This window comes from Pseudorasbora parva, chromosome 16 (assembly GCF_024679245.1).
Source record: "Pseudorasbora parva isolate DD20220531a chromosome 16, ASM2467924v1, whole genome shotgun sequence".
NCBI classification, from domain to species: domain Eukaryota; kingdom Metazoa; phylum Chordata; class Actinopteri; order Cypriniformes; family Gobionidae; genus Pseudorasbora; species Pseudorasbora parva.
Genome location: NC_090187.1, coordinates 5,557,590 through 5,839,408, shown reverse-complemented (window position 1 = coordinate 5,839,408; position 281,819 = coordinate 5,557,590). Strand labels below are relative to the sequence as shown.

The window sequence follows — 281,819 nt, the reverse complement described above, 5'->3', positions numbered from 1 at the left end:
TAGGGGTAGGAGCAGTGTAGGAGGACAGAATATATGGAGTGTACAGCATAAAAACCATTACATCTATGGTGAGTCCCCAGAAAAAGATAGTGAACCAGACATGAGTGTGTGTGTGTGTGTGTGTGTGTGTGTGTGTGTGTGTGTGTGTGTGTGTGTGTGTGTGTGTGTGTGTGTGTGTGAGGGGCAGGGGCGGGGGGGTGAAGGGGGGTGTTGTGGATGGGGGGATGGGCTGAGCTGATTTGAGTTGCCTGCAGCATACTTCAGCATTACTACTGTGTGTGTGTGTGTGTGTGTGTGTGTGTGTGTGTGTGTGTGTGTGTGTGTGTGTGTGTGTGTGTGTGTGTGTGTGTTGTTCTAGCCTGGTGGGGACTTCAACCTGAATGCACACAGACTCATGGGGACACATGTCACTGTAGGGGCCTAAATTGAGGTCCCAATGGGTACAAAAGCTTATAAATCATACAGAATGAGTTATTTTGAAAATGTAAAAATGCAGAAAGTTTTGTGAAATGGGTAGGTTTAGGGGTAGGGGCAGGAGCACAGAATATATGGTTTGTAAAGCATAAAAACCATTACGTCTATGAGTCCCCAGGAAGATAGTGAACCAGACATGAGTGTGTGTGTGTGTGTGTGTGTGTGTGTGTGTGTGTGTGTGTGTGTGTGTGTGTGTGTGTGTGTGTGTGTGTGTGTGTGTGTGTGCGTGTGCGCTAAAAAGATTACCTCTCAATGCTGTGCTTTGGCCTGCATTAAATGATAAAACATATTATTCTGGGTTTGAATAAAAAAATAAATGTATAAAACCAGTTTATTTGTAGGGCATTGACAATATTGTTTTATATAATTAGTTAAATAATTGTGTTAATACAAATAATTATTAATAAAACATATAAATATTTTAAAAAAATTACTAACAAAGGAAAAAACACATTTAATTGTCTTTTTCAACAAAAAGTAATTGGTGTGTGTAACTTCAAAATGAGAAGATTAATGTTTAAGGACAAAAATGATAACCAATGAGCTACCGGTATATAGAATAACCAGAAGTTGGAAGTGTAGCCTTATTTAGTAACCAGGTTGGATATGTCCTAGGGAACACTGTTTTGAAGATAAAACTATTGTTGTTATTGCAAAACAGTGTTTTCAGACAGTGAAATAAAAACAATGTTCTCTCACTGTTTAGATTTTGTGTCTGTCATTCCCCCTCCCCCCTCCCTCTCCCTCTCTTAGGATCACTGTGTGTGTGTGTGTGTGTGTGTGTGTGTGTGTGTGTGTGTGTGTGTGTGTGTGTGTGTGTGTGTGTGTGTGTGTGTGTGTGTGGAGGGGGTCTCTCTCACTCTGTGTGTGTGTCACCTTTTCTCTTGTGTTTTCATAATTTAACCCTTTCATATCATAGGCTATCACAAATATCTATCACTTTATTGTGAAAAATAAGTAAAAAACTAAAACATATATTATATCTTTAATTAAATACTGGTCTTCTGAACTTACAAAATTTTGAGCTACAAAAAATATATTTGCACATAATTGAAAGTGATGTCCCAATACTTTTAATTGTTTTCTATAACATGGGCTTTAAAGAAGGTCATGTGCTGTGTTTGCAAAGATCACGTATGACACCTCTTTAAACTAATTATTTATTGATAGAATTCAAATGGATAAAAAAAGTTAATTTCACATGATCTTATTAAAGTGCCTGTTTATAATAAACTTCCATAAATTATATGCACGCATATTACTCTTACCTGACACTGATATTAAAATCATTGTTGCGGTCTCTGTGATTTGGCTTAATTTATTTTTAAGAGAAGTGTAAGGATAATATAACTTCAGCATTTGGACAGTATTCTGCACTCATTTGAAATTGACATTTGACATCATCTGACATAAAATTAAAGAATAAAATGTAATTGATCTCAGAGATGTGAGTGTTGTGGTTCCTGGTCATAGCAGCACCAGTTGCTGCAGTTAATGAGGTGAATTCAATTGACTTTGACATAGTCCCTTTATTTATTTTTTCCCATATTAAATGCCTATTGGCCTGCTGTGCACAGTTAAGCTGATGCCACCGGGGTGGCGGTGCCCCCGGCTTGGGCCCGTCATCGCTGCTCGCAGCTTTAATTATTATTATTATTATCTTTTCGCCTTTTGGGCATTTTTGGGGCCCTTCCCATGCTCGAAAACTCTTGAAACTTTGCACACACATCGGAATGCGCGGCCAACAGGGTCTGGCAGAGGCCTTTGACCCGGGCGTGGCAGGGGAGCTCAACAGCGCCCCCTTGAAAAACTGGGTCTATATATTAAACACACTTGCACGTACATGTATGAAACTCGGTACACTTATAGATCTCATCGGGCCAAACAACTTCCGCACTCATAGTCATAAGCTTCGCCCAACAGGAAGTGAGCTATTATGGGTTGTTCGGAAAACGTATGCTGTGGAATTTGCGATACTCCTCCTAGACGATTCACCCGATAAGCACCAAACTCGGTCAGCATGAAGACAAGACACTGAGAATGCTAAATTGCGAGCGACGTTTTGATATCTCAAACGGTTTGGCCGTGGCGAAGAGACGAATTTATGGCGAGAAAAGGGAAACAGGAAGTGTGTTATAACTTCTGCATACATTAATTCATTTTGATGAAACTTCAGCTGTGTGTTCGTTGTAAGAGGCCGATCACATGGATATGACTTTTGTGAGTCAAAGTTATAGCGCCACCAACTGGCAGCAAGAAGTGTCTCTTTTGTCCAAAGTGGGGGGGTTCGTTTTATCTGCAGTCACCAAACTCGGTATATATATTGTACATTTCGAGCCGGACAACTTTCTAATTTACAGTCATTAGCTCTGACCAACAGGAAGTCAGATAATTTGGTTGGAAGATAACAAGAAGTCGAAAGCGAGCTCTGAGTTTTTACCCTCTCCTCAAAAGCGATTCATTCAATCTCCTCCAAACTCGGACAACATGAAGTAAATATACAGAAGATGCTAAAATGCGAACGGTTATTGGATATCTCAAACGGTGTTCCCGTAGCAAAAGCCTAAAAAACACAAAATAAGCACACAAATGCCTGGTTCATAAATAAGGCTATACTCCCACCTGCTGGTTATTCTATATATCACACCGGCTGTTTTTCTGTTTTTTTCCCCCTGTTTTTTTAACACTTATGCTCTCCCTTAAATGACCAGTAGAGGGCAATATTGTATAAGTTTTCAAGCAAAAAACCTTGCCTCTCTGGGTGTGTGAATGGTTTTCTAGCCTGGTGAGGACTTAAACCTGAATGCACACAGACTCATGGGGACTTCCCAATGGGTACAAAAGCTTATAAATCAGACAGAATGAGTTCTTTTGAAGAAAGTTTTGTGTGATGGGTAGGTTTAGGGGTAGGAGCAGTGTAGATGACAGAATATATGGTTTGAACAGCATAAAAACCATTACGTCTATGAGTCCCCAGAAAGATAGTGAACCAGACATGAGTGTGTGTGTATGTGTGTGTGTTTGTGGGTGGGTGTGTGTTGTGGATGGGGGATGGTGGGTGGGCTTAACTGATAAGAGTTGCCTGCAGCATACTTCAGCATTACTACTGTGTGTGTGTGTGTGTGTGTGTGTGTGTGGGTGTGTGTTGTGGATGGGGGATGGTGGGTGGGCTTAACTGATAAGAGTTGCCTGCAGCATACTTCAGCATTACTACTGTGTGTGTGCGTGCGTGCGTGTGTTCTTTTTTCTAGCCTGGTGGGGACTTCAACCTGAATGCACACAGACTCATGGGGACACGTGTCACTGATTTCTACAGTGTGTGTGTGTGTGTGTGTGTGTGTGTGTGTGTGTGTGTGTGTGTGTGTGTGTGCGTGTGCGTGTGCGTGTGTGTTCTTTTTTCTAGCCTGGTGGGGACTTCAACCTGAATGCACACAGACTCATGGGGACACGTGTCACTGATTTCTACAGTGTGTGTGTGTGTGTGTGTGTGTGTGTGTGTGTGTGTGTGTGTGTGTGTGTGTGTGTGTGAGCCACTCTTCTGTCTAAAAAGATTACCTCTCAATGCTGTGTTTTGGCCTGCATTAAAGGATAAAACATTTTATTCTGGGTTTGAATTAAAAAATTAATGTATAAAACCAGTTTATTTGTAGGGCATTGACAATATTGTTTTATATAATTAGTTAAATAATTGTGTTAATACAAATAATTATTAATAAAAAAAAAAAAAAAAAAAAAAAAAAAAAAATATATATATATATATATATAGATATAAAAAAAACACTACTAACAAAAGAAAAAAAACAAATTTAATTGTCTATTTAAAAAAGTAGTGTGTGTAACTTAAAAAATGAGAAGATTAATGCCTTTTGTTTAAATATAAATATAGAATAACTAAATATAGAATAACCAGAAGGTGGAAGTGTAGCCTTATTTAGTAACCAGGTGGGATATGTCCTAGAGAACACTGTTTTGAAGATAAAACTATATTGTTGATATATTAAAACAGTGTTTTCAGACAGTGAAATAAAAACAATGATCTCTCACTGTTTAGATTTTGTGTCTGTCATTCCCCTCCCCCCTCCCTCTCTCAGGATCACTCTCTCTCTGTATGTGTGTGAGTGTGTGTGTGTGTGTGTGTGTGTGTGTGTGTGTGTGTGTGTGTGTGTGTGTGTGTGTGTGTGTGTGTGTGTGTGTGTGTGTGGAGGGGGTCTCTCTCACTCTGTGTGTGTCGCCTTGTCTCTTGTTTTTTTCATAATTTAACCCTTTCATATCATAATTGCTATCAGCAATATCTATCACTTTATTGTGAAAAATAAGTAAAAAAAAATTGTATTATATATATAATACTGGTCTTCTGAACTTACAATATTTTGAGCTGCAAAAAATACATTTGCACATAATTGAAAGTGATATCCTAATACTTTTAATTGTTTTCTATAACATGGGCTTTAAAGAAGGTCATGTGCTGTGTTTGCAAAGATCACGTATGACACCTCTTTAAACTAATTATTTATTGATAGAATTCAAATGGATAAAAAAATTAAATTTCACATGAATTTATAAAAGTGGCTGTTTATAATAAACTTCCTTAAATTATATGCACGCATATTACTCTTACCTGACACTGATATTAAAATCATTGTTGCGGTCTCTGTGATTTGGCTTAATTTATTTATTTATATTTTAAAAAAATATTGAATGCCACACATATTGAAATAAAAACAAGCATGCTTTTTGTAGCATAAGACTGGTGAACAATCACAAGCTACGGTAGGTCAAAAACACATGAAGAGAAGTGTAAGGATAATACAACTTCAGCATTTGGACCGTATTCTGCACTCATTTTGAAATTGACATTTGACATCATCAGAGATAAAATTAAAGAGTAAAATGTAATTGATCTCATAGATGTGACTGTTGTGGTTCCTGGTCATAGCAGCACCAGTTGCTGCAGTTAATGAGTTCAAATGACTTTGACATAGTCCCTTTATTTATTTTTTCCCATATTAAATGCCTATTGGCCTGCTGTGCACAGTTAAGCTGATGCCGCCGGGGTGGTGGTGCCCCCGGCTTGGGCCCGTCATCGCTGCTCGCAGCTTTAATTATTATTTTAACCCGACTATTTGGGCATTTTGGGGGCCCTTCCCATGCTCGAAAACTCTTGAAACTTTGCACACGCATCAGAATGCGCGGCCATCAGGGCCGGGCTGAGGCTGGGAGCCGGGCGTGGCAGGGGGGCTCGACAGCGCCCCCTAAAGTGGGGTCTGAAAACGTGGTCTATAAATCAAACACACTTCCACGTACATATATGAAACTCGGTACACATATAGAGTTCATCGGGCCGAACAACTTTTTGTGCTCTAAGTTATGTGTCAGCCCAACAGGAAGTGAGCTATTATGGGTTGTTCGGAAAACGCATGCTCTGGAATTTGCGATACTCCTCCTAGACGATTCACCCGATCAGCACCAAACTCGGTCAGCATGAAGTCAAGACACTGAGGATGCTAAATTGCAAGCAACTTTTTGATACCTCGAACGGTTTGGCCGTGGCGAAGAGACAAATTTATGGCGAGAAAAGGGAAACAGGAAGTGTGTTATAACTTTTGCATACATTAATTCATTTTGATGAAACTTCAGCTGTGTGTTCATTGTAAGAGGCCGATCACATGGATATGACTTTTGTAAGTCAAAGTTATAGCGCCACCAACTGGCAGCAGGAAGTGTGTCACTTTTGTCCAAAATGGGGGGGTTAGTTTTATCTACATTCACCAAACTCGGTATATATATTGTACATTTCGAGCCGGACAACTTTCTAATTTACAGTCATTAGCTCTGACCAACAGGAAGTCAGATAATTTGGTTGGAAGATAACAAGAAGTGGCAAAGCGAGCTCTGAGTTTTTACCTTCTCCTCAAAAGCGATTCATTCAATCTCGTCCAAACTCGGACAACATGAAGTAAATATACAGAAGATGCTAAAATGCGAACGGTTATTGGATATCTCAAACGGTGGTCCCGTAGCAAAAGCCTAAAAAACACAAAATAAGAACACAAGTGCCTGGTTCATAAATAAGGCTATACTCCCACCTGCTGGTTATTCTCTATATCACACTGTTTTTGTTTTGTTTTTCAACACTTATGCTCTCACTTAAATGACCAGTAGAGGGCAATATTGTATAAGTTTTCAAGCAAAAAAACCTTACCTCTGTGTGTGTGTGAATGGTTTTCTAGCCTGGTGGGGACTTAAACCTGAATGCACACAGACTCATGGGGACTTCCCAATGGGTACAAAAGCTTATAAATCAGACAGAATGAGTTCTTTTGAAAAGGTGAAAATGCAGAAAGTTGTGTGATGGGTAGGTTTTGGGGTAGGAGCAGTGTATGAGGACAGAATATATGGTTTGTACAGCATAAAAACCATTACATCTATGGTGAGTCCCCAGAAAAAGATAGTGAACCAGACATGAGTGTGTGTGTGTGTGTGTGTGTGTGTGTGTGTGTGTGTGTGTGAGGGGCAGGGGCAGGGGTGGGGGACTGAAGGGGGGTGTTGTGGATGGGGGGATGGGCTGAGCTGATTTGAGTTGCCTGCAGCATACTTCAGCATTACTACTGTGTGTGTGTGTGTGTGTGTGTGTGTGTGTGTGTGTGTGTGTGTGTGTGTGTGTGTGTGTGTGTGTGTGTTGTTCTAGCCTGGTGGGGACTTCAACCTGAATGCACACAGACTCATGGGGACACATGTCACTGTAGGGGCCTAAATTGAGGTCCCAATGGGTACAAAAGCTTATAAATCATACAGAATGAGTTCTTTTGAAAATGTAAAAATGCAGAAAGTTTTGTGAAATGGGAAGGTTTAGGGGTAGGGGCAGGAGGACAGAATATATGGTTTGTAAAGCATAAAAACCATTACGTCTATGAGTCCCCAGAAAGATAGTGAACCAGACATGAGTGTGTGTGTGTGTGTGTGTGTGTGTGTGTGTGTGTGTGTGTGTGTGTGTGTGTGTGTGTGTGTGTGTGTGTGTGTGTGTGTGTGTGTGTGTGTGTGTGTGTGTGTGTGTGTGTGTGCGTGCATGTGCGCTAAAAAGATTACCTCTCAATGCTGTGCTTTGGCCTGCATTAAAGGATAAAACATATTATTCTGGGTTTGAATAAAAAAATAAATGTATAAAACCAGTTTATTTGTAGGGCATTGACAATATTGTTTTATATAATTAGTTAAATAATTGTGTTAATACAAATAATTATTAAACATATAAATATTTTAAAAAAATTACTAACAAAGGAAAAAACACATTTAATTGTCTTTTTCAACAAAAAGTAATTGGTGTGTGTAACTTAAAAATGAGAAGATTAATGTTTAAGGACAAAAATGATAACCAATGAGCTACCGGTATATAGAATAACCAGAAGTTGGAAGTGTAGCCTTATTCAGTAACCAGGTTGGATATGTCCTAGGGAACACTGTTTTGAAGATAAAACTATTGTTGTTATTGCAAAACAGTGTTTTCAGACAGTGAAATAAAAACAATGATCTCTCACTGTTTAGATTTTGTGTCTGTCATTCCCCCTCCCCCCTCCCTCTCCCTCTCTTAGGATCACTATGTGTGTGTGTGTGTGTGTGTGTGTGTGTGTGTGTGTGGAGGGGGTCTCTCTCACTCTGTGTGTGTGTCACCTTTTCTCTTGTGTTTTCATAATTTAACCCTTTCATATCATAGGCTATCACAAATATATATCACTTTATTGTGAAAAATAAGTAAAAAACAAAAACATATATTATATCTTTAATTAAATACTGGTCTTCTGAACTTACAAAATTTTGAGCTGCAAAAAAATATATTTGCACATAATTGAAAGTGATGTCCCAATACTTTTAATTGTTTTCTATAACATGGGCTTTAAAGAAGGTCATGTGCTGTGTTTGCAAAGATCACGTATGACACCTCTTTAAACTAATTATTTAATGATAAAATAATTCCATAAATTTTATGCACGCATATTACTCTTACCTGACACTGATATTAAAATCATTGTTGCGGTCTCTGTGATTTGGCTTAATTTATTTTTAAGAGAAGTGTAAGGATAATACAACTTCAGCATTTGGACAGTATTCTGCACTCATTTGAAATTGACATTTGACATCATCTGACATAAAATTAATGAATAAAATGTAATTGATCTCAGAGATATGACTGTTGTGGTTCCTGGTCATAGCAGCACCAGTTGCTGCAGTTAATGAGGTGAATTCAATTGACTTTGACATAGTCCCTTTATTTATTTTTTCCCATATTAAATGCCTATTGGCCTGCTGTGCACAGTTAAGCTGATGCCACCGGGGTGGCGGTGCCACCGGCTTGGGCCCGTCATCGCTGCTCGCAGCTTTAATTTAAATTTGTTTTCGCAATAAAATAATCAGCTTTAGCTTTCCTAATAGTTTCCTTACAAATAAGAACGACAATGCGGCAGGAAAACTCTTAGATTTCATTAAAAATAGCTTAATTTGCACTTCAAAGATTAACAAAAGTCTTATAGTTTTGGAACGACATGAGGGTGAGTAATTAATGACAGGCTTTAAACAGACCTAGGCTAGAACTTCAGTGCATAACTCATCTAGCAAGGTTTGTGAATCATTGGGCATGAGGACTTGCTTTTCTAAGTGATCAGACTTGCGTCATGGACAATAGAAAGGGGGAAAAATCCAATAGATGCTTAAGTAGAGATGCAAATTATATCCAGACACCAGAATACAGACATGAGAGTGCACTATTTTGACATGGGCCTTGATAAACCACCTAGATAACCGCACCCAGAACACAGAAATACACAACTTACTAAGCCATGAAATGAAACCGTCTGAGCAGTTTTATCAAATTCAACTGGTGTGAATGTACAGAAAAAACACAGAGTTAGAATGTTTATGGAGGTATTTTTCACTAAATGAATATCAAAGATCAAGTGGTTCTCAGTGAGTGATTTTAAACATGCTCAAGAGTTAGTTTCTTACAGTGTGCTTTGAGCTGACCTGAAGAAAGTTTATGGGATGAGTGAGTGAGATTATCCAGGGTCTATCAGACTGAAGAGATTGCATTTTCTCAGAGATAAAAATCACAGTACAGTCACCACAGCAACAGATAGGAGGATCCTAAAAACAGAAACACAAATCACTAAAGCTATTATCCTCTCATGAATACCTCTTTCCATCACATATCCCTCTATGTCATGTTGAAAACAAAATGATCTGGCATGAGACCAGATAACAGAATCGAATACACTGTTTTCAGCTAAAAAACTGAAAATTTACTTTGCATTTTGCCCGTTCATTTACACCATAACTATGTTTTGGGGACCTAAAATTGCAAGCTTTTGAAAACGGGTTTCAGAGTGCAAGTATTTGAAAATAATACCGTTATCGTCTCTATGTAAACTACAAAAACGCAAATCTGTGAAAACGATCACGTCATTCATTCGAATGCATGTGTTCAGTCTAAAGGCGCGTAGTGTTTCTTTACAAAGTGACATCGCCAACTACTGGCCTGGCAGGAATAATACAGCGTTTTAGTCGTTTTTGCAGATCTGCGTGAACAGTGGGGATCATTTCGACCATGTTGCCTGTATGTGAAAAAACAAACAGAGGAAAAACGTTTTAATCTTTAGTGCATCATTGTCCTCTAAACATACCCTAAATCCAAAATAATTTAAAAAGGAAAAGAATGCCAATAGATCCTCATTGGACAGCTTCATGTATATGTGTTTAGTGAAGTGTGAAGCGCCTGGTTCTTGTTGCGGTTTTTCCTTTTGGAAAAGTTCATCATCAGTCCATCTTAGTTTTGTGGTGAAAGACAGTTATCTATGTCTCTGCAACAGCAGGTGCATGTGAGTCAGTCCACAGAGGATAAAAGGTCACAGATCAGCTGAGTTACAGTAAAGAAATCCACATCTTCACCGTTACACACCCACCACACAGTATGAAACATGAGAAATCGGACAAAAAAATCATTCCAACTTATTTCATCATTGCACATTCTACACAGACAACTGGGAAATAGTGGATGTTGCCAGACTAATCACTCTGAATATTACTATTGCTTTGTGCGCTAAAATGCTGATGGTGTTTTTTTGTTTTGTTTTTTGAGTGTGATATCATTGTCATAACACTAGATTTGTGTCCAGAACAAAACACATGCCAAAAAAAAATGTTGAGTTTGCACACTGAGCTTCTTGACACCACAACACTGTTGACAACCTTTTTGGACCACAACAGTGTTGCAACAGTGACCACACCTTAAAGAATTTTTTTTAATGAGTCAAAATGATAAACAACCCTCAAACTCACTTGTAAGTCAGCTGTTTCAATCAAATTGAGATACTTACACAACTGACTCCTTGACCGAAGCATGAATCATTATTCCGTTATGTTGAATCCGAAATAACTAAGACTTAAATTATTTAATTATTATTTAATTCATTCAAAAAAGGCAGAAACAGAGTAATATTTAGAGGTGATTTCGGGTAAATTGGGTCTGATGTTCCCATCAAGATCCTGAATTAACATACTGTAAACCCTAACGGTCAAAATAAATAATTGGTTTTAGTAGAGCCAACTCAAATTAAACAACTTAGTTCAATCAAATTAGCTTTTGTGAGTATTTAGAACTTTTTCTTTTGAGTTCCCAAAACTGACACATTTTAAGTAATCCGAATTGTTTCGTTGTTTGGAATTTTATGTACTTGAACTTGTATTTGCTTGGGAATGGTGCAAACAAATTGGAAGTCATGTTTATTTAATAGCCAAAGATTATTGCAGTTGATATACCTTCACTAAAACGCCTTCATCACGGCAGTGACTGTTGCTAAAGCAAGAAACTATATATGCAATCAATAAACTGCAGCTGTAATCCATGATAATGCAATGCTTTCCATCTAAAAAGCTATGTGGCTCCTACACATTTCATTTAGGAACTGATGGCTCTACTTTTTTTATTTTTAATCTCAGATTAAATCTCAGATCTCAGATCCTCAGATGGTTCCGATCATACTTAGAAGGGAGAGGTTATTATGTGAGTATAGGAGACCATAAGTCTGAGTGGACGTCCATTACATGCGGAGTCCCACAAGGGTCAATTCTAGCACCTCTCCTGTTTAACCTGTATATGCTGCCACTGAGCCAAATAATGAAAAAGAACAATATTGCTTACCACAGCTATGCTGATGACACCCAGCTCTACTTAGCACTGTCACCTAATGACTACAGCCCCATTGACTCGCTGTGCAAATGCATTGATGAAGTTAACGACTGGATGTGCCAAAACTATCTTCAGTTAAACTAAGACAAAACTGAAATCATTACATTTGGAAACAAAGATGAAATTCTCAAGGTGAACGCGTATCTTGAGGCTAAAGGTCTGATAACAAAAAATCAAGTCAGGAATCTTGGAGTGATTTTGGAGTCAGACCTGAGTTTCAGTAGTCATGTCAAAGCAATAACTAAATCAGCATACTATCATCTGAAAAATATTGCAAGGATTAGATGTTTTGTCTCCAGGCAAGACTTAGAGAAACTGGTTCACGCTTTCATCACCAGTAGGGTGGACTATTGTAATGGCCTTCTCACTGGCCTTCCCAAAAAGACCATTAGACAGCTGCAGCTCATACAGAACGCTGCTGCCAGGATTCTGAGCAGAACCAGAAAATATGACCATATCACACCAGTCCTCAGGTCTTTACACTGGCTTCCAGTTACATTTAGAATCGATTTTAAAGTACTATTACTTGTTTATAAATCACTCAATGACCTAGGACCTCAATACATCGCAGATATGCTGATTAAATACAAACCCAACAGATCACTCAGATCAGCAGGATCAAGTCAGTTAGAAATACCAAGAGTTCACACAAAGCAAGGAGAGTCTGCCTTTAGCTATTATGCCAGCCGTAGTTGGAACCGGCTTCCTGAACAGATCAGATGTGCTCCAACAGTAGCCACATTCAAATCCAGACTCAAAACACATCTGTTCAGCTGTGCATTTACTGAATGAGCATTGTGCCACTGTACGTCCGACTGATTGCACCTTATCTATGCATCATTTTTTTTAATATTTTTTTTTATAACTGTTTTAGTTTACCTGTTCTTTTCTTTGGTTATCATCATTTTATTACTTTTAATTCTCTTTACATTGTATTCTTTTTCTTATGCATTTTTTAGCCCTATTTTAATTCCTTTCTATGTAAAGCACTTTGAATTGCCATTGTGTATGAAATGTGCTATATAAATAAACTTGCCTTGCCTTGCCTTGCCTAATCTGGATCCCTGCTTTGACATGCGCAGTTTAATGTCTCAGTGACAGAAAGGTCCGTTTTTACTTGAACCATGGACATGCCCCGTGACTCATAAAACATTTCCAGCAATAGAACACACTCACTCCATTCCCTTTACTAACAGGGTTGGCACTTTCGTCACTTACAGACATCTACGCATGTTAATGAGAGTTCCAGCAATCTGGAGATATGGTACACACACTTTCCATAAAAAACCTCATGTGCTACTACTGCGCATTGCAAATTGGAAATTAATAATTCAGAAACTGACATAAATTAATTCATTATACTCCAAAATCTACCCCCTTCGGCACTCTTAAAAATAAAGGTTCATTACTGGCATCTGTAACAGAACTTTTAACATCCATGGAACCACAAAAGGGGTTTTAGTGGAAATAGTTTCTTTAGATTATTAAAATGTCTTCGCTTCTTTTGGGAACCAAAATGATTCTTCAGTGCCATTGCTGCAAAACAAACCCCCTCTTTTGGAACCTTTCTAAGAGTGTGGGAGTGGCCATTTGTCCCACATTCCTGTCCATCGCCCGTCTGTTCCTGTACACCTAGAATCAAGTCACCCGCGGTGTGTGTGATTCGCTCAGGCGTGGCGCTTTCTGATGAGGTCACTGACCTTGCTGATAGAGGAGAACAGTCCTGATACAGGGAGGAGAGGAAGGCAGTAACACAGACTGTGGGAACCAGAGTGTGGACTGTCTATGTATCTACTACACTAAATAGAAAAGAATTTATCATAACACAAAGAAACCATCAAAAAGACAAGTAGTCTTTCTATTGGTCTGTAAATCTGGGGTGCGTTTCCCAAAAGCAAAGGAACTGTATGTAAGAAATGTATTTCAATTAATCATAAAATAGCCCTGACATGTCACTAGATATTAAAGGTCCCATTCTTCGCGATTCCAACTTTCAAACTTTAGTTAGTGTGAAATGTTGCTGTTAGAGCATAAATAATCCCTGTAAAATTATAACGCTAAAAGTTTAATGCCAAGCGAGATATTTTATTTAACAGAAGTTCCCTTTCAAAGCCTACAGCGAACGGCCGGTTTGGACTACACCCCTGCACTTCCTGCTGTAATGACGTCACTAGAACCGTTTGTTGACTAACCCTCCGCCCACAAGAATACGCAAAAAAGGGGGCGTGGTCTTGTTGCTCTCCCACGTGGAGAAGAGCGCGCATTCAGCGCTTGCATCGCCCCGTTATGGTTATGAGGCGGGACCTTTCCGGGCAAAGTGCGCTAAGCTGCTGTCCAATCACAACACAGGAAGCGCTGGCCCAATCAGAACTCGTCACGTGTTTCTAAAAGGAGGGACTTCATAGAACAAGGAAATCATCAGGCCGTTTTTAGGACAGAGGAAACAGCGCTGTACAGATAAGTCAACTGTGTGAAAAATAGTGTGTTTTTTTACACGCGAAACATGAACTCATGTTATATTGCACACTGTAAACATAACCAAAGCTTCGAAAACACGCGAAGAACGGGACCTTTAAGAAATCATGTTAATTTCAAATACTTATATCACTGACAACAGTAGTCCGGCCAGGATATTGTCATTTAAAAGTTGTTGTTGCAGCCCTCAACTAATGTTGATGTTGACATGTTGTGTTTTGGCCTGAAGCTCCGCCTTCCACCTATTGACCAATCACAAAGTCAGTAGTGTTTCAGCATCTGGGTTGCCAGCTCTGCTCTAGTTACCACAGCTGCAGATACAAACGTTCCTGCTGATCCTGCAGCTTGTCTGGCAGTCATTTGAAAGTGATTGCACTACCATTTTTGGCCACAATCTTACATACACTTTTTTTAACCAGTTTTGGTTGTAAGTTCCAACATACTTCTTGCACTTGGTGCTTTCTAAAAGCATTTTAGAGCGTTTGATTGGCCAATGACTTTGCAAAGTTGCGTGGTTTGGAACAGGGATGCATCTGCATCGTCTCTTGTTAGTTGCTGATGTCCTAACGCTTTATGAGCAGAAACAAATACATATGGATAAATATTGAAAAAGTAAAATAGAAATAGTAGAAAAAAAGATGCCAATCTATCGTCTCTATGGCCGTCCGTCCTTTTGTCTGTCTGTCTGTCTGTCTGTCTATCTATCTATATATTCTATCTGTCTGTCTGTCTGTCTGTCTGTCTGTCTGTCTATCTATCTATCTATCTATCTATCTATCTATCTATCTATATAATCTATCTGTCTGTCTATCAGTCAAACTATCTGTCTGGCCGGCCATCCATTTATCAATCAAACTATTTATTTGTCTGTCCATCCATCCATCCATCCATCCATCCATCAATCAAACAATTTATCTGTCTGTCCATCTGTCCATCATCTATCAATCAAACTATCTGTCTGTCCGTCCGTCCGTCCATCCTTCAATCTATCTTGCCAGCAGTCATCTCCCCCTGTAGACCAAGACTGGTTTCCCACTGAAGCTAAGCAGGGCTGAGCCTGGTCAGTACCTGGATGGGAGACCAACTGGGAAAACCAGGTGTCTGCTGGTAGAGGTGTTAGTGAGGCCAGCAGGGGGCGCTCAGCCTGGGGTCTGTGTGGGTCCTAACACCCCAGTATAGTGATGGGGACACTATACTGACAAAGAGCACCGTCCTTCAGATGAGACGTTAAACCGAGGTCCCGACTCTCTGTGGTCATTAAAAATCCCAGGATGCCCTTTGGAAAAAGAGTAGGGATGTAACCCCAGCATCCTGGCCAAATTTGCCCATTGGCCTCTGTCCATCATGGCCTCCTAATAATCTATCAATCTATCTATCTATCTATCTATCTATCTATCTATCTATCTATCTATCTATCTATCAGCCTATAATTCTTGTTTACTTCAAAAACAAAAATTAAAATGTTTTGAAGTCAGGTCAAATAATAGTGAAAATAAATTAAATTAAATTAAAACAATCTATTTGCTGTGAATCTATGGTTGTGTCACTCAAATTAAACATGGAATAAAAGTGTTTAGTTTTGAAACTAGAGTGGTCTTTGATCCGTTATTTCCTCTATCTCTCAGTGTTTCCACATTCTCTCTAGCATTGCGTGGAGGTCACTCGTGTAACTTTGTCTGTATCTATGACCGCTCCCTGTGACTCAGTGTGAATAGCCAACCACTCAGACCCAACATCAAATTGAAACTTTTAAACAATTTCAGAAACATCAGTGAATAATCCTGAAAAGCCCCTAACACTACACACAACTTGTCAATGATGTAAACTCTTTGAGAATAGTTTTTAGAATTTTTTGTATCATTAAAAATATAAAGGCAAAGGAAACATTATTTAGATTATTCCCTGTTTCATGCTTAAAAAGAAATTAAACATAAGCAGTAACTCCAGCCAAATACTGGTGAATTTGCTCATTCAGATTTACTATATTTATAAGATATACCTCCCGCAGCCACAGCTCTCAAGAGAAAAACAGCAAGGAAACCCTACAGCACTTAAAAGATATTGAATTCCCAGAAGAAATGACCAAGGATTCGACATAGGAATTGCCTTGACCTGAGAGACGCATAAATCCCTGGATAGGAATACAAGTAACTGTCAAGGTGGTCCCATACCGGCGCTCGAAATGTAATACTATCATCTAACTTTCAAAAGACCATCACCCTTGTTGTTTTATGTGTCCAAGGTCAGGTTGGCTTTAATCTTTTAATTGCAAGATTGATAACCGGATGTTGGAAGAATTACATAGACACTGAGAGAGAGCTTGCTCAGGGCCAGATGACTTATGTGACTCATAAACTTTAAACCCAGAATGACCTGTTGTAATGCAGAATACTTAAGCTTTTACATACCGTGTGCTTGAATTCGGTGCCAGTAATTCCCATCTGTACTTTTGGTTAGAAATGCAAGCATGATGTATACCTAAAGGTAAAAAATAAATAAATAAATAAATAAATACAGTAAATAACTCTGAACTGCTAGAGTAGACTAATGCAGGTATAAGTTGAATATTTTAAAGACTCTTATTATTATAGGAAGTTCATATTTGCCTTGCTATAGCGCACTCAGCAAGTTTTTGTTCTCATTCTGTTTTTTGTTTATTATTCTTAATTAAAATGGTTTTACACAAAAGTTTATAAAGATAAATGTATGAGAAAATAAATGTTTGATATGATGTAATAAACAAAACAAAATGTTATTAAAAAGAGACTACAAAAAAATCTATCTTACAAATCCTATCTTTACTTTACCCAAATACAGTTTGATAAACCTATAATAATGAATATTTAGTTTCCTGGACGGATTTCGCGCGGAAATTGCATAGGTCGTTCACCATGTGTCACGTCACATCCATAGCACAAAGAAAAAGATCTGCTGAATGTTTGTCACAGTGAATGGAGAACAATTACAGTGGATAATTCACAACGACAAACCTCTGGGAAATCACAGTTTGTGGAAAAAACTTGATTTATTTGTCCATCCGCTCTGATAAGATGTCCTGTGTACACAGGCGCCTGTCCCACATTCTTCCGCGCAGAGAGGAGCCTCGATCAGCCGAAGCACAACCAAAACAATTCTTCCGCGAGATGCATGCAGTTTAATTTTTAACCACTAGAGGGCCACAAGTTATAGCGTTATTTTTTTATTTTTTTAATGCTTTATTGTCAACAAAAAGCATGTACAAAGGTCCATATCATTGTATAACAAGACACATTTCACATGCCTCAACATAAAAGAACAAAAAACATATAAACAAAATAAAAAAGAGAGGGTACATAATCATTAGTTCACATATATATATATATATATATATATATATATATATATATATATATATATATATATATATATATATATATATATATATATTATACATATCATTGCAATTTGTATTATAATTCAATGATAAGATTGAGAATATATTCTGCATGTAAGCACCACTAAATACTTTCCCTTTCTGTGAAAATGTTCAAGGAGGAGCATATATTAATTGTTTTAATTGCTTTACTATTTTTAGATTTTGACATCACATCTATATACATATTCTATATACATATTAATTTCTTTTTCAAAGACTACGAAAAGAGGTTTACCTTTTGTAAACTTGCATCTATGAATGTGAAATTTACATAAAAATAAAATAAAATGTATAATAAAGTTTACATCCTTTAAAGAGTGTTCTTTAATATAATAACCAAAAATCACCTGAAGTTATAGCGTTATATGCAAGTTATATGCACTGTAAGATTTTTGCAGTAAAATATCCAAAAAACACTAGGCCAGAAAATATATTTTGTTCAGTGGAGTTCTTACAATATACCAAATGTTTCCAACTATTTGTAAATTGTGAGAAAATTGCTATTTTAACCAATGAACCAGGACATCTGAGGGAGTTGGCTGTCAATTGCGTCATATCTGCCTTACCCTCCGTTTCCGTTTTTATTTTTCAGAAACGCTTTACTCTTAGCAGCGTACAACACGTGTCACAGCCACAGCAGCCGCTGAGCGAACGAATAGAGTAACATCATAACATCATTTTAAACATACTTAAATGTAACTAATGTGATAAACAGAGAGGCATTACCGCATACTCATGACAGGAAAAGCAAAAATGCCCGTCATAATAAAAGTCCCGGAGTTTGCGAGGAGTGTGTTTCCGCAACAATCTCTCCAGCGGCCGTGCTCAGCTCCTCAACACTCGGTCCTGCTCTGCTTTACACTACAGTAACGTTAACAACCGCATCAATGAACATGATTTCTACCCGAGTCCTATTTTCCACCGGCTGTCCCAAGATTCTGCATTCAAACTTGGCCTCATCAAACTACGCCTTTATTTTGAATAGGCGCCCTCTAGCGGATGGAAAGATTACATAGTAGGCAACAGCTTTAAAATCGTGCTCACTGACATGAGATTTTTTTTAAGTATAATAGTCATTTCAGTATACGCCTTGAGATCACATTACTAGCTAAATCCTGCTCGCTTCATCTACAATGAAAACTTCTGCTTTTTTTGTTTGTTTGTTTGTTTGTTTGTTTGTTTGTTTGTTTGTTTGTTTGTTTGTTTGTTTGTTTTGTGCTGCTATAGCATTATAAGATAGGTGACAATATTAGAAATTTTCAGCACAAGGTGTACACAACAGGAAACAAAATAAAAATAAAACCCTAAAACTAAAAAGCACCATAAAAGTAGTCTGTAGTCCATTCAACTTCTGGCACTGTATTTCTCCACTGTATTCCTTCTCCTGAACCTAAGTGAATAAACCCAGTGAATAAATCTGATAAGTCTGATTTGGATCAACCAATTAATTTATACCGGCTCAAAAGAATGATTCATTAACTAATTCACGAGTTCAACTCACTCACTCAGATCAACTCACCCACTTGCTCAGCTAACTTGATGTGGAAGTTATCAGTGAATAATAACTTAAATGTTGGTTTATTTCCAACAAAAAACTTTTCCAGTGGTTTCAGAAAAATACAGAGCACAATGGACATGGTGGACTATGATGGAAGCCTACAGAAGGCCATATGATGTGTTAAGGGGGTTTAAATTGGGGTCTGAAGAACCAGGGGGGCTTAAATTAATCATGCAACTTAATATCATCTTTATTTTCTTTTCTTTTTTTCAAATAATATTTAACACATAATTATAATATTATAGGCTACATAGCTGCTTTTTTTCATATTAAAGATGGGGGTCCCACACTGATCATATGGGGGGCCTGGCTTCTAAAAGATTGTTATGCCACACCTGCACTGTGAAAAATTATATGATCAGTAAAGCCATGACAACATGTTACTTATGTGAAGGCAACATCAGCATGTGGATTATTATTTAGAAATACATGCGCTCTAAAAATGCTAGGTTGTTTTCAGTACAAATTTGTGTCAAATATGGACAAACCCAACTGCTGAATACAATTTTAAGCTACATTTTAACCTTGCGGTTGGGTTTGTCCATGTGCGTTTTTTAGAGTGTGGAGTTCATAAATAATTGTCTGTTTTAGGTGAACAGATTCATTCAGAATTTAATTGTGTTATTACTGTCAATATAGCCTAATAGTTGTGTTCCCTGATGCATGCACAGCCAAAAGATTACGATTAAGCTCATTAATGTTTGATTCCTTTACTATATCAAATCCACTAACGTGTCCCATTGAAGCTTCACCCTTCATTTACTCACCCTCAAGTTGTTCAAAACCTGTATGAATTTCTTTCTCATGCTAAACACTAAAGAAGATATTTTGAAGAATGACAGTGACCAAGCAGTTGATATGATTGACTTCCACAGTATTTTATGATTCTGACAGATATGATTCTGACTTTATATCACGCAATTGTGACTTTATATCTCAGAATTCTGACTTTAAAACTCGCAATTGTGAGGGGGAAAAGTCAGAATTGTTAGATAAAAAGTCGCAATTACTCTTTTTATGTTTTTATTTAGTGGCGGAAACGGGCTTCCATAAAATTCATACAGGTTTATAACAACTTTTGAGGGTATAAATGATAACAGAATTTTCATTTTGGGGTGAACTATCCCTTTAAGTCTGTGACCCGGAAGTGCGTTTGCATCACCGGCAAATGTACAGATTCTCTTCCGGCCTGTGAACCTAGGCTGCGAGCGTGGATTCTTATCTGTGCTCTTAAAATAATATAAAATAATGAGTGTCCCGGCGTTTATAGATATAACGGAGGAGGACCAGGTACGTTGAAGTAATTCACAAGCAGTTTTGCGTCGTTACTCTCCTAATTCAACCAAGTAAACGGCATATGGCTTAATCATGCTTTCAGATGCTAACATCTGTTAGCTTTTAGCTGGTATCGATACAACGGACTGGTTTCGTGATAATGAATTTAAGAGACAGAAATATGCTCAAATGTTTGCATATTTATGATTCAGCAGGGTATTGTGAAGCATCAGTCACGCATATGTCTCATAAACCTCAAATATTACGCAGTCTGTAACCTCATATGTTTTAGGGGCTGGATGATGTTTTGGTCAGACATCAGGCAGGTGTTTTCTGATGTGATTTTATTGTATCCATTTTTTCATTTGTGTTCTGTCATTCATTCGTAGGCGTCAGAGCTTAGGTCCTATCTAAAATCTAAAGGAGCTGAGATCTCTGAGGAGAATTCAGAAGGAGGCCTGCATGTGGACCTGGCTCAGATCATTGAAGCCTGTGACGTCTGCCTCAAAGACGATGATAAAGGTACGGAATAGCTGAAGGTAGAGCTTTGAAGCCTGGTATGCAAAACATACGGTGTAGAGGAACATGTTCAATCTCTCTCTATCCCTCCTTGCAGATGTCGAGAGTGTGATGAACAGCATTGTGTCCCTGCTGCTGATTCTGGAGACAGAGAAACAGGAGGCTCTCATTGAAAGTTTATGTGAGAAGCTGGTGAAGTTCCGTGAGGGTGAACGGCCCTCGCTCAGGATGCAGCTGTGAGTGCCTTTTCACTTCAGTTGTTGAATCTGTTTTTCAAATCTGTTCATTTGCTTTTATTCAACTTCTTGTTCAGCTTGAGCAATCTGTTCCACGGTATGGATGAGAACACACCCGTGAGGCACACCGTTTACTGCAGTCTGATTAAAGTGGCAGCCACCTGCAACGCCATTGCGTTCATTCCTACAGAGCTGGACCAGGTATGGACATCAGCGTGAGGCCATCCTTAAAAATATTTTGGTTTGCAGTAACAGTAAAAAATAATTAAAAAAGGGTCGGTAGGTAGGTCAATTTTTTTTTTTCAAATTTTAATGTAAAAAAAAAGTACATTTTTGGTGATGGTGATTACGTAGGTATGAATTTAAACTGACTGGGTCTTCAAGCCGTGCCTTCGGGCACATAGGCTAATTGCAGGCTATATAGACCACAAACAAATTGAAATATTTGTCAAAAACATGTTTATTGCATAAATTTCAGGTGCATTCATTAAGAAAATGTTCAAACCACCGCTAGCTGTCATTGACTCATAGCTGTCAACCCTCCCTTTTTTTCCGGGTTTCTCAGGTATTTTAGCTCTTTTCCCGCTGTCTTCCCGTTTAAGTATTTTCCAGTGATATGTATTGTATATGATATGTATGTGTATTCGTATTTTTACGCTCAATTGTGTTAACTCAGAACACGCAACTATCTGTGTCTCTGAAGTGGCTTGCACTTGTTGCTAAACCAACGCATCTGGTGATATAGACTAGTGCATTTGAATATTAAAAAGATTTTTTTTTATGAATTCAATTAATTAAGTAGCTATAACCTACTCTTTACTGGTAAATATTACAGTAAACAAACATCACAGACAATGGCAGACCATTTTTTTCAGACGTTATTTTATTTTTGTAATATTATGTATTGTCTCTCAGTTTTTTTGAAGAGACACTGCCCCTCTTTCCTCCTTCTTGACAGCCTACATTTAGAATAATAGATTTGATTAACATTAATGATGAAAAAGGTTTAAAAATTGTGATTGTTTGGATTGTTTTTCCTGCCGTCGAGCCACAGCCAATCACTAAATCAGTGTTTCCCAACCTTTTTTCACTCATGGCACCCTTTGAAAATTTTCTAATTTTGTGACACCCACATACATATGTTACACTAGGGGTGTAATTGCTCACGGCTCGGTTTATATCACGGTTTTAGGTTCACGGTTTCAGTACGGTTTGGTATTTGGTGGTGGTGGCTGAGGAGATTCCCCTCTTCGATATGTAAAGCGCTTTGGGTGTCTAGAAAAGCGCTATAAAAATGTAATTAATTATTGTTATTTGCCATGCTCAGGGAAAGAAAGAATTATTGTCAAATAAAAATAAAGAAAATAAGAACAAAAAACTTAAATACAAGCAGCTGCAAAAATAAATACTATTGAGCAAAGATACTAATAAAATAAACAATGCTTTTCAGATTTTTTCAGGTAGGTCTAACATTAGTTTTTAGGTACAGATATTGAATAAATTAATCACATGTAAAATAACTGTACATGTAACTGTTTAGATTAAAGATCAATCCGTTTTAAAATTACAAAAGCTATTCAATCAAGAGTAGTGAGTGACATCCTTATCTTTTGTTTGACAGACAGCAGAAGGCTACTGCCCCTTTAAGACCTAATACAGGGATATGCTCGTCTTTCTCGACTGTATACAGTTCACTTAAGGCATCAGACTATGTCTGCTTGGAGACTCATCAAGATCGACATGCTGATATACTTTTTGTGTGAGTTTGTCCATTCAAAGCAAGACTTAAAAGAACTAAATATTTGCGCGCTGTGAGACGTGCGCGCGCTTTTGTACGAGCGCACAGAGACAGCTTCTCACACTGCAGAGTTCTCATTCGCGTCTTCTGGCGAAAATGACTGGTCATACGGCAGCACTCGCATGCATTGAACACAGTTTACAAAGATAGACTGTTTTACCCGCGTTTTTCTTTTATTATCGCTGTTGTAGTGTAGCCTATCTATGAGGAGCCAGCACGTATCCATCGACAGAACCATGCATAAAGCATTATTTTTCAAGTTACAAGCAGTGCCGCCGCTCCCACCACGCGCTGCGCGTAGTCGAGCAAAACACACGCAACCCATAGCAACGCGTTATGACAACGATATTTCAGACTGACAGAGACAAGATAAATGGCTTTTCCGCCATTTGTTACTGTTTTGTACACGTTGTTATATTAATTATAATTCTTGATGATGAATGTTGAGAGGGGCACTTTTGATTAATTTTCAAAAAGGGCAGGGGCTCAAACCCTCAAAGCCCTCCCCTCTGCAGTGCACTTGCCTGGTGTGTGTAACGTGTCCATGGTCCTGACTCCTGTCACAAAATGCAGCGAAATCTCCGACAGGGCTTTAATAGTCTAACGTTACAGTGAATGAGAGAATGAGCCGAAACGAACGCACGTGCAGGCCATAGTGTGACATCCGTTAACCTTAGTGTAAACATAGATGACGTCACTGTTTTTTCTAAAAAAATAAAGAACGTAGCCTTCGTTTGTATGTAAACCCAGGCAATTTATATATTTATAATACTTACTAAAATATATTTTATATTATTTTATTACTTTTGTATTAGTTGTTTGAAGAGTAAAAAAAGAAATTGGTCGGTCTTAACGCAAATTTACAACCGGTAAGTCGGTCGGACTAAAAGGGAAAAAAAATAATAAATTGAGTCGGCCCAAAATTGACAGGGTCGGTCGGGTTACGGCAAACAAGAATATTTTTAAAGGGGGGGTGAAACACTCAGTTTCAGTCAGTGTCATGTAAATCTTGAGTACCTATAGAGTAGCATTGCATCCTGCATATCTCCGAAAAGTCTTTATTTTTTTAATAATTATATAAGAAAGATGCGCTGTTCCGAGTCTTTCCGAAAAAAGCCGAGCGGGTGGGGGCGTATCGTGTGAGCGGAGCTAAATAATGACGTGTGCTCGCTGCTGCTATGTTGAGTCGAGTGCGTCGTAAAGCTGTGTCATCCCTAACAGCGGGAAAAAAACTTTATTCAAAATAAAAATATGGCTTTTAATCAGATACAGCCATACATCTATGATCCGGAATCAGACCCAGAGGCTGCAGTTGAACAGGAGCAGCAGCAAAAACGACTAGAGCAGGACGTCTCTATGTGGTACAAGTTATACACTAACTATATAATATGCTTAGTGGCTTGTGTTATTTACATATTTATACTTGAATTATATCGTCGTATTTTTGTCTTTGAAGGTGTACATGTGGGAAGAGCAGTTGTGCACGTGTGTTTGTGTGTTTACGCGTGGTTTGTGTAGACAGTAAGCGGACTAAAAAAAACTCAGACATTTGAAGCAGTCTCACTCACCCTTCTAACGTTGGGACTGCTCCATCATTCAGCATTAGGCGATTGGGAAAATTCGGCGTCGAGCTGGGCCTTGTTTATGAAACAGTCGGCACCGAAATGCAGCGAACAGATATAAACATTCGCGCAACTCAGTTGCTGATCCGGAAAAGCAAATTACATCCACTGTTGCCTTAACGCGGGGTTTTGGCGAATCTGTGCAGGACTGTCTTGGTCTGGCAACCAAAAACGCACTTTTTTGGTGACATTGTTATGTGCACATCACCTGTCCTACAAGCATCCTACAAGCCAGCGCTTTGATGGGCGTAGGCTGTTGCTTTCGCTCTCTCCTTCGCTCTCTCTCACGCGCTTCCGGTAGAATTGTCCGTAAGGCCCATACAAGGAAATTCCGCCCCCATTAACGTCAATGGGGACGCATGATCGAAAAAAACTTGCCGAAACTTATGACTAACCGGAAGTAGTATTTTTGACAAAGAAATACTCCCATCAAACGTCCACCTTAACTTTTGAAACTTTGTCTATGTTTAGTATGGGATTCCAAGTCTTTAACAGTGTAAAAAGATCAGTTTGCATGAAACAGCATTTCACCCCCCCTTTAAGGATGGCCTGATGTAGAACGGATCAGTGTTTTTTCTTTCCTGTGCTTAAAGGCATAGTTCACCCCCCCCCCCCCCCCCCCCCCCAAAAAAAATTGCCATCATTTGCTTACCCTCATGCTGTTCCAAACCTATATGAGTTTCTTTCTTCTGCAGAATACAAAAGAAGATATTTGGACGAATGTTTGTAACAAAGCAGATAGAGCAACCATTGTTTTCCCCCCTACTATGGTAGTCAATGTTTGCTCTGTGCTTGGTTACAAACATTCTTCCAAATATCATCTTTTGTGTTCAGGAGAAGAATGAAACTCATACTCATCATGAACTCTATTCAAAAACGTGATGATCAATTTTTCCAGAATCATGGCGCATCGGTGTCCAGAGATGGGTGTGAAATATTACAGTAAATAAAATTAGATTTTGTTACTGTAATGAGAATTTGGGGAGGAAATGTGCATGATTGCAATGAAATTAGAAAATGAACCCATCTGATATGCATGTCATAGAACTTATTGTGAAAAATATCAGGTTTTTTTAACATATAGTGTTATTTCCTTTAAGTTGATTAATCATAATCTACTGAATTAATGATTCATTAGTGTCAACTAGATCTTCTTGTGATGTATGCAGGTCTTCTCTAATCATTTGATCTTAAACTCGTGTTCATTTTAATGTGCCACGCCCACAGCCTGACATCCAATCAGCAACTGTTGAGTAAAACCCGCCCTATATATCAGTTACACTATCAAATGCATCACAATATGAAAGAAAAGACCGTTTGATCATTACTTTAATTAAATTGTTTAATATTTTATTGGTTTTGTTTTGGAGGGTGGAATATGATCTGAACATTTCTTTGTGAATTTTTTTGGCATCATTAGCTTTAACACTCAAACTGCTTGCTTCTCTTAGTTTCACAGTATTGGTGTAATTAGGAAACGCTTCCCAAATTCAATAAAAAGGAAAATCGTAAAGCATTGTTGATGTTTCGTGTCTTATGCAGGTGCGGAAGTGGATCACAGACTGGAATCTGAATACAGAGAAGAAACACACTCTGCTCCGTCTTGTGTATGAAGCACTGGTCGACTGCAAGAAGAGGTGCCTGCTCTCCAAGCTTTTAGGTCTGTGTTCAGGGATCGTGGGTTTTGCTCATTTGACCTTTTTCTGGTCTCTTTCAGTGAAGCTGCAGCCAAAGTAATGGTGGAGTTGCTGGGCAGTTATACAGAGGACAATGCTTCACAAGCGCGAGTGGATGCACACAGGTATGATGTTCTCTTCACTTCCACTGTTTCAGCCTCTCCGTTGTGATCTGTTGTCTTAGGGATTAACATATACGGCCTGCTCTCCCAGGTGCATCGTCCGTGCCCTGAAAGACCCAAACACCTATCTGTTCGACCATCTCCTGATATTGAAACCGGTGCGTTTCCTGGAGGGAGAACTCATCCATGATGTAAGAAAATGTATTTGTATATAACATTTAAATTATTATACGAGTAGAAAGCCTTTGGAGAAAATGCCCTTTTCTTCTTCCAGCTCCTCACGATCTTTGTCAGTGCAAAGCTTATCGCGTATGTGAAGTTTTACCAGAGCAACAAAGACTTCATTGAGTCTCTCGGTGAGTACAGTCTGAAGGGCTTTATATTCATAACCATGACACTCTTAACACCGTGTCCTAACCAGATTCGATGCGGCGAGATAAAAAGTATCTTTTCCATGTTAATCATAGTTTTTTGCCCCAATCAGCCACTACAGTGATATGTGACGATGCTATTTTAGAAACAGTTAATGTTTCTGCGATGTGTGTGGATGGAACAGCATACAAAGTATGGCGCTGATAATCTCAGGTACTGTTTATGTGCCTTTATTTAATGTTAAACTTCTACTGCAAGGTTTTAATATTTTGCGTGACTTTTATAGCCATAGGGAAATCAATTCATTGTTAACAACTTTCAAACTGTCAACTCGCTTGAAAAAACAATAAAATTCTATGATAGACTGTTTTAGTCACTATGTATTTTTAATAATGTTAAAATGGCTAATATTTATCAGTCATGTGTTTCTAGTTTTAGTTTTTTTTCATGAATTGCATAAATCTGAGATAAAAATCAAGAAATTGTAATTAATAGCAATAACAATAATAATAAAAATAACTAATTATACTTATTTTATAATATTTATTTTATTTATTGTAATATGTTTATTATGACTAAATACTATTTTTAATAGTACAGTGGAATGCAATACTATATTTCTTCATTAATTGTATAAAATATTTTTGTTATAATTAATTTGTTGGGGGGGTAATGATTATATTATAATCTAAAATATACTTACATTATTTATACTTCGAATAAAACTAATTGTTATATTATATTGTGACAATTTTAATAAGTGTAAAATAGAGGCATTTATTTTGTGCTATAGTATAACTCAGATAATTATAACTATTGAAGCTACTGGTAATTAGTGTTAAAGAGTGTTGCTTCATATTTAAAATAACATTTAATAAAAAGTAATTCCTCTTCTGTCCAGTGCTGTTTGTTTTTAAATGCACTGGACCTTTCAGGCGCACAAACGCGCGCACGTCTGGAGCCTGTGTTGCTGTGGTGTCGCTGGACTGATGGAATTTGAGTCTCAGCAGTTTTGGTTCTTTTAAAAGCCGAACGTTAATTAGAGCAAAATCCTCCCTGCCGTTGACCAGCGACAGCCAATTCAGACTAGTCCTGATGAAGTGTTGATGTAACAGTCAGCTGCACCCCCATCTGAACCCTGAAGGAAATGGCTCATTGACCACCTACTCACTTTGATTATTTTATAATTAATATAAACAGATTTTCTGATGAGAAAGTAAAAATATTTACTGTCAATGTCAGCAGTAATCGTTTTCACCTACATCCAGTGCCAAGACCCCCAGGTGAATAGGGTAAAAAAAATCCACAGTTCATTGATTACATTAAGACTTTCAGACATTAAAGTTTTCGGAAATTGTATGTTTAAATATTCAAATGAGGCATTATCTAATTAAATGTGCACTCATTTGAACACTGTTCCAGAAAATATCTGAACATTCGATAAAACCAGGGGATTTGATGCATCCTTTCACTCCATAAATTAGAAAATCAATACATTTTCATGTTTTTTGTGAGTAGAATTTTGTATAAAATCAAGCAAATGTATGAAAAAAATCAGTAACGTTTGATGTATGTAAGTGCTGCTGAAATAGATTTCTGGCTCAATGCAGGAGAAAAAAATATTAAAAAGATATTTATTGTAATCAAAATCTACCAATGCAAAAAGATGCAATAAAATAACACCGTTTTCTTTCCACTGATCTGAAACAAGCAAAATAGCCTAAAATATTAATTTTTCCTACCATTTTTTTTTTTTTTCGTCATAAGCTTTTTGTATGATCTAATTGAATCAGCAACTGTAAAATGTTTTTATTAAAAGGTTGATTTTATTAAAGTCATTGCCTAAAAAATAAATATTCAGTCGATTGGCAGTCATTTATTTAAAACAATATTTAAAGAAACTGTTACTAATAAGTAGGAATGCTCTGATCGGCACGGCATCCTCAATGAACCAGTGTCTGGTGCGGCGCTCCGATCTTTCATATATTCTTGAGTAATCGACGTGCCATCCTCAATAAACCCGTCTCTTGCATGATACCCAGAAACTGTGAATATTCTGATCTAATATGATTTCTGACCTGTAAGGTTGCCAGAATAATAATCATCTGTTTGATAATGGGTCAGAGGAGAACTGGCACCCTGAATGAGAGGTTTCTCTCAAGGTTTATTTTTCTCCATCATGCCCTGATGGAGTTTTGGTTCCTTGCAACTGTCGCCTTTGGCTTGCTCATTTGGGGACACTAGAATTCTACAACTAAATATACAAATAAAATGTATTAATTGGGTCATATTTAATTCTATAAACTATAATACTGATCTGCCAACATTGTCGCTTTATGATAAATTAAATGAAGCTGATAACATCACTGTTTTCTCCAGTACGACTGTACAGCCAAATCAAGTTTTATTGCAATCTTGTCCTGTTTAACACTGTGAATCTGCTTTGAAACAATCGTTATTGTAAAAGCGCTATATAAATAAAGTTGATTGATTGATCAGGATTTTTGTACAGATTTCTTGTCATGGTGTTGCATTAAACACCGCTAGTATATATCTGTCAGTCAGCACAAGTAGCTCTCAGAGCATCTGACTTTAAGCTATAGGGTAAATGTACTTATTATGCACACTACTATCTCTGAGCTCAGATTATATAAAAAATTAAATGTATCATCGTACTTAATGTCGTTACCAAATAATGTTTGTTACTGTATACCTCCTGTAATTTCAAGCTTATCAGACCATTGCACACTGAGATGTGTATCTTTGTGATCACACTGTCTGGTGGCCATTTAGAAAAGCTGTCTGAACTTTCACCAAAAGAGTAGCCCCTTAAATGTTTTTTATTTTTTAGTTGTTTAAGCCTTTATTTTCGATAAGTATAACTTCTGTAAGTATAACGGCCAAGTTTAGTGTACAACGATTAAGTCATAAAATGATTATCTGCTGATACAGATCTTTTTATTTTACCAATATTTTATTAATAAATGTCGTGTTAATACAAAGCCATATGCTAATCGCTGAAGTAACCCTTTAAGGATCAAACCGAGTACTGAATGATTCTTGTTGTGTTTTTAGGTTTGTCTCATGAGCAGAACATGGCAAAAATGAGGCTGTTGACATTCATGGGCATGGCGGTAGAGATGAAGGAGATCTTATTTGACACCATGCAGCAGGAGCTGCAGATCGGTGCTGAAGAAGTTGAGGCCTTCGTCATTGACGGTATGTAAAATAAATGTTTAAAAAAAAAACATTTTTATTGGACAAAAACCCACATACTTCTATACATGTTGTGTTTTTCTGTGAATTTCTAGCTGTTCGGACCAAAATGGTCTATTGCAAGATCGACCAGACACAGCGGAAGGTTGTGGTGAGGTAAGTCGGAAACGCACACTAAACAGAGGTTTCAGTTCCAGTCAAATTAAATAGTTTAACAAAAGTTTAATTTTCATATTAAAGAGGGCATATGACTCTATATTTAAAAAAGTTTTTTATTTATTGGGTGTAATAGAATACCTTAACATGCTGATTTCTACAAAACCTGTTCTTCCAAAAAGTCCAGAGTGCTCTGATTGGTCAGCTGACCCAGTGCGTTGTGATTAGCCAAACACCTCAAGCTTGTCAGAAATTTACGGCACTTACCATGACCGTGAGTTTTAGCTTCAAATGCCATTAATGCAATAGTAAACACAAACAATTAGTAATCTTTTCAGTTTTACCGTATCAGTTCTAACCTGAGTCCGATCCAGGAAAAGCTGCAAATAAAGCCATAAGAAATTAATACAACTGATTTTTCATTTATATAATGTTTAATGTTGTTTTTATATTGTCTGGCTATCACATGACCAAGCTCAATTTAAGACTGAACATTGGTCTGGGGAGTCTGCTCTGTATTTTCTACTGCATAAGAGGCGTGATCAACGAGCATAAATTAAATGACTGTACGCAATTGGATAGTCCTTCAACCAATCAGACCAAAGAGGCGTGATCAACGGGCAACGACCCATCGCTTCTCTATCCGTCATCATGTTAAACCCGCCAATAGCGTGCCAGGTGGATAATAGTGATGGGAAGTTCGGTTCTTTTCCACGAACTGGTTCTTTCAGACAGTTCGTTTCAATGAAAAAAAAACGGATCATCAGTTCTTTTACGTCTTTAGGTAATGATGTTATTTCCATCATCCCGGCGGATGAAAATATATTCAAACACATTTTTAAAAGTATTTGTAATGAAAACTTGGTATAGTAATAATTTTTTTTTGTCTTTTTAAATCGCCGACAGACCAGGCTGTGTTTACCCCGTCTAGGTTTAATAGGCAATAACTTAAGCTTTGTTAGTTCCAAGTTTAATATGTGCAATAAGTTCCTTTCAATAAGTTTTGCAATAAACATTGAACCTGTCTGGCACTTAGCCCTCAGATATTTTCAAATGTTGTTCCACTGTGTATTGAGTTTGACAACTACTTAACTGTATTAAGCAGTTGTAGTAAATCCACCTGTACTGATGTGACTGTGCTTCTGTGTCACTTCCTGTAGCCACAGCACACACCGCACTTTTGGCAAACAGCAGTGGCAGCAGCTCTTTGACACGCTGAGCTCCTGGAAACAGAATCTGGCTACCGTAAAGAGCAGCCTTCAGACGCTCTCTCCCACTGCCTGACACCGCAGGAGCAGTTTTTATATCAGCTAATAAAATACTCATGAAGACCATTTTTGATTGTGCAGTCGTTTTTATCACACCACTGTCAGAATTCAGATTATTGTAAAACAAGTTATCGCTCTGAAAGGGTCTGTTTATCATTGTGACCAGCTGAAATAACATAATCACACTTATTACATGGCTACTCATTAAAGAGTGAGTGAAAATGAGTATTGAAAAAAACTTCAGATACAGAGTAATGCACAAAAGTTTAGTATTTAGTGTAATGGGTTTGTTCAAGTCTTAAATATGAGCAACAGGAATATTAAAGCACTAAATATGAGCACATTAATCCTCTCAGACAACCGTCAGGAAGATACCTTGTGTTGAGAGAAAAGGAGAGATTACATGGTTTCAATGAACTGCAAAACTTTCCCTATTCCTTCCCCTCTCCATTTGCACTCACTATCACAGGTTAACAGTTTGAGCTCAAATGATGTGTTGCGTGAGATTTAGCAGTTATTTCTCTTTCTCTATACTGCGTCTGATTTCATGACCCCGTCTTATCATAAGCTGCTACAGGTTGAATCATATTTCTGATCTGAGTGAAGTCGTAGCAAATGTTTCTTATCTCCCTGCAGTGGCCCCACTAAGTATTTGGGCACTTAAGACACTTAAAGGTAGATTTCATTGCATTAGTGGAGGTATAAGTCAGTTTCAACCTTTTTTTAGTAGTTGTGTTTTAGTCCCTCAATTGTCCTCACTGCTGGAGAGGGTTCAAATATGCGAAACATGCTGGAAAACTGAAGAATTTGTGAGACCTGAAGGATTTTTTCAGAAAAGCGATGGGCAGTTTAACTGCTCAGGTCAAACAAGAGACTCATAACCAAGCATCACAAAACAAAAAAAACAGCTGTGGATCATCATAAAATTAAACAGGTCATTTGAATAAATTCAGCAATTTTTGTCTTGTGGACAGTATCTTATTTAGGACAGCACTAAATAAAAAAAACAAGCATTTTGTATAATCTCTTATTTAGTTAAGATAATTCACATTTTCACAGATTCTGCAAGTGGTTCACATACTTTTTCTTGCAACTGTGTATACAGCTCTGGTGTTAAGTGGTTTCTTAATTTTTTTCAGAGCTGTATAATTATAAAGGGAAATAAATATAAACATTAAAACTCAAATATCTTACTCCTCAAATAAATTATTCATGTGATTCCTTTAATGTGATCACTCTTTCCAGAGAGACACCATTACACTATTTTAACCACAGTCTAAGTTTGATATTCAGATGAACTGACAAAGTTAAGAAGAACATAGCCATATCTATTAGATATATTAGCAGGATTTTCTGCTGTTCAAGACTTCTCGCAACAAACTTCTTTTTGCAAAATGTTTTTCTTGTGCTATATATCTTTCAAATAAATTCCACTTGGTTTGATCGTTTCTGTAGTGCAGTGACTTTCAGAGTTTGTGTCCAAATAGTTTTTTTGTGGACTCTGCATATTTCTTAACTTTGTGTGTGAAAACCTCTTGTTTTCATTAGAAATTCTGCAGGCTGTTGAGTAATAGTTGGGTGATTTTCTGCTGAGCTTAAAATGCTTTGCCAAAGTTGATGAAAAGTCTGTATCTTAATTTCACAGTAAAATAAACAGAATACATCATTTCCTCAGCGTGAGTTTATAAACTTGGCATACTTCCCACACTATAAAACATTTATCCAGCAACATAGCGGGAGGTACTTCCCATTGTAGAGAAATTATCGCATTTCCAGCAGGCCCCAGTTATCCATCATTATTCCTCCAGAGCGGAGCGCATGTATCAGATCCTCTGGGGTTCCGACGAGTTCAGCGTGGTCTGGTCTTACACAGCAGATAAAGACAGGAATGTGAGTTTTATATCAGCGCAGGGCTCGGTGCGGACAGACGCTGCTTAACTGCATCAGCATTCTTCCAGTGCATTGAGCCGCTGCAACAGTGTCCAGACCCCTGCTGAAATACTGAAGCCTATTACTGTTCAATTAGCACCAGTCTCCAGGAGGAGTGCAAATACATCACTGTGCTGTTAAACTGGGGACTTTCCCTAGCTGGAGATCATCTGGGTGAGGCAGAAAAGGAGTTGCTTTCCCCAGAAAGATATGAGGCGATCATTTTATAAAAGTGATGAGGTTGAGTGCTGTTGGTATTTTCAAGATATTTATAAAAATCGTATTATTATTTGTGGTCTCCATGGAGCATTAAGTCATTGGGTGCATTGCAAGCCTGGTTGATGTTAGATACACTGATCAGGCATAACATTATGACCAGTGAACTGATCATCTCTTCAGCACCTGTTAGTGGGTGGGATATATTAGTCAGCAAGTGAACATTTTGTCACCTATCTGGGTCCCATCATCAACCCATATGGGCAGACCCATGTAAGCCACAAATGGATGCTACAAGGGTACAAGAGCCCATCAAGAGACTCATCCTCAACCCATATGGACTTACCCATGTGCGGCCTCTATGGAAACCGAGTACAAAATTAGCTGGGTCCCAGTTGGATAGCCCAGGTGGGCCCCAGATATCCGCCCATGTGACCAGCCCCAGGTTGTCTTCCTGGTGTATTGCCATGTCTCACTTTACACCACAGCATTTGTCTCACTTTACCCCAACACCACATTTTTAGAAAAAAATATCTCTTAGCAATTCAGGCTAATCTTCAGCTAGCATAATCACATGGTTTTATATGTTGGTAGTTCATCAACATGTATGATATAAGTTTTTCTACCTGAATCAATTAGTTTTGGCACAACAGTTGACTAAGTTGACAGCAAGAAATTTTACTTTTACATGCAAATATATATTTTTTTTATGACAAAAACATGCTACCACAGCACCATGAGTCCTCTCCTTCATGGCTAAGCTGAAATTGAGGGGGCTTGAAAACATTAAGGTCGTATGACCACAAATGTGTTCTGTTGACTATAGGGGGTCTATAACATTACCCCGATGACATCCATTGACTGCACTCCATTGACTGTTTCTATTGAAGAATAAAACGTCATCAGCGTGCGCTAGAGGTAGCAGCTCTTCTGTCACCTGATGGAGTTTGAGTTCCTTTCCATTGTAAACATATATCCTTAAGGCCAGATTTACTAACAGTTTGCACCAGCGCAAAGTGTCCTATGCCGTTAAAATATTGTGAGGATTTACTGAAGACACAAAGTAAGAAAAAATAAAGCGAAAAAAGCTTATTTTTGCGCCCGACCTTATTGCATATGCATTTTTTCCTTTGAGACACAAAATGTATGGGGGGAGACTCAGAGTATTAAAATGTATCATGTAACTTGATTTACTAAGGTTTGCTCTAGTCAATTTACTGGTGTTTGCGGCTTCATTCACCACCCAAAAAAAGCACATCTTAAACCATTCGCTAATTTGCTGCTCTTGGTAGATTGTGTTGGTCATTATGGAAATGATCCAGCTGTGTTTGTCTTTTAATTTTTGCATTGTCATTAGATCATTGGGATTTTCCCAATAGCGCTTGAATGGGATTGTGCTCTCTCACGCTAATTTGCCCTGTTTAGTCAATTTAGCCCTTAATATTCAACAATATTATTGATTTGACTGTAATGACACTATTGGATGAGAACTGAACTGAGCTGGACGATGACATCACTGTTTTTCTGAAGAACTGCTTTATAGAAGAAAACATTATTTTAATAATTGATGAAAGAACTGAATCAACACTTTTAGAGCTGCCGTACAGCCAAAATGAACTCTGTTTGCACCATTGAATCATTTTCCTGTTATCTGTGTAAATCTGATTTGTAACAATCTGTATTGTATAAATAAAGGTGACTTGACTTGACGTAATCATACCCCGCAATCTTCAAGGGTCAAAGGCAGGGCTAGTTTCCTGACACTGCCTGTATGACTTACTTATAAACTATTGCCTCTTTCTACTGGAGGTTTTATGGGACTGTACTAAAGCAGCAGAAAATGTATTTTCAAACTAAAGTCTGAAGATTTGAAACTCCAACCCCGAGTTTCACAGACAAGGCTTAAACTCGTCCCAGACTAAAGTGCATGTTTGAGCTGTTTTAACTGAAAGCAACTTGCAACTGACAGATCCTAAAATATTCATGCCATTGTCTAATCCTGGCCTAATCTAAGCCCTGTCTGTGAAACAGACCAAAATGTTTGTTTTCTATAGTGGTTATGTTGATCCCACATATTAGTACAACCCCAAATCAGAAAAAGTTGGGACAGTTTGGAAAACGCAAATAAAAAAAGAAAGTAGTGATTTCTAAATTTACTTTGACTTGTATTTCATTGCAGACAATATGAACACAAAATATTTCATGTTTTGTCTGGTCAACTTCATGTCATTTGTAAATATGCATCCTTTCCTGTCATTCAGACCTGCAACACATTTCAAAAAAAGTTGGGACAGGAGCAATTTAGGGCTAGTAATGAGGTAAAAGGGTTAAATAATGATGTGATTTGAAACAGGTGTTGTCAACAGGTGATTGAAATTATGATTTGGTACAAAAGCAGCATCCAAGAAAGATCTGATCCTTTAGGAGCAAAGATGGGCCGAGGATCGCCAGTTTGCCAACAAATACGTGAGAAAATTATTGAAATGTTTAAAAACAATGTTCCTCAAAGAAAGATAGGAAGAGATTTGGATATTTCACATTCAACAGTGCATAACATAATTACAAGATTCAAGGAATCTGGAGGAATTTCAGTGCGTAAAGGACAAGGCCGCAAGCCTAAGCTGAACAACCGTGATCTCCGATCCCTCAGGCGGCACTGCATCAAGAATTGTCATTCATCTATAAGCGATATCACCACATGGGCTCAGGACTACTTTGGCAAACCTTTATCAAGTACCACAATACGTAGTTACATCCACAAATGCCAGTTAAAACTGTACTGTGCCAAAAGGAAGCCTTATGTTAACAGTGTCCAGAAGCGCTGTCGACTTCTCTGGGCTCGGAGGCATCTGGGATGGACCATCACACAGTGGAAATGTGTACTGTGGTCAGATGAATCGGTATTTCAGGTATTTTTTGGGAGGAATGGACGCCGTGTGCTCCGGACCAAAGAAGAAAAGGATCATCCAGACTGTTACCAGCAACAAGTCCAAAAGCCAGGGTCTGTCATGGTATGGGGTTGTGTCAGTGCCCTTGGCAAAGGTAACTTGCACTTCTGTGAAGGCACCATTAATGCTGAAAAGTACATAGAGATTTTGGAGCATAATATGCTGCCTTCAAGAAGATATCTTTTCCAGCTGACAACGAAGACCCCATACTGTTGCCCACCTTCCTTGTTTGCAGGAAGAATGGGACACCTGAAACACTTCATCACTTGGTGTCTTCAGTCCCTAAACATCTTTTAAGTGTTGTGAAAAGGAATGGCAACATTACAAAGTGGTAATTGCTCCTGTCCCAACTTTTTTTGAAATGTGTTGCAGGTCTGAATGACAGGAAAGGATGCATATTTACAAATGACATGAAGTTGACCAGACAAAACATGAAATATTTTGTGTTCATATTGTCTGCAATGAAATCACTTTTTTAGAAATCACTTTTTTATTTTATTTGCACATTCCATACTGTCCCAACTTTTTCTGATTTGGGGTTGTAAATTTTTTGGTGAATTCTGCTTCCAAACAAAAATTCCATATATACGTTTTTGTTAGTTGTTTGGTAAACAAGGGAACATGATTAAACCACACTAACATACATTCAGACAATAGTCAACTACGGAAAAAGGTATTGGGACTTTAATGATTAGACATAAGTGACATCGGTCCTGCCTTTGCAGCAATAACAGCTTCCACTCTTCTGGTAAGGCTTGCCACAAAATTTTGGAGTGTTTCTGTGGGAAGTTTTGCCCATTCATACTGTAGTAGAGTACTTGTGATGTCAGCCAGGCACTGAAGTTGGACAAGAAAGCCTGGCTTGCATTCGCCTTTTCAGTTCATCCCAATGATGTATGATGGGGTTGAGGTCAGGGCTCTGTGCGGACCAATCAAGTTCTTTCACATCAAAACATATCCAACAATGTGTTTATGTGCAGCGGGGGACAGTCATGCTGGAATAGGAAAAGGCCTTTACCAAATTGTTCCCACAAAGATTAGAGCATAGCATTGTCTTGGTATGCTGAAGCATTATGAATCCCATTCGCTGGAAGTAAGGGGGCCTAGGCCAAACCCCTGAAAAACATAGCAGCACAATGCAGTCAGGCAGGTAATGCCCTCCTGACATCTGCCAAATCCAGACTCAACCATCAGATTCCCACTTCAGAACAGGTTTTCCCCTGCGTTTACACCACTCCATCTGACGCTTTGCATTGACCATGGAAACCCATTCCACGAAGATCCCGCCGCACAGTTTTTATGTTCATATATTAATGCTAATGGAAGTTGGAACTCTTTAGCTATTGAATCAGCAAAGTGTTGATGACTTTAAGTACCTCGGCATTCAGTGACAGCTCTGTGACTTTACTTGAGCTGTTCGAAGGACAATTGCACCTGTTCCAATTTAAAGACTCCTTCGAATGCGGCCTCAAAATTGGTCCTTCGTTTCCTGTGCAGTAAAGGATACAACAGGTGGATCCTTGATTACCCCAGAATTCATAGTGTGCCAATGAGGACAGGATTTTTTTGAGAGAAATTGCTAAATTACACTTAAAAACATAAGTAATGGGTTTCACCTTACTCAAATATCAAATGATACAAAAGAAAGAAAAATCTTTAAAGAGGTTCTACTATTACATTTTATTATACGGAAATGGATCATTGTTAAAATATTTAGACAGTTTGTGAACTCTGTTTTGTTTACAGACCGTTTAATGTAACAAAAAAGTCCAGTAAAAATGTTACTGTCACTCATCAGCTGAAGGTGTCACAGTTGCTAGACAATAAGAACAATCCTCCAGGTTAGATCCTCCCATGTCTAACATAAAGAGCTAAAATGTTGTTCTCAGGACCACAGTGTTTTTCACCAGGTTGGAGCAAGTTGTCACATGCATTTTAAATTTTGTATATTTTGGACACTGTTCGTCTCGAATGCATACCTGTCAACTTTTGGTTATCAAAATCCGGGATAGATAGATTGGGGGGGGGGGGTTAAATCCTCACATAAACCCATAATAATAATAATACATTTTATTTGTACCTGTGCTCTTCCTACATGTATAACAACTTATCAAGTGGGAAATATACATAAATTGTTATTAGTTTGCACTGCATAAGTTAAGAATTATATATAGATGAATCCTTCTTCAAGGTACTTTAGTTATTTACTCAAGAGCAGAGCATATTTAGTGAGCAATTACTTCTGTTCTTTATATTGTCATTATAAGTGAATACTGTCACTTTAAAAGATCTTCCCCTGTCGCACATGAAGTCGCAGTTACAAAACTTATAAAACGCGTGACTGTCACCCATTTGCTCCTCTTCAGACAATTAAATTCGCTGTCCCATTGATCACGGTATTTACACAGGGTTTGGGTTTGTTGGCAGGAGTGCCTTCCATCTCTATCGTTAGTTACGTCCATCATCCGTCTGTTTTGTTTCTCCCCGCGTTGTCACTCGTCGTCATCTGACCTCACACACTATAACCTCGCGACAACGGCCACCTGTAGGCTACTGTAGATGGCAGTTATCGCGAGGCTAGTTACAGAGCTCAGATTGGAAATGTTTTTTTGTTTTTTTACCCCGGTATTATTTTTTTTTAATAACGCAGGTTAAAATACGGGAGATTTACGGGAAAATACGAATACGGGAGGACGGCGGGAAAGAAGGGTAAAATACGGGACTTTCCCGGCCAAAACGGGATACTTGACAGGTATGCTCGAATGAATGAATGAGAAGATTATGAAACTGAAATTGAACTTCTGCTCAAAGCCTCCAGCCACAAGAACATGGACAGCGAGTTTTCACTGCCATCTTGTGGTTCATGTAAGTAACATCAACCTGTGGCTCAAATGTTTACTGTGGTTTAGAGCCAACATTATGAAGCTGCAGACTCGGAGCCTGCATCCACAGTCCCGCACTCAGAGTCCCGCATTCTCAGACCCCTCGTTTTTAAGAAACAGCGCCTCCTGCTGTTCTGAATACCGCACAACACCCTTATCCAAATAAGATGCAATATTACGTTATTGTTTCATTTAAAGTTTTCATTTAAAAATAAATTTACACAAAATAACACTTTTGCAAACATCTTTGCATTCCCAAAATATGTCATTGTTTTCTCTGACTAAGTACGCAGTTGATTTATTTATTTATTTAATAAAGAGTGTGGGCAATTGAAAGAAAATTACTGATGGACAAAATACAATTACAGATTGAACTATCCTCTGAAAAATATGATGTGATATATCGCTACAATTCTTTTTTTTGTTCAATGTTTCTTTCAGGTTCACATGCTAATGGTCTAATTAACATAATACGCAATGCTAACATTACAAAACCATATTTTTTTATATCTGGAATGCTAAGCATAGCCTAACTCACACAAGAATAGACAAAACCCCAATAATGAACGAGTCTGTACTTTAACTATCACCTAAACATCATATTGCGGTAAACAGGACAAAGCAAAGACAAAAGGAAGAAAGAATTGTGATAGTGACTTTGGTTTGTATCTTCAATTGCATAAGGTAAAATAATAACTACTGTAAATAATACAGTTTACAATTAGTAATACCATTTTTGAATTGTACAGATGTGTTTATTATTGGTGTTTTGTCTATTCTTGTTTGAGTTTTGCTTTGGATTCCAGATATCTACAGGTTTTTAATGCTAGCAATGTATAATATGTTAATTAGACCATTAGCATAGGTTGACCTGAAAGAAACATTGGAATTGGAATTAAAAAAACATTGTAGCAATAGAATATCACATAACATTTTTCAAAGGATAGTTCAATCTGTAATTGTATATCTTCCATCAGTAATTTTCTTTTATTTAAATAAACAAAAACAAAAAACTACTGGGTACTTTGTTAGTCAGAGAAAACAATGACATTTTTAGGGAATGCAAAGATGTTTGCAAAATCGTTAATTTGTTTAGATTTATTTGGAAAACTTTAAATGAAACGACACCGTAATATTGCATCTTATTTGGATAAGGGTGTTGTACGGTCTTCAGAACAGCAGGAGGCGCTGTTTCTTAAAAACGAGGGGTCTGAGAATGCGGGACTCTGAGTGCGGGACTGTGGATGCAGGCTCCGAGACTGCAGCTTCATACTACTCGTTTAGAGTCCTAATGAAATCAAAATTTAAGTTTTTTGGCTTTTAGTTTGAATATGTTATTCTTACTGTTATCTATAAGCGCGTGTGCTCCAAAACAATGACAAAATTCGCATTTAGAAGATATAAGCATTCAAAACTTAAAGTCTCTCACTTCTGCTAATATGGAGCAATGATTTTGATTTTCTGTCCAATGAAATGCTCTCTAGAATCTGAAGCCCCGCCCCCTCCATTATAAATAGACTCTGAAGCTGTGGCTAAAATCAGTCATTCGTTCACACATGTACAGTTTTCTACATGGTGAATGGCAGATAAATATTTATATATTATTTCAGATAAAATATCTTTATTTTATTTTATTTTTCAGTTTTATTTATTTTATTTTATTAATTTACTTATTTATTTATTGTTGTTGATTGTTTTTTTAATTCTGTAGCACTTTGAGATTTTGTTTAATGTAAAGTGCATTATAAATAAAATGTATTATTATCATTATTTATTATTATTAAATAATTGGACAGTGTATAATAAAGATTCAGACAGTGTAAATATACTTTCCATTGGAGTCAATGAAGTCTGGTTTCACGTTAGAATTGCGCAAACCGCCGCAGCGCAGTGCCCTTGGAGCCAGGATAGCACAGAGCGAATTATATGTGCAAGTCATCGCAGCCCACAAAACCCATTTGAATTCTACTAAGATTTTTAATTTTGATAAACATGACACAATATAAAATCGTAACTTCATGACAAGAGGTTTCACTGTTATAAAAACAGATTTGTTAGCATTAGTGGAACCTAAGGTTTTAGACTAAACACACAGCACACGTGATCGCCGTAATGCGGTGAATCCGGCCAATCGTGAAACAGCTTGTCATCTCGTGCAGCCACTCTGGAAAAGCTGCGCAGAATGCACCAACCGGCTGCTCTCGAATCGCTGTGGTGTGTGTCATGTGCTGTCAGCGTTGTCTCAAGTCAGACAACATTTCTAGTACATTTCTAAAAAGTCAGTCCCCGATCACCTTGTGGTTTTACAGAGCTCAACGGCTCTGGCTGAGCTGTGATATAAACACACAAAAAAGAAATAAAAAGGGGAGGAGCTGTTCGATATGTCCCACCCTGGTCCCACCCTGTCTTCCTGTTTCAGTGGAAATGACATCAACACATAATAACAATAACGCTGCGTATTTCAATGCACTTAAATGGGCTTTTAAAGGGTTTGTTCACTCAAAAATGTAATGTCCGTCATTTTGAAACACAAATGTGGGTGTTATTTAATTAAAGCTAAAAAAAAAATTTGACTAAATTCTTGAAGCGTCAAAGTGTTAGGTGGATTGTCAGTGAGGGAACAGAATTCACAGAAATCTCTCAGAAAACTCATCATTGTGTTTTAAAGAAAAAACGAAGGGTTCACCATGAATAGATATGAAACGTATTTGCATTTTTTCTAATGAATATTAAATTTAGGCAACATCATAAAAACTAAAGTTTATTTTTATCCAAGCCTTTGTTTACATAAAATAGGCTACAGTAATTTCACAGTGGTGAATATATTTTTCAAAATATTAAAATTGTCATAATTACAAAAATTACAAACATCATGAAATATCCCAATAACTGCAATCTGGAAGCCAGTTTTGCGTGGGAATAAATTACCGCTTGTTAAATCGTGACGGGTCCAATTAAGCCTCAACTCGTTTCACTTGAGAATGCCATTGACGCCCGTTTATGAGCGCTATTTTTATATTAAACATCAAACATTTTAAAAAAAGTTAAACATTTTAAATACTTACAGTCTACACAACATTTTCTATGGTCACAGCATTACAGACATTAATATTTTAACGATTTATAAGACAAATCACTTTCTGGCCATCTGGAATTTTGGTATGGAGAAAATGGTTATTATTATAACTTTTTTTGTAGTATTACACCACATTGTGTGTAGATTAGTACCGTTTGTAGTTTTTCTGAGCGTTTGGACCCGGAAGCGCTGCCGCGTAACGTCAGCCTTAACAACCGGCGAGGCCAAAGTGCTAAATATTCATTGACAAGTTACTAAGCATCCAGTGATGTGATACCTAACAAATATTCATGAATGAAGTCACAACCATAGACTGTAAAAACAACGTCTGCCTTTGGTAAAACCAGGTAGGCGTCCTGAGGGAATCATGAAACGTAATTAATATGCATGAGCTCAGTCTTCGCCATAGTAAGTTTGGTGAAATCGGGGTTTGTTCTCGGTTACTCTCCGACTCTATTTAAGACGATCGATTAGTCCGGTCTGCGCAGGTGTTTTCCAACTCATCGTTTTTGTGCGTGTGTGTGCGTACGTACGTGTGTGTATGTTGTAAACAGAAACTCATTTCCTGGAACCAACAAGTGGGATTTCGTCAAAAATATGAATGCCTTTAGGTGCTCTCTTGGGATTAATAAAAGTTGAACGATATTCTGGAGATATACTATTGAAAGGTAGGTCATCTGATAGCTTCTTTACGTTCTTTCGATTTTGACTACCAAAGCTGAAGTCCATTTTAACACTAAAATTTAATTTATCTTCTTGAAATGAAAACGGACATCGGAAAGAATAACCAAAATTAGTTAATTAAAAAAAATGTGACTTACTATTGGATTAGTTCACTAGAAATTAAACCTCTGAAATAACACAATATGAGTAGAATTCATTGTCTGTCCTTGTCCTGATTTTTGTCCTTTTCCCCGCAGTTATCTAGAAATGCTCATATTTATCCTCCTACTGTGTCATTTCACTTTATGTGGACACTGTGCTTGTATGAGAAAACCCCTTCAAGTACAAGCAGGTCAAGACAGTGAAGGTGAGTAATACTTTTAAACTACTTTCAAACTCTTAGGATGTTTTTCAACACAATGATGAAAGCATGTATGCTCTTATTAAAATGCCTCAACGATCTAACGTGATTAGTGCATGTTTATGAGGTTTATTATAATGCAGTTGTGTCCATTAGTCCAGTATTATTTTAGTTTGTTTATGTCCAGTCCAGATTATAGTGTTGCTATCTCATTATGTTGTGTCTAAGCCATGTCCATCTTTTTTTTTCTAGCGATACAATGCTATATAATATTACCTTTGGTTACTGGTTGATGGTATTTTCAGTCACATTTGGCATATTTATTTGTGGCGTGTAGTGTTTGTTGTGGACCAGGAGGCCAACACATTTTTAGGACGGCACCTGTTGTTCAACCGCTTCGACTTTGAGATCTTCACCCCGGGTAATCTAGAACGGGAGTGTATCGAGGAGATATGCAACTACGAGGAGGCTCGTGAAGTCTTTGAGAATATCCCTGATACAGTTAAGTAATCCCTTTATTATTATTATCCTTGACTAATGAATCAACATTTAATTCATTACACAGCCTATGGCGACCACTCCCTGCTAAGTGACATTGTCATGTGTACTTGCCCATGGGTTGGATTTGGGCAGATAAGTCTCATTTGTATGCAGTACAAATGAGTGATTGGTGAAAATCTGATTTCAAAATGTGTTTGGAGTGACACACTCCCTCCTCTGATTATCAGTTCTTAAAGGGTTAGTTCACCCAAAAATGTAAATTGTCATTAATGTCTTACCCTTGTGTTGTTCCAAACCCTCAAACACAAATTAAGGTGTTTTAGATGAAATCCCAGTTCTCTTTGACTTCTCTATAGACAGCAATTTAATTAACACTTTCAAGGTCCAGAAAGGTATTAAAGACATTGTTAAAGTAGTCCATGTGCGTCCAGTGGTTCAACCTTAATATTATGAAGTGATCAAATTTTATTTTATTGCGCAAAAGACAAACAAAAAGAAAGACTTTATTTAAAGGGTTAGTTCACCCAAAAATGACAATTCAGTCATTAATTACTTCCCCTAATGTCGTTCGACACACGTAAGACCTCCGTTCGTCTTCAGCACACAAATGAAGATATTTTTGTTGAAATCCGATGGCTCAGAAAGGCCTTCATTGACACCAATGTCATTTCCTCTCTCAAGACCCATAAAGGCACTAAAGACGGCGTTACAGAGCCCATCTCACTACAGTGGCTCTACAATCGTTTTATGAAGCGACGAGAATAGTTTTTGTGCGCAAAAAAAACCAAACTAAATAAGGACGGGCTGATTTCAAAACAAAGATTTTAATGTTATGAATTAGCGTATTGATTCGTGATTCGGATTGCCAATGTCAAGTGATTTCAGGAGTTTGACACGCGAGCCGAATCATGAATCAATACACTGATTCATAACCGTTTGAAATTTTGTTTTGAAATCATTATATCACTATAAGTCGTTATTTAGGGTAAGTAAGTAATGACAGAATTGTCACTTTTGGGTGAACTAACCCTTTAAAAATCTCTTCTGGTCTGTGTCCTTCTCCTATACTACACTCCTTCACATGAGGGTGAGAAATTATTGACAATATGTTAATTTTTGGGTGAACTAACCCTTTAATATGCCTGCATTAACAAACAGCCATTTGTTGATTTGCATTTGATTTCTGTTTTGACAGAATGCCTTTTGGAAGACGTATACTGAGGGTAAGTTTTTCTGCACATTCAGCTGAATGATTTGCCCTCATCTAAAACACGGAAATCTTTTCATCTTTTCAGTCAAATGTTTATCTACTGAAAGAAACTTGTTCATCCAGAGTTTTTAGCATACTATTTTAATATTCTCAGTTTGCTAAAGTTCCACTTCTTTTTAAACCACTTATTGTTTGTCATTGTGTTTGTCTGGAAAACAAAAGTGAAAATGCTTTCATTTTTCATATATGGGGAATCCTTTCCTTTACACTACCGGTTAAAAGTTTGGAATAATTAAGATTTTTTAGGTCTGGTTTCACAAACAGAGCTTAGATTAAGCCTTAGATTTGGCCTTGGTTCAATTAGCTTTTATTAACATGCCTTAGAAAAAAAACTTTACTAATGTTCATCTTGAGACAAAACAATGGTACACACATAATTTAGGATCTGTCAGTGCAAGTTGCATTGAGATAAAACAGCTCAAACATGGATTTTAGTCTGGGATTTAAGCCTTGTCTGTGAATCCAGGGGCTAATGTTTTTGTTGTTTCAATGTTTAAAAAAAATACAGGAAAAATTATTTAAATTAAAATGGCATTTTCAGCATCATTACTCCAGTCTTCAGTGTCACATGATCCTTCAGAAATCATTCCAACATATGGATATGCTGCTCGAGGAACATTTCTGATTATTATCAATGTTGAAATCATTTATATTTTTGTGGAAACCATGATGTACCGGTTAAGGGTAAGGAAGAAGTTAATTGTTTTATTCAGCAAGGACATATTAAAATAATCAAAAGTGACAGCAAAAACATTTATAAGGTTTCAAAAGATTTCTATTTCAAATAGAAATGCAAATGCTTGTATCACAGTCTCTGCGAAAATATTAAGCCGTTTCCAACATTGAAAATAATAGGAAAAACATTATTTGATTTAGCAATAATAATTGAGCAGCAAACCAGCATATGAGAGTGATTTCTGAAGGATCATGTGACACTGAAGACTGGGGTAAGACTGAAAATTCAGCTTTAACATCACAGGAATAAACTACATTACAATAGAAAATAGTTATTTTAAATTGTAATAATATTTCACAATATTACTGTTTTACAGCATTTTTGATCTAATAATCGCATCACTTTAAATAATAATAATAATTTGACAAGTTGTGTATGTACTTATTATATTTCAAGGAATGAATGTACAAACTAGCAATGTCAGATATTATCTAATCATCATCATATGTTTATCTTTTATTATATTTTTGATCTCCTTTTTGATTATCTTTTTTCCACCTGTACTCATAGATAAGGGTGAATCCCAGACAAAGGTTGATGTAACAGCGTTGCTGGTGGGCATTATCTCCGCTGGAGTCTTTATTGTTATAGTTGGCCTTCTTATCTGGTACTTCTGCCAGGGGAGGAATAAAGACCATGGCTTCCGAGGGTAAGGCTTTCTGTATGTTTGAGACGACTATCTTTTGAGTTGGTGACTGGAGATACTGAGAACGATGTTTTGCCTTTTTAAATTCAGCTCCATCAGACGTCGATCCAACCGAAGCAATGCCTCCGTGATAATCCGGAGACTGGAGGAGGTTTCTCTGCATCCTATTCATCACACAGACTCCGATGGCAACCCAGGACCTCCTGGTTTACCTTCTTATGAACAGGCCATCGCCATCACTGGACCACATGACGCCCCACCTCCACCATATCCTGGGTACGAACACATGATTTCATTTGTTGTATTCCCTTATGTAACTTGTCATTTTTATTACACCTCTATTATGTAATTTAGTTGTTTATTATTACCCTTTTAACTTTTCTTAAACAATGTGAAAAACGTGTTATAGTACACTAATTGCCAAAACAGGCATCCACTCATGGTTAACTGTCATGGTCACTGTTTGTTTGGTTTCTAATTGTTTCTAATTTTAACTGATTTCCTGTTTTGAAATCTCTTCTACACCTTGTTTCTCAGTCTTTTAATCCATTATTTGTCACCTACAATTTAAAGTTAATTACGGGGGCGAGAATGTATATAAGTAAATTCACAAACAATCATTGTTGAATAGAATTATGGTGCCAGAAATGGGGAGAAGCACCAAAGTTGGCATGCCTGTATTTCAAAAAGTAGTAAAGATACCTCTTATATTCTAATTCTTAACAAACCTTTCTTTTGGTGTCTTCATTTTAAGGCTCTATATGGTTAAATCTCAGTTATGGGGATTTCAATGTGGCTCTAGGAGTAATAATAGGAGCGGTAATAAAAAGTGGGACTTTGCAGTGTTAAAAGTTTAAATGTGCCTATATTTATTCACATAAAAACAACAATGTCAATGTCCTGATTTTGGAGCGTCTAAAACTATACTGTTATCAAGAATACGGAAAATATGATTATTTAGCTGGTGCAATAGTTTTGACTTTTGTATTTCAGAAATGCTCTTCTACAGATCTCTGGAAGGAGGTTAAAACATGCAGCAACCTGCTGATTTTTGTATATATATTTTTTCTGAAATATTGTTAAAATTGGTATATTCAGTGCAGTTGTTTTGATAGAAGGAAAGATACATTTGTAGATTTTTGTTCTTCTGACATTCCTCTTTAAATATAATATGTATCAGCTGTTTGAAAATTCTCCCACATTTGGTTTTCTACTGTTGAAAATGGGTAAAGTTCAACAACTTGCACATGAAGCCGCATTGAGATCCCCATATCTCTGGGAAATAACCATATAGGGCCTCATGAATGAACATGACATAAGAAAAGTTTGTTAAAAAACGAATTCTTAAAATATCTTTATTACTTCTTATGTTACAGGTATGCAAACCTTGGGGGGAAAACACCAAAAAGGGCTTTTTCCCATTTTTGAACTGTCACTGTTGGCATATAATGCAACAATGATTGTTCAAGTCAACAGATTTTACTAATAGACCTACCAATCTATGTGTAAAAATAAATTTATGCTGCTGCCATCTTTCTAAAGTAATTTTTGCTTGCATGTAATTTGGCTCCAAATCTCAGGTGGAAATTTTCTTTCTGACCATCCTCTTAAATAGTGAATCAGTAAATGTTCCTCCATGGCATTTCATATTTTGGCTTTATTCACTTTTAATGTTTGCCTTTCTTTAGAAAGAAATGCAGGCAAAATAAAATAAAATAAATGACTCCCATGACTTTTCACATTTTTCATGATTTATTGGATTATAAGGATTAATGTTTACATTTACCAAACAAATTGTACTCAAATTTTAAAACATTTTTACATGAAAAAAATTTATAGTCATTCAAAAAGATTGTGTTATGAGATTTTATTAATTTGCATTACTTTCCCAGGTCTAGAAATTTTTAATTGGAACTGCTCATATACAGTCTTGTTCAAAATAATAGCAGTACAATGTGACTAACCAGAATAATCAAGGTTTTTCGTATATTTTTTTATTGCTACGTGGCAAACAAGTTACCAGTAGGTTCAGTAGATTCTCAGAAAACAAATGAGACCCAGTATTCATGATATGCACGCTCTTAAGGCTGTGCAATTGGGCAATTAGTTGAATTAGTTGAAAGGGGTGTGTTCAAAAAAATAGCAGTGTGGCATTCAATCACTGAGGTCATCAATTTTGTGAAGAAACAGGTGTGAATCAGGTGGCCCCTATTTAAGGATGAAGCCAACACTTGTTGAACATGGATTTGAAAGCTGAGGAAAATGGGTCGTTCAAGACATTGTTCAGAAGAACAGCGTACTTTGATTAGAAAGTTGATTAGAGAGGGGAAAACCTATAAAGAGGTGCAAAAAATGATAGGCTGTTCAGCTAAAATGATCTCCAATGCCTTAAAATGGAGAGCAAAACCAGAGAGACGTGGAAGAAAACGGAAGACAACCATCAAAATGGATAGAAGAATAACCAGAATGGCAAAGGCTCAGCCAATGATCACCTCCAGGATGATCAAAGACAGTCTGGAGTTACCTGTAAGTACTGTGACAGTTAGAAGACGTCTGTGTGAAGCTAATCTATTTTCAAGAATCCTCGCAAAGTCCCTCTGTTAAAAAAAAGGCATGTGCAGAAGAGGTTACAATTTGCCAAAGAACACATCAACTGGCCTAAAGAGAAATGGAGGAACATTTTGTGGACTGATGAGAGTAAAATTGTTCTTTTTGGGTCCAAGGGCCACAGGCAGTTTGTGAGACGACCCCCAAACTCTGAATTCAAGCCACAGTACACAGTGAAGACAGTGAAGCATGGAGGTGCAAGCATCATGATATGGGCATGTTTCTCCTACTATGGTGTTGGGCCTATTTATCGCATACCAGGGATCATGGATCAGTTTGCATATGTTAAAATACTTGAAGAGGTCATGTTGCCCTATGCTGAAGAGGACATGCCCTTGAAACGGTTGTTTCAACAAGACAATGACCCAAAACACACTAGTAAACGGGCAAAGTCTTGGTTCCAAACCAACAAAATTAATGTTATGGAGTGGCCAGCCCAATCTCCAGACCTTAATCCAATTGAGAACTTGTGGGGTGATATCAAAAATGCTGTTTCTGAAGCAAAACCAAGAAATGTGAATGAATTGTGGAATGTTGTTAAAGAATCATGGAGTGGAATAACAGCTGAGAGGTGCCACAAGTTGGTTGACTCCATGCCACACAGATGTCAAGCAGTTTTAAAAAACTGTGGTCATACAACTAAATATTAGTTTAGTGATTCACAGGATTGCTAAATCCCAGAAAAAAAAATGTTTGTACAAAATAGTTTTGAGTTTGTACAGTCAAAGGTAGACACTGCTATTTTTTTGAACACACCCCTTTCAACTAATTGCCCAATTGCACAGCCTTAAGAGCGTGCATATCATGAATGCGGGGTCTTGTTTGTTTTCTGAGAATCTACTGAACCTACTGGTAACTTGTTTGCCACGTAGCAATAAAAAATATACTAAAAACCTTGATTATTCTGGTTAGTCACATTGTACTGCTATTATTTTGAGCAAGACTGTATATTCATTCAGGTTTTCCAAGACCATGCAAACAAAAAAAACAAAAAAAACTTTTGTTGTAGGGGTTGTTTGATTTGACTCATTTGAAATCATTTTACGTCATCATCTCAGACGTTTTCTGAGGTCCCCTGGTTGAGAACCACTGGTCTGCACAAGCATGAATCTATTTTGCAACAGTATATTATTGTACTATTTTTATAGTATAATTTGCGTTAAAATGGTCACAAATCTAATTTCACTCGTCTAATATCTGTCCACAGGTCCAAGCCAGGCAGCATCCGAAGATAACCCTTCATCGCTGGCCAAACTGAATCAGGATGGACCAGAAAGATAACTTTCAGAATCTAATCGCTTTCATTTTGTAAACTATTTTTAATTTTGTTTATTTAAATCTATAACCATTAAAAACTGTTTTATATTAATTATTACAATAAAATAAAATAAAGTTGTGTTTTATTTAACATGCTGGGCTATTATGAAGGACGTATACATAAGTGTAATTTTAGTGTGTCTTACAATTAATGTATTTACTGGATCATTATTTGGTGTACGTTGTGAGAAATAATTGTGTGATCAGCACACCAAAAAAAAAACAAGATTACCTCCTAACATTATGACATTCATGCCATGCTGTGCAGTTTGCACTAAACCTTGTGCATATAGATAAATTAATTATGTTGCTTTCGTCTTAAGGAATTTCTTTTCATTCTATTGGCAGATGTAGTGCATACACACCCAGCGAGGCTGAGCCATGTTTTACAAAGTGGTTAACACTGCACCGTTACTTTAGAGGTTTCTGGAGGCCCTTTGATGCCTTTTACATGATAGCAGGTGGGCTCTGGTGTTATTGTCATAGGGATATTAATACACGTTATAATAAAATCCCCATTTTGTTGACTATTTCTTAGTTGTCTTGTTACATTTGGGTGCATGATGTAAATGCTTGGCATATTAATTATTACAGGTAATCCACCTAAAGTAACTTTCAGGTACAGTATTAATGCATTTTATACTGTAAAATGTTCTGTTTGGAATCGCTCTGTTTGGAGTCAGATTTTGTATGTGTATGTAAGGCAGGTTAGTGGGGGTTGTTTATGAAAGTGTTGGGTTGCATTAGGCCTATTTAAAGGGTTACTTCTGGTTTCGGGTGTACGCAAGTCGAGTTCTGGCTAGAGGATAGAGCCTTTTAAACCCCTTGAACCATATGGATTGATGCACTCTTTCGGGATTCAAAAGGTACCATTCCCTCTCTTTATAAAGTTCGGACATTTTTTAATATAACTCCTGATGCGTTTGGCTTTAAGAAGAAAGTCATACACCTAGGATGGCTTGAGGGGGGAGTAAATTATGAGAAATTTCATTTTTGGGTGAAATAACCTTTTAAGAGCGTGTATACACAAACCAGTTTTCAACAAAAAATGAAAACTTTTAAAAATGTTTCAAAGTGTACGTGTTTGAAAAAGATAGTTATCGTCTCCATTTAAACATTTGTGAAAACGGTGACATGCATGTGTGTCACATGATATAATATTCTGATTTGAATTACTTGGTTTTGTTTTCACTGTCTGCTTAGTTCCCTCGTTTGCTCCAATCATCTTTGTCTAGTATTTATATGCCTGAGATTCTCCTCATAGTTGTCGGTTCTTGTTAACGCTATAGCTAAGTTTGGTTTCCATTTATCTTCTGTTTATTTGTTATTATTACACGTCTTTGTGGAAAACTTGATTCTTATTGGTTAATCACACCATCCAGCGGTATGTTGTTTCCCGATAATAACCGGTAAAAACTGATAACACAGGCTCATCCGGGAACTTAAGGCCGCTTTAAACGCTTGCTAGGAATGTTTTTTTTCTTTTCTTGGTATGTTTTGTTTTGAGCTAATAAAAAATCTTAAATCAATATGTTGTGTACAATTATTTAATCATCATCCGGATATCACGGATTCACTCTCTTTCGTGCAACACAGCTGCTGCCATTTTGCATTCAGTACATTTCCATTCACAAGACCCATAAAGGCACTAAAGACGTCGCTACAAAGTCCATCTCACTACAGGGGCTGTACAATAATTTTACAATGCGACGAAAATAGTTATTGTGCGCAAAAAAATCTAAAAAACGACTTTATCCACCAAGTTATTAATGTAAACTCGACGTATGCGTGAGAATATGACGGAGATCCGCCATTCAGATACACGACCCGGAGGAGGAGCGCCACTATCCTGTCCGAGACCTACACGGAAGACAATAACTTGGTGGATAAAGTCATTATTTAGATTTTTTTGCACACAAAAACTATTCTCGTTGCTTCGTAGAATTACTGTAGTGCCTTTTATGGGTCTTGTGAGTCGGTCAGTTGAAATGTACTGAATGCCAATGGAGGCCTATCTAAAGCCTTTCTCAGCTTTCAACAAAAATATCTTCAGTTGTCTTCTGAAGATGAACGAAGGTCTTACAGGTGTCCAACGACATGAGGGTGAGTAATTCATTAAATTATATGAGCAGAAGAACCCCATCTCCATGGTCCCGAAGGCGGTCCAGTCTTGTTGTGCAGGTGTTTTGCTGTTGCAGGAAGTGAAAATCTTGACTGTATGAAGGACATTAATTATTTAAAGTATCAAGTCATGTTGGCAAAGATGGTAATGTCTTCGGTGCAGAGACTGAAGCTTGATGATCAATGGACTTTCCTGAAGGACAGCCACTCTAAAGTATACATCCAAATCTACTGAAGCTGGGCTCAAGTTGTAGAGTGCCTTGGACAGTCTTCAGATCTAAATCTCATTGAGAATATTTGGTGGAATTTGATGAAAGTATGTGGTAACATTACGATCAAAGATGATCAGTGATCTGAAAGCTTTTTCAAGTGAGGAATGGGCGAAGATTGCAGTGGAGAGGTGACAAATGCATTCTATGCACTTATAGGCAGCGTTTATTGGAGGTTATAAAGAATAAATGATTGCACAAAATGTGACTTTGTCGGGGTTGAATCATTTTGAACACGAATGTTTACAGACGATTAGATTTTTTACATTTATCATCAACTTTAGATTTTCAGAATCACTCGGATGTGTATTAATACATTTCCTATAATAGTTTACTGATGCTTTTGTTGATTTTTTTCATAAAATGTTGTTCTTCGCAGCAAAATGTCTTGTAGGTCAATGGGTTGAATAATTTGTAACTGTACATTATTCTTTGTGTATATAGATAATACTGTATTTTGTGTAAATCTATTTGTCGAACTGAGTGGCAAAACGGATTGGCTGATTTAAGGAGTATATTCTTCACAAACCCCAGCTTGAGAACCACTGTACTAATACACCTGACAGAACTTGAAGGAAACTGACTTCATAGGAAGTTAGTCTGAGACAAACAACAGAAATCATTTGATATTTAAATGTAATGGCATTAAGACCACCTTTGGGACCACGGTGTATGAGCATAAACATTTAGCTAATGTTGAAATACACATGTCTCTAAATATCCTCAGAAGAATTACAAAGTTCATATATGGGCCAAATGATAAGTAAAACATAGTGTATAAGAACTATTGGAAAAAGTGGGGAATGTCCTATACAATCGCATAGACAGCTACTCCTGATGACATTGTAAAGGTGTAAGTTTATTGACAGCGAGAAGGTTAATTATGGTCACATTTTAATTTAGGAGTCTATGTACAAATATAAATATATACAGTAGGCCTACATAAAAAATCAGGTAATGTGCTTATTGTTTTCACAAGTTAGGCTATTGAGGTGAGGTACGGTAAAGTCACATTGTCATTATGAGATGTTTGTAGAATCTAGGAAAAAAATAATGAATTTAATCAATTTTGGAAAAAGGCTGTAACAAAATATGGAAAAACTGAAGCGCTGTGAATACTTTTCGGATACACTCTAAAAATATGCATATACACAGTAATTGCAGTGTATCATATTATTAATTTAAATGTTAATACATACCCTAACGAAACAAAAATATATTGCAGTATATTGGAAAATATTATGTAATACATTAGGCAATAGGCTATTCACATAAATGGGATTTAATATTTATATTCGCCAATATATTGCAATATATTAAAGTGGCAATCATTTGTATATTTTGCACTATATTACAGGAATATATAATATATATAATACCATCAATATATACCAATATATTATTCCATGTATTTACAATATATTATAGTAGGCTATATTTTGGAGTAATATATTGGTAAATATATTTTCCTTTAATAAGGGTAGTAGTTAAAGACAGCACACATTTGATAAAATGGAGCCATAATTATATTAACTTTAGCAACAATAGCCTATAGGCTACTAAAGTCTCCACAGGGATACATGCAGCGCGCGCTGTGTGTGTGTCTGTGTGTGTGTGTGTGTGTGTGTGTGTGTGTGTGTGTGTGTGTGGAGAGAGAGAGGGAGAGCGAGAGAGAGAGAGAGAGAAAAAGAGGGGGGAGAAAAACACACAAAAAACTTCCATCTAAAGTTTGTCGGAAGTGTATGTTTGGAAGAAAAACGTCAATATGGGGACTCGATGCCGCAGCGCTTTTGACTCTGTTTGATGGTGTTTGGGGGCACGAGCAGTGATTCTCACCCTGCGCCTAATCCACAGCACAAATCAGCCGTCCGACCCCCGAGACCAGCGCTCGGATCACTGCGGGACACATAACGTTTGGAGGAATATGTGATTTTCTCACGCTCGGTTGAATGTGTAGCTGTATCGGGGGACGCGCGTCACTCCCGATCCAAGGCGGATGATGGAGAGGAATTACCCGAGCTCCAGCTTCACAGAGCCGGTCAGTGCGGCTGCTCAGAGCGCGGGCTGGGCCTACAAACCCAGGTACGAGAGGGCGGGTCGCCTCCCGAAGAAAACTCCGGTGATGAAAGGCCTAGCGAAACAAACACACATGCAAAAGTGTCAAGACGCAAATAAAGGCCGTTTTAGTGGCGCTAATGCGTTTATAGATTTAGTCGCTCGCGCAGTAAAACACCGTTATGATTTTTGTAAACCTAACGAACGTGCTCAAATCACTGATCACCTCTTAATCACACTGCATGTTAATTATTTATTATGGTTTATGTGCATGAATCATCAAAAAGTGCTGGTTAAGAACTGTGTCTGCTTGTTCTCTCCTATATAAACTTGCACTGCAGTCACAGTGTGTTTGCAGACATGGAGGAGGTTTGTAAACAATTGATCGATCAGTGTTGCAGAAGGGCCACGTGTCTACAACTTTACACAAAGTGTCTTATTTAGGTCTGTAAGTCATTAATTAACAAAACAATTGCACGTGTATGGCACCACTGCATCATATTTAAATGCAGCAATTGCTTCTGTTAATCAGGCGGTGACGTCAGATCTACAGTTTTCAAGCCATTTAATCAGTGTGACTGTAAGTACTGTAAAATTAATTGAAGTACAAAAACAAAACCTAGGCAGTGTGGTCTGGTCAGCATACTAGTTTCTACATCTTCTAGAAACATTATAACCCACTTTAGATTAGTGAGTTTCTTTTGAAAATTCTCATGAAGTGTCTTCATATGCTGCATTGTTATCTAGTGTATTTTTCATACCTAAATGTTTCTAACACATAAAACATAAAAACTGTACCCCTAGTTTCACAGACGAGGCTTAAGTTAGTCTCAGACTAAAATACATGTTTGAGCTGTTTTAACTGAAAGCAACTTGGACAGTGGCAGATCTTAAAATATGTGTACCATTGTTTTCTCTCAAGATGCACATCAGTAATGTTTTTCTTTTTCTAAGAAACATTTAGAAAAGCTACTTAAATGCCCTCATTGAACTAAGGCATAATCCTGGCTTAATCTAAACCCTGTCTGTGAAACCAGGCCTTGGTGATTATAATTATGAGAATTTATAAGCTATGTTATAATGCATTTATAAAGCGTCCCGTTTTTATCTATAATCTTGCTTGTCTAATAGTACGTGTTGTCTTGTCAGAAATAAAAGCACCAGGTGGTTTGGCAGTCAGATGAACCAGGGACAGATAGTTTATTACACTGTCCTAGCATGCAAATTATTGCCCGGGCAGTTCAGTCACAAGTTCCCATCTTCTAACTTTTCAATGGTTCTGACAAAAAATACATTGACACCATACATCAGAAGTAAGAGGAGTTAATTTTACGGACAGTGAGAAAAAAAAATCTGATTTTGTGTTTTATTATAAGAAAACATGAATTGAGAATAAATAAATATATTATTTACCTCCAGAAACATATTACCTGTGCATATTAGAGCTGTGCTTAAACCTGGTAATAGTTTAGTATTGGGATTGGGGACACATATTTACTGTTAACTATGACTTTTGGTCCAATAAACTCTTCATTTAGTGCTTATTAATATATACTATGATAGTTTTTGTAGCGTTTAAGTTTAGTTATTGGATGGATTAAGGCATGTAGAATAAGGTCATGCAACATGCCTAACCCTACTAATAAACAGCCAATATCCTTGTAATATGCATGCTAATAAGCAACTAGTTATTAATAGCGAGAATTATACCTTTAACCATGAGAATATACCGCAATCCCAGACGGAGTACTAAAGGAAAATGAAAACGGAAGTAGGTAGGATTGTGGAGCCAGGCTACAGTTAAACACCCGAGTTTAGACAACAAGTGATGCACACTAACGTCTGGTAGTTTTGTTTTGCCTGGTTCTCCAGCGACCTGCTGCCACTATTCGTTTTCTGACTGGACTACTAACTGAAATAGATACATTTTAAGAAAACCAACCGACTAGAACTAGCATATGGAGATATGTTATATTAGGTGTCGTCTTTAAACATTTCCACACTGAATCCATCAAAAACAGCTAGGAAACAAATTCAAAAATGAATCTCCCCAGCTGTGACGTTTACTTATGCAGATGTTTATTTGGCAAAATATTATATAGACAGACTTGCCTCTATTAAGCAAGAGATGTGGCAAACCAACTAAAATAGTTTCCATGTGTTTTCTCTGACCAGACTCTATTGTCTTTATAGCTTGTGCCTTGTGTGAAGTATGGGTATTTATTTATGATGGAAAACTTGTATATAAGTCACTTTAAATATGCAGACTATATAACTACCTAAACTATACTACTGCTACTGGCCTATTATGTTGGCTATTACTACCAAACTAGGAAGTATCTCAGAGAATGTGTGATTATGTCTCAAATAGTTTGTTTGTGTACAGTAAACATCTCTAGAATGTGCCTGTCTTATGTGAAGATTGAAGATCTGTGTGTGAGCTCAGTGAAAGGCTGTGGTCAGTGTTTTATGTACTGTCTAAAGCTGACCTTTTTACTTTAATAGTTCAAGTTATGGTTCTACACAATTGGACTCTGAGCTCCTCCAACGGCAGACCTTTGCCTCTAGTCACCAGCCTACGTTTACCACCACCCACCACCCCACAGGTGAGCAAACGGTAACGAGAGATATAGCCACTCGTTTGAAGTCCCTGACAGCCTGTTATCTGTCTACGGTATCTCTCTCTTTTAGGAGTGTTTGACTCAAATCAGCACAGCACAGCCAGCAGCAACACTACTGAATCATCAGTCATGAACTTCCTCTCTGCTATTGAATCTCGAGGCCTTCAGGCTGGACCTGCTGGCTCTACTCTTCTCCCTCCATTTAGAAGCCCTTCCTGGCAAACAGGTAAATATGCATCAGGTCTCTGTTTTAGAGGTGCCACTGAGGTTTTGGCTGCACCATCTTCCCTTATGCTAGTTTTTCAGAAGTAGAAGTCGTCATAGTTGGGTAAACTTCTATAGCGGTGAATGAGAGACTACATTAAATAGGTTTTTTGTGTTCCCATTTGCTAAAATACCAAAAGAATAACCCCACTGTAGTGTTTTCACAACTTTCAACAAGGAAAAAAAATAGAGGGAGATTGATAACAGCAGTCAGACTCAGAAGAGAGAACGATGTCTCCACTCTCATAGCCACTGTATTAGAAACACTCCTAAGCTCCATGTATAATAGGTCACAGTTTAGTTTTTCATAGGTTTTTGTGTTTCCACCCACCTTCAAAAGTGAATGAGAATTTTTTTGTAAACTACCTCTTAGCATTTCAAATCAGTTAGCGCATTGCTGCACACATGCATTGGCTGCAACTTTTTTTGCACTGTCAACAACATCCTTCAACACCAGTCTCATAGCAAAGCTTGCTTTAAATTGTGACAGATTTACGAAACAGTCCCAAATGAAATGCACCTCTAGAACTATTATAGGCTGGCTGAAAGGATCAGGTACTTTATTTCTTGGCAGGTGTTACGCAGAGAAACCTGGAAAGGTTTCACACATTTTACTTATAGCGTTATTTCTCCTGTTGTTTAGTAATAATAGCATCAATCCTGCATACGCCTTTTCACCTCACTGTAACAAGGCATGCCATTTTTTTCAAACACTGCCACAGCTTAATAGACATTATCTTGTGTTCAATTGTGAAAGTCTGTTTGGACTGAGGAAATGTACTGTTTAAATGGTACAATGAACTCTTTTATCTCTCAAGATCATAGAACATTTTGATTCTACATTATAATCCCCCTTTAAGTGTTGTTGTTACAGCCTAAAGTGGTATTTTAGTGCAAAAGGAAATTAGTTTAGAGATTTAGTTTAGCCTGCAGTTCATCAAAGCTTTTTTTTTTACTGCCACAGGTGCAAACACCTCAACAGAACTTTTTCTCACCGGAGCCCTGCATCCATCAGGAACGTTCCCGACGCCTTCTGCGCTCTCCTCCTACCAGCACCCTAGTGCCTTTCCTACCAGAAGTTTCACCACTACATCAGCACTTGCTGTTCAGGACAGCACTTTCATCTCTTCGAATGGTCTGCTATCCCCTAATGACCCACTGCTCCAGTTCAAATCCTCTCAGAACACTTTGCCAACTGCACTTGCTTTTGGTGGTACGTCTCTAGGGGTTGGCCTGCCACCCCAGTCCTCCACATATCGCTCAGCACAAGAGTCAGCCCCGCACCTCCTTCAGCCTCAGTTCAGTGTGCTGTCCACATCTTTGGGCAGTTCCCAGCAGGCCCCTCAGCCTTACGGTGGCCCGGTTTTCTCAGGCTCCATTGAACGAGCACTTCAGCGTGAATGTAGTGTGATCAAGCACCACCAGCGGCCTTCAAGCACCCAGCCAGTCCAGGAGCAGCTGGCTAGCAGTGCTCAGCACTCCCTACAGGGTTACATGCATGACGAGGATGACATTTCATATCAACAGGAACTCTCCCCGCACACACCCTTATCCTGCAGTCCTGCGGGTGACCCTTCACCCCTGAACGGCACCGCACAACAGAAGACTTCTAATACAGCGCTGCAGCAAACTCAGGGCTACGCTTCTTCTGTCCCCTCCCCTGGGTTTTCCGGCACATCTGGAGTAAAGGTTAAAGACGGTTCTTCCAAGATAGCTCAACATCCCAGTGAGAACACTGACACTCAAGCCCAGGCAAGTTCACCAGGCCTGCAGCCGCCGAGCTACTCCTCCTCAGCACAGAAACAAAGCTCAGTGATCGCTAGTCAATCGCAACCATACACATCCACGCAGCTTCCAGGCCTGGTGTCCGTTAGTGCCTCGCATGCTTATATCACATCTCAAAGCAACCTCAGCCAAACACAGACCTTCTCATCTAGTTTGCCTGAGAAGCTTCCTTCCATTTACAAGACTCTCTTGTCATACACTAGCCAATCTGATGCTGAGACAGCTGTGAGCCAGTCTCTTATTTATTCCTCCAGTCAGCAGCAGGAATTGCCACCTGTTGGAAGCAGGGAAGGGTATGAGACACAGGTGCAAACTCTTTGTATGGGAAGTCCTTCTCAAAGCTATTCTTCCAGCCACTCACAGGGCCTGCCCACCATTAGTTTCTATACCCAGGGGCCGGCATCTGCTTGCATACCTTCACAGAACTATGTGTCAAGTCAATCCCTGTCCTCTGTCTCTTCTTTCTCACCCAATCGTGCCCGAACCTTATCATCCACTAACCCAGGCCCGGACTACATTCTAATGCAGTCTTCTCCTGTTAGCAAGACAGACAGTGCGCTGTTACAGCAAAAGTACTTGGTATCTGTCCAGTCATCAACCTCCTCTCCTGCCACCCACACCCAATCCTTGCCAAATGACCAGTCCTCAGTTGAGTTAAAACCACGTCAGCAAGATGAACGAATCTTTCTTTCCTCAAAAGAGAGCTCTGGAGAGCTTCCTCTTGAGGATGTGCAGGCATTACAGAAAGGCTCTATGGGGACCTCTCCTCAAGCCCTTTCAGCCACTGAAATTGCAGCACTGAACAGCACAAAAAATGGCGTTTATGTAGTTTCAAAGATGGAAGACAGGCACAACACCCAAAGTGTCATTCGTAGTAACTCCCGATCGGAGGAGCAGATCCTTACACATTTGGAAACCACAAAGGAGCTCGCTACCAGTGCCAATACTCCCTCAGACCCCAAGAGTAACCCTTTGTTGATGCACTCCACCCATGCACCCTTGAGTGCTGACCAGCTGAAACAGCATACTTTAGTTCTGAAAGGGTCCATATCTCAGCAGCAGAATCATCAGGGCCAGATTATCCGAGTTCAACCGACTGATCCCAGACAGCTGTCTGAGGACCAAACACAGTTCATCCGGGTTCCCAGTGCCCAAGTGCTACTCGATCCCTCTCACATGATTGTTCTGCAGCAGCCTGTGCTCACCTCAGGCCAGAATCAGCCCAAGCAGACTATGTACATGCAGTCAGTACCAGTCCAATATCTCCAAATGAACAGCGACACTGTAAATTTGACAGTTAATGGGCATCACAACCAGCAAATTGTCTCTCACCAAGTGCCCAACTCAGCAGAGTCCTCTAAACAGGACCCAACACAAAAAGACAACTTCAGTCAGTCAAATCCTCATGATGCAAAGCAGAACTTTACTCTCAGTTCTGTAGGCTTTCCGGACTCCATGCTCTTGGCAGATGAGAGGAACATCCTCTCAAATGTAGATGACATCCTCGCTGCTACAGCAGCCGCCTGTGGCGTTACACCACAGGAATTTGTCAAATCCACGTCATCTGATGTTGACATGTCATCGGTAGCCAACTCTATAGATTCCAAGTGCAATTTTCAGTCCGCTGAAAACAGACTTAATAGTTTCCCATCTCAGCATATGATAATCGCTAACTCACAAGCGATGACTATACTTGGTGCTCAAGCGACATACTCCAAAGAAGAAACAGAAGGACACCAAGTGTTTACACTCTCAAATTCTCATAACCAACCAGTGGTGAGAAACAACTCTGCACAAGAAATATCTGACAAGGTAGAAAACACTCATGAGAAAGATGATGTGTTACCCAAAGGACATTTTGTAAACTCTAGCAATTGCTCTGTTTTGAATGCGAATGGACTTGCTATTAGTAATACAAACTCCTCTGACTTTCATTTGGCTGGCCAGGAGCAAAGTCAATCAGGACATCTGAATACTGAAAATGTATCAAATAGTAATATAGGCCAGCTGAAGGGATTGAAAGGCCTTAAAAACGATGACAGTCTTATTGAGCATCCTACTGAGGGCCTTCCCAAAAAACGATCCAGATCGAAGAGTTCATCTAAGCAATCTGTTGAAAATGAAAATGGTCAATCCAAATCTCAGAAGAAAAGCACACAAGTTAAGCGCCAAAATTCGCGTGCCAGTGAGGCAAGTTCAACTTCCACCTCAGAGATTTCTCAAGATAACTACCAACAGCAGGAAAGGATGCGTCAGAAGTTAAGAGAGGTCGAAGAAAAACAGCCAGAAGTTAAAACTGGATTCTTGGGCTCCTTCCTGGACTTCCTTAAATCTGGATCAAGACAAAGCCTATCATCTCCACCGATACGGTCACCCAGTCGCACCAGAAAGCCTTCGGCCTCCAAGAGGCCTCCTAATCCATTACTTATTCCTTTTAAACCTCCCCATCCCTCAACTCCATTGATATCTCCAGACCCTCATAGTGTCATTTCTACAAAGCGACTTGATGAAGAGCTCCAGAGGAACCTGGAAACGCTGCCATCGTTTTCCTCTGATGAAGATGATTCAGTGGGAAAAAACCAAGATCTTCAAAAGAGCATCACTTCTGCACTTTCATCTTTAGATGAGCCCCCAGACAAAAAGCAGAAGTTTGGTATGGAAGCTCCCTTTATGTACACATATTACATTTATGTGCCCAAGTCATATTATAATATAATATTTAGGATAGCGTCACGGACCATATATAAAGGTAAAGGAACGAAAGTGGTAATGAAGGCATGTGATTGTTTTTTGTTGAGAGGATCCTATGTATTACTATTTATTTTTATTTTGTACTTGTAGTATTTATTTTGTAGTATTTTAATATGTTGTCAAACTGTATGGCTGCTTCTTCCTTGGCCAGGTCTCTCTTTTAAAAGTGATTTTAATCTCAATTAGACTTCCTGGTAAAGTAAAGGTAAATAAATAAATAAAAAAAGCATGATGCTATTGCATTCTATTTTTAATCATTATTATTGAGATACTGAAAATGTAGGTATTATGACAAGCGAGGTTAATCTTCTTTTGGTTCAACATAATATATTTTCAGGTGACAATACAAAGCAGCTTCAGGCCTCCTGCACGCAGCCTATAGTTGCCAAACCACAGGACCAACCGAAGGCTGTACAGGAGATTTCTGCAGAGGAGCTGGTGAGGGATGTGCCTCCAGACAAGCTTGCTGTTCAACTGACCGCAGTTGCTATCGAGGGCCTGATGGACGAGGAGCTGTCGGATAGTGGAGGGGAGGGCATGTACCGGGAGCGAGATGAGTTTGTGGTTAGGAATGAGGACATTGAAAGGATGAAGGTATGCTGAGCTTTACTTTTTGTGCCATTTGTGCCATAGACCCCAGCATGAAATCAACACTTACATGTTACAGGATTTATTGTGCACAATTTATTCTGAACAGAAAAAATGCTTACCGCTAGGGGCGGGCAATATGATATATTTGATATTTTAGTTTTTATGATATCAACATTTTTGATAGGCCTACCACTAAAATGTCATAATTCTTACTTTCAATATCATAAACTAATACTAGCTTTAAAAAACTTTCAAGCCTGCTTGAGACAAATAAACAGGAATTAAGAAAGTACATAATAGAACAAAGGCCCAAATTAAATACAACATAAAATGCATTAGCATTAATGACTGCAGGTAAATTTGGATGCTGTCACTTTAAGACCATTATACTCATGCCTTTTTCAACTGTAAAAGTCTGTTTACTTGCAAATACATGTCATTTTGACACATAAACGTGTGTATTTAACCGTTCAAGCCCAATTAGGCGACAAAAAGCACTCAGTTCAGTTTTCACAAGCTATATGAGCAGCAGCTTCATTTGCGATAGAGACGATACTCCAAAATCTCTACCGGTTGACATATTTCTACCAGTTAATCATGTCTACTGGTTTATCGCCCACGCCTTCTAACCACACACTGAATTCAGTCCAGAATAGAGAAAGTTTAGGTTCAAGTGAATTAAAATCTAGACAAGCAGGTTTCAGCCCATTGCTTTCTTCAGTGCTCACATTACAACAAACATTAATGCTTTTCTTTGTAGATGACCAATTAGGGATAATCAGCTTGATTCAGTTAGCAAGAGTAGAACTTAAAGGCCGTGTTTACACCTGGTATTAAGTTGCGTTTTTGGTCGATCGAATCATAAGTAGATAAGGGAGACATATTCCTATTTACACCTGGTGTGTCTTTTGTCCACTTTCAACCACTTCTTCAACCACTTTCAACAAATCTTTCAATCTCATGGACAAAATAAGCATGCACAATTTACATATTAACATGCCACGAGATGATGGAAAACCAAACAGATAGCAGCAGCTTTTGTTTCTGCTCTGACAGCCACAAGACCCTGCCAAACCTGAGTGAGTTAGAAATCAGGGATGATGAGAGCGCATTGTGCTTGGTACCTTTTTGTTTTGTTTTGTCTTCAAACTAAACTTAGGTCTCCAGCGACAAAGTTTAAATCACCTCTGGCTAGCGCCACTCCCATAATTTGTGTGTATTAGGTCAGTAGGTGGAGAGTAGGGGGTCTTTTGTGGCTGTTTGAACACATTCAGTCACATGAGCTTTTACACTACAAAAGCAATCCGATCTAATGCATTTTTGATTACCTCTGAAACTGGACAAAAGTGGACAAGCTCCAAATGTTTTAGAGTATTTAGCATCATTAATTTGTGATCATCAAACAAAAAGCATCTTAATACAAGGTGTAAACAGGGCCAAAGATAGTATGGTACTTAACATGTATGGTGCAAAACAATTATACATACAATTGCAGAAAATAATATTAATATTACAAATATACAAATCATGAAAAGAAACTCCATGTTTAAAAGTGCAACCATTTCTTCTTGACATTATTTCAAAGAGAAAAATGCCTGCCTTCATAACCCTTTCACCTAGGCTATGCAGGCTATTGGTTAACTTTAACAAACTAAATCAAAGGAACAACTGCTCTTCATTAAATATGCCATTTGGTTATGGTAGTTAAATGGGTTGTTAATGCCGTTTCATGTTGACTCTAAATTGTTAAAATTACATTATGTGACGTATCTGTTGTTGCTGAGCAGTTAGTGATGTTTTCACCAACCTCCTGTCAACTTTATGAGACAGGGCAGACCGTCTGACTGCGTTTCATCAAACCCTTTGTCTTTGTAAGCCTTTGATGTGTGTTTTGGGTGTAGATCACAATGATTGCAGGGGTCGAACCACCAGCCATCTGGAAGGTCCAGAAAGCCCTCCTGCAGAAGTTTGTACCCGAGCTCAGGGACGGGAAACGAGTGTTCTTTGCCACCAACAGTGTAAGTGCCCATACAAAACAATATATGTAGCAACATAGTATGCTTCCAATGCATATGTCAAAATGCTGTGAACAACAGGCAGTGTCATATGCTCTTTACAGTATTTGGGGTACTTTGGTGATGCAAAATCCATGTACAGGAGAGTGCATGTCAAATTTCTTGACACTGTCAACAAGCGGGAGTATGTTCGAGTTTGCAGTAGGAAACCACGATGCAAGCCCATGCATTCAATGAGGTACAGGCCATATCTGCCTTACTCTGTTAGCCTGACTTGAGCTTATTAAGAATTATGTTTATTATGAATAATTAATCTATGCACTTGTGTGTAATCAAAACATCACGATTGGATCTCTGGTGATGTATGCAAGACTTCTCCAATCATTTAGTCTACTTATGTTGCATTTAGACTTTAAAGAGACTTCGACATCACTTACCTGTCTTTGAACACAAGAATGTGTCCAGCACCTGAAGTGGTAGCGCTGGTGGTTAAAATATTTTAGGCTTAAATATTCTACTTTAATTAAATGTACCATTGTTTTTCTATGGTATTATACTACACTGACAGACAGCTTCAGTGATAATTGAAGGAGTGCTCTTTATTTACTTTCTGTGTAATGATTTTCATGAGACCTTACTAACTTCAGTACAAAATTGTCAAACTTTGACAAAAAATTACTTCTTGATATTTTATAATAGGGATTTAATAATATCTAAACAAAGTTTTTGTTTTTTTAAATGGGGACATTGGATGAGGACTGTTGGATCTGTTTTATAAAAGAATTCTGAAATTTGAATGCTTCTCACTATATGTCGCTGCAATGTTATTAATATTGCGGTGAATCCTTTCTCACTGGATCTTCTAGCGATGTCTAGTAACTGCACTGTAAAAAAATTAAATTATTTCGAAAAAAGTTACCTGGTTGCCTTAAAATTTTGAGTTCATTGAAATTAAAATTTTGAGTTAATACAATAAAAAAAATTGAGATTCGACAACCTTTATTAAAATATTATTAACAGAGTTTGTAAGCATATTTGGGTAATTGTGTGTTTTATTTCTGATGATGCAGTGAAACATGCCAAATAGTTCTATTTTCATGATTTATCAAATTTTTTATGTGGTTCAGATACAAAAATATTTTGAGTTTCTATTTATTAAACAAATTTCCTTTATTGTATCAACTCAAATTTTTTATTTCAATAATCTCAACATTTTAAGGCAACCAGGTTACTTACTTTTTTAAGTTAAACCAACATTTTACAGTGTGCTGCGTGATCGAGATCGATCGTCCCGCGAGTAAACCTGTTCTGAGTTTGCGCTGCTATTGGTCCGAGCAGCTCATACATTTCGTTCCCCTTTCATTTCATTCATTGTTTCTCACATGCAACAGAAATTGCAGGTCTCATTATAGGGTCAATGTGGTGGACGCATCAGTGTGACCTCAAGCAAAATTTAGTTGCACTGGCAGAAAAAAAGGTTCCAAAAATTCGATCATTTGGCCGCAGTCCGGAGCCCTGCCCTATGTAAATGTATAAATGAACCGCATGACGCAAACAGCGCAGATGAGTTAGCAATCATGTTTGCTATTCTTCTCTAAAATGTCATGCTGAGCCACAAGCCTCTATTGTGCAATCCCACTCAGCCAAATATTTTTCCATGGAACATCAATCTCCTGCCAGTGTGTTTGAAATCTTCAGCATCAAACTGATCCCACACATTACTCTATTTCAGCCAGCTAGCACAAAATTCACAGTATTTCGGTTTTGGTCTGAACCGTTCTATTAGCTACACTATTGATATTATACATATTACACTCCATAAATACTAATTAATTAATCTGTGATATATGTTGTTTCCAGAGGCTCTCAGGCTAAAGCTCTTCTGGCCCAACGATTCACTGCAGTGACCGTGTCGGACTCTCCCACACAGAAACACACACAACAGAAAGCTCTGTCTAAACCCAGACCCAAGCAGCCGAAAGCCAAGGCTGAACCGCCACCCAAAAAGAGAAAGAAATGGAAAGAGGAGTTCACGACATCTCCCTCCGACTCCTCACCAGAGGCTGTGAGTGAGGATGATGGTGAGACATGTGACAGCTGGAGAACACTGACCTTATAACCTAGATGTGTGCACATTAGTGATGGGAAAAGCGAAGCTTTTCAGAACTTTTACGTAATTGAACCAATTGTTTTGCTAATCGATTAAAGGGATAGTTCACCCAAAAATTGTATAATTAATTACTCACCCTCATTTCATTCCTAACCCGTAAGACTTTTGATAATCTACAGAGCACAAATTAAGATCTTTGTGATGAAATCTGAGAGCTTTTTGTCCCTCTATTGACACCTAAGCAACTACCACTTTGACGCTCCAAATATTACTAATCCATATGAATTGAGCGATTTAGTCAAAATTTTCTGAAGAGACACGACCGCTTTTTATGATGAACAGATTGAATTTAGCCTTTTATTCACATATTGATCAAACAAACATTGATCAGCAAACATTAACAGAAACTCAACGAAAACTGCTTGATATTGATGTCCGGTTCGTGAATGAATCGTTCTTTTTAACCGGATCTTTTTAGTAAACCGGTCGAACCAGTTCACCAAATCAGACTGAATCGTTCTAAACGGTTCGCGTCTCAAATCAGCGCTGATCCCACAAGTTACTATAGTTACTCACTTTCTGACATGAGTGACAGTCCCTCCGACTAGAAATAAACTAATATCTTGAATTATATGTTGTAAATCCAAAAGTTCACTGCACTGAGACATGTTTTTCTGAAAGAACTGATGAGAGCTCACGAGCAGCTGATACTGAGCATGCGCGAGTAACTGAATGTGCAGCCGTTCTCGGATCACCAGTACAGTATCGAAAACCGTTTCTTTCAGACACGTTCGATACTGAGAACCGATGAGCTGAGAATGTGTGTTATTTGTTCAGAGGAACGAAATGCAGGTTAAGTGTATGAAACGAATCACGTTTGGAAACATCATCACAAATCTGTCTTATCACCGTATTATTTTACATTTTGGAAACAACTTAATAAATTGTGAAACGGTCAAACTAAACATTTATTTGTTTTATCAAATAATGAATGATATTTTCAGGAACAGCTTTTTTCTTATTTCATTTCTAAGTCAATACACATTTTAAAATGTAATCAAAACAGTAGGTTCGATATCAGACATATTCAGCTTGCAGCAGTTCGCAGCTCAGCACACACACTGATACAGCGGTTCTCGAGTCAGGAACGGATTGCAGCGGTTCTCGGATCAGCAGTACAGAATCGAGAACCGTTTCTATCGGACACGTTCGATCTTTCGGATCAGCAGTACAGAATCGAGAACCGTTTCTATCGGACTCGTTCGATATTTTGGACATGTTCGATTTTGAGAACCGGTGAGCTGAGATACTGAGCATGCGTGATAGCGGCGTCTTGAACCGAACTGTTTCTCTCGGAGTGGGACAGCTGATGCTGATAATAGCCTATATGAGCACGGGTGAACCGAGGATTTGTGTAAGTTTATGTTATGTCAATGTAAGTTTATTTAATCTGTGTGAAACATCAGTGTTTGCACGACAGTGTAAGGCTGTATTGAGTGCTTTTGCAAAACATGAATGAAAAAACATATCAAAGATGATGATGAAAATAATAATTATTACTATACTAAGTTTTGATTACAAATACTTTATATGAATGTGTTTGAATGTATTTTCATCCGCCGGGATGATAGAAATGACGTCATTACGTAAAGACGTAAAAGAAACGATGATCTGTTTTTTTTAACCGGTTCATTGAAACGAACTGTCCGAAAGAACCAGTTCGCGGAAAAGAACCGAACTTCCCATCACTACTGCTTGACAATAAACATCACTGGTTCTCATGGAGCTCAAACGTGATGCTTAATACGAGAATGTGTGTTGATGAATGTTTATATGTGAATCAAAGCCTCAATTTCAATCTTAAAATCAATTTATACGATGATCTCTTTCATCATATAAAGCGATCAAGTTTCTTCAGAAAAATTTGCATTAAACCGCAATTCATATGGATTAGTTTTATGCTCTCCTGATGAACTTTTTGAAGCGACAAAGTGGCTGTGCATAGCTGTCTTATGGAGGGACAGAAAGCTCTCAGATTTCATCAGCATATTATAGGTTTGCAATGAAATGAGAGTGAATAAGTGAACAGAATTTTCCAAGCTCAAAACTTTACTCACTAAGGACATCTTCTGGATAAAGCTGTGTAAAAACAGTGGTAACACCATAATAAATGACATAATCTACAAAATCTAAAATACGAGTAAATGCCATTAAATATAAATTATTATATATTTTTGTAGGTTTAATTTGATAGCACTTATATTGTGCACCAAGTGTGTAACACTATTAAGGATTTTAAGAAATATCTAGAAAAGTCTACTCAACTTGTATTAATAAAAAGTGCTAAAACTGACCATACATGTAATACTTGCATCAAACCAATGATATTTTTAAACATTTGCTGAAATTTCTTTTAAACTGGAAAGTACTAACTTCAAATTAGAATGAGTCAAATAAAATAGTTCGGTTTGTACTGGCTTATATTTTCCTATTCAACGTTTTTGTAATGTGTAGTTGCTATTGCACTTTCAAAATTGAAGTTTTTTTGCTTTTCGTATGACAATGTCAGCCTTAAATTTATAAATAAGCTGGTATGTTGCAAAACTATGACAAAATTTGCATTTAGGAGATATAAGCATTCAAAGCTTACAGTCTCTCACTTCGGCTAAAATGAATCAGATTTTGATGACATCTTCGCAGACTTCACCTTCTCATCAAATCTTCTGTCCAATTAAATACTCTTCTGAATCTAAAGCCCGCCCCCTGCGCTGCTGAAGCTGCGGCTGAAATCTGTCAGTTGGTCACATTTACTAATTTCTACATGGTGAAAACACATAGCACACACACTATATATGCGATAGGAAACGATTCAGTGTAAATATGCTTTCAGTTTAGGCAATTGAAGTCTTGTTTCACGTTAGTTTCAGCAGCACACACACATAGTCTAGACCAGAGCCGTTGACTAGAGACAGGAGAGCGCAGCGCGGATCATATGCAAGAGTCGACGCAAACAACAAACACATCGGACCCATTTGAATTCTGCACAGAATCAATGCTGCATTTCAAGGCGACGTGGAGGAGATTATGATGATAAAACGAGGAAACTGGCTTTAGCTTTACCAAACTGAAAAGTTCTTGTCAACCTGACACTGTATTAACAAAACGCTATTGGCTGTTTCAAAAAAGGGGAGGAGCTGCTAACAGCTGGAGCCGTTTAAGGGGAAATCTCGTCAACACAATGAATAATGCGGCGCGTTTCAAGGCACTTCAGCGGGCCTTTAATATATATATCGTGAGGGATCAATCTGTCTGTTGCTGTTTTCCCACACTCATGCTTTGTCCAATCCCCTCTCTCGTTTTCAGAGTTTACACCTCCGGTGCCGTTCGCGTCCCGTTTCCTGAACACCAGAACAATGAAGGAGACCTTTAAGAGCTTCGTAGAGCTGCTGATCAGCGTAGCATTGGACGCGGATGTCCTGAACGCCCTCGAGCGAGAGAACGGTGAGAAGTCCGTCTGTTTTGTAACAGGAGTGTTGATGAGTAGCAGATGGTGAAGCTGACCTTTGTGGTTGATCTGCTCCTGCATTCAGACGAGCTGCTGCTGCCTCACATGAAGAGGGTGGATGGCATGATCACAGACAACAGGCGGAGACTGCTGCCCAAACTGCGCATGGGTCAGATCTTCAAAGTGAGTCACGAGTCACTGTTTTCCATTTCCCATCAGTATATCAGAGTCCTGCTTCAACTCAGTTATAATCACATTTAGGGGAGGGGAAAATTAATACAAGAAAAAAAATCTATATTACACCCTATTCAGACGGGACTAGTTTTCATGGAGGACATGCATATTTTAATCCTGTCCCAATCTGCTAATTCTGTTTTCCCCACACAACCTCAGTAAAAATTACCAGGCCAAATTACCTTCTGTTTTTCGGCAAACTGAGAAATCTAATCATGAGAATGAGAGCGTCTGTGATTGCCAATGTTGTATTATCATTATGCTAGAGCTGAACGATTAATTGTGTTTGCGATAATAACGCGATGTGATAAAACATTTTGTTCTTTAACAGCGTTCGGCATCGGCTGCGATTACACTCTGGTCACATGACACACAAGAGTAAAGCCGTTAGCTCTGATAAAGCTTATGTTTAATTATGTTCTCATTTTTGTTGGTCATATTTTACAATAATTGTCTGGCTATCACCAGACCAAGCTCAATTTAAGACTGAACATTGGTCTGGGGAGTCTGCTCTGTATTTTGTACTGCACAAGAGGCGTGATCAACAAGCATAAATTAAATGACTGTACGCAATTGGATAGTCCTTCAACCAATCAGACCACAAGAGCATGATCAATGGGCAACGACCCATCGCTTCTCTATCTGTCATCGGGTTTTACCCGCCAATAATGTGCCCGGTGGATAAGCCAGTCTGTGATTGGTTCAGGCAAAAGTGTAATAGAAGCAGTAGAAATGAAAGTACAGGTTTCCAGATTGAGCTGCTGGGCGAAATCAAATCACCGGCAGATCAGGCTGGGTTTACCCCGTCTAGAACAATAAGGGTGGGAAAAAATATTCTCTCTCTAGCGATTCTGGGTCGTTTATGTCGTTTGGAATGCAGTGGCCTTATACATTAAAATATGAAACTCACTGACAGAAGGCTGCTTTCAATTTCAAGTACTGACGTACCCTTTGTGAAAAGCAAAATGCGGCTGTGAGAGACTCCGTGTATGTGGTTAAATGTACTTGCATCTCAAAATGCTTTTATGACACAAAATGTATGTAAACAGACAGTTATGTCGAGACTTAAAGGGTTAGTTCACCCAAAAATGAAAATTCTTTCAATAATTACTTGCCATAATGTCGTTCCACACCCGTAAGACCTCCGTTCATCTTCGGAACACAGTTTAAGATATTTTATATTTAGTTCGAGAGCTTTCTGTTCCTCCATTGAATGTATGCACGGTATGCTTCCCTTTCCAGAAAGGGAATAAAAACATCATCAGAGTAGTCCATATGAGACATCAGTTAGTTCATTAGAATCTCTTGAAGCATCGAAAAATACATTTTGGTCCAAAAATAAAACAAACTATGACTTTATTCAGCATTGTCTTCTCTTTCAGGTTTGTTTTCGATCCGCGATCAAAGATTTGACCGGTCATGAATCAGCTTATTGATTCATGATTCGGATCGTCTGTCAAACTTCTGAAATCACGTGACATTGGCGATAGTGTGCATACATTTTCATTGGAGGAGCAGAAAAGCTCTCAGACTAAATATAAAATATCTTAAACTGTGTTCTGAAGATGAACGGAGGTCTTACGGGTGAGGAACGACATTAGGGTGAGTCATTAATGACATCAATTTCATTTTTGGGTGAACTAACCCTTTAAGAGATTAAATAGACAGGACAAATGGACTTCTGTTGGAGAAGTCCTGCATATGTCACCAGGCAGAAGTCTGTCGGTTTCACCAGAATTTTGATTAAACATTACAAAAACAGTGTGCTTGTATATAAAAAATATTAAACTCACAGAAGGTTGCTTTCAATTTCATTTTTCACTGCATGCTCACTTCTCATAGTCACGTGACGCTGGCCAGCTAAATATGTCAAGCTTGTGAGTATTGATATATCGATACTGCTGTATCGATGTGCCCATCCCGATTGGAGAAGTCTTACATACGTCACCAGGCAGAAGTCTTTTGTTTTACTGGAATTTTGATTTAAAATTACAAAGTCAAAAAACCTTTGTAAATGCGACACATACATTGACGAATCGTTCACAGTAACATCTACAACATGTATTTACAATGTAGAATTTTCAATTAATGCTGACTTCAGAAGTAAAGTTAAAAAACATGAGAAGACTGCTTTCCTGTCATATTTTTTTTAAATGGGATGGGATGCATCTGTTGAGCATTACCCTAAACTAGCCAAATGGCTTCCTTTAAACTAATCATGTAGACAACCTGCCAAATTGATGATTTTAAACTATGTACTTCTTAACACCCCTACTAGAAAGGGAAAAACATAAAATGTCTGAATTCTGTAGTTATCCGGTGACAGAAAGTCCTGCTCTTCACATGCACAGACTTTTTTTTCAGAATACATTTGATGAATATAGAGACAAAACAAAGTTTGGAATGTGCTGTTGGATTAAATTGATTAGAACGAATGTAAATCTGTGCATGTTAACATAGTGACTGTATTTGCATGATTTCTGCATATGTGACTCTTCTTGCATGACGTTTTGTCCGGCAGAATGCATTAGACAGCTTTCCTGAGCTGTCTGTGGTCACAGAGCTGAAAACCGACTGCGAGACCCCTGTTTTTAAAGTAAGGTTAAGTGGGAGAGCTTACAACAGGAAAACCATGAAGCCCTCGAAATCCCCCAACAAACTTCCCCTGGTGAGTCTTCCAGGTCTAGTAGTCTAGCGTTGCCAATGTCAAACATCATGATAACAACTAGTTACATTTTTTGACCACTAGGAGGTATACCATACTGCCTTTTAGATCACTGAAAGTCTTTTTATTTCTCTGTTTTTCCCTCTCAATCAGGAATACACAGTGGATCAGCAGAAAACCAAGTGGTTTTCCCTGTATCACGCTTTACAACACTATAAGTACCACACATACCTGATGTGTATGGAGGAGGTGAGAAATCAATGTGTATGTTTGTGTGAGTTTTTGCATAACCAATCTACTAGTCCTTGCTGACAAGCTCTGGGACTTTTTGAAATCTTGTTTTGACTGACAGTGTTCATATCAGTATCAACTCTGAGTCTGACGTGTCTGTTTAAATACTTCACCTCACGCTGTCCGCTCATGCAATATAAGACCTGAACGTTGGCCTTGTGCAGGGTTTCCCAAATAATAAAAACTGCAGGGATGACAAGCTAATAATTAAATCTAATGTAAAATTAAAACAAATAAATCTGGCTGCAGAATTCATCAAAAATAAAAGTAAAATCGTGATATAGCTAAGTGCGATTATCAAATCAAAGGCTGTTATTAGGGCCCGAGCACCGATGGTGTGAGAACCCTATTGGAATTGCTTGGTCTATTTTTATTATTCTCCAAAATTAATTGCATTTTTGAGGGCCTAAAAATGCTCTAAACTCATGAAACTTTCCACATGCGTCAGAAGTGGTGAAAATTGATGTGTGATATGGGTATCAGAATTAGACGTGGCAAAATGGCGTGATAGCACCACCTACAAAATTTCATTTAAGTGCCATTCGCGCTACGTTTCACGTACAAGTATTCAATTTGGCACACACACAAAAAAGTCCCTGGGAGCAAAATCTGAAGACCAACAGGAAGTGAGATATTTTGAATTTTCTCTGCAAATTCTTTTGCCGTTTTTGCCATTTCCAGACGTCATACTTTAACAAACTCCTCCGACAGATTTAATCAGATCAACATCATATTTGGTCAGTCTAATCATAAACCCTTTGCGATGATAAATTGTGAAGATCTTGAGTTTTCAGTGAAGGGGGATTTCGAGTGTCCGTGGTGGCCATGAAACAGGAAGCTTTTGTGTGTAGGACATACAATGTCCAATCTGCCCCAAAATTCACATTTGAGAAAAGTCGTGACCTGAACACATCTATATGATAATATTCAGTTATAATAATAGTGCTACCCACTGGCAACAGGAAGTGATGTGTTTAACACTGATGCACTACTAGCAACATACTACAATATGCAATTGAGTACTAAACATGCTAGAAACCTCCTAAAACATGCAAGCAACACTTAGCTAAGTGCATGAAAGACTATCGACTACCTTTGTTTCAAGTCGACTATAAAACATACATATCAGTATTGTAACTTGGTGTAAAATAAAATAAAATATTGCATTTTTATTTTACAGGACAATTGTAATTTACAACAGTAATATATTTAATTAAATATGTCCTATACTTGCAGCCCTATTCAAAATAAAACACTTACTAAAAATATTTTCAATTTTTAATCTGTTTACATCAGAGACATCGGAGAACCATGGACATGAGAATGTGTGGTTAAATTATTGAAATATTAATTTCAGCCCATACTTCATGTAAATAAAGGGTCTAAAAATGTCGGAATCAGGTTTGAATCTGGTTGCCACCACCCAACAACCACTCGGAACACTTTTGTTTTTTATTTTAGAAAATGTAAAAATCTACGTTGTGCTTAAAAGACTGATGCAGTGTGATTCTCTGTCATATCCCAGATTCAGTTGTTGAAGTCGCGAGGTAAAGATCTGGGGCAGGAGGAGACGGTCCAGACTTGCATGGGCAACAGGACGTGGGTAGAGGGCCTGTTCGATCGCTTCGGGGAGCTTCTGACACAGGTGCAGCAGGCCTGCCTTTGAACAGAAGCCCAGATTATGCTGATAGACAAGCATATACTGGAATGAGCATTCATAAACCTGATAAAATGCTTTAAGCACCGTTGAGGATAGACGTCAGTACGAAGAGACTGTAAAGGTTTTAACAAATGGAAATAAATAGACCAAACAGCTGCCTTTTTATGACATCCACAGAGACGATGGACTTCGAATGTGGTTTTAAATGTAAAAATGGTTTGGTTAAACTAGCTGTAGTTAAGTATTTTCTGTACTGAATCAATGTTGGCATCCTTTCCTCTTATCAATAAGGACCAGAACTGATGATCTGTTATGCGATACAGTTTCTTGCTGAGAAGTTTTAAAACACCTTCTGTTTAAAAGAATAATATCAGTCTGTAATTATGGTTTGGAGGGCTAGGTGATTATAAAAAGGAAATTATACATAGATATATATAAATATATATATAAAACATCCATTTTTTACAACTGAATGCCAAATTTATATATGATATTGTACATTTTGTATAGAGAGCTTGTTTGTCAAATGATTCTCATGACATAATATAGAACACTTACACGATGTGCTTTTGAAACTCTGTTATAACAGAGTTGGTGCAATTCTATTTTGTTGTAATAAAAAGCATTTACTTAAACTATTTTTTCTGAGGTAAAAATCTCTTTATACTCTGTCCTTTTTTCTTCAAAACATTTATTTTATCTCACAGATAGATGTATTTTTCACACAGAAGGAAATAGGAAATATTGTGGTCATTTGTCATACATTTGTAGATGGCCTATACGTTTATGTCATATGCACATTGTGTAAAACATTTAGAAAGTTCCTTTATTTGGTTATTGTGCAGGTTTTCCACCGTTTCAAGCTAATTACTGTGCCGACAGCATTGGATTAGTTTTTTGCTTTTCAGCTGTAGCTGTGTTAAACACTACAATGTTTTTGCTGACATGTGAAAATAAATTTCCTATTAAATGAGAACTTTGAGTGAGTACTTTTAATTTATAAATAATCAAAGTTGCTGCTTTTTTGGCTCTGGAATATCAAAGCCGTTCAATCCGTTTAGCACATTACAACCCCTTTTTTGTGTGCTTCTGAAATCACATACTTCCCTTCTATACATTAGGCAAAAATAAAACGCATGTCTTAATTCGTAGTACTCATGAAAGATGTGAAAGCTGTAATTGGAAATACTGATATCGATTTCCAAATATTGATTAAAAGATTAGTATTGTGTTGTTTAAAAATAAATATAACTTGTCTGAAAACATGGCTTTTATTTTTTACCATTTGTCATTTTCAGCAAATAAATGCTCTAAACAGCAATATTTTTATTAACATTTGGGAGAAATGTTGTTATTAATTTGTAGAATAAATCAAAAATGGTAATTTTACTCAAACAGATGCATATAAATAATAAATCCATAGAAACTGCAGATTTTTCAGCGGTGTCTTAATTTTTTAATAAATATAATACACTGATTGATCAGGCATAACATTAAGACCATTATGACAAGTGAAGTCAATAACACTGATTATCTCTGATTATGGATTTGATCTAGTTTGACATGGGCTAAACTGTGATGGCTAGACGACTGGGTCAGAGCATCTCCAAAACTGCAGCTCTTGTGTGTTCACGGTCTGCAGTGGTCAATAACTGGCAACTGGGTCAGGGGCGGCCAAGGCTCATTGATGAACGTACGGATTGAAGGCTGCCCCGTGTGGTCTGATCAAACAGACGAGCTACTGGAGCTCAAATTGCTCAAGAAGCTAATGCTGGTTCTGATTGAAAGGTGTGAAAATACACAAGGCATCGCAGTTTGTTGTGTATTAGGCTGCATAGCTACAGATCAGTCAGGGTGCCCATGCTGACCCCTGTCCACCGCCCAAAGCACCAACAGTGGCACGTGAGCATCAGAACTGCAGGCAATGGAAGAAGGTGGCCTGGTCTGATGAATCACATTTTCTTTTACATCACATGTATGGCAGGGGGTGTGTGCATTGCTTACCCGGGGAACACATGGCACCAGGATACACTATGGGAATAAGGCAAGTCGGGCAGAGGCAATGTGATGCTTTGGGCAATGTTCTGCTGGGAAACCTTGGGTCCTGCCATCCATTTGGATGTTACGTACCACCTAAGCATTGTGGAAACGGTATTCCCTAGTGGCTGTGGCTCTTTCAGCAGGATAATGTCCCCTGCCACAAAGCAAAAATGGTTTAGGAATGGTTTGAGGAGCACAACTACTTTGAGGTGTTGACTTGGCCTCCAAATTTCCCAGATCTCAATCCAATCGAGCATCTGTGGGATGAGCTGAACAAACAAGTCCAATCCATTGAGGCCCCAACTCACAACTTACAGGACTTAAAGGATCTACTGCTAACATCTTGGTGCTAGATACCACAGCACACCTTCAGGGGTCAAGTGGAGTCCATGCCTTGGCAGATCAGGGCTGATTTGGCAGCTAAAGGAGACCGACACAATCGTATGTCATAATGTTATGCCTGATCGGTGTACATACACACACAATGCTGTGATTCATCCATAAGCATGAGGCTAAATAATACTGCCTATATATAATAAACAATATGTATATGCACTTGGATCACTTAATATAAAAGTAATGTGACAAGCATACATATGAAGGCATATAAATAATAACATGAGAAGAGAAATGTCAATATACTGTAAATGTTAGTTGAGTTAAAGGGATAGTTTCCGAAACCTATTTGGTTTACAATATATATATCAGGTTTTTTTTACTATTACCAAGTTAATGGTAATCATGTGGTTTGGTCACCAATGTTCTTCAAAATATATTTTTTTGTATTTCACAGATGAAAGAAAGACATAAGTGTGAGTAAATTATGACAGAATTTTCATTTCACAATGATACCTTTAACTTTTTGTGTCTGCTTTTATGACCACTAAACTTTGTTTTGTCTTTACACTTGAGTCCACTTCAGATTTCCCTGCTATCAGTGAACCACTATCAGTTCCCTGCTATTAGTGAAACACCGTCACAGGAGCTCTTGACGCAGGCAAAACAAAGACTGACGGCTTATGCTAGATAACAAAGCCCAAAAAAAAAAAAAAAATCATATTACTCAGATTCATTATCATAAATCAAAATACAAGGACTAACTTACAGCTTGACCTTAAGTTTCCAAATACATCAAGCAGCTTTTGGAGACTGATTAAAACAATAAGGCAGCTGCATGAAAGTGTTTCTACCACATGAGCCTCAAACAGGAAGTTATATTCTGTCATATATATTTTGTGTGTGTTGTCTGTTGTCTTTGTTCCTCTTTCTGCAGGGAAAGGCAGTGATGCTGTCGATTTGTAAGTGGCGGTATGATGTGACCTGTGGATAGGGGTGATTTATATCACTCAGCATTCTCGCATACTTCCAGAGGGAGAGGCTGGTTAATCTTTAGCCTGTCTTCACATCACTTCACTAGAGGAATTGTGAAGTGAGTGCATTGTCTGTGTGGTCTGTGAATTTTGACCAACCAAATCAAGAACATCACTTATACAATCTGCAGAATTTTCATTGAGAAAACAAAATGTCTACATAATGAAGTTGAAACGATCTATTTCAGATTAAATTAACTGCGAACAGCATACAATTTAAACAAGTAAGATATTATTTGTCCCTGTCATCAGTGTAATCATTGCTCATATGGTTAATGTAGTGTATCAGTTCGTGTAGCCACACACAACCTCATTACAAGCTATACATTGCAAAGAATATACAGTGGGTACAGAAAGTATTCAGACCCCCTTACATTTTTCACTCTTTATATTGCAGCCATTTGCTAAAATCAGTTAAGTATTTAGTATTTTCTCATTAATATACACACAGCACCCCATGTTGACAGGAAGACAGAATTGTTGACATTTTTGCATATTAATTAAAAAAGAAAAACTGAAATATCACATGGTCCTAAGTATTCAGACCCTTTGCTGTGACTCATATTTTTAACTCAGGTGCTGTCCTTTTCTTCTGATCATCCTTGAGATGGTTCTTACACCTTCATTTGAGTCCAGCTCTGTTTGATTATACTGATTGGACTTGATTAGGAAAGCCACACACCTGTCAAAGTCAGAAAGTCAACCATCACTGCAGTCGTCCACCAGTCGGGGCTTTATGGCAGAGTGGCCCGACGGAAGCCTCTCCTCAGTGCAAGACACATGAAAGTTTGCTAAAAAAACACCTGAAGAACTCCAAGATGGTGAGGAATAATATTCTCTGGTCTGATGAGACCAATATAGAACTTTTTGCTTAAATTCTAAGCAGTATGTGTGGAGAAAAATATCACCTGTCCAATACAGTCCCAACAGTGAAGCATGGTGGTGGCAGCATCATGCTGTGGGGGTGTTTTTCAGCTGCAGGGACAGGACGACAGGTTGCAATCGAGGGAAAGATGAATGTGGCCAAGTACAGGGATATCCTTGACAAAAACCTTCTCCAGAGTGCTCAAGACCTCAGACTGGGCTGAAGGTTCACCTTCCAACAAGACAATGACCCTAAGCACACAGATAAAATAACGGAGGAGTGGCTTCACAACAACTCTGTGACTGTTCTTGACTGTCTACCTGAAAATGGCTCTCCACCACAACGTTTACCATCCAATCTGACAGAACTGGAGAGAATCTGCAAGGAGGAGTGGCAGAGGATCCCCAAATCCAGGTGTGAAAAACTTAATGCATCTTTCCAAAAAGACTCATGGCTGTATTAGATCAAAAGGGTGCTTCTACTCAATACTGAGCAAAGGGTCTGAATACTTAGGACCATGTGATATTTCAGTATTTCTTTTTTAATAAATCTACAAAAATGTCAACAATTCTGTGTTTTTCTGTCAATATGGGGGGCTGTGTATACATTAATAAGAAAAAAAATGAACCTAAATGATTTTAGCAACTGGCTACAATATAACAAAGAGTGAAAATTTTAAGGGGGTCTAAATACTTTCCATACCCACTGTAGTTAGTTCTCTTCAGCACAATGGTAAACTTTTTTTCTGATGTGATTGGTCTACTCTGCTCTGATTGGTCTACTCTGCTCTGATTGGTCAGATGGACCAGTCTGTTGTGATTGGTCTACTCTGCTCGGATTGGTTAGATGACCCAGTCTGTTGTGATTGGTCTACTCTGCTCTGATTGGTTAGATGACCCAGTCTGTTGTGATTGGTCTACTCTGCTCTGATTGGTCAGATGGACCAGTCTGTTGTGATTGGTCTACTCTGCTCTGATTGGTCAGATGGACCAGTCTGTTGTGATTGGTCTACTCTGCTCTGATTGGTCAGATGGCCCAGTCTGCTGTGATTGGTCTACTCTGCTCTGATTGGTTAGATGGACCAGTCTGTTGTGATTGGTCTACTCTGCTCTGATTGGTCAGATGGCCCAGTCTGTTGTGATTGGTCTACTCTGCTCTGATTGGTCAGATGGACCAGTCTGTTGTGATTGGTCTACTCTGCTCTGATTGGTCAGATGGACCAGTCTGTTGTGATTGGTCTACTCTGCTCTGATTGGTCAGATGGACCAGTCTGTTGTGATTGGTCTACTCTGCTCTGATTGGTTAGATGACCCAGTCTGTTGTGATTGGTCTACTCTGCTCTGATTGGTTAGATGACCCAGTCTGTTGTGATTGGTCTACTCTGCTCTGATTGGTCAGATGGCCCAGTCTGCTGTGATTGGTCTACTCTGCTCTGATTGGTTAGATGGACCAGTCTGTTGTGATTGGTCTACTCTGCTCTGATTGGTCAGATGGACCAGTCTGTTGTGATTGGTCTACTCTGCTCTGATTGGTTAGATGGACCAGTCTGTTGTGATTGGTCTACTCTGCTCTGATTGGTTAGATGGACCAGTCTGTTGTGATTGGTCTACTCTGCTCTGATTGGTCAGATGGACCAGTCTGTTGTGATTGGTCTACTCTGCTCTGATTGGTTAGATGACCCAGTCTGTTGTGATTGGTCTACTCTGCTCTGATTGGTCAGATGACCCAGTCTGTTGTGATTGGTCTACTCTGCTCTGATTGGTTAGATGGACCAGTCTGTTGTGATTGGTCTACTCTGCTCTGATTGGTCAGATGACCCAGTCTGTTGTGATTGCTCAACAAATGTGAATGTTTCTAAATGTGTGGGTGTTTTCAAACTGATAGGTGTTTATAAATCACGCAATGAAAATTATTTCCTTCACCCGACCCTACCTCTAAACCCTACCCACACTGTGACGTGGGCACATCAGGTAACGCAGTGAAAAACGCCCTTCTGTTTATTGCCTCGCCCACTGATCTGGTAACTCCTATTACTATCCTGCAGAGACCTATACTTGGTCTGTTGTGATTGGTCTAAATGATTTGGTTGGTCAGACTGATTTGATTGGATGCTTACAGCGCATGTCGTAAACCAAAAGCTCATTACCATATCTGAATATCAGCTCTGGAGGCTTTCTCAGCACTGCATGCGTAGTGATATGAAGAATGGTGTTGGTTTTATTGTATTCACAGCAAAGAAAACAGGTTGTTCTCGACATGTCAACAACATAAACCAAACTCTTCTCAGCTACAACTATAGTGTTTGAGGGCGAGTGAAAATCAGCCAATGAAGACCATATGCTGGCATTATGCAAATGTGTTAGTTTGTTACATAGGTATGTAACAGGAAGTGAGACTGGACTGGAGTGTTACTGATGACTAATTTCAGCAGGTCAGAATTGATTCTTTCTTTTAGGCAACAATAACACTTGTGCACTTTGATCTTTAAAACTTTGCAGATCTTTTGCATCACAAACAGCTATATTACACACTGCATGAAAGGTAATATTCGAAAAAGCATCATGATTAAATGAAATCAATTAATTTGATTCCCATGAATTTCTTTTTAGAGTGCATGCCTGTGCCCTTTATGAGTTCAATCAAAATCTCTAAGCAGTTTCCTATGCATATCCTTACTGTTTTTCCGTTATCTCATGGAAAAAATATTCAGTCATGTGGCTGAGACTGTGACTTCAGTCCGGCTGGGTCAGAGGACTGTTGAATAAAATATGATTGTTGTAAGCCACAATGGTGCAAAATCGAACATCTCTATGGCTGAAAACAAAGACTTCAATGTCTACAAATGGTTTGTCATGAAGGAAGCCACTGTATAGTTCAATCCAGTGAGGGGCGTTGGTAGATTCCAGGCTGCATATTGCTAGGAGAACTGGATGTTTGTCCAGTCCCAAACGCTGAGACACATGAATATTGATAGGAACATGGTGTTGGGCTTGTGTGGGAGCAGAGCTGAGAGGACTCTTTGAGACTGATCAACTCAATGTTCTGGTTTCAATGAGACTGGAATTTGTTGATGGGCAATTGATACAATCCACCCGCTAACCATCCATCCATCCTGGAGATACTTTCAGCTCAGCAGACAGGAACTTCAGCGTGAATGGTTTCATTATAACAAGATATGACCAAGCTTATCTATCTATCTATCTATCTATCTATCTATCTATCTATCTATCTATCTATCTATCTATCTATCTATCTATCTATCTATCTATCTATCTATCTATCTATCTATCTATCTATCTATCTATCTATCTATCTATCTATCTATCTATCTATCTATCTGTCTATCTATCTATCTGTCTATCTATCTGTCTGTCTGTCTATGTATCGTTTTTTTAAATCTGCAGTCTTAGTTGTGCCAAAAAAAGTCATTTGTCCATTTTCTTTTTAAATTCTTTTGATTTTAGGGGGAATGTGACCTGGATAGTTCTTCAAGAGCTGCAAACATTCCAGAAGACATTCCGTTCATGTGATGTGTCAGACATGACCAGACCAATAAACCTGACAAAAAGTGTAACACCCTGGTCAACATTAATTGCCCCTTTTAGATGCAATGACTTATCACACCTCATGTGTTCCCATCAAGCCCAGCTGATAAACCACCCTTCATACAGTGCTCAGATGGGCAGTTTAAAGGAAGGAAAGGTTACTCTGGATGCTTGATAAGAAAACCGGATCAACAGCCAGGTACAGTGACCTTTCCAACAGGTTCTACAGCATAATTTAACCCAGAGCAATAGGGCTATGTTTAATCAGAGGAAAGAAAAAATGCTTTAGCTTGCGACACAGGTTTATACAACAACATCACCGCACACGAGTGTAGGACGCAGAAGTGGCAGAACCAGCTCTGGTGACACACATGTGTTTTATGTTGTTGGAAGCGCCGCTTTTACAAAGAAATTATTTTCTTTTTATGGAATATAATATATTTGGCATGGGCTTAGGCTAACGTTGGAAACTTTTCATTGTTTGTTCTTCTGAACAGGTAAGTAAACTTTCCTAAACTTACCCAACCGCTTTCTTATACAGTTAGTACTACCATATTCTGTAGTATTCAGACTTTTATGTATGTCTTTAAAAAGATTTTTGGGCCAGTTCATTACAAAATATGAAACTTACTGTTATTTGACTCATATGGAAGATTTACATTGTGGAAGTTTGACTGGCATATACTGTGTTTATTGGAATGCAAAAGTGCTCTGTGGCTGGGAGGGACAGCAAAAGGGCTAATGACTTGGGAAAAAGGAGTGAATGAGACCCCCTGAAGAGTGTGAAAGCTAGCATTGAGAGGCAAATTCTGCCTTCAATCCATTGGCCTGGAATCTGTGACAAAGCATTATGAGAAGATGACCACGGAAGAGCCATAGAGAGGGCCTTTCTAAATAGATCCTATCCCTCCCCCTGTCTATCCGGTTTCTTTACACTTACATACTAATAATACAGACAGTCTAATCTGACTCTTCCTTTGATGCTGAGGACTAAAGTCTGGTTAAGATATTGTTGATGAGCTTTTGTAAAAACTCAATACTTCCTAATCTTTTACAATGAATGTTTTAACAAAAATCACATGTTCTCATGACATGTTTTATGTCCTTTGTCAATTGCATTCTCAAATACTCTCAAATTGTTGTTACTGATTTCTTGTTCATGCTGGATTCAGCTCTGTTTGCATTATTCAAATCAGAGTTTCATGAGCTGACCTAATAACTTAAAGGTTTTTATGGAACAAACTTTTACATTGGTTGGTATGACTTGCAAATGCATACAGTCAAAAACGGCTTAAACCAAGTTGGTATACTATGCAGAGATCGTTATATGCAGCGATGCATTAAATATGATATTTGCATATTAAGTTACAGCTTTCTCAGACCTTGCTAGACACAGTCTGTTAACTTTTCCAAGTAACTTAAATCCTGGATAAATTCCTCGAACTTAGAACCCTTTGGTAGATTTCAGTGTTTTGAGTAAAGTTTTCTAAGAACTCTATGTCATTTAAAACCACCATGGTGTGAGAGCTTTGTTGGTTTTATGGTTATCAGAATTATTTCTGTTCAAAGTTTTAATAAGGTCTTGATAAGCACCAACATTTATTCCAGTGATACATAAGACGACTCATACAGACTTTGACCTCTTAAGATTGATACGTGCAGACTTTATGTTGATTTATTAAAAAACATTAATTTCCAAGGGTTCCAGGCCAGGCCGTTAATCATAATAAACAAATATCAGATCTCATTCAAACATTTTTGTGACAGTCGTTCTTATTCCCTTGTGAAAAATAAATACACTATGCTTTTAAACTAGAGTATGCTACTTATTAAGGAAATAATATAGTTGTAAAAGTATATACGCCACAGCAAAAACATTTTAAAGTGTCTTTGTTACAGGTTACATGTACTGACAGTAGTAATAACAGTAAATTGTGCATAATTACATTCAACTAATCCCAAACAAAACCCTATTTCTAACTCTAACCCTATAGTAAGTAAGTACATGTTGTTAGCACGTACACTGTAAAAAATTATTTCGAAAAAAAAGTTACCTGGTTGCCTTAAAATTTTGAGTTCATTGAAATTGAAATTTTGAGTTAATACAATGAACATTTTTTGAGAATCGACAACCTTTATTAAAAGATTATTAAAAGATGTTTTAAGCATATTGGGTAATTGTGTGTGTTTTATTTCTGATGATGCAGTGAAACATGCCAAATTGTGCTATTTTCATGATTTATCACATTTTTTATGTGGTTCAGATACAAAAATATTTTGAGTTTCTATTTATTAAACAAATTTCCTTCATTGTATCAACTCAAATTTTTAATTTCAATAAACTCAAAATTTTAAGGCAACCAGGTTACTTACTTTTTTAAGTTAAACCAACAAAAAACAACCACATTTTTTTACAGTGTAGGCCTACACAACAACGTGTGTATGCTTTAACAACACCGTAAAAGTGTAACAGAATGTATACTATTGCGAACTGAATGTAATGTTTTCGGACACTTATTTGCTCGAAATTAAATGAAAATGTAAAATACTTTACATTTACTGGCCAATTAAATGCATTTATTTGAACTTGAGTGCTGTTTTGAAGAGTAATTTCAAAATGACATGTCTTTATAGTTCTATTAAAACTTGTATATTTACACTTTGTAATGGTGAAGTACATTTAAAACGTATATTTAAGTGAAATATCGGACAGCACAATCCAGTTCAAATTATAAAAAGTCGCCTATCCTGTAGCCTATGTTCTTTAGAATAGGCTAGATATGTTAGTCAACACATTAAAATAAGTGTACTTCTTTCAGGCATAACACTAAGTGCACATTCAATAAAATGAAGCACACTTTTCACAAAGGTTATACCACAGTTTTACAGTAGGAACGCCAAATGTGGTCTAGTCTGTGGTGTTTTGGCTGGAACTATGGTTTCTATTGACATTTTTTGTAGACCTTAAATCTTAACATCTCTAAAAAGTCCAAAATTGTCTTTATAACTATTTACATTTAGTGGCGCTTGTTTATTATTTGCAAGTTTTGGGGACTGCTCTAGTGTAAATGAAACCATTATAATGCTAATGATCTGTCGACTGACTGCCCTCGTGACGTCACGGAGAGGGTGTGAGTGAGAGCGCGCGGGCTGCTGCCGTAGGCTCGGCTTGTGTTGTGGACAGTATAACGATAGAGCACGCGAGAGTGAACATTATTTACAGCGCGAGACTAAAAGAAGATGCTTTACATAGACATCCAGCTTTAACCTGAACTACACACATCACATGCACAGACCTCCAGGTAGGTTTCTTCCTTTACTGGCTGTTTTGATTTCATTAACTAAGTTATATTGTGCATTTGCAATTTGAATGCTGTTAATCTAATATTACGTTTTCTTTTAATCAAACGTAATACAAATTAAGCTAATATTAAAATAGTGTGCATATGATTGCATTTTATTTATGAAATTGTATGATTTTGTCATTTGTAGGCTATAATGTTTACACTGATTATCACAATTCAATTTACATGCTAAAGTGATTTTAGGCAGTTTAAATAGGTAATCATATTCATTTAAGGAGGTTTAGCTGGCAAATGTTTGCATTACATGTTGTGCATTTACAGTAGCCAGAGGGTAAAACCGTTTGGCTTGTCTGTGCTTGACAAACTAGTAGAGCTCTTAGTAGGCTACACTTGTAGTACACTTAAGACAGATTAGTAGAGTTTGTGTTTGTGCTAAGTTGTTTTCAAGTTGTTCTGTGTCATAATAATAGCCTAGTGTAGATGTGCAATCATTAGGTGTTCTCCCTCTGGGATTATTTATCTGAGTGTTGGGCAAACACAGGAGTGTGTGCTGCCCATCATGAGAGGAGTGAAATCCCATCAGATGCCTTCTGTCCATCCATAGGGATAAACACCATGGTGACTCTTCTACTGTCCCCTAATGGATAGATCTCGGATTCTAATTTGAAGCAATATGATAGGCTAATGCAATACTGCTATTATTCATGCACACTAACAAATGAACAGAAAAAATGTATCATGATATGACCGTGTTCGAGTATGTTAGAGTGGTCATTGTGGACATACCATGGCAAATCTCTGCTGTTTTAATGGAGTTATTACATTGTGTTATGAACTTTAGCCTTTCCATACCAATAATGTATCACAACTGTGTTTTAGGTAAAGTTCAGTGACATCTATAAGTAAATCATTTCAAATGGTTAACTTAACATTAAAATCTCAGCAAATACTGAAACAGGTGCTCAACTAGCGGCATGCAAATGAACTAAAGCTTAAATGACAAGGAAGATACCTTATCAACTAGTTTATCAGATGGAGCGGTTATTGATGCATCTGATGAGTTAAGTCAAATCTAACTGAAGTTTTTGTTTCTGACTTGATAATTATGGCTTGTCCGGATTTGTACAGTGTGGAATAGAAATGCACTTAATTGTATTGAATATGCATCTGGAGTACAGCCTATTTCAGATTGAAAAAAATATTTGAAAATCATACAATAAACATTATAAAAAGCCACTTAAGTTTAGTCATTTTTATTAACACACTTAAGAACACTTAAAAAAGTACACTTTGTTATAAGTTTTACATTAAAACGTGCATTTTAAATCACGTTTTAATCATCTTTTGTCATGCTTTCCAAAAGTACACTTATTTTGATTGACTAACATACTAAAGCACATGTAAAGTGTTTAGTTTCCGTAGAAATTACATCAAAGTATATTTTAATTCCCCAATAAACGCTTGTCAGCACATTTTGCAGTACACTTTCACCGTATTTCAAAGACAATAAAAGAAATTATGAAATTATAAATAAAGATGTACTTAAGTCTTGCTTAATTGGGCTTTGTTGTAAAGCACTCTTAAGTGAATTTAATATAATATGATTTTTTTAAATATAAATGTAAACTATCTGCGGTTTCATTTAATTGTAAAAAATAGGGATGTACGATATATCTGCCACAATATCTGCCTGAATGGAAAATTTGGCCGATATTTTAAAGCTGATAAATAATGGATTATTTTCTTCAGATGCGCACTGTTTGCCATGATGGTTTTAAATTTCTTGAAATATGATTGGAGTCACTTCAAAAAGGAAAATACAGTTAAGTGCCACACGAGTAGCACAAGTCTGTCACATACGCTTCATAAAAATATACAGAATGTTTTTTTGCAAATTCTTTTATTGTTTTCTAAAATATGCTTCTTTTTCACAAGGGCAAACAATGACTATATTCACACAACTAGTTGCTGCATCCCAGACTCCCGGGAAATCTCTTGAACTGCTGTGGATAGAGAGAATCTTTTATATTGCAGCCAGCTGTTGTTCACTTGAGCCTTCATTGAAGGCTAGGCGCGCGCGTGCGTGTGCGTGTGTGTGTGTGTGTGTGTGTGTGTGTGTGTGTGTGTGTGTGTGTGTGTGTGTGTGTAGGGAATCTCTATGTAATCACAACAGTCGTCCTGGAGGTTTCAAGCCACCCCTAGTAAATATCCTGATCCTAATGGGTAATTTAGACCTTCATCATTACCTCAGGGATGCACATTAAATTGTGCAGGAAATGCTTCTTGCGAGAAATGATCAACCTTCCCCAGTGTCATTTATAAGGCGGTATTGATCTTGGCAGCAGATGCTTTTTGTGTTGGAAGAAGGATCTGCAAAAGCTTTCACTTTAGCCCAGCATTACACCCGTGAGAGAAAATATGGGAAACTCAGTGTTCTGCAACCGTCACGTTGATTAAAATGATAAAGTGCTAAAATAAAATATGGGTAAACTGAAACCCATTGGTCCAGTTTCAAAAGTCTGAAGAAGCGTCCTTTTGTAGACTTATTCCAGTATTAACAGACAGTGCCAAAGTGTGCTTGTAATGTATTGTTACAATTGATTTCAAACCGCATTAAACTGCAAAACTCATGAATATTGGCACATGTAATGTCAGTTTGTGTCCACCTTGCTAATGAAGAAACTTCCAATCAAGCTAACGCATTATGGGACCGTATTTAAGGGCGATAACTGTAATAGTAATGATAACTATAAAGTTTAATAATGATACTAATTCGATGAGAATGGGTAAATCCAGGCCACAAATATAACAGAACGTCATCATCCTAATGAGGCTAAAATCGTTCTTGTTGTAAAGCAGGTCTTAAACCTATTACATTTTCCAAAATGTGTGTCCTTTCAGCCAAAAGCTAGACTTATTTAATGTGTGGGAAACCCGGGAATGGAGGTTGATATCATTATTCTGAAATATCTCTGCCGTTTCTCAATCCAGTCCATCTCTCGACAGACACAGGGATGGCTGGGAAGCCATTCCGAGCCACATACATTTGGACTAACATCATCAACAACCTTCAGACACAGGTGGAGGTGAAGAGGAGACGCCACAATCTGAAAATCTACCACGACTGCTTTCTGGGGTCCGAGGCCGTGGACGTGGTTCTGGCTCACATCATCCAGAGCAAAGTCTGCGGGGATGCCGAAGTGCCTCGTTCCAAAGCGGTTCGCCTCTGCCAGGCTCTCATGGAGGCCAGGGTCTTTGAGGCGGTGGACACTAAAGTGTTTGGGAAAGAAAAGAGGCAAGCGAAGTTTGAGGACAGCAGCTGTAGTCTGTACAGGTTTATAAACAGGCCGACTCCCAGCACATCGAGCTCAGAGACCATTGAGAGCGGATACAACTCTCTCAGCACACAGAGGAACACGCACAGCCCACCCTACAACAGGTAGATATCTCACAACCGCTTCTGCTTAGAGTCAGATATGTCCCAAATGAAGAAACTTATAGACTTGTGCTTCTGTTCTGACAAGTCTGTATTCATTTTCTCACCTTCATGTTGTTCCGAAGCTGTGTGAATTTCTTTCTTAATATAAAATGCTCATTTAAAGCCAATGTTAACCAAAGGTGTTTGGTTACCAACATTATTCAAAATATCAACATTTTTCAATACATGTTTAATATATACAGTACCGGTCAAAAGTTTGGAAACATTACTATTTTTAATGTTTTTGAAAGGAGCCTCTTATGCTCATATGCTAAAAATACAGGGGGAAAAAACAATAATATAAAATATTATTAAAAGTTGAATTAATTATTTTCTAATATACTTTAAAATATAGAATTTTCAGCACCAATACTCCAGTCTTCAGTCACATGATCCTTCAGAAATCATTCTAATATGCTGATTTATTATCAATGTTGGAAACAGTTCTGCTGCGTAATATTTTTCAGAACTTGTGATTTTTTTTCCAGTATATTCGTTGATGAATCAAAAGTTAAAAAGAACAGCATTTGTTCAAAGAATTTTTTTTTTTTACAGTATACATTTTTATTATGACTTTTTATCAATTCAACTCGTGTTAAATAAAAGTATTAATTTCTTTCAAAAAAGAAAGATCTTTACTGCCCCTAAACTTTTGAACGGTAGTGTATACTGTTGTTACACAATAATTTGAAATAAATTCTATTCTTTTTTTGAACTTTTTATTCATCAAAGAATCCCTGAAAAGTATCACAGGTTATAAAAAAATATTAAGCAGCAGAACCGTTCCCAACATTGATAATAAATCATCATATCATAATGATTTCTGAAGGATCATGTGACACTGAAGACTGGAGTAATGACGCTGAAGATTCAGCTTTGATCACAGAAATAAATGATATTTTAAAGTATATAATTTTTTTTTAAAACATTATTTTAATAATAATTTAATAATAATGTAATAATTTCTGCATTTTTATCAAATAAATGAACATAAGAGACTTCTTTCAAAAATATGAAAAAACGAAAAATATATAAATATTATGTAAAAACGAAAAATATATAAATATTATGTAAAGCATATTTATTTATACTATCATATCATTTATTATTATTTTTTCTGTCATACTGAAGAAAGAAAATCAGAATTATGACACTTTTCACTTTTGGTAAACAAAGCCTTAAAGAATATATTTGAAGCAATATAATTTACAATAGATCACCTACTAAGATAGAAGTGTTTTTGCACCTTGCAAAACTAGTTAATAATTTACTTGTCAGTAGTTTTGTTTCTTTTTTTTCTTTCAGGAAAGAGATCTTACTGAATGCTGGGTATTTTTCTGAATTGTTTTCTAGAAAGGCCCATGACATGTCAACATCAGTGAATCATGGACTACAGCCCATATACGGGCTGTGTCTGAAAGCACATACTCTCTCTCGAGTATGTACTTATTTTGAAAAGTTTCTATATATACAAAATGTGTGTAGCATGGAGGTATTCAGGATATACTACATTCATCATGTTGTCATTATCATGTGACCTACCAATGTCAGTCGCTTCACCTCCATTCACAAATCCTGTTGGGATAGGCACACTTCATCATATGCACACTTCAGAATCTCACCGGAAGTAGTAGGGCATACGGGTCATTTTTGCCTACTCTTTTATGAGTACTGTGAATTTGGAAACTATATAGTAGGGAAGCAGCCTTGGTGATTCCTACAAGAATGCATGAACCTTGTTCAGTATAGTTGTAAACAATTTCAGACTTATGATATTTACAATATTGCCTGATGTTTTCTTCAGGAAAGAGGATTCTGCGTATTCAAACAACTCGCCTGGCAAAACGGAGAAATCTCTGGAGGATGTCTTAGGAAATCTAAACATGAACACAACCATCACACCGCAGATGACGAATCTGGGGTTATCACAGGAGTGTAGGTTTTCATTAATGTCATGAAACATAGTTTGACATTTTTAGGATTGTGTAAACACCTCAAATCACTATACTAACATGTGTTGTAACTGTCTGTGTCAGTGATGGATGAGATATGGCGGCAGCAGACGGTACTAAGGCTCCTGCAGTTGATTGAACTGCCGCTTCTGGAGAGCCTGTTGGAGGGTCAAGAGAGCCCTCGCCCGGCCCTCCACAGCATGGACAGCGACCCAGACCTGCTCTACACCAGCAGCTACCTGGACCGCGAGATCCTGAAGGCCTTCAGCGAGGCTCAGTATGATGATTATCTACATCTCTTTTTGTTTCTCTCTGTCCTTTTTTCTTCTGGGGTGTTTTAGTGTAAGGAAATATGAGCTGCGTTTGCTACACCACAATGCAAAAGTGTTCAAACATAATTTTTCTTATCCACCCTCACCATAAATGAAGTGATGAAGCAGACTATATCTCAGTGATGAATCAGAGTTTTTTGCTAGTTTCAGCCTGACGCAGTTATCATTTTCACATCCAGTGCCACGTTGTTTAAACAGCAAATGCACTCATGCCAATTTGTGTGGCTATGGGTGTGCTGGTCTGAAAACGAGGTGTGTTCAGGGGCATTGTTGGCGCATTGTGTTGCTATTTTGAGGAACTGAAAACGACTGTACCTTCGACCAACAAAAACCTGGTCAAAAGTCAATTGTGCAGTATTTATTGTGTAATTTAAAGGGCACGTTAGTAATATGCACCTATAGGCGGGTGCACAGCACACGTACACACTGCTTATTACACACACAGGAATGTGCAGAAGCATACACACATTTTTAAATATTAGAAATAAAAGATTTCTCTCTGGAGAGGCGTTCAGTCTTTCCGCTCACAAATTCAACCATGTAAATAGCGAAATGCAACTGGCTTTTAAAGAGAATGAAAGATGATTGGTTTACTGAACTTACGCCCAAAACACACCCATTACTTATTAAGAGACTCATTAGGTTCTACCCTTTTGTTAGCCTGACAAGCCAGCCAGGTCTGGAAACTCACCATAGACAGGGCTCAATCCGAGGGGCGGAGTTGTTGATAGATTAAACATTCGGCGTATCCAGTCGGCAAAATTCTGAACCTTCCCTTTTTAAGAATGACTTCAGTGTCGTTCTTTGTTCTTTTCTCAGAGAAAAGCTTAACTCCAAGTCTTCCAGAGTCGCTGCCAAAAATGATTCGAAAGACCGCCGTTCGCCAGCTTCTGTGTTTACTAGTAGCATGCCCCGCCTAGTTAAGCCCCGCCTACCGACTCTATACACAATGTGATTGGCCTGACCAGAGTTCGGGTTTTACAGCTCAGAATGTATTGAAAGTTGCTAGATGATACTCACAGCAGATTCGATTTGCTGCCGCTAGGGTGCGTCTAGAGTTCTAGGCTACCCTTTTGGACCATGCGCCTGGCACGGCAACCATTTTTTCCGTCGTTAAACTAGCAAAAGTGGATTCGGACACGCGCTCAGTGCACCTGCGCTATGCACTCAGGTCGTTAAAATAGTAGGGGTGTCAACAATAATCGATTCGGCGATGCATCGCGATGCGGGGCATGAACGATTCAGCATCGATGCGGCAAAGTGCCATAATCGATTATGTGCAATTCCCCTTTATTCCACAAGGTGGCAATGTCTGATACCCAATGATGAAGTGACTTTTCACTCATAGTTACCTCTGACAGAAAACGAAACAATAATTATAATCTGCAAAACTTGAAATGGCTCAGTGATTTACTTCAGAGAGCAAGTACTAAACACAATCATATGTTAGTGTCACTGTCTCTTGATGATGGATGTGGTCAAGAAGCTGTCAGTGATCAAAATATTGATTTTGAAGACGTTGAAAATGAGTTTGGAGAATATGCTGGAGATCGCGAATATGACGCAGATGCTGAATCTACTGGTAAACTCTGACGAGGTCATATGATGATGGTATTAAACATCTGCTCAAACTGAATCCTTCCAAGCTCCAAAAGGTAACGAAATAGGTTTTATTTTATTCTTCTGTAGCTGTTACTCTAAAATCAGGAGTTTTATATATTATCAGGACAGGTAGAGGTCTATCCATGTTAAATATAGATCTGGGTGGCTAACGAATATGTAAGAATGGTGAAACAGTCATGCATTTAAGGGTTAATTGCATTTTATTTAATTACATTTTATTTTATTTAATAACTTTTATGTCAAAGATACAGGAGACACATAGCAGCCAATACAACCTGTTGTTTAATATCTGCTTGTATTGCCTCATGACTGATGAAAAATTTGCTTTGTGTGCAGTAGAATTTTGATGCATCGCAATGCATCGTAGAATCTAATTGAATTCGAATCGTTACCTGGTGAATCGTAATCGAATCGAATCGTGAAGGCAGTGCCAATGCACACCCCTATAAAATAGGGCCCACAGAAGGATATATAAAGTATTTAAATCTAAATAATTACAACTACACTATGAAACTTGTGGCCCTCTAGTGGTTAAACAATAAAACTGCATACATCCTGCAGAAGAGCGTTGTTTTGGTTGTACTTTGGCTCTGTTCCTCTATGCAGAAGAAATGTGGTTCAAAATAACAGTTTATTTTTTTAGGTTTGCGTTTGTGGTCAATTTTCTCATTCGTTGTGGCAACAAACCTTTAGAGTCACGCTAACCAGACTGTCATTTCAAATCACGTCCTCCCTCGAAATCGGGTCAACTATCAGTTGATGATTATGCTAAGTACATATAAATGATGTTAAATATGTACAGCTTACTCAATCAAAAAAGTTATATTGTGTAGCTTTATATGTTGTAGAAATCCCACTTTTTCATCTGACAGACTTTGTGATAAATGAAAATACTTTATAATATATCTTATAAAACTATATGCTTGATAATACTATATCTTCTCATTTATTCTGTCTTTGCCTTTTAAGTGTTGTGTATGTTCTAGACTGGCTGGCCTTTTAATTGGATTTCTGATCTCCCCATCTTCTTTATCTCTTTAACAGAGCAGACAGCTGGTTGTCAGCAGCTGTGGACTGTCTGGAGTTCCTTCCGGATCAGTTGGTGGTGGATGTGAGCCGAGGTTTGGCCAAGTGCGCCGAGGAGACGTCCCAGTACAAGCAGCTCCTCTACGGAGTCCTTGTTCAGCACTACGGCCAGTCTGAATACCCACCGCTGCTCACCAACCACGTCTTTGACATCCACTCAGGGGTCTCCGAGCTGCTTGGTAAGACATCCGTCCAGTGTATGTTAACTTGACTTGACTTTTATTGACTTAAATTTGCCGTATTAGTAGCCTGTATGCCAGCAAACTCAGCCCTGCCCACAACATTTGAGCTTGGGCAGTTCGGTCTGGTTTAGTCCACATTTTCTGAAGAGACACAATCATTTTATATGATGAACAGATTGAATTTAGGCTTTTATTCCCATATAAACATTCATCAACACACACATCAGCTGTGATAAGTGGAAGATCAATTATTATTGCACTGCTATATGAATAATTGTGCATGTGTGCAGTGAACGGGAAGCAGGAGCAGGCGCTGGAGTCTCTTCAGCTGTGTCTGAAGCTGCAGGATTCACGCAGCAGAGAGGAGCTCCGCAGGTTACTGCGCTTTATGGCCCTCGCCGCCGGCCCTCAGGAAATCAAACTACACAAAGAGGTACAAATAATCAGAAGAGGACTAGTGGAGAATTAAAGTTTGACTCTGGCAGTGTCAGTGGCGGGCGGTATACTGATTAACTCCTCTGTATGGTGGTTACACTCGCGGATGCTGTGCTGCGCGGTCACAGAAGCTTATCGTTTGCTTGCGTTTTTAAGCATTGTGGTTTGAAAACAAGCGATTTTAAACCACTGAAGTGCAGTAAGCTGTGAAAAATTAGTTCTTTTTGCCGCATTTTTGGGGTTTGAATGGTTAAATACACACAATTTGTGTCAAAATTCCCATCTCTGCAAGTATCCTCATAAACAATAATTTACTGTATGTCTTAAATGAACCTAAACAGAAAGAAACATGTGTAACAGTATATTAGATCCGTGCATTTGATCTTAAAGTGACGGCAGCCTAATATTCCTGCTGTCATGTGTGTATCAAACAACAAAAGAGAAAATATTTACTGCTCTTGACTGAATCACTTCTGTGTTTCTTATTTCTCCTCTTGTGGTCTGATTGGTTGAAGGACTATCCAATTGCGTACAGTCATTTAATTTATGCTCGTTGATCACGTCTCTTGTGCAGTAGAAAATACAGAGCAGACTCCCCAGACCAATGTTCAGTCTTAAATTGAGCTTGGTCTGGTGATATCCAGACAAGGATTATGGATGATGAGCACGCTGATTTAATTTCTGATTGATATAGATGATCGTCATTGTTGCAAAATTTGTTTGGAGATATGGTAATAGAAAGAAACAAATTGCAAAATGTGGGAAAAATGGCCATACAGGAATTGATGTTGATCAAGCATGCAGCAGTGCACAGTACAGCCCAATTTATACTTCTGCGTCGAGAGTATGCCGCAGCTATGTCGTAGGCTGTGTGTAGCATGCATAGCCTATGATGTACCCTGACATGCATGTCTTCAAAAATGTAACAACGCGTCAATTCTACGCGGACTGCAAATGCTGTGATTGGTCTGCCAGAGCCCCCCCATGTTGACGTCACAAAAGTGTCATTGTTTAAAAATGTCGAAACTAAAGTAATTTGCAGTTGTCCTTCTTAGTAGAAAAGACCTGCATGAATACCATTCCTACATCCATACGGACAATTGACAAGCTGTTTGTTTGTTTTGTTCTGTAGATAGAGAACAGAATGGCAGTAAAGAGGGCGTTCTCCAATGCCATTGTGTATGGAACTAAACTAGCCAAGGGGAAGGTTGATCTTCTGGTTCTTTTCATGATGGACAACCACCACGACCTCTTCAAGGTGAGGCCACAGCTTAGACTGACCTTTAAAACCCAAATACACACTATTTGCACAAATACAACCAGTCATATATGGTGCAATATACACTAGTTTGGTGTTGAAGTTTCTTTCTGAAGGATCACATGACACTGAAGACTGGAGTAATTATCCTGAAAATTCAGCTTTTACTACAGGAATAAATTACATATTACAATATATTAAAATAGAAAACAGCTATTTTAAATTTTAACTTTATTTCCCAATATTACTGTTTTACTGTATTTTTTATCAAATAAATGCAGCCTTGGTGAGCAGGAGAGATTTCTTTCAAATAACCTGAAAGAAAGTAAACTGACAGCATGGACTCCCAAAATGTTTGTAATAATAATTTGATTGCTCTTTTGCCCTAGATTCCCGTCACACTGCACAACCTTGTAAGTGATAAATTGGCCAGTATCATCAAAGGAACAGATCCTGATGTCATCACAGGTAAAACAAGAATTAAATGTTGAAAAATGTATTTACGTTAGGGTGACCACCCGTCCCGCGTAGCGCGTGCGCGCACAGCGTTTATGCGTCCCGCAAATTGAGACCGTGTCACGCATGCTTGCTTAAAAAGTTGGTCGCTCTATATCCTCGTGCCTCAGGTAGCCAAACCAACATTACTTGACAGTTCAGCACACTACTGTTGCCACCGGTTGCCAGACACACAGTTGAACTGCTGTTGTCAACTTTTTCGTTGTTGTCATGACAGCGTACGCACGTGCATACCAGACACACTTGGAACTTTTTAGATTCACTTTCCTATTCGAAAAATGGAGTCTGAGGCACCGCAATCATCAACTAAAAAGAGAAGGAGTGGGTACAAGAAAGACTGGGAAAATGAATATTTGTGACTGAAAGGTGTTGACCGAGAGAGCTTTTTTTTGACCTTTGCAAAACGTCTCTCTCAATCGGACATAGTAAAATACGATGTCAAACGACACAGACTTAAACTGCAAAAAATGCTTTTCTTAGTATTTTCGTATTACGCTTGTTTCTAGCCAAAATATAAATAAAAAATATCAAACAAAAGTAATTGTCTTGTTTTGGGAACAAATACCTCTATTTAAAGAGTTTTTGCTTAAAATAAGACAAATAATCTGCCAATGGGGTAAGAAAAATAATCTTAATTCAAGCAGAAAACAAGATTATTTTTCTCACCATTGGCAGATTATTTTGCTTAATTTTGAGTGATTTTTTCCACCCAAAACAAGACAATATTTTTTACATGTCTAGTAAATGTTTCTTAATTTAAGAATTGTTAGATATTTAGACTTAAAACAAGACAAAAATACTAAGTAAGAATTTATTTTATTTTTTATTTTTTGCAGTGCAGACTTTATACTAACATGGAAGTTCACCATCCTTCCCCTCATTCCGTGAGCCTCTAGAGTTCACTTTACTTTTAGTTTAACTTTAATTTAACTTTTTTTTTTTCTGTTCCTGTGGTGTTGAGCAACTAAAAATTGTGCTAATCCTATAATTTGATATTATAATTTATTTAAAGTGAATAAATTGTAATGAAAAATAAGTAAAGTAAAATAGCTAAAGTAAATCGTAAGTGGAAGTGCATCTGTCAATTCATTGAATGTTCAAAATATTTTGTCAAAAATACACATTGGTTGGCCTATTCATGAGCATACATCAGCAATTAGCCTACACATGTTTAGGGGAATAGGGCATTATTAATATACCTTGTAAGGTGCTATGTGCTAGAAATGGGTAAACCACTATCTGCCCGTCTGCCCGTGGGGTGGCAGTGTCCCACATTGTCCCTCAGAAACACACCCTTTGTCCCCCCTTGAGCTTATTAGCAGGTGGTCACCCTAATTTACGCTATTTGTATTAAACAGCCTTATTTACCTGGTAATCAAGGTAATAAATTTAACCAGAAATCTTAGTAGATGTTTGCCAGCTGTATTTGTAAGCATGACCCTTTATTTGCTAAGAAAATAAATGTCAATCTTCCCTCTTGTAGGAACAACTTACTGTCACCGTCTTACTGGAAAAGATTACATGGAAACAGTTCAGAAAACGACCAGAGAGGAGCTTTGGACATTACTTAAAACAATTCACGAGAACACTAAACTCTCTTTGAAAGAGAAGCGCCGTCTGCTCGGACAGTTCTACAGAGGCCATCCTGAAATATTCGTGCAATATTTTGGAAACAGAATATCCAATGTTTATATTTAATAGGATCTAAAATGATATTCCAAATATTGTATAATATGTAAAGAGTATTTTGTGTGTTGTAAATATGTACACATTATAGAAAAATCTGAATACTACTTCTCTTATGACTGTATTAATTATTTGGACAATCAACACTTTTTTTTTTCTTCATCAAAATTATGACAATATTATCACATATTATTCTGAAACTGCCTGTCGACAGATCACAATTTAAACGTATAAATCAGACAAAGTATTATGTCTACAGAATACAAAATAGGCTGCAGAATAGAAGGTAAGAGTCCTTTCTTTTTGTCAGCACTGTTGAGATATGAAAATGAAATCAGGCAACATCAAAGACAGCCTGAATCCTGAAGGTCCTATTTCAGTGTTTCATTTGCTTTGAGTTCATCAAGGTCACAGGCTCTGGTGAGATTTACCATTTCTTAAATAATAACCATGATATGTCGACTCTGTCTTACAAATTGTTTATAAATTGTTCGGCATTCCCATTTAGAGTCGCCATGAAGCGGATAGTTTATACCTTAGCTGTGGTATACTTTTCTTCCCTATTGTGATGTATATCTGAGTGAAATGGCTTCTTGAAAAAGAAAAAATGTAGGACAGGACTTGATTTTGTCCATGGGAAATTTGATGGATGGCTCTGGTTTGCTATTGGTCGATCTCACGTGAGTGACAGGTTGCCCCGCCCTCACACCATTAAACACGTCATCAAGGAAGAGATGTCACTGCAAGAGAGAGGGGAAGATATTTCGATTAATGTTTACAAGGCACATGAAATAAAAGAAAATAATGCGCAAATAAATAATTTATAATATATATGAACAGATAGAATTTAGGCTTATATTCACATAAACATTCATCAACTCACACATCAGTTTTGGTAAACAGAAGCTCAAGCATGTTTACTTGACGTGCAAGAACCAATGAGGTTCATTCTCATGTTACGCATCACGCTTGAGTTCATCATATAGTTATTCAGTTTTACAATTTTTAACAGTTTGTGTCAAGTGTCAAAGAGGATGAATAATTAAAGGAACAGTATGTAAGAAATGTATTCCAATTAATCATAAAATGGCCCTGACATGTCACTAGACAGGAAATTGTCATTTAAAAGTTGTTGTTGCAGCCCTCAACTGATGTTGATGTTGTCATGTTGTGTTTTGGCCTGAAGCTCCGCCCTCCACCTATCGACCAATCACGAAGTCAGAAGTGTTTCTGCATCCAGGTTGCCAGATTTAGTTTCCACATCTGCAGCGACAAAATTCCTGCTGATCCTGCAGCATATCTGGCAACCTCGAGTCAGGGGGAGGGGGAGGGACAGCTCTACTCTCGCTTGAAAGTGATCGCAGTACCAGTTTTGGGTACAATCTTACATACACTTTCTTTAATGACAGAATTTTCATTTTTAGCTGAACTAAGGTCAGTTGCCCAACATGTGCAGTTACTGATTAATGTTTTATAATAATAATAAATAATAATGCGTTCGATTTATATAGCGCTTTTCAAGGCACTCAAAGCGCTTTACATTGAAGGGGGGAATCTCCTCAACCACCACCAATGTGCAGCACCCACCTGATGATGCGACGGCAGCCATTTTGCGCCAGAACGCTCACCACACACCAGCTGATTGGTGGAGAGGAGACCTAGTGATGAAGCCAATCAGGTTATGGGGATTATTAGGAGGACAATACATCTTGTATGTGCGCCCCGCTGTGCAAATTAGGCATAGCAACAAGATTGGGTTTGGTGATTTCAATGTTCCCCAAAATTGAGTATAAATGTGATTGTTCCTGCATGTGATACTGTAACTCAGTCTTACATGCACCGGCTGCTCAGTTAGTGAACAAAGGACAGTTACTGGTGGGATGAAAGTTAAAACAACAGCATCAAACATGAGCTGCTAATGGTTACACAACAGCCTAATGAGGGTGGATTATAAGAGACAGAAACACATCTGCATGTGTTCAGAATATGAAGGCAGGAAATAGGTGGGTTTGTAATTATAGACAGATGTTGAAGTCTGTATTGAAGTGAACATCCATGTGCTTGTCAGTCTTGAGATTGTATGAGACTTTTCAAAGCACGATAACAACCGCTTATGAGGTTGTTAAAAGATTAGTTGCAATAATTTACTACTGACAGCTTTAATTGCGTAGTCGGCGGAGGGCATGGGACTGTGGAATGACAAAACCGTATAAAAATGTATGATATGAGCACAGTGCAAGTGCATAACTGCTCTTATAATTCAACAAATGAAATAGCTTAAAAATGACTTCTTTTACACAAAATATATTTCTTTTAAATCTGACTGGGAAATGTTTTTTTTTTGTGAGATTCACACAATGGTCCTTTATAAGTGTCTTCAAAATAACTTTCTGTAGTACAGTAGTGCACAAACTGCTTAACATCTATTGCACTATAGTGCATCCTAGTGGTTGCACAATAAAAGTTCATAAACACACTGAAGTTTGTTTCAAAGCTCGCTGGTATATTTGGCACACTGCTTAAACTGCCAGACAGCAAAGTAACACACATCACTACAATTTTTATCATTTTGTTTTATTGGAAGCAAGTTGTGTGTGATCATCAGTTCACTACAAAAGGAGTTTCAACTCTTCCATCACCAGCAACTACACATGGCAAGTTCAGAACTATGAGGCAAATCAGAATAAAAACTTTATACAGTATAAACCACCCAGTTTTAAAAAATAAAACTGTTAAAAAAAGAAACTTTGAAAGCACTGAACCAAAACGAGATCAGCAATGACGGGTAAGAGATGGACTTGTGATCTCTAGCGATGAGTCTGAAAGCCCTCTGAAACAAGTCAACACTGAGGGACACGTTTGGTCTCATCCGCTGGCTGTAGGAGTGCAGGTACACATTACACCAGGGAGGAAGCCGGAGTCTGTACGGCTTCAGTGAGCTGTGACACACGGGTGGGCTCGGGTTCAATTGTCCTTTGTGATGTTCAGGTGCGTGTTTGTGTGTTCTCGGGTCAGCTCATCGGATCCGCTTCTGCTGTCGCGCTCGATAGATGTCGTGGATGGGAGGGGCGATAGATCCTTTGTCTTCCTCCTCGTCTGAATCGGCGTTAGGCCTTTTCAAGGACTTGTTTGCAACAGCGTGGTTTTCCACAGGCCCATTTCCTTCGCTGGTCATCTCTAACTGTTTCCCAGTGATCAACTCTACAGCAGCATCTACAGCTACAGAGAGAATGAGTTTGTGGAATTAGTGCATAATCATTAGAATTAATCATTACAGTTGATGATATCTCAACTTCAAGAGTACATGGCATATTCCACCACAAACCATGTTTTGCATCATGACATTATTTGAGACATGCCACATTATAATGGCAATATATATATATATATATATATAAAAAACACATACACATAAATATAAATATATAAAACACCATACACATACACATCATTTGACATTTTATATATATAAATATAAAAAAATATGTAAAATAATGTAATTAATATAAAATATTTAAGCTTCTCCGTTCTTATTACCATAATGCAAAAATACACTATATAAACATAAAAATGTGCCTGGATGAATATTATAAAACCTCTCAAGAACAAACATGTCATATTTCACCCCAAAACATGTTTTGTATCATAACATTATTTTTCATTCCAAAATATCTATCAAAGTATTTATGTACTGACTTTATTGATTTTAATTACACTATTTTTTTAATTATATTTAACTTTGTGGTAATATAATATATTTTATATATTATATAACATATATAATATATATTATATACATATATAATATGTATATAATATATATACATAACATAATATATGCATACATATATATTATACACACATATAATATATATGTATGTATTATATATATTACACACACACACACACACACACACACACACACACACACACACACACACACACACACACACACACACACACACACACACACACACACACACACACACACACACACACACACACACACACACGTATATATGCTATAATTTTGTGTTATGATAATGAGAATGGTTGGCCTTCATTGTGTAGTTTTGGTTGTTTACTCTGCCGTTTAAAAGTTTGGTGTTGAGAAGATAAAATGTAAATGAAAAAATGTTTATACCTCATACAGTTTAGGACAGAAGATGTAATGCACGTTCTTTAGATTATTTATTTAAAGTTATCATCATTGCAGCATAATCCTACAATTAAGTATTGAGTAATATAATTTACAATAATAATTAACATGTACTTAATATGGGGCTAGGGTTTGGTGTAGAGTTAGTTGCTTGTATATATGCATAATTTACTGTTATTACTATAGTATGTACATGTAACATGCAACAAGGACACTGTAAATAAAGTGTTACCAAAGACCAGCACTGTATCACTGTATGAGTATGAGCATGTTTTAAGAAACACCATTGACCGGTGAGTGAGATGATGATAGTAATGAGATTCTGTGATACTTACTCTCTGGCAGTACACATCTTCTGAGAGAATCCATCAGCTCATCTACCTGAACAAAGGGACCCTGAAAAGAAAACAAAAAAAAAACACACACACACACACGATGACATCTGTCCTGTACAATGACATGTCTTTGGTTAAATAGCTTGGGTATACTCTAACTGACAGTCATGCTACTGTTTGGTCTACTTAAAGCAGTTAAGAGAAGACAGTGTTGAACTGACTGTAAAACAGCTGGGAGGAGGCAGCAGCTTCATGAGGATGACAGCAGTGGGAGGGACAGGAAACACTCCTCCCGGAACAGGATGTAGTCCGGGGGCTGTCAGGAGGACATCAAACTTAGTAATGCACAACAAAACCTCAGAGTACAACCGTATGCAACCGTCACATGATTTAGACCAGGGAGACCCGAAGTATGCAGCCTCAGGTTTAATGTTAAATGTATGAGGTGTTGATGGAGTCATACTCACGTGCCAGATGACGCGGCTGGAAAGGAACCATTTGGCTGGTGTCTGGTTTGGGGTACTCAGGTTTGCGGTCGGCCTCATCTTTTTGCGCAGGAGTAGAAGGAGTGACCACCGCCTCCTGGATCAGTGCGTATTTGGCACGAGACACGTCCTGCCAATCAGAGATGACAAAGAATGTTCAGATGATTGTTGCACCATAAGTTAGTGATTATATTATTGGATGCAAAATTCACTTTTATATGGTTGTTGTGTCCACACACTGCAAAGACACATTTACACGTTTGCTATGGCTGGTAAACACCTTTGAACTACTTTTGGTCTGTAGCGATTATGTAACAGGCATGCTCTGGGGCTCTTTGACATGGAAATCTGTTCAATTCTTCTGTTAAAGTGCTACATAAATAAACATGGCGTGACTGGACTGCCAAAGTGGTGCAGACATCTACATCGCTATCAGATCAGGTGCTTTCTTAACTGCCGTTTTCTCACCGCTGTAATTTTGTAATGTGTTTATAGTTAAGAGGAAAGCATGCAACTCATATTTACATATTCATTAAACATCATTGTTCACTAACTGTACACTGTTGAATAGGCATTTCAAACTTTTAAATGAAGAACGAAAAATAACTTTTCAGTGAGTATATCAGGGCTTCTACAATGACAGTGAATTTGAGAATCAAAATGGCTATGTATTCTATCATACCTTGTAACCAAGGGCTTTGAGCTCACTGGGGGAGCAGGGATACAAATCCATGAACTTGTATCGGTCCACCAGTAGAGCCGTCTCCTTTCCCTCATATTCATCTTTAAAGGCCATGAAACGCCGTCGCTCCACCTTCAGGATACTGGCCAAGTCCCCGATGTTGCTCTCAAAGGCCAAGAAACGCGCCCAGATTTCACTGTTACACAAAACCGCATGTAAATGTTCAAGCATAATTGCTGCTTTTTGCCTTGATGACATTTCTAAAAACTAAACAAAAAGTTTATATCTAAAAAGATAGAATCTATCTATCTATCCATCCATCCATCCAAGTGAAAATGTTAGGACACCCTATTGAATAAAGTTATTAGCCACTCAGCATTTTCAATGGTCACAATTTTGACAGATTTCGTGGGGAAAAACTGCCATATAGATATTTTTTAATATCTGGTATATTGTCACTTAAAGAGCTAATTCATTATACTGTTTTACTACGTAACCTGTTTACGTGAATATTCGCCATTTTGACATTATTTTGAGTGTATTTGAGTGTTTGAGTGCAATAAGCAGCGGAGCAAGAACTCAATTATGTACTTAGAGGCAGCTTTATATGTGTACACTCTGGGTGTGAGCACAAAATCTGCAGAAATGAGTAAAATGATGTGCAATACATGCAAATCCCATGGCAAATTTAAAGCCCGGTAACAATATTCATCTAAAGCAAATGAAAGGAGTGAGTGAGGGGAGGCGGGTTAGTGTCAACTCTCGCTGCTGAAATCTACCTTTAAGGTCAAACCCTGGTCACGTTAATCCAGCATTAAAATAACACAGACCATTTTAAAGTTTGAAAAGCCCAGAATATATTTAGCAATGTTTAGGCAAATTAGAAGAAACAGATGGTATTTTTGCGTAAATTAAAAGAATCGATAAAATCCCACTAACCCAGATTTCTCAGGGGAAAGACTGCCGGACGTCAGGACTCTCTCAAACAGGACTCTGGTGTTGTTGTCCTCTGTGATGGAGGGAAGGGCAAACAGCTCAATAATTCAGTCATTTTTGAAAACTCATTCCTGGCCAGGCTTTTTACTTCTCTTTTTTTGTGGTAATAGCCTAGCGACCAGATAAAAACGACCAATGTTTACCGCAAGGCAAACAATGTCTCCTAGCTTATCTTCATAAAGCACACGGATGGATTGTTTGGTCTGATAAGCACACCTGAGTCAGATATCATCCTGTGTGTGTAAATAAACAGCCATCTCGAGGATCTGTCAATGATACGCACTCTCACAATGCTTTAGGTGAAATGGTTAACTACAGTGTTTCACCTAACATGATACAGATCGTATGAAATGTGACTACAGCAGTAAAGGCTTAATAAATTGCACTGATTGTCTGAATTGACGAATGGTATTCTTACCGTTTAGGTGAGAGAGGTAATCAATGTATGCCAAAATGTACTCAGGAATGTCTCCGTATTTCTTCAGTCCGAGCTCAAATATCTTAAAGGCCACAGATTTGTCCTGTCGGTGAGGGAACAGTCATTCAGATAATCAGTTTGGTGTGTCTAGATAAATATTCAATTAAAAGGCAATTTCTGAATTAAGTCACTATGATGTTTGAAGGCCATACGTAAAATAAAATACAGGTGGTGTAAAGGTCACATTATGCATTTTTAATCAGCAATTAGCCTTTGATTAAAAAAAGGTAAAACTATAAATGAATAAAAAATATTAATAAAAAATAATGTTTAACCAATTTAAACACAGTGTTTAAATATTACAAATATTTAATCAGTTTTCCTTATATATCATTGGGGTGGAAACAAACATCCAGGATACTCTCTTATGTCAAGTAACAAAAAAAACTTTAAAAAAAGGAAAAGATAATTACAGTGATTTTTTATTTGGTTATACCACCTGACATTTTCAGTCATGAATTTTTAAAAAAAAAAAAGGGGTATAAATCTTATTTTTTTAAAATAACAACATGAATGTCATTAATAGTATTCAATGTTGTCATTGACCTCAAAACATATGCATTTTTAAATATACACCTGACATTTTAGTCTTGATATCAAACAGCAACAAAATATTTACAAAATGAATACTGTTAAAGGTAGGGTAGGTAAGAATGATCTAAAAACTGTTGTCCAAATTTGCTTAAACTTTCTTTATATGTCAATACATAAATTAAAATGTAAGTACTAGTATAAAAATCAAGTGACTTTAGACTTTAAAGCCACTCATTATTTTTATCCGGGACGAAACAAGTGATTGACAAGTGATCCCTTTGAAAGTGTTTAAATTAAACTAAGAGTATTTAAAGAAGAGAAACCAACATATTTCTGCTGTTCTGCTATCGGTTGCCTATTTTTGCTGCGATGCTCACGCTGAATTAAACCTACGGTGCATAGTTCTTGATCAACTTGACCTGATTAACATGAAAGAGAAACGATTTTACCATAAAAATCGTGTAGTGTACCGTGAGTTTCACAATCACCACATAACAGCGCTGTGAAATAAAAGATACACGAAAACACATCACTGCCAGAAGATTTAGCCCAAACTTCCACTGCCTGTTTAAATGATTAAACTAAGCGTATCTTAACTTTAATGTTACATTCATCAAGTGAACACATTATATCCATGTGTGTTTTGGAATGGGGCATTTGCAGCAGATATATGATGCCCGTCATAAAGCACATCTTGGAGGAGAACACCGGCAAATGTGACAGAATGGAGGATATTTTAGTCTGTATTTGAAATACACGTTTCAGCTGCGAGTGATCCGCGAGACAAATGCTGCCAGAATGCACAACGGATGGGCATCGGGCGTGTGCGGCTGCCACTCTCTATATGCACTGCTTCTGCCCTGTCAACCATAGATATGTATACGTATATGTGCTGTCAACGGACTGCTTGCGCGTGTGACATTTGAATGATGTCCCTACATGCACTTCGCTCCTTCTTCTCCGCTCATCTCAGGTAAATAATGCTTCTTCCAGCTGAGCGGCTTCACGTGTTTTGGGGGCGTGGCTTTGGAAAGAGCCCAGAAGGGAGAAGGTGGAGTGAATGGAAATAATGAGCTGTCTTTAAAACAGTCGTGAGAGGTCTACAGTCACTCAATATTTATATTTTCTTTTTTAGAGTACTTACATTTTAATTATGTGTTGATATATTTTAAAAAAAAAGTGTAAACAAATTTGGAAAAAACGTTTAACCAATTCTTACCTACCCTATCTTTAAAGGTGCCTTGCCACGCGTATTTCAAGACTTTTGTGGTAATATCTGAAGTTCTGCCGTGGATTCTGTAACATTTTTGTGTGTGGAAAAAACGCCTTGGTTACTTTGTTTTAAGCCATTTTAGAAAGCCTGCAGGAAGACTTAGCTCCATTTCCAGTTCTCATTAATATTCAACGAGCTAAGCTGCTTGACTCTGGTTGGATAACAACTAGCCAATGAGAGCCTGTCTATCAGCATCCTTTATCCAGAGCAAGAAGTAGAGGAACTTTGTTTACTATCGTCTGAGCTAGATGAATTCTGTGGGCACTGGACGAGCTCATGAATAGTAATGAGCTCAGGCAATGCCATGTCAGACTGACCAGCTATTGTAAATGGCCTGATATCGCCACTTATTTATTTTGAGTGGCTAGAGCTGACAGGAGGAGGTAGCAGTCCATTGTCACATTCACAACATAAAAAACACATTTTAAAAAAATACAAGTAAAAACTGTTTGGTGTGGCAGGGCACCTTTAAGGTTATTTAATGTTGTCACTGACCCCAAAATATATGCACTCTTATATACAGGTTTTTGTATTTTTACAAATTAATATTAAAAGTAATATTTCACTGTATAACTGTATCTACAGACTTTTCACACAAAAAATTAAATGCTACCGCACCAAACGTTTGACCTGCAGTGTTGATGTTACCTTGCTGCAGTAATATTCCATCAGAGCAGCAGTGACGTACACATGATGGCGTGTGCGAGGATCCTCTCTGGCCTTCTTAAAGATGGAGCGGCCAGACTTAATTCCTTCAGCTCTTCTGGCGAATTTCATGTACTGTATATAGACCTGAACGATTCAAAAACATCAAAGGCTCAGTCTCTATTAGCAGAGACAGCACAACAAACACGTTATAACGCATTCATTCATGACTATGTAATGTTATATTTCAGGCACCCCACATATTTGTAAATGATACATTTGCCAGATATGATTAGTGAAAAGGAATCAGACACACACTTTGGGTTGTGAGCAGGTTTTACTCAACAGCAGAACTTTATTATTGCTATTTTTCCATGACACTCCAAAAAGAGCTGGACTTACCAAAGTGGGGTCGATATCTTCTATCGCCAGGAGACGGTTGTATATACTATGAACCTTCTCGTGCTTCATGCGACTCTGTGAATCAAGCACAGATCAATACTATGAATGGTCAAATGTTGAATTGTAAGATTACAGGGGACAGGATTTTTCTTGCACCTCTGAAATAAAGGCCTGGTTTCACATGCAGGGCTTAGATTAAGCCAGGATTAGGCCTATTAGGACATTAAAGTAGTTTTTATAAACGTGCCTTACAAAAAACATTACTGCTGTGCATCTTAAGACAAAAGTGACACATTTTAAGATCTGTTAGTGCAAGTTGCTTTAGACGACGCATGGGTACAGTCGTGCTGCTGATTTTTCTGGATTTAAACATTCTTGGAAACATTTGGGATAATGCAAGTACACAAGTCAGCATAACACTGTTCTAGTATTTTTTGGATTTTAATCCAAAAATCTTCCATATTGTGCCTTTAAGATCCCTCTACATTAAAGGTGCAGGGTGTCATTTTTATGAGGATCTAATGACAGGAATGCAAAATAATATATAAAACCATGTTTTCAGTGGTTGTATAAAGACCTTACATAATGTACCATTGTTTTTATTACCTTAGAATAAGTCATTTCTATCCAAATACACCGCAGGTCCCCTTACAGTGAATTCACCATTTTGTGCCGTCATGTTTCTAAAGTAGCCCTAAATGGACAAACTTCTCTACAGAGCGCTAGCTACTCTATGCTGTCTCAGACGATAACATTGTCCTGTGTCGGCCACCGTAGCTTCTCTGTGCTTCAAAAGGGAGGGGTGAGCGGTGGGTGATTGCAATTCGCAACCTCACCGCTAGATGCCACTAAAATTTACACAGTGCACCTTTAAACAAGATTTGCTAAGGGAGTACATTTTAAATGACCCATTTCAATTGTTGTTGATTTTATTTTAGGGTTTGCTAGAATGTGTTTTCATGTTTAAAAAAAAAAACAATTTTTCACATATTTGATATTTTCGTAGCATCTCACATATAATATTGTCTCATGGTACGGCAATCTTACATTAAAACAGAAAAGCAAACTTTCACCAATAATTAATCAAGCAAATAAGATTACTGAACAAAAACAACAGTCACTTCAGGCTTTCTGTGATTGTTTTATGAAAAAAAACAGCAATTGCGATTTTTAAAGATCGTACTCATCCACTTCATTCTACTTTTGAATTGCTCCCATCTGGACATACACTAAAAATTAATTTGGCCAAAAGAAATGTGTATAAAAAATGGCTTGTACAAATGGCCGTGATTATCTTAAATTGTACTAAAACTTTTTAGTTTTAATTTTTTAATTTTGTAGATTTTGTATTTGTGCTGTAAATGTGTGGTGTGATTTTATGTAGTAATGTGAATTTAGTATACATCATCACCAGTGTAAAAAAAAATAATTTCCATTCCGTGACAAACAGAATAGACCAAGTTCAATCCATCTCTCTTCCAGTCTTTCAGTAACTTTGAAATACATAGTGTTTAGTCTGTGTCACTATGAAGCATGATGAGCTCTGAATGGCCGACTGGATCAGTGTGTTGATTGGCCAACCACTTCGAGCATGATTTGGAAATGTCACGCCCTTACCATAACCACAAGTTTCAACACACTACTAATGCAACTCAAACAGGCCTTGTCTTGTTTGTATATGCCTTGGGCAGGAATTTTTTTAATGAAGAATATTGTGACCCGTATGAAAACTCATTTCACAGAGTTCAGAAACAGTGCTCACTGATATAGAAAATAACTTTGGAGTGACTTTGTGCTTTGGAAATTAATAGAACCCCTTTAACATATGGCATATTCAAATGAAATATTAACAATATTATAGATAAATGCAATCAAAATAGAGGTTATTTGCATATATAAGTCTTAAAGGTACTGTTGTAAAAGAGCCTGTTCAATTGTCAAGGTAAGACAACAGAAAATTGGTGCAAAATTGCCATATAAATCTAAATTCTGACTCTCTTTGGTGTAAGAGCCCTTGACTAACATAAAAAAAGAAGGCTTTCAAAAGCATAAAAGGTTCAGGTTATGGCCCTTTTTCAACAGCTCAGGTCATCACTAGATCAGTTTAACAGGTCTTACCTCCTCATAGTCTGCAAAAGAGAAATACAGCAGCATGTTCTTCTTGAGCAGAGTTCCTATGGCACGCTCGTAGATGTTAGCTGCCTCATCACTGAACAGCTTGGCATTGTTCATGTCCTGAATGAGATGATCATGAGTGAAAGAAAGAGAACATGGAAACGTGAACAATTGCATGTTAACATGACACCTAATACAAGCAAAAAGAAGTCATTTCAGATTCAAGCACTGGAAGTAAAATGTTTTATATACAATGATGTGCAAACTAACCCCTTTTTCTGCCAGCAGTTTGCTGGATTGTTCCAGGTACTGGGCCGCTTCATACCAGATGTCAGGGTGATGTCCGAGTACCAAAAGGCATTGCTCATAGGCGAACATCACTGCAAGTGACAAATAATATAGTTAGATACAAAAAAGGCCTGATTTAACAACAGAAAACATCAGACACTGCCCTCCACCATTCAGCCTGTGACTAAAGTTGTACATTTTACAATTCAGTACATTTATATTTGTTTATCAGTTTACATTATGCATACTTTTATACATAAATAATTAAAAAAAATGTATGACATCCTTGCAAAAAATCATTTGGGTTCATAAACGATTTTAAAGCACAAGTATGCAATATGTTCATAACATCCTTAGCACATTAATAATATTTAAATAGGGTAAAGCAATATTTTGTTGTAAATTTAAGCTATCATCGGCCAGCTCTTTATATAAAGTTTGATGTATTAAGTGTCCAACTAAATACCATGTACTCAAATAGGGTTACATATTGTATTCTGTATACACCAAATATAAACTGCTTGATTATTTGTATAATCTCAAAATGTAAACTATATTATTGTCCAGCTCTAATCTGCTAAAGGCATGAAGATATTAGGATATTATAAACATAACATGGTTTTCTGTACAGCTGATTTGAAACAATATATACTGTAAAAAACGTTAGACAAATAAACGTGACAAGACTACGGTCATGCTCGACAGGATTGAACCAACAGTTGGTCTATTGTCAGAACCTGCTGCTCGTTATTTATGAGTCTACCTCTTTTGGTGATGAGAGTCTGATCTTCGGTACGCAGTGGGTTGCTCTTCTCCCATTGGATATATTTCTTCCACATCTCTACCTGCTGGGCCTCCTGTGGGGAGTTCTGGGGCGGCACCGAGGGGGCATTCCGGTCCAAACCCTTCATCACAGTCTCATACTCCTAAAAATGGGGAATAAGGGATCGCACCATCAACATACAGTAAGTGACGAGGAGAAATCTAAAGTTTTATTGAGCTTAAAAGAGTTTTTGGTATCAGATAAAATAAAAACACCATCCATTTAAAAACGCATCCTTTTCTTTGAGACTGCATTTTTTGTCCTGTGAAAAAAATGATCTTTTTGAAGATGTGGAGATGTGAGGGAGGATTTTTGATGTGAGTGCTGAGATATTGACGTTTCAGTGTAGACAAGAAACTTTTGGAAAATGCTTAAAGGTGTCCTAGAATTAAATTGTTTATTAACCTTGCCATAATGAAATAATAAGAGTTTAGTACATGGACATCACATACTGTGAGTCTCAAACACCATTGCCTCCGACTTCTTATGTAAATCTCATGCAAGAAAAACACCACAGAAAAATAAGTGATTCTTAACATAACGCCACGTGACGCAACCGCTGAGGATCATTAATATGCACGCCCCCAACATTTGCATATGTCTGAACATGTTCATTGTCAGGCGGAACTGACGGAGTCGAATCATCGGGACTGCAGGTAAACAAGAAACTTGAGGATAGCAAAAATGGCAGGCAGATCATGAACACAAATGTTCCAGGCTGAGCAGGGGACGTGAGGACTTTTCATAGCCTTCCCACAGATAAAAATAATGTCAACAGTCATGGTTGATGTTTATAATCGGATACCGTAACAATTTAATTCAAGATCGTTCGTTTGCCCGGCCCATTTCATGCAAGCTTCGCTCAGCGTCTTAAACTGAAGAAAGTGGCAACTATATTCCTGCAAGCAGTAAGTAGAATTTTTCCACTTATTGACCGTATAAACAATTGCGGATTAAATAGTGACAGCATTGTCTAGATAACGCAAGAGACTAGTACAATAGGGAACTCCATGTACCATACAAAACTAAATAGTGCGTCTAATGACAAAGGTTAATATTATTTTGTATTACAAAATACAACCGTAGATAGGTATGTCATACTACGTTCGTTTAGTTGACGTTCAGCTGCTAACATCACCTTCTCCACCATATAAGTTAAAATGATAGTCATTTGTAAAGGCTTCCACTCATTTTGTAAAAATATATATATTTTTGAGAATTGAAGTATCGTTGACTAAAAAAGACGACTAAAATGTAGTTTAAAAAATAAAACGATCAAAAACCACTGGTTTTGTCGGAGGGAAAGAATAGCGTTTGTGCTTGCGGTTGCCAGATTTCAGTAATTTAAATCCCCCAAACAGAGATTTTCTGTGAAAAGAACACGTAGACTAGCCGGCATTTTACCTAAACATGTGTAATCTGGATTTCTCTCTCTCACGTGCAAACATGTAAGCTTTTAGCAATCTCCATTTGAGATGTTCTGCTTAAAGTGTCATTCAGTTCGTCTGTGTTCTGTCAGGACGGTCAGGACTCACGAGCCGCTTTGCTGAAAAACTGAACTGCTGTGAGCTGCTGAAATAAGCCAATCAGAGCAGAGCTCAACATTAATATTCATGACTATCAAATAAGGCAATAACCGAGCATTACATCCTAGGAACAATTTATAGGGTTGTAAATGGACCTGTAAAACTATCTGGACCATTTTTGCCCTTAAATAAGATTTATCATGTATAATGTAGATATCAGAGAACAATTTAGCATATTTCAACTCATTCTAGGGCACCTTTAAACACTAGAGTGGGTGGAAAGCTATTTGAATTTTTTTTTTTAAATGTATCTGGATTAGTGGAGATGTAGCCTAAAACTACTACTTTTAAATTGCTACCAGGGTTCTCAGTCATGGATAACAAATGCAGATGGGAAAGTGTGAGATATCCTGTGGTGGGCGTTCTGGCGCAATATGGCTGCCGTCGCATCATCCAGGTGGATGCTGCACATTGGTGGTGGTTGAGGAGATTCCCCTCTTCTATGTAAAGCGCTTTGAATGCCTAGAAAAGCGCTATATAAATGTAACAAATTATTATATTTATTATTATTATAGCTACACGTTTTGTTATTTATGGTGAATTTTATTCATAGGTGATGTGTTTTTAAATATGGGTTTAAGAGTAGTGTTTTGCAAAAATGATATTGGGACTACAACTAGAAGAGACATTTTCTGTGTTTTACCTTGGAAATATACCAAATGGAACAAGAAAGGAAGACCGATATCTGCTACAAATCTTACAAGCTGCAAGCAAGAAGGCCATTACACGTAAATGGCTGAACATAGACCCTCCTACCTTATCATAGTGGATAGAAATTATAAACCAAATATACAACATGGAGAAACTGACCTTTTCATTAAGGCATGCTTCGGAAAAAGGGGAAGGTTATTGGAAGAAATGGATAACTTTCTTTAATAAGTAGATTCCATTTACATTATATATAAATATCTCATTTAACATGTGTCAGGGGAACATGTTTCATTGTATTATGGCTTAACATTATAGTGTTTCATTGCATTGGTCGGTTTATCTGTTTGTTTGTTTACTTTATGCTCATTCTGGTTTAAATGTAAAAAAAATGTAATAAAAAAAAAAAAAGTAATAATAATAAAAAAAAAAAGAGTAGTGTTTTGCAACCTAAAAATGCATTGAGGACCAACATAATGACAGGTCTTTAACAAAAACCCTGTTGCTTTATCCCAATACACACTTCAACCTGTGCTGGACTCACCTTGGCGACTCTCCTGGCGTTCATGTAGTCTCTGCTCCGGTCTTCAATCATCTTTTTGGCCAAGTGCACATTTATGCCCTTTATAATGGAAGAAAAGCAATTTATGACAAACAAAAATAATACATGCACATTACAACCAAAAGCATTTCTTCAAGATACAGGCCCACCATCAAAAACTGTCATCATATTTTGGTACTTTTTTTTTTTAATACAGTTTTTGGTATAAACTGTGTTGCTGATTCACAAAACATTTGAGTTTTATATTTATTTATATACAATAGATTATAGGTAAATATCACCTAATCCAGCACTTTTTGTTTTCTGAATTAAAGAACCCCATACGGTGTGAGAAAAAAAAAGGCAAACTTTTTCCCACCTTTTGCAAACCTACATGACTGATTAGACCAATAGCGATGCATTTGCTCAAAACAGCTGATGGAAACTTACATGATTGCTAAAATACTTTCAGTGAAACATGATATGATCGGATTTAGTAATCTGCATCGTTCTACAAGTATTTATCAGTAATATTTTATTGGGGGTATTTCCCTGGTGCTCATGGCCCAACACTTATTACAACCAATTAAACAAAACAAAAACGATTCGATGTTGAAAAGAGGTTTGTCATGACAAATCTGTCAAATAATTGCCATGTTCCAAAACAGCACCCTCAACCAGAACACCACATCCATGCACTCACCTCTTCATATTTGCTGTAGTCCCTCCAGAGCTGCTCTATGTTAATCATGGGGTTGACGCAGCCCCTCTGGTACACGCGTCTGACGGCTGTGATTCGCTGATTTTCAGCGTATGACCCCACGGCCTCTCTAGATGACACGTACAGAGAGCTCGTCAAATGCCTTTCCTCCAATCATCAACTTTTTTAATGACCGTTAAATGAGTTGAGAACACAAATGGTGTACTTACACTCCTTTGAGGAAATTGATGTAATCCACCCAAATCTAAGAGAAGAGTTTTATGTTAATATTTATGATGCCATAAGACAAATCAGAATTAATAAGAACTGACCAAACCTCACCTGATAGGACATAATCTCCATCCCAATCTTATCCAAAGCAAAATCATAAGCTTGTGCCATCTTTTCCCTGTCAAAAAACAGCACATTTAAAGTCGCTTCCTCAATATGCAACAAGAAAATATACAACTCACAATGAACTAAAAAGTATGGAAGTTTGTTCCTGCCACAGAAAAAATTAGAAAAGGTACTTGGAAAAGGACTTTCTCTCTCAAAATGATGGCTTTTTTCCTTGCAATTTTGAGTTTACACCTCGCAATTCTGACCTCAGATTTGTTAGAAATAAAGTCAGAAGTGTGAGGAACTCGCAACTGTGAGAAAAAGTCTGTATTGGGTAGATATAAACTTGCAATTCTGACTTTTCAATTCTGGCAATTCGGAGGGGGAACAAAAAGGTCCAAATTGCAAGATGTAAACTCGTAAATTGTGAGATAAAAAGCCGTGAAAAAGTGAGGTCTGTTGTGATAGCTGTATTCAAAATTTGTTCATTTAATTTCCATTATTTTGTCTTATTTGCAATAATTACACACACACACACACACACACACACATTATATATATATATATATATATATATATATATATATATATATATATATATATATATATATATATAAAATATTAATATATGGAATGGGTCTAGAAGTCCATTTCAAAGTCAGTTTATATTTATATGGCACGTTTAAAAATAGCTGATGTATCCCCATACACAAAAAGTCTAAAAGAAAATTTACATTTTATAATTTGGTATTTGGCATGTGCCTCCCTGGACTTCAATGAAAAAAAATCATTGGATGTTTCAAAGAGTATCTTGTGCTTAAATGGAAGCTGACAACTGAACATGATAAAATTAATTCTTTCTAGATTGAAATCAAGGACCAGAAGTATCCCTTTTATAATTAATTCGATTTTGAATTGTGGTCTTAGTTTTTTTATCCCAATGTATATGGAATATAAATCACCCTTCTCTCTATAGATATTGCCATTAGGCATTGAAAAAGGCAGTTGATCGCTACATTAAAGCCATGGAAACACAATCATGTCACATACTTATAGCTGGGCAGTTTTCCTTTGGTTTCCCGGACATATGAGAGGTAGCACTTCCACAGGTCAATGTGCAGAACCTTCATTAAGCACCTCTGAAACAACTGAGCAGGAGATTGAACAGTGAACAAACCCTTCTGACGCACAACAGCACATCAAATCACAGTACAGCTCTAACTCACGCATACAATCTATACTGTGACAGATCATGATGGCGGTTAAATACAAAACATATCAAAGTCAACTAATTCTAGATTATGCTCAAATTATATAAAACACGCTGAAGTTAAAATTCTGTGTAAAATACTGACAGATAATCTGTAATCATCAGATAACAATACCATGGTATTGTGACATATCACTGAATGATTAATATTCATTTTACATGGTACTGCAGATAATATGCCAGCATTCTGTACTTTTGTGTTTTCAGAAACAAAAGGGTCATGGCAGATATCAAGTGACTCAATATTGACCAAGTATGACTTATGTTTTGTTGCCAAACTGCATTAACAGTGGATTGCCCTCTAAAATGGGATCTAACAAACTCGGATAATGCATCCTCCATGATGAAAATTTTTTGAAGAGTTTTTCCCCCTCATATTTTAATGTCAGAGCGCCTGTTTTATGGAATCGGTTAGGCAAACAGTATATTTGTAGTGAAGCAGGGTGTTATTTTATTTCACTACACCATCCTTGTGTTTACTCGCCCTGAGCTTTTGAGTGGTGACCTGGATAAAGCTCAGCTTTTATGGTCTTAAAACCATGCATGCGCCCATTACAATAATTTCATACGATCAATAAATTCTAAATGTGGCTTCCATGCGATAACAAACGCTTACCTTTTCCACCTTGTCATAATTTTTAGCCTTGATCTGTGGACACATTTGGAAAACCAATATTATTAAAAAAAACAAAAAAACAACCGGTTTCTCCACACGCATGCACACAACCTTTTAGGTCAACGATGTGACATTCACACAACCCTGTATAATATTGTGTCAGTTTCATGATTGTCCTCCTCTATTAATTCTGCATGTGATGTTGTATATTTAGAAGATTCCCAAGCTACATTTTGAAGAATGACTAATTTCATGTGCTTATGGAAGGGCCACAAAGCTGCAAAATGGAGTAACGGATATTCCCAGACAAGGCTTAAGCTAGTCTCACACTTAAACCCATGTTTGAGCTGTTTTAACTGAAAGCAACTTGCACTGGGGGATCTTGAAATGTGTCGGTGCCATTGCTTTGTCTTGAGATGGTAATTTTATAAAAAGCTACTTAAATGCCCCTAATTGAACTACAGCCTAATTCTGTCTTAATATTAACCCTGTCTGTGAAACCAGGCCATTATGTATTAGTAACTATTAGTTTTTGGAGTGAAAACCCCTGGGAAAGATTTAGCATTGTCCCTATGGTTTGCATGTGAAGGTTTTAAAAAGCTAAGACCAGTTGTGGCATAGAAAAAAAAAAAAAAACTTCTAAAATAATTTGGAATGCATCAAAAATTAAAAATTACACGGACAGATACAATAATTTAAAACACAGGTTTACTTATTTTATTCACCAACTTCCTTTGAGCAACACAAAAATCTGTTTAGCAGAAGTTGCTGCTGTGAAGGAAATTGTGATGCAGTTACAGATTAACATTTATTCATTTTTGCAGGAAAATCTAAACTTAAAATATTTTGCTTTGAATAAGAGGCAGCAATAAAAAGCGAAAACATTGCCATAATGTGTATTAATAGAATTTTAAAAAAAACAAGAAACTAGTTTCTCACCACAAAGTCGAACACAGAAATTAAACATCGGGTCTAACCAATAAGGATTTCTCTGCTGGTGTGCCACAAATATGAAAAATAGCTACATCCTGCACTCTCTTTTAAACATGTAAGAAATAATAATACTATGCCATCACCAAAAACAAAAACTACATTCACGCACCATGTCAGCTAAAAACTCAAACACTTTACAGTGTATTTTTTAAACCAATTTAAATTTAAAGGGATAGTTCACTTTAAAATGAAAATTGTGTCATCCTTTACTCACCCTCAAGTTGATTCAAACCTGTATGAATTTCTTTCTTCAGCTGAACACAAGGAAAGATATTTTGAAGAATGACAGTAACCAAACAGTTAACTGGAACCATTAAAAAAAATACTATATAAGTCAATGGTTCCAGTTAACTGTTTGGTTACTGACATTCTTCAAAATATCTTCCTTGTGTTCAGCTGAAGAAAGAAAGTGTTTTCAAACCTGTATGAATTGAGGGGAAAGTAAAGGATGACAATTTTCATTTTACAGTGAACTATCCCTTTAAATGCTTAAGTCTATCATTGGTCAGTCTGGCAAAATCCCATTAATCCTCTTTTATTCCCCGGCTAAATAACATTACCTTGGTGACAGTAATCAGCCCGATTCGCAACAAGTGTTCAATAAATCACAGAATTTCAGATGCTTAAAAAACATAAGCTCATGGGATGCATGATTTAGGGCTGAGCACTGACCGAGTCATGCTTGCACTTTTCAGTATTCTGATAAAATATGAATGCAAATTGAAGCAAATGCACATTTTCCAGCAAAACAAATCGCAGGTAAATATGAAAATCCTCAAAGATTTTATAGATTATGACTGGAGTCATTCAGTGGTATAATGATTGCAGATACAAATTATGATTTTATATTTTTAAATGTCTTAAGAGTGTGAACTAACTCTACATCAAGAAGAAGCTCAAATGTGTTTTGAGGAATAAGTCATGGTTACATTGGAAGGGGGATTAAGTATATATATAAAAACCGAGATTAAGCAGTATGTGCCATCAGAGGTTGAGGCATTTTCACTGATAATATGAGGTAAAGTCAGATTTTTGCTGAATGAATTGTGTTCACTCTAGGGTAGTGCTTAAAGCACACAAAGCCCTTTGTCCACTGCTTTCCCTGCATAACAAAAAATAAGACTAATATGACTATATGTGCGCTGTTATTATTAAAGGCATGGTTGACAAATGTAATGATACATGTCATTCCAAACCTGTATGATTTTGCTTCTGTGGAGCAAACACACATACAATTATATTTTAAAGAATGCTTCAACTATTTTTGTCCTTACAAAGAAAGTTAACGGTGACCAAAATAACATTGATCCCCATTCACCGTCATCTCTTACAGGTTTGAAATGATATGAAGGTGAGTAAACGACAATTTTCATTTTGGGATCAACTTCCCCATTAAGGCCATATTTCGGATTAGCTCTGTGATTCTTGGTAACATTAAAATCGCATTTATATCACTGAGGTGAGCTGTAAGAGGTTGTTGGTAGTGTGTCTGTGCTCGAGGGCAAATGATGACAGCCTGACATACTTAACCAACCACTCAACAGCTCCAAACGAAATCAAAACTCAGCATGACACAGTGTGAAAAATACTGGCATTGATGCAGTCGCTCTGGGACATGATCACTGTGGTACTGCCGTCTCCTTGCCTCGGACACACGCATGCACGCACTCACTGACACAAGATTACAACGCACATTACAACGACAAGCCAAACTTGTTACAGTGCATTTTATTACGGTAGGGGTGAAAAGAACAGTTTTGACTAAGGGTTGAGAAGCTTGAACAATAATTAAATGATGCTCAAAACAAGAACCAGATGAGTGCATAAATACTTCAGATCTGATTGGTCCCTGATTTTTTGCATTATATTATTTCAATTAAATATACTGTATCATAAATATGATTTTTCAGATCCAGATGCCAACAGAAAATTTGATTAGCAATAAATCACAATTGGGGATCTGAAACTAGATCATATTTACAACCACAGCTCTTCAATTGATTTATCCATGGTGAAGTCTATTTTTAGAGAGGAAATTATTTTATGGCTATGTGATTGCAGCTCTAATCCTAATTGGCCCTTTAAAAAGCTCCACTCCAATTGGTTAATATTTCTGCAACCAGCTGTACAAAACCCAATCCAACAGAAAGAATCATTAGTAAACGGAGTGATTATCAACACAACGTGCTGAAAGTGGTAAAAAAAAACAGAAAGCAAAAAATTAACAAAAAAAAAAAAAAAGGAAATTACTCACTTGGGCTGAAATGAATTTACATTCTCTCCATTTTAGGATGTTAATAATGAAATTAGATGTCAACAAATCAAAATTGCTGATTTACAATGCAAGTTACCAGACTAACAACTTTCAAAATAGCACAACAAACTCTTGCATTAGATAACTACGAAAATGACATCCAAGTTTAATATTATCTTGGAGCAAAGGTAGGTGCTCTTACTGATATTATACATGTTCTTTTCTGGGTTGCCAGGTTTTTACAACAAAACCTGCCTTATTGCTACTCAAAACAAGCCCAATAGTGTTTTTGGGTGGGGGATGGGGGGTCCTCGCTAAAAATTTGCAAGTATTATATGCGGCAAGGGAATACCGCAGACTTGGCAAGACCGGTTCTTTTGGGAGTGAGGTCTGAAAGTTTTGGAAAGAGGTTAAAGGGCAGGGCTTAGTAAAGGGTCAATTATAACGATCAACTAAGCATAGAGGGGAAATAACTCAACCACCCTCCACCAAAGTTACAAGCGTATTCAAACTAAATAAATCACACATTTAGTTCTCTTAACATTATTGAATCATTTAAACCCAAATCCTTTTTAGCAATTTAATGGGCAAAAGAAAGTCTAATTCTATTTTATGTATATATATATATATATATATAAATAATACACCTTACCATTTAAGTGACTACACTAGTTAATTTTCAAGTTAGCTGAATGTATGCGTGCATCTATATGTTACTTGTAAGATACTTACCATTACAATCTGTCCCTAAACTGCACTCCTACATATAAATGTCATGGCCTTTCTCATAATCACCTCCAGAAATAATTTAATAGTAAATCTTAAAGAACGTGAGCAGAGTCAGTGTGTGGTGCAAGTGTGTACTTGTAAAATGCCATTTAATTCGCCTCAGGATTTAGACAAACTAGACTCTGTTGATGTGTGGACTACGAATCACATGTATAAAATGGAATGAGGGACAGGAGAGACGCTAGTATGGACCAAATCTTGAATTATTAATTACAAACAAACCACAACAACCTCAAAGAAATGACACAGGAGGCAAGAAATTGACACAAGTAATAAAGGCTAAAGCACTCCAATACCATTAAAATTGTTTTAATGCTGTTGCAGATAAAACATGCAACAATATCACCTCATAAAACTGCAAAGTATAAGAAAAAGAATAACTTGAGAACCTCTAAATGATACAAGCTATTGAGTTTCCCTTGACGCCCTGCGATTACTGTGCATTGTTGGTGTTGTGTGAATATCACATTGTTGATCAAAATGGGGAGCATGACATGCACAGATATGAAAATGTCATTAAATTAAAATAAAGTTTAACCTCAGCTTCAATGTATAGCTTCCAGAATCTGCCCGAACTGGGAAACTGGGCGACAAGTCGCTCATATGTCTTCCTTGCTTTGTCTATGGGTTGATTCTAAAAGAAGTAAAATTCATTTACATACAGAATCAAACGTACGTCCCAAAGACCGTTTACATGAAACAGCATCAGATTCGCCCTCCCGTCCCCTCCCAAAACATGTTACCCCCGGGTAAAAAGGAATGCAACCCTGTGTCACTAAACCTGTGCTTCACGAATCAGTATGCTCCAAGCGTCGAGGTCATATGGGTTTTCTTCCAACTTCTTCTCTGCTTTCTTCACCTTCTCTGGGATGTATTCTGCCGCCTGTTGAGGGGGTAAAAGAAGCAACAAATGTGAAACCGGATTATCCTGAAATGAGTGCAACATCGACATCTGTTCCCATAAGACATCTCAAACTGGTGCATATTCATATTTCGGATATATAACCATAAGTTGAACATCAACAATTCTTAATCTTATACACAGGAAATGAAACCGCTGCAATTTTGTTGTGTTTCAAAACTTTGAAAGCTTCCTTCATTTTGACACCTTCATACTCTAAAGGATAAAAGTACAGTTTATAGTTCACCAAGTCAGCATAAATATTGTTATTAGTAATAAACTAGATAAAGTTATTAGACGCACAATGTTGGCTCAAGAAAGCAGTAGTTTTAAAGTTGGTAGTGGATTTAAAATCTTAAAGGTTTCCAGTTTAAAGTGTCATGTCTGTTTAAATAGCTTTAAGTTTGTATTCGTTTTTAAAAGGTAGCCTAGAATGTAGCCTAGAGAGACAGATATGGTATTGTGTGTGGTTGGTAGGGTGTTGCTAGGCAGTGTAGTTGCTTGGGGGATGCCATGTGGTTAGTAGGGTATTCTAGATGGTTACTGTGGCGTTGCTATGGTTTCTGGATGGTTGCTAGGGTGTTCTAGTACATTTCTAGGGCATTGCTATGGTGTTCTGGGTGGCTGCTATTATTTGAAGGATTTACAGTAGACAATTCAATAAATAGAAATATATTACTTAGAATGGGCTTTGGGAAACTTTGACCAGTAGGATTTGAGCATTATGTTCGTGTGTAAGTCCATGGGATTTTCTCAAAATTTTGGTTACCAGTTTTTTTGGATGGTTGCTATGGTGTTCTAATAGGTTTCTAGGGCATTACTATGGTGTTCTGGAAAGTTGCTAGGGTGTTATAACTGGTTTCCAGGGCATTGCTATGGTGTTCTGGAAGGTTGCTAGGGTTTTCTAATAGGTTTCCAGGGCATTGCTCTGGTGTTCTGGATGGTTGCTAGGGTGTTTTAAAAGGTTTCTAGGACATTGCTATGGTGTTCTGGGTGGTTGCTATTATTTGACATTTTTACAGACAAGACAGATCAATAAATAGAAATATTAACTACAATTGAATGGCAAGTGGGATTTGAGCATTCCGACAGCTTTTTTCCTAATTTCTGGTCACCCGTTTCTGGGAAATAGTCCGATCGGTTATAAAACTCACACCCGAGTCAGAAGATCTTGTCCGAGTTTGGCGGTGTCGTTTTAAAGCTCCAGGAGACGTTGTAGTCAACAAGTTGTTGTAGAATAAAGAGTTAAAATGAAATAAAGGTACGATAGCTTTCTCAAGCCAACATAATAAATCAGACTGTTGCAATAGTAAAGGTAATCAATGCATCGTGTTGCACTCACACAACCGCCAACACCTAAGCAACAGCATTACGTCAACACTCGTCTATCCTACTAACGTTACCTCAAATGTTTCCCTCGTGTATTACAGCAGCACAAAGCAAATTCTGCACAAACAGTAGACGTTTACAGCGAGAGACGTGCAATAAACCTTTAAACATCGACACCATCCTGCTTTAGGAGCGAACTCAACAGCTAGGCCGCAAACACGAGCACTGGATTTCACATACTCCACAAATGTCTTTACTTTACCTGGTCCGGGGGAGTCTCGGTGGACATGATGGAATATGAGTGCGATCCGAGCAAAGAAACGTCGACTGCTCTAATATCACAAATAATCGTGAACCGTGACTATTGCAGCATTGTTTATTTGTGCAGATTCTTTGTGCGGCCGCTCGTCTCTGACCGCGCACTAAAATGGCAGCAGCGTGACCAAGCCGTTGAGCCACGCCCCCCGGAAACTACTCATTTCAAAATAAAGGCCACTATTATAATAATATTAATAACAATATTAAAATATTATAAAATAGTATTCTTATAAAAATAATGTTATGTTTGCCATAACGTTACAGACAGGTACACATTACAAGCAAAACACACTATGATTGTATGTGATTTATTCTTTAGAATATAGTGATGGGACAGAATCACTGAAAGTAGGGAAGATGTTAGATCAATTACGTGTCACGTTTTAAATTAAATAGCTTCTTTTTTTATTATGAAGCGATATGCAACTTTACAATTTTAAGTAGCAGTATGCAACGTTGATAAGTGTGTACTGCAGCTAACAGAGAGCGTTCCCATTCTCTTTCACCAATGTTATTTAAAAGTTATCTAAATGTTAGGACAAAGTGTTACTTTGGGGTAGTGCAGTGCAGTGTGTAATATTTATGAGGATCTATTGACAGAAATGTGATATACATAACTATATTTTCAGTGGTTTATAAAGACATAATGTTTAATGTTACATAATGTTTATGTTTCTTTTAATTAGGCTAGCTTAGAATAAGCCATTTCTATCCACATACACCGCGGGTCCCCTTACAGTGAAGTCGTCATTTTGCCCTTTCATGTTTCTCCAGTAGCCCTAAATGGACAAACTTCTCTACAGAGCGCTAGTCACTCTCTGCTGCCTCAGACGACAACATCTTTGTACTGTGTCGGCCACCGTAGCTTCTCTGACTCTGTGTGCTTCAAAATGGAGGGATGAGCAGTGGGCGATTGCAATTCGCAACCTCAACGCTAGATGCCACTAAAATGAGCACACTGCACATAATAATGTTTATTGAATGTTCTTATAATGTTATTAATAGCAAATACTTTATATATAGGAACAGAGTGCACTGATTACTTATGAATGGGAGAAAGCGTAACACCCAATATGGCAAATAAGCCCCACCTTCTAAATGAAAGAGCCAATTGTTGATTAGTAAAGTCATTGCGTATATCTACAGCTGCTGTTAGAAGCTGAAGTATATAAAGACAACTGCCTACTCTAGATTTCAGATGCATTCCTAATCTTAACCCTATACCCCAAAGTAACTGTAAAGGCACGCCCATTATTCCTGATACGCACACTTGCTGATTGTTGCATCTACATTTTCATATGGCTCAATTAAATGTTTGTGAATTAAATTTGATCAACTGTGGCTAATGGCTCATTCTAAGCATGTTGAGCCAATGAAAAATGTGTGTTTACATGTTGCAATTAAATAGGCTATTTTAAATTGTAGTAGTAATGTTTTATCTTTTTTTAACTTATTGAAAATTAAATCTATAACAAGCATACATTTTTAATTTATGAATACCTACACGGTACACGCATGTTCACACATTTTTTTAGCCTAATGGAATGTTTTTAGTGTTATAAAGAAGTAAGTACATATATCACAAAGAAAAAACTGGCTGCAGATCCAAATCACTGCTATAAATAGTTTAATATATTAATACTTATATGTTAATTTATTTGTAGTCAGTCTTCTTCTATGGCTATGTGAATGTTTACGTGCAGGTCTTTTTGCACTTTGTTAACATAGTTTTTTTAAGATATAAAATAAATTTAGAAATAAATTGAATTTATTTGGGAAAAGGTGATCTATATGTCATAAAATATAATGTTAAAAAAAAACTAAAGCTGATTATAAAAAAATACTTGAACACTTTTATTATTTAATATTACTATTATTATTACGACTACTACTATGTTGTTGATGATTTAGAAGAAAATGGAAAACGTGGTATAATGTGAATGCGTGTGGTACAAATCGCATTTAAAACTAATTTAATTTCAGTCAGGCAGATTTTCAGACACCGTTGCCAACATTTTCCCAGCGTTCCTTGCGAGCGGCCTTTTCCTCCATTTTTGAGATTGAATCAGGTGAGCGTTTTAGAGCTCGACTTTTAAAATGTGACATTTTAGCCTTGTGTGATGTAAAGTAAACCACAATTTATATCGTTTTTGATAAAAATACCAATGAAGTCCATATTCCGCTGAGTTGTGCCATGTACGACATAAGATGTTTCGGATTTTAAACGGATTGTTTGAGCCAGTCAGCTCAGGCTAAACTGATCCGAAGCGCATTTCTGCTCGTTACTGTCAAATCTTCTGTCCAAACATATTTTTTTGTTACAAATTTATGGTGTTTACAACGCTGTTTAGCTTGTTTAAAAGACGTAGTAATAGCTATAAGCTACGTTTAACTTTGTATAAGGACTAAGCTAGCTAACGGTACATAGCATTGAGTAAGATAAACATGCTGCTGTGGATATAGTCAATATAAATATATGAATACAAATATATTAAATCCTTGACATGTGAGGGGTTGCATATTAATTATCCTTTGATTAAATGTCTATATAACTTCTCATTTTAGGTTGGTTAGCCTGGTCAAAGTATCATCATGCCCGGAAGGTAAGACATGAAAGCTGTCAGCATTGTGAATCTGATGCATGGTTCAGTGTTTATCTATGCTTGGCACAGGCTCATAGATGTAACCCTCTTTTTCCTTTCTTGTAGGCTATGGAGCAAGGCTATCTTTGCTGGCTACAAGCGTGGCCTGAGGAATCAGCGTGAGCACACTGCTCTGCTCAAGTTAGAGGGAGTCTACAACCGCACAGAGGTCGACTTTTACCTGGGCAAACGCTGTGCTTATGTCTACAAGGCAAAAAAGTAAGTGATGCCACAATATGTAAGATTTTTGGATTAAAATATCCATAAAACACAAGAAAGTTACATTTTGTTGACTCAGACTTGCATTATCCCAAATTTTTCCAAGAATGTCAATGACCCCTGTGTTATCCTCGGATTTCAGTCATAAAAACACCAAAGATGCATTAATATACCGATTTTTTTTTTTTTAGACAAGGGAACATCTGTTTGCAGACTGTTATAGACACAAAACTAATTATTGTACAGTAATGCAGCATTTTCTGTTATACAATGTTTTAATGTAATTGCATGCCATTTAGCAACACAAGCCATCCAGCATTTATTAAAGGGGGTGTAACAGTTTCAGACAATCTTGTTAATCTTGCATATCTATAATATAATGCATATTATATTTTTATTAAATGTTTAATATCTATAGAGTAGTATTACATTCTTCATATCTCAAAGTCTTTAGTTTTATTAGATTTATAAAAGACATAAGCTGTACAAAAAAAAGCTGAGCTCTGGGAGGCGTGCTGTGCATGGTCATCACATCAAAAGCCCCGTTTCCACCACAGGAACTTTACCCAGGAACTTTGGGTGGTACTCGGTGTGTTTAGACCGCAGGAACCAGGGTCGAATTGAAGTTCCGGGTAAATATTTCCCCCTCCAAACGGCCCTGCTCGCGAGGTAGTACTTTTTCAAAGTTCAAGAACTTTCGAGGGCGGGACTTGGGCGCTGAACATGCTGATTGGTTGAGCTACGTTCAGTAAATATCAGTCTTGCTCTCTGTCTGGTGGCGCGCGGTCGTCTCAGCCATCTCGCGTTCAATGTCCGTAATAGCTGATAATAATATACATTGTCATTCTAAATCTAGCTTTACAAGCTTTCTGAATATGCTAGTGCTCTTTTCATTCGGTTGTTAATTACCTCTTTAGTAAACCAGCAAAAGCAGCACAGCTTGAATCTCTTCCATACTCGTTATTAATTTTTTTACAGTCTATTTTTCACCATGTAAACGAACTGACCGATTACTTTTAAGTGTGCTTCCTTACATGACGTGACCGCCGCGCTCATGTTGACAAGAGAGGAAAGTACATTTTTCTGAGGGGTAAACTTTTTATTTTGTAAGTTATAAAGATAATGTTGTAATAATGACACCGCGTATATTGCCCCAGGCAGTTTTTACTTTAACTGCGCCTGACAGAAGAAATTTTTTTTTCTGAGATGATTACACTTTACAACAAATAAATAGTTTATAATACTGTATTAGTCCTGGTGGTCGTTAAGAGTTGCTATGGCTACAGTAAACACATTCCAGCTGCTGGAGAAAACAGCGTTGACATTTTTGATGCGGCAGACAAACTGCATGTGACAAAATGATTGCGACTGAAAGTCATCACATGTAAACACCAGATCGGTTTAGATAACGTCTCATGTAAACAGTCCACTAAATCTTTCAATTGTTACACACAAAAATGTCCGTCACTGACTTGGAGGAGCAGTCGCACGCAGTCCTACATCACCGGGCTAATTTGCCTAATCTTCACGGAACTTTATCGCGGTGGAAACGCAGACAGTTGCAGGTCTGGGGGGGAGAAAAGTTCCTGGTACAAATTGTTCCGGGTAATTTTGGTGTAAACGGGGCTATAGACTCTATTCATTCCAGTTAAATCACAAAATAAAATATACACGTCCCTGCCCTTGATGCAGAATCACTGATGAACACCTTTGGGTTTAATGAGAAAAAAAGCTTGCAATGGTAGATTCGAACCCAGAGCTGAACGTCTGACATGCTTGCTGGACAAATGCTCTACCTCTGGACCATGAATCTATGATTAATCTCAGGATTTAGCATTAAGGATGAAACGCTCTCGTTAAACACAACTTCCCTCCTACTCGCCCACAGTTTCACCACTACATTGCAATATGGATAACTTTCGATTTTGTGTTTATTTTATGCAATTGCATAACGATTGCCAACAAAAGACATTTGGTCTGCAAATCCATCGGGCTTTGCTTATAAAACATTTGTCACTGAAAATGCCAGGAATACCCTTGGAAAAACAAACTGCATCCACTGTTCCCTTAACAGGTTCTTTGGAAAGATGAACAGTTAACTTAACCTTACAACCAAAAATACATCTTTGGTAACATTGCTAAAAAAAATCTCGACTTACTTACTTGAATGATAGGTGTGCTCTGTCCTGGGCGGGTTGGTGTGCATGCTTTTCTGGGAGATGTGTCCTTGACATGTCTATGACATGCAGGGCCAAACTCGACAAAAGCTTTCTATAACTTGAGACATTTTTGGTTCAGAAATACTGTCATACGTCAATTCATTTTTTGAAAATTTGAATGTTTAGCATGAGAACAGTGTAAAAAAACTCAGCATGCATGAAATAGCATTAGCCCCCCCCCCCCCCCCCCCCCCAATATTGATCTAGCTTACTGCAATGTGCACTTAATTGTCATTTACTTACCCTCAAGCTGTTCCAAATAAGTTTTTCTTCTCCTGAATACACTATATTTTGAAGTACATACAGTTGTCATAGCCATTAACTAAAAAAAATACTATTGGTGCCATCAACTGTCTGGTTACCAGCATTCTTCAAAACATCTTGTAGAATAGAAGATAATTTTTACTTTTAGGTGAAATATCCCTTTAATATTTGAAGTTTATTTTGTTTTATTAACCTGTTAATTTTCACCCCCCTTTTTGAGCATTTATTTGAAGTTGAATAGTTGTAAATAGTAAATGCTTTTGAATACAGACCTAAAGTTGGTCTCTTTTTAAACACAGTGCAACAAGTTATACAAGTTCAAATTACTGTAAACCAAGTGTACTACTGAGAGTTAACGGTCTATGATTTAATATACACACTCGCACACGTATATATGCATAATGGTTTATGATTTAGTCATGATCATCCTTGATATTTGGCTTATTGAATTGAGTGTTGGGTCACGTGGGAATTTCAGATTATGTAAGCAAAACCGTTTGTGAATTGCTTTTCATGTTCACTTTAAATACAAAGACTGTGAAGATGATGATAATTTTTTGACCCTTCCATGTAGAGACATGTTTCATAATTTCTATTGATGGTCTTGTTTTTTCCCCCATAAAGGACCACTGCAACACCTGGCGGTAAACCCAACAAGACACGCGTCATCTGGGGTAAAGTCACACGGGCTCATGGAAACAGTGGAATGGTTCGTGCCAAGTTTATGAGCAATCTTCCTGCAAAGGCTATTGGGCACAGGATCCGTGTGGTAAGGGTCTTAAAGTTTCTCTCCAGCTTTAAGTGTCAATGCTTGTCTCTGGTGAATGCTTGTCCACCAATGATAGTTGGTGTTGAGTGTTCAGACTCAACACAGGTTACATCACTTGCACACCGTGGCACCGCCCCCACCGTTCTTCAGATTTTTTTTTTATAGTAATAAAAGCATTTTATTACACATTCAACAAATAAAAACTGAATGTGTCTCCCTAATAAAGCATGATCCAAATGAGAGTCTCTGCACAAACATGATCTGACAAGATGATCGCAGAAGTTTTGGTTTTCAAAGCAAAATGTGAAAGCGCCTATATAAGGGAGTTTGTCAGTGTACTGTGTTGTATTTGTATTTTTCATTAAGCTATTTCACGGTGACAGTTGATTGGAGCGTTTTTCAGTTCATGCCTATGGAAGCTTTTATAGGAATTTAAGCACTTGCTTTGCTCCGCTTCGTTATTAATGTCTGAGCGGCCGTGTGTTACTTTCGTTTGAATAGAATTAGTGATTTAAAAAAGCCCAGTCGGTGATACCGGTATCACTGGTGTTGTCACGCTGATTAACCGGTGGGAATTTCCTGACAATCACATCCCTACCATCTTCAAAGATAGTTTGATTTAAAATGAAAATTCCCCCATGATTTGCTCATCCTCAAGCCATTCTAGGTTTCCATGACTTTCTTCTTTCTGATTAACAGGTATATTACATTATTATACATTGCATAAGTTGCGTTTTTTTTTTTTGTACGGCTTGTGTGATCAAATCATGGGATAATTTTCATTTTAAAGTGAACTAATTCTATTCAGGTGGCTTTCACACTGGGCACGTTTGCTGCGAGTCCCAGTCCCAGTATTATGGTTTCCGGTACCTCCGCAGCATTGGTCTGGTTTTTCAACCAACTTTCTGGCTAACCGTTTTGCTGTTGCGTTCAACTTGCGCCATCACAGATGTGCACGGCAAATAAAACCAAACGATAATCAATATATTTATTAATTTGCTGCTATTATGTGCTGCAGAGTAAATTACATTTGGGTTTACTGTATGTTTCGCATGAAGGTGGCTTTCTGCTGCTTGCGGACACTCAAGGAAACCGTGAATGCCATTCATTTACCATCCTGATTGCACTCGCTATGTTCCAATACACTGCATGCTCACTCTCGCTTGTAGTTTTACATTGTAATGTCTTGGAAGTGTTTTTTTGGTAAGGGCTGCCATTTAAAGATTAAATTATCTTAATGAAGTATAATTAATCAGATATGGGAATTTAGACTAGATGGCTAGAATGGAATAACCTTAATTTCCATTTCCAAAATCACTGATAGCAAGAGCAATGAAACTTGAGCATAAATCCTATTCGGACGGTAATCGTTTCTTACATGAGATACACATAATGCTTGGTTATTTGCCTGGGTTACTACACAATTGCTGTCTAAAATTACAGCGAAATGCAACCGTATAGTGCTCCGCCTTGGTCAAAACGGATATAAATGGTGAATTTTGAAGTGATATATTAAACTCAAATGTCAATTTGAATGGCAATTAAAGGTCCCGTTCTTCGCGTGTTTTTGAAGCTTTGATTGTTTACAGTGTGCAATATAATGAGTTCATGTTTCGTGTGAACTCATATTAAATATATTTTTTTTAAAACACAGTATCTTTCACACAGTTGACTTATCTGTACAGTGCTGTTTCCTCTGTCCTAAAAACGGCCTGATGATTTCCTTGTTCTATGAAGTCCCTCCTTCAGAAATATGTAATGAGTTTTGATTGGGCCAGCGCTTCCCGTGTTGTGATTGGACAGCGGCTTAGCGCACTTTGCCCGGAAAGGTCCCGCCTCTTACCATAACGGGGCGATGCAAGCGCTGAATGCGCGCTCTTCTCCACGTGGGAGAGCAACAAGACCACGTCCCCTATTTTGCTTGTTCTTTGCTGCGTTCCACTCCACTTTAAGACACGCACTTGTGAACTTCTCTAAGCACTTCCCCGCCACCATTTTGAAGTGCGTTCCACTTCGTGAAGTGGACATGGGAAGTTTTTATGGACAGACACTTGCTCCCTCGATTTTGACCGAGTGAGCGAGTCTACTTCATATGTACACTTCAGGTAGCTTCAGATACCACAATGCAACGCGATTGTGACGTCACCACATATCACGTTTAATTTACCCCACCACAAACAACTCTGATATTTTTTAAAACATTTAAAACAACCCAGACACATCCATATACATATAGAATGCTGCATTAAGCAATTTCGTAAAGAAAAACTCCATAGTGGATTCCAAGTGATCAAGGGCTTAGGGCGTTCCAGTTCAGTCCATTGCAAAGTTTCCGCCAGTAGTGGGCACTCATGCAACGTAAGCAATGACGCACATCCGAGTGAACGAGACGGAGGGAAGTTTGCGAGTGAAGGGCATGATAAAAACGAACTGGAACGCAGCACTTGTGGGAGGATGGTTAGTCAACAAACGGTTCTAGTGACGTCATTACAGCAGGAAGTGCAGCGGTGTAGTCCAAACCGGCCGTTTGCTAAAATATCTCGCTTGGCATTAAACTTTGAGCTTTATAATTTTACAGGTATTATTTATGCTCTAACAGCAACATTTCACACTAACTAAAGTTTAAAAGATGGAATCACGAAGAACGGGACCTTTAAATTACCACACGACCTTGGTCTGTCAGGTTATTCGGCTGGGGATTTATGCACGTGTGGTGGGAGGAAAAATGGCAATGATGTTTCTAATGACAATAAAATCTCTAATTAGCCCCTGTAAATTATGAAATACCTTAGGACCCCATGAGAATCAGTTACCATCCGAATAGGACTTTTGACTCAATGGCTTTCTTAGTGTCACAGAAGAGTTTTTGTCATTGTCTCACCTGTGGCTGCTTTATTTGCTAGTATAACAAGCACACACGAAAGGAGTTCAACCTTTTTACTTGATGTGATGACGCGTCTTTTTTAATGTTCTTTAAGGGAACGTTTAAAGAACGATGTATTAAAAATGAGAATGTGTTTTGCATACAGACAATGTTGTTAAAATGATCCCCTTTCACACGGAATAAAGATGATAACCGTATCATTCTCATAAACGCACTTTGAAACCCATTTTCAAAACTTAGCGTTTTCAGGCTCCAAAATGTCTGTCGCATAAACGACCAGCATGTAGAATGTTTTCCAGTTTAAATTGAAAACTGTCATGTAAACGGCCCCTATGTTTAAAAAATGGAAAGGTGTAATTGTCCACGCATGTCTTGATGCAGCTACCATGGTCGGTTAAAAATGTTTTTAAAATCATGCAAGTATTGAATTGATTACTAATTTTTTTTTGCTTTTTTTTCAGATGCTGTACCCATCTCGTGTGTAACATGCTTTTGTGTACAGACAATAAAAAAACTGATCCCAAAATTGCCTTTGTGTTCTTTTCCCAACTTTTTTCTCCTTAGTTTAGAAAGTCGTCTTTTCTCTGCAACCACTTTGGAGTCTTGCTGCCTTTTGCAGCTTATCTTTTCAGTCGAGAAATAGTTTAAGCAACACCGGAGAAATGGTTATATCAAGCTGAATTTACAGAGGAACTGATGCTCCAGTGGGATAATTTGTAGAAGAACTGAAAAGTGCAATTAAGGGAAATAACAGCTTTCATAATTAACACTTCCTTACCCAACATTGCCCTGTTTACAAGAATGCTTTGCTGAGTTTTATTAGAGGTCAGGGGCCCATTCTTCGTACCTCGCTTAATACATCTGAGATGATTTGACAGATCCCAGATCTTTTAATCCTGATAACTGATCTCTGGCTAATTTGGTTCTTCAAATGAATTTGCGGATTGGATTAAAATATCTGGATTACGTTATCTGAGATCACATCTTGTGCCTGTGTTCCCTGAAGAGGGCAGATGCATCGGAAACCACGATCAGCAATGCAGCGATTGGCTGGCGTCAAGAAAACGTAATGACGTCATATAATTAAAAAAGCCACCTGGCAAAAAAAACAGATTTTAAGTATCACCTCAAGATGCTATCTAATCCTGTTTACATGAAATAAGCCTGCTCCCGAGCTTAACTCCGCTGCATTTGACTGTTGACTATTTCGCTTGATCTCGGATTGTTCGGTTCTTCGAAGCTCATCCTGGACTTTCTGTCATCCGTCCTCTTAAACCTGCTTGGGAGCTTATTTCATGTTAACAGGATTAGATTGCATCTTGAGGTGATACTTATAATCTGTCCTAGGCACTGCTATTTTATTACAAGAGTTCATTACTGAACCAGGGGCAATAATAATTTAAAATAATAATAAATATAAAAGTTTATTTGAAAATATTTTAATGTTGTGTAAAATTTGTGTATAATACTATAGACACTTGATTGAGAGATTTATTTGTGAATTGTGATGGAATGATTACTTTATAGATATATTGGAGGTTTACACACATTGAGCAGTTAATCTTCGTCTTGCATTAATGTGAGTGATGATGAATAATATGGGAGTGGCTTGATGCAGGGCACCAGATACAGATAATTTGATCTTGACTGTTAAAGGTACATTGTAACTTTATTAGTTTATTCTTAACTAAAAACACCTAGTTCTTTCAAAAATATATGTGCTCATTAATGTATATTTACTTATTTCAAGTAATAAAGTATTCTCGTAAGTTTATAATATGCCATTGAAAATACATACGGGTGAGGGGTTCGAATGCCAGTCGCCATGTTGCCCCTCCATCTTGAAAGTACATTAGCCAAAGGGGGACATTCCCATAAATTGAAGCTTCGCCTTTCGCTTTTTAACACTCGATGGCATTCATGGACGAGGTTGAATTGGAAGCCATGTTAATCTTGGACTAAATCGGCCACCGTAGGAGTTAAAACGAAATCAGAATTGAGAGGAACAGAAACTAATATTCACTGGATTGTCATACCTATACACCGCTAGATGGGGGAAAATATCACACAGTGTAGCTTTAAGAAACTTTAAATAATAGTCATAACAAATGTGCTTCAAATTGAATTAAAAATGAAATTACTACATTAAAAGAAAAATGTAAAATGTGTACAAATATAAAATCGCGAATATAAATAATTGTGAATCATGTTCATCAAAACAGTGCGCATTTAATTTATCTAACTTTTATGTTGGTTGGTTTGGTCGTTTGTCGTTTCCTTATAAAGCTCTGGATTTTTTAATTATATGATGTCATTACGTTGTCTTGACGCCAGCCAATCGCTGCATTGCTGATCGTGGTTTCGAGTATCGATGCATCTGCCCTCTTCAGGGAACACGGGCACGAACAGTGATCTCAGATAACTTATTCCAGATATTTTAATCCAATCCGCAAATTCGTTTGAAGAACCAAATTAGCCAGAGATCAGTTATCAGGATTAAAAGTTTTGGGATCTGTCAAATCATCTCAGATGTATTAAGCGAGGTACGAAGAACGGGCCCCAGGGCTGAATTTGGGCCCACATACTAGATTGCTCTTACTATTTCTGCCATAGAAAGATATGGTATACTAGTATGCGGTTATAGATTCAAAAATGATACGAAGAAAAGTATATATAGAAATATTGAAATCATTGGGTGAAGATAAACTGCTAAGCTTATGATTTTAACTTTTACATTTATTTTAACTAAAATAATAGTTTGAGTTTAACTATAGCTGGGAATTGACATTAGTAATTAAGCCTTACCACACTTTTAAATGGTGACATGCTTTTTCGATATAAATGTATCTAATTCCAGCTAGTGTATTCATTGTGTATGTGTATTATAAAAATTATGAAATAATGTACGTCTATATAAATGCACACACACTCAGTCACTTGGTTTTAAAAGCCAGAATCTACAGTAAGTTGATTTCTAACATTTTCTTGAAATTACAGTAAATCCAGATGGAGGGTTATACGTATAATGTACTGTACAGAACAACTACTAAATATTAGAAATAACGATCAAGCTGATGAGTAGAATAAATTAAACATGGACATATTTTTGGTTTCTACACAATTTAGCTCTGAACGGGTTAGTGTGTCAGGTGCAGTTTACGATGAAACCGTAAAACGAGGGGAAAGATGTCCGCATATTATGCAGTATCATCATCGCACAGTACTTTATTCTATGGTAAAATTCCATTCCAGTGCCTCAGGCTTACCATCGTGTTGTAATACTAGCGTTTGACTGCAGAGGATGCGCGTCCCTTTTACTCGCGCGTTAAGCCCCGCCCACTTACAAAGCTGTGACGCATTCATTGCGAAGTGAATTGTGGGTGCTGTAGTTTCAACGTATCGGCAGTTGAACAATGTAACTTGTAGTAGAATTCCACTACACTACATTTCCCAGAACGGCCTCCATCTGAATCCTTCAAATAGCTGGTTTATAACGAAGTTGTTTTGCTCCATCCGCTGTTGAAGATCCGCAGACCTACCAGAGGAACAGGTATCTGCTGCAACTGACACTTTTATCTTTATTCAATGAGAAAAATAATATTTATTATAGTATTTTTGGATGTTAAAACAACTGTAATTCAGCTACCCTACTTGGAAAAATATTTTAAAATGTTATTCGTTTTAACTTAATTTGACATGTCCTAGCAAATCATTATATTGACTCTTAAAAATGTTAAAACCAGTAATAAAAAAGCGTCTTGCATGTGCATATTGCGCTGTTTTTATAAAGGGTAAAGTCTTGCTAGGTGTCTTATCCTAATGTAGGTGACATCTATTGTCTCAGTAACGTTACGTTACAGTTCTGATGATGCACTCCGTTTACGGGATATTGATATATGCAGTAGATATTATTGTTGATGATACATGATGTATGATTGTAATACATGAGATATAGGCAGAATAAGTGGGAAGATTATCTCTAACAAAGGCATTATTTGGATTATTACAGCAAGAATGGGATTTTTTTGCCATAATAAAAAGACAGATATTATCTGAGTAGGTAATGTTAAATATACAACGTACATATATCCTCGTGGTTTGTTTAGTCTAAAGAGCCAATACGTTAGATGCCCCAGTGTGAAGCCCGTGTGGTCTGTTGTTTTCAGTATTCTCGGGAACTGTTTGTTCTCTTCTGACTGGAGGAGATGCGAGGCCTAACGTTATTAACGTTACACCCAGATAAACAGGATAAAGATTTAACGTCTTATCCTCGCGGTATCTAACGGCGTCATTTGTACTTTTTTTGTTGTGTCTTCCGAGAATGTAGCCATTAGTCAAAGCGTTTATGGGATATTCTCTAGTCTAGGTAGCCGCTCTCACTTTAAATAAATCAATGTATTGATGTGTATATTCATTCACGGCAGGGCATCACAATTGTCCAAGATATTCGCCGTGTCTCAACATCTAGCGAGCTGCTTGTTTAGTCAACGTGAATAGCAACATTTGTGGTTACAGTGGGTATCATAGGTGGACGAGTCACGTGATCCAGTCAAGAACTTGTCCGGACATATCACATAAAAGAAAGAAGAAATACACCATATTTCGCCTAAAGGACATGAAGCCTATTTTTAGCACTGCTAAGATGTTTTGCATTATGACAGTGCTTCATGGGAATTGAGCACATTTTCACTATAATGTGTGAGAATAAGTGTAAGTTTGTATTCTAAATAGTTTTTTATACATCATCATGATGACAGTATTTGTGCAACTGCCGTTTATTTGCTTATTCAAATGAAACAAATGGTTTTCTTTAAATGTTTGTATTTACTGTAGTACAGTAAATAAAAATGGCTCGATTTTAAAACAGCCTTGAGTGAGATTTACCTGTGTCAAGTAACCTGAAAAATACCTAAAGTAACTGACCCGCATTATTATATAGTTTTCTAAAGGTCTATTCTTTTTTTTTTTTTTTTTACCACAAAAACATAATCATTAGTGACTGCCCTTGTGATAGTTTGTACAATTCGCCAAGGTATGTACAGAGTCTGGCCAAAAATATGATCTAGGTAGGCAGCTTAATATGCTTTGTGACAACTAAACATTCCTACTAAAAGTGACTTCATGCTGACAACATTTACTGGAATTAATATTGGACAGTCTGGCCAGTTATATTTGTCCGTATTGAAGTTAGAGGGGACGAAAACAGCAGTGGACTACATTGACTTTTATTGTATGGATGAAAAAACACTGACATTTTTCAGAATATCTTCTTTTGTGTGACAAAAAAGTCTTACAGGTTTGACATGAGGGTCAATAAATTGTAACATGGTTTTCATTTTTTGAGTGAACTGGGCCTTTAACATAAAATTACAATCATTTACCTACAACAATGCCATCCTGTCAGACTTCAATGGAAGACTTAAAAGGGATAAAAGGGGATTTGTGCATATTATGTGCTGGATCGATGCTGACAAAATAAGAGCAACATTTCCATTCATGCTAATAACCCATCTCTTCTCTCATCTGTTTAGATTTGGTGATCTTGACAAGATAAAGATCAGAGTTGAAGCAACAAAAGCGCTCCTATGTTGGTAAAAGAAGATGAAAGGACATGATTTGGGAAAGGACTGTCTGGCATCTGGTTCTGCGTACAGGACCGTATCGTCCAGAGAGACCTTACCCGGACCTGAAGAGGACCATTATGAGTTGTCTAAAGTGCAGGTTAGTGTATCATAAGCTGCATTTATTTTGCTTTTTCAGATTTTTGATTGGAAATCATTGAATGTACTTGCTTTCTTCTTGAACTTCAACTTGTGGTACAAAGCAACTTGTGATATTTTAACATGTTAACGTTAATAATGCACACAATACAGGCTCTCAACTCTTATAAATGCCAATCAAATCTTATTTGTAAAGATTACGTAAAAAAATAAATACTGGAACCAGTAGTTTTCATGACGTTTTTAATATTAATTCTTGGATGCGACCAAAGCTCTTTGCCTTAAAGTGTGGTCAAGTGTGTTGCTTGGTTGAAATTTTGCTGGCGTAATCCAATAGGAATCCGTTTAATCGGGAGTGGAGATTTGGCAGTCCATGTTACTCACACAAATTTGCCACGTTTAGCTGCTTGGTTTGAAAGTGACTTCTGTGTGAATGGCATTTGCAGAAATTTCATTAAAGGTTTAGTTCACCCAAAAATGAAATTTATGTCATTAATGACTCACCCTAATGTCGTTCCTAACCCGTAAGTTCGTTAGAATCTCTAGAATCTCTTAAAGCATTGAAAATACATTTTGGTCCAAAAATATTAAAAACTATGACATTATTCAGCATTGTCTTCTCTTCCGTGTTCCTCCAAAAAGATTCAAACGGTTCATGAATCAGTGAATCGATCAATGATTCGGGTCGCCAATGTCACGTGATTACAGCAGTTTGGCAGTTTGATGTGATCTGAACTGCTGAAATCACGTGACATTGGTGACATCGGTGACATTGGCGACGTGACATTATTGTTTATAATCGGATAGCACAACAATGTAATTCAAGATCGATTGCTTGTTTCAAGCAAGCTTCGCTCAGCGTCTTAAAATGAAGAAAGTGGCAATTACAACTGTATTCCTGCAAGCAGTAAGTAGCGATTTATCCACTTATTGACTGTTTAAACAATTTCTGATTAAATTGAAAGTTTCTTAGAGAGACAGCATTGTCTAGATGACGCAAGATTCTAGTACAGTAACAACAGGAAACACCAAGTACCATACAAAACTAAATAGTGTCTAATGACAAAGGTTAATATTATTTTGTATTACGAAATACAACCGTAGATACGTTGCTTACAGATCGTTCAATCGATCCTTCTAGCAAATGTCACCTTTTCCACCATATAAGTTAAAACGACAGTCATTTGACAAGGCTATTCATTTTGTAAAAATATATATATTTATATTTTTGAGAACTTAAGTATGATGTTTTTGCATGCTTGTGTTTCAGAGTACATCACAGTCACTGCGTAGCCTACATTGTGACTAACGTTAAACATGCAATATCGTTGATGAAAAAAGACTAGTCTAAAATCAATAGTTTTGGTTTTGTCTGAGGGAAACAAGAGCGTTCGTGCTTGCGGTTGCCAGATTTCAGTAACTTAAATACCCCAATCAGAGCTTTTCTGTGAAAAGAACACGTATACTATCCGGAGTTTTACCTAAACATGGACAATCTGGCAAACATACGCACGTGAGCTCTCTCGCGCGCGTGGATGATCTGAAAACACAGCGGGTCGACTAGGACCGGTGAGACCCAGTAAATGTACGGAGGATGAAAATACACTTTATTAAAAGTGCGGGGGACACGCCGAACCACTTCCACCCCACTGAATTAACATTAGTCTTTCTTCTCTTATTAACTATTTCTTTCTCCTTACTTGTGGAAGTTCGTTCACATTCGTGTTGCGGTCAGGGAAACTCTTTTTGTAGCTAAAACTTCCCAATGCCGCGTTGGATCTATCAGCCTACTACTGCTGAGCACTGACTGTGTTTCTGTGGTGTACATCATTGCGCAAGTAGCCAATCATGTTCTGCTCTTTTTGACGGCTGGGCCCTGAACGTCAGTCAGTGAGGAATGCTGTAATGTATTTATCGAAATATCGGAAATGTGTTTAAAAATCATATCACCGTTATTGAAAAAAATTATATCGCGATATATATTGATATTGAATTATTGTGCAGCCCTAATTCCACCCCAAAAATTATAACATAATCATTGAAATATTTATGTTGGTCTCTAAACCTGTATGATTTTCTGTCTTGCGTGAAACAAAAACTTTTGATATTATGCATGTTTCAACTGTTTCTCAAAATAATAGAAGTCAGTGGACTACATTGACTTTTATTGCATGGATGAATTTTTTTGATTCATATTATCTTCTTTTGTGTGACAAAAAAAAAGTCTTAGGCCGTGTGTCCACCAAAGCATTTTAGCCAGCTGAAAACGTCTGTGAGCACTTGAGAGCGTTTTGGCAGGCAGTGTTTTTTTTTTCTTCAGTTGAGACTCTTTGTTTGTTATGATATGGAAAATCATTGGAAGTGTTACTAATTTCACAGGTAGTTTCTTTCTGTATTGCTTCTGTATAAAATTGCAAATACAATGTATTTGCTCTGGCTCTTTTTTGTTCCATTATTATTGGGTTGTATTATTGGCTTGTTGTCATCTGTTGACGTTTTACACACAGAATGTGGCGGTTGTTCTGGTTTGTATTTGTCCTGCCCCTTCTCCACTGTGATTGGACGGCTTGTGAAAAGTGACAGTGATGAGCGCTGCGTTTTACCCGGTTGAACATTCTTTAACTCTCGGCGACCAGTAAAAAACGCAGCGTGCTCGGCGCTTGAGTGTGAAATACTCGCTCAGCGCCTCGTTGCGCTCCAGGCGTTCTAAAAACCTAGCGCTCCCATTGAAAACAATTGAAAATGCCAGCCAGCTGCGTGAAAAAAACGCTTTGGTGGACAAACGTCCTTACAGGTTTGGAAAGACATGAGGGTGAATAAAAGGTAACAGGGTTTTCATTTTTGAGTTAACTGTGAATTTAAAGGGATCGTTCACCCAAAAATGAAAATTCTGACATTAATTATTCACCCTTAAGTTGGTCTAAATGTTCCAAACAAAATGTCTTTTGTTCTTCTTCGGAACACCAATAAATCTCAGAGATTTCTGTCCCCCCATTGACAGCTATGCAACTACAATTGTGATGCTTTCAAAAGTTTATAAAGAGATCATAAAACTAGTACATATGAATTGAGCGGGTTAGTCCAAATTTTCTGAAGAGGCTTGATCACTTTATATGATGAACAGATTGAATTGGGGCTTTTATTCACATAAACATTCATCAACTAACACATCAGCTGTGGTAAACGGAAGATCAAGCATGTTCGCTTGACGTGCAAGAAACAATGAGGTTCTCGTGTTACGCATCACGTTTCAGCTTCAGCAAGAACTGCAAGAAGTTTGTTCCCGTGCATCAAGCAGGTTCCGTTGAGTGCCTGTTTTGATCACTGTTTATGTGAATAAACTAAATAAAATTTGTTCATCATATAAAGCGATAGTCTCTTTAGAAAATTTGGACTAAACTTCTCAATTCATATGGATTAGTTTTACAATCTCCGTGGTAGTTTTGTAGCTGTCAATGGAGGGACAGAAAGCTCTCAGATTTCATCACAAAGATCTTCATTTGTATTCTTAAGATGAACAAAAGTCTTAGGGGTTTGGAATGACATGAGTGAGTAATGACAATTTTTGGGTGAACTAACTCTTTAACATTAAAATGCTGCAGCTGTTGTTTGTTCAGTAAGGTAGCCAAGCCCTTTGTGTTTGTTTTGTCTGTTGCACTCCTGCCGTCAGCATGTTAAGAGAGAGTCCGGTGCTGCCCACAATTTTCTTTGTCTTGTTCCATCACACTACCTCTCTCTCTCTCTCTCTCTCTCTCTCTCTCTCTCTCTCTCTCTCTCTCTCTCTCTCTCTCTCTCTCTCTCTCTCTCTCTCTCTCTCTCTCTCTCTCTCTCTGTGTATCGCTCTCTCTCTGTGTATCGCTCTCTCTCTGTGTATCGCTCAGCCACTCAGTACATCACTAGGGAAGCCGTGTGTGTGCAGTGATTGGCTGCTCACCCTGTATTTAGAAGCTGGGTCTGTTTACATAATCTAGTCCCACCTATTTTGGCACTGACAGCCAATTGCAATTCTGAGTTCCGGTGATGTGTGCAGCAGCCTTGACTGCTGATAGGTTGATGCTCCCCTCAGAGCTCAGGCAAGCTGTGTGTTTGTGCAACGTGAGTGTATTAGACGGACATAGGAAGAAGAGTGGTGAAGACGGGAGGGGAGGGGGACATCCTGCACGTGCTAAAGAGCATTGCAAAACGCTTCATGCAAGGATTCTCTCAATCATCTAATCCAACCAGACATGTCAAAATCTTCACTGTCTCTCTTTGGTTTTTTTTTTTTTTTTAGCACAAGGGCTTACCTCTAGGCACTGAAACATGACTGTTACGTAAAAATGTGATGCATCACTGTATAAGTGGCGTAAACAAAAATACATTTAATGTACTCTCGTCCATTTTATTACCTTGTGTTTTCCTGTAGCTGAGCTGTCGTTCTCAGTGCATCTTTGGTTTCTAGATCATTCGGTTCTCGTTCCCTCATGCATTCTGATCAGTCCCAGATCACTTTTTTTTTCAGCCTGTTTCCCTGTGAGAGCTTGTGACAGAAATGTTAAAGCAGGGCTAATTCATGGCCCGACTGGCTGAGAAGAAGAAAATGAGCTGTGTATTTCTGCAAATAAAACTTGCTTAATATATCACAGACATCTGTAAATGTATTGTGTTGTCTGCAGCTAATATATTTTACATGAAATTTACATGCTTCCAATGTTTTAAACCCTCGTAACACTGATTGTGAAGGTGACATGCTAATGTAAGTTTCAAAAAGTAATCATTAAACCGCATTACACTTTTACACTTACACTTTTGTAATGTGTCATATTTCCAAATGGATTTGGAAATGTATTGAGGTTTTTCCAGAAAAATCGTTTTATTTATTTTTTTATTCATCGGGAAGTTATTGGATGGTGTATGAGGGGTTGCACATCTGAGTGCAAGTTTGCAGTGGATTGTGGAGAACTGCTCATCTCTTCTGCCAGTATCCTTTTTTTGTGGAGGAATGGGATATGGAAGTAAAACATCAAGTTTTTTGCTGGTCACCCCAATTTTAATTAAATATAAGCACTGTGTTCATGAGCAGCTTATGATAGGGTGGTGTTTTCTTTTATTATTATTATTATTTATTATTATTATTTATTATTATTATTATTATATAGATAGCATTGATATATAATGACACAATTTTGACCAAATATTGTATCCCTACAATCAAGCACAGCAAACCTGGATTTTTTTAAAATGGCATTTTGTAAGGAAAATATCAGGGTTATGTTTAGTTTCTTGTGTTTTGTTGTTATTCTCCCTATTCCAGTTTGCCTGTGTTTTTTTCCTATTGGTTTCCTTGGTTGCTTATTAGTTTCACGTTTCTTTTCAGCTGATTACCTCTCCCTAAGCCCGGAGTTCCTTCTGTTCAGTGTTCGGTCTTGTTTGAATTTATGTGTTATGGTGCAAGTTATTTCCTAGTTATTCTCCTGCATGTTTCTCTTGGATTTTGTTTAATAAAAACAACTATTGTGAACTTTCCATCATTGTGCACTTTGTTAAAGCCACACACTGTATGACAGAAGACCGAACCAAGAACAGATAGTTTTTTTCAGGCCATTCACCTGCCCTGTTTAGAGCAAAATAAATAATAATCTCAAGGACCACACCAGTGACTTTCTAGATCTGGCGTACCAATTTTCCCAACCGTTCCCTGTGTGTTATTTTTGATCAAGCCTAAACGAGTGGTGCAAGGCACGTCTACCTGGTGTTGGTCTTCAAGCGGATTTCGCTGCATTTGTGGTGTGGGTGCTGGTGAACAATGGATCTGCTTGTGCCATCTGCCCCGAGGAGGACGTCACCAGCCTCACTCCAGGCCAGCCAGCCATCTCCCTCGCTCTGCACGAAGTGAACCCCTGAGCTCGCCACAGACTGAGAGCCTGAGCTTGCCATGATAAACATGCCAGATGGAAAGACTGAGCCAACCATCGCCCCGAAGCCTGAACACCACAGTGACTTCATCCGGGCCCCTAGGGCTGCTCGTAGTGTACGAGGGAACAGAGGAAAGCCCGGACACCTACCGCCACTGAGCGTAAGCTGCAGCTGGTCTCTGCAGAAGTTTATGAACAGCTCCAAGTCTCCTGCATCTCCAGAGATTCCTGTGTGATTCCTCGTGAATGTCTATGCCGAAATGAACCATCATCTCAGCGTGTATATCTACGCAGTGTGATTCCGCATGTATGTCTACGGCAAAAAAAATTATTGCGTGTGTGTCCACAATGTAAATGGATTTACAAACATACTAAATTGTTTTTTTTTTTGAAAATGTAAAAATGATGAATGTTTCTTGAGATGGGTAGGTTTAGGGGCTGTGTGTGTGTGTTTGTGTGTAGGTTTAGGGGTAGGGGCGGTGTAGGAGGATAGAATGAAATGGCGTCTTGAAAGCACGCCAAAATGGCATACACATTGGTGTGTCATACATACGCTATTTCATGAGATCAGCCTGGCCTTTCCCACCTCTTCTTCCAAATCCAGACTGTCCATCAGCTCTTCCTCTGCTAGTTCCCTTCAGTTCCTCAGCTCCTCCTTTGTCTACTCCACTATGCTGCATGGATGCATCTCAGATCTTACGGTCACCAGCTCCGCCTATTCAAAAGGATCCCCTGGCTGCGCCTCCAGCCACCGTGCCCGTCGCTCTACGTCGGTTCAGTCCTTTTGCACCCTGGCTCCACCTCGGATGCTCGTTGTTGGGTCTTCGCCTTGGTATCCGAAGCCATCAATGGTCTCATCGGCTCGTCATCTACACCAGTCTCCATGGTCCCGCCAAAGTCCCGCGTGGCAGAAGAACACTTACAACTTACAACACTTCACAATTACAACTGTGACAATAAGCACTTACCAGGGTCAGGGCTGGATTTTCAAAAGTATGAGAAGTCCGAAGATCTATTGTTGCAGTAAACCTGCGCAACGTTCTTAAATTAATAATTTATAGATGCATTTCAGTCTATTATTGCAGGGACATCGACTTTACTATTGCACGCCCCTAAACATGATGAACTGTGATTGGTTGCGTTACATCCTCTTGGGCAGTCCTTAGCCAATGAAAGCTGCAAAAAAGTCCAGACCTTCTGCTGTCAGTCTGAAGGTCTGGCTACGCGAGCCTAGGGTCTCCATTTCCTGCGGCTCAGTCTCCGTCCATCTTCACCATAGTTTAGTCAGTCAATGTTTTTTCTCGTATGCACTTTTATGTTGAGTTTGTAAGTTATTTCCTCGTTATTCTCCTTTATTCTCCGTTATTCTAAAAAGGACTATTGTGAACTTTTCATCGTCTTGTGCTTTGTTAAAGAAATCCATCTGTGACAGGAAAATCGCAAATAGATATCCCCCCTCCCCCAAATCGAGCGGCCTGCTCAAAAGCATTTATTTATAGGAAAATTTTGTTTTCCTTTAATTGGGCCTCCTTTGATTCACTGTGGTAAGAGATTTTCAAAAACTTTGCTTGTGCATTTTAATAAGTATATCTTTAAATGTTAGTTTCAAGTCTGTAAATGTGTTTTAGTTGGTTATATTTATTCCAAAAACTCGATCCCGGTCATTGACAGAATTTTACGTCATTTATGACAAATGTTTCAAATTTTCCCGCAAATCTTAAATCTACATAACATCACTATGTATAGTAAATTTCTATATTCTTTCTCAAGTGAGATTCTTGTAGATTAGTAGCTGACTTTATTTGGCCTTGGGCATAGTTTGTTTGATGATATGATGATATCACTTGCAGTGTTTGAAGATTCCCACTCTGTGAGGCTTTAAAGTACACGCTGTTCCCTTTAGAGGGCTAATCCGGCTGGCTTTTTCTGCCTCCCTGGGTTTTATAAGATTTTAGCGTCTGCCTTTGCTTACACACACATATGAACAGAAACACACTCTGACTGCTCTGAACACTTAGCCTAGATGTCAGCAGAATACGCCACAGTGCTCGTCACCAAGGGCAACGGCCCGTATAATAGGCTGTTGTCTCAGCTGGCTGTGGACAGAACAAACTTTATTGTTGTCTGGCCTGTAATAAAATATGTTTTATTAGAGTGGTCATTGGCACATGTCACAGTGTGTATCTGCACGTGGGGTCAAGTACTTTTGATTAAGGCAAGACTCTGCCAGCAAAACCAATGTTTGTTTTTTGTTTGTTTTTTGCACAGACCAATTTTGATATTTTGGCTTCCATAACGAATTTCAGACAAGTGGAAAGAAAACATCCAAAGTACACATTTAAGTGTTTGTATTATTACACTTTATCTATTTGCATCTGTAGATTCAGTTTGCCTTTTTTTTAATTGCCTGATTTACTAAAAATATGGTTCAAATTTAATGTGTCTGGCTTTTGACAGTACTTTTTGATTTATGTAATTAAATACATTTTCAAAAACCTCTTCTGGAATAATATTTAACTCTTAATATGTCAACAAAATGAAACTAATTAATGCATATCTTATTAGATAATGCCTCATTTCAACATTTAAAGACACATTTAAATCAAAATGGACAATTCTTGTTTTTTGTGGAATATTTTTTTTTTATTGGAATAACTTCCCCTCCCTCTTGCAGCAATATCTCTCTTCTCTTCACTCACATTAGATCGAACAATAATAAACCACAACCATCCAATCTATTCTCCATGGACAAAATCAAGTCCTGCCCCACATTTGTTTGGTTCAAGAAGCCGTTTCACTTGGCTATACATCACACTAGGAAAGAAAAGACTATTGCAACTTATGTTTTTAACAACTTTAAAGGGTCAGGAAACCCCAAAACATATTTTTTGAGATGTGAACAGATATGTACTGACTGCACATCGCTGAAAGCACTAAAAGCACCCATAAATGTGACCAATAAGTGGAAAATGGTTATTTATTCATTTTTCTGAGCAATTTCGTTCTTCTGGGTTGAGGCAACGTCACCTAATGTGAGGTAGAAGCGTGCCTTTGGAGTGTGAGCTGGATTTCAAATTAAATCTATGTGCTAATAAGGACAATTATACAGCCGTTTGTCAAATATTATTTGATCTTTTAAATGTTCTACTGCGTTTCTCCATCACTTTGGCAGTTTGTTCTCATATAGGGTTATATTTTAAAAATGCATAAGGTGCCCTCAACTTTTTTTTTCTCTCCGTGGTCATATTTTAATATTCATGTGTCTGTATAATGAGTGTGTTGCAGGTCTGTGTTTTATTGGTTGTTGTCTCCCCTCTTCCCCCGTCTACACTCCCACTTTGCCACAGCTTTACATGCCCATTGCAACTCTGAGTTGTGAACGCGAGTTGTGATCTGAGTTGTGATTCACTTTAAACATAACATTTCACAACTTATCATACAAAACAGTTGTGTAAATGTACTGATTTAATCAGCTGGGCAAAGTATGGTGGCATCTTTTAGTTACATTTTCTACTGTATTCACCTGTAGTGTCATGCCTTAAACATAGTTTTGTAAACGATTTTGCAGTGACTGGTTAAGCCAAGACACATGTGCGTAACTTACAATTATGGTCTTCATCAGCTGCCTGTGTTAATGCCACGTGCAGCACGAGACTGGAGATTCCTTCCCATACTGTTGTGTGTTTTACCCTAGGAATTATTGGACATTATGAGTTGCATGGTTTCAGGAGTCTGACTGGTTTCCTTCCTCTGTTTTTTTTTTTTTCCGCTGATTTGTTCTTGCCCAGTACTTGCTGACAAACATGTCTTCTTTCATTTCCTGTCAACTGTTTTTTTTTTTGCATTGTCACATCTTTCCAGTGAAAAGTGCTGAAATGCAATTAATGCATAAAAACAAACAAAAAAAACTGGCAGCTAAACACCTGATCTGCTGATGTTTCTCCCAGGATGCTTTTGAAACGGCAGCGAGAGCTGAGGGTGGCCTCTCATTGGACGGCGGCAATGCCTCTGACGCAAAAGAGGAGGACGAAGTCGGGAGAAGCAAATACCACCACAGTGTCGGTGTGCTCAAGCCCATCCGCTCCACAAGCAAGTACGTACTAAAGTTACAGATCATTGTGCCTTTCATTTCACTAAGCAAATCATTAAGGGCAACAGTGTGTCCATTTCCAGATGCCTAAATGCTTTTGAAGGTCAGTCTCTCAAATGTCAAAGGCTCAGTAGTCCTGAGAAAGGGGATGCCATTTTAAATCATTTTTTTTAAACGCATGGTATCCTTGCACCACACCTTATTAATCACGGTCAAAAAAAATTTTATGTTCCAAGAAAACACATGATTAAAACTGATCTTATTTCTAAAATATTGAGTTTAGATAAGGCCAGTATGAGGGCATAAGCAACTGAACTGAACAACTGTAAAATAAAATCACTTTAGTTTGAACCATGTTCTCAGTCTTTCCCAAATATTGATTATTTTTAAAGGAGAGAACTATCACAGTATGACGGGATTAAGCAAAAGCTTTTTAGAAACTACTACATAAGCCTCAATAGTGATTTGCCCTGTTAGAATCAAGAATAGAAAATTAACTTTTTAATTCTTGAGTGCAAATCACCTTTGAGGTTTGATGCAAGTTACATGAATTCACACTCCAAAATAAGACAACACATCACATGAGAGTGCACAGGACAGACTTTAGTGAGTTTCAACAATAGCCACAATTTAGGTAATAACCACATTAAAATGTCACGGTGCAGGGATAAAGTTCAAATACAGTTTATCTAGAATAGCTTGTGTCCCTGAGAAAGACACTTCGGACTCGCACTGGGTGGCCCGAATAATATCGGTTATAAAAAAGTGTAGATTAGGGACTAATATATGTCTCTTGTCTGTTTCTTGTTGCCATCACAGGTATCAACATCCAGTGGACAATGCTGGCCTCTTCTCTTTTATGACATTTAATTGGTTGACCTCATTGGCTATACTGGCCCATAAGAAAGGTCAGCTGTTTCTAGAGGATATATGGGCTGTGTCACAGTTCGAGAGTTGTGAGACCAATCGCCGCAGGTCAGTACTGATATATCCTATCAAAGCACTCATCCAACTCAAATATATAACTTCCTCATATAGTACTACCATGGTACCAAAGTGGTAGTACCATAATACCAATACCAAAGGCTGGGTATTGACACAGATTTCAAAATCCCGTACAGTATGTCAACTTGTTAAAGTCCCCCTGTAGTCAAAGTATCCCTTAAAATTCATCTTTGATCACCAAAATTACATATTTAAACGTTTTTTAATGTGAAAAAGAGCCTAAAATAGCTTGAATATAACTCTATACACTTGCTTCATTTAGTATACGCAGATTCATAAATATGCAAAGTAGCCCTATCCCCACTCAGTCACACAAGCTCAGAAATACAGTTGGCCAACTTACTGAGGTAAACGTTACTGGTTACTGGAAGGTTGTGACGTCAGAAACACCAGTGATTTCAAACTGCCTTTGGTTCACTGCAGTTTTAAAGAGTAAGTACTCAACAATGGTATTGACTTATGAATTTGCACTTGGTTTGTCATATTAAAAACACCACATAGACATGTAAAACAACATTAAAAGTCACTACTCGGGGGACTTTAAGAAAAATAACTCTTTCTCTACTAAAGCTGTAAACTATACAGGGGAGCCTGCCAGTTGATGCACATCTATATTATTTAAAGGTGTCATGAACTGGCTTTTAAAAAAATGTTTACTGTTGTCTGAGGTCAACGAATGATGTTCGTGCGGTTTTTACATTCAAAAACATAATAACTAATAAGTAATAGGCTATTTTCTACACTGGTTTTGAGGCTCTCTCCAAAACGCTGGGTTTTGATGGGCGTGCCGCACTGGAGACTTGGAAGAAAACGCCAACGGGCTAGGATTGGATAAGATTTGCATATTTAATGAACTTCAGCTCCCCTGTTCAGTTCACATGAGGGAGAGTTTGTCTTGAAAGTGGCAACCAGAATGAATCTCTCGCGGGCTCGTAAACATCTTTATTAAACAAACACAATGATTTATTTCTCATCCACCCAGCACTTGAGGCTTGTTTACAAACGATTCCACAGTGAAATGAAGCGAACCCACAAATGTTCTTCCCCACGTGAGCTGGACCTTCATAAAAAATAAATTAAGTATCACATTCCTAATATTAGGATCCAAAGGAAGCTTATGCAGCGACCGTGTTCTTCCACAATAACTTGCTACCTTCTTTGATGTATTTATTGCTGCTTGCTAACGTGAGCCGATGAGTCTGTGGACGGGGCTATTGGATTACACGTGCTTATTATTCTGTACAGGCGGTGTTTCGCCACTAGATGATGTCAGGATGAAGCACATGACCGTTTTCTGAGCCTGGTGTCTATAAAAGCTTTTCTTTGACTAACAAGGACGTTTTCAGCTCTGAAACTTACAGGATATTCTTATATTACCATGAGCTTACATATATCAAAAGCTCAAGGGAAAGTTCATTCCTCAATTCGTCACCCATTTAAGAATTCAATTAAGAATAGAGGATGTATGCCTACATGCAAACATGTAAGCCTAACATGCCTATAGCAAACACTGAACCAGACTATTTTATGTTGAGCAAACAATCTCATTAACTGCAGAATCAGCGAAGGCTAATCAGCTTGTGGTGTGTGATGGTGTGCAGATTGCAAGTAAAGGATGTATCAGCCTGCGTCATCTAAAGTCATCTAAACTAGATATCTAAATTGTGGCTGTCATAGAAACTTGTTTTCATAACAGATATATTCAGATATACATTAAATAATCAAGATGTCACTAACAGGTTAAGTAAACATATAATGAAAATGTAATATAGGGAATATATTAGAGTTATGTTAGAGTAGAGTTGTTGTTTTTTTAGTTGACTAATGAGCTTTTCCTGAAGTAAATATTACATTATGTCACATGTTTATAAGCTTTTTTTATTGATTCTGTTTTGACGGCTGAAACTCTCAAATCAAATGGTATTACAGTGGTTCTTCTTGCCACCTTTGTTAGTGCTAAATGAACCTGGAGCCAGGCCTGATTTTATTGGCATTACATGATATTAACAAAACTTCATTTCCACAGGCTGGCCGGGTTGTGGGATGAAGAAATCAGGACACGAGGGGACGGTGCGTCTCTTCGTCGTGTGGTCTGGCATTTTTGCCGCACACGTCTGCTGCTGTCCATCCTCTGCCTTATGGTTACTCAACTCGCAGGCTTCAGTGGCCCAGTAAGTAACACCATCTCAGCTCTGTTGTGTCTTTCTGGTGTCTTCTTCTCCCTCTATCTAGATCTCCCGCTCTTGCTCTATCTTTCTCTATCTGTCTCTGTGTATTATTAGCTTTGTAGACCCACCTATCAAATACCTGCCCCCCTCAAATGCTCAGGTGAGTGTTCAGATGGGGAATTGAAGGTGTTACTGTGTTACATTGTCACTGGGCATCAGAACTGATCTGCTTTGCATCTGTGATGTTTCCAGTGTGGCTCCCAAAACCCTTTTATCAGTTCATTAAACCATTAGTGCTATCTATAAAGTGCCTTAATGATGACATGTGCCAACACCAAAAGAGTATTACAACTTGTCCGCTGCTTTTTGCCAAATAGTTTTACTTTTTCGTCATACAAATTGGGGGAATTTTAATAATTTAGATGTTTTGGTGTAATGTTATTCAAGTATGTCATTTCTACACCACGAACGGCACCAAATGGAATTGCAATCTATTTGAACACCCCAGCCGGACTTAACGACATTAGCTTAACCAATAAAGTGCAAAAGTCGGGTTCTGGATGTAAAAACTCCATTTATTTTCTTCATAAGTAAATTAATTTTTAACAATAACTTTATACCTTTAAAGACATTTGTGAACTTCGATGGTATATGCTTTTGTTAAAGCCATCTATTTGCATTATTTTAACATATTTTTTTAACATTTGAATTTGTGGTGGAAAACTACATTACCCATGATGCTGTACAGAAAATTCCACCAATCAGAGTTGTGGCGAGCAAATTGCTCCAACACCTCTTGGGCACGCCCCCTCTCATGAGTCACATATATATATAGTACTATATATCTATATATAGTAATAAACTTTAAATATATAGTTTCTATGGATATAATCAACAACTTTAGACAAATTATTTTTATATTCCTCCACTTTTATTTCGATTGCTTTACGGGATTTTAGCCTTTAAGTTCAGTCTTGTACCGTTGTGATTAACCTCGTAGCTGGTTGGTTCGGTTCATAGCTAATAACTCTTTAGCGAAAATGCCTATGGAAAAAATGAATGGAAAAATACTTCCGGAACCAACAACACTGAAGATATGAGTGGAAATAAATAGTGTAAGTCAGGGGCGGGGCTAAAGTATTTTTCAGTTCTGTTTGGTGCTGCCAGTTGTGTAGAAGTGACACACTTCGCGTTTACTCAAGTCTAAATGTTATTAATCTTAAATGTCCTGTAACTTTAAGAAAGTTAAAGATAAATGACTCAAAGCTTTAGTCATCAATTACAGTTCCAAGAGTTTCAGCTCCAAAAACAACAACAGATTTATTACACCTGTTCAAAAAAAACTGCTGCTTTATGAATGTGAAAGTTTCTGTTTGTCTGTTGCCTTCCAGGTACCAGGTGTTTTATATATGTGGTGTTATTATCGGGTAGATAATAAGGAAAGTATCTGTTCTTACGGCCCGCCACAAAATAATAGATTTGGGGTAAAACTAAACTTAAGTTTAGGGGCATTGCATGTAGCTCAAGTATAGTCTAGAGAGAAATCTCCTTAGATCAGGAGGATAGGCTAACGTTTTCTTCAAGGAGAGCTTCTGTCACTGTCCCACCATGGGCGACACAGCAAGGCTCTGTCTCCTTCAACCCTTTGGAGAAAATCGGGCTTATCAAAACGCTTGGATTTTAATCTGTCTAATCATCAACTGACTTTTTCTCCCTGTTGTCTATATTTAGCAACTCCCGTAGAACATCTCCTTGAAGAGATACCTGTCCTTGCTCTGATGACTGAGGTCAGGGGTGGTTTGTAAAGGAAGGTGGGTGTCTATGGGGGTGGGTGGGCGGGTGGGGGTTCAGATCGGAGTTAGGGGTCAGAGGTCGCTGGGTCCCCATGTGTGTGACATGTGACAGAGGCTATTCTTTAGACTCCACAGGGTGTCCATTTAACCTGCGGGGAGAGCACACGGCAGGCAGAGCCGGTGAGGATTCCTGGGAGGTAAGGGCATGTTTCTTATGCAGGGCTGGATCAAGAGTTAATGCTGTTTGCTGCCCTTCTCTCTCTTTCTTTCTGTTTCCCCTCTCTTATTTGATCTCTGTAATTTTTCGCATCTCATGTGTTATGAAATGATCGGTCAGGTTACTGGTTGTCAAACTGTGCAATGTATGTCCGACGACCGATGTGGGCAAGATTTTGTGCCAATGGACAATTGATTCAGACTTCTTCAGATATCTGTCCCATATACCAGCTCCTTTGCTCAATGGAAAACGGACTTGTGGGGTTTTTATATTGCTGGGGTTTCTTGTTTTGGACTGAAACGCTCTCAAGTTTGAGAGATCCATGGGCGTACAGGCAATTTTTAGACCCACGCCTCTTGTCCTCAATATGTTGCTGGATTTTTGACCAATTTCACGGACACCTTTTTGGGCTTTTTGTGGTGTAAATGGGTCTCGTAAGATGTGCGTCATTCAGGGAGGGATCGCTGCCCCACTAACCTCGATTAAAAGTAAATGGGACAGCTTTTAAGTGATGACAGCTTGCAAATGGACTCTCAAAGAACTAGATGTGCTTTTTCTTTTGACATCCTATCTGAAATCATACTTTTATGAAACAATGTCTTTTGTTTTTCCTCTCACAAGTAATGATTTGCCTGATCCATGTTTTTGTTCTTGCTCAAACGTCTTTGTAAATCTGCTGAATGTTTCAACTTTCAAGGTTAAATATTCAAGGTTTCTTTAATAAAAACAAGCAGCTGTGTTGAACCACATGGGTTTGCCCGTATTCCCAGTTTATGTGTGCATATCCTTGACTGCGTATGTGCATGATATTTGAGAAAAGTGTGTGTGCGACTGTGTGTGTGCGACTGTGCGTGCTTGTATGAACCGTGTCAGCTGTTAAAAGTTTTCTGTGTTTTGTGCTTCCGCACACTCTGCTACTAACGATTGATTCAATTGATATTAATTTTCAGGTGTTAAAACAAAAGTACGTCTCCATCCTGTACCCCAACCTGATGTGACTGTAGGTAAAAAGTCTTTGAATCCACAAACAAGGGGCATTATGTCCATGATTCACTTTGCTAAAGTACAATGTCTCGCACAAATGGTACTATCATTGTCTCTCTTGTTCTTTTCCAAAGGCTAGAGAAAAGGGCCAAATAAGGTAAACTATTAGAACACAGGCCGACATTCTTTCTCAGTAGAAGTTGCTCCAGTGCTTATGATGACGTCCCACACGTAGCATACAATGATCTGCATCTCTTCACCTTTTTCTGTGAAATGTCGTAGTAATGCCAGATGTTTTATGATGAGGAAGGTCACAAAATGTTGTCAAACTGTAAATATCGCAGTGGTGGTGCAAGCGGTTGTTTGTATCCTCAGTCACGCCTGCTGTGTCCTGTCGCCCCCTTGCTCGTCCTCCCTCTCCCCAGGCGTTTGTGGTGAGGCGGTTACTGGAGTATACGCAGATGAGCGAACCCGACCTGCCCTACGGCCTGCTGTTGGTGCTGGGCCTCTTGGCCACCGAGCTGATTCGCTCCTGGTCCCTCGCCCTCACCTGGGGGCTGAACTACCGCACCGGCACCCGCCTGCGTGGAGCTGTCCTGACTATGGCCTTCCACAAGATTCTGCGTCTGCGCAGCCTTCGGGAGAAGAGCATGGGACAGGTACGGTGTTGAGGGACAGACAAGGAGTTTTTCGTATTAATGAATTGGACATTTAGGAAGGTTAGGAGCAGATATCCTAGGGTGTTGAATGGTGAAGAGATGAAGAGTGAAAGAAAAAGAAGGTGATGCCCGCAAATATATTTTATGGTAGTATACGGTATATGTCGCACAACTTGCCAATGTAGGTGTTGCTTTTCTCTTTAGCTGATCAATATGTGCTCGAGTGACGGGCAGCGCATGTTTGAAGCGGCTGCGGTGGGCAGCCTGTTGGCAGGAGGCCCCCTGGTGGCCGTGCTGGGAATGGCATACAACTTATCTGTATTGGGGCCGACTTCTCTGCTAGGCTCTGCCGTTTTCATCCTCTTCTACCCTACCATGGTGAGCTTTTCGGTTCCTGCTCGGTCTTGTTTTTCCACTGGAGTTTCCGTTGTAATGCCACTGTTTTTCCTATGCCTGTAGATGTTTAGCTCCAGGCTGACAGCATACTTCAGGAGGAAGGGAGTAGCCGTGACTGACCAACGTGTTCAAAAGATGAATGAGATTCTGAACTACATCAAGTTCATTAAGATGTATGCCTGGGTCAAGGCTTTCTCACAAGCTGTAAGAAGTAAGTTGTTGTTGTTTTTTGGCTTGTGTGTTTGGCTCAGTGTTATTTTAATATCATTTAATACTGTTATTGTTTTTGTTAATATTTGTTTTAATATTTTTTAGTTATATTTATTATCTATATAGTTGAGTTATTATACATTTTTTTAAACTTTGTATTTGTATCATTGATATACTGTTAAAGTGTTAAAATGTAAATATTTTGAATTCATTTTTCAAGTTTTAGTAATTTTTTTTACTTTTAGTAATTTTTATTAGTTTTTAAAAATATATATGTCTATATAGTTTTTACTTAATTTTATTTCATTTTAGTTATTTTAGTACTATAAAAAGTTAAACTAAACAAAAATTAGAAATATTATGTGGGCAAATAGCTGAAATAGTTTTTGTATATTTTATTTCGGTTAATGTTTATTATATTTGTAATAATGTAATGGTTTTGTTTTAGTTAACGATAATAACCCTGGTTTGACATTCCTATGCATATATTTTTGCTAAACATTGTATACCTTCAAACAGGAATAAGAGAGGAGGAGCGCCAGATCTTGGAAAGAACTGGATATTTTCAGAGCATCACAGTTGGCGTGGCACCTATCGTCGTGGTGATTGCCAGTGTGGCAACATTCTCCACCCACATGTTGCTAGGTTATGACCTTACCGCTGCACAGGTAGGGTTACATCGTTTGTTTTGAAATGTAGTCATTACCATAGAATTAATAAACTCATGCATTGACTCTTCACTTCTTCTTCTTTGTTTTGTTCAGGCATTTACTGTCGTCACTGTTTTCAATTCCATGACCTTTGCCTTGAAGGTCACCCCATTTTCTGTTAAATCTCTCTCGGAGGCATCTGTCGCCATTGATAGGTTCAAGGTGAGCTTTCTGTGCCTCTTTCTACCAATAGTCACTTTCACTTCTGTCAAGATTTACTCTTTCCTATAGTGTGTGTTTTGCATACTGTTATCAAGGGACCCCCTGTAAATCCAGTTGTTGGAGCAGGTGGTGTCATTCAGGCGTGTTTGATTTGGCCCAGATGGATGATCTTTGGGATTTGGCTGAATAACATGGGAATGGGGATGTTTTTGTCAGAATAGCGCCACATTGAAAAGCTTCAGCTGCCATCCAGCTCACCCCCATCACTCATATAATCATGCAGATTATATCTTTGTTTTATCTCTTTCTAATATCAATGTCAGAGGATGAAAATCACAAAGTCATGATCTGCATCACGGCTGTGATGGTGTTACAGTCATAAAAAGTTGATCAAAAAATGGTGACAACTACAAACAAAAATAGTTTAGAACAGAAAAATCCCTGATAAGAGTTGTTGATCATGGTTTCGCAAAACATCTCCGCTTCATGCATCTAGATCAGACGCTTTTCTTCCTTGTTTTGATTTTTGTGCTTGAATCATGCGCGTAATAATAAAGCTCTGCTGTGATGTATTTTACACGTTCCCTCGAAAAACTAAAACAATTGGATTGGTGTTTATGATTCTTACACGTTTTGTTCAATCACTAATAATATTCACAAATTAATTTTGAAGTCTAGGCACAATCGCCAAAAGTCAAAAGCCAAATGTATAGTCTATTAACAAACTACTCCACAGTCACATGACTTCGATGTCACCATCATTAAACTTCCGACAACTCTTTCAGTCTTTATTTAAAAAACATGTTCCCTGAAAGTTTGAGTTAAAACAGATTGCAAGAGTGCAATGGAAAGAGCAGATGAGACGTGCATTGTTTGCTTGCATTCAGAAATTACATGGACAATAAAATATGCTGACATGCAATCCTCAGTTGAATTAAATAGTTTAAAAGCAACAACAACAACAACAAAAAACAGGCTCTGTGTTCTATTTAGCAACTGTAACAAATTGTACAAATTTAGTCCTTTGTTTCTTCATTTTCCTCCAGAGTTTGCTCCTGATGGCCGAGGTCAAGATGATCCGTGAGATGCCAAGGAATCCTTCCGTTGCAGTAGAGATGTCCGGTGCCAGCTTGGCTTGGGAAACAGGCGGTCACAGCGCACAGCCTTCGCCCCGTGGTACACCCTATATAGGCCTCGGAATGAGAGGGTGCCGCAAGAAGCGGCGGCAGCGTGACGACCCAAAACATCATGAGATACTGGAAGAGGAAACGCAGGGCCAGCTTTTGCATGATGTATCTGGAGACATGGCTTCCAGTCCTGAAGATCACACCCTTCAAGTGCCGACCATAAGCCAACGGCTGCAAAGAACGCTTCACTGCATCGATCTCTCTATACAAAAGGTCTTTGCCTTTCTAAATGATAATGGTAGAGATTACAAAGAATAATCATACTAATAATCATTCCTGTGTTTGAATCTTTAGGGGAAGCTGGTCGGTGTGTGTGGCAGTGTGGGAAGTGGCAAAACATCTCTCATCTCTGCCATTCTTGGCCAGGTGAGTATTTATTGTCTTGATTTGAAGTGTAAAAAAAAAAACAGCTGTCATTTATTGGTCCATTAGTTACGTTTAGAAATCTTCAGATCCACTGTTGTGCGTGTATCCCAGATGACTCTTTTAGAGGGGACTGTTGCTGTTGATGGAGATTTTGCATATGTGGCACAACAGGCCTGGATTCTCAATGCCTCCTTTCGTGACAATATCCTGTTTGGCAAGGAAATGGAGGAAGAGAGGTGAGCACCAAATAAAAGGAATGTGCAAAGGCCCTGATATATACTCGTAGCAAAGTTTAGTTTTTTTTCCGTTCTTCACTTAGTGGTGAAAAGAAGTTAGAAATGGTGTTGTACTGTTAGTGAACATCCTGACACCATGCACACTGCTGTTTGGATGAATATGTGAATATGTAAATATGTGCTGTGCGCTTTCCTCTTAATAACAAACTGAACACAACAAAAATGACAGCTGTGAGAAAACAGCAGTTAAGAAAGCTTCTGATCATAGTGAGGTGGATATGTATGCTTTTGCATTCGGTCATGTTAATTTATATAGCACTTTATACAATAGATTGCTTTAAAACAAGAAAAAACAGTGTCAGTGTCACTCAATTAGAATTACATCTTCAGTTTCTGTTAAGTCAATTGAGGCAAAGTCCCTTTTATGGAAAGTCCATATTTGCAACACCTCCAGTCAGCTAGTTCATGTTTTTACTTTCCTAACACCTGACCTCGACGCAAATACTTTAGATAAACAAAGACAGTGTATTCATATTACTTATGAATGACAGAAAGTGCAGAGCGCAATATGGCCTGCCTTCTAAATAAAAGAGCTAATTGCCGGAAGTTAAAGGGATAGTTCACCCAAAAATGAACTCACCCTCAAGTTGTTCCAAACCTGTATGAGTTTCTTTGTTCTGCTGAACACAAAAAATATATTTTGAAGAATGTTTATAACAAAGCAGAGAGAACAACCATTCACACTACCATAGTAGCGAAAAAACATTTTTTTTTATGTTCAGCATAACAAAGAAACTCATACAAGTTTGGAACAACTTGAGGGTGAGTAAATTATAATTTTTGGGTGAACTATCTCTTTAAAGTCATCGCATAAATGCAGCTGCTGTAAACTATTAATGTTCTGAGACTTGTACTTAGGATTGCACATGTGCATTGGCTGGTCTAGCTTGAAAAATAAACTTTTTAATGCTATTTGAGCATAAGAAACAACTTTTTCGGGGCAGTTCATGTCATATTTTGTTAATTATTTGAAATGTGTTATTTAAATGTAAGTTTGGCAGGCAGTTCTTGAAATTTCATGATTCAGTCATATTAAAGTAGATAGGACTTTGTGTTGGATGCCCAAAATAGTTGACCAGAGGTGTTTCAAATATGGCCGCAGAGTGAACAGACTTTACTATTGCATAATCACCACAGACCAATAGCAGGTCAAAGGTGTTTAACAGCCAGAGGATATTTTTCTGATAAGTTCACATTGACAAGCCGTTTAGAAAACAAACAAACTTGGTTTTGGCCTGATTTGGTTCGAAATGGTGTCACACTTGTTCGTTCTTCAATTTCAAAGTCTTCCAAGTATATTGGGGCTTTTATAGTGAAACGCGTCAGTACTTTTGGTTTGCCAAACGGCTGCACTATAGCAATGTAATAAATAATGTGTTTGAGTCAGCTGTAAGTGAACGAAAGGGCTGAGCAAGTGAAAATGGGCTGCAGGTGGACTGGTGAATGTGGTGCATGACTCAGCACAGAGAAAAAAATGAGCACAGACAACCTTGAGCACTTGTGCTTTGTCATTAAATAGCCTCCACACACATCCTAATGAAATATAGTGAATGTATATTGTAGCTGTAATGGCACCTTGATATTTTACCATAAAGCGTATTCATATATTAACCTCCTGTATCTTTAATATGTCTTCTGCAGGTATCAGGCTATTCTGAGTGCTTGCTGCTTGAGACCAGACTTGGCCATCCTCCCTTGTTCTGACCTGACTGAGGTAACACATCCTACCAGTGTTGTCAAAAGTAATGACTTAAGTCCAAGTCAGTACAAAAATGTTAAAAATGTGACACTGAGTGGAATCGTAAACACCTCTAATTGCCCATTGTGCTCACATGCTCATCAAATATGTCTGTCATTGGCTACAATAATCAGCGCTTGTTGAAACATGTAAATATAGATCAATGACGCTCTTCACCGAGCACTACAGATACACACGAGAGCGTTGGAAAGCCTGCTTGTGCTTTCAAATGCTCCAAAACACTTCCAACACTTCCGGGATTATTGTAGCCTATCACAGACAAATCTGATGAGCGTGTGAACACAATGGCCATCAGAGGTGTTTAAGATTACGCTCAACAGCACTTAAATCATCACATTTTTACATTTTCAGTACCGACTTGGTACTAAAGGCGCTACTTTTGACAACTTTACATCCTACAGAATAATCAACAGTAGTGATGCACCGAAATTATAGTAAGAATATTCAAAACCTCCCATTCAGTAATCGTATGCAAGCTTATGTGCTGTGCTACTATTTATATGAAACAAAGTCTCAGTTTTCAAATTCAAGTATCACAAAATTCAAATTTAGTTTTGTTACTCTTTAATGTGCTGTGAGAGATAGCTGTAGTCTCAGCTTCAAGCAGCTTGTGAATTGATCATCTTTTCCTCTTTACTAGTTATAGCACACAAAAAACATGAATGAACATCAGAAGCTATGTTGAAAGAAAGAGCGCAACTGTGTCATGTAATCGCTCAATCAGTGTTTCAACTGTGGATCGATGTCAATAACATTGCATTTACCTCATATTAGCCATTCAAAGTTGTCAGCTAGAAAAATAACTCTTAGAGAGGAGTATTTTGCTAAATATATTTAATGTGTCACATATTCATTATATGTTTATTTAACCTGTTAGTGATGCCTTTATTATTTAATGTATGTTTGAGTAAATAATAGTAAAGTAATAGGAGTAGAAACAATTATTATATTATCAAAATTTGAATATAGGAACTGCCTTATGTACAATTTAAATGTTTATATAAATGAGTACTGATTATTAAAAAGATTTGATCAATCCATTGATTATTAAATAAACATTACTTTTGTTTTTTGGCTAACTGAAGAGTTTTATTTAAAAATAAATAATAATTTGGGTGTATCACTAATCAACAGAGATAATCTTAGACCTGAGCTACCAATAGAATAATAATTTAACACAGACTGTAAAGTTAAATAAATGTATAATAGGGATCAATCATTTAAACGTGGTGTGATATCCTCTGTCAGATTGGTGAACGTGGTGCCAACCTGAGCGGTGGTCAGCGTCAGCGCGTAAGCCTGGCTCGAGCTTTATACAGCAACCGGGACATTTACATTCTTGATGACCCTTTAAGTGCCCTGGATGCTCATGTTGGAAATCACATCTTTAACAACGCCATTAAAAAGCAGCTGCGTGGCAAGACCGTCATCTTTGTCACTCACCAGCTACAGGTATGGTACAATGTCATGCCCAGTCATGTGAGATTTTTGAGCCATGTAAGCCACATAATTATTCGCAGTTGATTGCGATCACAGCATATGGCAATGAGCGTTTCTGTTCTCAGTATCTGGTGGACTGTGATGATGTGATCGTCATGCGTGACGGCAGCATCACAGAGCAAGGCAGCCATGAGGACCTGATGAATGTGAATGGAGACTACGCCGCCATGTTTAACACCCTTCAATTGGGAGAAACACCCATCATTGAGGTCAGTATCTCTTTAGTCAGCCAAAAAGAAAAATTCTATCATCATTTACTCATTCTCATGTTGTGATGAACCTCACAGTGTTTGTCACATGATGTGCCAATGAGTGATGATAGCTGATTTGAGTTTCAAGGAATAAAGGCTTAAATTTGAGTCTGTTCATTATACAAAATAATCATGCCACTTCAGAAGACATGAATTATACCAGATGATTCTGGATTCATTCATTTGGCTGTCATTTTTGGAGCTCAAAATTTTATGTTCCTTATATAAAACATCTAAAACATTATTCAAGATGTCGTCTTTTGTAATCCACAAAGTAAAGAAAGTCATGCAGGTTTGTAAATGACGACTGAAGTATCATTTTTGGGTAAACTATTCCTTAAAGTTTGTCTCATTTCTAGACAGATGAAATAGGGAAGATGGTGAAATAGTGCACAGACAGTTCACCAAAAATCATCCTCATTTGCCTCATGTCATTCCAAACCCGTATGACTCTAAAAGGAGAAGTTTTGAATGTTTACTCAGCTCTTTTTCAGCAGAACCATCAGTTTTTGTTCATTCTGTGTTTTTTACCTATGCACAAATTAGATTGAAACCATGGTGGAGTTCTCTAATCTGTGATATTGTGTCATCTCAGGTTCCGAATAAGAAATCTGGAAGTTCCCTCAAGAAACCCTTAGAGAGCAACAAAGCAGGATCTGTCAAAAAAGAAAAATCAGCCAATCAGGACAATGGTAAGTGGTTCTCAACTGGTTTGGCCATGGGACCCACATTTTCCCATGGACATTAAGCCGTGACTTGGCAGTGAACTAATTCCTAAAAAAAAAAAAAAAAATAGCAGCCCCAAACTAGTTTGTAATACAATAAAGTTGGTATGAGCCACCAAAGTCATTTAAAAATAGCTTTTTTTTCTCTAAAGCTTTTGTCACCTTCTATCTCTTTAGAATCCAGTATTCCCCTAATTATTTTAATAAAGAATAGTTTAATAAAGAACTCTGTCTCGTCTTTTGTCCAAAGTCCAAACACACCGCACCACCTTTAAAGAATGATAATGTGGCTTTTACGTATGTCAGGTGACCTGTGAATGCGAACAACTGTTTCCATTGTAGTTTTGCGAAATATTCCTTTTTTTAATTGTCTCCAAAAAAAAACATCTCATGCAAGCATTAAATTATTAATATTATTATTATTTTTTTTGCCAGATTGACTCGTTTCCATTGGGCTTCTTTTAAATTAGCGCAATTTGAAGGGTAATGGAAATGTAGCTAGTGAGATGATTGCAGACAATCCCATAACACTCCTGGTCCTGTAGCCATTCCACCGCTGCCGGCGAGCACAACCAACAGAACCACAGATGCAGGCGCCTCCGATCCTCCTTTTCCCCCTCCCTACCACCAGCAAAACCCGACCCCCACACCAACGGTAACAGCTTTGCAATCACTGTCTTCCGCCCCAAAGGGGTGCTGAGCCACCATGACGGGTACCTCCAGACCAAGCTCACCTAGTCTGGCTGTCCTGACGGACAACTTTTCATTGTCATTATTTGCACGTATTCCAGGTGTTCATATGTTAGGCCTGTATCAGTTGAGCCCTTTTTAGGATACAATATGTGGCTGGAGTCGTGGTGTGCACCAGTTTGCTCACACTGTTTTACATAACCTCCTTGCAGGCCTCATGTTTAATTGTGCTAACCCTTTTGACCTTATGATTTACCTGACTTCTTTGCTGTTTCTTTCAGGTCAGCTGATGCAGGTGGAGGAGAGAGGGAAAGGCTCAGTGCCCTGTGCTGTGTACAAAGTGTACATCCAGGCTTTAGGAGGGTGGCCTGTCTTCCTCTTCATCCTGGCCCTCTTTATTGTCAATGTGGGCAGCATAGCCTTCAGCAACTGGTGGCTCAGCTACTGGATCAAACAGGGCAGCGGGGTAAGAGACGCTGGCCAGTTTGGAGCACAGGAAAACCAGAAAGACACCAGAGTAGAAGCGTTTAAATATTTTATGTGCTTGTGACCTATAATGCTGGTTTGTGTCTTTTCTGTCTGGAGCTATTACTGTTAGTCTATCAAACTTTTACAAATTTGGTCCCAACTTGTGCACTGATTATCAATATTTAAAACATTATTATATAGTTGTTACAGCACAGCTACTCAGCTTTCACTTTGATCATTACTAGTTAGGTGTAATAGGCTTGAAATTTGCATCATATTTATCTCAGTATATCTGTAATAAATGAATATCAATTGGTCATTTACTTAGTCTGCAATTGGTGATTCTTATTTTTCATGGAATATTGCAGTGTTTATTATAAATGATTAATCTGTGCACAGTTTTTAAGTAACATGCCCTTGTCATCTTTAATCAAAAACATCAACTCTGCAGCAATTAGCAAACAAAAAATACTTTACAATCTGATCAGAATCAGAAAGAGCTTTATTGCTAAGTGTGCAAGGAATTTACCTTAGTCTTGAAGCTTCTAGTCCACACTTATAATATAAATAGGACTGTGGGAAGAAACTGTTCCTGTGCCTAGTGATCTGAAGCACCGTCCGCACAGCAAATAGTTTGTGGCCATGTTGAGTGGAGTCTGTGATTATTTTACCTGCCCCTTTCCTCACTCTGGAAGAGTACAGGTCCTGGAGGCTGGGCAGGGGGGCACCAATAATCCGCTCAGCAGTCCGGACTGTCCGTTGTAGTCTTCTGATGTCTGATTTATTGGCTGAACCAAACCAGACAGTTATAGATGAACACAGGACAGATTCAATGACGGCGGAGTAGAACTGTGTCAGCAGCTCCTGTGGCAGGTTGAATTTCCTCAACCTCTAAAAAATTACTGATGGGCAAAATCAAGTGCCACCATATTTTTTAGTTTTTTTCTAGAAGCGTTTCATTTGGATACACAATATATTGACAAAAGTATTGCGACACCCCTCCAAATCATTGAATTCAGGTGTTCCAATCACTTCCATGGCCACAGGTGTATAAAATCAAACACTAGGCCAGCAGTCACTTTATATTGTCAATGGGTCGCTGTCAGGAGCTCAGTGAATACAAGCGCGGTACCATGATAGGTTGCCACCTGTGCCATTTGTGAAATTGCATCCCTACTAAATGTTCCATGGTCTACTGTTAGGGGTATTATAACAAAGTGTAAGCAATTGGGAACAACAGCAACTCAGCCTTGCAGTGGTAGGCAACGTAAATTCACAGAATAAGGTCATCTCATGCTGAGGCGCACAGTGCACGGAAGTCGCCAACTTTCTGCAGAGTCAGTAGCTACAGACCTCTAAACTTTGTTTTTCCTCCAGATTAGCTCAAGAACAGTGCGTAGAGAGCTACATGGAATGGGTTTACATGGTCGAAAAGGTTGGATGCAGTAAGACGTATTCTCTGGAGTGACCACTTATCACACTTCTTTGTCTGGCAATCTGATGGATGAGTGGGTTTGGCAGTTGCCAGGAGAACCAGACTTGCCTGGCTGCATTGTGCCAAGTGTAAAGTTTGGTTGAGGGGGGATTCGTTTGGTGTAGGGATGTTTTTTAGGGGTTGGGCTTGGCCCCTTAGTTCCAGTGAAAAGAACTCTTAATGCTTCAGCATACAAAGACATTTTGAAAAATGTCATGCTCCCAACTTTGTGGGAACAGTTTGGGAATAGGCCCCTTTCTGTTCCTACATGATTAGGCACCAGTGCACAAAGCAAGGTTCATAAAGACATGGATGAGTGAGTTTGGTGTGGAGGAACTTGACTGACCTCAACCCGATAGAACACCATTGGGATGAATTAGAGTGGAGACTGTGAGCAAGCCCTTCTCGTCCAACAGAAGAATTGCTTCTAGAAAAATTGTCAAAACTTCCCATCAACACACTCCTAAACCTTGTGGAAAGCCCTCCCAGAAGAGCCTTCCCAACTCCATATTAAACCCTACAGATTAACAATGGGATGTCATTAAAGTTCATGTGCATGTGCATGTAAAGGCAAGTGTCCCAAAACTTTTGGCAATATAGTGTACGTATTGTCTAGCTTTCACCAGACTAAGCTCAATTTAAAATTGAACATTGGTCTGGGGAGTCTGCTCTGTATTTTCTATTGCACAAGAGGCGTGATCAACTTATGGGTGTCCAAATAATGACCTATGGGTGACGTCACGGACACTACATCCATATTTTTTTTACAGTCTATGACAATGACCCATCATTTCTCTATATTTTCTCAAAAAAAAAAAAAAAATGTATGTCATCATGTTAAACCCGCCAATAGCGCGCCAGTTGGATAAGCCAGTCTGTGATTGGTTCCCGCAAAAGTGTAACAGAAGCAGTAGAAATGAATGTACGGGTTTCCAGACTGAGTTACTTGGTGAAATCAAATCACCGGCAGATCAGGCTGGGTTTACCCAGTCTAGTGTACGTAACGATAGGGAACAAAATGCTATTATGACTTTAAGCCGTCTTTAAAGGTTAAGGCAATAAATATATGCCATACTGTGATTCAACTTCAACATTATTTTTGTATTATTTTGCAATATGCAACTTTAAGTGAGCTATTCATTTATTTTATAACTTTAATTATTTATATGAATAGATTCTGGACACACAAATGTATTACCTTTTAACATGTTTTACTATATAATGCAAAACCCTAACATTTCAACACCCTAACATTAAACAAATTCAATTTTGTACACATTTATGTGTCTATAATTGCCCTATGGTTTCTTTCTCAACAGAACACCACAGTGCAGGTGGGAAACAGTTCAGTAGTGAGCGAGAGTATGCGAGATAACCCTCTGATGCAACACTATGCTGCTATCTACACCATGTCTATGGGAATCATGCTCCTTCTCAAACTACTGAGAGGCACCGTTTTTGTTAAGGTGAGATTTTACATATAGTTTGTTTTATAGCATCTCTAGTCTAAAGCAAGCTGTGGGGAGAGGTCCATGTTTCATTGCGATCTTCTTCTTTTTTTAGGGTACTCTACGTGCCTCCTCAAAACTCCATGACGAACTTTTCCAGAAGATTCTACGTAGTCCCATGAAATTTTTTGACACAACGCCCACGGCTCGCATCCTCAACCGATTCTCCAAAGACATGGATGAAGGTGGGAACTGTTGAAGGCTTAGAATGGATCATTATCTTCAATTGGGGTGTGCGAAATCGACCAAAAATAACATCTCTGTATATTCTGTGATTTTAAAGAAATTATATTTTGCTGAGTGTGTTAGACTTGTTGTGGACACAATCTTCATATTCTGTGTGGTAGTCATTTCACCACAGGGACAGAAATTATCTTTTTAATTAAGTGACAATATTTTCCTTTTATAGATGAATGCATTATTTAAAGGAAGTGTATGTAAGATTGTGGCCAAAACTGGTACTGCAATCCCTTTTAAAGGACTGTAGAGCGGTGTATCCCCCTCCCCCTGACTCGAGGTTGCCAGATATGCTGCAGGATCAGCAGGAACGTTTTGTAGATCTGCAGCTGTGGTAACTAGAGCAGAGCTGGCAACCCTTGGTCTATAGGTGGAGGGCGGAGCTTCAGGCCAAAACACATGTCATCATCAACATTAGTTGAGGGCTGTAACAACAACTTTTAAATGACAATATCCTGGCCGGACTACTGTTGTTAGTGATATAAGTATTTAAAATTAACATGATTTCTTAAAGACCCTGTAAAGTCAAAATTAAGTATGTGATCTGAGTTTGTCACACCACAGAAAAATATGTTATTAACCACCCAGCCAAATTTTAATGATAACAAAAGTCGCCAAGTAAATAAAATAAGAGATCAAAATCTTGAAGAAATAAGAATACTGCTCTCAAACGCTGGGGGCGTGCCCGCTGGCCGCGCCGAAACCACCCCCACTCACGGGAAAGCTACCGTCGCCTCACTCAAATACCATACATGTTTGAGCCTCCAGAGCCAGAACAAACTTAGAGGACATTGACATATTTGATAACCAACATCATCCCCCTCGATCTGCAACAGAATGGGTCATTGCTGTTTTTTCATCTCCGTTTTATGCAATTTAGCTAGTTATGTAACTAGCATAAACATAAGCCAAATAAAGTTAGGCTAGCAATAAATAACATAGAATAAAGTGTATTTTGCCACATTATAGTCACATATCAAACTAAAAGATATAATACAGATATTACAGATATAATATATACAGGTTTACAGATATAATAGTTGAAATCACTTGTCTAAGAAATCATAATGATGTAACAAAACAAAATCACGTTAGAGGGTTGCAGGATTTAGTAACTGTGGACTAATATAGCATTACCTGCTGTAATAATAATACAAGCACACAAGGAAACTTACACTCATTGGTGGGCACTGCGGATGTCGTCGGCACCGTCTGTCGGCGGGACGGATGAAAGCGGGAGAAAGTCGGTTCAGCCCCATTCACCAGTAACAGCGGATTATCAGTGAATCCCAGTTGTCTCCGATGAAAGTTTATAAAACAATCCTGTGTAAAATGATCACTACAGAGGCGGTTGTTGGTGGTGATCCTCAGCTCTCCATCAAAGTGGCTCTTCATAACATGAATCCACCTCTTCTTGATATGATCGTTTTTCGGATATTTAAATAAGGACACAGATCTGTTTTGTGAGTGACAGAATCATACACTGTTTGTTCGTTGGCCAGGGGAGAATTGGCACCCCGACTGAGCCTGGTTTCTCTCAAGATTTTTTTGTCCATTCTGTCACCCGATGGAGTTTTGGTTCCGTTGCCTTTGGCTCAGTTAGGGGCACTACATTTTCAACTATATTGCCGATCTGCCCGCGTTGACACTATATAAATGAATGAATTATTGATATATAATATATGAATTATTTTATTTCGAGCAACATATAAAGACACATAACAAAGGCAATAAAGAAGCATTTTGATAAGTCAGTACAACAAGTTAAATTCATCATACTTATGACATCACAATTATTCCATCACCCATTATATATGATAATTGAAATGAGCTGGCTGTACAGCCGAGTCAAAATCTGTAGCATTATTTTCCTGCTTAACACCGGGAAGCTGCTTTGAAATAATCGGCATTGTAAAAAGCTATAAAAATAAAGGTAACTTGACTTGATTTGACAATAATGTCAGTTTCCACATCATTAGAACAAACATTAAAGTATTATTGTAAATGATACATATCGCACACCCCTATTATCAGGCAAACTGTCTTGCATTTCTAAACTCTTCCTTGTCTTCTCAGTGGACACACGTCTACCGTTCCAGGCTGAGATGTTCATTCAGAACGTCATTCTGGTGCTCTTCTGCCTGGGTGTGATTGGCAGTGTGTTCCCTTGGTTCCTGGTTGCAGTAGGGCCGCTGGTCCTCCTCTTTACGGTGCTGCATGTGGTTTCTCGGGTCTTCATTCGAGAACTCAAGCGATTAGACAACATCACACAGTCACCTTTCTTGTCCCACGTTGCCTCCAGCATTCAGGGCCTGACCACAGTGCATGCTTATGGGAGAGAGGATGAATTCCTTCACAGGTAATTGCTGAGATATCATTCTGCATCATTTTTATTTACTGTATCTTTTAATGCGTTCTACCATTAGTTTGCGAAAAGACTTCCAGTGAGCTCACTTAATAGACTTTGTGTCTTTGATCCCAGGTATCAGGAGCTTCTGGATCAGAACCAGGCTCCCTTCTATCTGTTCAGCTGTGCCATGCGCTGGCTGGCAGTGCGTCTAGATGTGATTAGCGTGGCTCTCATTAGCATAACGGCTTTGATGATCGTCCTCATGCACGGCCAGATTCCTCCTGCATACGCAGGCCTGGCCATTTCCTATGCTGTACAGGTGAGGGGAAATTGTGCAAAACATTTTTCATCTTTTGACTCTTTCGGTGTCAGCCATTTAACATTTGGTTTACAAATGACTCTTGAAACTCTTAAAAACAGGCTTGAGATATTGTTTGCAGTAGTTATCAAAGCAACACAACCTAATTTCCAAAAGTAAACCACAATTGACGAGAGTTGACCGAAATATCGCCATTGCTGATATTATCATATTATTAGCCGATGTTGGATGTGGGACTTTTATTTTGACAGCCATGAGAACCCAGTACAGGATCGCTCTTTCTCAGTCTTCTCCTCTTTTTGTTTAACGGTTCTTTCTAATAACTGTAAAGCAAATGCTGTAATTCTTTTTATATACTGCCGAGCTTCAGTAAATACATTTTTTATAATTGTAAAAAGTCTTTTGAATGTCTAATAAATATTTACTGCTACAAACCTAGCAAACTTCTTGCATCCATAGTAGAAATGTGCCTGAAGCCGAATACTGTACTCGCAAAGGAAATGACATATTCTACTGAGCACCTAAAGGGACATGGTAATGGAAAAAAATATATATTTCAATGCTTTTGCATTTTTAAATGTACACTCGGTTTTTAATTTCCGCTTTCCAATACACGACCACCCATACTCTTTGTATAGGGAGCGTTGGGACAGATCATCAAACTTAATGATGCCAAGGACCCCCAAATATGAGGACACTTTATGGGGACCCCCTAAAATCTATATTTGTATGAATAAAACATTTAAACTGTTAGACAAATAGTAAGTGTGACATTATAAATAAAACATACTGTTTCCAAACTTAAATTGGCTATACTTAATTTTGGATTTATAAACCTGAACAAGAACATTTTCAATGAAATGTATAAGCAACTTTCATAATGTAGGTCCATATAAGCAGCTTATGTACCGTGTTAAGAACCCCAGTGAGCAAGATAAAGGTACAAAGCAAACATATACAATTCTGGAATGTATGTATATGGCAAACAAGGAGAGAAACAGTTAGAAATTAAACCATTAGACCAATTAAACCATGTTCGGTATACTCCATTTTTACTTTGTCTTTTAATTTTCTGAAAATTTCTGGGGACCCCATAGAACCTTCTGAAGGACCCCTGGGGGTCCCCGGACCCCAGTTTGAAAACCCCTGATGTAACTGACCACCGCAGCAAGCCTAACCATGTCCCTTTAGGGTGTCTGTAGAATGTGTTATTCATTTTCCATGCCTTTCTAAATTCAGAATTAGGCTTTGAGCACACCCCTAGTCAAATGCCTGCATAAAAATGCTTGTTCTGTTTGTGACAGTCAGTCCATGTGAATTAGATGCAGACAGGAGAGAGATGGAGACAAATCCTTGCTTACAGAATCAGGAAGTTTCTGTCTGAAGTATAAATATATTAGAAATAGAAATATTTTACAGATTTTTTTTCGGATTCATTTTCAAATTATGTAAATTATTTAGGTAATTATGTAAAACAAATATAAATGTAATTGCAGAAATTATGTACAGTACCGTTCAAAACGTACTATTTTTGGTGTTTTTGAAAGAAGTATCTTATGCTCATAATTTTTATTTGATCAAAAATACAGAATACAGTATTGTTACAATTTAAAATAATGTTTTTCTATTTTTAATATACTTTAAAATATAATTTATATCTGCAATGCAAAACTGAATTTTCAGCATATTATTCTAATATGCTGATTTATTATCAATGTTGGTTGTTCTGCTTAATATTTTTTATAACCTGTGATACTTTTTTTCAGGATTCTTTGAAGAATAAAAAGCTCATAAAACTAAATATTTTGTAAAAATACTACCATTCAAAAGTGTCTTTTAAAAAAAAGTAATTAATACTTTGATTCAGCAAGAATGAGTTAAATTGATAAAAAAAGTGATAGTAAAGATTTATACTGTTAGAAAATGTCTATTTTAAATCAATTTTGTTCTTTTTGATCATTTTATTCATCCAAAATGATCACAGGTTCCAAAAAATATTAAGCAGCACAACTGTTTCTAACACTGATAATCAGTGGCATCAGTTCACCAAACGCCGAGGTGTGGCAGACCCCGATGATGTCATCCAAACTTATTCCCTTCTTATTCTTATTCCCTTTAACTTTTTACAGCACTTCAAAGCTCAAAAGTCTGAATATTATCCAATTTAAAGTTTTTTTTAATGATTACAAAAACATTTTTGTTCATCCTACAAAGATTGTGCTCTTTTGTAAAACAAGTAAATTAATCAAAACCCACAGCACAGCGTGTGGGCGGGCTCTCGTGGCAGGTGCACGCACGGCACTCAGAAAGAAATTATGCAATCAAATTCACAAATAAATCCCCATTTATGTATTTTTTTAAATACATACAGAGTTACTGAAACAATCTTTGTCATAGAATATAGTTTTTGTTCACAGTTTGAACATTCTTGCTTCCATTTGTTTAATGATCTGAGGTAAATTATCCATTATTGCTTTTGCAGCTACAAAGCTGTGAGCACTAGATGGTATTCAAAGTCACATTAAAAATAAAAGTCTGCAGTTTTGCCCGTGGGTTGTTTTCCATGTCCGCGGGTTGAGGCGACCTTAAATATGTGATATACAGACCCAGGAATGTGAATTTTAGCAGGCCACCTTGCCAAAATAACACACATTTTACCCCCCCAAACGCCTTTTTTCCAGAGAATGGCTGGCATGCAGACTGATTTATTCTGTTTTGTCTGTATCAAATAAATGCAGGCTTGATGAACAAAAAAGGCTTCTTTCAAAAACAAAAAAATAGTAATGTTTCCAAACTTTTGACTGGTACTGTATGTGTTATTTAGTGTCTTTAAATTCAATTGTGTAACATCATATAGACCTATATTGGTTTTACATTGATCATTGACCACCCTGCTCTTTAAGACATTGGCATTGGTCATTGAAACAAATCCATAGTAGTCGTCCACTAACGGATGATGACGGATGGCCTGCAGGCAGAGCGGCACATTTCTCATCGCTGCTCACTTCTGCAGAAGTTGAAAACCCCATGTGTTTTGCATCTTCTTTGCTTCAATGGCAGATGGATGCAAATGCCATTTTGTGCATGTTGTGCTTTTGTCCCGTTTTTCCTGCCAAAATTTAAATAAAAAATTGAAGTGAGAACAATGCTTTCCATTTTTAGCGCCTTCTCCTCCTGAGTCATTACCTAGCTACCCTGGTAAACAGGTGCCACTAGTGCTCACGGTGGCATTCATGTTGATGACGCAAACGTACTGTGGTTTAGAGCCAAAGAATACAATGTGAAAACAGACCAGCGGTGAAAAAGGAATGGAATCTGACTCGAGTTTGGACCAAACAATCAAAACAATTGTGGAAACGGCATTAGACATGATTGGCACGTAGAGAACACATATATTTGCTTCAAATGGGATTGAATAGGGTCATATTGTCAGTTAGCACCAAGCGGCAACCTCTCGCGATCTCCCTTGAAGCCAATACGTAAGTAATGTACCCCATGTAATGAGCCCCATGTTAAAATGCCCACCTTTACAACAGAAAAAAACATGTTTACAGCCTGGTACAAATTGTGGTTTTGCCTATATGGCTAATTTTGGCCTTCATGACAACTGTGAGGGGGTGAATAAAAAAAAAAAAAAAATAATAATCATTTACATTATTTGAAGCCTTAAAGTTCTGCTTAATTAAGGGCGTGGTCACTTTGAGTGACAGGTGGATAGCCGTTTATCTGCCGTCTATAGTCATTGTGTCACCTAAGCTCCGCCCGCGCCCCGCCTCTTTGCCCATTTTCTGTTATCCGGGAGTGACACGCGATGATGCGCTCGCAAGATGGCAATGCCCAGCTCATCTCTACTTTATGCTTCAGAACGGCTTATCGAAATCCTATGGGTGACGTCACGGACACTACGTCCATATTTTTTATACAGTCTATGGTTAGCACAACAGATGCTATTGTATTAAGGAAGTAGATTTTACCTGGCTGAACATCTCTTTCCTCTCATAGCTTACAGGATTATTCCAGTTTACGGTTCGCTTGGCCTCTGAGACCGAAGCGCGGTTCACCTCAGTAGAGAGAATCCATCATTACATTAAGGTACTAGTCTTACATCATTTTTTGAATGACAGTTTCAGCTTGACATTAAGAATTTCTCTTCAAAATCTGATGTCTGTCAGAATAGAGAGGATAAAGTTCAACATTTGCTCTCTGTCTTAGTCTATGTCTCTGGAGGCCCCTGCAAGGGTGAAAAACAAGGCTCCTCCGTCAGACTGGCCCCAGGAGGGTGAGATCGTGTTTGATGGAACAGAGATGAGGTACAGAGATAACCTCCCACTAGTACTGAAGAAAGTGTCCTGCACCATTCGACCCAAAGAGAAGATTGGAATTGTTGGACGAACAGGCTCAGGTCAGTCACTTCTTGTGTCTTTTCTCAACAATTACGAGATTCAGTTTAAAGGGATACTCCACCGCTTTTTCATATTAAACTATGTTATTCCCTTAACTAAGACGAGTTGATACACGCAGTGGCGATCTGATAGCATTTAGCTTAGCCCACTAAGCCCAGTTCATTCACTATGGTACCAAACAGAGATCAAGTTAAAAGCGACCAAACACATCCACGTTTTCCCTATTTAAATACAGTTACACAAATAGTTGAACGATCAAGTATGATGACATATAATGTGGCGCTTTTCAAAGCGGATTTAAAAGGAGAACTATAATGTATGGCGGATTAGCACTTCTGAGAGTACTTCGACTCGGCACAGTAAATGTGCCGAGTACAGTAAATGTGCATGGCATGAAGTGTTTGGTCACTCCTACCCTGATCTCTGTTTGGTGCCTAATGAATGACCTGGGCTAAATGCTATCAGATCGTCACCGCGCGTCAGAATGAGTAAGTGCACGCACTGAGACGAGAGAGGTATGTATCAACTCGTCTTAGTTAAGGGAATAACATAGTTTCATATGAAAAAGTGGTGAAGTATCCCTTTAAGAAAACTATTTGAATCAGTAAACACATGTACAATTCAATAAACTCATTGAATAAACACATTTGATTCTAAAGGGGGTCGCACACCGGATGGGAAGCTCAGCGGCGCGCCACGTGTTTAAAATTCGAACACATAGTTTTCAATGAGGGTACGCACACCAGCGGCGGCATTCGGCGCATGTCCGCGGGGACTCAGGAAATTGTTCAAAATCCTGCCGCGCCACAGAGCTCCATTTCAATGTTTTATATTACATTTATATTATATTTCCCTCAAATCATCAATGTACGTACTGAATTCACCCTGTGCTACAAGATACACCCATCGTGCAGCTCTTCTGTCAGACTTCGATTCAAAATTGAGCTTTATCGTATATAATGTGCGTGTCGGGTGTGAGATTCTTGAGACGCGGTGCGGGGCTGAGCTTTGCGTCTGGTGTGCGACCCCCTTAAAGGTCATGGATTTTATCCTATGTCAAAAGTGAGGAAAAAATAAGGAATTATTAAGGCAAAAATAGAAGAGAACATTTTTTTAATCGTATGCCACCCGAGGAGCATGTGTACAAACTTTTTGCACTCGAATATACCAGTGTTGCAAGCAGGACGAGGCAGAGGGGCCGTGAGAACGGGGCGAGGCCGGTGTTGAGTGATAATGAGCGCCACCTGCAGAGGCCTGGTCCTCTCTCGTCCTTTACTGTCGTCACTCCTCTTTTCATGTGCCCAGGCTCCTTTGTGAGACACGAGACTGGTGCGATGTGCAGGTGACACTCATTATAACTCACCACCAGCCTAATATATATATATAGAGAGAGAGAGAGAGAGAGAGAGAGAGAGAGAGAGAGAGAGAGAGGGAGAGAGAGAGAGTTCAGATGCGAAAGCTGTTAAACACCACCTCTGTCAACAATGACATAATGATATAGATCGAATGCTCTCCACACATAGTATATGTTCATCAAATATCTTCAAATCCACTAAATCCCAGTGTCCCAGAAATACTGCTTCGTTGGCAGAAACCGCTAAACAACACTTCCCTGTCAGCAAAATCCTCCAAGTCCAAAGAAACCAATCAGATGACATGATTTTAAGATGAATGACGGCACGCGTATGAGCTGGCTTTCAATTGCCGCGCTGCAAGTCTTTATCGTTACAGTTGCAAAGACAGGATTTTGCGAATAGCAAGTAAACTCAACAGTGTTTCTTCAGCTGCTAGAAACAGACGTGGCAGCCACTTGCAGCTCTCATTTTGAAATCAGCATTCATCATTTTATATATATATATATATATATATATATATATATATAATTCAAAAAAGTTACAATAATTTATTGATTTCTTATAATGTGCGTGTGTGGGTGTGTGCGCGTAAGAATATTTCATAAATCATTCATAGAACATTTCAGAAATTGCCATATGTTCATATTTAGGATCATTTTATACACATTTTTGTAAATGAAGCCACAAGCCTTTTATGAAATATGACTTTCATGAAAAAATAGAAGGGGAAATCAAATAAACATGTCATAAAGAGAAACACATTAAATCTGCCCTCTTATCTGTCCTCAGGGAAGTCTTCTCTAGGAGTGGTTCTCTACCGGCTGGTTGAACCATGCGGCGGCTCCATTAAGATTGATGGTGTCAACATTTGCGACATTGGCCTTGCAGATTTGCGCAGCAAACTGTCAATCATTCCACAGGAGCCAGTGCTTTTCAGTGGTACTGTCAGGTAAGCATACACTTTTTTCTTCATTTCAGCTGATTCCCAAAGACCCTTTACACCAATCATATTAGGGCTTCATGCGTCATGCGCTGTTATGAACTTTCACATGACAAATCTTTCATAAGGATGATTTTACAAAACTGTAACATTGAAATCAGACATCATAAACAGAATAAAGTGTGAAATAAGACAAAAGAGCATGTATTTGAACAGAACAGGATATTTATTACGTTGATTTTGTTGCCATCTATGTTGAGTAAGTCCAGTAATCAGGCTGCGCTTTGAAAGGTCAAATGGGGTTGAAGTTGAAATTGCTTGCATTAGAAGCGTCACATTACAAGGCTTGACTGGTGCACAGTGATTGCCACTTCACATCATAGCGTTCAATGCATTGAGAACAAAATTTGAACTGAACTGAACTGAGCTGGATAATGACACTAACTTCGCCATATCGACACTGCTGTTGAACTGAACTAAATCAAATCAAATAATGGCACTGTTGCCTTCTGTAGAGCTGCTTTACTGCTGAAATTTAATTTGTTTCATCATTTGAAATTCATGCTTCATATGAATGCATTTATTTGTCATGCTTTTATTTCCTTATTTAGTCATACATTTGTATTCTGTATTTTCAAACAGATCCAACTTGGATCCATTTACACTGTATTCAGAGGAGCAAATCTGGGATGCCCTGGAGAGGACACACATGAAAGAATGTGTAAGACAAAGACACACCATGTATAGCGTTTACTGGCAAAGTAGTTTCAGGTCACCAACTGTTTTACATAGCGCTTTCTCATTTTATCTGCACATCTCAAGACTTGCTCTGCCCTCCATCTTACTACAGTTTCTTTCATTCTTTCCAAGGCCTTGAATCTTTGTAATTCAGTGTTTGGCTTCTCGTCTCTGTTCTTCAGGTGTCTCAGCTGCCTTTAAAGCTGGAGTCTGAGGTGGTGGAAAACGGAGAGAATTTCTCTGTGGGTGAGAGGCAGCTGCTCTGTGTGGCCAGAGTTCTTCTGAGACAGTGCAAGGTGAGTTATCACACCTGACTTTGATCTTTTCTGTGTGAGAGAGAGCCAATTGGGATTAGCAGATAAAGCAGAACGGTCTCATTTAACCAGGTCATCCACTTTGTTTCCTCCCAATTATTAGATCTTGATCCTGGATGAGGCCACAGCAGCTATGGACACAGAGACAGACTGTTTGATTCAAGAAACGATTCGCAATGCATTCGAGGACTGCACCACTCTGACCATTGCACATAGAGTTCACACGGTGCTCAACTGTGACCGTATTATGGTGCTCAATCAGGGCCAGGTACGGTGAAAGGTTGTTGGGAAGTAGGGAGGGGTGATGTATCTAAACATTTCTGTTTTTCCAAACTTTGCATCAAGGTATAGTGATTATTTTTGCATTTGAAAAAAAAAATCATATTTACTTGAAGGTAACATGAGAATGAACCTCCTTGGTTCTTGCATGTCAAGTGAACATGCTTGATCTTCCATTTGCCAAAACTGGTGTGTGCATTGATGAATGTTTATGTGAATAAAATTCTTAATTCAATCCCTTTCATCATATAAAGCGATCAAATCTCTTTAAAAAAAAAAAAAGTGGACTAAACCGCTTAATTCACATGGATTCGTTTTATGATCTCTTGATGAACTTTTTGAAGCGCCAAAGTGGTAGTTGCATAGCTGTCTATGGAGGGACAGAAATCTCTCAGATTTCATCAAAAATATCATCATTTGTGCTCTGAAGATGAATGAAGGTCTTATGGGTTTGGGTCGACATGAGGGTGAGGAATTAGTGACAACTTTAATTCGAGTGAATGATCCCTTTAATGATCAAATAATTAAACTATTGCACCCTCCTCCTCACAGCCTGACGATAGGATATGACTATGGAATATTTCCCAACATTATTTCTAATCTTCGATGTATCGCCCAGCCCTAGTGGGAGGAAATCCATTGCTCCATGGTTCCTTCAAACGTATTTGTTGAAAGAATCCTCTTTCTGTGGTTCCTCTGTTAAACTGACTCACAGTCTCCCCCTTTTTTTTGACCCAGGTGGTGGAATTTGACGAGCCGTCCAAGCTCTTGGCGAATGAAAACTCTCGCTTCTGTGCAATGCTGGCAGCGGTGGAGAACAAAATCTCTGTAAGAGGCTAAAGGATATCCGAGCCAAGGTTTCACTCCTGAGGACTGAAGGGAACATTCTCCATTAATATTCCAGTCATTGCTGCTTCAAGTTACTCCCTCCTGCAAACCTATAGGGAACTGGGGAGGGAGATTATTGTATTTCCATGAAACTCATGGGCTGTCATTAGGGGCATGCCTGTTAAGATGTACTACTTGTCAGTTTAAATGGTTAGGTCAAGAAACACTGATATTGTAATGATATTTACATAATGGAGAGGGGAAATCAGTTTTCATGTAGTTTAATTCATGCAAACTGGTATGTTTCACAGAGGACATGTCTCTGTTTATATGAGTATATATATATACATTTACAAGGTGGTTGCAGAGTCCTTTTGTATTGATTCTGCAGGTCTTTGTGCATTATGTAATATATATATATATATATATATATACATACAGATGTATCATCTTTCATTACAGTTTAATATTTTTGACAACTTGACTGTCTTCAGTACTTCATGTGTAAATGTTGTCTTGTGACTTGAACCCTAAACTTTGGCACAGGTGACGTTGTCCACAGGATGCTGTACGAGCACTGAGTTGGTGGGACTCTTTTCAGAGACACAGTGCTGCTTATTCACTGTATCCTTGCTCAGCACACCAAGGATTCAGTCTTATTTAGCTAAGAGGCCTTTGTATATTTTTAGCCTATTTACACTGTTAACATTTTTGCCTGTTCCTTTTATTTTTCCTCTTATGTGGTATTTTTTGCTCTTTTACGTATTGGAGCATTTTTAATTTTGGCTTGTTTTTGCACTTTGTATCAGCAGAAGAGTTCGCCTCGGTAAGAGGCAGGAGGTCTCTGACTTTGTTTGGATTTTGTCCCAAAAGAGATGCTCGTCGAGCGTCGTCTGAACGGGCCTTTTGTTTTTGTGTGTGTTATGTTGTCTATCACAGCATTGGTGCAAAGAGATCATGCTGAATGGACCATCAGGTTGTGAAGGTCATCTGCGGTCTGTATGATGGGGAATCTGATTTTGTAGACCCTCGTTCCCTCATCAGACCCTGAGAAAATGTCAGTGTCGTTTCCATTTCTTTCCATAGCCTTAGCATGATTTCTTAATTGCCTTGTGAAAAGGGTGGAAAGAGAGCAGGGGAGCGTACGCTCTCCGCTGTCTCAATAAATTTATTTTAGGTTTACCCTTTCTGTGTCTGTTTCTGGATTACTGAGAGAGGATTATCTCTTAATAAAAATGTGATGCTGGAGAGATATGCCTAAAACTATAAAAGGTCATTTTAGTCACTATAGATGGCAGCCAAATAATAATCCATGTGCTTTCCCATAGCTTCACTCATTTTTACTCCAAAACAACCTGTTATTCTGCTATTTATTAATGCCATGATTATCTCCAACACATTTTTCCAAGAGAAAGAACATTGCCATTTCTGAGGGTGACAAAGACCCAAAGAAAGTTGAATGAGCCCATTCTTTTTGTTGACTGTATGACGTGCTTGTACCCTAGGAGAAAGTACGGTACATGAACTAAGTTTATATTTGGTAATTAATTTAGCAGACACTTATCCTAAGAACTACCTGGGATGGTTTCAGACAACCTACATAATGTGACTCATTAACTATCACTATTGTTCCTTAAGCAAAATAATAAGGAATAGTTCATCCAGTAATAAATTGTATAATCACCCTCAAGTCACTTAAAGCACAAAGAAACACTCAGTGATGTATGAACTACTTGTATGATACTTTCTGTCAGTGGAACTTAATAAACACAGGCATTTTTTCACTTTCATTTTATTGAAAAGGGCAACATAGACACTTGCAAGCTAGATAACTACTTCATACAAAAACTGTATGTACGATGGGAAACAGATGACAGCATTTTTCATTTCAGGTGAAATAATCTTTAAATGTCCTCAAGGTCTTTTTTTATGAATAATATAGTCTGGGTATCTAGGTAAGATATACAGTACATGTCATACACAACGGTAATTCAAAGTGATTTACATGAAAAATAATTGTAAAAGTTTGGTCTCAAACAAAAGACCAAAAACATACCAAGCACAATGCCCTCTCACAATTCCTGATTTCTAACAAGTGTGTAAACTCTGCAAGCTTATATTGTCTATGGGATTGAAAGATGAAAAAGCCCACACATTTACCAAACCACTTTAAAAGTACCTAAAACCCAGGGTTGGCACAAACTAAGCTTAAACATATCTGGCTAGCCAGCTAAACCGGCTTCATGGTACTGGCTCCCCGGTGTAAACAGGTATGCGTCTCCTGCGATCCGATCAACCAAACCACATCTTGCCAAGTGTAAATAAGGCCTATGTCTTTGGGCAAAAAGGATCTGATTCATGCTGGTTTTAGATGGTTGTAGGCAGTGTAGGGGAAAGTTAAAGGAATATTGTATATTATAATATTTCTTTTTAATGAGAAGTTATGCATCTCACCTGGGCTGGGCTTGCTTGTTTCGTAATAATAATACAAAAGGTCTATGTTAGACAAACGTACAGGCCCTTCAACAGCAAAACAAAAAAGCCCAGGCTGAAGGAAATGCAAATATATGCCTGTACAGTAGATGGCACAGCTCAAACTAACCTTTCAGCTGTGCTGCCATTCTGGACTGACATCGGTTAATAAAGTGAGATTAAAGGCATAAAGTATATTGGTGTTATTCATCATCACACTGTTTTTATTCATTGTGAAGAATGCTGAATCTGTTTTTTGTGCAAGTGAGATGAGTAAATGCAGGCTCACGTTTCATCTAGAACTGCAATAATCATCATGTTCACACACCATCTCTGCACTTACAGCTTCTCTCAACAAGGGGACCGAAGAGCTGTCAGTCAATAAATGGGAAAACACTGACTTGTGCGTTACTTATTTGAACAAGTAACTCAGAGATGTTGTTGTAGATGCATTACTTTACAAGTTATTTGAAAAAAGTAATCTGATTATGTAACTTGTATTGCATTATCCCAACACTGGTTGTAGGCTGATTTAGTCATTGCTTTTATATGGCTTCTGAAACTATAATATTCCCGAATGACATCAAGACTCCTGACTTCACTTTTAGGAAGTCAAGTCAAGGCTTCATCTTTGATATTTTATTTTTATCGCCACATACAATGACCTCTGTTTCCCTTTATTCAACTCGGCACAAACAGCTGTAAATGTATGAACTGGCACAGCGCAGGGAGTCTATGGGACGGAAGTCACTTGGTGGTAGATCTGGGTGTCATATGCACATCAGCGATAAGCAATATTGTTGTTCTGAATTATATAGCCCGGTGGGAGCATATACAAACTGCACAGTAGTGCTTGTGAGCAGGTAAAAGGATTTAAACTTGTGCAACTTTGCTTCAACCCAGCCCAGTTAGATTCAGAATTATTCACAAAGTTACCCTGCCTTATATATGTCCCGTCTAAGCATCATCTCGAGAGAGTTCAACCCACCTTTCCAGTCTGTTAATGGGTATATTGTGGTCAGCAGCACTGAGATCTAGTAAAACCAACACTGAAAACATAAAATCTTATTCAGTGCTATCTCTATGCAATTTACAGAACCAGCTGTAAATGGCACAATGTATTGGTACCATTTTGAATGACAGAGATTTTTGTAATTTATAGGCTGTTGATATTGGGTATTTGTGCATGGTCATTTTTCTTATTTTTACAATTAGATGATATACCTTATCTAATAGGGAGCTTTAGATGAGTCTTCAAAAACACTAATACATAGGTCTTCAGCCATACTCCTGGAGGCTCACTGTCCAGCAACCCTAATCAAACACACCTGAAGCAGTTACTCAAGCTCTTCGGGATCAGTTGAAAATCACAAGCTGAAGCAGGTTAGGGCCAATCCCAAACAGCGGTTTTGCACCATGGGCACCCATCTGTAGGACCGTTCCAAACTAAAGTGATGGTCCTTTAGTGAAGGGAACATGTGATGGTCACTTCAAAGAAGTCCTTTAATAGCTTATGGTCATGTGACCTAGGGTGACAAGTCCTCACGATTCCTTTTAAATCTAGAAATGGTGGGAGAGTGGGTGGGTTTAATATATAAATAGAATATAATACAAATTTTGTTTTGTTGTGATATATATTACACACATTTTCATCATGCATTTCATATTAAGTTTGAAAAAAGTTTCACAGGTAATATGTGTTTAATGCTTTGTTTCATTCTTAACTTACAAAGCTGAGAGCAGATCAGGAACACACACACACACACACACACACACACACACACACACACACACACACACACACACACACACACACAAAGCATATTTAAAAAACTTCTCATTGTATCATATTAAGAGAAATGACATGGTCTTTCATTGCTCCTTCAGCAAGTGTTTTCCTAACAGTTTCATTGTAACAAACAAGTGCTCTGCTCCCTTCAAAGTGCCCACTTCAAAGGCCCTGCCCTTCATAGTGAGCGTAGGGCTTAGGGATGCTCACTTGGAATTTGCGCTTTTAATAACTGTTTTTAGCAAAGATATCTGTGAATAACTGTTTTTATTTTTTTAAATAATTTTAATGTCAGCCATTTATCAATTACTGGCCATAACATTAAAATATTTTTTGTTTCACCAGTATTAGCTACAATTTTAATATTTGTGTATTGCTAGTCAGCCAGGTTTAACCCTATGCAGCACCACCACTCATAATGGACTGCATTTATTTATATAGCGCTTTTATAATGTAGGCCTATAGTTATCGTTAGACTACCAATAGCAGGCTACTTATAAACGCTACATTGTACACCGAGAACAGTCTTGTGTTGTTGTTGATGTTGGGTTTTTGTGTGTGCCATTTGTCCACTGGACAGTGTTTTTGCGGTTCATCAGGAGCTCCGCAGCGCCCCCCTGCAGCTTGAAAACTTTCCCGTCTCGAAGTGATTTCCTCCCCTGTTTTTACTTCCTGTTTTCTAAGGGAGTCACTTAACTCAGTCTCAGATCATTTGTGCTCATCAGGGCTTCACTATGCGTCTCTTCCTCTACCGGTAGTTTCACCGATCTCTCCGTGGGCTCTCGGGACCGGATCGACCGCGGGACATTCACACATAGGCTATATTCTGCTTTAGATGGAGGTCGGAGGACTGAACTCAGTCGTGTCTACGGCGCTAATGGATTTTACGTAGACTTGCGTTTTGTTTTAATGCCTTTTACTGTCTTCCTGTCCGTTTTACGGTCGTTTCTTGCATTCGGTTTCCTCCTCGGCGCAGTGTCGACCGCCCCTTTAACTCCAGCAACAATGTAACAAACTCGATCGCTTGTTCATCTATCTTCCGCCGAGATCAGTGCGCGGTCGCCGCTTTTAAAGTTTCACGCTGTCGTCACGTTATCGCGGATTTATTCGCCAAACTTTACGATGGCCGAGCTACAGCGGCCGACGCTGTGTTGCTGTCGCAAAGTGCTGACCGTGCCCGGTAAGTCCTGCGAGGGCGGCCGGAGTCTGACACACTGTCGCCTGGTGGACGTCGCGTCAGCGTCCAACTTCCACAGCTTTAAACTCCGACATTTCCATCTGGACCTCCACTTGAACTTCGCCGTTAAGAGGATGACGGGATGGCAGGTTCTGGAGCTCACGCCCGTCCAGCCCGGCGTCCAATCCCTCATTCTGGACACGCACCCTTCGTTATTAATTCATTCCGTGGACTGTAAGGTGCCAGGCGCGTCCGGTGCTCCTGACGTGTTTTTGTCCCTCACCTACCGGGTAGAACCGTTCACCGATTACGGATCCTCTCTGCACATCAGCCTCCCGGCCGCGGTGATCCGGCCGCACCGGGCTTTCCGTGTCACCATCCGCTACACTACCACAGACGGCCCTGCGGTAAGGTCAACACGGTGACAGCTGACGACCTGCCACTGATACACGCTAATAATAACTTTGTTGCACAGGACTATTGTACACAAAGCCAATACCCACTAAAAATACCCCTGCAGTGGAACCTTAACGTTGATAATCACCTCTTCTGCCACGTTCGCATTCACCCCTTCGCTTTGCCCGATTAAATGGGGTTTGTAGGATTGTAACATGCTCGTGAAATCACCCTATTTATTTATTAGATGCACGTAAGCATAGACAACAGTGACTCTTCTGGAGCTGTACTGATAAGAATGACCTCGGTGTAGTGACATGTCCCCTTAAGTAGATAACTAGAGTTATCAGGTCCTGGTTATGACTGCACGAGGGAATTACTGGAAGGTGGGCTGTAGCCTATTAATGTTCCGTGTAGAATGAAAGATGGGTAGATATGCATGTGTCGGTCACGAAACCAAAACTATTTATTATTATTTCTTCTGTAACCTGTACATCTAATTGCCCAGGGGTTCATTTTGTTGTTTTTTTCTCTCTCTCTCCAGTTGTATCACTGTCCGATGTCTTATGCCTTTTATTATAGAAGTTTTATATGTGCCAGAAATAACATTTAACATTTTATTTACTTTTCTTAACTTAAAAAAAGAAAAGAAAAACAACAACACAGTTCTTAATTTGCAATAAGAAGAACATACAGCTTTTAACATAATGTGTAAGCATGACAACCATGTTTTTGGGAAAAGTACTTTTCAATCCAGTAAATCAAAACATAATTTTCACTGATGCTGTCAAAAAAAAGCTATTATTACAATTTTGATCAAACATAACCTATAATAGCCAGCTGGATAACATTTGCTGCATCCCAATTCACCTTATATTATTCCCTAAAAGTATGTACTGTTTTTTTTGTGAAGGAAAAAATACTTTTTGCAGAGTAGGCAAGCCTTAGGACATAGGCTACTACTTTGTCATTGTGTCTTTAATGAACAGCTCTGACTCTGTAAGATGCATCCTGTTACTGTTTAAACTGACCTGTCAATCATCTTGTTACAGTTAAAATCCTCCATGTTCAATTTCATTTAATTTCCTACCGTTTCAGAGAGAAATTCAGTTGCACGTTGATCTGCCAGTCGAGGGTCTTTCATGTGGAGAACTCTTCTCGTGTTTTCAATTTGCATAATGATGCATTTAAAAGTTAAAGACCAAGCATATCATTACAAAAGTTCACAATTCGGTTGCAGATTAAATAAGTGAATAACGTTATATTTTTGCCAAGTAAAATACTGATGATTAATCACCTCTTTATCTAAAACCCTCTACTTAACCTTCCGACTTGCACATCCACCATGTTTATAGCTTTTAAACTTTTTTAAAATTCATGTTTATAGTTGTAATAGAATTGTCATCCAATGTGCAATGGGTTGTGGGCAATATTAGCCGTTAGAGTGTGCACAGATCTGCACTTCAGATTCTAACCCAGTACACCACCCAGGTCTCTTTAGAATGCTCATTCCAACATACTACGGTTTAGGATGCAATAATTCTAATTTTGTAGGCCAAGTTTTTTTTTTAGCACCTTCGGTTCCATTGTCCTCCTGAAGTCAATGGGTTTGTGATTAAACGCTAGAAATAAGGTTTGCAGCGAACGCAAGATCAAAATATTTTCATTTTAATTCCACAATATATAATATAACCTGCAATAATCCAAAAGACTTTGGTAAATTGTGTTTTTGTCGAGGGAACCAGGGTGATGCTAATTCTTGGTTGGCCTACAAAAATACGTCATCCCTACACCACTCTATAGCGCAAGTGACAATTCTTTAAGCTTTCTTACACTGGCTATCGGGATATTCTTATTGCTGAGCCTTGATTACATTTTATTGGTGTAATACACACACAAAAGCATGGGATATTAGCTGCTCACCTGTACATGGGTAGTTGTCTTTTGCTTCTGCAACTTCATCAAGAACTTCAGTTTTGGATTTATAACTGCTTCATCTGTAGCACTGCAACAATATAATGAAATAAATGAAATTATTGTGCTTAGTTGGATATCTACAAACCATGAAACTTCAACTTTACTATTGAATCACATTCAATGCTCTTCTCTCAGAAAACATTTGTCAAAGGTACTCTCTCATCTCATTGTTCCCTGGTCCCTACATCAGATTTGGTGGCTGGATGCAGAGTTGACATGCGGACAAACCCGTCCATTGGTCTTCACTCAGGGTCACTCGGTCTGCAACCGCTCGTTTTTTCCTTGTTTTGACACGCCGGCCGTCAAAAGCACCTACTCTGCCACTGTCAGGGTGAGTCTATCTACCCTGCTTACATTCATCGACATACATATCTTTGTTGGCCTTCAGTGTTCAACTTTTTTGTTTTTAGATCATGTGTATTGTATAGACGGATGTGGATGTATGTGTTTGCATTACAGGTACCAGAGGGTGTCACAGTGTTGATGAGTGCTTCGAGAAGTGCATACTCTAAACAGGACAGGGTTTTCCAGTTTTCCATGGAGTACCCTGTCCCAGCCTACTTGGTTGCCCTGGTGGCAGGAGACCTACAGCATGCAGACATTGGGCCCAGGTAATTACGAATGGAGTATCCCTGCTGAAAATAACAATATAGCTAGATAAATGAATGAATGAATGAGGCATTTATATAGCCCTTTCATATGTAGTACTGTACACCCAAAGCGCTTTACACTCATGTCAGGTCTCACCTGAACCACCACCAGTTTGTTGCATGTTGTTTTGGAGAGGGTTTTGTGCTGGTTTGTCTCAAACGGGCTGCTTAATTGAAGTTAATGGTGGCAAGACCGCATCAGCTGACTAGCTTTATCAGCATAAAAGAGCTACCTTGTTCACTATGCGGGAAAACAGAAAAACAGGTTCTCAGAAAAACCATGCTGGTTGGCCAGCTTTACCAGCTCAGTTTTTCTTGCGAACTGCATGGCTATGCTGGCTCATCCGATTAGATTAGAACCAAACCAGTACTATTCGGGATAACCAGTTTCTAAATGCTGGTCTATGCATGATTTTCAGCTGGTTTGTATGCCAAGCATCTCGGGGTCATGCAAGTCCATGTAACATGCATTGCTTTCATTATTCAGTGCTATACCTTGGTCACAATATCTTTGCTTTTAGGAGTCGTGTGTGGGCTGAGCCCTGCATCTTGACGTGTGCAGTCAGTAAACTGGGTGGAAGTGTGGAGCGCTGGCTTAATGTGGCCGAGGGGCTCTTTGGCCCTTATGTATGGGGAAGGTCAGTTCTTTTCAGTCATATCAGTCTTGTTCGCCTTGTTGCATCAAGCCTCTTGTCATGTTGAGGCATTAACCCGTCTCATTCTTAACAGGTACGACATAGTGTTCCTTCCTCCTTCGTTCCCCATCGTTGCCATGGAGAATCCTTGTCTCACCTTCATAATTTCCTCCATACTGGAGAGTCAGGAATTTCTGCTGATTGACGTCATCCATGAGATTGCTCACGGCTGGTTTGGCAATGCAGTCACCAATGCTACCTGGGAAGAGATGTGGCTCAGTGAGGGTCTGGCCACTTATGCTCAGAGGCGCATTACCACAGAGGCCTATGGTATACACATCCTCACACATATTCCACAGTTCGAATATAGAGATGCATCACCATGTGGGCCTCTTGCAAATATTTATGTATACATTCCACAAAGATGCCAGTGTTATGCCACAGCAAATGCTAAACCTCAGTGTGCAGTGATTCACAAATAGGCTTATCCATATCCTTACATTTATCTTCTTAATTCATTTATTTAGGAGAAGGCTTCACTTGTCTTGAGACGGTGTTTCGTCTAGATGCTCTTCACAGACAGATGCGTCTTCTCGGAGACAACAATCCCGTCAGTAAGCTGCAGGCCAAATTTGAGCCAGGTACCACTTTTTTTTAATTTATAATAATATAAACCAGCTCTTGTTTGAGGACATATGAAAGGCATATGGTGCTTCTTCCACATGCCTGAAATAGCATCTAAAATTCCTTGTTACTCAGATTTCAAAAAGACAGAAGCAAGGAAAATCCTCATTTGCAAAGTTCAGCCAGTCTGGAAAACGTGCCCAAGTATTTATAATGTACTTGTGAAGTGTCAGACCCATGATTCTTGGGTCAATGTACCAAGTTATCCATTTTCCTTTTACTCTTTCTCCAAAGGTGTAAACCCCAGCAGTTTAATGAATCTGTTCACCTATGAGAAAGGCTTCTGCTTTGTTTCTTACCTCTCACAGCTGTGTGGCGACATCAAGAGATTTGATAGCTTTCTTAGGGTAAGAAACATGTCAAAGATTCAGATAATTGGCATAGTCCACATACACGCATGAATGTTCTGAATCCTTCCACTATGCTCTGTGTAGGCCTACATTGAGAAGTTCAGATTCACCAGCGTAATCGCTCAGGATCTGTTGGACTTCTTCCTTGGATTCTTCCCTGAGCTGAAGGAGAGCTGCGTTGCTCAACGAGAGGGTGAGTTGCAACAACTGTCAAGAGATTATGATTAACACGCAGAGACATTTATAGTTACTTATCTCACTGCGCTCCGTTTGTCCTCAGTTAGGAATTTCCCCGTTGAGCCAGTCATAACACACAGTGAGGGGTCAAAGAAACATTAGTAGCACGAGAGACGGAGGCTAAATAAACAGAAATGTGACACTTCTTCCCCTCTGCTTCCCTTCTTGCTCAGGACTGGAATTTGAGCGATGGCTAAATGGTTGTGGTCCTCCGTTATGTGAACCGGATCTCTCGGCGGGTAGAGCTCTAACTGGCCCTGTTCAGCACCTGTGTGATCTCTGGGGTACAGACGCTCCCGACCCCCTAGTGATTGCTACATTTGACCTCTCCTCGTGGAGCACCTTTCAGACCGTCCTCTTTCTGGACCGACTTCTAGACCGCTCACCTCTGCCTCAAGGTATTATGAAACCATCCTGCAATTTGTAGCCATTGATTTTAGTATGCACTTGGATGTTAGACACTTCTCTTGTAATGTGAATTGCGATTGGCTTTTCAGAGGTGATGAGTCTTTTGTCAAGCTGCTACTCTGCGTTGTTGGACGGTATGAACGCTGAAGTCCAGATTCGGTGGCTGCAGATTGTAGTGCGGAACAGCTTTTATCCTGATCTGCCTCGAGTCCGTAGCTTCTTGAATAAACATGTGAGTTTTGTGAATGTAGTAGCTCTTGCACTGTAACTGATAATACATTATCAGATAGCATGTTCATATTGATTTTAAGTTTCTTTTGTGTGGCCTGATGATAGTGAGCTGAGATAAAGCAAGTACGTATCTTGGTTTTGCATGTGTTTAGAGGGCACAAATGCCATAAAGTTACAGACTGGTACTCTCGATTTCTCCTCAAAGGGCTTCCACATTCCAGTGTTTAATAACCACTCTCAGCTAGTCTTTGACTATTGACTGCTTTATGACGTCATGTCTTTTCAGAGCTGTGAGATCACAACCAGTTTGACTGGTTTCCTCGTTTGCTTTATAAAAAGCATGCTATATTGATTACTGTTTTCTAAAGCATATTGTGTCAAGCATGGTTACAGTTCAACTTCAGAGATTGTAAAAAGTTACTGAATTCCCCTTGAATCCTACAGTTACCATGATCTTCCATACCTGGCAAACAATCCATTTGAAATGTATAAAATAAACCTCCAAAGTGGAGATATAAAACAGAACACTACATTCTGATTGGATGAGCTGTTTAAAGGATTAGTTCAAAACAAAAAATAAAAATTTCCATTAATTGCTTACCCTCATGTTGTTCCAAACCGATAAGACCTTTGTTCTAAAGTGCGGATCGGGCCGCATTTTTCTGTCCGAGCCCGGCCCGCGTCCGTCAGAGCAGTAACCGAACCCGACCCGAGCCCGACAGGCATTAAAATATTTATGCCCGACCCGAGCCCGACAGTTAAAATCTCTTTTGTTCTTTTCTTCTCATATACTAATGACACGTACGTTTGTTTGTGAGGAAAGCCTGCTTTTATTAAGCAACTATAGGAAGGCATTCTGAAATGTTTACAGACGAGTGCATCAGCACACGCATGGGGCATCAAACGTTACACAGAGCCCAATCAAATAGCCAACTAAAAATTAAATGAACAACGGTCTGCTAAAAATGGCCCAAGCTAACAGAACAAAACATTAACGTAACACAACCGAAATGCTTATTGAAATGAAAGTCATCTTACCAATTTTCTCAAACTGTGTGGTTCCTAAACTGCAACATCTATTTACATAATCTATCCATCAAAGTTTAGGCTAATCGAGGTTTTATGCAGATAAAGGATTGCATCAACTGTGGACGGCTTCAAGGCTGTCCTGCTGCCAGCAGCGCTGAAGTTGCGTTCACTGGAATGACAAGGACGCCGCGGGCAATATGCACGCACGTGTTGCGCGTTGTTGTCACGGCGACATAAACAAATTTATGCATGCAGGAAGACGGATGTTAGGGTAATATTTTACATTTATTTTAATCACAAAAACAAACCATTGCATCAAGTTAAACAGGCCCATTGGCTACTTGCATAATAAGCAGTTTTAAATTTAAAAGGTTCAATGCCTTATCGCGCTGACCGAGCCTGACCCGAACCCGAACGTCATTTCTAAATATCTGTCCGAACCCGGCCCGACCCTTCGGGTACCGTCGGAACCCGTTGGGCTCGGGTCGGGTGTCCATCCTCTGCTTTGTTCATCTTCAGAACACAAATGAATGATATTGTTGATGTAATCCAAGAGCTTTCTGATTCATGATAGACTGCAAAGTTATTTACCACTTTCAAGGACCAGATAGGTTGTAAATATTGTTAAAATATTCCTTGTGACTCCAGTGGTTCAACCTTAATGTTATGAAGGTACGAGAACACCCACCCACCCCCAAAAAAGGACTTTATTAAACAATTTCTTCTCTTCCATGTCAGTCTCCTACATTGTTCACAGTGTAGTGCTTCCAGGTTCTACATCAGAACGCCGGTTCAGTATTGGTCGACGCTGTTCACGTGAGCACAACGACGTATGTGTGATGCTGATGCAGGAGCTGACCAATCAGTGGCCAGGACTGAGCCAGCATTCTGACTTAGAACCCGAAAAAAAAAGCTACACCGTTTGCTTTGTGAACATTGTTGGAGACTGACATGGAAGAGAAGAAATTATGGAATAAATGTGATTTTTTTTGCACACAAAAAGTATTCTCATCGCTTCATAACATTTAAGGTTGCACCTCTGTAGTCACATGGACTGTTTTAACCATTTCTTTTACTTCCTTTCTCGGTCTTAAAAGTGGTAACAACGTTGCTGTCTATAGTCTCGGATTTCTTCAAAAATATCTTAATTTGTGTTCTAAAGATGAACGAAGGTCTTAATGTTTTTTGAATGACATGAGGGGTGAGACATTGATGACAGAATTTCCATTTTTGGATGAACTATCCCTTTAAAGCCATAGTTCAATAGCTGATATACTGTCTTACTAAATTAGAACTTACAAACCTGGTAAAAATGACTGCCGGGAGGGGAGGGGAGGAAAGCCTTGTTTTGCCCTTTAGGAGGGCGTTCCTATAATCGTGTAACGTCACGTGAAAACTAGGGCCTGTTCACACAGAGCGCGTTTTAGCTCTTAACTCTTTCCCCGCCAAACACAGAATTTTCCGTTATTTGTGAAAAAACACTTCCAGGCCAAAAACGTAAATTTCCAGGTTTCCGTGTTTTCACTGTTAGACGCTATTATGCATCATCTGATCTAAATGAGTACTTAATCTCCTTAAAAAAACACAAGTAAGATGGAGTAAAACAAGCGATCGTATGTAATCATATGCCAATGAAAAATAACATGATCATCATCATTAAACAGCATATAAATCGAAACTGCTTAATGTTAGTGAATGAAATGTGGACCCAGTACGAGCTACAGGCTTATGAAGCATTAGAGGTGTTGATGGATTCGATCTCCTCCATCTGTGTTTGATCATCACTTTGAATCTTTCACAAAAATGTGTTCAAAATGTAGCTTTTTTTATTAAACTTACCCATATTCAATTGTTGATAATAAAAGAATGCAAGAAGCTAGAATAATTTTTTTTTTTTTAGTTTTTTTTTTAAAGAAGAGGGTCAGCTCTTTCTTTTGCTATATTGCATGTTCAGATATTTATCAAACAAAATATACTGTGGGCTATTAAATTTTGGTGAAAATGTTCAAAAGCCCTGGTGGTGGCTGGTAACTTTTTTTAAAAAAACACTGGCGGGGACAGAGTTAAAAATGCAAGAGACAGATTAGTAGAAAGAAGAAAAAGTTTTTTTTACTTTAGTTAGTGTGAAATGTTACTGTTTATAAACAAAATCTGCAAAGTTATGATGCTCAAAGTTCACTGCAAAGCCCTTTAAGGACTACAACAAACAGCTGGTAGGGACTACAACAAGCTTCTTCATGGGGTGGTGACATCACAAACCATAAAATTTACATAAACCAAGCCCCTGGGAACACGCAACAAAGGGGGTGAGGCCATATTGGGCTGCTTTAGAGAAGTGAAAGAGTTGTTGTAGTAGAGCACATTTGGGAGTACTCCACATCAGCTACATAAATTCATCAATAACCATTCAGAAACGTCCTTCTCATTTCACTCAATATGTGGTCACTTCTTCGTGAGTCTCTCCATCACTGAACATTAAAGGCTGAACAGTTTCTGACAGTTTCAGTGTGTCTGTGTGAGGTAATCGGAGCTGCTAACTAGGGATGCACGATATTGGATTTTTGACGATATGCCGATATTTTTCAGCTCATTTTGGTCAATGCCGATATATGTTTTTTTCCCCTTTGTTTGGAAACCACACCATTTTGAGCAAAACAAATTTTCATCCTGTTTTCAGATTTCTGAGGGCTCCTTATTAAAAAGATTCTTGTTGAAGATAAATAAATGTTAATAAAGTTCTTATATATATTTTTTATATATTAAGATATATATATATATATATATATATATATATATATATATATATATATATTAGGCTTGGGCGGTAATACGGTAAAATGGTATACCGCGGGATCTAAAAATAGCAACGGTATCAGTTTCAATACCGTCAAACCGTCAAAAAAAAAACAGATCAACTTACATATTGCTGATCAACAATTAATTATTAAATATTTAATAAGTTGAACTAATTAAACTATTTACATATTAAATACTATTTATTTATTAAATGCCTAAATATGTGTATGCGTTGTTGTGACAGCATGGATGAGAGAGAGAGAGAGAGAGAGAGAGAGAGAGAGAGAGAGAGAGAGAGAGAGAGAGAGAGAGAGAGAGAGAGAGAGAGAGAGAGAGAGAGAGAGGGGGGAAAAGACGGCGAGTCGGGCACTGAGTTATTTGGTCTCGAAAAAGAACACAACTTCTGCAGTTTGGAAGTATTTTGGGTTTTGACGGTAAATACAGACGAGGCAATTTGCAAATTGTGCAACAAAAAGATGACCGCGAGAGATGGAAATACCTTGAACCTAAGGGCGCATATCCGAAACCACCATCCACTCACTGCTGCGTGGTTGAAAAACCGAGCGCACCCTCGGACTATGTTGTAATATTGCCGAAGCCTTTTGTCACACAGCTGGCAATGTAAGCAATAAGCATGAACTCCACAAAAATCAAGTGGACATGGGACTCACAAAAAAAAATGTCAATTGTCTGACAATTGTCTCATAACGGTAAGCATAAAACGTGCAGAGAGTTTCTCAGGGGCAGGGGCTCAAATGTAAAAAATAAAATAAAAATATAGGCCTATATATATATATATATATATATATATATATATATATATATATATATATATATATATATATATATATATATATATATATATATATATATATATATAAGCCAACAGTTTGTTGACACTGTCTGAGCCTTACATCATAATGTTTTAATTATTCACGGTAATACCGTATACCGAGGTAAAATAGGGAGGAGGTTTGACGGTATCAAAATTTGGATACCGCCCAAGCCTAATATATATATATATATATATATATATATATATATATATATATATATATATATATATATATATATATATATATATATATATATATATATATATATATATATATATTTTAGTATATTAAAATAATTTCACCCCAGATGCAGCTGTAACCTAAATATAGCATTTTTGGATTTAACGTTTGTGCACATGAAGTGGGCGTGGCATGTCATCCGTTAATGCCGTCTTTCAATTCTACAATTATTGTAGAGCTCCTTGGATTATTTGTCATCATCTATTTCCTAAAATTTTATTACAGATTAATACACTCTATATAAAAGTATTTAATGTACAAGTGTCATGCTTGTGATTTATGACATCATTACTGATTTGTTTATTCAGAACAAGAAGTAACTTCAGTTTATTTGTGTATTCTACTTTTCATTGTATTACTGTAACAACGCGCCCCATCTACATGTATAAATACTTAGCCTTCTAACGGGCAGGCACTGGGACCTGGAGGAGGCTTCTGCTGCTGTGGAGGCTGCTGCACGCACTAGAGTGGAGAGACGTGATTGGGCTCGTTTTGGAGCTCATTTTGGGCTGGTTTTGGGCTAGTTTTGTTGTGAAAACATGGCAAATCTGCTGCTGACGGTCACATCCTTCTAAATGCGTATTCAGAAATTCAAGGCAATATTTAAAAACAGACAATATAAATCACTTTACATGCAATGTAGTTGTTAGTTTTTAAGAAGGACTGCAGTGCTGACATGATCTTATCGGTATAGCACTCCTTGCACGCACGCGTGAGTTATTGCAGGTGCATATCAACACGTTATCATATCCGCAAGGCAAATCGACATAATTTTTTCATATCGGCCGATGCCCATTTTTATATTTTTAGGCGTTTATCGGCCGATTCCGATGCCGTGCAGATAACATCGTGCATCCCCTGTTAGCACAAGCTCTTGAAGCTCCGCCCTCTTCGGGGCTAGAAGCAACAGCTCATTTGCATGTAAAGGGCACAAAAATTGCCCCCTCAAAATAAATGTACATGAAAAGTTATCTGTGGGTTTTTGAGCTGAAACTTCACTCTGGGGACTTATTTTACATCTTGTAAAAAGGCATAATTAACTTGAGCACTGCATATTTATAATAACATGTCATGCTCAAGATTCTGCAAAATATGCTAGACTATCATCTTTACATTAAAAAACACAATGGGAAAAGTAACGCAGTGGAATAGAAACATTTTCTGTGTGAAAACCCCCTTAACGTGTGAGTAGTAAATGCCTTAAATCAGGAGTGGGGCACTGTATTTGTAGAAAATGTTTTATCTTGTCTGTTTTAGCACTGGGCTGTCTATTAACTTTCCTCTTCATTTTTCTGTCTAGACCTCAAGGATGTACACAGTGCCTCTTTATGAGGATCTGTGCGGAGGAGTGATGAAGTGTTTTGCCGTTGAGGTATTTTATCAAACTCAGGCCCGTTTGCACCCTAACCTACGAAGGACACTTCAGCAGATACTGTTCCAAAGCAGCGCCCTCAACAGCAGCACAGCCCCATCTCTACTCGCAACGCCACCCTCTGCCCCTTCCTCACCCACAGACCCCCCTGCCAACGGGACCATCGCCCTGCGAGACGTCAATGTGTCTGCGTGAGATCAACTTCTGTGGAGAAGCAGAAGGGCAGGAACAGGACAGGGCTTGATCTCCTTGGCTGAGAGCGGGCCATAGCAATGCATTGTGGGAGGGCAGCGCTGATGAGTGTACACTCTCACTAACACTGGGATGTCTATTTAAAAAGGCAGACACGGAATTTCATAAGCTAAACCTAAAGCTGCTCAGGACTATGGAACAAAGATAGAGGACGGATGTTTGCGATGGTTATTATGCTGTGTGTGTGTGTGTGCGTGCACATATGGCTATGTCAGTATCAAGGTTACTGGTTTCCATCTGTTAGCCATTACCTTTCTGAGTGTGTGTGGATGTGTCTCTGTTAATTTTTGTGGGTGTTTTGCATATGTCCGTTTGGCCTATGCACATCACCCCATATGTTTTGTTTGCATCTGTCCTCTGATACAACTGAGGAGTCAATTAGAAGATTTGACAAGATTTCAGAGACTTTCTGCTTGCTAGCTGCACAGATGTGTTCTGTGGAGGACCAATCCCTGGCGAATCCCCTTCCTGGATAGTGTTTGAGAACTGGTGTGATACACATACAGTGTGAAAACACATACAGTCTGAAATCCAATCATGGCCTAATGAAGACCCCACCCTAATGAAAATTCCACACGCTCTCAGCCTTTCTTTGATTAAGTGGATTATTTTCTTCTTGTTTAATGTTCAGTAACAGGAATCTGTCTTTCTCAAGCTTCTCTTTCCTGGTGCTAACCAATCAGCATTGAGTCTCAGGTATATCAAGACAGAAGACATGGAGCCATGTTAGTGCCTTTCAAACCTTTCAACACTGTGGGTGTTTTCAACACTCCTGTCCAAGTGAAAAGCCTGTATTTGTTATTTGAGCCATACTAGGGTGACATTGGTGACCACTGTCCTACTTGCAACATGTGTTTAGATGTTATTTCCGGAATTAAGGTGCTGTGGTGAATCCAGATGCATTTTTTTTGTGTGTGGAAGAAAATGTTTCCTTTTTATTTTATAATATGCAAATTTCCCTTAAAGAAGTAACATTTGAAGAGAACGCATCAGATTATAATTTGTGAGCGTTACAGGCGGATGGGTTCAAGCTGATCATCAGTGGCCTTAATCAAGCACCGTGGAAGTCAGGTTCACTTTTACATGTAATAAAAGACATCAGAGAGCACTTAGTTTGTCGTGTCTGAGGATCCTACCTTGGATTTCACTGTCTTGCATAAGAGGTTATATGACAGACACTTATCAGCAAGTGAAATAGTTTCTCTAACTTATAGAATCAAAGCTTTTGTTAATTGAAGGCTTAAACTGCAAAGCCAATAATAAAAGTGTTTGTTTTCCACCCTCATCTAACACTGTCTACCTTACTGAGTAAATGGCTGCGTCTGGAATCGCATACTCTCTTGAGTACGTGCTTATTTTGAATAATTACTTCACGACTGCTAAAACAGTTATATATAGTATAAATGTATCTGGACATGCTACATTTGCCACATTGTCATTACCATGTGATATATCAGTGCTAGTTGTGTTGCTTTACTGCCATTCACAAATCCCCTCCCATGGCCTCATGGGATAGTAAAGTGTCCATCATATGCATGCTTACGAATCTCACTGGAAGACGGTCATCCGTGCTTTCTGCCTTCTATTTTATGAGTACTGAATTTGGACTTTTTTTTTGGCACACTGTTTTTCGCCTACTATATAGTAGGGAAGTATGTGATTTCAGATGCAACCAATGAGTTACTGATCCTGTCTCCCATGTGTGGTAAATATGGAATTATATCTGGCGACTATGCAAAAAGTATGACCGTTTAAATCTTTATTTGAGGTTTGAAAACGAACTCGGAAGAGAAGGCAATGCTGAATAAAGTCGTAGTTTTTGTTATTTTTGGACCAAAATGTATTTTTGATGCTTCAAGAGATTCTAATGAACTAACTGACGTCTCATATGGACTACTCTGATGATGTTTTTATTCCCTTTCTGGACATGAACAGTATAGAGTGCATACATTTAGATACGCTCTCTGACTAAATATAAAATATCTTAAACTGTGTTCCGACAATAAACGGAGGTCTGACGGGTGTGGAGCGACATTAGGGTGAGTCATTAATGACATAAATTTCATTTTTGGGTGAACTAACTCTTTAAGCCTTCTCTGTGAAACCAGGGGTTAAAGTGTGCCTCTGGCAAATTTACTATAATTTTTGCATAATAAAATGCATGTTTGAGCTATTTTAAAGCTGCTGTCTGTAACTTTTTTTGTGTTCAAGATTTACAAAAATGATATAATGAGAATGTACAACATGAATCCACTTTCCAAACCGTGTTTTTGTCTTACCCTGAATCATTATGGTACACTTACAATAAGTATTTATATTATTGGGACTATTTCAGGCCAGACTGGTACCGCTGCGGAGGAGCACAGCCCCTGCGTGATCCGCCATAGACATAAATAGAAAAGTAGCTCCGGCTGCAATGTTCTTCCGCAAGATGCATGCAGTTCTGTTTATTAACCACTAGAGTGCAAAAAGTTACGGACTGCAGCTTTAACTAAAGTAACTTGCAATATATCTCAAGATGCACAACAGTAGACTATTTTTTCTTAATTTTTTTCTAAAGGCCTAATCCTGGTTTAATCTAAACCCTGTCTGTGAAACCGGGCCAAATAGTCAAACGCAACTTTAATCTCAGTATCAGAACATGTTTAAACGCGTTTCAATCATGCAATAAAAACAATTGCTTACCTTTTGTTCGTGAGACGGATGGCCTATATTTTTGTTCTTCAAAACTGTGAATTCTCGTCCTCTAGTTTTTGTTAATGTTTGCCTCATTCGCTTCAGGTTCCCTGTCTTATTCAGCCAACTTTCCAGTGTGTCCATTATTTTAAAGTGACTCGAGGTGCAAGCTTCTGTACGCGAAAGAGTTAACTGTATGCTCGCGCCAATTATGAAAATGGGTGGAGCTGTTTGGCTGAGAAGAACCCACATATAGTATTAAAGTGGTTGTCAAACTATTTTTTTAAATATTTTTTTTACTGAAGCCAGAGTAACATTATATTTCATGACAATTATTCACCCTGATCCTCTTACTTAGTAAATTGTTTTATTTAATTAACAGCATAAATTAACGGCAGTAGGCAACACATAGCTTATACTGCTATAATGTATACATTCTTTACTTTAGTGTTATAAATACTTAACAATTTTTCACAAAGGGAAGGTGCTTAATTTTCATGAAAATGTGCAATGACATAATGACCCTAAAATAGAAAATACATCTGAGATAATTATTTATCAGATTCAAAATCTCATGATTTCATATAGGTATATTAGAACAGGGCTTTTCAAACTTTTAGATTCCACAGACCCTTTAGCAAATAGTATTTTATTTGAAAATCTGCACACTTTATTATTCACTAATATGTCAAAAATGCTAAATCTGTCTTATAACAAATTTTAATAAAGTATGGTGAAATTCCATAAAAAATATGAACAGTTTACATCGCTGTATTATTACTGTGGGTCATTGCATAGCCTATATCTATCATAAACAGTTGTCAAATTTTAAATGTTTAGCTACCACGCACCCCAAAATGGATAATCATTTTTATTGTTGCAATAATGATTTTAGAAATGTCTAATTAGCTGTAGGTAAAAATTTGTGTTATTTTAATTTTAAAAGTGTTTGTTTTCCAGTAGATCAACAATCATCCGCTAAACCAAAGCATATCTTCATGTTATCACCATGAATGAAAATGAGAAGTAATGTAGAAAAAATTAAAATCCTTTATTATATCATGGCTATATTCATTTAAAAACAGGTGACAAATACGCGTTACGGTGTCAAGCCTTCATCAGGGTGTGAGTCACCTCTTAACTGTCCCCTCCCTTTTTGAGAATAGACATGAAACTGCATAAACTTAAATCACTATAATTTAATAATGCTTTGGAATATAGACCTAAGTTTGCTCATGTTTTAAAGAAGATACTTGGCAGATTCAAAAGATGGAAGTATTAAAAAGTTATGGAAGTTTAAATTTACTGTAAATTAAAAATATTGTACTAAATATAACACAAAGCCAAATGTCTGTTGTGTTCCAAATTTGAAGCACCAAAAATAGCCACCTGGTGTCATCCACATTTCATTGATTTGTTTTTAATGCGTTTTTCTGTAACAAATGACAGTTTCTGTCCAAATATCACTATGATATGTTTTATCAGGATTAGAAAAGATTTTGATAATAAAAAAGTGGTTTATTTATCAATAAATGTTGTAACATGAAACATGACACCACCGACTATTTAGAGTTTCCATGGTAACGCAACTTCCGATTTCAAAACGGTTTTCACAGGATGAATTTTGAGTCTGTAAGCTTTAGAATGATACCTATTTTATGAAAATTACTAAAATATATGATACTTGTAAACGGCGATCAAAAAAAGATCGCCAGGCTTTCCCACAGCAGGATGGAAACAGTTAAGGAGTTAAATACATCTGGTACCGGTAATCTATCTAAAGGTCACCCTGCCCAAAACAAAAACAAAAAAACCTTTCCAAGATAGTGAATTTCGGCCATTTCCACCACTGCCTTATTTACCAGGGTATTTTACCAGTGCCTCCAGAGGCCAACCGCTGAGTTAAACAGCTGTACAGGAACCGATTCATCCTCTAGAGGGCGATATCGGAACACTAATAATAACTCAACCGTCCTCTTCAGGTGAGTTACAGCAACGATCCCAGGTGCAGAGATGCAGGTGCTATATTACAAACTCACATCCCAAAAACATTTAAGGCCATTAAAAATAACCAACCTATTTAGTTTTCATGCAGTAAAAAAACGCCAGTAACGTTAGTTCTATTGAGTGATCGAGCAGCAACAACACGATTAACGGCTCCTCGCGTAATTGAGACGCGTCTTTCCTTACAGTCGAAGATCAAATGCATTTATAGGCTAGCAAGCAGCCAAAGAACCGTATAATAATTGTATAACTCGTCCTGTAGAGGGAGCGCAGTAGTGAATCGATAGGAGGGGCTATCTCACATCGGTCGACAGTTGTTTCCGAAGGACGGAGAAGAGGAAAAAGCAACAGTATCCATAGGGAGCCCAGAGGAGGCGGTTATGTACCATTCTTTCGCTTGATTTTGAAAGAAAACGCCGTCTATTATTCTGCAATTAGATTGATTGGTGTGACATACGACCGCTAGGATACTCCGCTATCGGGTTTTTTTTGTCGCTGACTGAAGAGTGAGCGCGGAGGTTGAGGGTGGACAGCGGTGGAAGCGGACGCCGCTGTGGGGCTGATGCGCTCGGCCTGTCCCTCAGCTGCGGCCCGCCATGGCGGAGACCAAGATCATCTACCACCTCGACGAGCAGGAGACTCCCTACCTCATCAAACTACCCATTCCCGCTGAAAGCGTCACCCTCGCTGACTTCAAAAATGTCCTCAATAAACCCAACTACAAATTTTTCTTCAAATCCATGGACGATGATTTCGGGTAAGGCACAATATGCATGTTAAAAGACAATAAAACCCTTGTTGTTCCTGTCAGTGAGTATCGTTACCTTAGAGACAGACCACTTTAACGGCTTTATTTTAGTGTCGTTATTTCCTATTTTCTCTGTCTATTAGTAAACCTCTCGTCGGGTTCTCTCACACAACCTCAGCTCGGATTTAATGTGTGTATTCGTATTGTTTCCAAGTCATTGTACACGGTGTATAGACAAACAGGTAATAAACCGTAGTCTCCAGCACAAAAGCGTTGTGGTCTTTATAGAGATCTGGGGTCAGTGTGAATGAGAGGAGGATTTAAGCTTTGCCGTTTAAAGTCTGCAATGGTTTTAGATGATTTGAAGGGAGAGACCTGCTTTAGTTCATTGACAGATCAGATGTGAACACAAATCATGACCGAGTGAGAGAATGCTTAACAGTGTTTATGTTTCATTTTAAATTAGTGACTTTCAATAACAATAACAAGATGTAATATGCTTGCACATGTAATTGCACTGTGACAATGTAATGTAAATTGATGGATCTGATTGATGCTTCCGCTGTCATGGAAGTATCAGTTCATTTTAATTGTGCTTTTAATGGAAAATTCTGTTGCAAATATAGCTATACATTTTTTCTTATGTTCAGCTCTAAAACATTTCATAAGCTAACTTATGGTAACTTTATTTTAGAGTTCAATGATGCATATTACTAGGATTTTGGCTGTTTATAAGTAATTATAAAGCACATATTAATGCCTTATTCTGCAAAAGCACAAAAGCTACCTTGCTAACTATTATAAGCAGTAAATTAGGAGTTTATTAAGGGAAGTTGTAATGAATGTGTTCCCCATACTAAAGTGTCACCCAACTTTTATACAGGCTATATATTCCAGTAAGTAATCGTAAATGAGTGGAAAAGACATAGTCATTAATTAGTCAAAGCTGTGAGAAACCTGACATCCACCTTTTGAGATAGAGATAGATAAACATTAACTCTGGCTCATAAGAACTGACCTTGTGCTTGAAATAACATAAAATCTTACCTTCAGTCTCTGTCATCTTCTACTGCTGGCACACTTTCTGATTTGCACATGATTTACAACACACTTTTAATCAGATCTACTTTACTCAATAAAACCGTTCCTGTATATTTGGCCTATCTCTTTACCCATTCAGAGTTCCCACAGTTATGGAATTAACAAAATCTCCCAAAAGTTATGGAAAAGTCATGAACATATCTCAAGTTATGTGCAGCTCAAAGAATATTTCAAAACCTAGAAATTGCTCTTAGTGAATGCACCTTTGAACAAATAAGTAAAAACAATCCATATACGCTAATAACTGATGTCTGGAAAACCTGTGAAATGGGTCATTATTTACATTGTTTCAATGCTAAATTTTGATGCAAAAATATCTGTTCTTTCGCCACCCCATAGTGGTGCAGCAGTCTTTCCAGCGTTTACGAGAGGTAAAGTGCACTTTAGTGCTGTTGCGCACCTCCCAACGCATGTGGCTGAGGTCTGGAATGCTGACTTGGAAACACGGATCCACTTGGGAATCATGCTCACTGATCCTATGAACAGATTTCCACAGTCACTGTTAAGCCACAAAGAACAGTGTCATGTTGCGAAATTCAAATCCATGCGATCTGCTTTTTGTTTGCTTTTCTTGGCATGCCAGAAGGTTTTCCTTTAGATGCCAAGCTACACAAACCTCTTCGCGTGCACAGAGGCCCGTCCACCACCTGCAAAACAGGACCATCCTAACACATTTTCTCTGTCCACGTTGCTTATTTGTATCAATGTACTGCCCAAACCAGCTCATCAAGGTGAACAGCCAGCCATTGTTCCATTCCCTCTGGCATAATCACTTCCAGACTCTACACTGCCATGCCATGATGCAAAACAGGCCCGCTTGATTCATGCCCATGTGATTCCAAATCAAAACATTATCTGAATTCATCTCAGTGACCTGGAACAACAGGCAAGCGAAAAGAAGATTAGGGACAAGTTGTGGTTAAAGCTTGTACATTACAGCTCATAGGATTAGGTTTTACCCAACTGATTGGCAGGTACGAATGGTTTTATTTATTTATCTTTGAAAAATCAGCTTATGAATCTCATGAGTCGCATATGAACATGAGAAGGCCATTTATATCACGGGATTTGACACCACATTATGATAGTTCACAGATTGCAGGGCATCATGATGTGATTACACTGCAGCTCAGCATCTGTAAATATTACTAAAGCAGAAGTCATGATAAATGAGGCCAAATACACAAACACTGCTTATCTAAACAGACCCAGTCTCACCAGCACCATGGCACATATTGGCTTTTTTGTGTGAGAAGAAATGCTAATAAATATCATGCAATACAGATTTAAGTACTTTGTTAGTAAGGTCAAGCTACTATAGCATCCACTTTCATGCCTTTCTGTAAATCGGATGACTACTGTCCTGACATTATGTCATCCGATTAATATTCATGAATTGTGCAGAAACCATTTTCCATCATAATTTTCACACAGAAATTGTACAAACAGTTACAAAGAAACACACTGAGTTAAACTACATTTTGAAATAGAAAAACTGAAATAGTATTTTGTAGAACATATTCCAATAATCATTGTTTTATTTACAACATTGAAAAATAATTTATTTAACAGTGAATATGTTTCAATTAAAGGGGCGGTGAAACACTCAGTTTCAGTCAATCTCATGTCAATCTTGAGTACCTATAGAGTAGTACTGCATCCTTCATATCTCTGAAAAGTCTTTAGTTTTATTATATTTATAAAAGAAATATAGGCTGTACCGAGTCTTTCCGGGAAAAAAAAGAGCGCCATGGAGGCGTATCGTGTGGGCGCGTTCAAATCGGTTCAAATGCAGCGCTGCCTTCCCGGAATGCTGTGCTGAAGCGTTGAAGTCGCTTGACGTCACCCATAGGAATAAAGTGGAGCGCGGCATGGACTATAACGAAAGAAGTGTTCACGGACGAGTGGATCTGCACCTGAGCGAGTGTTTATGGCCGTGCATTTCCTCTCTCGCTCTAGTCACGCGCGCGCACCCTACCGGGAGAAGAGCCCGTACGGCCCATACAAGGACCTTCCGCTCTGTCGACGTCAAGCGGACCCATACTCGAAAAAAACTCTCCGAAACTTGTGAGAAACCGGAAAGAGTATTTTTGACACAGAAATACTCCATTAAACGTCCAACATTAGTTTTTGAAACTTTGTCTATGTTTAGGATGGGAATCCAAGTCTTTAACAGTGTAAAAAGCTCAGTATGCATGAAACAGCATTTCACCCCCCCTTTAATAATAATTTGCATAATCTTAATAATAAAGACACTCATTTATGACTGTTGATTGTTCAAAAAAAAAGCTATGTATATAAATACTACTTCACTAGAAAACATAGGTATCATTTTAATAATAACAAGACATTTTGGTCACACTTTTAGATTAGGGTTCTAATTACAGCTTTTAAATAGTAAGTAAGGTAGACGTTAAGTTTAGGTATTGGGTGGATTAATGGATGTAGAATATGGTCAAGCAGAATAAGGCATTAATATGCTCTTTATCAGTGCTAATAAATAACAAGTGATAATAAATAACAAGTTAAAGTGCCCCTGTTATGCTATTTTAAAGTTTCCTAATTGTGTTTTGGATTTTCATTCAACAGGTTTACATAAATCAGAGGTCAAAAAACACTTTCATGTTCTCATAATCAGGGAACTACACTGCGACCAAAATGGTCGCATATGCGACCTTTTGAAATGCCATTGCGACCCGAATTTCTATGGGGTCGCAAATGTATCACTGATTATTTTTGTACCTACCTTATGTTTTAGGCAATATACTATGATTTACTATGAGCATTTATTAATACAGAAATGTGTATTTTAAGAAAACATTTTATAACGTGCTCTGAGCATTCAACACATCAAGTTGGCTTCAACCCCGCGACCCCCGCCCCCTCCCAAAATGTAGGCGAGGCGTACGTTGATTAAAAATAATATACCTCTCGTTAAGACACACACAGCAATCGCATATATATCTCAACATAGCCTAAATTACAATCTGTACGTGTTGAAATTAAGCGGACAATTGACTCATATTGTAAGAAGGGAAGTTCAAGTGTAACATTTTTACGGTCTATGAACAGAACCATCACTTGATGTCGATGCGACATGTCAAACGGAGCCTGTGAGTGGGAATGATGTGGCTGAGGGGATTCGTCAGGGAAAGCACACGCGGGAAAAACGAAACGGACATATGAATTTCGACACCAGTGGCTCGAAGAATAAGTTACCAGTGGTTAAGGTACCAAGACGGAGCAATGCACTGTATGTACTGTAAATTCTGTGGGCCATCAATTGCTTGCAGGACTGTCCAAATTTGTAACTGCGTCAAAACAATTCAAACACGAATCATTAAGGTTAGCCGCCACGTTTACATGCACACTTTTTTGTCATTCTAATTAAAATAATTATGATTGAAATATTCAGTGGACTGTTTACATGAGACGTTATCTAAACCGCTTCAGAACAGCTTTTTCTGCCGCTTCAGAAATGTCGACGCTTCTCTCCAGCAGCTGAATGTGTTCACGGATGCCATAGCAACTCTCAACAGCCACCAGGACTTACACGGTTTTATAAAAGCTATTTATTTGTTGTAAAGTGTAATAATCATCTCAGAAAAAATAAATTCTTCTGTCAGGCGCAGTTAAAGTAAAAAGTGCCTGGGACAAACGCTGTCAAGATGAGAGGATGTAGCCAGGCTATGTCTGTCATTATGCCAACATTATCTTCATACGTTCTTAAGAAATAAAAAGTTTACCCCTCAGAAAAATAAACTTTCCTCTCAACATTATAGCCTGCGTTTGAGCGCGGCGCGCAGTCAGTAGTGAAGGCGCGCGCTGTGTATCACGTCATATAAGGACGCACACTGAAAAGTAATCCGGTCAGGTCGTTTAACATGGTTACATTTTTCATGAAAAGGTTTATCCCACCCCTCTCAAACTGATTACAATTTCATTCGGTTTGGGCATTTTTATTCAGATTGAGGTGTGTATATGGAGCATTTTCATTTGGATTGGACTTTTAAACCGATTATAGTGCTCCATGTAAACGCACTGAAGCTTCACAATGATAGTATTTTTCTTATTATTTTATGGATTATATTTATTTTATTTTTCCTTAAGAGTTCAGGAGTCTGCCCATCTGTGCCCACCACAGCATGTTGAAATGCAAAAGAAATTCATTTTGCACTTTATTGTGTACTGTATTTTTTATTGCAATAAATCTATCCCAACCATTGTTAAAGAAAACAAGAAGGCATGTGGTTTAAAAGATGGCAAGTAAAAAAAAAAGCACATCGGTATGCAATACAGTTTCATTATTGTTATTATCCAGAGTGGCTTACTATAAATAATTTGTGCGACCAAATCATGTTTTGTGCCAGTAACTGAAAAAGTTAGTAGCGCAAGTGCCACCAGTGGAAAAGGTTAGTGTAGTTCCCTGATAATACACAATGCACATAATTACATTTTTTAAATATTCTCAAACGACCCGTCAGGTGACTTAGGTTGCTTTCACACTTGGTTCGATTGCCTGGACCGAACCCGAGTTCGATTGCCCCACCCCGCTCCCGCTGGACTGTGCTCATATTATATTATTTGGTTCCAAACCGGGGTTCGTTTGTGTCATCAAAGCAGCAGCTGTTTACCCGGTTGCTTAGTAACGACAGCCATTGTGAAGGCGGCAAAATGCATAGCAATGCTCCCGTCACTTTTATATTTTTATTTTTAAACCATTAGTTTTGTTACCAAAGCTTCAGTATGTAATGGCACTAGCGTCTATCCGCCGCTTATGTACTGCAAATGCTCTAGAGAACACCGAAGACGAACAGAGATGAGATCTACAGCTCTCTGCTTGCAGTATGTCAGTGAAGCTCGTCAGGTAAATGAGTGAAACACACACAAAACACACATTTTTATCAACTCATATGTCATTAATAGGTGTTCACTTCCGCGATTTAGTATGATTGCGTTCACATCAGCAGTGAACCGTACCGGAGTTCACATGAGGGAAGAACGCATTCATATTCATATCATCCAAACGAACCGAACTCTGACGTCAATCAAACCCAGGTGCGCACTAAAAGTGCTAGTGTGAAAGCACCTTCCCTCAGTCTCTTTAAATCCCTCCTTTCCATTAGCTACTCTGCTCTTATTGGCTAGATGGCCCAGTCTGTTGTGATTGGTCTACTGCTTACAAAGCATGGCAGAAGCTAAACACGCATTAGCATAACCAAACTTCAGCTCATGAGACTTCCTCATGCTGCGTTCACACCGCACGCGAATGACGCGAATAAATCGCGCTATTCGCGCGAAGTTGGACGCGTGAACAATTTGAATCCATTCGCTTCATTCGCGCGTGAAATTCGCTTAATTCGCGTGTGACATTCACTTCACAACAGACGCGAATTTGCGTCATGGGAGGGGGTTCTGTCAGGCAGCGGCAGTCGGCAGAAAGACTATCCGAGTTAAGGCTGCTCTCACCGGGGTTGATGAGCGCTGAGCTCCAATGATCGCCTGGGTCTCACACCTCCGAAAACACCAGATCAAATTTTCAAATAGGAGCTCTCTTAATAAATAAATCACATATTTGAGCTTTAAACAATTACATTCTCGCCTGAAAAACTATTAAAAGTACATTTAGTGACACAATACAGTAGTATTTTTAAATTATTCTGGCCTCGGGGTTCCCCAATGGGTTTCCCATCCGGCACTTCACCACGTGACAGCAGTAAGCAGGCTCCTCATTGGTTAACGCGGCGGGAATATCCGCCAAAGTTCAGATTTTTCAACTTGAGCGATTCGCGTGTTTCGCGTTCAAAACGCTCAATTCGCGTGATCATTGCCGCTTCATTCGCGCGAATCGCGCCATTCGCGCCGCCTCATTCGCGCGAATCGCGCCGCAGAATGCCTATTCGCGTCTCTGCATTGACTTAACATGTAATTCACTCGCGCGAATCGCGTCATTCGCGTGCGGTGTGAACGCAGCATCAGTCCTCAGAGATTGTACACACTGTAAACTTACAGTAACGATGACGTCGATTTTACATTATCAATCCGAGCGTGAGTCAGATGATGAAACATTGGAAGAACTAGTTATTCAATACGAACCTCTACTGCAAGGACGACTTGAGCAGGACGTTTCTCAGTGACACGCTACTTATTTTGCATATGTCAGCTGAGCACTAACGTGAATGAATGCTGTAACATTAAAGTTTGTATAACAAATCTTGCTCCATCCTTTATCTTGAATCAAAGCAGTAAGAATGACAGTCAATATGGATCAATTGACACAGTTTTAGGTAATAGTTGCCCACAGTTTGTAAACTATTTCAGTAAGACAGTAATAACATGAGTTAGCTGGAAATTTACACAATCTAAAACACAAAAATAGATACATCAATAATTATTCACACTTACAGGTTGTAATTCTGGTACTGACACATCTTTCAAGAGCAAGTGTTTTTTTTGAATAATTCGTAGGAATTTGCACGACCTCACTCGTACGTATTTGAGGAATTGATTTTTGCTAAATTGTACGTATTTGAGGAGTTGGTCAATTCTAAAGCAGAAGCCTTTACCTCAAACCTCAAACTCCACCCCTAAACCTACCCATCACTGCAGTATACTGTAGACCAGTGGTTTTCAAACCTGTCCTGGAGGCACCCCAGCCCTGCACATTTTGTGTCTCCCTCATTTTTCACACCTGATTCAACTCATCAGCTGGTTAGTAGAGACTGCAAGAACTAAATTGGGTGTTTCTGATAAGGAAAACATACAAAACGTGCAGTGTGGATGTGCCTCCAGGATTCGTGGTTGGAAACACTGTTTTAGACAAATCACACAAATTCATACGAGGTTGCTTGAATTCGTACGAATTAGCCACCTCATACAAATATGTACACATTGATAGTGAGATAGTGTTGGTAATACAAATGACTTGTTTAAACAATAACTTTATCGTGCACTTTCAACATTACAACTTTGCAGAACATTTACATTCACAAACAGCTATTTTGCACACTGCATGAAAGAGAATATTTGAAAAACCATAATAGGACTATAAAGTTCCAGAAATTTCATTAATATTAGAAAACGATATAAAATGGATTGCCTTGTATCAAGCATGGTTACTTGTTGTGTGACTGACTTCAACAGTAAAACTGTATCTTTTCAAGCGATTTCTTAACCCTCCTCCACATAAACACAAATATGCATGCACACTCATTATATCAGATCTCTACACGCTGACCTCATCCAATGGCGGGAATGTGGCGTTATGATGTAGCGATGACCACTGCAGATGTGTCATCAGTTTCAGTGAAGCGATCAGACTGTACTATACCATCAACTTGTTCTAATAAACAGAAGAATTCATAAAATAAGAATGCTTTGCTGATGAGAAGCTGCGAAGGGTGAGGAGAGATCTTGTATTTGATTAAAAGGGCCACTACGTTTTCATTCAGATAGAGTAAGAATAGATTTAGTGATGATAGTGCTTGTGCATTGTGTGTGTGCGTATGTTTGTGTGTTTGTGTCGGCCTCTCTCTTGGGTCTTTCTCATAACAGCTGCAGGGCCAGTAAGGCCATTAGCATCATGATCATCATTTTAGTACAAACACACACTGAGCACACACACCGATTTCTCTGACAGATGGAGGATCCTGCTACAGTAAAGCTGCTCAGTGGTGAAACAGTAATAAATGGAGATTTAGAGGGTTTCGAGTTTATTAGGTGGCATTGCCCATAAGGAAAGTAATTCACGCTTTCATTTTTATTTGAAACAAAATATGAAATTATTAGGTTTGCTTGCTTTCCCAAACAGTACTGTACATTCTCACATGCAGTTTTCGAGCTGATCATATTTTTGAATTTCATTATTATTATTTATAATTTAGACTTAAAGGAACAGTAGCAAGACAAAACATGTTGACTGACATAATTTAAAAAAATAAAATACAAGGGTGAGTAGGACCATATTCAACAGAATTACCCCATATTCATAAAACCTGTCATGACTGTTGACAATGAATTGTCCTGTAAATGATTGTGATTAATGATTGAACTGTTCTTCTGTACTTAGGATTGTATTTAATAAAAAAAGATCATAAAATAATATTTATATGATGTATTGTTTTGTAGACTGATTAAACCCACAAGCCCTAATCTCGTATGAAGTGCTTAAATGTAATTTATTTGCTCAGGGAAATTTAAACGGTACAATTATCGCGGTAATCTCAAATAATTGTGAATGGATCAGAAAACCACATTCAGATGCTTAATCAATAGTTGCGAGAGACCTAATATCACAGACATAGAAGAAAAAAAAAGTGCACGGAATCATTCGCCTTGTTTATTATCATGGAAGAAAAGACTGAAATGTTTTCTTGGTGCACAGAGAGGAAAATGATCCATAAATTGTAGAATTGTAAAGTTGATTGTGTTGATTTGATTTACAGAGATCATTTCTCAGGTCATATTGCTGATTTTCACTCTGTTGATTCTCATATAGCACAGCTGGTAAACTTGCGCACATACAGACTCGCTGTCAGCATACAGATACTGCATCTGCTTATTAAGTGTTTGCTTTGGAGATTTGTAGTCGACAGACTGTGTGTGCGAGATATCAAGAACAGGGTTTGTAATTTACACGTAACCACCTTTGATACAGATTTACAATTTACTTGGTGAATAAGAGAGTGTGAGCGGTCAGTCTGGCAAACGTAAGCAGCAGAGAGCACTTGCAGGCCGAATTGTTCTCTCTGATGGAAGTGATGTTTCTTTAAAGAAGACTGACCTACTTTCCCTGCTTTATTTTCCTGTCTTGTCCTCTCCCAAGTGCACTTGTGAGTACAGTTCTTCAAGTGATTTGGACAGTATTAGCATATTGTATGTGTGTGTGATTTCCACGTTTTCAGCATTGTGTGTATTTTGAGTCTCTGTGGGTTTGGTTGCATCACTGGCTCATTGTGTGGCGTTTTCAGGATTTGGACTGACTGACTGCCTCTCTAATGCAAAGGATAGAATAAACGAATGATGGATGAGCACTTTGGGAGTGCTTACATCCCTTTCTTTTCACTGTCATTTACTGCCCTCTTATAGTCTCTCTCTCCTCCTCCTCCTCCTCTTCTTCTGCTGTGGGAGTCCAGGCTTGTTTTCTGGACGAGATCTAATCAACTCGGGCTATGAAGAAGGAAGGTCTCTTCATTAGAGATTGGCTCTGCTCACAAATCAATGGGCCTGTCTACACACATGAGCCATCTGCACACACTGCCCCAGTTCCACTGGGCTAGCCTGTTGAAGGCTGTGTGTGTGCGCAAGTATTAGTGTACTTCTATAGCTAAAGTAGATGGAAGAGAGGTGGAGAAATATGTAAGAGACAAATGTTGGTATGATGGTGTTATGGTGCTTAACGAATGAAGAAGATCTTTGGCTGAACCAGCAGGAAACCCCCTTACAATTGTCACTATTCCTATTCCACTATTCCTGATTTCCTGTCAGTCAAACCGGGCTCATTGTCTCAACTCTCAAGAGATAGTTTAAATGTCAGGCAGATGAAGAGTTCACAGAATCTATCTGAAGAACCTTGCAAAGGTGTGGCCATCCATCATTAAATGTTTTTAGTAAATATTTAAATGTTTTTCAAATGTTTTTAAATGTTTTTGTTGTTCCCATAAAAAGGAGATATTTTGAAAAATGTTCATGCTGCTTTCTAATTTTTCCAAATGAAAGCATAACTCAGTTGATGTTAATTCTCTTTAACTACTATATGCTAACATTTCAATTAATTTGATACAAGTTCACCCAAAAATGTGATGTTTATTTGCTTACCCCCAGGGCATCCAAGATGTAGGTGTGTTTGTTTCTTCAGTAGAACACAAATTAGGATTTTTAACTCCAACCGTTGCTCGTATAATGCATGTCAATACGGTGTTTTCTATTTGAGTCACTAGAGTAAAAAACACACAGACATATGAATCCATATTAAACCCTGTGGCTCATGATGTCTTAAGAAAAGAAACGTTCGGTTTCTGCGAGAAACCCAACAGTATGTGTGTGTTTTTTTACCTCATATCAGACGAATCTCATGCAGTATTCCCAACGCCATTACTTCTGCTGGAGAAGGTCAAAACAACGGTGCGATCATGGATATGTGTACATAGATGCCTCATTCGACCGATCCACACAGGCACTAATGAGGCACTAACATCAAATTCTCATTTTTGGGTAAACTATCCCTTTAACCACCCTTAAACCTAACCAAACCTGTCCCTAACCTTACAGCAAGAGTTTTTTGCAATACACCTAACAATTACAATTTGACCTAAGTACTGTAAATAACATTAGTACAGTAGTACAGTAACAGTAGTTATAGGAGTCATTAACTCGATTTTTAAAAATTTAATTATGTTTCCTGAGCTGCACTTATAATGTTAATATGATTTTACATATAAATTGTCATAATTTAGAAATAAATGACTATTTTCCGTCCTGATTTTAGCGTCTGGTTTGAATGTTCTGTTTAAAGGGGTGTGTCTGCTGTGAGACTTCAGTGGGAACGCCCACTGCTGTGATTGGCTAGCATCTTTACATATGAAAAAAGTATTTCATGTGGAACCCTCTCAAAGACGTTTACTACGTTTTTTACTGTTACAGCTGCTGAAAAGTGTTGATTATTCCCATTGCAGGGATGAGCACTGAGCAGATGACAGTCTGTTGATTGCATAAATTCAGCGTGATTTGTAAATACAGTAAGAGATTTATTGTCTAGTGTAAGTGCGTCACTGTAACAGGAGTTTTGGCTCCCAGATAAACTTGCGCTGCGTGATAGACAGATTCAGCCATTATAAACAGAGCGTTCTTAGGACAAAAAATACTAGCGTTTTTCATTATGAATTTAAAGGGTTAGTTCACCCAAAAATGACTGTTGCTGAATCACCCAAAACATTCTGTCATTAATTACTTACCCTAATGTCGTTTGGCACCCGTAAGACCTCCGTTCATCTTCGGAACAGAAATGAAGATATTTTTGTTGAAATCCGATGGCTTAGACAGGCCTTCATTGACACCAATGTCATTTCCTCTCTTAAGACCCATAAAGGCACTAAAGACGGCGTTACAGAGCCCATCTCACTACAGTGATTCTACAATCATTTTATGAAGCCACGAGAATCGTTTTTGTGCGCTATTCATTAATCATGATTCGGATTGCGTGTCAAACCGCCGAAATCACGTGACATTGGCGACCCGAATCATGAATCGATACGCTGATTCATAACTGTTTGAAACTATATAAGTTTCCATCACTATATAAGTCATTATTTAGTTTAGTTTTTTTGGCGCACAAAAACTATTCTCGTAACAGTAAAACTATTCTCTATAATTGGTGTCAATGAAGGCCTTTCTGAGCCAACGGATTTCAACAAAAATATCTTCATTTGTATTCCGAAAATAAACGGAGGAGGTCTTACAGTGTGTTCACGTGGGGCGTAGACGTTAACGCTTGACGGAGGGCACGGCTGAAGCTTGGTGCTGACGCGATCGTCATAGTGACAACAGCCAATCACATTAACTTACTTGCCGCTTGGACCACAACACAAAAAAGCGCCTTTTTTGACAGCTAGTCTGTGAGACGAAATGGATGCCGATTCGGTTGTATATGCGAATGCGATTGGCCGTGTAGTTGTTGTCAGTGCACTGCACAGGTGCTCGAAGCTGTTGGGTATATTCAATCCTAAAAAAGCGCCGACAGCGGCAAGAATATCACGTACTGGTCCAGGAGCTGCGTCTGGATGGTTCACGGAGCAGTAATGAATGCAATTGGCTAGCGCCTGCTCTAGGATATTTGCATAGGGTGATCTGATTGGATGACGCCTGCGATGGCGCTTGAAAAGTTGAGAAATCTTCAACTTCTGCCGCTTGCGCGACGAAACAGAGTGAAGCGACGTGACGGAACCCACAATTCAGTTCGGCAACGGATGATGTCACCCATTCAAAGTAAATGGGAAGCGTTGACGCGTACGCCCCGTGTGAATGCGGCATTATGGGTTTTGAACGACATTAGGTCAAGTAATTATTGACCGAATTTTCATTTTTGCATGAACTAACTGTCATTTTCGGTTTACAAATAAAATACGCTGCTCACAGTTTGCGGGTCCTTGCTGGTTCCAGAACGGTTGGCACAGCCTAAACTTAGAGCGAAAGTTTTTGGGCAAAGCCAGTATCGTATTGCGACCTGTTCTTAAAACCGTCGCTGGTTAAATGTACGGTACAAATACGCAAGTCAGCACTGACATGACTAGGAAGTTTGTTAAAATAAACGAAATCCATTTGAAACATCTTCGGCAGCTTATGCAAAGATGATGTTTTTCCACAGCCAGGAACAGCACAACGTCTGTGTGGCATTGCAATATTGTTATTATCACAATCTTATCTTAAACAGCTACTTTAGATCTACTCACTGCTCATCAACTGAACACCAGTGGGCACCTGGGCGAGGAGGACAACGATGTGGTGATGTAAAAATAGCCGTTGTTGTCTTGGTCCACAGGCAGACGTATACAAAATGATTGTGCCCCTATAACGTCACATGCTACCTCGGATCCAAACGAAACTGGGACCATATGTAAACTGACCATGGTCTATAAAGCAAAAATGTACCATAACAGTATCTATATGACTCATGAACCCACTGTGCAAGTTGTTGTTTGAATATAAAATTTTGGTCATAGCATTACCCCCACCCTCCGCATCTGCCTTCACTTTTTGATCTCATTTACATTCTTTTCCCACAAAGCTATCATATGGCTTCAGTACTTAAAGGGTCATGAAACCCCAAAACACTTTTTTTGAGATGTAAACAGATATGTATAGGCTGCACATCATTGAAAACACTAAGGGTACTCATTAATGGTATTCATATGTGAAAATAGTTATTTTTGCATTTTTCAGAGCGATTTCTGTCTTCCGGTTTGAAAAGCTTAGTCGGAGCAACGTCACAAATGCTGACGTCGGCGCGGCCTTTTCGGCCCAAGTATGGGCTGCTGGGCACATGCTGACGTCGACCGCTCGGAGCAATTCTCGATATATATTCATGACATGAAGCTCATTCAGTCCAATCCCTGCACTGTAGTATGCATACAAGATAATTTAGTTATTAATATGCATGAGACAGTCACTTCTGTCAGGCTCGTCTTACATCATTATTGTAGAGATATGGTGGGGAAGTTTTGGAAGCAGCGTGCGGAAAAGTCAGGGAGGAAAGCTAGGCGTTGTGCTGATACGAAATAACGTAAAGCGCGCCGAGCAAGCTGTAACCGGCGCCGTCTGTGGAAGCCTTTGCTACAAAGGCTCGGTAAAGTAAAATTAACTTGAGCAATCGCACGCCGAACCTGCAAGCATTACCTAATTTTTGTCAGGAGTGCAAAATAACCGATCTGTAGGATAATGAACAAAAGCCACATCCTCTCTGTTTTATTTGTGGTCACAGCCATGCACTAAACCGCATGTGTTCGGGCTCTTAGTGAAACAGTGTGCTGCATATTTGGACAAATATAGATTTAGCTGCCGAGTGACCGCGCGGATCGTCACGGCAACCCAGCGCGCGTCGCTCTGTGCTTCAGATGCGCGGTCGAGACTAGCCTCAAACCCCTTCGCTTTTACCCCGATCCAGAATTACACATCTCTATCACATCGCATGTTGGGTGGTTCACGTTCTCTTATCACGTCGGCGCGTTGTTCATCTTGCCAAACAGCGTGCATTTTTGGACAAATATAGTTTTATCACGTTTGCAAAATATTTCGTCATGCAGAATAACATTTATTTTCATTTCTCACTGAATTATGCTGGTTTGAAGAGCTGAATGATTTGCGATCTCTGCTGCACGCCACTCATAGCTCTCTCATTCGCTGTACTCATCCCTCATTTAATCTCACTGTTGTAAACAATGCCAACGTGAACCAAGAACATGTCTCAGAACCACTGTAACTGCTGCTGTTGGTATCGCTAATCTTAATGCACCTACTGACACTCCCCTATTTATGCAAACATTCCCTCTTTCCACACAATACCATCCCACCTTTTCACAGTCGACCACTCCCCTTTTAACAAGCCTTTTCAAATCGAAGGTGTGAAAAAACACCGCTGCAGCAGGGGGGTTTCATGACCCTTTAAAAGTTGGCATGAAATGAAAATTCACCCTATCAATTTTCTAAATGCAGGTCATAGACAATTCATCCATGCATGTTTTTATTTATTTATTTTTAAAGTTTTTAGTTGCTTAAACCTGCCTCTGTAAGCTAACATTCATCTCACTCCACTTTTGAGTGCCACGCCCACATCTCAACATCCAATCAACAACCGATGTAATAAAACCAAGTCCCCACCATACATTTTTTTCTTTTCTGATAATCCGTTATATTTTAATGTATGTCACAATATGGAAGAAAAGATCCATTGCTACTTGCACGACTTTAATGGTGCATTTGTTTTTGTCATTTGACCTGATGACTATAGGCTTTAATTACAACATTTTATAATTTTGCCAAACAGGAAGTCAAACATTTTGAGCAGTAGTTCTGTTCTTATCCAAGCTGAGGATTTCACATGAAACTGCTTTAGGAGAAATGGGACGTCATGCTGCTAAAGGAATGAGGAGAGCAGAGAAGAAGAACAGAATGAGAAAAGGAGGAGGAGAGCTGCTCTCTGAGCCTCTTATGTCACCATCCTGCTGAGTTTTTATTGCATAGCCCAAGTCGGATTAGCGTCTGCACTGTGGAACAATGTGAAATCCACTCAGTAAAAGTAACAAAAGTGCTCAGATTGAAATTTACTGAGAGCTGACAATCATTGTGCTAATGCCAGATTCTAGAGGCCTGTGGGATATATAATCTGTTACTCACGCAAACACACACAGCACAAGCTGCTAGAGACCTCTCATTGCCTGCATGCTACCTATTAAGACGGCATTTTGGGCATCAACAACACAATCTAACCAAAGCCTGAGTTTTGGCTGTAGAAGATTACAATACGAACACATAGGCACAAGCATATTGGGACACCGAATGAGCTCTTCGAGGCTCTGACTCATCACTCGAACAGATTCAGCAGATACAGTCACTGTCGAAGGGTTTCATTAGATCAGCTTCATCTGGCAGGAAGAGAGAAAGAGAGAGAGATGATGTATGACACAAATAAAGCCCTGAATGTGGATGGAAAAAAGATAAAACATCAGATTTCATAATCTCGGTTTGAATTCACTTAATACAAATTTAGTTTGATCTTCTGAGGGGGAGGAAGCAGTAAAGCAATCAGTTCAGATCAGTTTGAAGCTTGCTGTTCTCAAACGCTGCCATTTTTTGTGTGCAATATGCATAAGATGGTCTGTTTAAGCTCCATGAGCATGCTATTTATGGCTGCAACATGTCAGGAAAGCATTCACGTGTATTTGTTGGTCAGTCATGGAAGTGATAAGCATGTCCTCTGTGCATCTAAGGCACCGACTCTGTTTTGTCACCACTGCTTCGGTGTTTGGTATGAGATGTGTGTGATTAAAGAGCTCCGCATGGTTTTGATTTATATTGCATGAATGCAATCATGATCACTCAATAGATTTTTATTATTAATAGATGACATGGTCTGTTTCAGCAAACCTAGCCAGCTGTCTTTCACCCGCTTTCTCTTTGACAAAGGTTTCCATGGTGACAGGAGTCAGTGGGGTCAGCACCTTTTTAAGGAGCAGCTGGGAAGGGGGAGGTACTAGGAGGTGCATGCCATGAATTTTATTTTATGGGAGACTAAATTAACCTGTGTGTGTGTGTGTGTGTGTGTGTGTGTGTGTGTGTGTGTGTGTGTGTGTGTGTGTGTGTGTGTGTGTGTGTGTGTGTGTGTGTGTGTGAGGGGGCTTTTAGAAAAGGAACTGATCATTGTGGCTTTACTTATTTAGGAGTGTTTGCTAAGTCAAGCCCCTCACTATTACTATGGCCTCTTTTAAGCTAGTAAGCACCCATTTAGCAACCAGAACAACAACACAATAGTAAATGCTCTAGCAACCAGCAAGAACACTATAGCAACTGCTTGCATTAACAACCAATGAGAACACCTTAGCAACCACCTGGTGATGCCATAACAACCAACAGACCACAACAGCAAATGCTTTGGCCACCAGCCAGAAAACAAAAGGATAATTGACAACTGGCAATTGAATTATTAGAAATAATACACACCCGAGGTGGTAATTTGGCCACGATGCAAGGCGGGGGTGCATGATTTTCTAATATTTCAATGGCTCAGGGTAAATTATTCTGCTTGTACTTAAGTTAACACACCTGAATAATTTCAGAGGTTGCATTTCAAGACATTTGTCAGGAACATAAAATGCTCTTGTGTATAATTTGTTGCATCAATATACTAGTATAGGACTAATTTCTTATGCATTTCATCCCACGGCTCTTTTGCTAGTTTCAAAATTACATTAATCAGATTAAAGTGTTAGTTCACCAAATAATTTAAATTCTGTCATTAATCCCTCAACTTCATGTCGTTCCAAACCCGTAAGGCTGGATATGATGAATAATGCTGAATAATTAATGATTATTAATGCTGAATAAAGTCGCAGTTTTTGTTATTTTTGGACCAAAATGTATTTTCGATGCTTCAAAAGATTCTAATTAACTAACTGACATATGGACTACTCTGATGATGTTTTTATTCCCTTTCTGGACATGGACAGTGAAGTGGGCATTGACTGCATTATGCTCTGGGACTAAAATATAAAATATCTTAAACTGTGTTCTGAAGATGAACGGAGGTCTTACGGGTGTGGAACGATATTAGAGTGAGTCATTAATAACATCAATTTTTTGGGGGAACTAACCCTTTAAGTTTATTGCCAAATATGCATATATATATATATATATATATATATATATATATATATATATATATATATATATATATATATATATATATATATATATATATATATATATATATATACAAACAACCATATAAGGGAGATTGTAGGAACTCATATTTAGTTCTTCATGAGAGTGGGTGGAGCTAAACAACTATTTTGAAGCAAGTTGCGTTTTGCAACTCTGGTGTAATGTTTTGCACAGCATCATGGGTAATGTAGTTTTGCACCATGAACTCTGCTGTTAAACACGATTATGTTGAAATCATGCAGGCTGACGGCTTCAGCAGAAGCAAATGTACTTAATCTTTAAAGGCGTATAAGTTATCATTCAAAATCAATTTCCTTATGGAGAACAAGAATGACACGACTGTTGCGCTCTATAACAAATGCCTCGCTAAGAGGCAAAACATTCACATTCTTCTTCACGTTCTTCAGTCTAGTTTCTTTGTGTGTCTGTGCTTACAGGTGATCTCAAACAAAACCATATAATTGTTTTAACTGATTCAGCAGAATCAAATTAAAGAGGATTTGTTGTCTGAGTCTATGTTTTTGTTTATATTTCCAGTGAAGCGTTTAACTGTTAGGTGAAACATTTAGCAGATTTGTCATTTCATTATGTCTCTACAGGGTGGTGAAGGAAGAGATTTCGGATGACAACGCCAAACTACCGTGTTTCAACGGACGTGTTGTGTCATGGGTGAGTTAGCGTTCACACATACACACTTATACAGACTGTATAGATCTCCCTCATCTCATTTCTCCTGCTTGCGTTTCATTAACCTCAGAATGTAACAGGGCCGTCCTTCTCTATGTTGGCGGTAAAGGTTTGATTAGAAGGCCCAGGTGTGAGGGAAGTGTGAGTGTCTCTGAACACAGGAGCTTGGAGATCAGCCAGTCAGGCGTGAGTGTGTGTTTGGATGCGTTAAATTGACCGCAAGTGTTTAGTGGTTAGCAAACATCTGCTCCTCCTCTGTCTGTCCCAGAGACACAAGAGAGAATATTAAGATAGCCAATGGTATTTTTTGCACCATTTGAAAGCCAGTTCAGGAAGGAGATGCTACTCGAAGGGTCGTTCCTAACGAAAGTCACTGAACACTTTCATGAAGGGCGCTTTGTTCCACATGGCAAGGATTTCTTATGATGATCAATTCAAGAAATTAATTTCACTTTTGGTGATCATGTGATCCTGACTCATGAATCAATTTCAAGCTTGAGGTAATTTAAAGGGTTAGTTCACCCAAAAATGAAATTGATGTCATTAATGACTCACCCGTAAGACCTCCGTTCATCTTCGGAACACAGTTTAAGATATTCTATATTTAGTCCGAGACTGTATGAAAGTGTATGCACACTATACTGTCCATGTCCAGAAAGGGAATAAAAACATCATAAGAGTAGTCCATATGTGAAATAATTTGGTTAATTAGAATCTCTTGAAGCATCGAAAATACATTTTGGTCCAGAAATCACACAAACTATGACTTTATTCAGCATTTTCTTCTCTTCCCTGTTTGTTTTCAATCCTCAAATAAAGATTCAAATGGTTATGAATCAGTGAATCGATTCATGATTCGGATTGCCAGTGTCACGTGCTCTGTGTCCCAAAACCTAGGCAGCTGACTCGTTGCCTCATCAGACAATGACTTTACAGGCAGACTTTACTTTTGTAACGGATTTCGGACAGACTTCTAAGGCAGTGTTACAGTTTAATGATCCACTGCAAATTAGAGAGAGCTTTGGTGAGAACTAAACACATATTTCATTAATACAGTAGTGATTTCTCACTAGAAATCACGTCAGAAGTATAATATGTTGGTAAAAAAACGTACATTTACACACACAAACTGTCCCGCAATCGCAACTTCTGGACGCCATCTTTTCCCCCCAGCTCAACTGTCACTGAATGGAAAGCACAGGATTGTGGGATATCAAAGGCAGTGAAGGACACATGTACGCTGCCTTCAAAAATCCATCAGATGAATGGAAGTGAAGCTAACATTAGATTCGGACGCAGCTTGATGCCTTCCTGCCTTCAAATGTGTCCTCCGAAGGAAGCATTTTCCAGGTTTCGGACGCAGCCGTGATTTCATGATTTTGACACGTGATCCGAATCATAAATCGCTGATTCATAACCGTTTGAATCTGCATACATTCACAACGCGTGTTCAGTCTGGCGCGGTTTTAGATTATGCCTGTGGAAGATTAGCTTTAATAGGAATCAATTTGAAAAGTTGAAACACTCACTTTGCTCCGCCGCTCCGTTAACATGAATGCCTGCAGCTGCCCGAGCCGAGCGCTGAGAGTGAGATGCCACTCCCACTCCCCATGGACAGGTTGAAAACATGTGGAAATATTTTACCTCTACTGGCGGTAGTCTTTAACCTCTGGCCAAAAAGTCCTCCGATGACGCATAATGACGATATTTGCATCATTTTGAGGATTTTTTCCAGAAATAAAAAACAGGACATGCAACAAGAGTGAATGCAACTAACAATGGAAGGCGAGGAGACTTCCTTAAGCTGATTAATTGTTTTATCCACATTTTAATATGCTTTTGTTCATATTTTGATGGATGCCAAGGCTTGTTAGGTAAGGTAGAATCTGCGATCTCTAACCCAGTTTGTTTGCTGGCTTCCATTGCTGCTGCAGTACACTGTTTTCTGCCAACTGGCAACCCAGGGTGTTGAAATACTATCGGGTAAACTGGCAGTGGGCGGAATCGCACAGACCAAAACAAAAACACACATTCTGACATGGAACACACATTCCAAAGTAGAATAACTGGCTGTAGCATTGCTTTTTCAGAAAAACAAATATGTGTACTTAACATGTTTCCTAAATATCTGCAAAAATATTATTATAAATGTATGTTTTAGTGCAGTCAAAAAATGACATTCATCCCCTTTAATATAGTGTAGTTATTGTTGATTGGAGGCTGAGATCTTGTCTGAGGTGTGGTGTTGGGGGCTGAACTGGATAACTAGCAAGGGGTAACCTAGATATTATGGTTGAGATGCGGCCTGTTTAATCAGTTTAAACATAGCATGCTAACTCTGTTGATGGTGGCTTACTACAAATTACTGGATGTTAATACAATGGACTAACTAACACATTAACTTGCCTCATTGTCAAAAATAACAAATCACCGAACCCCTTCAACTGCCGGCATTCATGTTTTCATTGCTATCTGTGAGACACCAAACTGTTGCTATGGTTATTACAATGTCAGTCATAACATCACGCGTGACTCTTGTATTCCATAAACTCACACAGCCATAATTTAGGGGATTAAGTCTCATATTTGAATGATTCATCAGTGTATGTTATTCTAAAGAGTTGCACTGATCCAGAACATCCTTTTCTCCTTTTCAAATGAAATCAAGTCCGATTCTACATTGAGAGTCATTGATGGTTCCATGAAGAAACTTGGAATTTGGAAAACATCCATGGAAATTTTTTTTCCCAAAAGGTTGTTTGTAGTGGAAATTATTATAATGGTATTAAATATTAAAATATTCTGAAATAAAATGTTTTTTTACCTTTATTTTTAAGACTGTACAGTTTTCGGTTGGACTTTAAAGAAAGAAACATACACCTGCACATACACACACACACACACACACACACACACACACACACACATATACTGCCACTGACTCATACCTGGGAGCACAGTTTCAATGCACTTACATACCACTGTATAATTTACAGCTGAATGCACATGTAAGATACACACTTTCACATTCCCTATCTTTCTGTTCTATATAGTAAGTCAGACTCACACCACCTCCCTCTGATTGACTCTTTTCCAAACACACACACACACCCTGTTGTTTTCAGCCAAGAGAAACAAACAATTCCTCACATGGATTGAAGTGCACACACACGCACACGCACACACACACACACGCACACAGTGAGGCTACATAGCCAGATTACTGTCTCTCAAATCTCCCTTTCCACTGAGAAACACAAGGTGTGCAGTCTTTATCGCTGCTTTACTCCCTGCCATCTTCAGATGCGCTTTTCCAAAGCGGCGGCCAGGAGAGGCAGGAACCTGGGGCTGTGTGTCCTTTTACTGCCCCCGTTTCAGATTCACACCAGCAACTTTCCCATGCAGAGCTGAGTCTGTGGAAGCCTGTGGAAGGGCAGGGGAGGGACTTGGCTCTGTCCGTCAAAGAACTCGCAGGCATGGAAAGAACAATGCAAGTGTGATGGAACGAGGGCCATCTAGTGGTCAGAGCGGTACTGCACCACTCCAGCACCTGGTAGTGCATATCAGCTCTTTATTTATAGCTGTAAAACACATGGTTCTGTTCAAATTTGATTTATTTTTCTGGCATCCATCAGCTAAAATTAGATCCAGTGTCAATCCATTTGAGTCTGCCAACAGGATGTTCCATAATATATTAACCTTTGATATTTGCTTTTGTCCCATTTAAACTCCTTAGATGTGTGTGTGTGTGTGTGTATGTACACTCACCTAAAGGATTATTAGGAACACCATATTAATACTGTGTTTGACCCCCTTTCGCCTTCAGAACTGCCTTAATTCTACGTGGCATTGATTCAATAAGGTGCTGAAAGCATTCTTTAGAAATGTTGGCCCATATGATAGCATCTTGCAGTTGGAGATTTGTGGGATGCACATCCAGGGCACGAATCTCCCGTTCCACCACATCCCATGGATGCTCTATTGGGTTGAGATCTGGTGGCTGTGGGGGCCATTTTAGTACAGTGAACTCATTGTCATGTTCAAGAAACCAATTTTAGAAATGATTCGAGCTTTGTGACATGGTGCATTATCCTGCTGTAAGTAGCCATCAGATGATTGGTACATGGTGGTCATAAAGGGATGGACATGGTCAGAATCAATGCTCAGGTAGGCCGTAGCATTTAAACGATGCCCAATTGGCACTAAGGGGCCTAACGTGTGCCAAGAAAACATCCCCCACACCATTACACCACCATCACTAGCCTGCACAGTGGTAAGAAGGCATGATGGATCCATGATCTCATTCTGTTTACGGCAAATTCTAACATTTTTTCAGTCTTCAACTGTCCAATTTTGGTGAGCTCAAGCAAATTGTAGCCTCTTTTTCCAATTTGTAGTGGAGATGAGTGGTACCTGGTGGGGTCTTCTGCTGTTGTAGCCCATCCGCCTCAAGGTTGTGCGTGTTGTGGCTTCACAAATGCTTTTCTGCATACCTCTTTGTATATATAACAAACTCATTGTTGTGCTCCTCAAACAATTTCTGAACCATATTGGTTTTGTGGCAGAGCGCATTATCCTGCTCAAAGAGGCAACAGTGCTTAGGTAGCTGGGACGTGTCAAAGTTACATCCGCATGAATGGCAGGACCCAAGGTTTTCCAGCAGAACTGGGAAACATACCCAACAAACTGCAATTCAATGTGTATTCTGACACCTTTCTATCAGAACCAGCATTAACTTCTTGAGCAATTTGAGCTACAGTAGCTCGTCTGTTAGATCAGTCCACACGGGCCAGCCTTCACTCCCCACGTGCATCAATGAGCCTTGGCCGCCCATGACCCTGTCACAGGTTCTCCACTGTTCCTTCTTTGGAGCACTTTTGATAGATACTGACCACTGCAGACCAGAAACACCCCACAAGAGCTGCAGTTTTGGAGATGCTCTGACCCAGTCGTTTTGGCATCACAATTTGGCCCTTGTCAAACTAGCTCAAATCTTTATGCCTGACATTTTTTTCCTGCTTCTAACACATCAACTTTGAGGACAAAATGTTCACCTGCTTCCTAATATATCCCAACCAACTAACAAGTGCTGTGATGAAGAGATAATCAGTGTTATTCACATCACCTGTCATAATGGTCTTAATGTTTATGCCTGATCGTGTGTGTATATGTAATACAGTTCTACAAGATATGGAGGCCTTTTTTGGACTAACCTAGGGCTAATTTTGGTCCTAAACAAACAGATACATAATTAAATAATAAATAAATATAAGGTTCATGTATTTGAATTGCAAATAAAATGGGGGGGTGGGGGAATGCTGTTTCATGCATACTGAGCTTTTTACACTGTTAAAGACTTGGATTCTCATCCTAAACATAGACAAAGTTTCAAAAACTAATGTTGGACAGTTTTTTTCGAGTATGGGTTGGCTTGACGTCGATAGAGCGGAAGGTCCTTGTATGGGCCGTACGGGCTATTCTCCCGGTAGGGTGCGCGCGCGCGTGACTAGATGCACGCCGCCCATAAACACTGCTCTCAGGTGCAGCGCGCCGCGCTCCACTTTATTCCTATGGGTGACGTCAAGCGACTTCAACGCTTCAGCACAGCACAGCGCTGCATTTGAACCGATATGAACGCAGAAATGACGGGAAGCGTCACAACATACGCTTCGGTCGCAAAAGTGGATCTCCACGGTCTCTGCTGTCAGGACTTCACGAAATCAACAGTTAACTTAACAAAGAAGTGTGATTTTGATGAAGCGGTGACGATAAAGGTTCACGGCCATGCTTTGGAAGCAGGCGGTGAGTAAAACTGCTTCAAATGTCTGTTGTTGGCTATCGTCGCTTAAGTAAACATCAGTAAACAACAAGATCGTGTATAACGTTAGTTAATTTATCAATGGAGCATGCAATATATGGTGTGTGTTTAAATACATTTGTTTAGCTGACCAATATAGGTGTCAGTTTGTTTATTGGAAAACCACCCAAACATAAACCTAGCGTTCTCACAAAGCGTGCTTCGTCATTCAAATGCGCTAACGGTTACTCCATTGTTGTTCTCTGTATAACGTTACACTAGTCTGACATGCAAAACCGTTTTGCTTGCTACTGCTAAGGTTTAGTCGCATACAATAGTCCATAAACCGAATCATGTCCTCATAAACTGAGAGTAAAGACACACAAATGTTGACAGGCCACTAAATACAGTACATACCACAGAGACGGACGTCCTGCTGTTGTTGCTGTTTCTCCTGTTAAATTTATTTCAGCCTCCGGATCTGATTCTGGATCATATCTGTATTAGTTGAATCTGATTGATAGCCATGGTTTATTTAGGGTAACGTTTTCATCTCCACGCTTGAGGATGTGAGCTTTCAGACGCTCTCGTGCAGTAGCTGCGCGCTCGTCATTCTTTAGCTCCGCCCACACAAAACGGCTTCAGTCGCTCGTTTTTTTCTGGAAAGACTCGGTACAGCCTATATTTCTTTTATAAATATAATAAAACTAAAGACTTTTCGGAGATATGAAGGATGCAATACTACTCTATAGGCACTCAATTTTAACATGAGATTGACTGAAACTGAGTGTTTCACCCCCCCCCCTTTAATACAACGCATATTTGTGAAATGTATAAATGAAACAGGAAAGATTTATGCACTCATGCAAACTCATGGCATAGTTTATTAACCAATAGTTTGCATCTATTTGATTTTATTTAAATAATCATATTTTAAAAATCCATTTATGTAAATTGTTTAGAGTCAACATAAATCTGTTCTAAATGTATTTAATTAAGAAGTATGAACATGGTTAAAATCTGGCTAGCTGTAAAACAAGCATTGTATTGATGATACATATATAAACTGGTTATTGTTTATTTAATACACATTTAGTTTAATAGTCCTTTTATAAAAATTTGTACCTGTTTTATTTATGTATGACTGACAAATATGTCTTGAGCTTGAGTTTGTTCAAACTAAACTCATACTTACCTGGGTAGGAACTGAAACCAGCTTTATGCGACAGACCTTTGGTATCTTGTTTATTATTCGTCACAGCTCGTTTGTGACAGGAAAGTTATTCTATGTGTTGCTGTGCTCTTAAAGCACATTGTCTTCTTCCATGTTGGTTGTGATTGGATTATCTAAGTGAAGTCACAGGGTGGGTGAAAAACACTCCTGAAATATCCCATGTATAACAAGAAGATTCAATCAGATTTAGGGTGGTGTTGGGACGCCAATGCAGCTCATTGTGATCGCATAAGAGGCTCTCTGTTTGTCCAGCAGGATGTGAATGCTTTCTTTCCAAGAGACTCTTAATGATCAGGGTTCATGGTATTCAGAATCATTTATTCCTCTACTAAATTATGACATGCCAGCTGGGCCCTCAAAACTGAGTTGATTTTAACATGGAGAAAACTAAGCAGGCAATACACTTATAAATTAAGGTTAAATACAAGTTCAGCTCTATCAACATGTTTACAGTAATACGTACAATGAAAATCTGTTGCACTGGGACAAACGTTAGAATACACACAATTTTCAAAGTATGGCCACAAAACTGAAATATCATACTCTACCGTTTTAAAGTTTGAGGTCAGTGATGTTTTTGTTTTATAGGAAATAAACGAAGAGTTTTATTCAGCAAAGGATGCATTAAATTGATTAAAAGTGTTTTTAGTGTATTTCAGTATTTTTCTATTTATAAAAATGCTGTTCTTTTGAACTTTCTATTCATCAAAGAAATCTAAAACAAGTATATCATTGTTTCCAAAGAAATATGCAGCACAACTGATTTCAGCAGCAAATTGTCACATTACAATGATTTCTGAAGGATCATGTGACACTGAAGGAAGGAGTAATGATGCTGAAGATTCAGCTTTGACATCACAGAAATAACTTATATTTTAAAATATAGGCAAATACAAAACAGTTATTTAAGATTTAATATTCTTACTGGTTTTACTGTACTTTTGATCAAATAAATGAAGGCTTGGTGAGTAGAAGAGACTTTGTTCAAAAACATTTAAAAATCGTACCGACCCCAAACATTTAAGTGCTCATTAGGCTTATCAATGTCACAGATGCTGTAGATAAGCTAATTCCTTTCTCTCTGTCTGTCTCTGTACAGCTGGTGTCTGCAGACGGCTCTCATGGTTCTGACGGTGGATCAGTGTGTGCAGACACTCAGGCCGATCTGCCGCCCCCTCTGGAGAGGACAGGAGGCATCGGAGACTCCAGACCCCCTTCCTTCCAGTCAGTAACCCCACAGCTGTTTCTTATTGTCACTTTTTTTTCTGTGTGTGTGTGTGTGTGTCTGTTTGTGTGTGTGTGTGTGTCTATTAACTTGTTCACTGACCAAAATAACACTTTCAATTCAATTCAGTTCAATTGATATTATTGATGCACTGAAATTAAAGTTTTGTGAAATGTTACATGACACATTGTTTACAAGCTGTTTTATGGACGTTGTTCCGCGGTTTAAGCAATTTCACTTACTTCATGAAATATAATACATTTCAGTAAATTGTAAGTAAGTTATGTGTAAGTTATTTTGTGCTATAATTAGTAGTAAAGCAGAAGAGAGTATCAGTTAGCACGCATTGCCATTTTAACTAAGACAGTGATCTGTCACGCCACATTAAAGAGGACCTATAATGCACTTTTATAAGGTGGTTGAACACATATGTGTGTCTGCAGTGGGAGAGCAACCAGCCTATAATGGTAAAAATCCACTCACAATTTTTTTTTGTATAATTCCCATAAATCAAAAGCAGTCTCTAGACTAGGTAAACCCAGCCGGATCTGCCGGCGATTTGATTTCGCCCTGCAGCTCCATCTACAAACATGTACATATTTTTATCCTGCTTCTGTTACAAATTTGCGGGGACCAATCACAAACCGGCTTAACCACCTGACGTGCTATTGGCGGCTTTAACACAATGACGGATAGAGAAGCGATGGATGAAAAGGCGATTAAATTATGCCCGTTGATCTTGTGGAGTTGAAAATACAGAGCAGACCCTCCAGACCAATGTTTAGTCTTTTAAGGAACACGTCACTATTTTTAGAAATAGGGCGTATTTAACTTCTTTCCTACATTAAGATATGTGGGCAAATGCATTTTTGTGTGAGTGCATGCATTGTTTTAGTTTGGCAGGGTTTGGCACCGCTAGCTTAGCTTAGCATAATGAATGGAATCCTATGTTGCCAGCTAGCATGTCCCGAGTAAAAGTGATCAAAAAAATAAATAATAATAATTACTTGTGGCCTGCGTATTAAAAACAAGTACAAATAGCGATGCAGATTAAGACTAGACGATTTCCTAGGCAGATATTTACTTGGGACTAGTATTATGGGGAAGCACAGGTGAAGCACTGCTATTTCAGAGATATCACGGCTCACATCCTCACGTCCTCCGGCTGTTGAGCGATCGCTATGTGCTAGTGATATCTCTGTGCCCAAGTAGCAGTGCTTCGGTACACTTTTCAATGCTGGATTTTCAAAAAGGTTGATTCTGCTGAACACAACTTCTGACAGTTTCTGACATGTTCAGTGCGTGAGATTGTCCTGTTTTGCTGTTGCTCGTATGCTGGAGCATGAGCTCTTGAAGCTCCGCCCTCTTCTTGAAAGGGGGCCGGGAGAACCAGCTTATTTGCATTTAAAGGGACACACAATAAACAGCACATTTTGCTCACCCCCCACAAGTGGCAATTTTAACAAGCTTTAAAAAAAATGATCTGTGGGGTATTTTGAGCTAAAATATCACACACACTCCATAGACTTATTTTACATGTTGTAAAAAGGAGTATAATAGGTCCCCTTTAAAAAAAAGTGCAAATGGCATTTTGTGTAAATTTATTTTCAGCTGAAAATGTAATTGCAGAATTATCCATGGATCACTAGATATTAGTGCAAATGACAAAAATCTAAACAGGTTTTCCCCAGATAGACAGTCACTGGAGGTGGTTAGAGACCGGAAGCGCTCGGTGTTGACATGTTCTCATTATCCTTCAGTCTCAAAGGCAGTTTCCTCTAACGTGAGCTAATCAGAGCCCTAACCCAGAGAGTGCTAGCACGTCAATACCTTTAATGACATCTGTCTGATCACAAGGAGTGTGTTAGGATGAGCTGCGCGAGTCTCAGATCCGTGTGTATAAATTTTCCAATAAGCCGAGGACCCCATTACCAGTAAATCTAATCAACCCTACAGCCCCTCGTAGGAAAAGACACGCTCATCGATTTAGATTGATGTTTTACCTACAAAGACATCGACTGCTTTGTGTGCTTGTTTTTGATGGGAATGTGGAAGTGGTTAAGAAAGAGAAAAACATGGTGGGAGTGAAGCATTATTAGGGATGCACAGCTAATCGAATTGTGTTATGGCCTTTATTAAGCTTGCGAAAGACTGCAGTTTAATTAGTCAAAGCTAGACATGTGCCGGTTTAAGGTTATACGATATATCACGATAATGAACATACACAATGCAGCAGAAGGAGCCGATTGAACTGAAGCTGGCGTAGGGGTGGGCGATATCTCGATATTTAAAATATATCGAGATATTTTTTCAATTCGATATGGATTTGGACATATCGTATATATATATAGATATATTGTTTATATTTAATTCTGATTCCGCCCCTTTGCTTGTTTGCCTTCTCTGTGCTGTGCTCGCCCCCGCTCGCGCGCCTCCCACCTCGTTGCTTTTGTTCCCCCTCCCCTCGCGTGTTGTCTCATTGAACACGGCGGCTTCCACAACCAGGTGAGGATTAGTTATCATGTTGACAAGCACGCGCGTTGTTCAGGACTCAGTTTAGAGACCATGTTTTCCTTCTAACACAACTACTTGCTAAAATTCATAAAGAAATATTAATGTTCATCATAGTTCAAATTGCAAGTTTTACCCACAGTCAGGTGATTGACACTTTTGGTGCGAGACGCGGTCGCAATCATGCCAGTTTATGATTTGTGTCTAACTGATCGCATGGTTTTCGGTTAAAATGTCAAAATGATCGCATATCATTTGAAAACATTTAAAAGGTATTGCAATATCATTACTATTATTATTTTGTCAGCTTTATCACGGGATTATGATGAATAGGTCTATTCATGTTTTAACCAAGAGGGAAAAAACGCAACATCCCGGGTGTCCTGAGACACAGTACAGTGCTCTTCTGTAAGTTGTACTGTATCATATAGCCTACCTTCTGACATTCATATTTCGTTCTGTAACTGGAAAAGAAGTGAAAATCGGCTCATGCGTAGCCTACATGATCCGCATGATGAGGCGCTCAGTCACGCTTTAGTAAAGAGCGCGACATCTACTATTTGAATTTTGATACAAATTTAACAGGAAGTTGTGTTATGACAAAATCAGTTTATTTATATCTCAGTCATGCCCCAATCTTTCTGCAGAATGCTTACTGTTTACTTTAGGCCTAAGTGTAAAAAAGGGAGTCTTTGATTAATCTTTTGAAAGCTTGAAATAAATGAAAAAAAGGCAATATTATTTATTTTCTTTTACAGTTAAATTATTATTATTTATGTACTCAGGGAGGTTTTTTTTTTAAATGTCGCAAAAGCACTTTGTTTCTACATGAGCTGACTACCTCTTTGCACTTTTTTGTGAAAAGAATTCTTTGCAAAAGAATTTGTGGTATTTGGCATATTTGTTTTTGCTGTAGTTTTTAGGGGGTTATTTTTCCTGTAAAGATATCGAGATATATCAGAATCAGAATCAGAAAGAGCTTTATTGCCAAGTGTGCTTTCACACACAAGGAATTTTTTTTGGTGCTGAAGCTTCCAGTGCACATAAACAATACAATACAACACGGTAATAAAAAATTCTAAGAATAAAAATATAAAGAAAAATATGAACAGTATAAGGTCACGGTTACGTTTAGTCAGAAGACGTAGATTATGAGCATTTACAGTATTTGGGTGGAGAGAATAAATATAAATAATAAATAATATAAGTAATATAAGTAATCACCTGAGTTTAGGAGATATTGCACTAAAAAGTGGGAATAATTGCACTTACAGGCATTTGCCTTGGGGGGGGGGGGGGGGGGGGGGGGGTTAACTGTTCAAGAGGGAAATGGCCTGTGGGAAGAAACTGTTCCTATGCCTAGATGTTCTAGTGGCCAGTGATCGGAGTCGCCGTCCTGACGGTAACAGTTCAAACAAGAGGTGTCCGGGGTGAGTGGAGTCTGTGATGATTTTACCCGCTCTCTTCCTCACTCTGGAAGAGTACAGGTCCTGGAGGGTTGGCAGTTTGGCACCAATAATCCTCTCTGCAGTCCGGATGGTACGTTGCAGTCTCCTGATGTCTGATTTGGTAGCTGAACCAAACCAGACAGTGATGGAGGTGCATATAACCGACTCAATGACAGCTGAGTAGAACTGAATCAGCAGGTCCTGTGGCAGGTTGAACTTCCTCAGCTGACGAAGGAAGTACAGTCTCTGCTGAGCCTTTTTCACATTGGAGTCAATGTGATTGTCCCACTTCAGGTCCTGAGAGATGGTAGTTCCCAGGAACCTGAATGACTCCACTGCGTCCACAGTGCTGTTCATGATGGTGAGTGGGGGGAGTGCTGGGATGTTCCTCCTGAAGTCCACTATCATCTCCACCGTTTTGAGCGCATTCAGCTCAAGGTTGTTATAACTGCACCAGACAGCCAGCTGTTCAACCTCCAGTCTGTAAGCAGACTCGTCACCGTATATTGTATATCGAGATATAGCAAAATATATTGAGATATATATTTTGCTCCATATCGCCCAGCCCTAGGCTGGCGCCCTGTTTGAGAGTTGCCAATTGAGTGCATAGGAATCGGATCAGCTGATATGGGCGGGGTTGGGAATTTTTCCAATCAGCTGATAGCGGAGCTTGACTACGCGGCCTGCTTGAACTAACACAGAATGCTTGCATTAACTAACATTAATAACTTCTAGTGCAACCTTATTGTAGATTGATAGCCCACCTATTGTCCTTCAAAATTGTTTTGCACTTTAATCTGTTTAACATTTGTTTACTTTATACATTTTTGTGTATTGCTTTGTTGTATTTAAATGTTCAGTTTTTGCCATAAGAAAATGTTATTAAACCTGTTTTTTTAAAACTTATTTCAATATTGGGATATTACCGTATATCATGATAAAAGCTTCAGTGAATGAGTGGCATTTTGCATCGTCACTTTTCTTTAGGGTGCATTATTTAGTTTCATTGTTACAGTCTTTTCACACTTGGTCTCAAGTTGTTCATATTTTTTAATGGAGAATTTTATATACATTATTTTGCTTCAAATCAACCCTTGTGAAAAGCACAAGAAGTGCACTTAATTGTATTGAATGTCCACAAAATGTGACTGCAAATAATATAATAGCAATGAAAGACAAGACCACATAAGTGTATTTAAAGAGACTACACTTTTATGTGTTTCTTAGTATACTTAGGTAGACTGAAGTAAGCACATGTAAAGAAAATACTTGATTATTTTTTTTGTTTTTCAGTATTAGCCTATAATTAAAGGTGCACTATGCAGCTTTTGTCCACTGGAGGGTGCCTATGCAAAACAAATGCGTAGTTGGATGACGCAAAGTGTGAGTGGAGCATCTTGGGAGATGTGGTCTTCTCATCACAGCCGGTGAAAAATAGGACTCGGGCCGAAATCACGTTCATGCATGCGGTTATTAACGTTACTGTAGTCTAAAGCAGAGCAGGACCGAGTGTTATGGACCTGAGCACAGCTGCTGGAGCGATTGTTAAACAAATACCCGCCTCGCGAATACCGGGACTTTTATTATGACGGGACGGGACTCATTTGCCGGGCGCCTGCACAGATCCGCTCTTCCGGTTATGATTTTGAGGTAATGGAGCTTTGTTTATCATATTAGATACATTTAAGTGTGTTCAAAACGATGTTATGACTTTACTCTGTGCGTTCAGTTGTTCACACTGCTAAGAGTAAAGCGCTCCTGCCAAATAAAAGCCGAAACCTAGGGTAACGCAGATATGACGCAATTGACAGGCGACTCTCTCAAATGCAATGCTGAAACGTCCCTGTCCTTAGTTAAAATAGCAATTTTCTCACAATTTACAAATAGTTGGAAACATCTGGGATATTGTAGGTACTCAACTGAACAAAATATATAACACTGGCCTAGTGGTTTTGGGATATTTTACTGCAAAAATACTACATAGTTCACCTTTAAGGTAAATATATTTTACATGTAATAAATTGCAACTTCATAAACCTGATGGCATACAAGGGTCAGTCGAAATGACATTAAAGTATATTTTAGTTACCATAAATGCTTTAGCAGTTCATTTTAACCTAATTTGAAAGACAAAAGAATTAATTATATGAAATGAATTATAAAGATACTTATACTTAAGTGTGTCAAAAACACTCTTTAGATTGAGCGGATGTGGTGCATGTAATTTAACCTCAACCCTAATTTTAACTTCTTTTTCACTAGGAAAGGTCTGTTTTATTGGTTCATGGCTTTCTTCTTTATTGAATTAAAAAAAAAAAAACAGAATGGAAAAAATACTAATGGAACCAAGGGTTGGTATTGTTGTGGTCTTTTGGGATATGAAATGTTTAATTTCACAGTTCAATTTTCACACTCGATGTTAGTCAAAATAATACCATTAAACTGACAAAATCGTGCTGCCCTATTTATATTTAGATATTGTTGTTTTTCTGTCTGTATCAGTGTGTGGCCCTCCAGGCTTGTAGTTTTCCCACAGGTCAGTTTGTGGTATTGTTGGTCAGCGGGTCTCTTTATCTGCGTGTAACCACATGTGTGTGCATAGTTGTTTGTCCTGCTGGTGTTTCCTGTCTGTGTGTGTGTTTCCTGTTCTGTCTATCAGGCAGCATGACTCCCCTCTGTGAGAGTGTGTTTGTGTCCAGGTTAATTAATTATTAATGCACTGAGCACAGCCTGTAGTTAAGAGAAATACAGCAGCAAACTGTGAGCTCCCTCTGCTGGTGATCCTCAAAACAAACGGGCACAGAAGTCCCTCTCACACAGACGCAATTATATGCTTATACTTTGCCCCAAACACACACAGGATCAGCTGACATTTATGCTGCCAAATCACTTGCAGCTTTCTTTGAGTTTGAACTTTCTGAGTTGAGAATGGTTATTGTTGTTCATAATTTTCACTGGGAATGTTTACTGTAGTTACTGTTGATAAAGAATAGCTGTAATGCTTGCTAGACAATACTCATCATACAAACCTTTGTGATTTAACACAAATGTATATACATTTAAACAATTTAATTAAGCTTTTCAATTTAATACAGATTTATATCATTTTTAACAATTAAAATTAGATTTTAAAATGTAATGAATTGAAAATATAACAATTAATTTCCAACAAAACATTTTTATGTCAAATAATATGTTGCACAACAGAAAAATTGATGATATATTGGTTATAATATTCCTTAAAATTATTTGTATTACTTTTGAGAAGTAGATTTGAGCATACTTTAGTGATATATTTCTGTCATAATTTCTTGAAGTTAAACCGAACTTTTATTTTGACATTTGTCGTGAAGATCTTTGTTTCAGTGTGAATTTCTACGTTAGATTTTCCCAAATAAAGCAAAGAAAAGCTTGTGAAGTTTCTCTCAAGCTGCCATGGAGATGAGAAGATCATGTGTTCATGTCCTCTTTCATATATTGAGATGGCAGAGGTGAAAACACTGTGAGCATCACATGTGTGTGAGTTTGTGTATCAGGCGAAAGTGCAGCGTTCGTGAAAACACTGTGAGCATCACATGTGTGTGAGTTTGTGTATCAGGCGAAAGTGCAGCGTTCGTGAAAACACTGTCAGCGTCACGTGTGAGTTTGTGTATCAGGCGAAAGTGCAGCGTTCATTCACACAAAATCACTTTTATCAGCAACAAGCACTGGCTGGCTGTTGTCAGGTTAAGTTCTGCTGTGTGATAGGCTGTTAGAAATATCCATGTAAAAATGTCCAGTGCTTATCATCATATATTTTATCTCAATCTCGATGATATCCTGATTGGCTTCATCACTTGGTCTCCTCTCCACCAATCAGCTGGTGTGCGGTGGGCGTTCTGGCGCAATATGGCTGCCGTCGCATCATCCAGGTGGATGCTGCACATTGGTGGTGGTTGAGGAGATTCCCTCCTTCAATGTAAAGCGCTTTGGGTGCCTTGAAAAGCGCTATATAAATCGAACGCATTATTATTATTATTATTATTATTATTATTATTATTATGATATAGTAGTTTCCTGCCTAGCCCTAGCACCTTATTATGCCTTTTTTATACTTTCCTTCAGTATGTAATACATCTGTTTGCATGCAACAATATGTAAAGTTACAAAACAGACAACACAAATTGTCCTGCCATCATTTCTACGACTTATGCTGCCTTCACCTGCTATCGGAAATGTCATAATTCTCATTTCAGAAGTTGTGATTACGAGCTTGTTGCATTCAAGTGCTTTGTGGTCGGAATGAACAGGAATCATGGTTTATTCTTGCCTATTAATTGGCAAAATCTTTATTAAAACCAAAATTATACATTATTATGTAACGTTATTGTGCCTTGCGCTGACATCCACATAAACATTCACGACGCTATCGAGGTCTGTTGGCTGACCATTCTGTAATTTCGGTCAAATTCAGTCAATTCTTCACTGTGTATAAAACATACAATACTTTAAATGATTATTCATATATGTAAAAATGCGATACATTAATGAGAAGACAAGACAAGACAATCTACCTGTTGTGGGGAACAATCTAATAAATCATACCTGACACAGCAGTAGTTCTGTTTAAATTGTATTTCATGCCCATCTCAGGAAAATGGGTATCAAAATTATTTCCGAACTTCTCACTGGTAAGCACGATATCATGAAATTGTTCATGTGCAATTTTACCTTGGAAACTCACATTTACGATAATTCCGATAGCACATGAAGGCAGCATAAGCTACACCAATTTCACCATGTTACACATTTACACAGTTCCCCAGAGAATATTTGGGTTAGTGATTTTACTATGTCAAGGAGACACTATTTTTTTTGCTGTGAGAGCAAAAAAAATATCATATGGACTTCCAATACTGACACTACATTAAAAATATAATACCGTTACAGCTGCCCATGATGCCTCGGGAGCGGAAACCTGATTATGAGAAGGGGCGTTGCGTTAGTAGGGTGACCAAACATCCTGTTTTCCCAGGACATAGAGATTTTGGTTATATGTAATTGTATTGAATTAAATGTATTGAAATTAATAAGGCATCTTTGAGTAAACTTCGAGTATCATTTGAGTATCTCAGACCAGTGCCAGGCCAAGTGTCCTGGTTTTCGGTAATCAAAATATGGTCATCCTAGAGTTAGATTTCCAACATAACCAAATACAGCAAACTAGCTGGCCAATCAGAGCAGACTGATCACTAGCTTATCTTTAAAAAGCCTACAAGTGTGAATTGTGTGTGTAGCACGTGTTGCTCAGCAATGTGCTTATCACTCTCTGTTTTCTGAACACCCAGCCTTCATCTTTCATATTTCCTCTTTTCATGCAGTGCAAATGCCGCGGGGAGTCAGGACGACCTGGGCAAAGATACTGAGCCTGAGGTGGGTCCATCGCTGCGGAGAGACAAAGACAAGGAGAGGGACAGAGAGCGGGAGAGAGAAAGGCCTCGCAGGAAAGATGCACATGACCATGGTGAGTTTACACACTACTGTCCTGTGTGTTTTGCGAGGATGAGGAAACACTGCAGAGTTGTTTGCTGAGTGTTGTCTGCTGCAGGAGGCCGGTTGAACGGTCACTCTCGGCCGGAGCGCAGGCCGGAGATCGCCGGCTATGAGAGCTCCTCCACGCTGATGAGCAGTGAGCTGGACACCACCAGCTTCTTCGACTCCGAGGAGGACGACTCTGCAAGCAGGTGAGACTTGCCCTGACAGACTTTAACAGACCGCATCATGGAAAACAAGGATTTTTCTTGCTCTTTTGAAATAGAAGTCTGATGCAGACATTATCTTTGTTGACATAACTTTTATAATGCAAAGCCCCCTTCCCAGCCCACACAGTGTTTATGAAAACTCATCAAAATCATCTCATTGATTAGCTCATTAAAGGGTTAGTTCACCCAAAAAAGAAAATTCTGTCATTAATTACTTACCTTAATGTCGTTTTACTCCCATAAGAATCCCGTAATCCCGTAAAAAAAAGTGAAGATATTTTTGTTGAAATCCAATGGCTCAGAAAGGCCTTCATTGACACCAATGTCATTTCCTCTCTCAAGACCCATAAAGGCACTAAAGACGAGAATTGTTTTTGTGTGCAAAAAACCCCCCCAAATAACTTATATAGTGATATTTTTTTTGCGCACAAAAACTATTCTCGTCGCATATGATAGTAATATAATATGTATGTTAATCTTTATTTTTCATGTTACAGTAATCAGTGTTGGGGAGAGATACTTTGAAAAGTAATGCATTACAATATTCTGTTACTGTTAAAGAATAACGAATTGAGTTACTAAGTTACTTTTTACAAAATGTAATGTGTTGCGTTACTTTTTCTCTCCTTGGCTGGGTTTATATTTTTGTATTTTTTTAATAACCAAAAATTTGAAATAATAAGCCTCAGGCTGAAGGAAATGCAAATCCACACGTGTACAGTAGAAGGGCGCAGCTCAAACAAACCTTCAGCTGTGCTGCCATTCTGGATTACAGAAGAATAGACGGAGGAGAAGAAAGCGTTTTTTTTACTTCAGCAATAAAAACAAAATAAAATCTAAAGTAATTTTTGCTTACGGCTTAACTGGATCATTGAAGGTCAGCAGCAATTACATTGGTCAATAAAGTGAAATTAAATGCATAAGAATATTAGTTTCATTTAACATATTTAATAATTGGAGGTTTACATTGTATTCTGATTTTACATTTGACTGACTTTATTAATTTTGAGGAATACTGAATCTTTTTTTGTGCAAGTGAGATTTAGTCTAGAACTACAATATCCATCATGTTTACACACAACGCCTCTGCTATTTTCTCAACGTGGAGACAAGAGAACTGTCAGTCAATAATGAAGAAAACAAAGTAACTTGCGTTACTTATTGGAAAAAGTAACTCAGATATTTTGTTATAAATCTGAAAAGGAATGAGCTACTTTACTAGTAACTTGAAAAAGTAATCTGATTACGTTACTCAAGTTACTTGTAATGCTGTAAACACTGACAGTAATGAGAATGACACTGTACTTCACATCACAGTAATAAGAATTATGGGGCAGAATGATAATGAGCTTGATGGCCCTGAAAATAATATAAAAATGAAAAAAGAAAACAAAATACTAACAGTGTATGCATAATATTTTTGCATAAAGATAGTAAAGTCTGCTATTAGGACCCTTAAAAATATTTAACATTTTAACTACATTTTCAGGTCAATTGAGCTTGTTAAACATTAACACGTGTACACATATACAAATGTCAGTATTAACAGAGCTCATTTGCATATAGACATCTTGAAATTACACTGACCGATTGTAAGAGTAAGAGAGGTGGTGAATCTACTCATGTTACGTACAGAATATGGTTCCTTTAAACACAAACATATGACCTGCTCGTGAAGAAGACTTAATGCACACTCAAATCACATGCTCTAGAAAGCCAACACAAAGCATGGTTTTCTATGCTCTGATACTCTACTACACTGATTCAGAGGATTGAGTGGTAGGCATCACATGACTCTCAGAACCAATCAGCTGAAAGCTCCTAGGATCTGAAAGGACTGTAATGTGCATTATATACGTACAACAGACACAAAATAGGATGTTTTGAAGATTCATCTGTGATGCCACTGCAGGTTCAGCAGCTCTACGGAGCAGAGCACATCGTCGCGTCTCATGAGACGCCATCGCCGCCGCAGACGGAAACCCAAAGCACCCAGGATGGAGAGGGTGAGACTCCTGTGCCTGATAAACATTGTGTTTGTATCAAACTATCAGTGTTGAACTTTTGTGTCTTTAAGTGTGTCCTCATCTCTCGCTCTCTTTCTCTCTATCTCTCCAGTCCTCATCGTTCAGCAGCATAACTGACTCCACCATGTCTCTGAACATCATAACTGTCACATTAAACATGGGTGAGTATGTGGACATGTATGTCTGTGTGTCTGCCATTGAACATGCGCCACCCTTTTAAAGGGTTAGTTCATCCAAAAATAAAAATGATCCCATAATTTACTCACCTTCAAGCCATCCTAGATGTATATAACTTTCTTAATTCAGCCGAACACAGTCAGAGTTATAAATATCCTTCCAAGCTTTATAATAATGGGAGTGAATGGTACCTTAGATTTTGAAGCCCAAAAAATGAAAGCATCCCATACGGCTCCAGGGTGTGAATAAAGGCCTTCTAAAGCAAAGCAGAGCGTTTTTGTGAGAAAAATATCCATATTTATAACTTTATAAACTAATTACTGGCTTCTGGTAACGGCCATATGCGAGTCGAGTTCTAGCGGGAGAGTGACCTCTGACCTATAATATAATGTTGGATGTAGGAGTAGCGTAAGCTTAGGAGAGAGTAGACGTCTCTCGTGTTTCAAACAAACAGTGCTGGGCAACAAACTTAAGCTCCCCTTCTCTTATATTAAAATATTCAGACATTTCTCTTTAAAATGTCTCGTTTCAGACTTCTAATTTGTGACGGGTGTTGTGTTTTGCTTCCGGCGTTCATCAATATGTCATGTGCCAGGTCAAAGGTCACTCTTCTGTCGGAGCTAGACTTGTGTATGGCCGTTACCGGAAGCCAGTAAATATTCTCTCCCATTATAAAGCTTGGAAGAGCCAAGATATTTTTTTCATATAACTCTGATTGTGTTTGGCTGAAAGAAGAAAGTCATATAGGAAGGGAAGGACTTAGTACTTCCTGCTTCGCTACTGTTCGGACGCTCTTGCTTACTGCTCCGCGCTTTGCTCTATCGCTTCTATATTTTATCTCATAACTTCAACTTCAGCAAATCAACACAGCGCTCAAACAACAAATCTTAACTTTAATGATAAAACTTGAAACTCTGGAGACTGGATTACTACAAAAAAGCGAAAACTTCATCCGACCAACCTCTCCCTGCCATCAGCTTACATTCCGGAAGGGAAAACACAGCTGCCTACTATCGAAAGGATAAGAAAATGCCTCTTTTAGTTCAAGAATCTACTTGCTGCACAAACTGCCACAGACTTTCACAACGGATTGCAGTTCTTGAAACAAAGTTATTTACGGAACTACCGAACCGGACAAATCACACAGCAGAGCTTCATCACGAACGTCCTCTGCACACAGCTGGTGAGTCCCGTAAATGTAGTGCTACTCAACAGATAGAGAAACAAGTAACTGATCAACACATTAATCGATGGCACAAACAGGGGGCAAGACCCAAACGCACTCGAGACGTCAGATTGTCACGAGCTTCATATATTGCTGCAGTAGCATGCTCTACCCCAGACACAAGGATTGCAAACACTACATTCCGACCACCATCGATACATCTTGAAAACAGATTTGAAGTATTAATGAATGAGGGTGAGGAATCCCCAAGCGTGATGAATGTGATCGAACACAGATTGCATCAGCCCGCAGCTAACACTAATGCTAACAGGCGCTCAAGGTCGAGCAGACAGCGGCCCTCAGCTCAGAGAGCAGCCGAGCCAAGGACTCTGATAGTGGGTGACTCTACAGTCAGAAATATTAGCAGCAGAGATACAACTACATGCTGCCTTCCACAAGCAAACATTTCTGATGTAAACAGGGAAATTCAGAACATCCTGATAAAACATAAGACCGCAAATCGACTTATCATTCATGTAGGGAAGAACGATATTCAGAGAGAGCAGTCAGAACTCATTAAAAGGGATTTCAATGAACTTTTTGAAACACTTAGCAAACTGAAAGTTCAGCCGTTCATCAGTGGACCACTGCCAGCAAGAGGAACAAATAGATTCTCACGGTTGCTTGGGCTTAATACATGGCTGCAAAAAAACCTGCATGATGAAGGGAGTGAATTTCATCGACAACTTTAATCTCTTCTGGAGTCAGAGACAATTGTTTACATCAAATGGCCACCACCCAAACAAACTTGGTGCAAGAGTGTTAAAGGACAATATTTATTTTTCCCTTCATCATCCTTCAGCTGTGTGTTTTAACCCACTCAACTTGATACAGAGTATGGATGACCCCAGGACTTCTTTTCAGCAGCTGAATGGACATGTGGCTGACACATCCCACAAGGACAGTGATAAGACCACACTGCCACAACTAAAATTGCTCACGGACACACTCCCAGCTGAGCCCTGCCCACAGATCTCACCACAGACTGACTGTGAAGGATTAGAACTGCTCCAAGATTCAGCACCCAAGGATGATTTTCTGGAAAATGGACAGGGAAGCCAGGACATCATATTTCAGCTTCCGATAACACCAGAACAACAGCCCCTCTCACCGGACATGTCATTCCTCTCTCCAGCATCCCCGCATCTGAACTTCTCAGAGAAAATGGAGGACTTGGTTCATGCTGGAATCAGACTATCACACTCGATCGCTATGAGCCCCCAAATATCGACCAAAAATCGTCGAGCCCCACAACCACCAAAGCCTGTGGGCCCAGCTCCCCCTCCTCCTGTGAGATTTCTTCGGTCACAACGCCAGGGCACACACCATCCTCCATCTGTTGTAGGTGAACCAAAAACAACTGATTCCAGCTCTCAGTGATGTGTTTTGGGTCCCCGCTATGATAACAGTAACTCTATCAAATGTTTACAAAACAAGGGGGAACCCAGTGTGCCTGCCTCTTTCTCTATCTCTGTTCTGTTACGTGAAAGAAAGTCTAAGGCCTTGTCAGGCCGTTTAACAAACCAATATAATCTGCTGCCTGTTTCCTGCCAAAATAGGATTAATGTGGAGAAAAAAATTATTACTGTTAAGTTAGCGCTTTTAAACATCCGTTCACTTAAGAACAAATCATTTCTAGTCAATGACTTAATAACCACTAACAACCTAGATTTTCTGCTTCTAAATGAAACGTGGCTAGAAGAAAACTGTAGTGCAACAGTCCTCAATGAAGCAGCCCCTCCTAACTTTACTTTTATGAGTGTTTGCAGAGCAGTTAGGAGAGGTGGGGGTGTTGCTGCTCTTTTTAAAGATTTCTATCAATGTAAGCAAGTATCATTTGGTGACTATTTGTCTCTAGAATATCTGGGTATTGTGTTAAAAGGTTCTCCACGCATCCTGCTTATCATTATTTACAGGCCTCCAAAGTACTCTCCAGCCTTTACTGAGGAATTTACAGAACTGTTATCAATAATTTCCTCAGAGTTCGACTGTTTTGCTATTGCTGGGGATTTTAACATTCACATAGACAATATTGAATCCAGTACAACAAAAGAGCTCATGACTGTTCTTAACACCTTTGATTTGACACAGCATGTAAATGGACCCACACACAATCGTGGACACACCCTAGATTTACTTATCAGTAAGGGTCTAAACATTTCATCAATTGTTATTAAGGATGTGGCACTGTCTGATCATTTCTGTATTTTCTTTGATATATCAATCTCTCCTGCCATTGAAGCTAGATCTGTCTCTGTCAAAAAGAGATGCTTAAATGGGAACACTAATGTGCTGTTTATGAAGGCTTTATCTCTAAAACCAAGCATATCTGCAGACTCTGTTGATTTTCTCCTTGACTCCTTTAACTCAAAAGTTAAGAGTGTAATTGATGATATTGCTCCTCTAAAAGTCAGGAAAAAGAGTACCAAACAAAAAGCACCATGGAGAAACTCAACAGCAATACAAATAATGAAAAGACAATGCAGAAAATCTGAACGCATGTGGCGGAAGTCAAAACTTGTAGTCCATTATAACATCTATAAAGACACCCTTCATGCTTTCAATGTTGAACTAGGCAAAGCTAGACAGACCTTCTTCTCAAACATTATAAACAGAAACATAAACAACACGCGCACTCTTTTTGCTACTGTCGAGAGACTAACAAACCCCCCGAGTCAGACTCCTAGTGAAATGCTCTCAGACAGTAAATGCAGTGAGTTTGCTTCCTACTTCTCCGAGAAAATCAATAATATCAGAAAGGCGATCAGCACATCCTCTAGTTGCTCTGGGGTCAGTCAGATCAGACCAAACCCTCGGAAAATTACCATGTCAGATTTCGAAGCTATTGACTGCAAAATTTTAGAAGACACAGTACAGCATCTTAAAACATCAACCTGCGCCCTTGACACACTCCCCACTTCTTTTTTCAAAAGTGTGTTTAACTGTTTAGAAGCAGATCTCCTAGAAGTGGCAAACTCCTCACTTCTCTATGGGACTTTTCCAACCGCCCTTAAAACTGCAATAGTTAAGCCTCTTCTGAAAAAGAGAAATCTGGATAACTCCATACTGAGCAACTACAGACCAATCTCAAATCTCCCCTTCATAGGCAAAATCATTGAAAAAGTTGTTTTCAATCAGTTGAACAAATTCTTACACTCAAATGGATACTTTGACCATTTTCAATCTGGTTTCCGTCCACATCACAGTACAGAGACAGCGCTCATAAAGATTATAAATGATATTCGCTTAAACACTGATACAGGCAAAACATCAATTCTGGTTCTACTCGACCTCAGTGCTGCATTCGACACTGTTGACCACACCATACTTCTAGACAGGCTGGAAAACTGGGTCGGGCTTTCTGGGATGGTCCTCAAATGGTTCAGGTCATACTTAGAAGGGAGAGGTTATTATGTGAGTATAGGAGATCATAAGTCTGAGTGGACATCCATGACATGCGGAGTCCCACAAGGGTCCATTCTTGCACCACTCCTGTTTAACCTGTATATGCTGCCACTGAGCCAAATAATGAAAAAGAACAATATTGCTTACCACAGTTATGCTGATGACACCCAGCTCTACTTAGCACTATCACCTAATGACTACAGCCCCATTGACTCCCTGTGCAAATGCATTGATGAAGTTAACAACTGGATGTGCCAAAACTATCTTCAGTTAAACAAAGACAAAACCGAAATCACTACATTTGGAAACAAAGATGAAATTCTCAAGGTGAACGCATATCTTGAGGCTAAAGGCCTGATAACAAAAAATCAAGTCAGGAATCTTGGAGTGATTTTGGAGTCAGACCTGAGTTTCAGTAGTCATGTCAAAGCAATAACTAAATCAGCATACTATCATCTGAAAAATATTGCAAGGATTAGATGTTTTGTCTCCAGGCAAGACTTAGAGAAACTCGTTCATGCTTTCATCACCAGTAGGGTGGACTATTGTAATGGCCTTCTCACTGGCCTTCCCAAAAAGACCATTAGACAGCTGCAGCTCATACAGAACGCTGCTGCCAGGATTCTGAGCAGAACCAGAAAATATGACCATATCACACCAGTCCTCAGGTCTTTACACTGGCTTCCAGTTACATTTAGGATCGACTTTAAAGTACTATTACTTGTTTATAAATCTCTCAATGAGCTAGGACCTCAATACATCGCAGATATGCTGATTAAATACAAACCCAACAGATCACTCAGATCAGCAGGATCAAGTCAGTTAGAAATACCAAGAGTTCACTCAAAGCAAGGAGAGTCTGCTTTTAGCTATTATGCCAGCTGTAGTTGGAACCGGCTTCCTGAACAGATCAGATGTGCTCCAACAGTAGCCACATTCAAATCCAGACTCAAAACACATCTGTTCAGCTGTGCATTTACTGAATGAGCTCTGAGCACTGTATGTCCGACTGATTGCACCCTATCTTATCTCTTTATTCTTTTTATAATTGTTTTAGTTTACCTTTGTTCTTATCTTTGGTTATTGTTTATTTTATATGTTCTTTTGAGTTAAATATGATGAGTGAAAACTGGGTTTGATGGAAATAGTAAGTTTGACAAAAAGGTTTGAGTATGTGTAAATCTGTGGAGGGTATGATGAGTGAGAATGGGTTTAACAAGAAGGTTACTGAGTAAAAATCAGGGAATAGTGATTAAAATGGATGTCATGAATGTGTTTGAGAAAGAAATGAATGAGAGGTGCTCTAATAAGGATGGTACATGTATGTAGGCTGTAGACTCAAGAATGTTTATTTTTATATCAGGGATCTGACCTTTTTATTTTTTATTTTTTATTCTTATTATTGTCTTTACAACTGTTTTTAACTATGCTTGTTTTAAATTTCTATTCGTCCATATGGTACTCTTTTTTTTTCTCATGCATTTGTTACCACTGTTTTAATTAATTTCTATGTAAAGCACTTTGAATTGCCATTGGGTATGAAATGTGCTATACAAATAAACTTGCCTTGCCTTGCCATATATAGTTAGGATGACTTGATGGTGAGTAAATTATGGGATCATTTTCATTTTTGGGTGAACTAAATCTTTAAAGACAACATGAACAATATTCTCTAACTTCAGTAATGAGACAGCAGGATTTCAGTTTTCACAAACAGGTAGCTTCAGAATAATGTAGAATGTGCATACCAAATCAAATAGAAAATTTAAATAATAAAAAGAAACATGAGGCTTGAATTCCAAGATCCCATATCACAAAATCGTTTTTAAAAATTACAAAATGTATGCACAATGGAGATTGCAAATGTTTTTTTGAATTGTTTATGTGCACTTAGTACACATTTTTGTTCATCACCGCATAAATATGAACTAATTCTTTGACATTACATTTTTTACTTTTGGATCTATGACATTAAAGTTGCGTTGAAACAAAAGTCGGTTTCTTCAACATTGAGAAGTACATCAAAGCGCATCCGTGTATCCGGATTATCGAAAAAGTAAATGTAGGGCAGTACTTGGTTCTGTGTATTGGCTGTTAATTGGATGCTGAGATATGGGGGTTGCATTTAGAAATGGAGGTAAACGAACATGAGCTTGGAGGGGCGGATTTAAATGTGCACTATGCTGAATTTTTCATGTAAATTAAAGGGTTAGTTCACCCAAAAATGTAATTGATGTCATTAATGACTCACCCTAATGCCGTTCCACACCCGTAAGACCTCCGTTCATCTTCAGAACACAGTTTAAAGCCGGGTGAACACTGTGGGATTTTGGCCACGATTTGGCCGTCTGAGACAAAATTAGCAAATCCTAAAAGATTCCTCTGATCCTAGGCTAAAATCTGACGTCTTTGGTCGTTAGTTTGACATGTTCACCGGCAGCCGATTAATGAGCGCTGCGATCAAATTTTACCTCAGACGAAATTCTGGCAGTGTCAGAAGATTTGGCACACAATCCTGCAGTGTGACTTCTCCTACAACGACAGTCAAATATCTTCGTTTTTCAAAACGAGAGCTAGAGATTTCTTTGTAGCCAGCATTTCAGTCCCGCGTGTAATGCAGCTCACCGTCACCGAACGCATCATTCATTGATGATATAAAACTCCGGATGAGTTTTCTTGTGCGCGTCCGTTTTTTAGCGCGCCTTCACCATCGTGCAGACATTAATTCCAACTGAGATCTTACAGTGTGACATGGCTTACATCGGGGATCATGTTCGTACAGTCTGACAAGGGACATTCGCAAAGGATTTTGAAAAATCGCACAGTGTGCAGGACTCATGAGATATTTTATATTTAGTCCGACAGCGTATCTAAGTGTATGCACACTATACTTTCCATGTCCAGAAAGGGAATAAAAACATAATCAGAGCAGTCCATATGTGACATCAGTTAGTTAGTTAGAATCTCTTGAAGCATCGAAAATACATTTTGGCTAAAAAAAAAAAAAACTATGACTTTATTCAGCATTGTCTTCTCTTCCGCGTTTGTTCAATCCTCAAATAAAGAATAAAACGGTCATGAATCAGCGGATTGATTCATGATTCGGATCGCAGGTCAAACTGCTGAAATCACGTGACTTTGGCGATCCAAATCATTGATCGATTCACTGATTCATGACCGTTTGAATCTTTATTTGAGGATTGAACACAAACGCGGAAGAGAAGGCAATGCTGAATAAAGTCGTAGTTTTTGTTATTTTTGGACCAAAATGTATTTTCGATGCTTCAAGAGATTCTAATAAACTAACTGACGTCACATATGGAGGACTTTGATGATGTTTTTATTCCCTTTCTGGACATGGACAGTATAGTGTGCATACACTTGCATACGCTCTCGGACTAAATATACAATATCTTAAACTGTGTTCTGAAGATGAACGGAGGTCTTACGGGTGTGGAACGACATTAAAGTCATTAATGACATCAATTTAATTTTTGGGTGAACTAACTCTTTAAGATTAGACTGTAAAATACAAATAATCCCTCTCAATTATTATTTTTGATCCAGAAGTGTGTCTACAGAGATGCTGCTCCATGCCTGTGTTTTCTTATTGTATTGCTGTGCTTGGGATGTTTCTGGGTTGCAGCCTTTAGCCCGTGGGTGTCTCACTCCAGCCAATAATGGCGCGTGCCGCATGTCAGGACGGGACTTTATCATCCTGAATCATCCTGTCTGAAGCTCGGGAAGCCCTGCTAAAGGCAATGGGGCCACGTTAGAACGTTGCATTTAAAACAGTAACTGAACATTTCTGCATAGTGCACCTTTAAGTGGACTATATGATGGGGGAAGTCCTGCCTACGTAACTTGATGTCTTGTCACTTTCACCAGAGGATCCAGTTATTATGACATTTTGATTAAACATTACAAGGTCAAATGAAAAAAAGAAGAAGAAAGAAATGTGCACGTATGAATTATTCACAATAAGATCTCTATCATGCAAGTAGAAAATGCCTTATTTATTAAGCCTTATGTTTCTTTGAATTGACTATTTAATTTCTTGAGCATATTATTAATATTTTTTTCCTTAAATGAAATATCCAAGAGATGGAGAATGTTACTACATTTTGATGGAAGATTCAGAAAATTTAAATATCATGAAAAGGAGTAATTTCAGTTTTACAGCACTCGCTCAACACTAAATCTATACTCTGCTCTTCATCTCGCCACTGTTTTTCTCTCTTCCTCTTACTGTAGAGAAGTATAATTTTCTGGGAATTAGTATAGTTGGGCAGAGTAATGAGAGGGGTGATGGAGGAATCTACATCGGCTCCATCATGAAGGGCGGTGCGGTGGCTGCTGACGGACGCATTGAGCCCGGTGACATGCTTCTGCAGGTCAGTCCCTCTGTGATGGTCGGATTCAGCTATTCATGGCTGATGTTCGTGATTTCTAAGAGTTGCTTTTGTTTTGTAGGTGAACGATATCAACTTTGAGAACATGAGTAATGATGATGCAGTGAGGGTGCTGCGAGAGATTGTCCACAAACCTGGGTAAGAAGTGGATGCTGTGTTACAGGCCAGATGATATTTACAGTATATCAGCACTGACGTTACTTATGATCTTACATGTTCATGTTTACAGGCCCATCACACTGACTGTGGCCAAATGTTGGGATCCAAACCCCCGTAGCTGTTTCACCCTCCCAAGAAGTAAGAGAGATACTGGGTTACAGTGCTATTTAAGTGGGTTTCGCAAACATTTCACTTTCACAGTTAAAGGGTTAGTTCACCCAAAAATGAAATTTATGTCATTAATGACTCACCGTAATGTTGTTCCACACCCGTAAGACCTCCGTTCATATTTGGATCAAAATGTATTTTCAATGCTTCAAGAGATTCAAATGAACTAACTGACGTCACATATGGACTACTTTGATGATGTTTTTATTCCCTTTCTGGACATGGACTGTATAGTGTGCATACACTTAGATACGCTGCCGGACTAAATATAAAATATCTTAAACTGTGATCTGAAGATGAACGGAGGTTCATTAGGGTGAGTCATTAATGACATCAATTTCATTTTTGGGTGAACTAATCCTTTAAATTGTTTTGGTAGCAGGTGACCAGGCATTCGTTCTCTCCTCCTGTGTTTGTTCAGGTGAGCCGATCCGTCCCATAGATCCTGCTGCCTGGGTGTCTCACACCGCCGCTATGACGGGGGCGTACCCAGTGTACGGTATGAGCCCTTCCATGAGCACAATCACCTCCACCAGCTCCTCCATCACAAGCTCCATTCCAGAGACTGAGCGTAAGTGTTTATCCACCCACCCTTCCCATAATCCACCTCTGCTGTGCCTGCTGTCTGTCGCCTGAGAATGACCTCATCTGCCAGTCCACTGCTTACTGTGTTTCAATCATAGCACTCAACAACTGTGTCAAATTTAAATGTGTCAAAAATCTGTGATTTGTCTTGAATGAAATACAAAACCTACACATTGAAATTTAGGGCAACCCTTGTGGAAAAGAAGCACAATTTTGCATACGGAAAAGTACTCGTTACGGAAATAATGTACGTTAAAAAGTGTAATAAAAATGACTATGAGTTTAATGTCTCGGGAAATAATTAACTCAAAAGGGATTCAATATTCAATATTCATGACTTTATGAATATAATTTGCTAGTCGTTCATTACGTATTAAAATTTCCCGATAAGGAAAAATGTTTAATTAAATACAAGTAACCCTTTACGGAATTGCTTGAAATTATCTTACTAAGTTTGTCCTGCAAATTAGTTATAGACTTTCAAATCAATTCTCAATAAGGGATTACTGCTTTACGAGCGCATAAGAAACATTAACTTTACTGATCAGGACAAGTTCAATATTTCAAATGGTCATACAGTTTACTTTACTAAAATAGTAGCATAAGCAGTTAGGTAACGTTAGGATCGTAAGTTTCATTGACTTTGTGTATGTGGGAGAACAACAGACTCAACTCATTAAATGTCTTTTGGAGGTTTAATAAACACAGACTAAAAATAACACTACGATTCACACAGATAGTACATACTAAATATGCATAAAGAGAGCAGAAATATAGATAGTAAACGAAAGAATATGGTACATAAACGAAAATAATGAATAGACCAAAAATAGAGAGATAGAGAGGGAGAGAGAGAGGGAGAGAGAGAGAGAGACCCTTACGCAACAAAAATATATTTCTCAATATATTAGTTGACAATATATTTCTCAATATATTAGTTGACAATATATTTCATGTGTCTCCATATATTGTGAAATTTACATGGTAATATATCATATGATATATTATATAATAATATATTATATATGCAAGTTATATATTGCAATATATGGGACAATACTGCAATTATTGCCGTTTTCATATATTGAATAAATACATATCATTATACTATTCAATATATTGCTATGTATATTGAAATATATCCTACAATATATGAAATTATATATTGGAAGAGTCATTGTATATATATGTAAATATATATGTAAAATTATATGAGATAATATACTTCAATGTACTGGATAATATAATCAGATTTATATGGGAAAATATGTCTTAAATATATTGATTTATATTACATAGTATATAATTATCATATATATTGTATACATGGTAAATATGAAATAATCTAATGTACACTGTCTGTCATATATTTTAAAATATAACAGATTAAAATATAATATAGAAATTAGGGCCGCGACTCGATTAAAAAAATTAATCTAATTAATTAGAGGCTTTGTAATTAATTAATCGCATTTTAATTGCATATAAATATTTGACCTGAGAACAATGAGAAGTAATTTTTCACATGTATTTTTAGTATACCATTGAATAATGACTGAATACATAAGCTTAATCAACAAAATATTGTTTATTTATTTCAGGCCAGCAGACCAGTGCATGTTTGCCAGTTTAGCAAAAGCATTTTTGTGATATTTGAGGCTCAATGTGCTGCGGTGATACGCAAATTCCTTGTTGTATAGCTTGCTCACAACCATGCTCTTGACGACGCTTCCATTCTTTCGTTTTTTAAAACAAAATTTCCCATCCACGGGGCCAAGCAAAGCAGTCTCATCAGCTTCTTCGTTCCATAGCTTCGTTCATGTTCACATGGTTCGTTGTTGTCGTGACTCCGGAGCGCTAGTTGGTGTTCCAGTATAAATGGTCCGTCGAAACTCATTCATTGAAAAACGTTCCGCGGTGCAAAAATAAGTGTGGTAAAAAAATTTTTTTTTTTTGCGTAATTAATTAACGCGTTAAAGTCACGTAATTAACGCGTTAAAGTCACGTAATTAATTAATCTTAATTAACGCGTTAAAGTCACGTAACTAATTAATCTTAATTAACGCGTTAAAGTCCCGGCCCAAATAGAAATATTTTCTAAATATAGAAAATATATTGAATGTCATGCACCATCTGATTTGGGCTATTGTTAATCAACCTCTGTAAACATATGCAGGAGCTTGCTTAACTCACAAAAAATACTTTGTTTCAATAAACATACATGAAATAATTCAGTTTTGTTTGTATATCAATGTATTTTAATATATGAATCAATATATAGCAATAGGTTGTCCATCCATATATTGCTATATATTTTCAAATATATGAGGAAGTTTCTGATACATTGAAATATATTTTCTAATGTATTGCAATATAAATTCTAGTATATTGCAATATATTTTTGTTTCGTAAGGGGAGAGAGAGAGAGAGAGAGAGAGAGAGAGAGAGAGAGAGAGAGAGAGAGAGAGAGAGAGAGAGAGAGAGAGAGAGAGACAGCGTCCACTTCAGTTCGTTACACAGAGCCCTCACGGAGTTAACTTGTCCCAACGGGAAATAACACGACCCTTTTAACAGCAGTTTGGATTTTAGAAATAAGAATACTTGCTTTAGTTTTGGCTTCTCGCGTGTGTGCGTGTGTTCTGAGTTCAAATGTCCTGCGTGTCCGGCGGTTCTTTCCGAGGTCGGTGTGGAGCGGCGAGTCTCTTTGAAGTGGGCTGAGTTCTCTCTCTCTGAAGAATGCCCTCGGGGGCTGGAAAGTTGGTAGATCGCTCTGAGGCGTTTGATGCGATGCAAGAGAGAGAGAGTGTTCTGTGAGCTGGAGCGCTCTCTCTCAGTTCTTCCAAGTGATCTCCGATCAGCGGGAAGTTTGGAGGTAGTTTGAAAGTGAATGTTGCCAAAGGAGAGGAAGGTTTCCTTCGAAGTTATGGAAGTTCCTTGACGGTGTTCAGTGCCTTTGTCCAAGGACTGAGTAGCGGAGCGTGCTGACTTCAAAGGAAACAACCACTCTGACTTCACCTCTTAGTCTGGGCCGAAGCCTCATGGCAAGAGGTGAGCTGGCTTCAGAGGCCGGGAGGAAAGGTCCGAGGACGAGTAGAGAAGAAAAAGCCCAAAGAAATGTTTCCACTTGTCTTTTAAGACAATTAATCCACACCCCTTCTGGGTTAGTTTACCCAATCCAGAGGGTGAATTCTGAGCGGGAAAAATTCTCTTTGTCTCGGTTTACGACCTGCTTTGCATGTTTTATCAGGTGTCGTAAAAGGTGTCGATTTTATACAGTTTTACTCCCAAGTTTGCTAAACGTATTAATGATACATTTCATAATCCTATTCTGTGCATCGTTGATTAAGACAAAGAGAGAGGAATATTTAGATATCAAACACGTTATGGCTGGGAGAATACAAGCATTTAAAATGAACTTACATTGTTTATGCATCATGATTAGGTTGGTATGACCTAAGGAGCATGCATACACACAAAGATACATCATATACAGTCTAGAATAGTCTTAATTAAAGCTTCATAAGGAAAGTGTGTGTGTCTGTTTGTGGGTCTGTGTGTATTGGGAGTATCATCGGCGTCTCTCTGTCTGAGAGAATGTGAGGGGGGGACAGGGTTCAAGTCATGTGACCAGATAATCTGATAGAAGTTTTCACAGTTTTTCAAAGATGCTGCCTGTCTCATTTCAATTCGGTGTAACAACAACGACTAATGAGTTTAATGTCTCGGGGAATAATTAACTCAAAAGGGATTTAATATTCAATATTCATGAATTTATGAATATGATTTGCCAGTTGTTCATTACGTATTAAAATTTTCCGATAGGGAAAATTGTTTAATTAAATACAAGTAACCCTTTATGAAATTGCTTGAAATTATCCTACTAAGTTTGTCCTGCAAATTAGTTATAGACTTTTCAAATCAATTCTCAATAATGGATTACTGCTTTACGAGCGCATGAGAAACATTAACTTTACTGATCAGGATAAGTTCAATATTTCAAATGGTCATACAGTTTACTTTACTAACATAGTAGCATAAGCAGTTAGGTAACGTTTAGATCGCAAGTTTCATTGACTTTGTGTATGTGGCAGAATAACAGATTCAACTCATTAAATGTCTTTTGAAGGTTTAATAAACACAGACTAAAAATAACACTACAATTCACACAGAAAGTACATACTAAATATGCATCAAGAGAGTAGAAGTATAGATATTAACGAAAGAATACATAAAAGAGAATAATGAATAGACTGAAGTTAGAGAGAGATAAAAGAGAGAGAGAGACAAAGAGAGGGAGAGAGAGAGAGACAAAGAGAGTGGGGGAGGGTAAGAAACAACTTTCCTTCAGTTCGCCACATACGACCTTCACGGAGTTAATTTATCCCAACGGGAGAATAACATACCCTCTTTACAGCAGTAAGAATAAGAATACTTGCATTCTTTTTGGTTTCGTTTTGGCTTCTCGCTTGTGTGCGTATGTGTCTCTGCGTGTTCAAATGTCCTGCATGTCCGGCGGTCCTTTCCGAGGTTGGGAGGGAAGCGGCTGTTTGCTTTAGCGATGCTTCGTGTTCTTGAAGATCGGATTGTAGAAGAGAAGATTTTTGGAAGAGATGAGGCCTGCTTGGAGGGCCTGCATTGGTGGCATGGCTTAAGTGCCAGCCCCGATGACGTGTTGGTTCAGCCAGAGAGAGAAGAGAGAGTGGGGAGTGTAAGAGAGAAGGAGGGCATCCGAGGTCCTCCTTTTATGGTCTGGCCGTAGTCCCACCCTCCAGGGTTAGACTTAACCAATGAGAGTGTTGGGATTTCCCGGCGGGAAATTCCTCAGCAGACTTTATTGCTCTTTGTTTGAAGGTTCGACTCAGTGGGTCTCTGAGTCTTCATACTATAATTAATGCAACAAACACACACTGCATTTTCTGAATAAGTGATATACCTGGAAGTGTAAGTCGTGAAGTGAGCATTAATTTGATAGGAGACATGACATATATGAGGTTATCTGAACTAGTACTTTGTTAAGACACAGACAAAAAGATGCAAAATACCATACAGAAGAAACATTTTACAAAACAATTATGTGTTTACATATACTGTCCTGGGGTGCATGTTCATTTATAGATGGTTTGTCTATAATTTGAGGCAAAAGCTCTGTGTCTCTGTGTCAAAAGCTCTGTGGCCACATTCTTTCCGGCCATAAAAAGATCTTATCAGATGGTTTCCAGGGTGACTGAAGAATCTCCCTCTGTTGTGTTGGGGGGGAAGGTATGCTAGTGAGCACAACTTTCAAAACATATTTGTTAAATGTAACTGGCGATTGTGTGTTTGATTCGCCTGAGTCGCTACATAATCCCCCCTTTCGCTAGTTGTTGTCCCTCCTATGGACAACAACGAGCGATATCAAAGATTCAGGAAGATCAGACACACCATAGCCATGTTAGGCTCCAGTTGTTTGTGTCTCCGGAAGTTATGGTCGTTCCACGGCAGATAAGGCAGACAGTAGCCCAGTTCAGGTCTCTGTGCTTGTGCAGCAGGTGTCGAGGCAGCAGGTGCCCTGACGGTGCGTCACCTGTCATCCAGAAGTCTGTTTGTGTGGTGCAGGTGTGCTGTGGGCTTTCTGCAGCCCTGGGTGGAACCATGTTCCTCGCAATGGCCAGTCAGTCCTTTAGGTCTCCTGCCTAGGAAGATGGACTGCATCTTGACACTTTTATGTCCTATGCTGACTAGGAACTTTTCAGAGGGTGCCTCGCATTGTGGCCAGGCTGGGTGCCTTCTGGTGATCCACTTTGGTTTCTCTGTTTCAAAGTTCAAAGTCATTGGGGTTTTGAGAATCCCTTCAGAGGCGGCCTTGTGTTCGTTTAAGGCCTTCTTTCTCAAATCACATGCATGACATAGTGTGGGGCTTGGCAGTATTGCCTACAAGATGACTAACTGGTGTTGGAGGAGAAGGTTCTTGAAGCTGGTGTAAGGTTAGGCAGAGGGCTTGGTCTCCTCCCCCCCTTTGCGTTTGTGTGCAGGGCTGGAGGAGCTTGCGCTGCTGATGTGAAGTTCAGGAGAGTACGTCTTTCTTTTGAGGATTCATTTGCAGTTGGTGATCAGTAGTCCAGGTTGCTCTCTCAGAACGATGCCCGAGGCTGGACTCGGTGTGATGATGTCTGGTGGTGGCTGGCCTCTGATTGTCTGGAGGCACAGGAGCATGATCACGGCCGCGTTTCTTAGGCATTTCCAGATCTGTTGCATGGCCTCAGTAGTGAAGTGGATGCCTCTGTCTGAGTTGATTCTCAGTGGCAATCTTGACAGGAAACAAATGTGATTCATCAGGTGGTATGCCGTGGTCTGGGCGGTGTCGTTGGGTGCTGGTTGACACTCCAACCACTTGGTAAACTGGCACACCACTGTGAGAAAGTACTTTTTGCCTTTTGTGGACCTGGGCAGGGGTTCTATCCGGTCGATTTGTAGGTTTGACCATGGGAAAGTGGTCCCTCTGTGTTGCAGTGGGGCTCTGTGGCTCGGGTTTGCTGGTTGGAACTGGCAGCGAACTAGCCCTTCTCTAACATACTCTGCTGCATCTTGATGCATCCCAGGCCCATATGCCACCTGTTTCAGTGTGTCATACGTGGCTCTGGTGCCGTGGTGTCCAGCACATGGTGTGTTGTGGGCGTACATTAGCATCACCCCCCTTTGCGACCGTGGCACTACAAGCTGTGGCGCTTTGTTGCCATCGGGTGCACACCAGAGAATGTTGTCCATAATACGCATCATGTGTCTGGAGTTATGTAGATGCTTTTGACTAGAGTCATCAATGAGCTCAGAGTCAGTGATAGGGTGGTTGGAGGGGTCTGAGAGGTGGTCAAGAATTGTCTTTATTGCAGTGTCAGAGGTTTGCATATCCGCAATATCGTTGTTGGAAATTTGCGGAGTTAGCGGTAGCAGCTGCAAGGCCGGCATTGTAGCCGGTGTCGATCGCTTGCTGTTAGTTAGCACTGCAACAATGGGGCTGGATGTGGGGTGCGGGGGTGCCCACATGTCGCCGTGTGGTGTGTTTTTACTGATTGTATTGCACAGTGGTAGACTTTTGGTTGAGTTGTCTGCCCACAGTGCAGGGATACTGTTCGTTGTGATAATGTCATTCAGCTGTAGGTCATTCATGACCTGGGGGCAGACGGCATCAGAGTCTTTGGATAGCTGAAATGTGCAAAGTAGCGAACTTGAACTTGGCTTTGGGGCTGAGGCTGTGTTGTCACAGTGTGCTGCAGGGGGTCCCGTGGCCTTTGTGACCTGGCAGTTTGGCTCTGTGGGAGTTCCCGTGACCTCTGTGACTTGACAGTCTTGCTCAGACGGTGTGTGTGTCTGAAGGGGCAGAGGGTCACGCACCTGAGCCCAGACTTTCAGCTGTTTGAAGTCCAGTACGGGTTCGAAGCGGTCCAGCAGGTCTTTTCCGATGAGAAACGGATAAGTGTTCATAGGGGAGATATAGACTGGGTGTATCAGCCTCATAGGTCCAATTGTCAGGTGGATGGAAGCTACGTGTTTGAGCTGGATGTCGTTTTGGCTATACGACTGCACATTTAGCTTACAAGTGTGAAGGTTAAGGGTGCGATTTTTCCTCTGTGCTTCAAATCTGAGTCTTTCAAACAGTTGGGCGGATATAAGCGTGAGGTCGGAGCCAGTGTCCACTAGGGCTTCGAGCTTAAATGCCCTTTCCATAGTGATAGTCAGATAGAGTTTTCGAGCCATCCCCTTCTCGATTAGGTTTCCCAGGAGTCTTGGTGTGGGGACCTGTGTGTTGCTTGATAAGCCGTCTGGATATGTGTCAAGTGTCTCATTATGCGTGCAAACAATCAAAACAGCGCTTTTTGGTACATTGGGCTGCGCCATGATACTGTCTTGATTAGAGGCTGTTGCTGTCAGCTGTCGTGTGGGTGTGCTGCTGACATGTGGGGGTGCAACAGTTAGTACACTAGTCCGTGGTTGGGGAACAGTGTTCAGGATGGATGATTCAGTTGCAGGAAGGGCGGGAAGGTTGATTTCAGGTATCATGTCTAGTCGTGCTGTACCTGGTCCGTCCTTCTTGTCTTCCTTGTGAGGTTTCTGTCGGAGGAGCTCTTTTAGGATCTTTATGAGCTCTGTAACTTCAGAAGCAGCTACACTTTCTTTGCCAGACGTGGGTTCAGGTCTGGGCCTACCATTGTCCCGTCGAGAGTGGCCTCTTCGCTGGCTTTTTGGGCGAGGCGGGTCCCAGGATCCTTCAGAGCGATCGCTCTGGTACCGTGGACGGTCGCCATTATGACCACGCTGCCCTCTGCTGGCTTGGAGTGGTTTGGACTCTCTGTTGAGGGGTCGGTACCTGTGGTTCTGTTTGGCGCCCTCTAGGGTTAGCTCTGGGTGGTGCTCAGAGACAGGGCAGATGGTGGGCTGTTTTTCAGTCTTTTCAGAAATGGTTTTCTGTTTGACGTAAGCTTTGTGAGCCAAGTCTCTTAACTGTTGCGTGCCCATGCTGCGCGGGCACGCCAGCACCCCCAGGTGGTAACTGATGGTAGGGTGCAGGTTTCGGAGGAAAAGAGTTTTGAAGTTGATGTCCTCCTCCATGCCTGGGTCGTTACGTGCCCCGAAGTAGGCACGTCGCAGTCTGTTATAAAAGTTCTGTGAGGTCTCACGTCGAGCTTGCTTGAGGTCCATGGCAGTGATGAACCCCTGGTCTGACTCGGGGTCGGAGTACTCACGAATTAGAGCTTGTCGTAGATGCCAGTAGTCCGCTTTGATGGCCTCTGGTTGTCGATCCAGAAAGCTGCGTACGTCACGATTAGACGTGGCCCTGAGCAGGTACAGTCTGTCCCAGTTGTTCGCGTGAGCGACAGTTTGCAAATAAAAGTCTATGTCTTTTAAGTATGCGTGGACGTCGTGTCCTCCTGCCGGGTCTGGGCTGAAGGTAGGAATATTTCTGGCCAGCTTGTCAAGGTTCTTTGAAGCTTTGTGGCTGTTGACCTTGACTTCCTGGAAGGGCGTCCTTTCCTTTGCTGCTGACGGGGATTCGTGGAGACTGGCGGGTGCTCTTTTAAACAGGGGGCTGTCGTCCCCCCTCGTAGCTCTTGCTTCGTGGCTAAAATGTGCGGAGTAACTGGTCAGGGGAAACTGTGTGTTGTGTGTTTCCCCCTTCCGGTAACGTTGCACTATATATGATTGTCTCAGTTCTCTTTGCACCATGTCAAGTTCATCTTTGAGCTCGTGTCTTTGCTGGATGAGCTCGTCGATCTCGGCTTGTGCCGACTGCAAATGTTTTGCATAGACTTTAGCTTTAATGTCTCTGTCTTTAAGTTCATCAGTGGCTCTCTCCAGGAGGAATTCGCCACGCCGAAGCTTTTCGTCGAGGTGTTTCCTGGCGTCTTTCTCTGACTGTACTCGTCGGTCGGTGTCACGACGGAGCTCCTTCAGGGTCTTTTGAAGCCTTTCTATTTCTTGTCTTTTTTCTTTGTCTGTTTCGTCGTCTTTCTCTGTGTCTAGAAGCTGATCTAGACGAAGCTGGGTGAGGGCTTGGTCTCTCTGGGCCTCCTTGGCTTGAAGCTTTAGCGTTGCTGCCTCCTGTTCCAGGTTGTCGTAGCTCCCTTCGCTTAGCCGTGCCTGTGCGATGAGGACGTGGGCGAGGCTTCCGAGGATCTTGGCCACTTCCTTGTTGGAGTAGCTCTGCGTGGGGTCGTGTCATCAGCTGGTCTAGCTCTGTGTCCAGTTGTTCCTGTTTCAGCTGCCCCAGACTTCCTTGACTGGTGGCCGTTAGCGCTTCCAGCCATGTCGTTAGGCGGTCCCACGGGACGGCGGAACTGGGTGCACGGAACATTACTGCGGACGAAAGAAACACAGCACACACACACACACAGAGAGAGAGCCAATGCAAGCTTGTTCTAAGCTAACGAGCTATCGTACGGATAGCTGGGAATTTTGGCTAACTGATCTAGACAGTTAGATAATTAGACAATTCAGACAATTAGGTGGGCGGTAGCCCTGGGGGGTCACTTGGTGAACTGCTGCTCGGTCGTCCCGGGACTATTTAATTCTCCTTGGGGTCTCTTGGTGAACTGAAAGAAACACAATCGTGATAGTCCAACAGTGAGGATAGGAAAGAGCACAGTGGAAACAAACACAAGATGAATTGGTCTGTAATGAAAGGAATGTCAGCGTGCGCGCCGGGAGTGTTAGGGAAAATTAATAGGCTTAATGCTCAAGATATACTAAAATTCGGCTTGTACTATGGTTTATCCCATTTAGCTCATCCGGGGTGAATTGAGGTCGCTTAAGTGGAAGATTAAATATCAAGAGCAATTTAGAAAAAGGCAAAAGTTTCTGTCAAGTAGTGATAAAACAAAAAGCACTTTTGATACCGTTTGTAATTACCAGACTGAGCTTTATTCCCAATGGGAGGGGAAAAGAAAACTTTTGCAGAGAGAAAAATAAAAATAAAAAATAAAAATAAAAAAAAAAATTAATAAAAAAAAAATTAATTCAAATTAAAATTAAAATTAAAAATTAAAATTAAAAATTAAAATAAAATTATAAATAAAATAAAATAAAAGAATTAGAAGCTCAGCTTAATTCAAATTAAATTCAAAGCAAGTTTAAATGAAATTTAAATAAGCCTGTAAGGAAAATCAAATAAAAGAAAGCCAATCAAAAATCTCATCCTATAACGATTAATCTCTAAGTGGGAGTTATCCAAATAAAAGAATTAATCAGAAAGGGAGTAGGGATTTAGTGTTGCGCTGACTTAACAGGGTATAGCCACACGGTGGCGTCCTTCCTTCCAATTGGACTGTCTGTGACTTAAACCTAATTTCACTTTGAGTTAGAGGAAGTTATGTTTGTTTTTAAACTTCAAATTCGAATAAGGGTGTTTAATCAGCGAGAAAGGAGACTTGGTTGTTGCTAGAAAAATTGTATAAATGAAACTGTGTACAACAGTAAGCAATAAACAATTTATAGGCTCAAACTTATTTTGTTAAGGCAGGATCAAATGACGGAGAGTGAAACTATCCGAATTTATCCACACGATGGCGCTATTGCGCCCGCCCTAGACTAGAGTTAGTTAGGCGGAAATGCTCACCAGATGGCTTTGTCTGGTTCTAGAGTCGCCCTCTGGCGGGTTGCAAGCGGCGTTGCAATTCTTGAGTCGCCCTCTGGCGGTTTGCAAGCGGCGTTGCAATTCTTGAGTCGCCCTCTGGCGGTTTGCAAGCGGCGTTGCAATTCTTGAGTCGCCCTCTGGCGGTTTGCAAGCGGCGTTGCAATTTCTGAGTCGCCCTGGCGTTTTGCACTTTACTGGCTTTTGCACTCATTTAAAAATGACTGCACTTTATGTGCACGAGCAACGAAACGGGTGACAAACAGGAATTTATCTTCTGCCTATTCACGCATTTTACATGGACTCCAATAGACATTTATCAATATGGCTGACGGTTTTCAGCATCTCTGATTCAAATGTTTTAGGTCTCAAGTCTTTGGTTAGCTAAGCCAGACTTAAACCAGGAGTTATCGTTTATCTTAACGATATAATAATTATTCTGAGGCCCCTTATATTGTACAGGAGAGTCTCGCCCTGTCCCAATCTTCCGCAATGATAGAAACTTTCCGTAGTTCAGATCAAGCGGGATAACGCAACGTACGTGTCTACAGACATCATCAAAATCTCATTATTTTGATGGAACACATAATATATTGCTCGAGTCAAATGTATGGGTTTCCTACAATACATTTGTTTGGAAATCACGCGGATAAAACCTATTGCGCCTACGGCTGCAGGGGGTTTCGGAGATCACGCGGATTTTCGTACCGTTCATATTTTTATTAATATAATCCGGCTACTTCAACATTTCTCAGCATCTGTTTATGCTTGGGTTCGCTTTGCGCGTACCGTTCATAATTCACAAAACAACACCAAAACAAACGAAACAAAAACGCGCGTGCAGGTTATTAATACTCCAAAAATACACAATGAATAGAATATGAATATCATTCACACATACACAAACGTTTGAAACTTGCCTGCATTCTCCACCATATACATGTAACAACAACGACTAATGAGTTTAATGTCTCGGGGAATAATTAACTCAAAAGGGATTTAATATTCAATATTCATGAATTTATGAATATGATTTGCCAGTTGTTCATTACGTATTAAAATTTTCCGATAGGGAAAATTGTTTAATTAAATACAAGTAACCCTTTATGAAATTGCTTGAAATTATCCTACTAAGTTTGTCCTGCAAATTAGTTATAGACTTTTCAAATCAATTCTCAATAATGGATTACTGCTTTACGAGCGCATGAGAAACATTAACTTTACTGATCAGGATAAGTTCAATATTTCAAATGGTCATACAGTTTACTTTACTAACATAGTAGCATAAGCAGTTAGGTAACGTTTAGATCGCAAGTTTCATTGACTTTGTGTATGTGGCAGAATAACAGATTCAACTCATTAAATGTCTTTTGAAGGTTTAATAAACACAGACTAAAAATAACACTACAATTCACACAGAAAGTACATACTAAATATGCATCAAGAGAGTAGAAGTATAGATATTAACGAAAGAATACATAAAAGAGAATAATGAATAGACTGAAGTTAGAGAGAGATAAAAGAGAGAGAGAGACAAAGAGAGGGAGAGAGAGAGAGACAAAGAGAGTGGGGGAGGGTAAGAAACAACTTTCCTTCAGTTCGCCACATACGACCTTCACGGAGTTAATTTATCCCAACGGGAGAATAACATACCCTCTTTACAGCAGTAAGAATAAGAATACTTGCATTCTTTTTGGTTTCGTTTTGGCTTCTCGCTTGTGTGCGTATGTGTCTCTGCGTGTTCAAATGTCCTGCATGTCCGGCGGTCCTTTCCGAGGTTGGGAGGGAAGCGGCTGTTTGCTTTAGCGATGCTTCGTGTTCTTGAAGATCGGATTGTAGAAGAGAAGATTTTTGGAAGAGATGAGGCCTGCTTGGAGGGCCTGCATTGGTGGCATGGCTTAAGTGCCAGCCCCGATGACGTGTTGGTTCAGCCAGAGAGAGAAGAGAGAGTGGGGAGTGTAAGAGAGAAGGAGGGCATCCGAGGTCCTCCTTTTATGGTCTGGCCGTAGTCCCACCCTCCAGGGTTAGACTTAACCAATGAGAGTGTTGGGATTTCCCGGCGGGAAATTCCTCAGCAGACTTTATTGCTCTTTGTTTGAAGGTTCGACTCAGTGGGTCTCTGAGTCTTCATACTATAATTAATGCAACAAACACACACTGCATTTTCTGAATAAGTGATATACCTGGAAGTGTAAGTCGTGAAGTGAGCATTAATTTGATAGGAGACATGACATATATGAGGTTATCTGAACTAGTACTTTGTTAAGACACAGACAAAAAGATGCAAAATACCATACAGAAGAAACATTTTACAAAACAATTATGTGTTTACATATACTGTCCTGGGGTGCATGTTCATTTATAGATGGTTTGTCTATAATTTGAGGCAAAAGCTCTGTGTCTCTGTGTCAAAAGCTCTGTGGCCACATTCTTTCCGGCCATAAAAAGATCTTATCAGATGGTTTCCAGGGTGACTGAAGAATCTCCCTCTGTTGTGTTGGGGGGGAAGGTATGCTAGTGAGCACAACTTTCAAAACATATTTGTTAAATGTAACTGGCGATTGTGTGTTTGATTCGCCTGAGTCGCTACATCGGCCACAAACCTGTCGAAGATGTCACTTGCCCAGACTCGTTGGCATCGGGCCCCTAATTTATATGTGGCTAAAAGCTATCCACCCTAAACATCAGAATTGACTCATCTTTGATCCTGATGTGAGAGAGACCACAGACGCTACAAAAGATACGAGTGAACTGAATCTAATGTTTTTGGACGCATAAGCCACATGAGCTCGGGAGGACTTTGGAAAACCAACAAAAATGCTACATTGAATATCTGTTACGCAAGAATAAAGCTACAGTGTACATCAATATACTCTGGGTCAGAACTCATCTCAGATGGTCTGAACGACAGTGGAAATGCATGCTGTGCTGGACTGTTGAGCAGCCACCTTGTATCAGATGAGGTTTGGCAAAAATCCTACTTTCAGAACTACAACAATTACTATCTCCAAATGATTAAAAGGTGCAAGTAAAGGAAAAGGTCACGTGACACAGCGGTAAACATGTCCCAACTTTTTGGAGTGTGTTGCAGCCATGAAAATCCAAATTTGTTTATATCTACATAATAAAATTAAGTTGGTCATTGAAAACTTTTTTTTTCTGGACAGTTTTGAACACATTTTAAGATTTGAAGCACACAGGTGCACAATGAATACAATCAAGCACTCTTCTTTTTCACAAGGGAATTAGATCTGAAATGTTTGAGAAGACGGATCAGTTGATAACGTCTATAGCACCTTGATGTTCTCACAGAGCACATCTCTGTACTTCACACTCATCTGTGGACTGCTGTGCACCTTCTCACTGCGCTCTACTCAGCAGGGTTCGAGGATTTCCATCTGTCCATCCACAGTGACATGGCAGCAGTGGCCAAAGCGATGGCATCAGCAGAGTCAGGCCTGGAGGTGCGAGACAGAATGTGGCTGAAGATTACCATCCCCAACGCCTTCATAGGTAAACTGCACCATCACTCCTAAAAATTCAGAAACAAGTCTTTGCGTCGAGAGGAAATACCACCCAAAGGGATAAAGAAATGTTTATCTGTTATCTAACGTTTTCAGCATCTATCCTGTTTATAGCCCCTTTTGAATTTGATATGATTGGTAACAGCCATAAATGTTCGAAATAATAATTAATTTTAAAGAATCCATCCATTTGAAATATTGGATATAAATAGATGACACCATCTATGGTGATTTTTTTTATATTTTTTAAAAGAAATTAAATCAATCAATCAATCAATCAATCAATCAACTTTATTTATATAGCGCTTTTACAATCACGATTGTGTCAAAGCAGCTTCACAGTGTCAAACAGGATAATATTGCGACAAAATTAGATTTGGCTGTACAGTCGTACTGGAGAAAACAGTGATGTTATCAGCTTATTTTAATTTATCATATAGCGACAATGTTGGCAGATCAGTATTATAGTTTATAGAATTAAATAAGACCTAATTCATACATTTTATTTGTATAATAAGTTGAATAACTTTAATCATATTTTTAGTGTCCCCAACTGAGCAAGCCAAGCCAAAGGCGAAAGTGGCAAGGAACCAAAACTCCATCAGGGCGTGATGGAGAAAAATAAACCTTGGGAGAAACCAGACTCAGTCGGGGTGCCAGTTCTCTGGCCTATTAACACACCGTGTAAGATTATTATTCTGGCAACCTTACAGGTCAGAAATCATATTAGATTGGAATATTCCAAATTTCAGGGTATCACGGAAGAGACAGATTTATTTAGGATGGGGCGTCGATTACACAAGAGTATGAATACATGAAAGATCGGAATTATTGCGCCGAAGACGGGATAAATGGAAGTAACAAGATATCTTTTCTTTTGTATTGCGATGTACATCTGAGCACAACAGATTAGCAAAAAAGACACAATGTAGGGACATGGTTCTGTTCATCAGCTGATGATTGGATGTTCATACAGTCTTGTTCAAAATAATAGCAGTACAATGTGACTAACCAGAATAATCAAAGTTTTTCGTATATTTTTTTATTGCTACGTGGCAAACAAGTTACCAGTAGGTTCAGTAGATTCTCAGAAAACAAATGAGACCCAGCATTCATGATATGCTCGCTCTTAAGGCTGTTCAATTGGGCAATTAGTTGAATTAGTTGAAAGGGGTGTGTTCAAAAAAATAGCAGTGTGGCATTCAATCACTGAGGTCATCAATTTTGTGAAGAAACAGGTGTGAATCAGGTGGCCCCTATTTAAGGATGAAGCCAACACTTGTTGAACATGCATTTGAAAGCTGAGGAAAATGGGTCGTTCAAGACATTGTTCAGAAGAACAGCGTACTTTGATTAAAAAGTTGATTAGAGAGGGGAAAACCTATAAAGAGGTGCAAAAAATGATAGGCTGTTCAGCTAAAATGATCTCCAATGCCTTAAAATGGAGAGCAAAACCAGAGAGACGTGGAAGAAAATGGAAGACAACCATCAAAATGGATAGAAGAATAACCAGAATGGCAAAGGCTCAGCCAATGATCACCTCCAGGATGATCAAAGACAGTCTGGAGTTACCTGTAAGTACTGTGACAGTTAGAAGTCGTCTGTGTGAAGCTAATCTATTTTCAAGAATCCCCCGCAAAGTCCCTCTGTTAAAAAAAAAGGCATGTGCAGAAGAGGTTACAATTTGCCAAAGAACACATCAACTGGCCTAAAGAGAAATGGAGGAACATTTTGTGGACTGATGAGAGTAAAATTGTTCTTTTTGGGTCCAAGGGCCACAGGCAGTTTGTGAGACGACCCCCAAACTCTGAATTCAAGCCACAGTACACAGTGAAGACAGTGAAGCATGGAGGTGCAAGCATCATGATATGGGCATGTTTCTCCTACTATGGTGTTGGGCCTATTTATCGCATACCAGGGATCATGGATCAGTTTGCATATGTTAAAATACTTGAAGAGGTCATGTTGCCCTATGCTGAAGAGGACATGCCCTTGAAACGGTTGTTTCAACAAGACAATGACCTAAAACACACTAGTAAACGGGAAAAGTCTTGGTTCCAAACCAACAAAATTAATGTTATGGAGTGGCCAGCCCAATCTCCAGACCTTAATCCAATTGAGAACTTGTGGGGTGATATCAAAAATGCTGTTTCTGAAGCAAAACCAAGAAATGTGAATGAATTGTGGAAAGTTGTTAAAGAATCATGGAGTGGAATAACAGCTGAGAGGTGCCACAAGTTGGTTGACTCCATGCCACACAGATGTCAAGCAGTTTTAAAAAACTGTGGTCATACAACTAAATATTAGTTTAGTGATTCACAGGATTGCTAAATCCCAGAAAAAAAAAATGTTTGTACAAAATAGTTTTGAGTTTGTACAGTCAAAGGTAGACACTGCTATTTTTTTGAACACACCCCTTTCAACTAATTGCCCAATTGCACAGCCTTAAGAGCGTGCATATCATGAATGCTGGGTCTTGTTTGTTTTCTGACAATCTACTGAACCTACTGGTAACTTGTTTGCCACGTAGCAATAAAAAATGTACTAAAAACCTTGATTATTCTGGTTAGTCACATTGTACTGCTATTATTTTGAACAATACTGTATGTGGGCGTGAAACTCAGAAGTGGAGGGAGATGCACGTTAGCGTTCAGGGGCAATATATTTACCAATATATCACTTGAAATATATTATAATATATTGTAAATACATGGAATAATATATTGATGGTATTATACAATATATTATATATTGCTGTAATGTATTGGAAAATATACAAATGATTGCCGCTTTCATATATTGCAATATATTGGAGAATATAAATATTAAATTCCATATATGTGAATATATTGCCTAATGTATTACATGATATTTTCCAATATACTGCAATATATTTTTGTTTCGTTAGGGTTAATCCGGATACATTTTTGCAAAAGTCATTTTTGTTTCAAACCATCTCCACATTAGCATTTTACGCTTTTCTAAAAGTTTCGTGTCCACAATGAAGCGCCGGAAAATGATAAATTCAGCTTACAGCACATGCGTAAAACCTCATAAAAGCTCACTGAGATGATACAGATGGAACAAGACATAATAAAGTTATCATGCAATTCTTCTGGCAGGATCATATCTCACCATTCACATGTGCCAGTCACACTCACTCACCATTATATGTTTGGAAGCAACTGCTCTGATGTTTGCCACAGGACAGCAATTGCGAGTCAATTTTGTCATCTTTGCATGACTGTGATTATGAAGAGTGTGCAAAGTAACATATTTGTGTGAAAGTGAATAGCACACAACAGGCACAATACCGGTATAAATATGAATATCTATTGGTACAATATCCGTCACATGACTAAACATGCATCATGGTTTAAAATACCTCAGTTTTCACATTCCACACTACAGTGCGAAAACAGCGTTTTCAAAAAGCTTAGTTTTGGTTGATAAAACGCTATCTCAGTGTGGATGAAAAGCTAAAATGTAATGAAAAAGAGGCTAAATTAATATCCACATACAAATGTATTTATAGACCCTTGGATATTTTACTCATCTCTGGGTCCATGTAATGTAAGTAAATAGGTTCTGAAATGTTGACGCTCCAAAAAGCACACACAGTCATCTTTACATTAATTCGTACGACCCCAGTGGAAGAATCAATGTCTTCTGAAGCGTTGTAAAGCTTGACAGTCCATTGCACTTCTGCTTCACTTCTCACGTCAGCTTTACAACAAGCTTATGTTTGTCGACCCTTAATAGCAGGCAACAGTTGGACAAAAATGATGGTTTATATATGATAAAAAAGTTTAACACATTATCTTTTTTGCAATCATTGCTTTACTTTAGAAGACATTTATTCATCCACTGGGGTTGTATGGGTTTTGTTGTAAATCAATAGGTACGCTGTTCAAAATGAGCACAAACAGTATTTAGAGGTTTTATAGTTGTCAAATGTTGATAGTAAATGTGATGAATTACGCTCGTGCATATTTTTCCAATCAGGTTCAGATGTGGTGGATTGGCTGTATCATCACGTCGAGGGCTTCACTGACAGACGGGAAGCACGCAAATACGCCAGCAACCTGTTAAAAGCCGGCTACATCCGCCACACTGTCAACAAGATCACCTTCTCTGAGCAGTGCTATTACATCTTTGGTGACCTCTGTGGCAGTGAGTTCATGATCTTCAGTTCTTAGATTTCACCCCACTCTTCTTTTATCTATTCATTTGGTGTAAACTCTATTTCCCTCCTGTTTGTTCCTCTTCTCTCTCAGATATGGCCAGTCTCACCTTGCATGACCATGACGGTTCTAGTGGAGCGTCTGACCAGGACACTCTGGCTCCGTTGCCCCACCCTGGGGTGGCTCCCTGGCCGCTCACTTTCCCTTATCAGTACCCGATCCCTCACCCGTACAATCCCCATCCTGTGCACGATCCCACCTACAACTTACCTGCAGGGGGCGGCAGCGCCGGCAGCCCTCACAGCGAAGGTGAGACTGCATTCTGCTTGGGGGCTTTGGGCAAAAATACCATCAAAATTAACAAAAATGCCCCTTAAATTCAAAATAAGGGGGCAAGTAAAGAAGCGAGTATACTTTGGGCACCTGCTTGATAATTTTCATCTTCGGGAGGGTTCACAGATGTCCGCACAGCCCCGTCCAATTTTTGAGACTGTGCGGACGGTGCGCTTACAACAGCGCATGTGCAAGAAAAACAGAAGAGTCACAACTGTTGTACTGCGCATGTGTCGAACTCGGCCATCTGCGCTCATCCATGGTTGAGTATACTTTGACAGCTTTTTGGATGCGGAAAATGAAGCATACCCGGGCTTAATTTAAAGTTAACTAAAACTTTCCAGGATTTTTTTCCAAAAAGTGAACTTCCACAGGTTGAAGGTATAAATTGCAGTTTCAATGCAGCTGGAAAGAGCTCTACACAATCCCAGTCTAGGAATAAGTTTCTTATCTTGCAAAACAATTTGTCATTTTCTATAATAAAAAAATCTAATATTTATATACTTTTTAACAACGTTATGCAATGCACCACACATTATATAATCAAGTCAGAAACATTTAAATGTTTTTTTATTTTATTTTTATAGAAATTACAGATCGTTTCACTAGATGAGACACTTATTCCTCGGCTGGGATCGTAATAGGGCTGCAACAAACGATTATTTTGATCATAGACTAATCTACCAATTATTAGAACTACTAATCAGTACATTTTGAATGATTTTTCAATTAGTTAAAACATTGAGGTATACATATTCTATCTATAATATAAAAAAAGAAAATCACTTTAGCTTTTTGAAATGGTTGTTTTAATGAACATTGAACCATCTAAACAGTTCATTCACTTTTAAGTTCTCAGATTTCTGTCCAACTCAAATCATACACAAATGTGACCCGTCACGGAAACCAGGGACACAAGTCGGCAGCTCTACTTTCGAGCAAAATGAAAAAGAAGCGTTTTTTTTTCTAATTATGTGATTTTCGCTTTTTTGCAGAATCTGTTAGTTGAAATCACGAAGAAGCCTCTCCGTGTTTGAGATGGCAATAATGGTATATTTAAAAGTGCATATTTTGAGGTTGAAATCGCTTTGTTTTGTCTGTGTGTATTTCCATACTGGCTTTTGTTATTGCCCTGCCCTCCAAGGGACGCGTGGCTAATTATTTATGCAGTGCTCTGGCCGGCTGTAGAGATGATCTAAGCGACGATGAAAGCGGGGATAATATCCCTAATCTACAACTGAGCGAAAATGAAGAAGAGGAAGAATGTATCAGACTAGCGTCAGACGAGTTGGACCGTAAGATATCAGAGGCTATATCGATAGTAACATTTGACGGGGATAAAGACAGAGAAATGGGTCAAATCTGTGTACAATAGTAAGGCGATCAGAGGTTCCAATCTGCCTTTTGCCACACTCTCTCTACTCCCTTTTCCCATCACATATCAGATCGGAAAGGCATTTATTTTCAAAAAGAATTGAGAAAATATTAGAAAAGTGGAAATAAATCATCTAATGTGTTTATTAATAAGTTTTTCTCGGTTAGAGAGTGTGGCAAAAGGCGGATTCGAACCTCTGATCATTTTTCGTCAAAACTTAATGACATGCGCTTTACCCCTACACTATAGCCACGGTTACGGACTGTACCCATTCCTCTGTCTTTATCCCCTTCAAACAGACGCACAGTACATCCACTAAGAAGACCCCGGCAAACAGAAAGTGTGCCCGAACGACTTATTTCATTGGAGGCAACATATTTTCAAGAATACTTTTCTGTTTCTTATAGGGTGTTTCCATAAACACCAAAGTTTGTCGTTTTGTGTTCATTCTAAGAACACGTGCACGTTATCTCATGTTTAGACCTTCCCATACCTACCTATTGTTCTTAATTTTAATTGTAATCGTTAGCATTGTATCACTTGCCAAAAAAACCCATTACTATAATGGGCTTTTAGATGGTAATGTTAGCGAGAGTCTTTATTATTAATAGTATGCGGTCCGATTTTTCCCGTTGCGTCTGTCGTTACTAGCAACCATGCAGCTTTACAGGGGGTATAGCTTATCTAATGAGATGTAAATGAGCCCCATTGTCACTCCCAGCAGGTGAGAATAGGTGAGAACTGCAAAACTTTAGAGGCTGTTTTCTCTCGTTTACACTTTTCTAAAGGCCTACATTCAGATGTCTACAACTTCTCCAAATATTATCAGATTTCCATGTGTTACACAACGTTGGAAAGCTTGGAGACTACACTTTCAGAATCTGTGAACTCAAAATGCCCCAGATCCGACTTGTGTCCCTACTTGCCGTGACTAGTCACAAATGCTTTCACATTGTTTAAATATTCTGTTCTCTTCCAGTTGAAAAAAAAAAAAATAAGCTGCAATTCCTCTGATGAAAAAAGTGATCAATAAAAGTTTACTTCAGGACACAAAGAATGGTAAAACATTAATCTGCAAACAATTATTACAAGTATACAAATTACAATCTTTTTTACATGACAATTGAGCTGACAGATTCTTTTTCACCTTTTAATTAACAGTATGAAACAGTAACTGACATGAATGATCCTATCTGCTTTTGTAAGTCTTCATGCATATGGAACAAAATACAGGCAAGTGATAAGACTATAATACCTAATAGTGTTACAATAAGGTGTTACACCTTATAGTGTTACAATAATACCTAAAATAGTGTTACAATAAGGGTTACAATAATCAAGCTTTATTCTATCCAAAATAAATCACATTACTGTAATTATTATTTATACTTTAATCATTGTTATTAAAATTATTACTATTATTAGTAGTATTGCCTTCTCCAATAAAGAGATTTTCCACTAATTAGTTGGCTTCAGCTGGAGAACTCTCCTCTAACTGGCTCCTCTTGTGCTGGGATGTTTCATCTTTAATTGCTCAACATGCACATCGTGCTCCCATTAAAATCAAGTTGCCCCTTGCATGTATTGCACACGACAACATTCTTGGTTTGAACTTTTGTGAAACTTTCCCACACTTTGACAGATCGGATTTGTTTGCACCATAGACTGTAAAAAAAAATATGGACGTAGTGTCCGTGACGTCACCCATAGGATTCGATAAGCCGTTCTGAAGCTTAAAGTAGGGGCGAGCTGGGCGTTGCCATCTTGCGAGCGAGTCATCGCGTGTCACTCCCGGATAACAGAAAATGGGTAAAAAGGTGGGATGTGCGCGGAGCTTAGGTGACGCAATAACTAGACGGCAGATAAATGGCTATCCACCTGTAACCACGTATAACACTGTACACCACAATTTGTACCAGGCTGTAAACATGTTTTTTTCTGCTGTAAAATTGAGAATTTTAACATGGGGCTCAATGAGATTCTGCTCCATTCTGGAGCCTGCCTCTAGTGGCCAGTTGAGGAATTGCAGTTTACATTACTTCCATATTGGCTTGAAGAGAGATCGCGGGAGGTTGCCGCTTGGTTTGCACTCTGTCATAATATGCACTGTTTTCTTCTACCACAATAGCATTTGTAAGAGCTGCATTACACTCTAGCGCCACAGTGGTCAAATCGCAATATTGCAGGCCATTACATTAGGTCACGTGAGATCAAACGACTACTCGACAACAAAGATATTTGTCGACAATGTGGACTAATCAATTCAGCCCTAGATCGTAACGATCTCTTTGCAGCTGCAATGAAACCGAAATTTCGACATTCAATGTGTTGGTTTTTGTTGAAGTCCACTATATGGAAAAAAAAATTCTGGAATGTTTTCCTCAAAAAACGTAATTTCCTTTCGACTGAATAAAGAAAGACATGAACATCTTGGATAGCGTGGGAATGAGTAAATTATCAGGAAATTTTAATTCTGAAGTGAACTAATCCTTTAATGCCTTTTATACTAATAAACTAAATTTAATACAACTGCAATTCAAGTGAAAGTGGCATTATATTTAGATCTAATCATGTTGCTTGAAAGATTTCTTTATACATGGATTTTTGCTGCATTGAGAATTATAACCAATCACACATTTCTGTTGAGTGTATGAATTCATTGGCCAATCCAATACACTTAGATTAGTCGTGATTAAAATTAAATGTAAAAATGAATGAGAAGGATTACTATTTAAATCTGCTTACATTGCATCAAAGATTTCTTTTTTTGGTTAAACTATCCATCCCTTCTATTGTTTAAATATTTGACCAAAAAAACAACAACATTATATATTAAATCATAGATTTTTCTAAATGCCCTAGAGAATCAATTTCAGAGTGCAAATATTCCTTATCCTACGCTGCATTTGACTCTTCCACCCTCATGCAATCATAAGGCAAATTCTGTGATGGAAAAAACACATTTCTCACTTTTCGTTAATGTTACTCGCAGGTAGTCGAAGCAGCGGCTCGAACCGCAGCGCTAGCAAAAACGACGCGAGCGCAGCGGCTGGACCGCAGGAGTCTGGAGGCCGATCTGGCAGTGGCAGCGAGTCTGAGAAAAGAGAGAAGGCTCCCAGCGAACGCTCTACAGCGCCCCCTAGTGAACACAGCGTGCGTAGCTCACACACCATCCGAAGCACCCACTCTCACGCCCACAGCCTGGTGTGTGGACCGCCCGGCCTCCCTCCACAGACACCCGTAACAGCAGCGCCGGGCTCTCCTCCGGAACGAGATCTGTCCTCGGTGCCCCCCGAACTCACAGCCTCGCGCCAATCTTTCCGCATGGCCATGGGAAACCCCAGCGAGTTCTTCGTCGATGTCATGTGATGTGCTTCGGGTGACCCGGAGGGCCGACTTACATGCGCAGGCACCGTTATATCAAGAAAGAATTATGGGGAGGAAGACGAGAAAGAGATGGATTGACATTTTAGCTGGTGGAGAGTGCCAGCATCCCTTCTAATGTCCCTCCTGTGTCCTGCAGCTTGCACTTTCTTCAGTGAAGAAGACTGGAACAGATCGCGTATCCCATCATGCCCTCAGAGACCAGAGGTCTCTGATTAATGTTGACGGTGGGATACAGAGATGAAGTCTGAGTGAAGGTGAATGCTTGCTGGTTTTTGTGTACTTTTTATGTACTTTACCTGCAATTTTTTTAATATATATTTTGTTCTATGACCAGTTTATTAACCTCAAGCTAAGATCTGTTTATCAATCAGAGATAAACTAAACTAAGCGAAAAGAGAAAAGCATGAGACATGGGAAGAAAGTGAGGTAATCTTCAACTTCTAAATCAACGTTTGCTTTTTAAAGGATGAACAAATCATTTTTAATGATTTTTAAAAAAGACAAACGCTATCAAAAGATAGACTTTTTGCCAATTATTTTATATTTATGACTTTCATTTTCTGATAATAATTGTGGAGAGTGAGAGAGAGAGTTCAAAAGAGAGTTTTTAAGTTTACAGACAGGACTTTTAAAGTCTGCCTTACTCTTTGGGTTAAAATGAATTTATTAAACATGATGCATGATGTTTTGTTTTTGATGAATCTAATGAATCGTGCACAATAAGACCAGGGACTTTTATTAATTAAGTAGCTCAAGTCAGTTATGATTTGATGTTGATTTAAAGAAATGAAATTGGGAGATTTTCAGTCCTGTACTGTTATTCTTTGTAATAATCATCCTGTATTACGTGTGCTGAACCTGCTGCAGTGATGAAGTTTAAAATGGTTTGGATATTATCATCACCCCTGAATGAACCTGATGATGATGATGCACTATTATTATGTGATGGGCTCTCTCACTCTTCCCCAAACAACACAGTACTTAATATGTTAATGTTTGCCATCATTGACTATCCGCACTCGGCTTTATTGTTTCTCTGTAAACCTTTGATCATTTTTCTCAGATGCATTTATCACGTTTAATTATTGGAAACAGTATTAAATGGTTCAATTTAATACTCACTGTACACTGTTTTATGACAAAACAAAACAAATTGTTTTATTTATAAATATAGTTTATTGCCTAAACAGTGTGTGTGAATCATTTTGGGTTTTCAAGACGTCGCTTTTATTCTTTTGCAAGTCATGAAGACAAAACAAGACCTTCTCGGACATGTGATCCGTTATAGACAACAAAAAGAAAGACATCCTGAACTGCCCAATTAAATTAATAAAGAAATATCTTACTATTACAATACAAATTATTGTACTGTAAAATAAATTAATAATAATAATAATAAAATATTTTTATATAAAAGTACTAGATTAAAACCCTTAGCTGTTAACCTATGTTGGACTTATTTTAAAAAGAAGACACTCAGCAGATTGTTCCTGACTTTAAAAAAATAAAATAATGTATGAGAAAGTTATGGAAGTTTAATTTTACTGAAAATCAAATATACTGTACTAAACATTTTTATTTGGTATATCTTTTTTAGTTTATTCTTAGCTAAAAACACTTAGTTGTTTCAAAAATATATGTGCTCATTAATGTATATTTACTTCTTTCAAGTAATAAAGTATTCTCGTAAGTTTATAATATGCCATTGAAAATACATACGGGTGAGGGGTTCGAATGCTGGTCGCCATGTTGCCCCTCCATCTTGAAAGTACATTAGACAAAGAGGGACATACCCGTAAATTCAAGCTTCGTCTTTCGCGTTTTAACACTCGATGGCACCGTGTCGAATGTGAAGAGGGGGATTGGCATGTTAATCTTGGACTAAATCGGCCACCGTAGGAGTTAAAACGAAATCAGAATTGAGAGGAACAGAAACTAATATTCACTGGATGGTCATATAGCTTTACACCGCTAGATGGGGGAAAATATCACACAGTGTAGCTTTAAGTGTGAAAATTAATATAAAATCAAGGCCCTATGTCTAACCAAGTTATCAATCCAAAGGCGCTGTACCCAAAAAAATCCACCGGGTGACACCCACATTCCATTGAATTTTTGATGCATTCTCTAGAACAAATGAATACATTTCTGTGCAAATATCACTTCCATCACAAAATAGTCACAAAATATGGAAACTTGAGACTCAGACCTTTCCGACGATATGTACTTGGTCAAGATTAAAAAAGGTTTTGATCACAAAGTAGGGAGGAGCCGCTAAATTTAAAAGTACAGTTTCCATGGTAACATCCAATTTGTAAATGTTTTCACATGATGATTTTTGAGTTCATAATACCTAATTTATGATGATTACACACACACATATATATATATATATATATATATATATATATATATATATATATATATATATATATATATATATATATATATACGTGTGATATGTTGGTGACATTAAGGGGTTAAAGCAAAGACAACATTAAAACAAGGGATTAAAAATTTGAATTTGGCATTATTTTAAAGTGCACATTTTATGAATGTCATGAATGTGTACTATATTTAAGTAAGTCCTTTAATTAATATTATATTATACGCAAATACAGTTTTTTTAAAACATGCTTTTAAGATTTGAATTACACTATACAATCACATTATACAATTAGATTCCATACAATTAAGCACACTTCTTTTTCAAAAGGGCCTTCTTTTCACCTGAGCTCAGGGGATATCTGCTAATTTCCACTCACACTTTATTTTAGTAGGTGTTCGAGAATAATGGGTGGAGTTTTACTCATAGAGAATGTTTTCCCACAATGTTTCTGAGTCTGCCAGGGTTTACTGGTGTAAAATGTGTTTTGTTCTCTTTGGCTCTCAGAAGAGCTGCTCTATGATTTACATTTCCACTGTATCAAAAGAAGATCCAGAGACGAGCCATAATTTATACACAACTCAGACTGAACCACTTACATTGTGAAGCACCTCGAGATGATTCATGAAGGTTTGCCTTTCAGATGAAAAAAGAATACACTTCACATCTTATAAACAGACCTGTAACCCGAAGAATGAAACTTCAGCACATAACCTGTACCTGCACTCTCGTCCAACGATAAATCCTATAAGATTCTATTAAAGGGCTTTTTTTTTGTAATTTTTGTCAGATATAATTGTTTTTAAGCAGCTAACACTAAAACACTGGCTTCCCCAGGCACCCAATGTGTTTTGCTGAAATAAGAGGACCAACAAGGAGCGATGCTGTGGGTATAAACCATGCTCATAAAAATGTCTTGGATTCCAAGACAGGAGGAGCAAAAGCCAGCACAAAATCTGAAAAGCAACATACCTAAGAAAGTGATATACAGCCATTTGCTGTAACCCTTCATTTGACTAGATGAAGCATCATCAATCACAGTGAAAAACTCCTTCATCACACACACATCTGGAGTTAGATCCAATCTAGTATTGGAAAAATACACAACACTTTAACGTTAAAGAAGTGCACTCTGGCATACTTTTAAAAAGAGTAATTGTAGAAATAATATACTTTAGAAGATTTACACTTAAGTGTGAACTTAAAATGTATTATAGTTTAAATATATATTAAATCTAATTAAGAATGCAGATAGTACTCATGAAGTGCTCATACATATCTTTATATGTCATTTCATAAGTGCTTCTATTGTCTGAAATATGGTTAAAGTATACTGTCACTAACAAGAATTTATGAAAAACTAAAAATATACTTTATATAAAATGTATTTTCTATTGAAGCTTGGATGTCATTCATTTATTTGTAAAACTACACATTTGTAATGTGGCTTTTTATTTAATTAACATTGTATTATCTACAAGTACATTTTTAAAATAGTTTTTAGATTGGACATACAATTAAGCATGCTTCTAATTCTAAGATTTATCACGTAATTATTTAATTAATTAAAGGGATAGGCCCAATTCACCCCAAAAATTGAAATTATACCCCACTTTAATCTCAAGCCATAGGTGTAGCCCTGTATGACATTCTTCTTTCAGATCAATACAATCAAGAGTTATATTAACAAATGTCCTGGCTCAGTGCTTTATAATGGAAAATGCTGCCTTTGGCAGCCCAAAATTTGAAGCCTACAAAGTAGATCCATCCATTATAAAAGAAAGTAATCCACACAGCTCCAGGTGGTATGGATTGTAAACGCGCTTTGGATAATATATTATTTTGCAAAGCATTCGAGTCCCTTCATAAACTTGAAGTTAAACCACCGGAGTCACATGGATTACTTTAATGATGCCTTACTACCATTCTGGACCTTGAATGTGAGAGCTCTCGGGTGGATTTCATCAAAAAGATCTTCATATGTTTTCCAAAAAATACAAACACAAAAAAAAAAACGAAAGTCTTAAGGGTGTGGAACGACATAAGGGTGAGTAATTATGACATCATTTTCATTTTGGGTGAATATCTCTTTAAGGTTAGAGTTCAGCAAATAACATAATCTCAGCGTCGGGGTGCCCTCAGAATGTACTTTTTAAGTGCAAAGAAAGAAAGAATGAAAAGAAGAAGAAGAAGAAGAAGAAGAAGAAGAAGAAGAAGAAGAAGAATGCATTCGGCAATATAAACAACGTGTGTGTGTCTGTGTCTGTGTGTCAGTCAGCTGACGGCTGCAGAGAGGGAGGGAGCAGCGGGCGACATCTTGGATTCATGGGTGAACGGTGACCGCAGCCTGAAACATCAAATACATTCAATAACTCCGAGATTCGATCAGAACCGAGCACATCTGTCTCTGCTGAGCCGAACCGGTCCGGTCCGGAGGGAGACAGAGACAGACACGCCGAGGTGAGCGAGTGAGTGAGTAAATTCACCGGTCCGGTCAGTCGTGACAACCGAGCAGGGCTAGTGAGTTAGCTTAACAGCAAACTAGCCGGACACGGAGGTTTTTCCCCCGTTATATTCACTATTGGGACTATTCTAAAGGAATAGTGTGTGTATTAATTGATCCGTTATTTAAAGAAAATGTAATACGTTTAAAATCGTGATGTCTGTGCGTTTGAATGGGAAGAACCTCGGCTAGCCTCACCTACCATTACATTACACAATTTCGTCTTCGTTTAAATTAAATAATAGTGTTTTTCATATTAAGACTATAATACAGAGAGTGAACTGAATGTGTTTGTTTATTAGTGTCTTGTGGTGTTTGAGGTGAGACAGTCCGCAGTGGGTTGGTCCGCAAACATGATGGATGCGGCGAAAGGATAAACTATATCTAACGTTAGTAAAATCATTATTGTAAATAATGGAAATAATTATAATATCCTGGTCAGCATTTCCGTGTGAACTCTTCTATTTTTCCACCAGTAGCCATGATGGATGCTGTAGATCTGAGAAATGACATCATCATCATCAAAATATTCATGTTCTTATGAATATTCAGATATATTCATAAGCACTGGAACTGTGGTGGTGTCCCATTGACAATTCCTAATGCTGTTTTTGTCAAGTCGAGTGTAATCTTGTGTACAAACACTGACTGTATATTTAAATAAATAAATCAAATTATTAAACAAATCACTCAAATTATTGCAGTGTCAGGAATGAGTACATCAGAGGAACAGCACTTGTGAGATGTTTTGGAGACAAAGTTAGAGAGTCCAGGATGAGATGCTTTGGCCATGTTCAGAGGAGGGAGAGTGAATATATTGGTAAAAGGATGCTGAGGTTAGAGCTGCCAGGCAGGAGGTCAAGAGGAAGACCAAAGAGGAGGTTTATGGATGTAATGTAGTGAAGGGGGACATGAATGTAGTCGGTCTGAGAGAAGAGGATAAGACTAGATGGAGGCAGATGATTCGCTATGGCGACCCCTGAAGGGAACAGCTAAACGAAAAAGATAAGTCATTGCAGTGACATAATGTTCAGGTTCATGTTGGTCTAGAATTACAACAGCTGTTATCCGTTCCTGTTATTTTTCCGCTTTTTTTGATGGCAGGGGTCATTCTGAGAGATAAATGTGTTAGTGCCTGGAAACTTTCACTTTAAGCATTAGTCTCTCTAATGAGTTTTGAAGGCAGGATTTGTACATCGGTGTGTAATTCTGAGGTCTTGAAGCTCTAAAGATATTCACTCAAAGTAAAAATTTAAAATTCAGTCATAATTTTTTCATCCTCGTTCTAAATACAAACAATATTTTTTCTCTCTCCAGTGAACACAAAAGGAGATGTTTTGCAGAATGTCCACGCTGCTCTTTTCCATGCAGAAAAAGTGAATGATTGTGGTGCAGTTCAGCTCCACAAATGAAAAGGCTTAATCATAAAAATAGTGTGCACGGCTTGAGTGCTATACATTTCTGTTACAGATCTTAAAGGAATGGTTCACCCCAAAATTAAAATGACCCCATTATTTACTCACCCTCAAGCCATCCTTGGTGTATATGCCGAGTGTATTCTTTCA

General features: G+C 38.5%; 11 protein-coding genes and 1 long non-coding RNA gene across 28 annotated transcripts in view; 9 read left to right on the top strand and 3 right to left on the bottom strand.

The window, feature by feature from the left end:
- wt1b (WT1 transcription factor b) overlaps positions 1–18,458 on the bottom strand; it is a 74,202-nt gene extending 55,744 nt beyond the window's left edge. For 5 of the 6 annotated variants that reach the window (XM_067419306.1, XM_067419311.1, XM_067419307.1 and 2 more), the window contains exons 1-2: positions 17,176–17,302; positions 16,594–16,663 (exon numbers count right to left, since the gene is read on the bottom strand). The gene's annotated coding sequence lies outside the window, so the exon portion shown is untranslated. Of the gene's footprint in view, positions 1–16,593; positions 16,664–17,175; positions 17,303–18,326 lie in introns of those variants that run through there. The other variant, XM_067419309.1, reaches the window with a different exon arrangement.
- Positions 18,459–20,305: 1,847 nt separating this feature from the next.
- Positions 20,306–31,484, top strand: eif3m (eukaryotic translation initiation factor 3, subunit M). The gene is made up of 11 exons (XM_067419268.1): positions 20,306–20,448; positions 20,823–20,955; positions 21,050–21,188; positions 21,266–21,389; positions 26,151–26,245; positions 26,326–26,409; positions 26,498–26,597; positions 26,681–26,762; positions 29,854–29,997; positions 30,090–30,150; positions 31,311–31,484. Exons 1-11 carry the CDS (start codon positions 20,407–20,409, stop codon positions 31,432–31,434), a joined length of 1,128 nt encoding a protein of 375 aa, XP_067275369.1. The 5' UTR covers positions 20,306–20,406; the 3' UTR covers positions 31,435–31,484.
- Positions 31,485–42,720: 11,236 nt separating this feature from the next.
- Positions 42,721–52,099, top strand: prrg4 (proline rich Gla (G-carboxyglutamic acid) 4 (transmembrane)). 2 transcript variants are annotated; one of them, XM_067419294.1, is made up of 8 exons: positions 42,721–42,816; positions 43,024–43,137; positions 43,390–43,499; positions 43,831–43,994; positions 45,190–45,217; positions 46,511–46,649; positions 46,737–46,922; positions 50,461–52,099. In XM_067419294.1, exons 3-8 carry the CDS (start codon positions 43,400–43,402, stop codon positions 50,486–50,488), a joined length of 645 nt encoding a protein of 214 aa, XP_067275395.1. In that variant the 5' UTR covers positions 42,721–42,816; positions 43,024–43,137; positions 43,390–43,399; the 3' UTR covers positions 50,489–52,099. The 2 variants fall into 2 exon arrangements, with proteins under 2 accessions (XP_067275395.1, XP_067275394.1); XM_067419293.1 differs by lacking the exon at positions 42,721–42,816 and having other exon boundaries at positions 42,924–43,137.
- Positions 52,100–54,594: 2,495 nt separating this feature from the next.
- qser1 (glutamine and serine rich 1) lies at positions 54,595–76,483 on the top strand. Its single transcript, XM_067419081.1, has 13 exons — positions 54,595–55,042; positions 57,521–57,621; positions 57,707–57,862; positions 58,865–62,338; positions 62,774–63,030; positions 64,929–65,045; positions 65,147–65,280; positions 66,903–67,123; positions 70,516–70,653; positions 70,743–70,840; positions 73,413–73,559; positions 73,710–73,805; positions 75,373–76,483. Exons 1-13 carry the CDS (start codon positions 54,957–54,959, stop codon positions 75,511–75,513), a joined length of 5,166 nt encoding a protein of 1,721 aa, XP_067275182.1. The 5' UTR covers positions 54,595–54,956; the 3' UTR covers positions 75,514–76,483.
- Positions 76,484–83,273: 6,790 nt separating this feature from the next.
- On the top strand, positions 83,274–99,337 carry depdc7a (DEP domain containing 7, paralog a). 4 transcript variants are annotated; one of them, XM_067419400.1, is made up of 9 exons: positions 83,274–83,526; positions 89,639–90,071; positions 91,915–92,045; positions 92,147–92,339; positions 95,062–95,282; positions 95,576–95,718; positions 96,853–96,978; positions 97,368–97,446; positions 98,978–99,337. In XM_067419400.1, exons 2-9 carry the CDS (start codon positions 89,647–89,649, stop codon positions 99,190–99,192), a joined length of 1,533 nt encoding a protein of 510 aa, XP_067275501.1. In that variant the 5' UTR covers positions 83,274–83,526; positions 89,639–89,646; the 3' UTR covers positions 99,193–99,337. The 4 variants fall into 4 exon arrangements, with proteins under 4 accessions (XP_067275501.1, XP_067275500.1, XP_067275502.1 ...); XM_067419399.1 differs by lacking the exon at positions 83,274–83,526 and adding an exon at positions 83,672–83,824; XM_067419401.1 differs by lacking the exon at positions 83,274–83,526 and adding an exon at positions 83,672–83,824 and having other exon boundaries at positions 89,707–90,071; positions 98,978–99,334.
- Positions 99,338–101,746: 2,409 nt separating this feature from the next.
- cstf3 (cleavage stimulation factor, 3' pre-RNA, subunit 3) lies at positions 101,747–124,811 on the bottom strand. Its single transcript, XM_067420486.1, has 21 exons — positions 124,624–124,811; positions 122,913–123,014; positions 122,670–122,765; positions 118,096–118,128; positions 117,260–117,357; positions 116,213–116,279; positions 116,101–116,135; positions 115,874–116,000; positions 115,174–115,251; positions 112,336–112,498; positions 111,555–111,664; positions 111,288–111,404; positions 109,170–109,244; positions 108,771–108,914; positions 106,256–106,358; positions 105,781–105,850; positions 104,842–105,037; positions 104,142–104,289; positions 103,896–103,990; positions 103,675–103,735; positions 101,747–102,399 (listed from the first exon to the last, which is right to left on the bottom strand). Exons 1-21 carry the CDS (start codon positions 124,648–124,650, stop codon positions 102,197–102,199), a joined length of 2,148 nt encoding a protein of 715 aa, XP_067276587.1. The 5' UTR covers positions 124,651–124,811; the 3' UTR covers positions 101,747–102,196.
- Positions 124,812–126,645: 1,834 nt separating this feature from the next.
- On the top strand, positions 126,646–134,202 carry rpl35a (ribosomal protein L35a). Its single transcript, XM_067420487.1, has 5 exons — positions 126,646–126,748; positions 127,245–127,282; positions 127,388–127,540; positions 130,648–130,792; positions 134,138–134,202. The coding sequence occupies exons 2-5, from the start codon at positions 127,272–127,274 to the stop codon at positions 134,159–134,161; spliced, it is 333 nt and encodes a 110-aa protein (XP_067276588.1). The 5' UTR covers positions 126,646–126,748; positions 127,245–127,271; the 3' UTR covers positions 134,162–134,202.
- A 2,929-nt stretch (positions 134,203–137,131) lies between these two features.
- On the top strand, positions 137,132–180,853 carry abcc5 (ATP-binding cassette, sub-family C (CFTR/MRP), member 5). Its single transcript, XM_067420451.1, has 29 exons — positions 137,132–137,226; positions 139,208–139,397; positions 149,238–149,383; positions 150,200–150,355; positions 152,412–152,556; positions 155,973–156,206; positions 156,411–156,584; positions 156,666–156,813; positions 157,332–157,480; positions 157,577–157,684; positions 158,731–159,084; positions 159,166–159,237; positions 159,349–159,473; positions 161,175–161,247; positions 162,541–162,744; positions 162,858–163,001; positions 163,639–163,735; positions 164,740–164,924; positions 167,720–167,866; positions 167,964–168,093; positions 170,222–170,504; positions 170,628–170,814; positions 174,817–174,906; positions 175,027–175,216; positions 177,362–177,521; positions 178,155–178,233; positions 178,433–178,546; positions 178,668–178,832; positions 179,582–180,853. Exons 2-29 carry the CDS (start codon positions 139,278–139,280, stop codon positions 179,681–179,683), a joined length of 4,281 nt encoding a protein of 1,426 aa, XP_067276552.1. The 5' UTR covers positions 137,132–137,226; positions 139,208–139,277; the 3' UTR covers positions 179,684–180,853.
- LOC137043916 (uncharacterized) lies at positions 180,084–189,864 on the bottom strand. The gene is made up of 3 exons (XR_010898576.1): positions 189,751–189,864; positions 187,429–187,510; positions 180,084–183,703 (listed from the first exon to the last, which is right to left on the bottom strand). It is a non-coding gene; the product is annotated as an uncharacterized lncRNA (long non-coding RNA).
- rnpepl1 (arginyl aminopeptidase like 1) lies at positions 183,986–199,891 on the top strand. The gene is made up of 11 exons (XM_067420452.1): positions 183,986–185,516; positions 187,673–187,813; positions 187,942–188,093; positions 188,654–188,770; positions 188,862–189,097; positions 189,295–189,408; positions 189,686–189,798; positions 189,886–189,994; positions 190,212–190,436; positions 190,536–190,678; positions 196,879–199,891. The coding sequence occupies exons 1-11, from the start codon at positions 185,055–185,057 to the stop codon at positions 197,143–197,145; spliced, it is 2,079 nt and encodes a 692-aa protein (XP_067276553.1). The 5' UTR covers positions 183,986–185,054; the 3' UTR covers positions 197,146–199,891.
- Positions 199,892–202,075: 2,184 nt separating this feature from the next.
- On the top strand, positions 202,076–276,546 carry LOC137043908 (segment polarity protein dishevelled homolog DVL-3). Of its 8 annotated transcripts, none has more exons than XM_067420435.1 (15): positions 202,076–202,639; positions 221,260–221,329; positions 229,478–229,602; positions 238,923–239,065; positions 239,153–239,285; positions 241,216–241,309; positions 241,422–241,491; positions 250,392–250,531; positions 250,611–250,687; positions 250,779–250,879; positions 251,298–251,447; positions 265,941–266,075; positions 270,092–270,259; positions 270,364–270,579; positions 274,971–276,546. In XM_067420435.1, the coding sequence occupies exons 1-15, from the start codon at positions 202,479–202,481 to the stop codon at positions 275,345–275,347; spliced, it is 2,160 nt and encodes a 719-aa protein (XP_067276536.1). In that variant the 5' UTR covers positions 202,076–202,478; the 3' UTR covers positions 275,348–276,546. The 8 variants fall into 8 exon arrangements, with proteins under 8 accessions (XP_067276536.1, XP_067276534.1, XP_067276539.1 ...); XM_067420433.1 differs by having other exon boundaries at positions 202,081–202,639; positions 239,150–239,285; XM_067420438.1 differs by having other exon boundaries at positions 202,082–202,639; positions 250,779–250,846.
- Positions 276,547–279,939: 3,393 nt separating this feature from the next.
- Positions 279,940–281,819, top strand: part of ap2m1b (adaptor related protein complex 2 subunit mu 1b) — a 24,772-nt gene continuing 22,892 nt past the window's right edge. The window contains exon 1 of the mRNA XM_067420384.1: positions 279,940–280,211. The gene's annotated coding sequence lies outside the window, so the exon portion shown is untranslated. The remainder of the gene's footprint in view (positions 280,212–281,819) is intronic.

What these genes read in the sequence shown, in the direction of transcription:
- eif3m (XM_067419268.1), top strand. Translation starts at nt 20,407, where the DNA reads ATGAGTGTCCCGGCGTTTATAGATATAACGGAGGAGGACCAG. An exon ending in CCTCAAAGACGATGATAAAG is followed by an intron (nt 20,956 to 21,049) that starts GTACGGAATAGC and finishes CCCTCCTTGCAG; the next exon opens with ATGTCGAGAGTGTGATGAAC. An exon ending in TTCCTACAGAGCTGGACCAG is followed by an intron (nt 21,390 to 26,150) that starts GTATGGACATCA and finishes TGTCTTATGCAG; the next exon opens with GTGCGGAAGTGGATCACAGA.
- prrg4 (XM_067419294.1), top strand. Translation starts at nt 43,400, where the DNA reads ATGCTCATATTTATCCTCCTACTGTGTCATTTCACTTTATGTGGACAC. An exon ending in AGCAGGTCAAGACAGTGAAG is followed by an intron (nt 43,500 to 43,830) that starts GTGAGTAATACT and finishes TGTGGCGTGTAG; the next exon opens with TGTTTGTTGTGGACCAGGAG. An exon ending in TTGGAAGACGTATACTGAGG is followed by an intron (nt 45,218 to 46,510) that starts GTAAGTTTTTCT and finishes CTGTACTCATAG; the next exon opens with ATAAGGGTGAATCCCAGACA.
- qser1 (XM_067419081.1), top strand. Translation starts at nt 54,957, where the DNA reads ATGATGGAGAGGAATTACCCGAGCTCCAGCTTCACAGAGCCGGTCAGT. An exon ending in AAGCCCATGCATTCAATGAG is followed by an intron (nt 65,281 to 66,902) that starts GTACAGGCCATA and finishes TGTTGTTTCCAG; the next exon opens with AGGCTCTCAGGCTAAAGCTC. An exon ending in CCCCCAACAAACTTCCCCTG is followed by an intron (nt 73,560 to 73,709) that starts GTGAGTCTTCCA and finishes CCTCTCAATCAG; the next exon opens with GAATACACAGTGGATCAGCA.
- depdc7a (XM_067419397.1), top strand. An exon ending in ACCACCACGACCTCTTCAAG is followed by an intron (nt 96,979 to 97,367) that starts GTGAGGCCACAG and finishes CTTTTGCCCTAG; the next exon opens with ATTCCCGTCACACTGCACAA. An exon ending in AGATCCTGATGTCATCACAG is followed by an intron (nt 97,447 to 98,977) that starts GTAAAACAAGAA and finishes TCCCTCTTGTAG; the next exon opens with GAACAACTTACTGTCACCGT.
- cstf3 (XM_067420486.1), bottom strand. Translation starts at nt 124,650, where the DNA reads ATGTCCACCGAGACTCCCCCGGACCAG. An exon ending in AGCTATACATTGAAGCTGAG is followed by an intron (nt 118,129 to 122,669) that starts GTTAAACTTTAT and finishes ATGTGTCCACAG; the next exon opens with ATCAAGGCTAAAAATTATGA. An exon ending in ACTACAGCAAATATGAAGAG is followed by an intron (nt 115,252 to 115,873) that starts GTGAGTGCATGG and finishes TCCATTATAAAG; the next exon opens with GGCATAAATGTGCACTTGGC.
- rpl35a (XM_067420487.1), top strand. An exon ending in TATGTCTACAAGGCAAAAAA is followed by an intron (nt 127,541 to 130,647) that starts GTAAGTGATGCC and finishes TCCCCCATAAAG; the next exon opens with GACCACTGCAACACCTGGCG. An exon ending in TTGGGCACAGGATCCGTGTG is followed by an intron (nt 130,793 to 134,137) that starts GTAAGGGTCTTA and finishes CTTTTTTTTCAG; the next exon opens with ATGCTGTACCCATCTCGTGT.
- abcc5 (XM_067420451.1), top strand. Translation starts at nt 139,278, where the DNA reads ATGAAAGGACATGATTTGGGAAAGGACTGTCTGGCATCTGGTTCTGCG. An exon ending in TCGCCATTGATAGGTTCAAG is followed by an intron (nt 157,685 to 158,730) that starts GTGAGCTTTCTG and finishes ATTTTCCTCCAG; the next exon opens with AGTTTGCTCCTGATGGCCGA. An exon ending in GAGAAACACCCATCATTGAG is followed by an intron (nt 163,002 to 163,638) that starts GTCAGTATCTCT and finishes GTGTCATCTCAG; the next exon opens with GTTCCGAATAAGAAATCTGG.
- rnpepl1 (XM_067420452.1), top strand. Translation starts at nt 185,055, where the DNA reads ATGGCCGAGCTACAGCGGCCGACGCTGTGTTGCTGTCGCAAAGTGCTG. An exon ending in CCTACTCTGCCACTGTCAGG is followed by an intron (nt 187,814 to 187,941) that starts GTGAGTCTATCT and finishes TTTGCATTACAG; the next exon opens with GTACCAGAGGGTGTCACAGT. An exon ending in CTGCGTTGCTCAACGAGAGG is followed by an intron (nt 189,995 to 190,211) that starts GTGAGTTGCAAC and finishes CTTCTTGCTCAG; the next exon opens with GACTGGAATTTGAGCGATGG.
- LOC137043908 (XM_067420433.1), top strand. Translation starts at nt 202,479, where the DNA reads ATGGCGGAGACCAAGATCATCTACCACCTCGACGAGCAGGAGACTCCC. An exon ending in AACTGTCACATTAAACATGG is followed by an intron (nt 241,492 to 250,391) that starts GTGAGTATGTGG and finishes CTCTTACTGTAG; the next exon opens with AGAAGTATAATTTTCTGGGA. An exon ending in CCGGTGACATGCTTCTGCAG is followed by an intron (nt 250,532 to 250,610) that starts GTCAGTCCCTCT and finishes TTTGTTTTGTAG; the next exon opens with GTGAACGATATCAACTTTGA.